General features: G+C 37.0%; 2 protein-coding genes across 6 annotated transcripts in view; one reads left to right on the top strand and one right to left on the bottom strand.

The window, feature by feature from the left end:
- Positions 1-8006: 8006 nt before the first annotated feature.
- FIG4 (FIG4 phosphoinositide 5-phosphatase) lies at positions 8007-150560 on the bottom strand. 5 transcript variants are annotated; one of them, XM_021008176.2, is made up of 23 exons: positions 150308-150549; positions 130694-130792; positions 130174-130297; positions 122496-122652; positions 119968-120018; positions 116723-116871; positions 111680-111808; positions 108325-108425; positions 106562-106724; positions 104045-104142; positions 99788-99921; positions 98481-98597; positions 95478-95523; positions 93210-93358; positions 91990-92156; positions 85330-85468; positions 83456-83514; positions 82765-82912; positions 76537-76620; positions 63889-64084; positions 60755-60837; positions 57950-58036; positions 8007-8365 (listed from the first exon to the last, which is right to left on the bottom strand). In XM_021008176.2, the coding sequence occupies exons 1-23, from the start codon at positions 150368-150370 to the stop codon at positions 8188-8190; spliced, it is 2721 nt and encodes a 906-aa protein (XP_020863835.1). In that variant the 5' UTR covers positions 150371-150549; the 3' UTR covers positions 8007-8187. The 5 variants fall into 5 exon arrangements, with proteins under 5 accessions (XP_020863835.1, XP_020863838.1, XP_020863840.1 ...); XM_021008179.2 differs by having other exon boundaries at positions 8299-8339; positions 150308-150551; XM_021008181.2 differs by lacking the exon at positions 60755-60837 and having other exon boundaries at positions 8299-8339; positions 150308-150554.
- Positions 150561-153764: 3204 nt separating this feature from the next.
- The window catches only part of AK9 (adenylate kinase 9), a 137467-nt gene continuing 2873 nt past the window's right edge, over positions 153765-288358 (top strand). Inside the window, exons 1-37 of the mRNA XM_078155579.1 lie at positions 153765-153830; positions 165099-165220; positions 166679-166742; positions 168480-168532; positions 168638-168734; positions 175208-175320; positions 178667-178861; positions 184807-184935; positions 189303-189377; positions 195049-195147; positions 199555-199694; positions 199785-199965; positions 202186-202330; positions 204448-204630; positions 211989-212134; positions 214064-214220; positions 217059-217173; positions 220615-220682; positions 223124-223306; positions 232422-232625; positions 233604-233731; positions 235270-235482; positions 238951-239208; positions 240083-240207; positions 241213-241432; positions 246495-246560; positions 248317-248523; positions 251361-251579; positions 257589-257802; positions 266062-266263; positions 267794-267940; positions 271581-271801; positions 277013-277209; positions 278303-278472; positions 280289-280387; positions 280550-280652; positions 284302-284416. Of these exons, the coding sequence (XP_078011705.1) occupies positions 165101-165220; positions 166679-166742; positions 168480-168532; positions 168638-168734; positions 175208-175320; positions 178667-178861; positions 184807-184935; positions 189303-189377; positions 195049-195147; positions 199555-199694; positions 199785-199965; positions 202186-202330; positions 204448-204630; positions 211989-212134; positions 214064-214220; positions 217059-217173; positions 220615-220682; positions 223124-223306; positions 232422-232625; positions 233604-233731; positions 235270-235482; positions 238951-239208; positions 240083-240207; positions 241213-241432; positions 246495-246560; positions 248317-248523; positions 251361-251579; positions 257589-257802; positions 266062-266263; positions 267794-267940; positions 271581-271801; positions 277013-277209; positions 278303-278472; positions 280289-280387; positions 280550-280652; positions 284302-284416 (5371 nt within the window). The 5' untranslated portion in view covers positions 153765-153830; positions 165099-165100. The remainder of the gene's footprint in view (positions 153831-165098; positions 165221-166678; positions 166743-168479; positions 168533-168637; positions 168735-175207; positions 175321-178666; positions 178862-184806; positions 184936-189302; positions 189378-195048; positions 195148-199554; positions 199695-199784; positions 199966-202185; positions 202331-204447; positions 204631-211988; positions 212135-214063; positions 214221-217058; positions 217174-220614; positions 220683-223123; positions 223307-232421; positions 232626-233603; positions 233732-235269; positions 235483-238950; positions 239209-240082; positions 240208-241212; positions 241433-246494; positions 246561-248316; positions 248524-251360; positions 251580-257588; positions 257803-266061; positions 266264-267793; positions 267941-271580; positions 271802-277012; positions 277210-278302; positions 278473-280288; positions 280388-280549; positions 280653-284301; positions 284417-288358) is intronic.

Below are 288358 nucleotides of genomic sequence, written 5' to 3' on the forward strand. Positions count from 1 at the left end.
TCTGCCACCTAGCTGCCCCTGATCCAACCATTCTGGAAAGCAATTTGGAACTATGTCCAAAAGGCAACCAAACTGTGCACACCCTTTGATCCAGCAACACTACTATTAGGTCTGTATCCCAAAAAGACCACAAAAAAGAGAAAAGGACCTACATACACAAAAATATTCACAGCAGCTCTTTTTTGTGGTGGCAAAAAATTGGAAATTGAGGGGGATGCCTATCAGTTGGCAAATGGGCTGAACAAGCTGTGGTATATGAATGTAATGGAATACTATTGTGCTATAAGAAATGGTGAGCAGGCGAACTTCAGAAAAACCTGGAAAGACTTGTATGAATTGATGCTGAGTGAAATGAGCAGAACCAGAAGAGTATTGTACACAGTAACAGCAACATTGTGCGATGATCAATTATGAAATGACTCAGCTCCTCAGCAACACAATGAGCCAAGCCAATTCCAAAAGACCCATGATAGAAAATACTATCCACATCCAGAGAAAGAACTGATGGCATCTGAATGCAGATTGAAGCACACTATTTTCACTTAAATTTTTTTGTGATTTTTTCCCTTTTGGTATGTTTCTTTTTCACAACTATGACTAATAAGGAAATATGTTTTATAAGATTGTACATATATAATCTATATACATTGCTTACCATTTTAGGAAAAGAGGAAGGGAGGGAGAAAAATTTGTAACTCAAAATTTTGTAAAAAATAAATGTTAAAAATTGCCTTTACATATAATTGGAAAAAATACTATTAAAAATGATTATTTGTATTCGTGAAGAAAATAGGATTACAAACATGTAACAAAAGTCATTTGCATTATTTTAAGATAAAGTATGGCCACTGTGTGCTCAACAAATGAAAGAAGATGCTAAGTCAGCACCATATAATGGAAAAATAAATGGACAGGGAGTCAAGAGACTTGGGTTCTAGTTCTGGTTCTGTTCCTAAATAGATATGTGACCTTGGACAAATCACTTCATCTTTCTGTCTCAGTTTCCTTACCTACAAAATGGAGATGCTTTAAATGATAAAATTATATTATTGTTCTTATTAGTGTCTTCTACCCAATCAGAAGATTATGAAGTTAATACTGTTGTTAAGGAGTTTCAGGAACACATGTCTTCTTTTGGACTTATTAGTGCTACTCAGGTGACAAGTACAGTCGGGTAACTGAGAGTAAACTAGATCATCTAGAACAGTATTCTCATAGTAAACGCTGAATAAGAATATTTTGAATAAAGTAATGAATTGAATGGGATAATAAAGCAAAACAGTCTCACGCTATGCATCCCGGGTAATCCTGGTATGGCCCTTCTTCTCCTCCTTACTTCTCAATCATTTGCAACCTGATATCTGAACTCACTGCTCAAGTGAAATTGTTCTCTTCAAAATCACCAATGATCTCTTAATTGCTGAATCAATTCTCATTCTTCTTGACCTCTCTGTGGCATCCGTTACTTTTCCTTCCTGCATACTCTCTCTTTTCTGATTTTATGACACTGCTGTCCTTTGGTCTTCCTCCTACCTGGATAATTATCCTCAGCACCCTCTGCTAGATCACCATTCACATTGTTGCTCCCATATTTGAGTATACCCCAAAGATCTAAGATCCTAGACCCTTTTCTCTCTACACGCTCTCACTTGCTGACATCATCACTTTCCATGGATTTAATTATAATCTCTCTGCAGATGACTGCCAATCTATGTATCTAACCCTAATCTCTCACCAGTCTCATATCACCAACTGCATATTGGACATTTCAAATTGTATATCCTGTAGGCATCTCAAATTCAGCATGTCCAAAAACAGAGCTTATTATCTTTCTCCTCAAACCCTCCCCTCTTCCAAACTTCCTATTTCTGTCAAGAATATCACCATCCTACCACATCACACCTATCAGATTGGCCAACATGATAAAACAGGAAAACGATAAATGTTGGTGATTTGGGAAAATGGGGACACTAATGCATTGTTGGTGGAGTTGTGAAATGATCCAGCCATTTTGGAGAGCAATTTGGAACTATGTGCAAAGGGCTATAAAAATGTGCATACCCTTTGACCCAGCAATAGCACCTCTAAGGTTGTATCCCAAAGAGATCATAAAAATAGGAAAATGACCCACACGTACAAAATTATTTATAGCAGCTCTTTCTGTGGTGGCAAAGAATTGGAAATTGAGGGGATGCCCATCAATTGGGGAATGGCTGAACAAGTTATGTTATATGAATGTAATGGAATACTATTGTGCTATAAGAAAAGCGGACTTCAGAAAAAAACCTGGAAAGACTTGTATGGACTGATATTGAGTGAAGTGAGCAGAACCAGGAGAACACAGAAACAGCCACATTGTGTGATGACTAACTCTGATAGACTTAGCTCTTCTTAGTAATTCAAGGATCTAAGACATCTCCTAAAGTCTCATGGTGGAAAATGTTATCACATCCAAAGAACTATGGAGTTTGAATGCAGATGGAAGCATATTATTTGCTCTTTTTTTTCTTCTGTTTTGTTTTGGTTCCTCTTTCTTGTGGTTCCTTCTATTGGTTTTAATTCTTCCTTACGACATGACTAATGTGAAAATATGTTTAATAGGAATGTATATGTATAGCCTATACCAGATTATGCGCCATCTTGGAGAGGGAGAAGGGGAGGGAGAAAAATTTAAAACTCAAAATCTTGTGGAAGTGATTGTTGATAAATCAAAATAAATTAATTTAAAAAAAAAAGGTGAACCTGGTATGAAACTTCACACGTACCCTCAGCTCCTCACTTGGCCTCACCTTATATATCCAACCAGTTGCCGAAGTTTATCCATTCTACTTCTACAACATCTTGGTTACATGACCCCTTCTTTCTTTTCACCACCCAAATGTGGGCCCTCCATTATATATTCAAATAATTTCCTAACTGGTCTCCTTGCCTCAAGTCTCTCCCTTCTCCAAGTCATCCTCCACACAGAGGCCAAGTCTATCTTCCCAGAGCACAGATCATGTCACCCCTCTAATTCAACAAACTCCTATTACTTCTAGGATCCCATACAATTGCCTTTGTTTGGCATTTAAAATTTGGCCCCCAACCTATGTTAATGGATTTAGTATATATTACTCCCATTCACACACTCTACAATCCAATCAAAATAACCCTCTCACACATGACATTCCATCACCCACCTCTATGTCTTTGCTTCAGCTCAACACCTGAAATGTTCTGCTTCATATTTGTTTTTATATACCTGTTTCTTCTGTGTGATGAAAAGAGTTTCTGGCACATAGTGGTATGCTTAATATGCAAAAGTATGATCTACAACAAGGTTGTCTGGGCTCACTCCCCTAACTCACACTTGCACTAGCAGGTTGGGTCCCCAGAGGTGTGATCACTAAAATTTTCAGCATTTTAGGGATAACTTTTGTGGGTGAATTCACTTCTAGTTAAGTGCCTGAGGTAGGATTTTAAATGAGTCAACATGGTGGCATGTTAGCTCAAAGCTCTAATGTTATCTTATGCTTCATTACTAGTGCTGACAAGATAATGAAGGAGGTCAAAGTCCTGCTGTACTTCTGTCTCGGTCAGCCATGTCTAAAATCTTGAGGAGATGAATTAGACATTCAGACTTTGGCTCAAAAAGCACAACTAGGAACAAAGAATAGAAGGTGAACAGGGAGCAGACTTTAAATCAACTTAAGGAAAAACTTCCTGACAGAGTTATGTCCAAAAATAAAAAAGGGGAAGAATTAGGAAGTTGTGGATTCTGCATAATTTTTTCTAAGGTTTTCAAGTGCGGACTGGTTGATTACTTGATCAGCATTTGTGTTTAGCAATGGGTTAAGTCAAATGATCTCTGGGGTTCCTTCAAACCCTGAGGTAGACAGTTCTGTGATGAAGATATAAATGTGGGCCTGGGTCAGTCAATAAACATTTATTAAGTGCCTACTATGTGCCAGGAACTGTGATAAATGTTGGTGATACAAAGAACGGCAAGTTCTCAAAGTCTTTTCTATTTCTGTAACTCTTTAGTTGAAGAAGTAATCTAGATGATGCATAAGAAGATCCCACACAATTCAGAATCTATGATCTCATGAGGATCCTTTAAGTCTCTAGCACAGTATTTTTCATGAAATAGACACTCTTGGGATGGCGATCCAATAACTAAATATCTTTTAGAGAGATACTGCTTTTTGTCAATAATGAGAGAAGTTTATAAAGCTACTGTTCCACCCACCACCCATGCTCCCCTTCAGACTGGCTTTCTAGGGCCCATTGCTAAATTTTCAAGGTGATCAGCAAACACTACAAATCAGGAAAATGCTTTTCTACTTAAGAAAGTGATGGAGAAAATATCAATAATGCAGATTGAACTTAAAAATGCATCCAGCATTTTCTTTAAGGAAGCCATAGTTAAGCAAGGGGGCAGCAAGGTGGTACAGTGGATAGAGCACCAGGCCTGGAGTCAGGAAGACCTGAGTTCAAATCTAGCCTCAACTACTAGCAGTATGACCCCGGGCAAATCACTGAACCCTGTTTGCCTCAGTTCCTCATTGGTAAAATGAGCTGGAAAAAATAAATCAATGAATGAACGAATAAATAAATAAATAAATAAAAATGAGCTGGAGAAGGAAATGGCAAATCACTCTAGTATCTTTGCCAAGAAAACCCCAAATGCGATCATGAAGAGGTGGATGTGGCTGAAAATGACTGAACAACAACAATAGTTAAGCATTTACCAGCGCAACGACCCTACCCCCAAATATACTTTAAGTAGACAAGTTGTCAGTCAAGGTAAATCTAAAACAGTTTTTATCTACACCTTTCCATAAGACCTTCATCTTCCCTAGCCCAGTAAATTCTTTACAATTCCAGTTCCTACCAAGTGAATAGTGAGGCAATAGGTTGTGGATTTTATACATATAGATATACACACACAAATACATACATGTATATATATACATACACATGTGTATACATATACACATAGAAACATACATACACATGTGTGTGTATATATACAGATACAATTGGAAAAATCCATAGGGCAAGTTTCCTGATCTACTTACTAAAGGGCTATTCATTTGTACCTATGTAAAATAAGGGGTTTGGGCAATGCGCATTTTGAGTCGTAACAATTCTCATATCTATTCTCTAAGTTAAAGTTTAATTCTAAATGTTTAACTGTAATATGCAAAACATTTTTGAAAATTGGTCAACACTTTAATATCTATATGAAATGATTTTACTTACTACGCCCCCTCTGAAAAACAAAAAAGTCGTACTGCAGGAAAACTTCAGGGACTCAAGGGAAGTTTCATTCTTTGACATATTTCTTTCACATTTAAAGCAAAAATAAAACTTTCAGAAAAACTATATAGCTATTTGGGCATTCAGAAAATTTGGCCAAAGTAAAATAAATCGACAATTATAACCAAGGGATATTTGTCATGTGGTAAGATGAGTTTTGCTAAAATTTATTTATATAGAAACAAGTTTCTCAGCTAAGAATAAAGTATTTTTCATGAGAAATGGGATCTATAGAACTATTGACTATGATGTACAATGAAAACTGATTTACTTGATTTGTGCCACTCAGTAGCTGCTGACTGATGTTAGATAAAAACAAATGATCTTAACTGCAACAGCTGATGCAGATAAACCAGGCTGGGTGAAAGTAAGTGACGAAAAAGGCATAGTAGTACACAACCAAGTGTAATGACTAAGTTTTTATCTGGTAACTGATAGATAAGGCTTGATATGAGATTTACTGCTAAAGGTTTTCTTAGGTGATGAAGTTATTCTTTAAATGATTAGAGCAATATTTTTTTTAACAGTTGCTATTCTATGGCTGAATAATTTGTGCTATATGATTGTAATGGAGTATCACTGTGCTATAAGAAATGACAAGCAGGTGGATTTAAAAAAAAAACTTGGGACTTACATGAACTGATGCAAAGTGATATCAGCAGAACCAGGAGAACACTGTACACAGTAACAGCAATACTGTATGATGATCAACTGTGAATAACTTAGCTATTCTCAGCAATACAATGACCCAAGACAATTCTAAAGAACTAATTATGAAAAATGCTATCCAAGTCCAGAGAAAGAAGTGATGGAGTCTGAATGCAGATAAAGGCATAGTATTTTTTACTTTCTGTATTGTTTTGTGTTTTTTTCCCTTTGAGTCTATGTCTTCTTTCACAACATGACCAATATGGTAATAATATGTTTTGTATGACTGAACATGTATAATTTATATCAAACTGCTTACTGTGTTAGGGATGGTGGAGGTGAGGATGGGAGAGAGAAAATTTTTTTTAAATTTTCAAAAAATTTTTAAATGAATATTTAAATATAACTTTAAATGTAACTGGAGAAAAATACAATACTATTTAAATTAGTTTAATTTAATTATTTGATTTAATAATATTATTTTAAAATAGTTGCTATTCTAGACCATGTTTTAAAATTTAGACAAAACTTCCTTACAATTAGAGCTATCCAAAAGCGAAACAGGCAAATGAGCTACCTCATGAGTAAATGGAATTCTTTGCACTTAAGAACTTCAAGAAAAGAAGGACTACAGAGGACTATTTTCAGATACATTGGAGAGTAAGTCCTTTCGTAATCAGAGGTTAGAATATTTGACATCTTAAAACCCTTCCCACCTCTGCAATTCTGTAATATAACAAGTCCAGTAATTTTTCTATAGAAAACAGTATATCCAAAACATATGTCAAAAGTAAACTCAAAATTTCAATTAAAATGTAAAGATAAAAAAGAGTCAACCACAGAAGAAATATATTAATGATCTACAAAAGCTCTCATTGGGGATCTGGGAGGACAGTCATACTAATGCACTGTTGGTGGAACTGTGGATTGATGTAGCCTTTCTGGAAAGCAATTTAGAACTATATTTAAAAAGTCACCAAGCTGTACTTACCCTTTAACCCAGTGATGTCACTTCTAGACCTATACCTTCAAAAAGATCAAGGAAAGAGAGAAAGGATACATATGCATGAAAATATTCATAGTGGCACCTTTTGTTGTAGCAAAGAACTAGAAATTAGTGGAGTTCCCATCAGCTGGGGAATGGCTGAACAAAATTGACATTTGAATATGATGGAATATTATTGTGCCATAAGAAATGTCAAAAGGAACAAATTCAGAAAATCATGGAAGACTGATACAGAGTGAAATAAGTAGAACCAGAAGAACAATTTATACAGTGATTATAACACTGTAAAGAAAAATAACTTTAAATGCCTTGAGAACTCTGGTCAATGTAATTACCAACCATGAGACCAGAAGAACAATGATGAACCATGCTTCCCATCTCTTAACCAAGAAGTAATAGACTAGAAGGGCAGAATAAGCCACACATTTTCAGACATGATCAACATGTGGATTTGTTTTGCTTAACTATATTTATTTGCTGTTATAAGCGTGGGGCAGCGAGGTAGTGCAGTGGATAGAGCACCGGTCCAGGACTCAGGAAGACCTGAGTTCAAATGCGGCCTCAGACACATAACACTTACAAGCTGTGTGACCTTGGGCAAGTCATTTAACCCCACTGCCTAGCCAAAAAAAAAAAAGAGAGAGAGAAATCAAATGTTGTTATAAGGGAATTTTTGGAGAACCTCATTACCTAAGAAAAAATTTCAGAGACACAGTGATAGTGATTCTTTCCCTAAAAAAGAAGCAAACAGACTCAGTGAAACATTTTAAAAAATACACAGAGATTCAAAGGGAGACACAGATAAACAGGATGGAGGCTTTGGAAGTAACATTGAATTTGTTATAAAATTTTTAATAAGGAAAAAACTAAGCTTTGTTCATGATTTCACATACAATCATTTTTTTCTGTTCTTTATATGTAAAAATGTTTGTGCTGGTTATGTTCATAATAAAAAAAAGAGAAAAAAACAAATTCAAATGATACCTTGATATTATGTTGATCTCATCTCTAAATTCAAATTCTCACAGAAATCAAAGGAGATAACAGAATACACATTCAGTTGCTTCTTTATTTTTTACAAAGGAAACAAAGAATGGTAACAAAGAAAAAAAGCATGCTTAAAAATACATTGCCAAGAACTGTTACCTTTGTGAGAGGAAACAAAGCAAACAAGGAGAATCAAAGACAGATAACTTTTTTTTGAGTCTAGTATGTTTTTCTTATCCTCTTTTTCACATGTATCGATTTCGGATATATTCTCTGTACATAGAGATATCTTCTTTCCCCAGGGCTTGCATGATGCCTTTGCTGGCCTGTATATGTGCCTGAAAGATCTCAGTAGATTTTCGGTCTACTCTTGGAGGCTGAACTTCATAAATGTTGTCTTGAGAGAAAGAAGAGATATGTGTCCTGTAAAAGTGAAAATACTAATGGTAGGGCAGTAAGTAAAACATTTAGATAACACTACATGGACATTTATCAGAGATCATGGCTGTGAAATAGTCTGAGAACCAAAGGTCTTCTCAGGTTTTTCTGAAACAATCCTGCTCATCCTTTCTTACAGCACAATAGTATTCCATTACAATCATGTACCACAGCTTGTTCAGCTATTCCCCAGTTGATGGACATCCCTTCAGTCCCCACTTCTTTTTAACAAAAGGTTTATTTACAAAGGAATGAGTATATGCATTCAGAAATAATACATGTTTAAGGTAAAAAGAAGTATTTATAAAGACTACTACCTACTCCTTAATGGATGGTGTCTAAGTTTACTAATTCAAACTGGCTAGCTGAGTTCAAACTGCTATTACTCCTTCGGTCCTAGAACATCATGTTCCCATATGACTCCAAAATAAGAATGCCCTTTTTCTATGCCATGATTTATTTCCAAAACCTGGCCCTACCCCCCTCCTTTGCCAGACCACTGTGAAAGGGCCTTGAATGCCAGGACAGAGATCTAGACTTTGAGACATGATCAAGACCCTTCAAAGCAAGCCAATGATGGAATCAGATCTACGAATTAAATGAAAATTCATCTGGAGGCAATGGGTGAGTGAGAAGAATAGATATAAGAAGACAATGTCAGTAAGTCAAGGTGAGAGACAGTGAGAGCCTAAGCTCCAACAATGGCCACTGCAATGGAAAGGAAGGGACAGATTCAAGATTATCATGGAAGTAGGACTGACGTACTTGGAAGTTCTGAGCCTGGGTAACTGGGAGAATGGTAGTGCCAGTAATTAAAATTTGGCAGGGGGTTAGGAGGAAAAATAGGGGTGGTTTTTTTTTTTGGGAAAAGATGTTGAGCTCAGTTTTTATAAGTTGAGTTTGAGGAACCACCACAATCACCAGGTAGAAAGGCTCAGTAAACTGCTAGATTTGGTGATCTAGGGTTCAGGAGAGGAGTCAGGGGATAGACATATAGTTGTGATTCATCTCTAGAATTAACCATTGAAGCCATAAGAGTAGGTGAGAATAATGAGGGGAAGAGAGCAGAGAACAAGACCACAGACATTCTCAGGGATTTTCTATGTTAAGGGAAGTAGGAGGTGAAAAAAGAGTCAGTCAGGGAAATAGAAGCTTGTTCTTAGGAGAAGAACAGAATCTGATTAGGGGCAATATCATAGAAACTAAGAGAAGAGAAAATACCTGGAAAGACTGAGGTGCCAAAGATACCAAGTGATGTAGAAAGGAGTATAAATACTGAGAAAAGGTCATTGGATTTTGTGATTAGGAGGTCATTGGTGACCTCAAGGAGAATAGTTTATATATAAAGGGAGGAATAGAGGTTGCTGCCATAAACAAAAGGCCTTTGACAAGTATTTACACTGATAATAACATATTGCTCTTAAAACATCCTTGGTCAGTAATATGGGAGAGGAGGGGAGAAAGGGAAAATAACAAGTATTTATTAAGCTAGTACTCTGTTCCAGGCATTGTGCTAAGCACTTTATAAATATTATCTCATTTAAGATCATTTGCTCCTCACAACAATTCTGGGACATAGGTGCTATTATTATCACCACCACTTTACAGTGGAGGAAACTGAGGCAGATAGACATTAAGTTATTTGCCCAGAATCACACAGCTAGTGTCTGAAGCTGTATTTGAACTTTGGTTTTCTTGACACCGGGCCCAGAACTCTACCCACTGGACCACCCAGATGCCTAAAGCAAAGATCTCAAGCTGGAAGAGATCTTAGAGATCACCTAGTCCAATCCAGTCCTTTTATAGTTGAGGAAATTAAAGCCCAGAGAAATCAAGTCATTTATCTAAGGATACACAGATAATAAGTAGCAGAGCCAGGATAAAAGCCAGGTCCTCTGATGCCAAATCCCACACTCTTTCTACCATACCATGTTGTCTCTCTCCCAGGAAATACTGAATCACTGTATCAAAGTATTTGCCCTTTCTCCAGTCAGTACCTTTGTTTCATTGATTCTGAGATCTCTTGGGACTCTAGGGCCTCTACATTTAATCTGATTAAGAAAAAATTCACATCTCTCACCTAAGAATCCAAAATTTGAACTCAAATAGTTATCACTTTGCAGCAATATGACACAAAGTTTGCAGTGACACAATTTTCCAAGCAAAGCATTTCATACAATCTTCAGCCATCACATCACTTTCATTTAAAAAAAATTTAAAACTGTTAGGTATTTCACACAAAGTTAAAGAATGCATGAAATATAAGAAATGCTAACAAAATTTCAAGGCATCAAATTATTGTTCTGTATTTTAACTCACTCCCCCACCTCTTTTCTTTAATATATTATAATTATTATTCTAAAGTCTCTTGCTAACACATTAAAATATTTAACATTTATAAATCTAATTAGCAACTTTAAATCTGCTTGTTATGCATTGATATGCATATGCCTACATTACAGTAATTTCCAAAATTCAAAGTGAAACCTGGTAGGTAGCATATAGGCTCTATTTCAAGCTTTATCCCTAAATTTGATCCTCCTCTGAATATTTTAGAAAATGGTCATTAAAAAATTCAGTAATCTAACTTTGGCAGACTTAGCTCTTTCAGCATGCAAGGATCTAAGACATCCCCATAAGATGGAAAATGCTACCCACATTCAGAGAAAGAACTATGGAGTCTGAGTGCAGATCAAAGCATACTATTTGCTTTTTTTTTCTTTTGCTTTGTTTTGTTTCCTTGTGGTTCCTCCCATTGGTTCTAATTCTTTACAACATGACTAATGTGAAAATATGTTTAATAGGAATGTACATGTAGAGCCTATATGAACACCATCTTGGGGGGAGAAGAGAGGAGGGAAGGGGAGAAAAATTTAAAACTCAAATGCTTATGGAAATGATTGTTGATAAATCAAAATGAATTAACAAACAAATAAAAAAGGAAAAGGAAAAAAAGCTTATGGAAGTGAATGTTGAAAACTAAAAATAAATAAATAATTTTTTAAAAAAAGAATCAGTAATCTAAGCACCACCCACTGTCCACTGATCTGAGCTCTCCGGTCATAGCATATTTTACAAGTGGCATTATCCAAATCATTTAAAATAATAATATCTTCTATTGGTATAGTACTTTACAGTTTTCAGAAAAGCGCTTCCTTGTACATTATCTTACCTGATCCTCACAATAGCCACGTGAGGGATTCATGGTAGGTATTATTATCCCCATTTCACAAATGAGAAAACTACTTTCTACAGATGAGGGAGCTCATCTATAAAGTGGGAAATCTTTATGGCCCTGGCTGTGTGGTATCTGGCAAAAATAGACTCGTTGGGTACCCTGTGGATTGAGAAATACATTTCCTGTGGTCCAAACTTTAACATCCAGTTGTTAAAGAGAATGGAGCAAACCATCAAGTAATCACTCCATTCCCCCCTTCTGGCTCTTTTTCCAGACATTCCAGGTGATTGAGCATCAGGGTAAGGCATGGAAGCAGCAGGATCTGCAGCCAAGTGACACATCAGTAACTTACTCAGGCCTGAGGTGGCTGATGGAACTTGGCTACAAGACCAGGCTCAGCATCTAAGGGTTTTCAGGACAGTCCTTAACCTACTTTTCAGCAACCTCTTTTAACTGCTGTGAAGAGTAATGGGCAAAAATGAACAGAAATCACTCTGCAAATATGAAATGCTAACCAAGTAATTTAAAATGGCATCATTCTGTAGCAGTGACTATGCTCCTTATTCAGACCCTGAACATATCCAGGATGGCTACAGAACCATGCTCATATGGGTACTAGAAAAAAATGTGACAATTATTCTCCTATTCCTTCCTTCCTGTTTTCTAGAAGTGTTATTTTTTATAATGAAGATGTAATGACATATACTATTATATACTAGTAAATAGTATGTATAGTAGTGTGTGTATATATATATATATATATATGTATATATATATATACACTATGTGCATAGTATATATACTAGTATATAATATATATGTGTGGAGTATATGTATTGTATATGTGCATATAACAGTATATATGTAGTGTGTGTATATATATATATATATATATATATACACACATATATATAGTGTATATATAGCACATACCAGTATAAATAATAGCATATACTAGCGTATAGTATTAGCATATACATATACACTATATAAATATATTTATACACATATAAACTATACATGTATACACTATATGTACTATACATATATAGTATGTATGTACTATATGTAGTGTATATTTTTGCCTTGCATATATTAGCTCCTAAATATTTTTGCTTTAAGCTTTTTTAAAAAAATCAACACAGGATGGATGGCTTTGAATGTTTAATATCTCTGTTTTGTTGTTGGTGATAAATGTACAAGAATTTTTTTGCCATACATCTGAATAACTCAATAATGAGTACATGAAAAACTCAAGATTTTACACTTTTCTTATGAATTAATATTCTAGTATGCTTCAAACCCAATCTGACAGTTTCAGAAACAAAAATTACTTTACTCATAGTATCTAAATAAATTTATTTTTCTTCCTTAAATAAATTATTAAATATGCTTTAAAATATACATTTTAAACTCTCTCTACTAAAGTCCTACTTCAACACCTCATCATGATGTGGAGTTCTTAAAGGATCCGCCTGAAGAATGCAAATTCTGGAAGGATACTGCCAAGTTTGAATTACAGGCCTAGTTAGAGGTTCTATCTGTCATCTGAGGAGCAGGGTGACTAAATTCAGAGAGGCTCATCACTAGAGGATTGGCCACCGTATGACTAATGTTTTAGGTCCCAGAAACTCATATTTCCATTTACTAACATACAAAAGATCAACTGAGTGAGTACTCATACAAATGAAATTGTTAATTCCTGAAACATCAAAGAAAGGCATTTTAAACCAACAATATAACTGGACAGGGAAACAGGCAGTCAAGGGTGTTATGCTTCAGTGGGCAATATGGAGACACTAGGTACCTAGAAAGTAGGGCATGAAGTATATGTAATCAGGGAACTGAAGTTATTCTAAAGACAAATTTTACCTACTTCATAATTTTGCCTAGGGCTGGCCTGGCCTTCTGATCTGGTTAAGGTAACAAGACAAGTGAGTGTTCAGTAAACATAAATATATTTAGCAGCAGGACACCCAACTGAAAAAATTCTCGCAGACAAAAAGGGAAATGAGATTTTAAGTGCCTCCAATAAGAAAAGAGGCTAGGTGATCATCTTGTACCAATTCTAAGTGAAAAAAGTTACAGGTTTACACATTTTTCTTCCACTGAAACTTTAGGATTTATCTGACCCAGTTCTAATAGCTTGATTTATCAAAAAGGATAAATTACATGAACCTACAGAGAGATAATATTAAAACCGCAAAGCATCATATGGAACAACATTATGGAAAGTTGAAAAGCACATAAAGGCCTCTTCACGATCTTAGGCTATTAACAGCATTTATAAAGCTGACACAAAATTTGGCTAGATTTGTTAAATTTCAGGCCAGTTTTCAATGGGTTTTTGTTGCTATTGTTCAGTCATTTCATTCTTTTGTACAAAAAATCTCCCCTAATGTCAAGATAATGAAAAAAAGAGAATGGCTTTTTGAGGCAATGAGAATAAAATAGGGAAACTTGTGATAGGTAACATAAATTTCAAAATGAAGGCAAAATATTTGTCCCATGTCATGTTATTTAAATCACAGAATTACAGAACCACGAAATCTGGGGAACTGGAAGGGCCCTTATATCTCATCTAGTCTAACCTTCAACCAGTGCAAGAATCCTTTTCACAACATGCCTGACAGATCCATCCATCCTGCACCAGAACATTTACAATGACAGGGAGATCACTACTTCACAAGATAGCCCATTATATTTTATGGAATAAAGTTCCACGGCAAAATAAAACTTAAAGTGTGATATATGAATGTTGGCTATTATTAGTATTAGAACATATCTAATTAGTATGAATCTGACTCCATGTAACTTCCAACTCCTGATGTAATACAAAATAAGTTGCCAGAAATTTTCACATTAGCCCTGCTATCTTGCCACTGCTTAGTCTTTCCTTTTCCAGATGAACATCCCCAACTAACTTAACCATTCTTTACAGAATATGACTTCCAGATTCTCCATCCTACTAATCATTATTCTCTGAGTCCTCATTTAATCAAAATTCCTCTTAAAGAGTTATCACCTAAAAAAATGGTCACTATTCCAGATGTTGTCTGACCAGAACATCTATTACTACCATTGATGTGGAGCCTATATTTCTACTAATAAAGCCTAAGACTAGAGCAGGTCTTATAGAAGTCACATTTCATTGATGATTCATATTGAACTTATAGTTAACTAAAACCCTTAGGCCTTGTTCCCATGAACAGCTGTCAAGCAAGATCTCTCATGTCCTATACTTATGCAATTGACTATAAAATGACGGGGGTGAACAAGGTGATCTCTAAGGTCCCTATGATCAGTCACAAAATCTACTCTGACTCAGAATAGAGGTCATAAGGAAACCAGCAAGGGTTACAATAGATTCCACAGTAATGGATAGGATGTCTTAATGCAATATCACTTAATACAACCCTTCTCACAGTACTGCTCACCTGGCTCAGCTCTGACTCCCTGAAATAGTTTTCCACCTCCACCTCTCACAGTAGACATAGCTCTATTTCTGAGGCCTTTACTTCTATCCAATGAGCTCCTCATAGGAGACTTCATTTATGGATGTACTCATGCTAGCCAGGCTCACCTCTTACACAGTTCAGTGTAAGACCCAAAACCTCTGGATTATTTTTCCCCTTTGCTCCTGTGCATAGGTATATTCTCTCTACACATACCCCTCAGTGAATTCCCTTTCACGAGTTGCCTTCCCCCATTAGAATATAAGCTTCTTAAGGGCAAGGGCTGTCTTTCTTTTTGCTTGTATTCATTCATATTCCTAGTACTTAGCATAGCACCTAGATAAATGTTTTATCTAATCTTTATATAACTTGCCAAAACTGTATATCCAATCTGGCCACCAGTAGTGGGCAGTGAATTAACTTGCCCGTCCACTTCTTCTTGAGAAGCCAACCTAACAGGGCATTGTGATGAACTCTCATGACCTCTTTTCAGCATCATGGAGGTACTTCCACCCATCTGGTAAGAGAGCATACATAGCCTTGGTTTACCCCAATATTTTGATACAGCTGTAGATACCCTTAGTGAAAAGATCATGTCTTTTCCCCCCTTCATAGATTCCTCTACACCTATAATCCAGTACAGTAAATCCTCCAGGGTATTCCCAATTCCTGGAAAAAAATTAATTATCCAGACTAAAAAATTGGGAGAGCAAAAGCGCTTACCATTTGTGGCACCTGAACAAAATTGGTGCTTGCCTAAAACAGGCCAAACCTGCATGGTCTGTAAGGCCCATCTCTGGATATCTCAAACTGTTTTTAGATAATGTTACTATGTCTTGTGGTCCTGTTAAGTGTGAATGACTCACTATAAGTTATAGTAAAATTTCTTCCCATCAGAATTACTTAGGGCAATTAGCAGGCAACACACCACTGGTTTTTTTTGTTTTGTTTTCTGGTCTTTTTCCTTCACAAGTTTTTGTGTAAGAGTTACTTCAAAGGCTACCTTTGACCCACGTTAAGCCCATCTCCAAGAAAAATGCACTCTAATTCTGAGATTCCATAATAATGGGCTCCAAAGGTCTGTTTTTTGTTCCAGTACACAGTGGAATTTAGACCCTTTACTTAAGTGTTAAATAAAGGGTTCAGTTGATCATGAATATCATAAATTATTGGTAAAAATTCATGGTTCCAAGAAGCACCACAAGATTTTTAATTAAGGGGATGCCTCCCAGTTCCATGTGCTCTCTACATATTCTAGAGCCATCAGGCCCTAAAAATGAATCCCAAAAGGTTATTTGAGGCTGATAGAAGGTACTTTTTTTTACATGCCATAGTGCCAAAACTATATATGAAAACAGTGAAATATTCTCAAAGGCATGGCAAAGTTTAATCCAGAGGGCCAGCAAGGATATAATTATTGAAACGCTGAAATATTTCCAGGGTATCAGTTACCCTAGCGGACATAGCCCAATTTCAGTACCGTTCAAATCTATTATAGAAGGCTATCTGCTATTTTTCTCTAGCTCTGATTCTTAGAAGATTATAAATACTCTGTAAATCCAGTTTAGTATAAATGTGAAGCCCTTATATCCTTCCCAAACTGTCAGAAATTAATAGTAGCACTGATGGCAGTTTTGGGTTACTTCACTGAGTGCCCTCCATAATCAATATGTGGCTACAGCTTCAAAAGGAGAAGTGTCCCTGCTGATAATCAAGGTGACAAAATAAGCTCCTTTTTCACTGTTCTCACTCTGGGTCCACAAAGTTTACTTCTCTTCATGGAGTCTCTGGTACTCATCTTTGAGGGGCAGCCTTGGGGTCTCAGATACCTTCTCCTCAACATTGTGCTTGTCACATACATTTGTTCTACTGTGTCTAGTAAAGATTAGCCTCCTCACTGGAGGAGATGGAAGCAAAGTAGAAGTTGATTAGACCTATATTTTGTTAAGTATACCAACCATTTAGCAGAAGATCAATCCTTCACTTGTACTTTTTGCTCCAAACATAGCTTTAAAAGCCTTTTGTTCAGTGTCCTTGACATGTTCATAAGCCACACTTCATTCTGGGCTTTTTGACACTATTTTTTTAGTCTACATCATTTATTTGTATTCATCCTCACATAAACAGACTTTTAAAGAGTTGGCTGGCTTCCTCAGACATAAACTGATATTGGCTGTTGCAAATCCAGATATGCCTTTTGTGAAACACACTGATGCCAGCCTAGAAGGGTTGGGCACAGTTCCTTAACAGGAGATCAGTGTCTACCAGAAGCCTACTGAATTTGCCAATAAAGGATTCACCTACTATAAGACTCATTAACATACTCATAAATTGGTCTTCTTCAAAGTGCACTATTACTGATAAGTTCTGAGACTGTGTACAGAGCTCAAATCTAAGTATGCAAATATAATAATCCACTGATTCATTTCGACAAGCACAAAGTTGGATGTTACCAGCCAGAGAAGCTTAGGAGCATTAACCTATAACTGACCTTAAGCATGTACTAGTGACCAGGGAAAACTAAAGCTCTACACATCCTATCCCACATGCCTCATCTATCAGAAATCTAGGTGCTCAACACAGAAGGATTAACAATGGTCTGTAACATAGAGGGAGTAAGAACAATAACGTAAAAAATGCAACTGAGAGTAGGGGACTATGAGAGAGATTGTGCCACTGGGCTATAAATACAATGCTAGGCTAAATCTCCTTGGTTTAATTGTCTGTGGTGGATTGACAGTGAACATAGATGAAGAATGAATACCTGAGAAAAGTAATACAGGTCAAGGAAAAGGGGAATGACCCCTGAGGATACAACTACCCAGAGGGAACTCCACCGTTGAGGGAGCAGCAGAAGTTGGAACACTGGAAAGAATTACTGTACCAGTACTGAGCGCCGTACTGTACTCAGTACTGAAAGAACTAGCTGACATAGTGGATACAGCACTTGGCTTAGAATCAGGAAGACATGAGTTCAAACCTGACTCAGACACTCACTAGCCGTGAGACCCTGGGCACGTGATTTAACCTCTGTTTGTCTCAGTTTTCTCAGCTGTAAAATGGAGATAATAACAGTGCCTACCTTGAAGAGTTGTTGTGAGGATTAAACAAGATAATACTTGTTTAAAAAAAAGGTGTTTGGTAGTGTCTGGGACATATTCCCTTCTTTTCCCTTCTTGTCCTGTACCAGATCATAAACATTATTATACAAGATATAAGAAGGCAGTTCATACTAACTAAAGCTACCTTATAAATTGCTATGAAAGCAATTTTATGTGATGATTTGGGGTTATTTGTGCCAAAAGAAATCTCTGGAACTCATGCAAAATAGGTATTACTGGACTAAGCAGTATATATGTAAGAAGTGTTAGAGCTATGTGTTCAAAGTATTATCTATTCAAGCTGCTTATCTGAACAGCATAAACACTAGCAAGCCTTTGGAGCTGATGCAAATAGAAGTCTTATCTTTGGAAGAGACAGGTAAAACCTAAATAACATTTTAGTAGTGATAGACCATTTCACCCAGTACACATGGGCCTGCCCAAGCAGAAACCAATCAAGAGGCTTTTTTGTAGTAAAGTGTTATGGGAAAAAATATTTCTCTACATATGGCATCCTTGCTAGAAGACATTCTGTAGCAAACTACTCAAGTAAGTACTAAATGTAGCAGGAATCAAGAAGTCTATAACTACATCTTATCATCCTTGCAATTCTCAACATGTTTAGTCACGTATAAGCAAAATGCTCTAGTTGTGGGTCTTCTGAATGTCCAAGACAGTTGTCAAGCAATGGTATGATGCTTGAGTTTGCAGTTAGAAACTCCAGCCAAGAAACAGAATCCTGCTATGAAATCATGATGGTCAAGAAAAACAGAAGATAGTAAAACAAAGCTATTCTCCTACCAAGCAGTTAGGATGTTGGATAATCTTCCAGCCTTTAAAATATTCCCTGAGAAAGAATGACTAAGGCCCTGTGAAGATAATACATCAAAATGACCTGCTGTCCTGGGGAAAATAGTTGGGTCCTCCATGTGACTCTGGACATGTTATTTCACTGTGGCCCTCAGATTCCCTATCTGATAGATTCAATTAGAGTCTGATTCCCTATCTGATAGGTTCAATTAGATTAAATCTATGTTTCCTTTCAACTCTAAATTTTATGATATCCTTCATTTGGCCAGACAGTTTATAATATTCTTTCAAAGTGATGGCACTTCTTTCTCTTTGTTCCTTTTATTCTTACTTAATGGTTTCACCCTTGGATTTACATAGAGCCATTTAGGTACATTATCCCCTCTCTTGTGCCTCCTTTTTCAATGGATTTATTTCCTGTATAACAATGTCTTTATGGATGTATTATAGTCATGAGTCCAATCCTGCCAAGAATTGCTGATACCTAGGAGATCACACATCCTTCCTTATGAAATTTCAATTCTATTTTATTCCATGTACTCTGTATTGTTAACTAGATAGCTGAGACCATAAGTATTGTACCTGCCTTTCTTATCTGTCATTTTCTTTTTTGAATCACTAGGTACCTCCATGTACTGTTATTCTTGTTTTTTTACTCCATACTTCTTGGCCTCCATAGTACCTGGTTTTACAGGCTTTTTTCTGGGCATTTTTCTCTCTTTTCCTTGAATTTCAGTTTAAAATCTTCTTGACAAGGTCAATACATTCCCTTTCCACAGACTCTTCCCTGTATTCATGAGATGCGCCAGATCACTTAACAGGAATCCATTGTTCTGGTATTACAAACTAAGGTTCCCAAATCCTAAATTCTTCCTGAGCACTAAGATGTTTGATGACTTGCCCAGGGTCACACAAGCAGTGTGATTTGAAATCAACTGTTCTAATGACTCTGCCAGGTTGTCCTACCTGGCCACTCACCATATTGTCCCAAAAGGTCTGCCTCACAGACCTTATACTTCTGCCTTATTTCTGATGGTTCAAAGTTAACTTTTTCTACTCTCATGTTCTTCCATTTTCCAAACTTTTGGCACTAGGTGAATTTCACCACCAACTTGCTTCAGAATCTTTTCTATTCTTTGCTTCCTTCCTGGCTTCGTTCTTCCATTCTGCCTATGAATCTTTCATTTTCTCCAGTAAGGCAGGTGCATTCGTTTCTTCTCCTCATCTGGCAGAGATTAGGGTATTTTTTACCTTTTTTTGTAGCTCATGTAATTTGGCATCACTTCAGATAGAAAGATAAAAATAACGCAGATCCTAAAAATCTGAAGATCACTGGATGCCAGGGTGTCAAGATGAACTGAAGTCCCTTTATGGTTCTTCTAGAAGATTCCCCTGTATACTAAGGACCACAGCAAGCTACCTACTTCTGTACCTATTCACCACCAGACTCTTAGGAAGGCTGTACATAAGAGGCCGCATGGTACAAGAACTAGACTTGGGAGTCAGAAAATCTGGGTTCTAGTTCTAGCTGTCATTTACCAACCAACTAATGACCCTGAGAAATTGACTTAACCTTTCTGGGCTTTTTTAAAGTTTCCTTTCCTGAGAATGGGGATAATAATACCCTTTGCAGAGCCTACTTCACATAGAATGAAATACTACACATAAAAAAAATTTTTGAATTTGAAAAGCAGGTGTGAACACAAATTTCTGCATCAATGTGAGATATATTCAGCCTTCTGGTCCTTTCTCCTTGCTTCTAACCTTTGATAATCTATAAGATAAATCTATAATTGTCATCCACCAGATATCAAACCTAGCATCCCACATACCCTTGACAACAATATGCCTAAATACTCTATTTATGTCTTTTATTATCTTTTTCCACCACCCTGTTTGCCACTCTTTGATTAAGGTAAAAATAAATATAATACTCTTAGATCATTTAAGTACCAAATCACATAAAATAAATAGGTATTGGGGACTCTCTAACATAACTTCTTTTGAACAAATGGCCAATGGGTGTTTTAACTCTCCAACCAGAGATGTGATGTGGTAAAGACACTAGATTTGGGAGATCTAGGTCCAAGTCCTAGTTCTAGCATTTACCAGCAAATTGTGTGACCTGAGCTCTCTCAGTCTCAGTTCCTCCATCTAAGGGGAGTGGACTTGCTGGTCTCTCAGGTGATCTTAAGACTAGTTGACCCTTCAGGCTCCTTCCAGCTCTGACACTCAATTTGTCTGTGATCCTAATGTTCCTTCAGAGTAATATTAACAACTGAACAGAAAAAATTCTTTTTTGGTACTTTTAGCTCCACTGGGACTGAAAGCAAATTACTCTGTACAGCACACATTACCCTGAGTGAATATAGCTGATTGTCATAAATATGACTGATCTCACAGATGTCATAATATATCCTTCTATATAATATATGAAAGCTCCTCATTTCAAGAACAGTCAAATGACATATAGAGCATATAAAAATTAACCCCAAACTTTGCTTTTAAGACAAATCAATGAACTAGAAGAATATGATACTCCTTCTACTTTAGGTTCAAGCAACTAATAAAAGATATCCAATGTGCCCAGTTATCACTGTTGAAAAGACCAAGACAGATGAGATTTCCTAGTATGTGTTACACACACACACACACACACACACACACACACACACACACACACACACACACATGCACATATAAAATCATATGCACTTACTTCAAAACTTTGAAAAGCTATTATTTCATCCATTGGGGACCTGGCCCCAACCCATGCAAATCCCGATCATTCCCTGCCTTAGCAGATGGTTTCATAATTGCTGTACACCACCACCACTGTCTCCTTCCGCCTACCAAAACAAAACAAACCCAAAAAAAGTGCCAAAACTTCTTCACCTGATGACCAAGCCACTATCGATAGTTTTGTCCAAATTTAGCCACTCTAATTCTTGGATGAAAATACATACAATCCCATTATTGTTCCCATACTCAAAGACTTTTCCTGATTTAGTAGATCCAATCAGAGTTTCCCTTCAGTTCATAGCTCATAATAGCTAACATTTATATAGCACTTACTATGTGCTAGGCACTAAGCTAAGCATTTCACAAATATTATCTCATTTGTTTCTTATAACAACCTTGGAAGGTAGGTAGTACTATTATCATCTCCATTTTTGCAGATGAAGAAACCAAGGCAGACATAAGTTAAATGACTTGCCTGGGGTCACACAGATAGTTAAGTGTCTGAGGCTGCATTTGATCTCAGGTCTCACTGATTCCAGGTCCTAGGGCTCTATTCACTACACCACCTAGCTGCCTCAGGTGGCATAGGCTTCCAGATCACAACCTCTCTAGGATTTAGTTCCTTCATTTGCAAAAAGACAAAGTTAGACTAAATCTAATCTAACTCTAAATCTTATGATCCTGTGAACCCAGAATTACTTCTATGTTACAATGAAGCATGACAGCAGGACTTTAGCATGGAGTACATCTTAACTAAACGATGGGCTAGTAATTAAACACAGAATTAATCCAATGGACTTGGTAAAGCCTTAAATATAACAGTAACAGTTTTACCCCTTGCTTAGACTCATTAAGAGTAACTACTGTTATTTTCACATATTGCATCCAGATATACACAATGAAAGCTATCACTTCTAAATGTGAAAATAAAGATGTAAATTTTCTCCAGCTCCTGTCTGTCCAACATGAGGCCAATGGACAAAATGTGGCTGGAGCATAGTGGCCCATCTGGAATTTTTAGGAAATACAATTTTTTATAATTAGTAAGCATACAATAACTCACCAGCCTATGGTGCTATCCCTGCTATCCTATCTCAAGTTTCTGGGCATGTGGCCAAACTGTGTATGATATGTGTGTCCACCTGGCTCTGAAAAAGTATAACCTACTATATATCCCCATCAGTTCTCAGGAATATTTAGTCTGTTAAATACAAGTACACTTGTTGAATTGACTAAAATTTGACCAGAACTCTGCCTACAACTATATGAATAAAGTTAATAAAAATTTTCATTACTGCAAAAAAAAAATCCATATTTTTGAATAGCTAATGAGTTATTTTTCCCACTGCTGTCCATAATAAATTCATATGGCCAACATAGTTGTGAATTTTCTGATCATGTGACTTACCACTGGGAAAAGATATGGAATAGATCACTGAGTCTTAAGTCAGGAATATCTAAGTTCAAATCCAGCCTCAGACACTTATTAACTATGTGGCCCTGGGCAAATCACTTAAGTGCTGTTTGCCTCAGTTTCCTCAACAGTAAAATGGGGATAATAAAGCACCTGCCTCCCCAGGTTGCTGTGAGGATCAAATAAGATAATGTCTGTAAAGTGCTTAGTATAGTGTCTGGCACACAGGAAATGTTTAATAAATATTTGTTTCCTTCCTTCCTTCCTCCATTAATCTCCCAACTCTGTATACCTCCATTAACCTTTTATCTAAGATACTTGTTTGCTTTTGTTGGTTGTTTGCTTATTTCAAAGACTATGACAACGTTCCACTTGATGTAAATTGTTTAGGGAGAAATTTCTCCACATCTCTTAGACTCTATGTTGAATGTTCACCTTTATAGGCCTAAGAAATAAGCTGGCGCTAAGATGCTATAGTAAAGAGCTTGGCTGAGCTGTCTCAACATTCTCCTCCAAACAACTTTAAAATAATACCTTAAATCAAATTCTGCAGTGGCAGGCCTAACAAAAGGTCAGAGTGAGACATTCTTCCAGCCCAACACAATATAGGAGGTCAAAATGAGGGATCTGTAAGATAGGTGAGGAAGCTGACCCAGAGCCTATATGGATGAAACACCAATGTGGGACCAGGTGGTGGAGACAGATGCAGCAGCTGCTTCAGGAGTTCTCAGATTTTACACAATCACACAACCTTAGAAGCACCAAAAACTTCCAACCCCCTCAGAACTCACTCTGAAAACAGTAATGCAAAAAGCCTGCAGCTTGAGACAGTGTTCCTCCCTATGACCCCAAGCTGGGAACAGAGCCCAACATTAACATAAAGTTCCAAATCAAGAAAGAGAGTGGAAAAATGAGCAAACAACAACAACCAAAAAAATAGAAACAAACAGCAAAAACCAAATCTGACCATAAGAAGCTACTATGGTTATAGGAAAAATGAAGATACAAACTCAGAAGAAGAGAATAAAGTCAAAACAGTGACAAGCAAAGCCTCAAAGGAAAAAAATGTGAACTGGACACAAACCCAACAAAAATTCTTGGAACACCTAAAAAGTGATTTTAAAAACAAAAAAGAGTGATAGAAAAAAATTAAGAAATGAAAACAAAGGAAGAAAATTATAAAAAGACCATTAAAAGCTTGATAAAAGAGGTACAAAAAACACTAAATAAAATAACATCTTAAAAAACAGAATTGGTCAAATGGAAAAATAAATACAAAAATTCATTCATGAAAGTAACTCCTTAAAAAGCAGAATTGGCCAAATGGAAAAACAGGGGGGGAAAGCTAACTGAAGAAAATAATTCCTCAAAAATGAGAGTTGGGCAAGTGGAAGCAAATAACTGCATAAGACATCAAGAAACAATAAAACAAAGTCAAAAATGAAAAACAAAAGAAAATGTGAAATAACAACTGACATGAAAAATAGATCAAGAATCTATTTTCAAAGAAAGAGCCTAGGCATTATATTTCAAGAAATTTTCAAGGAATACTACCCCAATATCTTACACAGAAGTTGAAAGAACTGATCACCACCTAAAAGAGGTTCCAAAATTAAAACTCTTCAGAATATTATAGCCAAATTCCAGAGCTCCCAGGTCAAGGAGAAAATGTTAAAGCAGCAAGAAAGAAGCAATTCAAATATCACAGAGCCACAGTTAGGATCACACGAGATTTAGTGGTTTTCATGTTAAAGGATTGGAGGGCTTGGAATATGATATTCTGGAAAGCAAAAGATCTAGAATTACAACCAAGAATAACCTAATCAGCAGAACTAAATATAATCCATCAAAGGGAAAAAAATGTATGTTTAATGAAATAGAAAACTTTCAAGAACTCTTAATGAAAATAAAGAAAGAGAGAAGGATAAACAGAAGAAATCAGGATGGAAGACAATGCACAGTTAGTAATCATAAATGTATATGTGAATGGGATGAACTCAGCCATAAAATGGAAGCATATAGCAGAATGGATTAGAAACCAGAATCCAACAATATGTTATTTACAAGAAACACACTTGAAACAGAGAGACACACACAGAGCTAAAATAAGAAGCTGGAGAAGAATTTATTATGCATCAGCTGAAGTAAAGAAGGCAGGGGATCTCAGACAAAGAAAAAATAGACCTAATTAGAAGACATAAGCAGGGAAACTATATCTTGGTAAAAGGAGCCATAGACAATAAAATAATGTCAATACTAAATATATATGTACCAATGACATAGCATCCAAATCGTTAAATGAATTACAGAAGGAAATAAACAGTAAAACTATACTAATGTGGCACCTCAACTTTTCCCTATCAGAGCTGGATAAATCTAACCATAAAATAAATGAGAAAGAAGTCAAGGAGATGAATAGAATCTTGGAAAAGTTAGATATGACAGAAAGGAGTATACGTTTTTCTCAGCTGTAGATGACACCTTCACAAAAACTGACCGTGTTTTAGGGCATTAAAAATCTGACAACCAAATGCCAAAAAACCCAGAAATTTTCAGACCATGATGCAATAAAAATACATTTAATAAAGGGCTGTGGAAGCATAGATTAAAAGTTAATTGGAAATTAAACAATCTAATCCTAAAGAATGAATCAGTCAAAGAATAAATCACATAAACAATCAATAATTTCATTAAAGAGAATAACAAAAATGAGATATATTCCAAAATTTGTGGGACATATTTAGTATTTAGAGGAAAGTAGTATTTAGAGGAAAATTTATGTCACCAAATGCATACATTAATAAAAGGAAGAAGAACAGATCAGAGAATTGGCCACACAACTACAAAAAAAAATTAGTAAAAGAACAAATTAAAAATCTCCAATTAAACACCAAATTGGATATCCTGAAAAATCAAAGGACAGGTTAATAAAACTGAAAGGAAGAAAACCATTAACCTAATTTAAAAAAAAACAAACTAGGAGCTAGTTTTATGAAAAAATAAAACAAAACAGATAAACCATTAGCTAATTTGATTAGAAACAAAGAAAACCAAATTCCTAGTATCAAAAATGAAAAGGGAGAATGTACCACCAAAGAAGACAGAATTAAAGTAATTATTAGGAATTATTTTGCCCAATTATATGACAGTAAAACTGACAATCTAAGTGAAATGGATGAATATTTATAAAAATATGAACTGCTCAGATTAACTGAAGAACATACAGAATACTTAAATAACCCTATCTTAAAAAAAGAACTTGAACAAGCCACTAATGAGCTGCCTAAAAAAAATCCCCAGGACTTGATGAATTTAAAAGTGAATTTTACCATTTAATGAACAACTGTGTGGAGCCCTTCCCTTTCAGCCGCAAAGACTCATACAGTGACAGAAAATGAGACAAAAAGTGCTAAGAAGCACACAATTTTCAAATCACTTGAAAATATTCATCTAACTTGGCACCATACATCTGAGATCTTTGATCAATTATCAATAAGCCAACAAACCATTGGAGGAACAGAAACATATTACTATTGACCATCCTTGCTATCAATGAAATGAGAAGATATAAGTAAGTTACAGTTAAATAGAAGAATGACTCAGATTCTCCCTGGAGAATCCTCCTTCAAGAGGCAAAGAAAAGAGCTGATTTTACAGTGCTATCAGAGACCACAGGAAACATCATTTCATGAGGTATTTGGTCATCTAACCTTGCAGTGATCATGATGAAAATAAAAATGGGACCACAATGAAACTAATCACAGGCTAAAAATCTAAATTTAAAATGTTTCAGAGAATAAGGAGAGACTGAAATTCTACAAAGATCTAAGTGAGATCCTCTAAACTAACTCAAAAGAAAGCTTAAGACTTGGTGATTTCAATGAATAGGTGATGCTAAAGGGATGGACAGCTGACGCATACATCAGTATGATACATTCATTAGTAACTAGTTGTTTCCTTTTTAAGATATAATTGGTTTCATTTTTGTGATGTTATTAAGTTCTCTCGATGTACAACACCTTGCAAATTTCTTCTTGAAGAGTAGCATTCACTATATGAAGGCATAACTTCTGCATTATCTAAAAGCTTTTGACCACTTTCATTTCTTAAACTAAGTTATATTTTCCAAAATATTTTTTGCTGTCCTCCCAAGTCTCTGAAAAATCAGAATTTGGGGTGATATAAAAGGCAATAGAGAAATGAAGGAATTTAAATGGGTAGAGGAACCTGGGTAGAAAATCTAAAGAACCTAAAGAAGCATGAGTCCGGATTTTCAATTTCTATCTATTGGCTGCTTCTCCCTTGCTTCCCACAAAAATGCCCAGATCTCCTTCATCCTAAAAAAGAAAACTTGAAGCTATCATCCCACATTTCTCCTATCACTACCAAACTCTTAGAAAGAGCTCTCTATACCCAGTGACTCCACTTCCTTCCTCTTATTCATTTATTAACAATCAGACTTTTGATCCCACAACCCAAATTGAACTACTTTCTCCAAGAACATCAACAGTGTCCCTACTTAAATCCTATACTTTTTTAGTCCCCATCTTTCTTGACCCCTCTGAAACTTTAGACACTGCTGACTAGCCCCTACCCCATTGACACTTTCTCCTTCTTAAATTTTCCTGACATTACACTTTCCTGGATCTCCTCTACTTGACCTACTCTTGGCCCACTTCTCAGTCTTCTTTGCTAGATCAACATTCATTCTTTGGCTGCTTTTCATGAGTATACTTCAAATTCTGTCCTGGCCTCTTTTCTCTCTATATACCCTATTTTTCAGTGATCTAATCAGCTCCCAAGAGTTCCAACTACCATCTTAATACAGATCACAAACTGCCTTGAATTATATCATCCCATTTCTGAATTCAAAGGCATTTGAGAAAGAAGCAGGAACTTTCTGCTTAGAAACATAGGTCCCAAATTCCTTTTATAAATGCAATGTGGTGAGGTAAGGAGGTTCTCAAAGTGTGGTCCATGAACCTCTGGAGGGGTCAACACCGCTTCAGGTGGTCCATGAGGTCAAAATTTTTATAATACTAAGATGCTATTTGCCTATTAAAATATTTCTCCCTTTTTCCAATTACATATCTGCATGAATCTGAATTTTCTTCATATACTTTAACCAAAACAATATATCACAACAGATTGAAAGCAGAAACAGATATGAGAATCCAGCCTTTTTCTATTAAGCCAGATGTAAAAGAGATTTGCAGAACTATGTAAAATAATGATCTTCTTTTTTACCAATTTTTTTGTTTTGGAAAATACAGTCTTTTTTAATAAAAATGTTATTTGTACTAACATATAATTGCTTTATTAAGTTAATTAATGAATAAATATTATTAAATTTTATGAATTTTTATTTCTAATATGGTAAATATTAAAAGATATAACCCATATAAACAAAAGATTTTTTGGGTCCTTAATAATTTTTTAAAGTGCAAAGGAGTCCTAAAAGTTTGAGAACTGCTAATATAGTAGAAATATCCCTGGATTAGAAGGGATCCAAATCCTGACTCTGCTACTTACTGCTTGTGCAACCTTGGTCAAGACATACTTAACTTATCCAGGCATTGTATTCCTCATCAGTAAAATAAGAGACTAAAATAATAGCTAAGACACTGTGCAATGACTAACTTTGACAGACTTAGCTCTTTTCAGCTAAGACATCTCCAAAAGTCTCATGATGGAAAACGCTATCCATATCCAGAGAAAGAACTATGGAGTTTGAATACAGATTGAAGCAAACTATTTGTTCTTTTTTTTCTTCTGTTTTGTTTTATTTCTTGGTTCTAATTCTTCTTTACAACATGATTAATGTGAAAAATATGTTTAATAGGAATGTATATGTAAAGCTTCTATCAGATTGCACGCCACCTTATGGAAGGAGGAAAGGAAGGAGGGCGTGAAAATTTAAAACGCAAAAGCTTATGGAAGTGATTGTTGAAAACTAAAAATAAATTAATTTTAAAAATGGCTAAGGTTCCATTAAGCTCTAAATCACATTATTCTATTATAAATCCTAAAGCTGGAGTTAAAATACTTTATCTTTTTTACTTATAAGCTGAGCCAAAAGGCAATCAAAAAGAGACATAAGGAACAATTATCTATAGCCCAACATTATAAGAGTGCCTAAGAAGAAGTGAAGGGATCACAGTGGATAGATGGCAGAATGGGGCTATATATCACTAACATACAACAAAAGCAGAAAAAAACATTTGTTTTAGTCATTTGCGTAATAGATCCTCCTGATGAAATACAAGATTTACCTTGGCTATTTAGCTTTAAACAGCAAAAATTAGAGAATTTTAAACTACTTTGTTGATTATTTTATTAAAAATATCATAATGCAAGCGTTATATTTAGATGTCATTTACTCTTTTTTTCTTTTTTTTTTTTTTTGGTGAGGCAATTGGGACTTGCCCAGGGTCACACAGTTAGTGTCAAGTGTCTGAGGTCACATTTGAACTCAGGTCCTCCTGGCTCCAAGGCTGGAGCTCTATCCACTGCACCACCTAGCTGTCCCAGTGTCATTTACTCTTACAAATGAACTTTTAATTGTCAAGTTTGTTCCCTTTTTAAAAATACTCTTTGTTTCAGCTTTACAGTAAACTACCATTTTTAAATTATGGAATATTTAAAGTGAAAAATTCATTAAAATAAAAAGAATCTCATTTTTGTCTAATTCAAAAACAACTGAAAAAACAAACCTTTATACATGACTAATATATTGCACATGATTAATGTTCACTGAGGTCTACCATTACTAAAAATGGGGGTGGGGAGAGGACTCTATCAATAAAATCATGCCAAAATCTCCCTAGCTTCCCACTTCCTTCCAAGAGAAAATGAGAGAGATCAGAGTGTATAGCTAATTACACATTCATTTAGATGCCAATATTATTTTAGGATCACATCCTTCAGTACAAAATTTTGGAGCATGTTATCAAAATTTAAAATATATAATATATTACTGATTTTAAAAACAGTAAAGAAAATTAAATCTTGCCAAAGACTCAATCAGATACTGGAATATTCTATATTTAGGAACTAGAAATGGGTTGAGATGGGGCATCTAATACGTACATCCTGACCCTTGGAGATAGAATCTTTAAGTACATTTTGCAGGTTATCAGCAGCCTTCTCCTGTCCTAAAAGAGATCTGTTTCTTACTTTGCATATTCTCTGAACCTATCAGAGCAACAGGCAAACTCTATCCTCTTTCCATCAGATAAGAGAAAAGCAACTGAACTAGTATATAAATAAGGTTATGCCTCATTCCCCCTCCACCATTTGTAAAACAGAAGATGGCCTGATCATTTTCTGACCTAGGTTGGGTGCAAAGGCAAGCAAATTGAAAGAGAGATTGGGTATGTATGTGGGTTTAAGTATAAGGGAAGATGAATAAAGAGAGCTTTTAAAATAAATTTAGTGACTGGGTAAGAGATTAGATAGGCAGGAGGAGGGGACAGGAAATGTCTTGGGAGGAACAGCTAAGGTTGCTATGATTTTTTTGTGTTAAATGGAGGAAGGAGTGATCAGAGGTTAAGGAATGGCGGACACCAAGAAATTCGGGAATAAACGCATTTCTTTTTTTGCTTTGTGTGCCCAATATGTAATATCTTGCTTCATCTTGGTTTTTTAAAAAAATAGGATCCAATCCTATCCTACCGACAAAACTTGTCTTCCACTGTTCCCCAACACAAACCCTGTGGGTCAGACTTACTGCCAACTCTCATCTCTCAACCTCACAAATGCTATATTCATTCTCCCAGTCCAACATGTCCTCTTCGAGAATGATAGACAAACAACAACAACTGACATGTATTTACTAAGCAACTAGCATGTGCCAGGCATAATGCAAGGTGCCAAAGATACAAAGATGAAAGTGAAACAGTCCCTGTCCTCAAGGAGCTCATGCTCTACTTAAAGAGGCAATATTAATATAATATGATATAATATAATATGATATGATATGATACAATATGATATAATATAACATAACATAACAATATAATGTAATGTAATACCATATCATATCACATCATATAATCTATTGGTATATGCAAAGTTGATACAAGCTAGCTAGCATTTTGGGAGACATGCACTAACAACCGGAGGCCCAGGAAAGGCCTCCACATAAACAACCTCTTTAATTGGATTCCTGGCTTTCACTCCTTCTTTCTACTCCATCCTCTGCAGAGTTACCAAAACTATCTTCCTATAGAACAAGACTTCCCATAGAATAAGACCACTTTAATCCCTTGCTCAAGAATTTTAAGTGGCTTCTTATTGACTCCTGGATATGAAAGAGATTTCTTGGCTTAGCATGAAAGCCTTTCTTTAAATTCCAGCCTATCTTTCTAGGCTTTTGTTATTGTTTTCCTCTCACATACTATGCTCCAGACAAAGTGGCCTATTTGCTATTTGCCACACATAACAGACCATATTCTGCCTTTATTCCTTTGCATAGGCTGTTTCCCATGCTGAGAATGCTCTCCATCCTCACTTCTGGCTCTTAGAATCCTTAGCTTCCTTTAAGCCTTGGCTCACAGGTTACCTTTTTAAGAAGCTTTTCCTGATACCTATGCCCATTAAAGTTCTCTCTCTCCCCAAATAATCACATATTTATGTATTCAAGTATTTATTTGTGTAGCTCCAGTGGAAGGTAAGCTCCTGAGGGAAAGGGAATGTTCTGGGGTTTGTTTTTTTCAATTTGGTCTAGTGCTTAATAGAGCACTTTGCACACACTAGGCACTTAATAAGTATCTGTTGGGTTGGATTAGCCAGCACTACTCTTCGGCCTAGGTTACTTCTTATGGAGTCCTGCCTTGCTACCATAGATGCTCTCTCTTCCCTTTCTGGGCACAGGACAAGGGCCCAGAAAGAAGATGAAACTGCATAAAAGAGAAAAGAAGCAATAGTCCTAGCTCTTAGTCCTTTGGTTAAATAACCTGCAAAGTTGGCTAATATTAAATGTTTTTGTGGCCATTCATAGACTTCTATGAAGTAGCTAGTCAATGAGTGAAGACTTCCTCAACTCTAGAACTCACTAATATGTCCTTGTGAAACAGGACTTTCATCTGAATCCTTCCCCCAAAACAGTTCTGGCAGATGGGTCCATTGTCTATGACAAAGCACAGACCTAGTTGCTCCCCACAGTGATGAAAAGAGAATTATCATAGACCCATAAATGAGTACACAAGGGTATGTTTTTTAAACTTGACTGCAGACACAATTAAAAAAAATTAGTCCAGATGTATTAGCATGACATCTATTTCACACCATTTTGAGAAAATATGAAATGAAAAATGTCATTCACAATGTTTCTAATATTCTTCTTTGTGTTTTTTAATATTACTTCTGGGTTTGGGGACTTGAAGAATGAAGATTTATAGGATGATATGTAAAAGATGAAAGGATGAATTGCATATATTGTCATGAATTGTTATGAATTCACAACAGTATTACAAAGTGAATACTATTTACATTGTTTAACAAGGAAATGCAGTTTGTTTATTTAGAGTTACGTTTACTATTACAAACATCTAGGCCAACACATTTGTTTTTCACTGTCCTGTTTGGGGGATGCACTTTAAACATTTCAAATTGCATGCTGAAGGAACACTCTGATCTGAACCACAAACTTAGACGACCTGTTATGCTACACAGCACAGCTATCTGTCCAGTGCAGGCTTTCCTATTAAAACAGAGCAAGTCATGTGTCAAGTACATCAAAGATGTTTTCATCAGCAAAGAGCACAACTGCTTCCCTCAAAGTGAAGACAACTTACTGGATTAATCTGTCTGTTTTGTACTTTTCCTGAGATGGAGAGGGGGTTGCAAGAGATTGCTACTATGGAAAACTCTGTGCTCTGGCATCATCGATATTTGTGTTTTCTCAGTGTCTTAGAATCATAGGATTTAGAGATAATCTAGATCAAACCCCTCCTTTTCCAGATGAGGAAACAGGCCCAAAGAATTGTAACTTGGTCTTACTCATACAACTAGTAAGACACAGAGTCAACATTCAAACCTAGGCCTTCTGATTCCCCATCCATGGCTCTTCCTTGTACTTCTGGAGGCTGGGTGCAATAGAGACACTCGTGATAGTGGGTGCAATGTGACCCTGAATGTGTTCTTCCGTTTAGTCAAACATTCGTTAAGTGTATACTAAGTGCAGATTCCTATACTAGGCAGCAGGCATAATGCATAAGACTATCTTTGCCTGCAAGGGGCCTTCAATTATCATCTCTGCTAGCATCTACCTATTCAGCCCTTGTCTCCCTCATGAGCTCAATTCCCATATCACCAACTGCCTATTGGACATTTTGAAATGGTTGTCCTCTAAGCATCTCAAACTTAACATGCTCCAAACAGAACTTAGTATCTTTCCTTCACCCAAACCACCTCTCTCCTGACCTTCCCAATTTCTGTCAAAGGTACCACCTTTCCAGTGACTGGGTCTTACAATCTCAGTCAATGAGCTAAATTCTTCCTTCCCTCTTATTCCAAATCTATTGCCAACAGTTATCAATTCTACTTCCACATGTCTCTTATTGTTCTCCTTCCTTCCATTTACACAGACACCACCAGGCCTTCATCACCTCTCACCCATTAAAGTATTTTGGACATCCAACTTCAGATGCAGCTTGATTAGGTCAGAATTACATGATGAAAAAAAAAACAGAATTACATGGTGCATATCTGCCTTTGTTAAGGGACTATCACTAATGCAGTTGAAGACCTATTTAATATCAGTGGTTGTCAATAATGTGTCCTCTTTTTTTTCTAGTTAATCATTTGAATCTGTTGAATTCTATCTAAACAACATCCAGTTTAGGAGTCATATGCAAATTTGTTCAGTGTGCTTTCTATGAATTTATTCAAGTGGCTGATTAGAACATAGACAAGATAGAGCCCTGGGACATATCACTTCCAATTTCCCTTCAGGTTGACTTGAATTTGAAAGAGGTACAATTTCACAAGTGTGGTCACTTCCTCCACAGATGGTACATCACTACTCTTCAATTCCATGTGGTTCTTGTTAGTGTTTTTTCATAAACCCCCCCAAAAGAATATCTACCTAATGGACTAAAGGGCTTCCTCTGGTCATGTGAGTGTCTCAAGACTACCATTGTACTACTCAAGCTAACCATCTGTTGTTTCTAATTCACAACAATCACAGTCAATCACCTCTACTCGGAGTCACAAATATTTGCAATGATGTCTTTTATTCCCATCTTTTACATTCAAGTTATCATAGGTAGCATGCTACAGAAATATATAACCACCATGCATGCGTGCATTCTTTGCCTTTAAGGTTGTTTATAATTTTAAATCCTCTGAGATCATCATGTTCCTTGATTTATAGCCATACACACAGCATCACTGGAAGAATGCTGGCATTCAGGAGATGTTTTTTTTTTTTCCCAGTGGCCTTTTTCACTCACCATCATTTACTATCATATCATATCACTCACTACATGGCTGGTATAAACTCACTCCTATGCTACACCTTCTTACTTCCTTCAAGATTTCGGTCAAATTTCACAATTAGGTGGCACAGTGGCCTGCAGTGAGGAAAACCTGAGTTCAAATCTGTCCTCAGATACTAATTAGTTACAGGACCCTTAACACTTCACTTAACCTCTGTCTGCCTCAATTTTCCCAACTGTAAAATGGGGATAATAATAGTACCTACATCACAGGGTTGCTGTAAGGGTAAAATGAGATAACATTTATAAAGCACGCTTAGCCTGGCATATGGTAGGGGTTTAATAGACGCTTGCTACCTACCTAACTTCTGCAGGAGGACTTTCCTGTCCCTCCAAGACCCTGCTAGTGCCTTGTCTCTGATATTCCCTTCCATTTATGAAATAAATATATGTGTGTATATTCACACACATATATACACATATGGTGTATATATATATGTGTGTGTGTGTACATACATACATGCATACATACACACACATATATACATCTATCATTTTTTGCATGTTGTCTTCCCTTGTGAACTCCTTAAAGGCAGGGATTTTGTTTTTGCCTTTTTGTATCCCCAGAACTTATCACAGTACCTGGCACATCATAAGCACTTGTGATTGACTGCTGACTGGCACTGAAAGCAATGTGAAATTTACCAAAAGCAATCCACCATGATCTTCTGTTCCAACCCAAGTACAAGCCCACCTTATTCACATACAGTTCTGTTTTATCATATGCTTTCTGAAAGACTACTTTGGTTGGCCTGTCATTTAGGTGCATAGCATAATAGATCAATGTGTGTGCTTTTATCCACTTTTTTTTCTTCCAAATGAGAATGGTTAGTTCAATTTCTTGCATTATTGTAGATTTCCTTGAGTTCAGTTTTTGTAGTGTTCTAAGGCTTGATGAACTTTGTACTGTAAAAAGGGGATATCTACATAATACTTGCCTCTCAGAGCTGCTGTGAGGATCAAATGAGATAATGAATGTAAAGTACTTTGTAAATCTTAAACATTTCATAACTAGTAGGAGTAGTATTGTGTCATCTGTAAATAGGAGTATTTAGAGAACCCTGCCATTATTTCTGCTTTTCAGCGATATATTATGCAGAATATCTCCCATGACAATGCTGAACACCCCTGACAAACAACATCTTGCTTGATGTCAATACTGAATTCATCATTGAACGAACTAATCTATGTAATGGCTTTTTTTTCCCAAGGATCCTTATCTAAGTTTGATGGATAGAGGGCAGATACTTTGTCTGAGGCAAACCTCAGCTATATTTTATCTAAGCGAATCAAGTGCTTTTTTAAAGCCGATAAACAAAGTAGGATTTTATGTTTCTTATATCCCTCATTCTTCCACAAAAGTCTGACTACGCTGTCTCATCATAAAAGTAGCCTAAGTTTTTGAAAGATGTGTTAACAGTCTACACATCCATGCCAGAAAGGCTTCATGTGTGGTCCTAAAGATATCTAGAGATCTGTCTTCTAAAAATCAGCCTAAATACGGAGAGCAACATCATAGTAAGCTGGCTAACAGATGATTATTTGTTTATTTTTTGCAACAATGGAACAAAGAAAACTTTTATAACGGCCCTCAGTTCTGTCCTAGCTTCATGACCCTATAGTGAAAGTGGAGTGGCAAAAAAAAAAAGTGGGCAGAGGACTCTAAGAATCACAGTTTGGATCTTCTATAAACATTTATTTAATTATGGTACTAAACATGTGAGACCCTTGTCCAATCGCCAGTGAGTCAATATACTACTGGAGGTACTAAATCACACCAATAATATCAATATCGAAGTTCCTGCTATAAGAAACAAGGAAGCTGAGGCTAAATGGAAGATTCTTCTTGAAGAGGCAAAGAAAGGAGCTAGAGGAGTTGGTTGTATTTTGTGTCCAATGGCAATAAGAAACATCATTTCAGAGTGTACTTTCTGCCTCTGAGTGCTCTCAAAGAGCGTAAAGAATAGAAAATCTCCACCATGAAAAGTATAGCCGACTATGTGCCAATATCTGTTGCAGACGATAAGGATGTAGAGAAAAATCTATAAAAAAACAATAAGACCCCCCAAATTAAGATTTACTTTAAGATTTGGTGACTTCAAAGCACAAGCGAGCATTGTAAAGAATGGTGAAAAATATGTTGGAATACATTGGAATAGGAGGTAGTGTTTGACCTAAGTTTTGAAGAAAGCTAAGGGTTCAAAGAGGTGGAGGGGAAAAAGGATTATATTACAGGCATAAGGGACAGCCTATGTAAAGTCATGGAGATAGAAGACAGAATGGCATGAAGAAGAAAAAAAAATGGTATTAAAGTCCCTCGTGCCTGGAATGTGCTCTAACCTAACCTCTACCCCCTGGAATTCATGGTTTCAATGCCTGGATCAAGTACCACCTTTCCTGGTCCCCTGGGCTGTGAAAGCCAAGGGTTATCCCGTGTTGATTCGTATGTGTCTTGTATATACCTACATAGGTACAAGTCATCTATTCTATTAAAATGTAAGCTCTTTTAGCAAGGACTGTTTCACTTTTCTATATATATATTCAGCATGTAGGACAATATTTGGCACAAAGGAAGCACCTAATAAATGTTTGTGAGTTTAATGATATGTGATGGAAAAAGGAGGTAGGCCACTCATCTAATAAAAATGAGGGAAAATGGACTGCTTTCATGCTACAATGGTACTCATGTAATATTATGAAATTATTGTAGAAAAAGACTTCTGGTACACTTGTAGGAAGCTCCTCACAATTTTATGGATGATTTATGGAAGGACAAAAAGAAGAATCACACAGTATAAGAAAGCGTGGATGAGTTGTGATTTGCACTGTTGGAAAAAGGACTCACACCAACAAAATCACAAATCCAGTGAATTATGTACAAGATTGAAAAGTTTAGTTCATTTAGAAAATTGCCTATAAAAAAATGTTTATTCCTTTCTAGATTTTTCCACTGAGGATATCTTCAATAGGTACATCCACTATTTCCATGGACATTTTTATAATGATAAGAAAATAGGTACATACAGTGTTGATAATCACCAATATCTCTTGGTAATTTCAAATATTTTTTGGTAAACATATCACTTATAATCTTTTCCATTATTATGAAATCTTCCTTCCTTTGAGATATCTTAAAAAGTGATCCCTGAAGGGCAGCTAGGTGGCACAGTGGATACAGCACCAGCCCTGGAATCAGGAGGACCTGAGTTCAAATCCCGCCTCAGACACTTACTAGCTAGTTGTGTGACCCTGGGCAAGTCACTTAACTCCCATTGCCTAAAACAAAAACAAAAACAAAAAAAATCAAACCAAGGGGCAACTAGGTGGTGCAGTGGATAGAGCACTGGGCATGGATTCAGGAGGACCTGAGTCCAAATCTGACCTCAGACACATAACACTTACTAGCTGTGTGATACTGGGCAAGTCACTTAACCCCATTGCCTATTAAAAAAAAAAAGAAAAGAAAAGAAAAAAGAAATGATCCCTGATCACTTTAAATTTTTAGTTCAATTCTTATGAATCTCTACTTCTGAAAGGGATAATCACTAGGTGGCTTATTGAGAGGATATATGGACAGAGATCATAGGATAATAGATTTAGAACTGAAAGATATCCATCTGGTTCAGATGACATAAACTGACTTGCTGGTTAGAAGTACTATTTAGACACAGAGTTCCAAAATTTTAAACTTTGATTAACACAATGACAAAATACAATTTTAGATAATAAAGGATATTACCCATTTCCTGACAGAGAAGTGATAGACTCAGGGTATAAAATGAAACATATTTTTTGGACAAGGCTAATATAGGAATTAGTTGTAAATGGCTATTCATATTTGTTCAAGGACTTTGTTGTTGTTTTTTTTTCAATGGGGAAGGAAAGGGGCAAGGGGAAGGAGAGAAAATATATTTTAATTAATTTTTTAAAATCAAATTTAATTTTAAAAAGATATGTATCTTAGTTTCTAGATTTTTAAAAAAGCCAAAGAACCAAAGAGAAGAATAACTGCCATCAGTATAAATGAGATCTAAAAATACCTGTCAAAATAACTCTTGCCAATTTTGATTTTATAACTTATAATTTATTAAAAATAAATATTTACATTTACATTTATTATTTTATAAATAAAATATCTAACCCAGTTTGTTACAATTGGAGATGAGGCCTACACTGAATAACAACTACTTTGTTACAACTAGTTTATTCATAATGAAGACGAGGAAAACCAACAGGTCATCGGAAAAATGAGTAGGAAAGTCAGTGCTGGGTGACGTAACTGTTATTATAGGGGAGTATCTGAGATACACCTATGTGTAACAGTTGTGGGAGAGCCACCTTTCTGACAGTAGTTTACTCTTTTTCCTTCTGTCAAGCATCTGATATGGTTTTAGAGATTATCATATTTCTTTTTCTAGCACTAATCTACCATGAAAAGTAAATTTATTTGAACATTTACTGTGAAAATATTCAGTGAATGGAACTCTTTAGCTTTCTAACTACAAAGGAAAACAGCTGCTGTCTCAATTCTGCATTTTAAATAAATGTTTATTGATATAATTTGTTTTTATTACCTTCAATTCTAAATACATCCTTTCCCTCTCTCCTACCAATAAACACCACCCTCGGAATAGAAAAACTGGAGGGGAAAACAGTTCAGCAAAATCAACTCATATATCAACCAAGACTGACCAAACAGGTGATCATCCACAGTGACAGACCCTATCTTTGCAAAGAATAAAGGAAAATAACTTTTTCCAACTTTTCTAGAAGATCCTCTTTGATCACTCTAATTACATAGCACTGAGTTTGGGCTTTTTCCCCATTCTTTCCATTTATGCTGTTTTAGTCATTGTGTATGTTATTTTCTTGTTCTACTTATTACACTCTGCATCAGATCAGATTATTTCCATTCTTCTCTGAATTCTTCATATGCATGAAGTGTTCCTCCACTGCAAATAATGCAAATTTTGTGTTTTAGATGTACAGATGTACACTTTTTACTATATTAAAAAGAGCTATTCAAAATAAGATAAGTAAAAGTATCTCATCTATGCTTGTATTTTGCAGAGTTTTTGGCATAAATGAATGGCATACTTTGTCAAAGGATCTAAGTCTAAGAATTATAATCATATGGTTTGGGGTATTTTTATTTTTCATATGATTAGCTCAATTATTTTCCTAATGTTAAATCATTTTTGCACACCTCCTAGGAGAGACAGTACATAGAGAAAAATGAATTGGGCCCAGAGCTGAATAAGAAGAAGTGAGTGGGCTGGGTTGCCTTGGGGAAACTGCAAAGCTACTTTAATGACTTTGAATATCCAAAAGAAACAAGTCCATCTTTTCACTAGCAACATTCTACCAGTGTTGCCATATGGTTGTTGTTTGTTCTTCATCCTCAAAGAGGACCATGACATCAGGAAGATGTCATGACTTGCAAGTGAACTGGATATAAGCAAGGCAGGGCTGTGCAAAGTCACCAGCCCCAATCTTTCCTCCGGAGTCATCTGCGTCCAGTGGCAAGATATAGAATATAGAATATGACAGTCTCCAAAAAAACACACAGATGGCAATTGAGAACTAGTAACTTTGAGTATGTTGCCACATATAACCAATGAGGAATTTCAAAGAAAAGAAGTAAAAGGTGTCATCAATAAAGTAAATGATAGGAAGCTAGGATGGTCACATGATAAGGATGAATGATGATAGGCGGATAATTACAGTGCTCTACAGTACCCTGCCAATGCCAGGAGAAATTAAGGAAGACCTAAACTATATTGGCTGAACTCATTGTGGTAAACTTAGGAGAAAATATTGATAAGACTTGTAGAGAATGGGCTAGCATAGATTGGTCATAAATCTGTATCACTAGAAGGAGTTTCCAAATCAATGAGAATACAGAACCACTTGAGCATTTGAATACTGATACACTTCTAGTTCAGATTTTATTTAAGCTTTAGTAGAGATATTCATTAGTAATGCTGATTTACAGTTTCCTCTTTTGCTTTATCATTCCTTAGTTTAGGCATTAGGAATATAGTTGATTCCTAAAAGGAGTTTAGTATAGAGCTCTCTTTAGATTAATTTTATCGCATAAGTATTCATTGTTTATATCTGACAGTTCTCTGGCAAATGTACTTGAATTTTGGTTTTCTCTATCCCCAAATCCTCATTCCAACCTCTGGCAGTTCTATTATGGCTACTTCAATTACATTTTCTGAGATTGAGATGTCTAAGATTTCTATTTCATGTTATGTTAATTTGGGTATTTTATATTTTTGTAAATAACTATTTCTTATAAATTCTCAGTTTTGTTAGCATATGATGCACACAGTAGGTTCTGATAACTATTTTTATTTCCTGTCTGCTTCTCATGTTTTACCTTGTTAATGTTTTTACTTTGGTAATTTGGTGCTCCTGCCTCTTCTTTTGATTAGGCTGAGTAAAAGTTTATAAACTTTGATAGTCTTTTTTAAATTTAGTTTTGTTTATCAATTAGATAATCTTTTTGTTTTCTACTTCATCTGTTTCTCCTCTGATTCATAAAAATGTCTTTTTTTGGGACTTATTTGATGTTTTTTACATTTTCATTTCCATATTCATTTTGTTAATCTTTTTTCCTATTTTGTTATTATATATCTTCAGACATATTTTTCTTCTAAGTAATCCTTTAGCTGTAACCCAGAAATGTGGTATGCTCTCTCATCATTATCATTGTCTTTCATATACTTATTAATTATTTCTATGATTTGTACTTTGACCCATCAATTATTCAGGATACCATTACTAAGTCTCCATTTAGTAAAAGCTCCAGCTTAGTACAGAGCTTATTCTCTTGAAATAGCTAGGTGGCATAGTAAATAGACGGTGGGATTTGTAATTAGGAAAGCCTGAATACAAATCTTGCCTCATATACTTACTAGCTCTCTGAGCTGGGCAAATCACTCACTTTCTATGCGCTTCTGTTTCCTCATATATAAAATGAGGATAACAGTGCCACTCAACCTTCAGAGTTCTTTTGATAATCAAATGAGAGAACACATGTAAAACATTTTGAAAACCTTAAAACACTATATAAATTCTAGCTATTATTTTTGTTATTATTGTTACTATTATTATTACTTTATTGTTATTGTACTCTACTTGTATAGTCTTTCCAGATATAGTCTTTCCAGAACCCAGAGTCACTTCCAATCAATATTAAAGCATCAGAGTAGGTCATTAGTGGAGGATTCATTTTATATTATCAAATTTTGAAAATAGGTATAAATAGATAGCAAGACTACACCTATAAAAAAGTGGGCACTTACAAAATTAAATTAGAAGATGATAATCTACGTGTGGCTTGACATTCTAAAATAATTCTTCTCATTTATCAATAATAACACAGAGGCATAAACCTTCTTTACAAGGGTTTATAAAAGGCTGCTTGATCTATATGGGAGAAGCAGGGAATTTACAATCAGGAAGCTACAGTTCCAACAGTGTAGACTCTCCTAACATACTGCAAAACTTCAAATAGCTAATAAGAAGAGCAATAGGTGATGTTACTCAATAAATGAGGAGTCTAAGTGATACCTGCAAAGTGCTTTGACTGCTATGGATAACATCGACACATGGGGATCATTCCCCATTAAATGGTCTGTAACCACTGACTTGTTAGTGAAAAGATTAAAATCAGCACAAACTTGGATTAAAAATCATAAGATACAGCATGCAATTAAAATAACTCCAACCTTTTCATTTAAAGAAGCTACTGTTTATTCTCCCCAAGTGGGAAATGGATAGCAGAATAAGCATTAACACAGACTGTCACCATTTCCTAAAGATATTTAATCCATGTAAATCAAGCTTCACAATGAACAAACAAAAGAAATCCAGAATGGCCTTGCCTAGCAAATGCCTGGTCTACTTGCGAGGCAGAGATATGACAGCTAAGAATATCAATTTAGCATATAAACTCATTTGTAAGATCTTACTAAGGAAAATGCTGGAAGATGATGGAAAATGATGAGTAGTATTGTCTCACAAAACAGCAAGAAGTAAGGGGAAAACAAAGTTACAGAAAACTTTGTCAGAAACCCAATCAAGACCAAAGGAATCATGATAAAAAATGCTTTCTACTTCTAGATAGAGAACTGATGGACTTGGAATGCAGATTGAGGCATATTTTTCCCATTTATTTTTCTTGCTTTTTTTTTTTCAGAACATGGCTAATGTGGAAATATGTTTTACAGGACTTCATAAGTATAATGGACATCACACTTCTTGACTTCTCAACGGGTAGGAGAAGAGGTGGAAGGTGTAAGAGAATTTGGAACTGACAATAAAAATAATTTTTTAATTAAAAGAAAAAAGAAATTAAGCCAAATCATCTTTAGAGCATTTAGAAATTGAACTGGAAGGACAACAGACAAAAAAATAGAACAATTCTGTCATGATTCCTATAGCAAACTCTATTCTCATCAGTGACTGTGGGGCCTGTGATCCTAGAATCCAAATGTGCTACTCTACATCGTATTTAACTATTTTGTGTGTGTTTATATTTATTCACTGTATTTTCATATTGTATGTATATTTACATATATACTGGTTGTCTCCCCTATTAAAATGTAAGGTCCTTGCAATTAGAGACTAATTCTTTGCATAGTTCCAGGAATATATGAGGAACTTACTAAAACTTTTCTGACTGATTGATACAAGACTCTTTAAAAAGAGAACTTGATTCAATGACCCTCTGATTATAAATAGCAAGCAAGGAATAAAACAGGGAGATACATGCCAAAGGTATTTGCCACTGTCAGACAATGTCTAGTGTGGAATTCAAATGGTAGAGGAATTTCTTGTAGATAGTAAGAGTTTCTAAATCCTCCTCTTTGCAAACGAAATTGTGCTAATTTGTATCAAGCCACAGAACACTGCAAAGCTTCCTAAATGAGTGTGGCCCTTTGACTGAATCCAAACTTCACAAATCCCCTTAATAAAAAGATTTGCTCTGTAAAACTGGGACTCGGTCAAAAGGCCACACAGAAGGACCTAGAAGGCCACATGTGACCTCAAGGCCACAGGTTTCCCCACCCCTAGTCTAGACTATGATATTCAGGTGTATGGGCATCCCAGAGAATGAGGCCCTTCAGGTGGATATGAAACCAGGCCCAGAATTGATAAGGAGGACAGGAGGTTGAACAGCATTTCAGAAACTTCATAATGTTTTTAATGACCCCAAGGCTTGTCCCTGAAACAAAGGTCCATAATTTTTTACATCAATATTCTTCTGATGGTGCTATATGGTTATGAAGTACACAATTCCAGTATACAAAGAATTAAAATTTCAGATCACAAAAAGAGACAATGACACCTATAAGCTGAGCTTAATTAAGTATAGCATTTTATAAATAAAGAACTACTTAGGTCAAATAATGTAAAACATATTACCAAAGAAATGAATGACTGAAGAATGGAGTGGGGCTAGTCATGTAAAAAGAGCCAGGACTAAGTGATGATTAGATCATGTGGTTCACTGGGATCCCCATAATATCAAAAGATATAAAGAAATTGGTGCACTTCCTGAGAAGGATTTACGGGGGGACATGGCCAAGACTCAGGTTAGAAGGATCTGGAAAAGTTGCTTTCTGCAACTGCTGAAGGGAGTATCTACACCAATGAAAGCATGTATTAATCCAGAAATCAAAGAAAAACACATAAGAAAATGAAAATTTCCAGGTCTTTATCATGAACACCCATTTACTTCATTTTAAGCTAACACAGAATCACGTAGCAATGTTCCTGAAAGAATCAGAGCCAAAGAGCTTAAAAATATCACAGCCTATTTTCATTTATTAGTAAACACACCTCCTTCCATCAACAACAAAAAGATCTGTTAAAATATCAGAAGGTATATAGAACATAATTAAAGTGTTATTCCTCAAATTTAATCACTGTGACTAAAGGAGAAAGAATAAAGATAATAATTATTACTGTTATCATTTTTTTAACCAAACAAGAGAAGTCATTAATTTGGGGGAATTCCCAATGAGGAAATTCCTTCTACCAATGAAAACTGGACATTTATAATTTGCTTTGCAATTTATCAACTGAAAGGATAAGAGACTGGCACAGGGCCATACAGCCAGTTTGTGTCAGAATTAGGACCTGAACAAGGTCTTCATGGTGCCAAGGCTGTCTCTTTATCTACTATGAAACACTTTCTCACTATTAAAATATAATACATGAAAAATTATTTAGTAAACACTTTTGAAACTAGCAATACCTACTGGTCTATAAACATTCATATGCAAAATTTTAAATTTCCTCCAGAGCTCATAAATATGATTAAAACAGTTTTTACTTTTTTCTTTGCCTGTGTTTGAAAAATGAAAAGAAACCATCACATTAGCATCAATTTTGTCTTCCTTCAGAAACCTTTTTTTCAAAATTGTAACTGTCATTTAAATACAAAAAGGTGTTATCTCATTGGAAAAACATCACTAGAGCAATTAAGAAGCAATTTACTGAATTTATAAACATTCAAAAATGTGGGGGAGTTTTTCTTATAATTCACTTAATTATCCTACCGCTAGCTGTTACAAGAGTATAAAGCTTTGCCATGTGCCTGTCCATTTGTAAGGCGGAAAAAACATACAGTTGGGTTTTAATAAGGCTGTATTTTAAAAAGTACTTGCAAAGGCCCCAGAGACATCTGAGTCACCCATAAATAGGTACAGCTATCTTTAAATCCAAAAACAATCCAGAGGTGTGTTTTTTTCAGTTGGGAAAATAAGCTTTGCTTAAAATACTTCTGGTATGTGCTAAAAACAACAACAACAAACAAAAAACAAAACAAAACAAAAAAGGCAGGACGATATGGATACTTTCAAATGGAGTATACTTGCAATGTGCCAGAGACTAAGCTGCACTGTAGAGCAGAAAAATCAATAAACAATTTATCTGCCAGAAAATGTAACTATATTCATGATTACTGATAATTTGGTAAACCAAGCATACAGTTATGATTACAATAACAGATGAAATTTATAGGATGCTTTAAGGTTCACAAAATAATTTGGTCTAGTCTCTGATGAAGAGGTAGCACTTCTTTACCACGGCCAGACCCTCTCTATATATACATGCTTAAACCCATCCCCTCCTATCTTCTCTAGCACATTGCCTCCTTGACCAGCCCTTCTCTCATCTTTAGTTTCTTCCTATCTACTAGCTTCTTCCCTGATAGCTTTGAAAGGGTAGGATTATACCACATTCCCAGGTAATCAATCAACCAAGTAAGTAAGCTGGGCATTAAAGAATTTTCCTATTCAATTTGAAAAAAAAAAGTTTTGCTTTTAGATAAAAGGCAGGTGAACTCATAGGAAATAACCCTGTGAATAGTTGAGATCAATTCCACTTTTTAGATGATGTATAAAAAAGAACTTTTAGTCCACTAACAGACTCTATGATTGGGACCAATGAAAGGACAACTACAGACACAATCATTTACAGAAAGATAGCCACCTACAGCTCCACAAGGCTTGCCTTGCCTGGGCCTCCCTCCTGAAGCAGCCATTCCAATACATTTCTGGGACTACTGGCACCCTCTCTGGCCATATCCAACTCCACAGGGCTAGCTTTGCCCCAGCCTGGGAACCCCTCAATACCACACTTCACCCTCAACCTTCCTCACACCACTCCAGCCACATGCAGCTGCTCAATCCCTTGGATAGCTCTACTGCAGACCACGTTGTCAATTTACCCAAACTCATTCCTTGATGATTAACATATTTCTTCCCCATCATATCCACCTCATACCAGTGATTCTGAATCCCTGGTTGCCACTGTTCAAACTCCATTGTCTATTGCCCACTGACAGCTCCCTTATTCCCGTTCTCCTCATCCCAACCCCCCCCAAAAGCCCTCCCACTATAAGCTAACCAACCTCCCACTGTGCTTTCTGTAATGCCTACTCCATAAGTAACAAACTAGTTTTTATCTTCAATCTTTTTCTTTCCCACTCTTATCGTAATAAATTTGACACCTCTGGCTTGGAGAAGAAGGTAGCTGGAGTTCCCAAGTGTCAGAACTCTTACTCAAATCCACCTTTTAGCTTGAGGGGCCACTGCTCTTTCTACACTATCACGTATTAAGCGTTTGCTTATGAGAAATAAATTTCTGCATTTAAGATATTTATAGATTTGCCTATTTATTCAAAGTATTAAAGGAATTTTTCAAATCCTCCTTGATCTTTGTGACCCTGAGCAAGTCATTCAACATTTCAATGCCCCAGGCAACTTGCTACTATGATAAACTGAAAATCAGTTGTTGATTTACATTGGTAGAGGGAGTTTCCTCATCAGGAAGAACCCAACAGATAAAATCACAAACCTAGACAAAAAAAGAAAAACAAAACAAAAAACCTACAAATTTAAAGTGCTACTTTAGGTATATGTTTGGTTCAAACCAGGTATACAGAACCTTTTTCTACTGATGAGATTCACAAAAGTAAAAAATGAGGGCCAGTGAGAAAAAACAATTTAATTTGGATAGTGTTTTTCTTGGATAAATGTAAAATGTTAATTCACTTTTTAAACCTAGAACACATAAAATTTAACAAAATATAATAGAAGAAAAGGGTAAAGAATGGAGAAAGAGAGAACAGGAAAGAAAAAAGAAAAATAATCAATGAAGATGGGAGAAATACCTCAAAAAGAAAAGAAATAAAAAGACAAGGGGAAGGAGGAAGAGAAATACAGAGAGAAGCTGGTAGTATAAATTTTCAGTTATTAGAAAGTCATATTCTGTTTTTTATTTGGGCTGTGGGGTTCAGAATATTATTACTTATTATCTGCTGCCTTTGACATGTAAAATTACTTTATTAACTATATCTCCATCTGTTTAACTGCTCTATTCCTTATAGTTTTAAGGAATTCTTTCTAAGCTTGATAACCAGGGAGGAAATGATCCTCTAGTTTGCCCAAGTGCTCAGAGCACCCAACGACTAGATGGAATCAAACCAAAGGAAAAATCTGGCCCCTGGGAACCTAAGCTAGCTAGTTAATGTTAGAGTTAATTAAGTTGTATTACTCATGCTAGTATTTAGGGATCCTAAATGAGCTAGAATTTCCCTATCCAATTTACAAAAAACAAAGAACAGGATTAGTACTTTCTGGAGTACAAACTAGTTACTATTTGGAGTGATAGTAATTTAGGTCAAAGATAACTATTTAGTGCACTGGAATAATAGCTCTCAAAAAATAAAACCCTCAAAACCACATGATCATCTCAATAGATGCAGAAAAAGCTTTTGACAAAATACAACACCCATTTCTATTAAAAACACTAGAAAGCATAGATATAAATGGAGTCTTTCTTAAAATAATGAATAGCATATATCTAAAACCTCCAGCAAGCATTATATGTAATGGGGACAAGCTAGAAGCATTTCCAATAAGATTGGGGGTGAAACAAGGATGTCCATTATCACCACTGTTATTCAATATTGTACTGGAAACCTTAGCTTTAGCAATAAGAGAAGAAAAAGAAATTGAAGGCATTAGAAGGCAAAGAAGAAACAAAGCTATCACTCTTTGCAGATGACATGATGATATACTTAGAGAATCCTAGAGAATCAAGTAAAAAACTACTTGAAATAATAAACAACTTTAGCAAAGTTGCAGGCTATAAAATAAACCCACATAAATCATCAGCATTTCTATATATTACCAACAAAGCCCAACAGCAAGAGATAGAAGGAGAAATCCCATTTAAACTTACTATAGACATTATGAAATATTTAGGAGTCTACCTCCAAACAAACCCAGGAACTCTATGAACACAATTACAAAACACTTTTCACACAAATAAAATCAGATCTCAATAATTGGAAAAACATCAGTTGCTCATGGGTAGGAGCTAATATAATAAAAATGACAATCCTACCTAAGCTAATTTACTTATTCAGTGCCATACCAATCAAACTACCAAAAAATTATTTTATAGAGTTAGAAAAAATAATAACAAGATTCATTTGGAAAAACAAAAGGTCCAGAATATCAAAGGAACTAATGAAAAGAAATGCAGGGGAAGGTGGCCTAGCAATTCCAGATCTTAAATTGTATTATAAAGCAGCAATCATCAAAACTGCTTGGTACTGGCTAAGAAATAGGGAGTGGATCAGTGGAATAGGTTAAATATGCAAGACACAGTAGTCAATGACTATAGTAATCTATTATTTGATAAACCCAAAGACCCCAGCTTCTGGGATAAGAACCCACTCTTTGAAAAAAACTGCTGGGAAAACTGGAAAAGAGTATGGCAGAAACTAGGCATAGACCCAAATCTCACACCATATACCAAAATAAAGTCAAAATGGGTTCAGGACTTAGATATAAAGGCTGATACCATAAGTAAACTGGAAGAACAAGGAATAGTTTACCTATCAGATCTATGGAGAACAGAAGAATTCATGACCAAACAGGAGATAGAGAACATTATGAAAAGCAAAATGGATCATTTGGATTACATTAAATTGAAAAGTTTTTGCACAAACAAAGCCAATGCAACTAAGATTAGAAGGAAGGTAGAAAATTGGGAAAGGATTTTTACAACCAGTCTCTCTGATAAAGGCCTCATTTCTAAAATATATAGAGAATTAAGACAAATTTATAAGAACACAAGCCATTCCCCAATTGATAAATGGTTAAAGAATATGAACAGATAGTTCTCAGATGAAGAAATTAAAGCCATCTATAGTCAGATGGAAAAATGCGCTAAATCATTATTGATTAGAGAAATGCAAATCAAAACAACTCTGAGGTACCACATCACACCTATCAGATTGGCCAACATGACAAAACAGGAAAATGATCAATGTTGGAGAAGATGTGGGAAAATTGGAACACTAATACATTGTTGGTGGAGTTGTGAAATGATCCAACCATTTTGGAGAACAATTTGGAACTATGCCCAAAGGGCTACAAAAATGTGCATACCCTTTCATCCAGCAATAGCACTTCTAGGGCTATATCCCAAAGAGAGCAAACAAATGGGAAAAGGACCCACATGTACAAAAATATTTATAGCAGCTCTTATTGTCATGGCAAAGAATTGGAAATTGAGAGGATGCCCATCAATTGGGGAATGGCTAAGCAAGTTGTGGTATATGAATGAATTGGAATACTGTTGTGCTATAAGAAATGATGAACAGGCTGACTTCAGAAAAACCTGGAAAGACTTATATGGTCTGATGCTGAGTGAAGTGAGCAGAACCAAGAGGACTTTGTACACAATAACAGCCACATTATGCAATGACTAAGATTGTTAAACTGAACCCTTCTCAGCATTACAAGGATCTAAGACATCTCCAGAGGCCTCGGGATGGAAAATGCTGTCCACAACCAAAGAAAGAACTATGGAAGTCGAATCGCTATCACTTATTTTTACCTTCTGTTGAGTTTTGTTTCATCTTTCTGGTGGTTCCTCCTATTGGTTTTAATTTTTAATTACAACTTCACTAATGTGAAAATATGTTTAATGGGTATGTAAATGTAAAGCCTATATCAGATTGTGCACCGTCTTGGAGAGGGTGGGGGGGAGGAAGGGGAGGAAAAATTTCGACTCAAAAGCATATGGAAGTGATTGTTGATAAATCTAAATAAATTAATTAAAAAAAGATTAAAAACAAAAACAAAACAAAACAAAAAACCCTAATGGTATGGAAGAATGAACGCATTTATTCATCTGATAGTAATTGGTCCAACTTCTTAGGCTAAATTCAAACAAGCCCTGGTATAAATACTTATCCTTAAACTATATATTACATATGAACAACCTTTCTGCAAGTAATTTTTAAGGTGAACCCAGACCTAGAAATTAAGTTGCTCAATAAAAACATTAATTGTATAATAGCATGGTTATTTATATTCCTTTTTCCTAGCCACTATTGAGGGTAGATGCTTAAAGACTCCCTAACAAGTCAGAAGTTTTAAGCTGAAAATGAGGAGTGAATTGGTGCTTCCATGAATAAAAGTGAGCATATCAGTCATTTCATGAGCTCATAGCAACACACACACACACGTACGCGTGCGCGCACACACATACCCTCCAATACAAATACCAAAAGCAAATTTACACTACCTTTTGTCCTTCCCAGAATACTGGATTTGGTCATGTACAGATAAGACAGCTCAGAAAGAATAATAAAAGATTGAGAAAAGGCAAGATGATGATAGAATCTTTTGCCTTATGACATTCACCTTTTTAGGAGCTGATAATATGAAAAGATAAATATGAAGTGGCAGAGGGTTCATGGGAAGAAAACTGAATTTAGAAGAAAGGGTCAAACAACAGAAAAGTAGGGAAATTATTAGCTGGAGATGTACAGTGTAAGGATCAATGGGTGAAATGGTCTTCTTTCAGAGATACTTTGTATGTGAGAAGATAGTGAGGTAAAGACTTAGTGGAGAGAGCTCTTGATTTTACAGTTCAAAGACCCAGGCTTAAACCCCTGGATAGCCTTGGGCAAGACACTTCATCCTTCTAGCCTCAGTTTCTTCACTGGTAAAATGAAAAATTCAGACTACATAATGTGAAGGGTACCACTGAATTCTAAAGTCTATAGATAAAAGCCTGTAAGAAAAAAAAAACCATATCAGATACCTAAAGCTCTAAGAATGATCAGAAAGACTGGGAAGGGAGTAACGAAATACCAAATATAGAGGGTTTTTTCAGCTTTTTAATTCCCTTTGAATTGTTTTCCAATTGTTTAAGCAAGTTTTCACTATAAATCTTCCCCTTTCCCCTAGTAGGACAAAATGAAACTCACAGGTAGATATATTTTTATTATGGATTCAAGTCCACTTCATATTTCACCTGCAGGTATCTGATTTATTCTGGTTTTTACTGAGTAATACTGACTATTAGAGAGTTACCAGATAACTTCTCTATTATATAACCTAATCAAATAATGCATTTTGGGGGTAGCTGCTAACTTAAGGGCACACCATTAACAGGTACTTGACTAAGAACAAATGTTATGTCCTACATTTTTCTCTTTACTTGTTAAAATTTATGTCGATAGCATTTTTTCTATAACCATCATTTCTGAATATATCATTCCCCTACATGAATTATGCCTTGGAACAAAGAATTGCCCCCCACCACCCAAAAAAAAAGAAAAACCAAGCAAAATATCCAAGGTAATATTGTAAATTGACATTTGTCCTGTGTCTAAAAAATTCAGTCTCAGTGAGTGAGCATTTTAGGATACAACAGTCCAGAATATTTATTGTTACAGTTCCCGGTATAGGGTGATTTTTCCTTATTCAACTACTGTCAGTGGACTTAGTGAAAGGTCAGCAGCAGTTCAGAAAATGTGAATGAGAGGCAAGGGCCTCATTTACCTGGACTGTAGCTATGCCTTTTGATGCTATATTGAACCAACAGTGTATATATCACTCTCTTTGGACTCCATATCCATTCTCAGTAAGATTTTGTGACCTGCCAAGTGTAATAGATACTTCTGGGAAGCTCTTGCAGCATCTATTGACCAGGTCTCTGTATCATCCTTCAGACTGCGTTTCAGGGCAACTCCTCCATTAACTTGCTGCCAATCATATTCCTGGTAGCTGCTATGCATCTATGTGACTGCCAATGACTTATCCAACACAACCATTCTCAAGCAAACATACTAAGATTTTAGAGCTACTTGTATTATTTTCCCATTTATGGAATTGGCTTGTTCTATGACCACAGGCAACTTAACCAAAGTACTCAAATTACTACTCTTTGCCTTATTTATCTCATGTACAAAAAAAAATGGAGGACAGTTTAACCATCCATCTTGAAAGACTACTACTGTATTGATGTGGTTATGAAATTCTAAGAAATATGAGCTGAAAGTTTAGGCCCTTCATTTTAAAAGTCACCAAAATTTGAATAAGAAGCAGGTGGAAATTTTAGCCATTGCACTTATATTATCTCCCCTGTTTCTTTAGAATGTATACAAGACTTAAATACATTTTCAAATGAATAGTCAATCATTTAAAGTCCCAGTTATGCAGCTTCATTTTAAAGCATCCAGAATGGGGGTTGTTGCCTTAGAGGTTTTTTGTTACCTATTTGAAGAAACTGTAATAAACACACATACTAGATTTTTCTTATTAATTAGATAAAAAAGGTTAAAAAAATTAATGGTTCCTCCTAGTTTTTATTTATACTGGAAAACCAAAAAGTGAATGTTACAAGTCTTTAAAAAATAATTCAACAGTAGCTGCTGTAATCCCAGCTACAAAATAAATTAGGGCCTGATTCAGAAAGACTAAAGTTCCACCATTTAATCACCATATCATTTGCTTTATTCCTTGAAAATTATAAAAAATCTTTTTGAAAATTGAGACAAACTACCTAATAATCTGCCTCAGTCTTTATAAATTTCAATGTACTCTTGGTTTAGTAACATTAATCTTAATTTATTTAATAATATAATCCATATGCCTCCCCACTCAAAACAAAAAATTCAATATGATCCCTATGCTCCTCCACTCAAAGAAAAAAAAAAGAAAAAGGAGCAGCCTCTGCATGTATGGAATTCACTTGCTAAAATGACAAAATCAGACGGCAACAAAATAGAAATGGTCTGAGGACAGGCTAGAAATAAGTGCATTAAACAAACATCTGAGCATCAAATATGTGCATAGCACTGTTTCGGGCTTAATACAAGGGTAATACAAAAAAGTATAAGACACAATTCTTGCCCTCTAGGAACTTACAACTAGTTGTGAAGATTTTTTTTTGAAAAAGGAAAAAAATTTTAAAATGACAAGATAATTATCACCACCATATTCTGGGAGGTCACTCTTTCAACTGTAGTTTGAAAATAGCTCTAAAACTGCGATGAAGTAGGTCATATCTTTAAATCTCTTCTAGGGGATTTCAAACTTTCATAAGGAAAAGACCAGAACTGAACAAAAAAAAATTTGATCTTCAATATCAAGACCCAAGAGAAGTCTAAAAAGAGAAAAAGGGAAAAGAAAACATAAGGGATTCAATGGAGCTGAACTGTTTACATCCCTACATGGGAAGATGATACCTGTTATTCTTAAAAATTATATCATTAATAGTATAGCTAGAAAGAATATACATAGATAGAGGGTATGCACATAAAGTAAATTGGAGGAATTACATAAAAAATAAGTAAGGGATGAGAAAAAGGAGTACAATGGGTACAGAAAGAAGGAAAAGGTAGAATGGGTAAATTATTTCATCAATTGGGTAATGGCTAAACAAGTTGTGGTATACTAATATAATGTAATACTATTGTGCTATAAGAAATGATGAACAGGTAGATTTCAGAAAAACTTGGAAAGACTTGTATAAACTGATGCAAAGTGAAATGAGCAGAACCAGGAAAACATTGTACACAGTATCAGCAACACTGTGTGAAAATCAACTATGAATGACTCAGCTCTTCTCAGCAACACAATGATCCAAGAAAATACTATCCATATCCAGTTAAAAAACTGATCGACTCTGAATGTAGATCAAAGCATACTTTTTTCACTTATTCTTTTTTGTGGGTTTTTCCCTTTTGATCTTTTATTCTTTCACAACTGTGATTAATATGGAAATATGTTCTGTTTGATAATACATGTACAACCTATATAAAATTGTCTACCATTTTAGGAAGAGGGGAGTGGAAGGAGAGGGGTAAGGAGGGAGAAAAACTTGGAACTCAAAATCTTGTAAAAATGAATGCTAAGAATTGTTTTGGGGGGGGTGGAGCCAAGATGGTGGAGTAAAAGCAATGACTTGCTTGAGCTCTCCCCCAAACCCCTCCAAATACCTATAAAAAATGCTCTAAATAAATTCTAAAGCAGCAGAACCCACAAAAAGACAAAGTGAAACAAATTTCCAGCCCAAGACAACCTGGATGGTTGATCAGAAAAGTATATCACGCCAGGCTGCGAAAGGAGCGCAGTTTGACGTGGGCATGCAGGCCACAGAGAACCTGGATCAGGCCTCAGAAGACTGAATCGTGGGCAGCTGTGGCAGTTTTCAGACTTCTCAACCCACAAATGCCATAGACAACTTAGAAGGTCAGATGGGAAAAGTCTGTTTCTGTGGTGCTGAGAGAGGAACGTGGGGTCTCAGTTCTAGTTCCTGAGAGCATGGCCTCCGGGGCAGTGGCTGCCTCCTGAGCTTCCGGCCCACAGACTGAAGGGGAATGGGGTGGCTGATCAGAGGGGGATTGCAGGGATCTCTCTGCTGGTGCAGGATTCTCTTGTTTTGCTCCTGCTTGGATCTGGGTCTCAGTTCTGGGTAGCGGTCCTGGGGCAAGGAGGAGTGCTGGCATGGTGGAGCTTGTAGTGGCTGTGAAGAGAAAACCCTCTTCACAGTTCCAAGACAGAAAAGAGTGCTTGTGGTCACTCATAGTCCAGAGCACAGGCCAGGAAAGGAATAAACACCTCTCCCCTTATCATACCATCTTGGAAGAACTGAAAATTTACAGGTCCCTACAAGTATCTCTGAAAACAGCTGCACAAAACCCCTGAAGCTTGGGACAGTACATTCTCCACACTGGAAACAGACTCCTACCTTAACAAAGAGTTTATAACTCAAGTAATTGGCTGGGATCATGAACAAGCAGCACAAAAAGAGTCAGACCACATTATTTTACTTTGGTGACAAAGAAGATCAAAATATACAATCAGAAGAAGACAACGAAGCCAAAGCTCCTACATCCAAAGCCTCCAAGAAAAATATGAATTTATCCCAGGCCGTGGAAGAGCTCAAAAAGGATTTTGAGAAGCAAGTAAGAGAAGTAGAGGAAAAACTGAGAGTGATGCTAAAGGAGACCCAAAAAAATACTGAAGAAAATAACACCTTAAAAATAGCCTAACCCAAATGGCAAAAGAGGTCCAAAAAGCCAATGAGAGAAGAATGCCCTAAAAAGAAAATGGCCAAATGGAAAAGGAAGTCCAAAAGCTTACTGAAGAAAATACTTCCTTAAAAATTAGAATGGAGAAATTGGAAGATAGTGACAATTTGAGAAATAAAGGCACTGCAACACTAATCCAAAAGAATGAAAAATTAGAAGACAATGTGAAATATCTCATTGGAAGAACAACTGACCTGGAAAATAGATCCAGGAGAAAGAACTTTAAAATTATTGGACTATCTGAAAGCCATGATCAAAAAAAGAGCCTAGACATCATCTTTCAAAGAATTATCAAGGAAAACTGCCCTGATATTTTAGAACCAGAGGACAAAATAGAAATTGAAAGAATCCACCTATCTCCTCCTGAAAGGGGTCCCAAAAGGAAAACTCCTGGGAGTATTGTAGCCAAATTCCAGAGTTCCCAGGTCAAGGAGAAAATATTACAAGCAGCCAGAAAGAAACAATTCAAGTACTGTAGAAACACAATCAGGATAACACAAGATTTAGCAGCTTCTAGATTAAGGGACCACAGGATATGGAATATAATATTCCAGAGGGCAAAGGAGATAGGATTACAACCAAGAATCACCTACCCAGCAAAACTGAGTATAATCCTTCAGGGTAAAAAATGGTCATTCAGTGAAATAGAGGACTTTCAAGCATTCCTGAGGAAAAGACCAGAGCTGAATATAAAATCTGACTTTCAAATACAAGACTCAAGTAAACATGGAAGAGGTAAACAGGAAAGAGAAATAATAAGAGACTTACTAAGGTTGAACTGTTTACATTCCTGCAGGGAAAGATGATATTTGTAACTCATGAGTACTTTGTCAGTATTAGGGTAGTGGGAGGGAAAAAAATTATATATATGTATACATAGATAGAGGGCACAGGGTGAGTTGAAGATGAAGGAGTGATATCTGGAAAATAAAATTAAGGGGTAAGAGAGGATTATACTGGGAGAAGGAGAAAGGGAGAAATAGAATGGGGTAAATTTATCTCACATGAAACAGACAAGAAAAGGCTTTTACAGTGGAAGGGAAATGGGGGATGGTGAGAGGGAATGAGTGAATCTTATTCTCAGGGGATTTGGCTTAAGGAGGGAAAAACATACTCAATGGGGTATGGGAATCTATCTTACCCTACAGGAAAATAAGGGGGGAAGGGGACAAGCGAGCAGGGGGGTGATAGAGAGAAGGGCAGACTAGGGAAGGGGATAATCAGAAGCAAACACTTCTGAGGAGGGACAGGGTCAAAAGAGAGAATAGAATAATTGGGGGGTAGGATAGGATGAAGGGAAATATACTTAGTTTTTCACAACAGGACTACTATGGAAGTGTTTTGCATGATTACACATCTATAACCTGTATCAAGATGCTTGCCTTTACAATGAGGGTGGGTGGGGAGGGAGGAAGGGAGAAAATTTGTAACCCAAAGTTTTTAAAACATACACTAAAAATAAAAAAAAATTAAAAAAAAGAAAAAAAGAATTGTCTTGACATGCAATTGGGAAAAAATACTATTAAAACAAAAAGAAAAAAAAAACCTCTTCTGGGTCTTTCACTCTATGATTTTAAAACACTGTTTCCCCTTTCTCCCAAAACAAAGTGTTGGGAGCTTGGAAAAAAATATCTAGTATGGACATATAAAAAAGATTTGCCTAGCTTCAGTCCTACAAAAATAACATGTTATTCCAATTAATATGGAAAGGAAAAATAAAAGACCTAACTTTAAAAAAAAAAAAAGCAGCCAAGTATATACAGCCAGATATACTCTCCTTTCCCCAGCATTTTCCTGGGCTCTTCAAAGGTTCTATACTTGAGCAACAGGAGCTTATGGGAATGTCAAAGGTAATGTATCCCTGCTGGATTCATTCAACACTTATTGAGCACCTACTTGGAATCATAATGCAAGATTACAGGTTTAAAGACAAAGGTAATCTTGTGAATCTTTTCTGCAACTCTCTCGTTTTACAAATAGGGAAACTGAGGCCCAGAAAAGTGAATTAAGTTGGCCAGGGCTGCACAGCTAATAAGTAGCAGAGTTGAAATCTGATCTGAATCTTTGATTCCAAATTCAGCACTTATCTCACTGCTATACTAGGTGCTGAGGGAAATACAAAATTAATAGAAAACACAGTCTCCAAGAACTCAAAGAGTCTGTCATCTAGTTGAGGAGTCTATTTTTAGGGCCAAACGAGTCACCTTAATTGCCTCCAATCAATGAGAAGCAATTTCCATCAACTTCTACAACCCCTGAAGTACTCACTTGAAACACAGCCCAAACTCTGCCTCTCCTTCTCCCTATCACCACATATCGATCCCACTTGTTTCTGTCAAGGTGCAATGAGGGAAGGGTACTGTATTTTAGCAGTCTCATGGCCAAACCTTTTTAAAAAAATTAGATGTGTATGAATGTTCAAAATCACACAGTACTTACAATTTTATAACTCCATCTAAGTGCTTAGAACAATGCTGCTGGTTACTCTTGTCTTGCCTGTGTTGATGCTGTCCCAGTTGAACAAATCTACAGATTGCAATGAATAGACACAAGTAAGAGAAATAATAACTTGCAATATTAGTAGGTCAAGAAAAATGAGGCTTTCTTTAGGATGATAGTAACATAGTTATTTCAGGAAAGCATGAAATACTCATAGGCTGTTCTCCTATTTTAGAGTGGGCTTATCCACAGATTACAGCCAAGGCAAAAAAAAAAAAGTGGAGTAAGGCTTCCTTCATTATGCAGCCTGACTTGTACTTTTTCACATCAAATATAGGCTTCATTATGCAATTTTATGATTATGGGTGTTAGAGATGAAGGGAACTGAGAAATAATTTATCTAACCCTTCATTTAAGTGACTTGTTCAAGGTCAAGATAATAAAGAATAGAGATATAATTCAAACTCAGGTCCTCAGAATTCAAATCCAATTGTCTTTTCACTATACTGTATTCAAATGCCTTAAAAAGCAGAAAAGGTGAAGCAAAAACTTGGTTGATTAGCTGTTTTGGACTTAGAGTCATTAAAAAGAATTTAAATTTCATTCTTTAGTTATTAAGTTTGTTTTTTTCATCAATTCTCTCAACTCCATACACATAGTAAGCCAGGCAATAATAATACATAATATTCATATAGAATTTTCAAAACATTATAATAATTATCACATTTTGACTTCAAAAAAACATAGTAAGGAATGTATGTCTATTTTAAAAGTCAAGAAAGGCACTGATTTGCCTTCATTCACAAAGTAAATAAATAAATGTGACAGAACTCAGCCTTTTGTTCTTTGCACTAAACCATCCTGTCTTTCTTATTTAGCTTTATAAAATTTGAACAAGAGGACTACCCAGGACTTTTAGCTCCCCTAACGAAGGCTGCCACTTTTCTGGATTGAGATGGTCCTCCATGAAGTTGGAGGTTAAAGGAGATAATTCTGTCACTATTCCTATGCTATATGAGTCTTAGCCGTGCATCCTCCTTTCAGCCTTTGCGGTACCTGAGACAGCCAAGTTGATGAGCCAGTACTGAGGATGCTGGATCTTGCCCCAATACCTCTATGCCCTAGTCCACTTTATTAAAAGAAAAGGATCTTTGTTTCCAGAGCCTTCATTAACAGAGGCATCATTATATTTACACTTTAGTATAAAGTCCAGAGTTGTATACCAGAAATGTAAGCACTTTTACACTTTTCTACTGTTGGGGTATTCATTTCTGTGCAAGAGATTGTTTTAACTCAGAGATCTAAGCAAATGTTTCTAGGTTGGTATTATGTTTCACAAAGCACAGGGGTTTTTATACGCTTTCTCCTGTGTCTTTACCTTGAACCCCAATATTTCCATCTAATACAGGGCTGATCATTAATATCCTAATCATTGTTGTTAGGCTGAAGTCTCTTCCAGCTCTAAACCCAACAGTATGTTCTTTATTAAGAAAATTATATCAGATTCAAAGTTATAGGTGAAATGAGTAAAACCAGAACACAAAGTGAATAGTACTGAGAGCAATTTATATAATACTAACAACTTGTAAAGACATACAACTTTGAAAGGCTTAAGAACTCTGATCAACACAATGACCAACCATGATTCCAGACAGAGGGGGGATAGACTTACATTGTAAATGAAAATATAATTTTTTGGACACGGCCAAGGTGGGAATTTGTTTCGCTTAACTATACATGTTTATTACAAGGGTTTTATTGTTCTCTCTTTTTCAATATGTTGAGGGAGGAAGGATAAGAAGAGAAAAAATATTTTTACTGAAAAAAAAATTTCAATTATCAAAAAAAAAAGCTATAGAAATATTGGTTTTTCAGTCTCTGCTTAAGTTGCCTTCTCTCCTATCTGTAGCAATCAAGCTAATCATTCCTGATTTCCGGAATGCACTTCCTCTACATTACTGCTTATTAATATATTTCATTTCTTTTAGGACTCAAAGGGACAGCTAGGTGGTGCAGTGGATAGAACACTGGCCCTGAAGTCAGGAGGACCCGAGTTCAAATCCGGCCTCAGACCACACACTTGACACTAGCTGTGTGACCAGGGCAAGTCACTTAACTTCAATTGCCTAAAAAGAAAAAAAAAATACATAAAATCTTTTAAGATTCAAGGGATACCTCCTCCATGGAAACTTCGATTTACTTTTGAACCCCCCGGCTCCACATTTCATAGCACTTCATGCCTATTCTTTCTGCCTCATTTGGGGGGAATGAACCTGTGATCCAGGAGAGGCAGCATAAAGTAGTGAATAGGGCACTAGACTTGAAGGCAAGAAGACATGAGTTCAAATGCCACCTGAGAAACTTACTAGCTGTGTGACCCTGAGTGAATCACATAACTCCCCTGGGCCTCATTTTCCTAATCTATAAAATAAGGGGATTGAATTCCATGGCCTCTCAGGAGTTCTTTTACCTTTAAATCAATGATCCTATGAAATACGATTTCATTAGCAAGGGAATGCCTTTAATGCAGATCAACATCTATTGGGTCTCCTAGATTGGTGTACTGGGTGGTTAAGTAACCTGCTCAGGGTCACACAGCCTATATGTGTCCAAAGTGGGACTGCAGCCCAGGTCTCCCTGCCCCACAGCCTCTCAAGTCTGCCTTACAGAATCATGGTTTGTGTTCATGGCTTCCCCATACACACTTCTGATTTTAAGTTTCTGGATGGCAGAGATTATCACTCTCATAACTCTAGCACCTAGCACAGCGTCTAACATAGTTGCTGAACTGGTGAATTACCTTACCTTGTATAAATAGAGAGATCTTCTTCTGAAGGGACATCTGAGAGGTTAATCCCATAAACATCTTTCATAGGTTGCACTAAATTCTGGGGTTGTGAAAGGGTTAAAAAAAAAAAAAGATAATATCAATGAGTCTTTTTAGAATTTCAGGACTCTAATAATTTCCAAAGACAAAGACTACATGAACCGATGGGAGAAAGTGAAAATTTTTACAAAAGCATGCATGTATTACTACTTTTATTTGTTCATATAACTTTTCAGCTGAAGACAACAGAATGAGATTTCCCTGCATTTTTACCAAGAGAAAACAAGGCACTCATTAAGATAAATTGTTTCAACTAGATGACATGGGAAAAGGCCTGTGGATCAACTCTTACTATTTCTTTTAGACTAATTCTGCACAGGGATTCTGCTCGTGTGCCTCACTGTGGTGCACAAATGACCTATATCCTTAAAGGCTACATAAACAGAGCACAAGCTCTGCCAGGTCCTGCTTCAAGTACAGGCTTCAAACACAGTCCTAACAACAGGCTGCTTGTGGGAGCACCAACCCAACTATGTGCAGAGAGGCTCATCACCAGAAAGCTGGATCCCCAGGGGACTGAATTGTGCTGACCACAAAGACTGTCTACTAAGGACTGAGAATGGTTGTGATCTGTTGGTGGAGAGAGTGTCTACCACAATGATGAAATCACATATATTGTGAAGTATTAAAGTAAGCTGACATAAGAAATTTAATGTTTAATTCTTTGATTACAAAAAATGGTTAAAAAGTCTCTTAAATCTGCCATCCAGAAAGCTTTTGAGTCCTAAAAGAAATATATTAATAAGCAGTAATGTAGAGGAAGTGCATTCTGGAAATCAGGAATGATTAGCTTGATTGCTACAGATAGGAGAGAAGGCAACTTAAGCAGAGACTGAAAAACCAATATTTCTATAGCTTTTTTTAACAATTGAAAATTTTTTTTCAATAAAAATATTTTTTCTCTTCTTATCCTTCCTCCCTCAACATACAAAAATGAAAAGCTGTCTTAATTTAGCAAGTAACATTTGTTCTATATCTTTTCGTTTGTGTAATAAAAATCTTGGTTTTATAATCATAGAACTTTAATGTTGTAATACTTATTTGCAAAAAAATAAAAATTCAAATACTCAACAGTTACTCACCAAGCCTTTTGCTTATTTTAAAATGAGAACCACATAATTTGCCTATAAACAGCACCATGCTATAGTAGAAAGAGAGCCTGTCTTTCACTCACAGGCCCTAGGTTTGAGTCCCAGTTTGGACCCTTAATAGCTATATGGCCATGGGCAAGTAACATCAATTTATTGAGCCTTAATTACCTGACGTGAAAATTGTTAATAATAATACTTGTACAGCCTCCTACCTTACAATGTTGTGATTAAAATGTTTGTAAGCCTTAAAGTGCTATGACAATGTAATCTATTATTAGTAATCATACAAACAAACTTTGATTTATGCTATTGTTTTGTCAAAAAGAACCCATTTTATTAAAATCTAGAATAAAAATCAATAAAATATTTATTCTAGACATTGTTGGAAGCTTAAGCAGAGAGAAGCATAAATTGGCACTTTAAAAAATTATATCTCTATGGGCCAAGCAGACTTTGAATATAACCCATTTCCAAAATGTACATATATCACACAGAAAACACTGGCCTTGAGAGCAATTTGTTGTGGTTCAGGAGAAGGAAGAGAGACTTTCTAAACTGCTGGCTTGTTGCTGACTTCTGACACAGCCAGGTAGACACTGTTTAGGTTGGCTTTTCATAAGAGCAAAGGGAGTAAATGTGACTGTCCACTTAACAGTGAAATGGAGGTTTATTCTAAAATAGAATTATATCAAGAAGGGGAAAAATACAATGGCCCTCATCACCACACCTTTCAAATACAAAATTTATATAGATTAGATTCATAATTGCAGTGAATTGGGTGGCAGGCCCTAATTTAGTAGAGACAGGGGTAGTGTAGTCAACAGAACATTAGGTTCAGAATCAGTAAGACCTGGCCTTTCTCTGATATTTCTGAGACGTGCTTTCTACTCTGGGCACAACACAACCTGACTACATCACAGGCAACTACACAAAACTCACCTAATAATTCATAAGCTGGTTAGAAATGCATTGGTGGAGGAAGATTTTATGCAGACACATAACACAAAAATACAAATTTAAAGAACTTAGCAAAGGAAAAAAAGTAGCTTTTCTTACTACCACACCTGAACCAACAGCTAAAACGAACAGTTAATACATTAATCTAGAGAGCTGTACTTTATTGCTGATACGTATATAAAGTTTAAAGTGATTTCAATCTATTCTGATGCAAAGAATACATAAGGTGCATAATATTCTTGTTCAATAAGAGTCTAAAGTAGAAGACTATATGCAGATGACTTACAGTGAACATTTTAAAAAGCAATTACCATAATTTCATGTTTAACACTATTTCCATTAATGATTCTGATTATTTCTATTGATTAACTTTCCCTTAGTTTTAAATAGCCCTTCATATGGGCTAACATACACAGTATGACCATAAAGAAATGTGCCTGATTTTTTTTTAACAGACAAGCCTAACCCCAAAGGAATAAAATTTGGTACCCTTTTAAAGTTATTTTTAAAAAGAGTTCCAATAGAATATAATCTTCTTGAGAACTAGGATTGTCTTGTTTTGTTTTGTTTTATTTCATTTTAAGTCCCAGTATCTAGTACAGTGCCTGACACATAGTAGGTGCTTAATATATCTTGGTTAAATAGGAGATTTTTTTAAATGCTGGGAAAGAGTAGGAACACTGGAATAAGTATAGCTTTTCAAGGTGACTACTTCAAAGGTAACCACATTCACCTGGAAGTGTAAGTTTAGATATTTTTTAAAAACCAGTTATATCATCTTATGAAAAAAAGGAACAATCTATTTCAAAATGCCACCTACTTTCAATCATCTCTATATTAACATTCAAACTACAAAATGTCTCATAAATTGCCAATTAAAGGGATTTGAGTCACTCAGTTTAAAGTTTTCTTGCTCTTAGTGGTAGGCCTAAAGAGAGAATTTTTATTGCCATCCTTCCCCAAATTGTCAGCCATGGATTAAATATGCTGCTCTCCTTCCTTACCTCTGTCACTTTGGTACTGTCGCCTGAATCTGTCATCTTGACTGGTGTGGAGCGCTGAGAAACAGAGCCCTCATCTTCTCGGTCGGTTCCAGAATCATCCTCAGAACTACTTGAAACAGCTTCTTCATTTGGAGGTGGAGGGGCACTAGCTGCTGTTTTCCTTTGTAGTACAGTTTCTTCCCTATTGCTTTTATTTCTTTTTTTTTTAAACAGGGAAATAGAAGAGAGAGAAAATAGATCAGTTCTGATGAATATGAATGTACACAGCACCTTCCAACTGAATCATCTACACAATCTAAGGCCTGATTCTGTCTAACTCTCAGACATATGGAGAGAGAAGAATGATGCCATGAGAAACAAGCCAGCAGCTTAGAGGGGCATTAAAATGAAAAATGCTGTATTTTACTCTTCGCACTTGCCGTTCTTATGTCAACTTTAATCCTTTTGGTTAAGTTTTAAGATGTTCAGAGGGTAATGAAAATATTTTCCCACAACTTAGCTATTTTCATGTCTTATAGCAACTTAGAATTATAAGGAGGAGCCTGCCTGGAGAGACTGAGGCTGGTGGATCATTAGAGCTCAGAAGTTCTGAGATACAGCAGGCTAAACCAAGTCCAGCACCTATACAATGATGCCCCAGGAGCAGGAGGTCACAAAGCTGCCTAAGGAGGGTTGAACTGGCCCAGGTTGGGAACAGAGCAAATCAAAAACCTCCCATGCCAATCAATATTGGAACTAGATGAGATAGGAAGACCCAGTACAAAAATAACAAAATAAAAACTTTTGAGAGGAAAGGCTTATGTTTGGAATCAGTAAAATTCATTTATAACTTTTCATCTTCTTTTTATCACATAAGCCTTTAAAAGCTATCCAGATTTAAAATGGGGATACTAATAGCACCCTCCTCACAGGCTGTCATGAGGATCAAATGAGATAATATATGTAGTGCACCTTACAAACCTTAAAGTGCTACATAAATGCTGGCTATTATTGTAGTTATCATTATTATTATGAAAAAAGATTTTCCTTTCTAAGTGTCGCCTATACCCCAAGGAAATCACAATTCTCCACCATATAGAGATGGACATACAAACACATCCAAGTAATTTGATTATTTGTAACAAAATGATGAAAATGCTGTAACAAAATGAGTGAAAAATCAAAAAGCAGATCCGGTCTTGAATATAAAACACTGGCAACACCTTCAATTATAACTGATGGGCCACTTCTAAAAGCACAAATATCATTCAATAATCCATGGGTAGATAGATCCAGACAATCCCATCTCCCAAGGAGGGGGCTAGTCCTACAGACAGGGTGGAGTTGTTGGGGTATTAGGGTTATGTACACAGCAAATGCATCAGAATGAATTATGTCTTCCAAAATCAAATATACTTGACTTTTGAATAATTCTTAAAATATATGTATAGAGATATATCTGTATACACACATATGTATACACATCTATATATGTTTGTATTTGTGTATATGTGTGTACACACACATATATACTAAAGATCATTCAGAGTCATGCATATTTTATTTTGGAATACGGAGCAGTCCATTCTGACACATGTATTCTATGTAAAACCATAACCCTAATGCATGCATGTACACACACACACACACACACACACACACACACACACACACACACACACACACATATATATGCATACATATACAGATGTGTATATATCCAGTATGTATATGTATATGTGTTCATGTATACACATACCCAAGATGTGCCAAAAGATGTTATAGTGCTTTTTAATAAGTTTTAATAGCTATTATCTAAACCAGAGGTGGGGAATCTGCAGTCTTGAGGCCATATGCGACCTTTTACGTCCTCGGATGCGGCCTTTTGGCAGAGTCCAAGTTTTACAGCACAAATCCTTTTATTAACTGGATTTGTTCTGTGAAGTTTGGATTCAATCAAAGGGCCGCACTTGAGGAGCTAGAGGGGCACATATGGCCTCGAGGCCACAGGTTCCCCACCCCTGAAACTATTACTGATAAAAACTACCATAAGATTTTCAGAACACCCTATACTTGTTTGCACACATATAATTACAGCCATTAGCCATGCTTCTTTATTCTTATCATTTGCTGGGATGGCTAACTTTCCCCTAAAAGGTTTTTTTTTCTTTTTTAAGTATGCTAGGATAAAAAACAAAAGAAATGAAAAATGGCAACGAGAAAGGGAAGGTAAAATCCTAACCACTGCTAAGTTATAGGAGATTGAAGTACTTCCAATATTTTTACAACTAAATACAAAAAAAACCTGACTTTTCCTAGCTGTGCAGCCACAGGCAAGTTATTTAAAACTTCTCTCAGTCACTTTTTCTTTATCTGCAAAATGAGGATAATATTTGTGCTACCCCACTCATTTGACTTTTTGTCGAAAATACTTGGTAAACCTTAAAGTACTATGTAGACAAAAATTATTATTATTAAGTTTAATTTTAAAATTTATTTTTTTTCAAGTTTAATTTTAAATAAAAAAACAAATAGCAATTGTCCAGCTGGTTACTTACTCTATGGGTTAGAAGACAAACGAACATCTTCTTTAACCAATAACAAGATGAAATTGTTATTCCCCCTCTAAAGCGTCTATTTGCAACTCCCCTCAGCACCCTGAAGGACACTGTGGACCAACATAAATGTTTCCCTTTTCTATAACCTTATGTTTTAGAAATTAGATTAATTCTCTAAGAAAGTGAAGATAAAGCTGGGCACAGCACAGCAGACACAGATCAGATGAACCATTTTGCATTCATAATGTTAATGCTACGTGAGCTATGAATGAAGTGTAGAAGGAAAAGAAAAGAGGATGAGAAAGGAAAAAATTATTCTTTTTATGTTTAGCCCTCGAGAATAACTGAGAATTTTTTCTTTTAAGATATATCTCAATTCTCCATTGAGAAATGACACATGTATGTCTGTACAAAGACACACTGCCCCAAGCAGGACTTATAGGAAGGGCATGCATTTCTAATAGCAAGAAATTTAGCCAAAGGTTGTTTCTACTCATTTATTATTTTCTTAGTTAAATGTTTCATTATAGAACTAATTAAATTTGCTTAGTAATAATATTTAAATTATTTAATTTCAATACATAAAATAACTTAATTTTTCAAACAGCCCAAATGACTATAAAAATTTATTTTGTCCATAATTTTTTCCTTCACATTATTTCACAAAGTTCTTTCCAGATTTCTTTATGTTCCTCCTACTTATAAGTCTTAATTGCAGTATAGTACTCCTTTACAATAATGTACAACCATTTATTTAACCAGTACTGTAGTGTTGGAGATTTCAGGGTGTACTCTCAATAATGGGATGATTGAGTCAAAAAATATGATAATTTTAGTCACATTTACTGTACACTACCAGATTAACCTCCCAAAAGGTTCTATAAGTTTTTTATTTCACCATAAATCAATCAGTACCACTATTTCTACAGATCCCACTATCACTGAATTTCCTTTCTTCTAAATATTTTTGCTAATGTGATGGGTATAATATGATAACAATGCTGCTTTAATTTGCAATTCTTATTTTTAGTGAAATGGAAGTTTTTGGTTTTTTCCAAGAGAGTATCAATTTGCTGACATCCTTCAGTTCATATTTTTAATCACTTATCACTTGAAACCTGGGAATTACCTTTGTAAATTTTAAAGTCTTTTACATATTTTATTTTCCCAATGTGTTATTTTTATTTTGGTTATGATGATGTTCATTATTCATAAATGTTTAATTTGAATACAGTTAAATATCTCTCTTGTTCCTAATAATTTTCTATTTGTTGTTTTTTCATTGATCTCCTTGATATTCTTGACCTTTTGTTCTTCTAGATGAATTTTGTTATTATTTTTTCTAGCTCTAGAAAATAAAATTTTAGTTTGATAGTTGTTTGATTGGTATGGCACTGAATAAACAGATTAATTTAGGTAGGATTCTCATTTTATTATATTGGCTCAGCCCACCCATAAGCAATTAATATTTTTCCAATTGTTTAGATCTGACTTTATTTGTGGGAAGTTTTATAGTAGTATTCATATAGTTCCTGGATTTGTGCTGGCAGATAGACTCCCAAGTATTTTATATTGTCTACAATTATTTTAAATGGAATGTCTTCTTCTATCTCTTGCTGCTGGACTTTGTTGGTAATAAATAGAAATGCTGATGATTTGTGTGGGTTTATTTTGTGTCCTGCAACTTTAAGTAGTTTTTCAGTTGATTCTCTAGGATTTTCTAAGTAAAACATATCATCTGCAAAGGGTGATAGTTTTATTTTCTCATTGCCTATTCTAATTCCTTTAATTTATTTTTCATCTCTTATTGCTGTAGCTAGCATTTCTAGTGCAATATTAAATAATAGAGATGATAATGGGCATCTTTGCTTTACACCTGATTGTATTGGGAAGGCTTCTAGTTTATCCCCATTATAGATAATGCTTGCTGATGGTTTTAGAAAAATATTACTTATCATTTTAAGGTATGACCCATCTATTCCTATGCTCTCTAGTGTTTTTAACCGGAATGGGTGCTGTATTTTGTCAAAGGCTTTTACTGTGTCTATTGAGATAAAACATATAATTTCTGTTTATTTTGTTATTGATATGGTCAATTATGCTAATAGTTTTCCTAACATTGAACCAGCCTGCATTCCTGGTATAAATCCTACCTGGTCATAGTGTATGATCCTTATGATATGTTGCTGTAATCTCTTTGCTAGCAATTTATTTTAAATTTTGGGTATCAATATTCATTAGGGAAATTGGTCTATAATTTTCTTTCTCTGTTTTGGCTCTCCCTGGTTTAGGTATCAGCACCATATTTGTGTCATAAAAAAAACTTGGTAGGACTCCTTCACTCATTTTTTCCAAACAGTTAATACAGGATTGAGATTGTTATTTAAATGTTTAGTAGAATTTACTTGTGAATCCATCTGGTGAATCCATCCAATCTCCAAGACCATCTGCTCCTGGAGATTTTTTTTCTCTGGAAGTTCATTGATGGCTTGTTCAATTTCTTTTTCTAAGATTGGCTTATTTAGGTATTGCATTTCTTCTGTTAATCTGAGTAACTTATATTTTTGTAGGCATTTATCCATTTCATTTAGATTATAAAATCTATTGGCGTATAATTGGGCAAAATAGCTCCTTACAATCTTAATCTCCTCTTCACTGGTGGTGAATTCATTTTTGATACTAGTAATTTGATTTTCTTCTTTCCTTTTTTAAAATCAAATTAACCAATGATTTATCTATTTTATTGGGTTTTTTTTCATAAAACCAGCTTCTAATTTTATTTATTAGTTCAATGGTTTTTGTACTTTCAATTTTATTAATCTCTCCTTTGATTTTCAAGATTTCCAATTTGGTGTTTAATTAAGGATTTTTAATTTGTTCTTTTTCCAGTTTTTTTAGTTGCATGCCCAATTCATTTATCTTCTGTTTCTCTATTTTACTGATGGAAACAATCAGAGATATAAAATTTCCCCTAAGTACTGCTTTGCCTGCATCCCACAAATTTTGGTATGTTGTCTTATCACTTGCATTAATGAAATTATTGATTGTTTCTGTAATTTGTTTTTTGACCCACCTACCTTTTAGGATTAATTATTTAGTTTCCAATTAAATTTTAATCTTTCTTTCCACTGTCCATTATTGAATGTAATTTTTATTACTTTGTGATCTGAAAAGGAGGCATTTACTATTTCTGCTTTTCTACATTTGGTTGTGTGGTTTTATGTCTATACATGGTCAATTTTTGAGTAGGTGTTTTGTACTGCAGAGAAAAATGTATATTCCTTTCCATTCCCATTCAATTTTCTCTAGAAAGCTATCATTTCTAACTTTTCCAGAATTTTATTCACCTCCTTAACTTCTTTCTTGTTTATTTTTTGGTTAGATTTATCTAGTTCTGAGAGGAGACAGTTGATGTCTCCCAATAGTAATTTTATTATCTATTTCCTCCTATAACTTCTTCAACTTCCTCAAAAACTTAGATGCTCTACCATGTGGTGCATATATATTTAGTATTGAGATGACTTCATTGTCTATTGTACCTTTCAGCAAGACATACTTTCCTTCCTTATCTCTTTTATTTAGAACTATTTTTGCTTTTGCTTTGTCTGAGACCAGGATTGCTACCTCTGCTTTCTTTGCATCAGCTGAAGCATAATAAATTCTGCTCTAGCCCCTTACCTTTATCTTGTATGTATCTCTCTGCTTCAAATGTGTTTCTTGTAAATAACACATAATAGGATTCTGTTTTTTAGTCCACTCTGCTACCTACTTCTGTTTTATGGGTGAGTCCATCCCATTCACATTTATACATATTATAACTGTGTTTTTATTCATTCTACTTTTCCTGTTTGTCCCCTCTCTCACGTCTCCTTTTCCCTCCTCATAAGTGTTTTACTTTTGATCACCACCTTCCCCAATTTACCCTACCTTTTATCAATCCCTCCTCCACCTTCCATGATCCTTGTCCTTTTTTACTTCCTTATAAAGTAAGATAGATTTCTGTATCCAACTGTATGTGTATGTTATTGCCTCTTTGAACCAATTTTGATGAGAGTACGGTTTAAGCGTTGCCCGCCACCCCCTACCATTTTCCCCTCCATTATAACACTCTTTCATGCCTCTTTTATGTGGGACAATTTACCCCCATTCAATCTTTCCTCTCCTTCTTCCAGTGAAAATTTCTTTCTCACCCCTTTCTTTTGTTTTTTGGAGTATCATCCCAACAAAGTCACCTTATATCCATACCCGCTGTCTATATATACTCCTTCTAACTGCTCTTACAGAAATAAAGTTCTTAAGTGTTATAAATATTATCTTGCCATATAGAAACATAAACAGTTTAACCTTATTGAATTTCTTATATTTTCTCTCTCTTTTTTTTTTAACCTTTTTATGTTTCCCTTGAGTCTTGTATTGGAGGTCAAATTTTTTATTCAACTCTGGTCTTTTAATTAGGAATGCTCAAAAGTCCTTTATATTGTTAAATTTCCATTTTCCCCCCTGAAAGATTATATTCAATTTTGCTGAGTGAGCGATTCTTAGTTGTAATTTTAACTCCTCTGGCTTCTGGTATATCATATTCCAAGCTCTCCAGCTCTTTAATGTGGAAACTGCCACATCCTGTGTAATCCTGACTGTAGCTCTACAATATTTGAATTGTTTCTTTTTGGCAGCTTTCAGTACTTTCTCCTTGATCTGTGAGCTCTGGAATTTGGCTATGTTGTTGCTGGGAGTTTTCATTTTGGGATCTCCTTCAGGTGATGATAGGTGGATTCTTTCAATTTCTATTTTGCCCTCTGGTTCTAATATATAACAGCAGTTTACTTTGATAATTTTTTGAAAGATGTTGTCCAGGCTTTTTTTTTTTTTTCATCATGGCTTCTAGGTAGCCCAATAATTCTTATACTATCTCTCCTGGATCTGTTTTCTAAGTCAGTTATTTTTCCAATGAGAAATTTCACATTTTCTTCTCTTTTGACTTTTTTGATTTTGTTTTATTGTATCTTGATGTCTCATAGAGTCTTAGCTTCCACTTGCTCACTTCTAATTTTTAAGGAATTACTTTCTTCAGTGAGCTTTTTGTACTTCCTTTCCTATTTGGCCAATTCTATATTTTAGGGAGTTATTTTCCTCTGTAAATTTTTGTATATCTTTTCCCATGTTATTGACTCATTTTTCATGATTCTCTTGCATTACACTATCATTTCTTTTCCCAATTTTTCTTCTACTTCTCTAATTTGCTTTTTGAAATCCTTTCTTTTTGGGCTGGAGACCAATTATATCTTTCTTTGAGATTTCACATGTAGCCATTTTGATACTATTGTCCTCTTCTAAGTTAATGCCTTGACCCTCCCTATCAACATAATAACTTTCTATAGTCAAGCTCTTTTTTTTATTGTTTTTTAGGTTTGTTTTTTTTACTCTTTTTTCTGCCTTTTTTTGTGACTTGATATTTTTATGTGAGAATTGGGCTCTGGTCCTGCACTGTCCCAAGCTTTCTGTGCTGGAGCCCAGGGTCTTACTGCTGGCTTTCAATGGGCTTCAGGGCTTAGCTGCTTGCTTTCACTAGAGGGCTGTTCCCTTTCTGGCCTGCCCCAGGGGTGGGACTTTTCTGCTAGGTTGCTACTGCAGCAGAATCTTTCTGGTGGCTGGACCTGGAAAAGTAATTTTGTTGCTGGTCTTTCCCAGGGATGGGGCCCTGCTGCTGGGTGGCTGTGGAGACAGTGTTCCTTCGCTGGCAGGCCCCAGGGTGGGGTTCTGCTGTTGGTCAGCGTCAGGATGGGACTTTACTACTCCTCAGCAATGGGGTCAAGGCCTTGATGATAGTTTGTGCTGAAGGTGGAGTTGCTAGGGTGGGGCCTTGCTACACAGACTGCTCACCGGCCTAGGGGGCTGCTGGTATGCAAGAGGGCAGGGCTTCACTGGTGGGCTGCCCCAGGCTTGGAGCAGCTTTGCTGCAGGTCCCCTGCTGTGAGGGTGGCCGCTGCTAGGGCTGCTCTTGGACCTCACTCCCCTCCCACCCCAGTGAGACAGATCTTTCCTGCCATACTGGTAAGTTGCTTCACTCTTCCTAGATCAGTTCTGAGGTGGTTTTCTAGTTATTTGGAGGGGAATTTGGAAGGGTTTCAGAGGGTTCCTTCCTCACTCCGCCATCTTGGCACCATAAATCCTAGCAGTTTTTTGTTTTGTTTTTTGTTTTTTGCTAGGCAATGGGGTTAAGTGACTTGCCCAGGGTCACACAGGTAGTAACTGTCAAGTGTCTGAGGCCAGATTTGAACTCAGGTCCTCCTGACTCCAAGGCCAGAGCTGTAGCAATTAATTTTTGATGAAAATTGCTTTATAATAGATTTTAAATTCTGAAAGCATAAGAATGTCTCCATTATTCTTGAAAAAAGTGGTTTTGCCAGTTTGCTTTTTCAAATACATTCCATAATGATTTTTCCAATTCTATAAATAACCCACCTTGGCATGTTAATTGTTGCTGGATTAAATATACACATTTATTTAGGGAATTTTCATTTTTACTATGCTAATTTGACTCATCCGTGAACACTGATTATTGCTCAAATTATTTATGTCTTTACTTTATACATAATAGTTTGATAATGATCCTCATGTAAGAGGGTTAATTCTGAAATACTTGATGGTCTTCACTGTTACTGTAAATGGGGTTTCTTATGATTTAAAAAACATTCACAAACAGTAAGTAAGAACTTACTAATTTGATAAAAGAAAGTAGGAACTGTTTTGCAGTCCTAATACTAGGACTTTGCTGAACTTAATTTTTTTAAAGATCAGTAAAGATAGATTATTTATACATACTATCCTATCCTATACTAAAAATGTTATTTTGGTCTCTTTGTTTCCATTAGTCCTTCCAAAATGTTATTCCTATGTTATTATAATCACCAAAATTTCTAACATAATGCCATATAAAAGGAGTGGATATAGGCATCCTTGTTTTGTTCCTGCTCTTAATGGGAACACTTCCAATAGTTCTCCATTTTATCTATAGGTTCCTGGTTTAAAGCAGATACTTTTTAATATATGGAGGGAAAAAAATCCCTCTATGTTTCTTTTTTGTTGTTGTTGTTGTTAGTATGTCTGTCAATAAGTATTTATTAAGTGCCTTCCACGTGCCAGATGCTGTATTAAGGGGTAGGAATACAGAGAAAGGCAAGAACACAGTCCCTACTCTCACGGGGCTCACAATCTAATGGGGAAGACAATAAGCAAACAAATAAGTATAAACAAGCTACATTTATGCAGGATAAATAGGAAATAATACATAAGAAGGGTGGAAAATGCTTCCTGTAGAAGATGGGATTTTAGTTGGACTTAAAAGAAATCAGGGAAGCCAGAAGTGGAGATGAGGAGGGAGAGCATTCCAGGTATGAAGAACAGCCAGAGAAATGCCCAAAGCCAAGATGGAGCATCTTATTCATGGAAAAGCAAAGAAAAATCAAAACAACAACTCTGAGGCACCACATCACACCTATCATATTGGCTAACATGACAAAACAGGAGAAGATGTGGGAAAATTAGAACATTAACGCATTGTTGGTGGAGTTGTGAACTGATCCAACCATTCTCAAGAGCAATTTGGAACTATGCTCAAAGGGCTACAAAAATGTGCATACCCTTTGACCCAGTAATACCACTTTTAGGTCTATATCTCAAAGAGATCATACAAATGGGAAAAGGACTCACATGTACAAAAATATTTATAACGCTCCTTTTGTGGTGACCAAGAATTGGAAGTTGAGGGGGTGCCCATCAACTGAGAATGGCTGAAGAAGTTGTGGTACATGAATGTAATGGAATACTATTGTTCCATAAGAAATGATGAGCAGGAAGACTTCAGAAAAACCTGGAAAAACCTGCATGAACTGATGCTGAGTGAAGTGAACAGAACCAGGAGAACACTGTACACAGTAATAGCAATATTGTGCAATGACTAACTTTGAAAGACTTAATTCTTCTCAGCAATGCAAGGGTTTAAGACATCTCCAAAAGTCTCATGATGGAAAATGCTACCCACATCCAGAGAAAGAACTATGGAGTCTGAATGCAGATCCAAGCTTACTATTTGCTCTCTTTTTGTTGTTGTTTCTTCTTTTCCCATGGCTTCTCCCATTGTTTCTAATTCTTCTTTATAGCATGACTAATGTGAAAATATGTTTAATATGAAAAAATATGTGTATAAAAAGGGATATTTTCTATTATGACAAAAGTCACATATCTGAAAATAAAAACTAGCAATATTTGCAACAACAACAAAAAAAAGCGAAGAGGTCAGTATCACAGGATCAAATTATCATGAATGTAGTTGGATTTTATCAAAGGCTTTTTCTATATCTATTGCTATACTTACACTTAGAGGGGGTTTTTTATTTCATGTTTTATTAAATTAATAGTTTTTTTCAGTGTTAAACCAGTACCTGACAGTTCTTGTGCCTGTAATTTATATCTGGTATAAACCCTAGTCTTTCTTTATATTTTGCTGTATTCTATTTATTATTTTATAGTTGACTCAATACAGAATTTGTAGGTGACAGTGTAACATACCTGCTAAATAACTAAAGGAAAGTACAAATGGTATTCTGCACTGGTCAAACTACGGGAATACCCATGTTCAATTTTAGGGGCCACAGAGAAAGCAAAGTATGCATAGAGGGTAGTAGCCAGGGTTAAAACATCTAGAAATGATGTTTTATATGATAAAGCTAAAGGAACTGAGTATGTTTACCCTGGTGAAGAGGGGACTAAAGCCAGACACAAATATAGCAGCATTTAAAGACTATATGAGAACAAATATTTGATATTGCTGCATAGGGCAAAACTAGGACCAATGCAAGGAAGTCACATGGAGAATATTTGTGGCCTAATACAAAGGAAGAGTTTTCAAGTAATTAGAGTTGTCCAACATTGATACAGTCTCCTTAGAAAAGGAACAAGCCCCCTACTACTACTAAAAGTGTTCTCACAGAGGATGTTGTGAAGATAATTACTACATTAGTTTGGAGGTTGAACTAGGTAAGTTCAAACAAGCTTTGCTAACTATGAACTGTTACCTTTTTTACTTCTCTCAAAACAATTATTTAGCATAGTAACACACACCTAATTAGTATTGGGAAGCTTTTCAAGTTTTTATTAGCAAACAGTAAAATCAATTTCAGTTTTCATTCTTATCAGATAAGGTTGCATCACTTAGTAACAAGTACAATTATGCAAAATAATGCCAAAAAAAAAATTCAGCAAGGTCCAAGGCATGAGGACATAAAATAGAGAAATGTGACCATGACAAAAAGAACTTGCATTTTAAATAATCTAAAGAAAAAAAATCTATTAAATTATTTAAATATATTTGCCTTTGGGCTTCATCAGGATATGAATAAAACTTGCTAGATTACAAGATTGAATTCTTTAAAACTAAACCTATTTCTCGGGAAATAAAGATAGATTTACTTTTATAGAATGTCAAAATGTCAAGCACCTATGATTTCATGGGTAGATGATTTTATAAGATATTCCACATAAACAGCCTCCTTCTATTTCTTCTGCTGCCAATTTAATTTCTTTTCCATTTAAAATATTGAAATGACCTGTTATAGAAATCCTCACAAAGCACACTTTTCTGTTATTCACTTCAGCGACCCAACTGCTAGCAACTATTCAGACAGACACAGGTAAATGTGCTATGGTCATAACACATAATTAAATAATCTGAATTTTCTATTTTCTGGATTAAAATTACACTAAAGGCCACCTGCTCCATTCCTTTTTTTTTTTCCAAAGAACTTCAATACTAAATCATTCATTGTTTTCCATTGTCTACTCAGGTGTGGAGAGGCAGCATGGCATAGCAGATAGAGAGCTGGCTTCCAAAATAGAAAGAGCTGGGTTCAGGTTCTACCTCTGATACATCCTGGCTCTGAGGGCTCAGACAAGTCACTTAATATCTTGGTGAAATCAGCAACTGTAAGGATACAATTTGGGGAGAAGTTACATAACTGCATGGTAGAAAGAGTGTGCTCATTAGGTTTTCCCTACATCAATGAAATCATAGGTTCTTTCCAGAAACAAACAAACACACAAACACAGTTCTTACCCCAGCACTGATTTTCCAGTCTCATCAGGTTTACGCACAGTAAATGGACTTGGATCAATGCCAACATTCTTTGGCATAAAGTCTCTGAAGGAAGGGAACAAGCAAAAATAGGCTATTTATCAATGTCTCCCAGGAGAATATTCTATTGCACTTGAATACATGCCTGCATGACATCCTCTCCCTCCCCGGGAGTTGCACAATTATTGAACCAAAGACTCAAAGTAGGTGTTAGAGGCCAGGAAGTTGCCCAGAGAAATGGCACCAAGCACTTCTAGTTGCAAGTTATTAAAACCATTTATGTGTACAGGGCTGAATAGGATGTTGTATTACAGTTTTGAATTCAAAATGGAGTCTGCTAGCATGAAGTGTTTCCAGAGATTTACTGCCAGTTTGATGTAGTTTTAAGAAAAAAAAAAAAAGCTCATAAGACCAGAAGTCACAAAATCACACTGTTAAATGGAACTTCAGAGTTTACCTAGACTAACCTGTACCTGAACTGGATTCTCTCTCTTTTTTATTTATTTTATTTTTAATTTATGGAATAAAACAAGCATTTCTATAACACAGTATAATAAAAAAAGATGATTACAACATGAAACTGCAAATTTACTATGTATAACTCGGTATTCCTTTTAAATATACAAAGTTATCATGAAAATTTTCTGTTTGAAGACCTTTAAGGACACAATCCTACTACATGCCCAAGACAGCCAATTCAGTCAAGTCAGCTGGTCAATTAGTCAGTTGATTGGTCTGTCAGTCAAGCAGTCACTTGACCAACTAGTAATTTGGAAAGCTCTAGTTATTAGTAAAGTTTTCCTTCTTTTGACAATTTTTACCCACCGTTATCTAATTCTTCCCTATGACATCAGGTAGTACAGGGCAGATCCTCTTTCTGTATGACAACCAAGTAGTAGATTAATTATCGTGTCCCAAGTCACAGAATTATAGAATCTCAGAAGTGAAAGGGACTTTTAAGACCATTCTGTCTAATTAATATCTAAGCTTTCCCTCTACAACATACATGATAAATAGTCATCTAATTTTTGCATACAAATTTCCAATGAGGGAGAACTCAGCACCTTCCAAGGGAGTCCATTCCATTTTTGAATGGTTCAAATCGTTAAGTTAGTATGCCCTAATCTCAAACCTAAATTTCCACCCATTACTCCTGTTTCTCTCTGGTGCCAAGCGGAACAATTCTACTCCAAATGAGAGTCCTTTAAATACTTGAAGATAGTTATGATGTCCTCTTATGTCTTTTCTTCTCCAGACTAAGCATTCCTACTTCCTTCAACTTCTATATCAAGAAGTCAAGGTCCTTCATTGTACTGGTTGCCCTCTTCTGGACACTCTACACCTTATCAAGTCTTTCCTAAAAATATGACTCTCTAGAAAACAGAATTCAAGACTCTAGATGTGGCTGACCAAGGCAGGATACAACAGGACAATCACTTCTTGAAGTCTAGACTCTCTATCTCTCTGAAGCTTGAAAATAACAACGATTTTTGAGCTCATTTTGGGACAGAGAGGATGTGTTAGTGGAAAGAGAACTGAACTTGGACTTCTAAGGCCTAGGTTTAAAACCCATTTCTGTCATTTGCTACCTGTATAATCTAAATGAGCAAGTCATTTAGTCATTGTTGGCTCCGTATCTATAAAAAAAAAGTTAGATCAGATGATCTCTGTGATCCCTTCCAATTCTGGAACTATGATCTCATGATCTTTAAGAAGGGTTTCAGGGAGGAGTTTTTAAGACCATTTAGTAGAACCTCTCTCTTCTAGTAACTTGACAGACCTGGTGGAAATCTTCATCTAGTTAGACAATATATGCACTGGAGGGAGGGGTGAGCATGGACTCCAAAGGATTCAGTGAGTGAAGGATGCAGCTGGAGGCCAGGAAACAATAGTAGGTCTCCTACAGGTAGCAGGAGCAAGTACACCAGAGCCTGGACTCCTGAGGTAAAGCCCTCCTCGTTTGGCAGTGTTCGGATTGTGATGGAGAAAAGGGGCCTGTGAGTAGGCAGGAAGATCGGAGAGCCAGTTACGCAGAGATTTTAATTACCCAGAACGTGGCATGCTTCCAAGGTAGAACGCCAGGTCCTGGCCTGATGATGTAGGCATTTATTAAGCGCTTACTACATGCCAGGCAGTGGACTATGTGCTAGAGATATAAAGAAAACTACCCTGACTTCAAGGAGTTCCGAGTTTAATGGGAAATTAAAAATGTAAATAACTATGTATGTATAAACAATATTCAGAGTAGACTGAAGGTAATTTCATAGGGAAGGCACTAGGGAAAAAGGGACTGAGAAAGACCTCTTGCCTTTGGGTGAGATTAGAATTGAGTCTTAGAGGAACCAGAAGCTAAAAGGCTAAGGGGAGTTGGTAGAGCATTCCAGGCCTGGGGGACCACCAGTGTAAAGGAACGGAGGTGGAAGAGTCTTGTGAATGAGGAACAGAAAGTTCGCTAGGGTAGCTGCATCACAGAGTTCATGGAACAGAGGAATAAAGTATAAGAAAAATGGAAGGTAGGAAGGGGTCAGGTTGTAAAGGCCTCTAAATAGCAAGCAAGAGATGTTATATTTGATCTTGGATGTAATAGGTAGCCACAAGGGTTCATTAAGTAGGAGGGCAGACCCACATTTTAAGAAATTTGCTTTGGCAGCTGAATCAAGGAAGGATTGAGTGGAGAGATATTTGAGGCAGGGAGACCAATTAGAAGGCTCTTGCAATGAGGGATGATGAGGGCCTGTATTAAGATGGTGGCTGTTTGAGTGCCACAAAGGGGATGTACATAAAACATGGTGTGAAGGTAGAAACAGTAAGATTTGACAATAGATTGGATATGGGGGTGAGAGTGAGTGAGGAATCAAAAGGATGACACCAACTTGAGTGACTTAGAGAATGATAGTAATAGAAAGGATAGATCATTTGGAGAGTAAATATTATGGTTGTTTTGGACACTCTGAGTTTGAGATACCTACAGGACAACCCAGTATGATGTTCAAAAGGCAACTGATAATATAGGAACTAGAACTCAGAAGAAAGATTAGACTGGGGATGCACAAGTATGGGAATAATTTGCATAGAGATAATAATTGAACCTATGCAAGCTTATAAGATTGACAAGTATCACAGTATAGAAGAAGAAAAGAGGATGCAAGGGGGAAGACTCACAGTTAGTGGGCATCATGTGGAAGAAGATCTAGTAAAGGACAACGAGGACAAGTCGGATATGTAGGAGGAGAACCAAGAGAGAATGAAAACCTAGAAAAGAAAAAATATTCAGGAGATGGTGACTGACATTTTCAAAGGCTATTAGAGAGAGGTCAAGAAGAATGAGGATTAAGAAGAGACTGTTAGGTCTGGCAATTAAGGGATCACTGATAATTTTAGGGAGAGAAATTTTAGTTGAATGATGTGGTCAGAAGGTAAGAGAGTTTAAACGTGAGTGAGAGGAGAGGAAGTGGGGACACCAGATAGGCAGCTTTCTCAAGGAGTTTCAAGGAGAATAGAAGGAGAGATACTGGATAACAAGGATGGTAAGATCAAGTAACTCAGCCTCTCTAACCCTAATGTTATTGCCTGTAAAACAGGGATAATAGTCCTGTACTATCTACTGTACAGGATGATTGTGAAGAAAAGACCTCATTATCCTAATAGTGTTACATAACTGTAAATACATATGTCAAGAGTAGTTGCCAGTTTAAAACACACACACTCACACATACACATCACAAAACCCAGTGACACAATCCTATGATGTTCAGTTTTAGAATGCACATTTTCTAAAGTCTTTGCCTGAGTCACTCAGAGAAGTTAACATAATTACAAAAGGCACAGTTCACAGTGTGAACTGAAAAGCCACTATTTAATCTCATTACACAGAGGTTAGTTCATTGAGATACTGTAGGAACTCATACTGTTAAAAGAGGAAAATGCTATCATTTATGATTTACTTTGATAAACTAAAGGCAACACTTTCCACTCTTACCAAGGGTTAATTTTTTTCCCCACTGAAATGAAACCTAAAGTTTCTAGATCAGGTGCAAGAAAGTACTTCCAAAAAATAGGTCAGGTATTTAAAAACATGTAAATCAAGATTTTTGCAGGAAGATAATATTACATGAGTACAAATGAATATTATGGTTTTGGTTTGTAAAAGATAGGAATTCTGGAATCAGTTTTTGCTCAAATTTTAACTATCTTAATATTTATTATTTTTATAATGATTCATTAGTACCCCCCCCCCCAAATTGTGTCACTTCCAGTACAACCAGCTAGGGTTTATTCTTGGCCTACTTCAGCTGCCCTTCCTAAATTTGTTTTCCTTAGTGCCATTTCTGTTACGTCATGAACGAGGAACTGTGATGTTAGAGTCCAAATGGGATTGCTCCATCATCACTAACGAAGAAAACAGTTTTTTACAGAAATCTTGACAGGTGTTTTCCACTTTGTCTTTGTGGAGTCCTCCTTAAGGCTTTACCTTAAATGCCCTCAGGCTGATTTAGATTAACTTTCTATTAATTTGTTTTCCCTCCACTGCTTCTCTATGGTTTCTTGAGGCCATACTGCTCATAATCTTCCATCATCTTCTTTCGTCAAATTTTTCAGACAATTTATACTTGAAATTGGTGTTGCTCTTGGCTGCTGTATCTCTCTGTTTGGCCATAACATCTCTGCTGAAATAAACCTTTTTGTGTGTCACAATCAGATGGCAGAAGTAATTCTGTACAATGACTCTGATTAGCATTAAGGGAAGCAAAAAGCAACTGTAACAACAATAGGGAGGACTTTGTTCACCAAAGGAGTTTGCCACTGAAGAATGTCCAATACAGAATTCAAGTGGAAAAAGGATTCCTTGTATTGAGATGCTCTCTTTTGGAGATGACATCATACTGATTTCACCAAATCCTAGAATAGTGCAAAGCATCCTAAAGGATATGCATAATGAAGAGTTCAATCTAACATTTCAGATAAAAAGTACCAAGTAGATAAAAAAAAATGTCTATTGTCTAGCTAGGATATGCTGGTGGGTTGATAGCTCATAGAGCTCATTCATTATGTATAACTTGGACATAAATACTGGAATGGTAACAAACACAGTGAAGAACCGAACAAAAGAAGGAGAGTGGGTTAGATTGGTTCTGTGGAATTGTGTAATGCTTTTAATGAACCTGAGCTTCACCCTAAAACAAAATCACCACATATTTCCAATAACATTGCAAGGATATGAGTCATGGAATACCATAGTTTTCAATGATTCAAAATTTCAGGTCACCTAAAAAGCAACATTTGTAGGCTAAAAACATACTACTAACAATTATTTCTAGGGAGGAGAGGCACAAATTCGCTTCAAAACAAGAAATATGCATATATTAAGAACCCACTGTACCATAGACTGCTAGATATACAAAGCCAAAATAAATCAGTCCTTGTACTCAAAGAGCTGCACAAGTAAATACAAAAGATATATAAAGTAATTTTGGGCTGGCAAGGAGGAAGGCTAAAGGCTTAATATGAATAACAGAGCATATTCTACACTGTCACATCTACAGCAGTTTGGTGAATTTATGATTTTACTGTTGTGGGCACTCCCTCCATCAGAACAGGTCACAACCACTCTATTCCTTTTTATACTTTATGTTTCGTGTTCATACATAGTGCTATGTCCAACTGTAGATGCCACTTTCAATGGAGGCATCATTAAAGGGGATAAATCTAGACTGAGAATGCAATTCAACATTTATTAAGTACATATTATATAGAAGACACAGCAACATGAAAAACTGTTGAAGGAATTGGGTGGGGAAGGTCATTCTGTAGAAAAGACAGAGTAGAGATATGATAATTGCCTTCAAATATTGGAAGAGGTTATAATGTTTTGTGCTATGGCTTAGGTAGAATTATGAATAGTCATCATGAGGTTCTGATTTCACTCATCATAAAGCAAAACATCCTAATGATCTAAGCTCCCTAATAATGGAAGAAATTGCCCTGTGAAGTAGTGAGATTTCTTGATCATTGAAATCATTCAAACAGAGGCTGGAAATCAACCTGTGAGGGATACTGTAGAAGGAATTTCTGTAATGATATATGGTTGAAATAGATGACCTCTCAGGCCCCTCACAACTTTAAGATTCTATAATTTTGTGACTTATGCACAGCTTAGCAAGAACCTGCAGTGTATAAAGTGAAGCCATAAAACTCAACGATTTCACCTACCTTGCTGAACTTGTCATGGCCAAGCAAAAGGTGTCATCAAAACTACTTAATTCATAAGGTCGAAAGAACTCACTATGGATATCAATTTCTTCTTCATACTTGTGAAATTTCTTCACTATCAACTTCTTTCTGTTTTCCACACAGGTTACTACAAGGGATATTTTCTGTTATTCTTTTATAAGTAATAAGCCTTTAGAAATAAAATTACATCATTTCCTTGCATTCCTTATATCTAAGAGACAATCTGGTAGGGGGAAAAAACTTGTATTTGAGGTCAAAGGATGTTAGCTTTAATCTCTACTCTGCTCCTTCTGATTCTGGAAAAAAATGGTTCTTCAAATGTCTCAGAAGAGAGGCAACATGCTATAGTGGATAGAGGAGGCCCAGCTTTGCAGTTAGGAAGACCTGGATTTAAGTTTTGTCTGTGACACATACTGGCTGTGTGACTATGACCAAGTCATTTAACTCCTCATTGCCCCCAGGAAACTCTCCAAAGACTGTTAGTTCCAGATGAGTTGCTTCTCTGCATCAGTGGAATGAGTTTCCACACTTAAGAGTTTCCTAAACCAACTAAATCACAGGTGTGATAAAAAAAAAAACAACCCCCACACACATTAAAAACACAGAAGGCTTCAAATGTACTACCATATTTCTAATACTGTCTAAAGGAAAAGAAAAATAAAGCACCTACCTTCATCATAAGGCAGTGGCAAATGATTTATTACCCCTGGGGTTAGCCAGTCCGTATAGCTATAAAAGTGAAAAAAGGAAATTTATGGCCCAATTGTAAACACTAGCTTTGCACAATTAGCGGGTAGAAAGGATTTCCTGTAATGGCCAAGTCCATTTACAATGCTGGCTAATTTTCAGGTCCCTTACAAGTTGCTATTTTGTGCTTAAACCAAAAAGGTACAAACACAATTGTCTTCAACCTGTCCTTGTAGGGTGTCTCATACAACTGTGAATTAGAAAGCTGTGATATTTATGGTTCCTTTGTAGGTTTGGGTTTGGGAACTAGGATACTTGTTCTTAGTTCTAATTCTACCATGAATTCATTGTGTGATTTATGACAATCCATGTTCTCTCACTGTTCCACAGTTTCCTCATCACAGTACTACTGTAATTAATAAGAGATGAAAGCACTTTCCAAAATGCCACACAAATGAAAGGTATTTTTTTCCCCAAACAGTTTAAGGTCGTGTTAATTTAATTATATGCTCTCCTTATTTCTTTTATTCTTTTAATTTTTGAGTACATTTTTGTGCATGGGAAAATCAACTACAGGTATATACAAATGAAATGGTAACTTTAAAGGAGAAAGGTAAAGTTGTTAGTCAACTAGCTAAATCACTAGTTAAGTTCAAAGACAGATTGTTTTAACTACATCTCATTTTTAAGCATTATTAAGTGTTTAAAGTAGATTATAAAGGCCTATTCTGATACAATTAACTAATTTTTGCTTATTTTATTCTAACAAAAAAAGTGCTCACTCTACACTTTAAAAGAACCACACAATTTAATTAAAGCTCATGTTGGGCTCTATTATGTTCAGAGGGGAACAGGGAGAATTTTGAAAGCAATAAAGAATGAAAATACTGTACAACTTGCTACCACTTGAGCTAGAACTTAATGGTGATTTCACTATTTTTTAACTGCCCACAACATCACAAGCCCTCATATTAAAATACAACCTCCAAACATGTTCCAAAACTAAACAGAGGTGATTATTTACTTATTTGCCATTATTGTTTCCCTGCTATTGAAAATGGGTTGTCTATCACAGAAACAATCATTAAATTTCTAAATTTACACATAAAGCCCTCAACCTCCCAATAATAAGAAAGTCATTTTGTAAAACATTTGTACTCAACAATTCCAACAAGGGCTTCATTATTGTGTCTGTGTGCTTCATTGAAAAATTTAAGGACTACATTAAACTATAAACTAGTGGCTATATAACAAGTCTTTTCAAACTGACTCCTTTCCTAGGTTGGTCCTTGAGGTTTTAGGTACTCCATAACAGAGAATCCAATATGGAGAGCTTCCTTTAGAAAAACTAAAATTTACACTCAGTTGGACTTTTCAAAATCATGTTTGGGTTTCAAGTAGAATGAAATCACCCAATTAAAAGGTGGTGTCGTACAGAGGAAGGAATGGCAATCAAAGGACTTAGGCTCATTCCTGGTTCTGCCATTTACTACGTAGCTTCAGTTCTGGGCTCTTCCATGTATAATCATGTGACTTTCTGCAAATCAGTTCACTTCTCTAGCCATCACTTTTTTCATCTGTAAAATGAAGGGGTTGTTGGAATAGATGACCTTCCTGGACTAAATCTAAGATCCCATGAATTTTGCATAGCCTCTATTCGTGCCAGGCCCAAACCACCTTAAGTTTCAATTTCATATCTATCAATGTTAATTATAGCTGTTTGTTTCACAAGTAACTGTGGTAGGATTAAGTAACTTCATGTATTTTTTTTTCAAAGAGAAAGGCATCAAAGTCACTTATTCAAAATATAATACACATTTTGAGTTTTTGCAATTGACTAAGAAGGGAAAAAAATACCTTCTTCTTGTCTGTGAAAGTCTCATGGTGTTCTTATGATGTAAGTAAAAATCTATTGGGAGCTCCCAGAGATGAGGTTTGCCTTCAGTGGGATGGAATACTCCCAGAAACAAATTAATGGAATCTTGTCTATCAGCATCTGAAAAGCAAAAATATGTATTTTAAGAAATCAGTCACTATGCATACAACATAGAGATGTTTTTACAGATAAAGTGAATATAGAAAGTGTATGTGGATATAACTGTGTGTCCGTGCAGCTTGCAGCTCAAAAGAACAATTAAACTTCAAAAGTTGATAAACAAAAAAAAAAAAAACCTTCACAAAAACAGCCGGCAAGTGTTTGATCAAAACAGAAATCATACTCAAAAATACTGTTTCCCTCCTACCTCTCTCCACCCATCTCTCAGATGATCATAAAGAAAAAATGTAGTTTCATTTCCAAACTAGCTTAATGAGGGAACCTATTTTAGACTGCTGAATCAGGTCAGAGTTTTAGAATTTATACACATTAGGAGAAAACATGAAAAAATTATCAATTGTGTTTTTCAGGGAAGAACAATTCCCCAAAAATCTCTAACTCTAGAGACTAAGTACCTTGGGGGCAAGTGAGGAAAGTGTTTTGAAAATCTTAGAACACTGTGTCAATGCTCATTGGCAGCACAGCATAGTGAACAGAAAGCCAGCCTTGGAGTCAGAAATACCTGGATTCCAGTCCTCACTGACACATACTGGCTGTGTGAACCAACCCAAATCACTTAACTCCTCAGTGCCCTCATCTGTAAGTTGCAGAGAAGGTAGGTGGTGACCCAAATTGGAAGAGCGTTCTTCATTGAAAGTCTCCTAAATAAATAAAAGCATAGATCTGATTTTTTTTTTATGAGAGGCAGTGTAATGGAAGTAGTAATGGATGGAGAACTTGGCCCAAAGCCGGGAAGGCCAGTAATCAAGTCCTACCCAAACCTAAATGGAAGACTTAACCTCTCAGTGCTCCAGGTGGCTCTTTAAAGATAAGTTAGAGAGAAGGTGTTAACCTGCACTGGAATAGGGAATTTTCTCACCTGGGAGTTACCTATATTAATAAAACCACAGGTCCAAGTCTTGTCATCCTCATCAAAATTATTATTGTTATTATCAGCCAAAATAAAAATTGTCATAACAAATGAATTTTCACCTTGCCTAAAATAAGTCAAGGAACAGTTCACTGGACTGAAAAAAAAAAAAGAAAAAGTTAAATGATCTCTCTCCTAAATCTGTCAGTTACTTTGCCCTGTAAACTTAAGCTTGTCAGATTTTTTTTCTGCTTCTGTCTCACAATTCTTGAAATGATAACAATAACTTGTTTCACCAAGGTGGTATTTATACCATATTCTGTTCTTCCTAAGGGGTGGGAGACAGTTATTTCTCGATTTTCTGTCATGTTAGAGAAAGGGCAGGTGCACAGATGTGCGCATTTTATTAGGGTGTGCATCTAGGGAATTTAAATACTCAATCTTATGTAAAGAATATTGTTTTTATTCTACAAACAAAAAAAATTAACTACACTTAATTTAAAAAATACATAGCTAGCCACTATTTTGTTTAAAATACAAATTTTGCAAAGGGGCTCCTTTTAATCAAACAAATTCATCTACCTTAAAATTACAGAACCATTTCAGTCTTATCTTCTTAGCTAAAAAAAAAAAAAGGATATCTTTCCAAGTCCAAAGTTTCAGTAATCTTTAATTGCCTAATCTAATGGCCTGTTCTCAATACCTATCCTTCTTGACCTCTCTGTAGCCTCTGACACTGTCAATCACCCCCACTTTCTGGATGTTTTCTCTTCTCTAGGTTTTTGTGACAATGCCCTCTCCTGGTTCTCTTCCTACTGTTTCACTCCTCCTCCCCAATCTCCTTTGCTGGATCTTCATCTAGGACAACTGTTAGGGTCCCTTCAGGCTCCATATCCTGTTCCTTCTTCTCTTCTCCCTATATATACAATCTTGCTTCATTTGAGATCTCATTTCAGTTATCATCTCAGTGCAAATGATTCTGAATCTATGCACCCAGCCCAAACCTCCTGAGCTCTAATCTCAAATCACCCACTGCCTTTTGGATTCCAAAGTTCCCTATAATTATTGAGGGCACCACATCCTCCTAGTCAAACTTACTCTCAACATTAGCATCATCCTCAACTCCACTCTTATACCCACTCCATATATCCAATTTGTGGTCAAATCTTGTTGTTCTACCTTCACACCATCTCTCACAGACATCCCCTTCTCTCTAGTCAAATAGTCATCACCCCAGTGAAGGTCCTCATCACTTCTTGTCTAGACAGCGCAATAGCTTTTAACTCATCTCCCTGACTCAAGCTTCTCTTCATCTGACTCCATCTTCTATTCAGCAGCCAAACGATTTTTCTAAAGTGTAGGTCTAACCCCTGTCACTTCCCCCGCTCATTGGGCTCTGGCAACTTCCTATTCCTTCCCGGATAAAATAAAAAGTTTAGCATTTAACGCTCTTTTTAACTTGATCCTTTGCTACCTTTGCAGTATTCCTACACTACTACCTTCCTACTTAAGCTATAATCCAGCTATATCACACACAACATTCTGTCTCCTTTCTCCTTATCTTTGTACCTGGAATGCTCTGACTCCCCACCTCCATCTTTTGGTGTCCCTCTGTTCCTTCAAGACCACTCAAATCTCACCTTTTGCTGGAGATCTTTCTAGCTCCAACTCTCATCAACACTAGTGTAATCCCTCTGAAATTATCTTCCATCTACTCTGCATGTAGTTTGTTTATACATACTAGTTATTTAATGTTGTTTTTCTAATTAGACTGTAAGCTCCTTGAAAGAAGGGGCTATTTTTGCCTTTTCTTGTATCCCTAGCACATAGAGCACTGTGGTAATGTATTAAGTGCTTAATAAATGCATGTTAATTGATCAACTGAATAGTACTGCCTTCAACATTAGGCCAGTACCTATCCTCCACATCAGAAACATGCCCTGATGTACCCCTAGCATTAAGGCCACAGCATGAAGTCCCTTATTATCTAAACAATGAATGAAACTGCCCCAAAGGATGATAATCCCTGAACAATGGGCTTCCATTCTCCATCAACACATTTTTCCACTCAAGGGCAGTTCCTTCCAAATTGCCATCAGGTTGGTTGAAAGTGTTAAGGGGCTGAACTGACCAGGGTCCAAAGTCCAGATTTCCCTTAAAAAATGGGCAGGGATATGGCCACTCTATCTACAGGGGGAAAGGGAAAGAACATCCTAGCAACCAAGTCAAGCCACAAATTCTAACCAAGACAAACACTCTTGCATCAACCACAGGGAGGAAAGAGATCCAAGACAATCTCCAAACCCCTCCCTCATTGCTCCCACACTTAGACACATAGCTCACCACAACCACTAACTGTACGATCATGCTGTAGCACTCACTCCCTGCACCCAGACTGGCTCCACAACCCCCAAATTTTGCCACATACAGCAGTAATCTGCCTGGTTCCTAATGTCCCTAATTACTCTCCAGGGATATGTTGGAGCCAGCCTTAATCAACTGTTAAATGTTCAGTGTGAGCATTTACCCTCTACAAATCAGGGCTTCATTTATTGTTTCATTCATTGTTTGGACTTAAGAAAGTGATGGAGACAATGTTAATAATGCAAAGAAAAATTAAAAGTGTGTCTTCTTTTCCCCCAAGAGCTAGTTGTTAAGAGCTAGTTGTTAAACATTTATGAGCACACCTCTGACAGAATCTCTCCACTCCACCACTACCCCCAATTGTCCCCAACCACTGCCTAGGAGCAGCTAGAGCTGGGTAGGGAATCTTCCTATGGGAAGAGCAGCATCTCTACTTCTCTTCCCCTCTAAGTTCTCCCACCCTCCCTCTTCATTTTACAAAGGAGAAAGCTGAGGCCCAGGGAGAAGAGTGACTTGTCCAAGGTCACAGGACTAACGATAGACCCAGGATTTGTAGTCAATGTTCCTTTCTTCTCTTTTATTCTTTTCCTTTCACTACTTTTCTCAATTCTTTTAGTTGAGGAGTGAGGGACAGAGGAAGAAGAGAGAGTAAGCATGAAAAGACAGCTTAAGAAAACAAGGACAAAAAATGATGACAGTCGAGAGGAACAAAAAAAAAAGGCAAAGAAAAATAAAATCCTGACATCTCCATTAGCTCCCATGAAGAAAAGGAAGATAATTAGCCTAAAAGATAAGTGAGAAAGAGAGAGGGAAGAAGAGAGGGAGAAAGAGAGAGAGAGAGAGAATCCTGCTTATAAATCCTTCTTCACCATTAACTTGGGACCTTGAAACCTTCCACAGCAGGTAGAAAGATATCAAATAGATTTTTTCAAAGATATCACATGTACGTGTGCAGCAACACATTGTTTAAGCACTGGTTTGAACACATCAGGAAATTAGGCAGTATTTTTATTGAATTAAGGTTTAGCCTAGTGTGCTCAGGCTCAGCTTCCAAGTGGGCTCCTGTAAAAAATGAGTAAATCATGACATGTGGTCCAGGGGAAATGGTAAGACCCCAGGATCTCAGAAAGCTCCATAATTAGTTTACTTTCATTCTTCATTAAAAGAGAGTTGAATATATACAGGCCTGTTTGGCAATAAACAGATTGACACTTCAGACTCCAGATGATTAAATACACACACATTTACTTACACACACACACACACACACACACACACACACACACATTATAACATAAAGACCAAATCTGTAGTTTAGCATTAGGACTTAAGTGAAAAAAAAAAATCAAGACTCTTGGAACACTTGCCCTTTTTTTCTAACAATTAAAGAAGTGCTGTAAAAAAAAGCCTTATTGCCAATTGGGGAGAGTATATGTTTCCCTTTTCAAGTAAGATATCCCTAACTGCATAACTACAAGAGTAAGCAGATTGCCTATTAGAACTATGTCAACTAACCACAGTATTTTCTTATCTTCAGGGTTGGATCAAGCATATATTCTAGGTTAAATATTTTTCTGTTTCAATTTATGAATGTTTCCTTGTAAAACACTGGTTTTTAATAAGACTATTTAAGAACACAAAAGGCTATTTAAGGTGGCCACCTAGCTTTTATTAACACATCACGTTGCTCAAATAGTCACCTTCCCAGTTTCTTAGGAGTTGGTAAAATGAATAGAATCAATGCTGGAACATTCAATGTTGTACTCAGTGCTGACAATGTACGGAAAGGACCAAAACCGTACTAGGACAAAGAGAATGGTCTTGCAGGTATTTTCCATTTCTGGTTGTTACAGATACAAGATTGAGAGGAAAGGCAAGTCATCCATCAACATGAGAATGTGATCTAATAGAGAATGACTTAAACCACTGATCTTCAAATTATAAGGTGATACAGGGAAGGCGAATAAAATAATTTTTGTTACATCTCCTTGAAAGATATCAGAGCGATTCCTTCCCATAGCTATTATGACTAAGAAAATACAATTATATTCATACTCTAGACTTTTTATTTGCTTTTATAACCCTTAATAACTTGGCCCCTTCCCACCTTTCCAGTCTTCTTATACCTTAATGTACCCCCACATAATCTACCATCCAGTGCTACTCCTCTCACACAACACTCCATCTCCTGATTTCAAGGATTTTCATTGGCTGTGTTCTATGCCTGGAATTCTCTCCTCCTCATCTTCATCTCCATCTCCTGGCTTCCCTAGCTACCTTTAAGTCTCAAGTAAAATCTCTTTTTTCCCAATCCCTTTTAATGCTAGTGCCTCCCCTCTATGATTATCTGCAATTTATCCCATATCTATCTTGTTTGTACACGGTTGTTTCCATGTACTCTTCCCCATTAGACTGAGAGCAGGCACTGCTTGGGTGATTTTTTTTTAACCTTTCTTTGTATCCTCAGCACTTAGCACAGTCCCTGGCACATAGCAGGCACTTAATAAATGTTTGTTGACCTGACCCGACCTGACTTCAGACGACTCTGGATAAAGTTTCTAGTCATATGAAGAAGGAAGGATGCAAAGGATTTTAAATAAAAATAATCATTTTTCTTGAATCATCGTGACTATTACTGCAAACTGCTTATCTAATTCACAAGAAAATATTGATTGTACAACTTCAGGGAACTGTCAGAACTGTCAATACTTTTTAAATTGTTCTTTCTGGGGAAAAAAAAACCACCTGTGCATTATAATCAGAATGACAGGTGGACAGCAGCGGTAAGAATGCATAGCAATTTTGTTTAATGTACAGAAAATGTAAGCAGCCACATACAATCACAAAATAGCCAGCTTTAGGAACACAGATTAAAAACTGAAGCAGCCTTAAAGATCATATATCAAATCCTCTCGTCTTACAGATGGGCAATGTAAGAGGGCAAGTGACTTATCTAAGGTGGGTGATACATATATATATATGTATATATATGTATATATATGTATATATTATATATATAGATATAATCGTCTTTCATTAGAAACAACTATGTTTAACCCCGAAGCAGTTAAAAAAGCTAGCTCTGAAAGAAAAAACAAAAAAACTTAGCCCTGATTTTGTCCATCTAAATCAGATGACTTAAAAAAAAAAAACATCTATCTGAAGTGCTACACAAGAAACAATAAAAACCCCAGACAGGCCGTTGTATCTCTCTGAGTCCTGCAATTAGCTATAACTTCCTATTTACCTGAAAAAGCATTACTGTAATATCTAGACAGAGTTTGCATAATGTCTTTGGAATGCTGGGTCCATGGAGCTATCTTCCTGTAAGTTTTGACTCGATGAACAAGCTGAGAACCACCGTACTGAAGAGATAACGTGTCACCGTGATCTTCATATAGTTCCTCGAATAACCTATGCAAAAGACAACGCACACTCTATTAGACTCTTGCAAAAATCATTTATTTGAGCCAAAATAGACTTTTATTTCTTTCTTATGGCTTTTTTTCTCTTCTTTCTTTCAAATCAAAGTTCACTCTTACTCATCTTGAAGACAGAATTCCTCTCCTTATTATGCTTTCAGTTTATATTAGATTTTCAGCGGCCAAAAAATGTAGATTCATTTAAAGTAACCTGAGCAGAAACACAATGGCTAAGATAAATCGTCTATGTCTACTGACTTTTTGCATTTAGCATTTGACACCTATTTTATTTCTGACATGCCTTCTAAAAAAGGATAAGTCCTTGCCATACAGTTATAGCAAAATCATTCTCTAAAAAGAATGCATAATTGTAATTTGTGCATATTCTAAGTATCTGTTAAGATTTCTAGTTATAATGATATCTGTGGAGGTGACTGCTTAGACCTTGCTTAAACATTTTAATCAGACCACGGACAGGCAACAACAGATACTACTGCATTTGTAAAGAGGCTTCTTATTTGAGATCTGCTTTGTGATTAAACTCTTACTAAGAAATAAAACTGCTAGCTTTTTTTAAAAAAATGTTTCATGGCTTATTAAGTTATCTGCAGGATTCAATTTGCATATGAATGAATAAAGCATTTGTTAAGTATTTACTACATTATGTGCAAAGCACTGTGCTACTATGCTGGGGATGCAAACAGAAAAACAGCACAGTCCCTGCTCTCAAGGTGTTAGCATTTTAATGAAATGTGAAAACAGCTCAGCCCCTCAAGTAAATCCAATTTACTTAGATATCAACCAAATATATAAAAAGAAAACGTGGCATGATATATCCATATTAAATACTAGTGTTCAAAGAATTAATTTGATTAATATTACATAGAAAACATAACTTGAAGAACTGAATAGTATGACCACCAGATTAAATAGTACACTTTTAACTATTTCAAAGAACAACAAAAGGTAATGAACACTTAAAAATATCATGAACAATTGCTTTGTGCCATTATGTTGAAGTAATAGTATATAAAATAAATCTTACCTAACTGCATCTGTATCAAACTGTAGATTAGGTTTGTCGATCAACCCCAAGGAATATAGCTGATAAGCTAAAGCACACTTTCCTACCATAAATTGGGCCGTATTAGTGCGATCTAAGCAATCCACACAATTGGTTCGAAGGACTCCAGTCTAAGATAAGAATAACATAAGATTCTTCTGTCATTATATGGTAATCACAATTGTTTGAATGTACTTTTCATAATAGTATAGTTTTCTTTTTCTTTAAGAGTAACAGGAGATATTCATATACAGAGTTTCAGAGCTAGAAGAGACTTTAATGATTATATATTCCAATTTGTACCCCTCAAAGAAGCTCAGAACCTGACAAGTGGTTGTCTAGCCTTTGTTTTGAAGAACTCCAAAAAAGAAAAACCAAACACTTCCCAAGGTTTCCCAGTTCTCTTTGGAACAGCACTATTTGCTGAGAAGTTTTCCTAACACCAAGTCTACATTTATTTGCCTCTTTGCACCTTCTACCCACTTCTCCTAGTTATTCCTGTGTGATGCCAAAGTGAAAAAATTTTTTTTCTTCAAAATGACAGCTTTTCATGTATTTGAAGAGCTATCATGCACCCTCCCCGCCACAGTTTTTATGCTAAACATCCTTTATTCCTTCAACTGAACCACATTTAGAATGAACTCAAGGCCCTTCACCATTCTGCTTGCTCTTCTCTGGACATTTTCCAACTAATCCAGATCCTTCCTAAAATGTAGTGCCCAGAACTGATCACAATACTCCAAAAATATGTCCTGTTGCAGAGTATAATGAGACTATCACCTCCTTATTTCCTAATGTTATACCTCTCTTAATGCAACCTAAAATTACATTAGCTTATTTGATCACTATATCACATTGTTCTCAGATACATGTCAAATATTTATTGCTAAACATGTAATTTTAAGTAAAATGAAAGATTAAAATATCAAAATCCATTTCTTGAATTATAAGGGGCCAGATTTTTAGCTCACTTAGGATTGCTACAACTGATTCTTTAATTGTTTGGACTACAAATGATTTTTCTTGTTCATTTTAGTGGAATTAAATCGTTGCCCATGTCTTAGGATCAGTTATGTGCTTCCTTACTCACATCACAGTTTTCATATATTATTTTCATCAAAATTCAACCTTCTGTTGAGCAAACATTTATTAAGTAATTTATTAAATTCGATGCTGTCCTGTCATAATGTGAAGCATGATTCCCAGTTCTTAGCTTCCTATTTGGGGTGCTGATAATTATAGTGCTTCCTGGCATTTGAGTTATGATAACAGGAGAAATATGTTTCTGTCATCCTATAAAAGTCAAGTGAATATTTAGTTTATATAGTAACATGTGAGCTCTCCCTGTACCCAGCACTGAATTGCTCATAGCTGGGCCACACTGAGCCACCATTATGAACAAGAAGGGCCACATGAAGTAGAGAATTTAAGGAAGAATATGGTTATAGACTATTTTTATAGAGTATAGAGCTTTGTAATTCCTTCAATTGCCTTTGAAAGAAAATTCAGATGCAGGTGAGCCTCCATGGTTCAAGAATTTCATGGTTGAGTTGCAGAAATCCTGACAAGGATGTATCATTGTATCTTCCCCCAGGATGCTAACTCTTAGCAAGGAAGCCAACAGAGTGGTATATGTATACCTGTGCAAGCATATGTGTTTCCCCTCCCACATGGTACTTTGTACACTGTAGCTATGTTTAGTAACTTCCCAGTGCCTAGGTATCAGTATTTTGATATTAATCAAGGCTGTGATAAGGCTTTCCTGAGACAGCCTAAGGTTCTGTCTCTGCTTGCACTCCATTAATCTCAGAGGGTGATTTGAAAGCCTCACATGTAAAAGGACCTCTGAGGCACTTATCATATACTACAGCCTAATGTAGCAATTTATGGAGGTATCATATCCCCCTAATAGACTATAAGTTCCACGAAAGTGGAGATTGTGGAAAGTGGAGATCTTAGTTTGGTATCTCATCCAATCTCCAGCACGAGCTGATTCTTAATAAATATCTGTTGAATTAAATCCCAATTCTTTTTAGTTGTGATGGCTGCTATTTCTACAACAAAGATCCCATAAAATTCATTAAATATTCAACATTTGGTATTGAAGAAAATTTCAGGAAGGCAGGACTTTAAAAAATCAGCTGTATCTTAAATTATGCTCTAAGCAGAATTATACCTCTCCACATTTGTTTTCACATTGCTACATTAAATTCTGTAGATTCACCTATTAATGATTACTATTTTCTGTACCTGCAAGCGACCAGTGGGAACAACACATCCTCCTAGCTCATTCCACCTGTTTTAAAAGAGAGATTTTTTTTTAATTTCAGAAAGTAAATTACATAATGACTTTTGTTCCAGTTTAAAATTACCATAACATCAAAGTAAAAGAGCCATGTTGCTGCTCAGTCATTCAGTCATGTTCAACTCTTTGTGACCCCATGTACCATAACACATCAACACTTGCCCATGGGGTTTTCTTGGCAAAGATACTGGAGTGGTTTGCCATTTCCTTCGGCAGTACCTTAAGACAAACAGATGTTGCCCACAGCTATTAGGTGCCCGAGGCCACATTGAACTCAGGTCTTCCTGACTCCAGGCCCAGCACTCTATCCACTAAGCCACCTACCTGCCTCCAACAGAGCCATAAAGAACATTAAGAATTAAACTGGTACACAGTCCTCCTTACAGGCAGATGAATGTACAAACCACCCAAAATAGATGGTTGCCATTGCTGTGCTAACCATGTCCAAGAAAGGAACTTCTATAACCTACCTTAGGTAATCAATTCTAGCACCTTCCCTCCTACTAAAGAAATTCTTGTCAAATTCAACCAAAATCCCTCTTGCCCATTTTCCTCTTTCATCTCACAAACATAAAGAATAACTATTAAAAATCTTTCATAGACTAAAAGACATAATTAAGTCACTTGTTAACCTTCTCTTCTCAAAGTTAAACCACAATAACTCCTTCAGCCTTTCTTCCTTGGATCAATTTTCCATCACTTTAATTGTTTTAGTTCGCTTATCTCTACAGCCTCTCCAACTCTTCCACATCTTTTTAAAATGCAATGTTCAAAGAAGATACAATGCTAATTCTAGTAGGATTACTTACTTCCCCATTCTTTTTCTATTCTACTTCAAATATATTCAAGTAAAATGTTGACTTTTCATTATTTTATTTTTCACTTATATCATAGGCCAAACATTATAGGTCTCCTAGACCACCATCCTCCTAAGCTGAAAACTGAGGCCCAGAAAGTTTACGTGATTTGTTCAAGTGGTAGAGCCAGGTCTTGTGACTCAAAACCCAATGCTCTTCTCTACCGTACCTCAGTGCCTCCCCAAACTTGGTTAAATGTAAGAGAAAATAAACGTGTGTAGTATCTTATGTTAGTTACATTAAGGGAAAAGGAATGAGTATGAGCCTTTTTATACCTATTATAGCTATAGAACTATATAAAGAACTGCACTGCTTAAATTAAGTGTTTTATCTTTGCCATCAAGTCTCCTTTCCAAAGATCCAGATAGGAACCAGACCTGGGATTTCACTGGCACAGGGAACATCATATTTTTTTCCTTTCTACTTCAAATATGTCAGGGGCAGCTAGGTGGCGCAGTGGATAGAGCATCGGCCCTGAAGTTAGGAGGGCCTAAATTCTAATGTGGCCTCAGACACTTGACACTTACTAGCTGTGTGACTGGGCAAGTCACTCAACCCCATTGCCTAGCCAAAAACAAACAAACAAACAACAAATACATCGAAGTAAAATTCTGACTTTTTATTATTGTTGACTAAGATTACAAACCAACAATTTAGGAACAGAAGGGACATTAAAGGTCTCTGAGACCAGCCTCCTCGCCCCCCCCCATGAAGATGGCACCTTCTCTGCAATTCATAGTCTTAGAGTTAAGTAGAATAGTGACAACTTAAGTGACCCAGGCTTACACAGCCAATGTGTTTTGGGGAGTTGGAGAGGGAAAGTGGGGGTGGGACTTGAACATGTCTTCCTGGCTTCAAGGCTGGCTCTCCATCCATGATAACATACTACATCTCCATAGATCATGACACAATTTGCTGTCCTCTGAAAATACTAATGATGCCAGTACACTGATGTATAAATCAGTAACAGAGCATGCATGACCATAATTTGGTCAGTACCCTCTGTATGACTGACTCATATATGATGTTTCTATTCATGGCAGAGGAGTGGTAATTGTAGTATCGGAGGGGGAGGGGGTTGGGGAAAAGAAATACACATAATAAATGGAACGGGTGGAAAATATTCTCATATTTGACTTTTGCTACTGTTCCTACTTCTCCCTACCCCCAACCACACAATCTGAATCATCAACCATGTGAAACTGAAAAAACTTGCAATAATGATAGCACCAACCCTATTATCAGTAGCCAGTCATTCAAAGTCACCTAATAAAGGTCTTTCTTTTTTCTAATACCAAGCAAGAAGATGCCTTTGCCACCTTGAAGCCCACTTTGCCTGAGAAGTGGAGGAAAAAGGACAGGGATAGCCTCTGAGATGATGATGCAGGAGGCTGTAAGAAGGAAATAATTAAAGATACCTTTGCTGCTGTTCTGCTGCTTTGTTTCTGCCACCCTGTTCTGGTTCTACCCACATCTCTCCAGCTCTGCCTCACTCAAATCTAATTCACTTGCAAATCAAGACATCACCCTTCTGATGTCACTGGTCCTCTTTGAGAACAGAAACAACAAGCACTTCTCCTATGATAACATAAAATCTACAAGTCTAGAAGGTGAGAGGACTATAGCAACCTATGTTTTCTTTTCTTTCTTTTTCTGGAGGCAATGAGAGTTAAGTGACTGCCCAGGGTCACACAGCTAGTAAGTGTCTGAGCACAGATTTGAACTCAGGTCCTCCTGAATACGTGGCTGGTGCTCTACCCACTATACCACCTCACTGCCCTACCATCCATGTTTTCAAAAGGAGTTATCAGTAATCAGTAACTGGTTTCTTTTTTGCCCAAAGTGAAGAGACCCATTGTAGAGGTATACTAGCGTAAGGAAATAGTCAGCACTATAGTATTCATTCATAACACAAAGAATATTCCAGAACTTGCTGCTAGTCTTAGGCCACTCAATCATATCAGTTAGTACAACCAAAACGCACAGAAGTTATTCCTTTTCCAGGTAACAGGTATTACTTGTATTAAATGTAATACTTCCACCCTCATGGCCATAAAAAAAAACTTGCTACATTTTAAAAAATGTACTTACTTTTCATCTGGTCGCAAAATGCTACAGTAGGAATCTGGACGGTTTACAAAGAAGCCTGTCTTCTTCACCAAACTTTCTGCGAGCACATTCAGTCGATCAAGAACATTACATAGCTTGCTGAAAGGAGAAAATTCAAATTTAAGGTAAGTTTTTACCCTTGAAGGGTAGAACAAATACATTCAGGTGACATACATTCACGGTTTTTATAGAAATTTAGGCTAATACTTAGTAATAAAATTATAGTGGATCATTTCTAGACTGTAGATGCTGGCCACCAACATTTAATACAAAAACATATACAAAAGGACTATTTCATGCAAAAACATATGCAAAAAGAACTACAATGAATCAAGGATCCTTAATTTCATTATTGGGGCAGGTAGGTGGTACAGTAGATAGAGTGCTGGGCTTCAAAAGCAATATCATATTCATCAAGGAGCTTTATGTAGAATGTTCCCTGTACAAGGCATTATGAGGGCAGGGAGGTGGAGGAGATATACAAAAGAATTAAGAGATATGGTCCCTACCCTAAGGAAGTTCATAATCTATTTGAGAACAAAAATGCATACAGATATAAACAGAAATAATCTGGTAGCACTGAGTAGAAAATATTTTAAAGGACAAACTAAATCCATGAAGGAAAGGACTGAGTTACCCAGAAAAGGCGCCACTGGAATAAGTGAGCTTTGAGTCAAGTTTTAAAAGAAATAACTGACATATATGGACAAAGAGAAGACACTCTAGTCATGCTAGAATATCACAAGCAAAAGCATAGGGATAGGTCATATCAAGTTGAATATGGAGCAAAAGGGCTTCGTATCAAGATTAACAAGACTTGGCATTTTAGATTTATTAGTCGGGCCAAGCGATGAAAGGTTTTAGAGGAATTCAGATTCAACGTAAGTACTAGGGAGCCACTGTTGATTCTTGAACAAACGAATGACAGTTCAAAAGTGATGTCTGAGAAAGAGGATTTGTTCAGCTGAGCGTAGAATGGATTGCAAAAAGGAAAGACTGACACCTTCATGAAGTAGCAATATCCTCCTAATTTAAGTAGAGATATAGTAGTGGTGATCTCAAATAAAGTCTGGGTTTTGTATATGTTGGGACAACTTGTCCAACAACTTGCTTAGGTTTACACTTAACTCCTAAACCAGCAGTGTTCCTAACCCCCTTGTTAGATATGTGAAAGAAACCAAAACAAAAGCATTTATTTGCCAGAGCAATGGGCTTACTGTAGAAACTGTTAGTTTCTATTACAAGAGCAAGAACATAGTACGATAACACATAAATGCCTGTCCATTCACCTTTTGGTGTATTTGGCCATGTCCCAAGGGATATAAACAATAGAATGTTCAGGAGGCAAAAACTGATTGAGGTAAGTAACAGCAGCAACAAGTTCTTCACTCAGAATTCTTTCATGCTTTCTTTTTTCACGTTCCTTTATTAAATTTAAAAAAAAATAACATTCTTAACATTGTAATTATCTTATGTCAGAAGCAGAGATTTTAAAATATCTTTCACCTTACATAATTTAAAGTCATAAGGCTAAGCCTATCTACTAAAATCTGAGGACTAAGTGGAAAAAAGTCACAGGTGAATTAAATGGATTACATTATTTGGAAAACTCCAAAGAAATTAATACAATAAACTGAAATGACCTAGATTTAACTTGAAGTCATGAACAAATATACTATTAAGGATACCACCTTTTGCTCTGGGACAGTAACAGAGCAGAGAGAAGAGCAGGAGCTTCACTGCTATTGAAAATAATGCAGCAATCATCTACTCTTATGATCCTACTTATAATCCCTATGCCTCTTCAGCCCAAACCTTCCTTCCTAGGCCACCACCACTCCTCAAGATGTGTGTGCCCCTCTATTAGAATATAAGCTCCTCGAGGGCAGGAATTATCTCAACTTTGTATTTGTATCCCCAGTAACTAGCACAGTGTCTGATATATAGTGGGTACTTAATAAATGTTTTTTTCATTTATTCACTTATTTCATTTATTCATTAGTTTATGTTTCTTTTTTCTTCCTTTCCTTCCTCTTTTTCTTTTTTTTCCTTCTCTCCTTCCTTCCTTTGCTCCTATGACTCCCTGGCCCATTTCTAACAAATCTGTCCTAAACAATTTAAAAGATGATTCAAATCAAAATTCCTCAAATCAAAAGACTGCTTCCAAGAACAGGGAAAAGTAAGCATTTAGCCCCACCAGGCTGAGGGCAAGTTCAGGGTTCATAACTGCTTTCATTTTCAAGGCTAACAAATTAAATTACATAGTTACAATATAAAGGAAAAATTTTATGGACTTCTTTATCCAAGTTGAACAAGTTGTCATCTAAAGGGGTTTGACAACAGTTGTGTGAAAAGAATAGCACTAATAGTTAAATTACCAGGCAAGATGACTCTAAACTAAAAATTAACTTGGTTTATTTATGTACCTAAGGCATAGTATACAAAAGAAGCAGTGAGAAATAGCAAATAGAGAGCCAGCCCTGAAGCCAGGAAGACCTGGGTTCATGTCCTGCTACTTACTAACTATATGACCCAAGGCAAGTCAGTACTTTCAGACTATAATATGTGTGTATGTCCAAATCCTACCCCATATATTTAAGGCACAACAAAATTTTATATACATATATGCATATATATACACATATATTATACAAATAGCCTGATTTTTTTTCTATGAAGCCCTTTAAATCAATAAAAAAAAAGTTTTAAGGAATCAAAAGATTCGGCTTCATTCAATCCTGTCACTTACTAGCTCTGTGATCTTAGAAAAGTATCTTCAGGTCTGTTGAGACTCAGCTTCCTCATCTATAAAATTAGGTTGGACCAGATGACCTCTAAAGCATCCCTTCTCAAATGTTTTGTTCTCAGGAACCTTTACACTCTTAAAAATTATTGAGGACCCCAAAGAGCTTTTATGTGTGACTTATATCTATTGATATTTACCACACTAGAAATTAAAACTGATAAATTCTAAACTATTTGTTAATTCATTGGAAAATAATAATAAACCCATAACACTTTAATACATGTTTTCATAAAAATAACTTTTCCAAAAGAAAAAAAAATTAGTGGGAAGAGTCGCATATTTCTACAAATTTTTGCAAATCTCTTCAATGTCTGGGTTAATAGATGACAGCTGGATTATCCTATCTGCTTCTGTATCCAATCTGTTGCAATATTTTATTTAGTTGAAATATATGAAGAAAATTTAGCCCCACACAAATAGGTACTTGGGAAAGGAAGGAATATTACGATAGGCAAATAATATGTTAGTGTTATTATGAAAATAGTTTTAATAATACAAACTCACTGAATTGGTCTTAGGGACTTACAGGGGCCACTTTGAGAACTGCTGTTCTAAGGTGCCTTCTAGCCCTAAAACTACGATCCTGATAATCCTGTTTTTAACATAATTTTGAGGGAGTCTTCATACCTTTCTTATTAAACAGCACCTAAAATCCACATTTCAAAAAAGAAACCAAGAACATTATTCATAAATTCCTAATTTTAAGTGGTGGTAGACTTTCTGTTACCATTATCATGCATATGCACACAGACATTTTGACTCTTTAATCATAGGATTAAAAGGTCTTTCTGAAGTGAACCAAATTTGGAATATTCTCTTACCCTCTGATTTACAGGAACCAATGCCACTTAAAGAAAAAAAAAACAAATAAAACACTGTCTATATTACCACTAAAGAGCAATTTAATCTCCAAGTGCATAATCACCATGTTCCTAACTACTTCTGGTTTTTGAATAGCAAAGAAACAATGAACAAGTACCATTTTTAAAATCTACTGACCTTTTAAAATATTCAAATAAATGTACATATGAGAATTTTGGAGAAACCATGCCAATAATTACACATCAGGCTAATTTTTTAATGTATTCCAGTGACAGAGAGTTAAATCTAACATCCTAAATGTGAGTTTCTATATTGCCATAGATTTTTCAGTGACATTTATAAGAACTCTGTAAAATATAAACAATGATTCACTTATCAAGTTCTGGTAAATTTAGATGTGTGTCCTAATGATATCTTTTGAAATCTGACTCTATAAGATGAGGTTTGGTTTTTTGGTGTTTTTTACCAAACGTAGTTAAAATTCTTAAACATTTTACTGCAATTCTCTATTATCAAACTAATGTTGGCTATTAGACTAATCTTCAATTTCATGTTGAAAAAGCCTGGTAGAGTAAAGGAATTCTCCAAATACTCTAACCAAAAATGCTAGAAAAACACCAACTTGATGTTCAAACCATTTATTTGACAGCTTCACTTTCAGACACAACAGAATAACAAAACCAAAGGGGCAAAAATAAACGTTCTACCTTTGTTCATCAGTGTGCCAGGTTATCAGAAATTCATGAATAGCTGGAAGTTAACTAAAGCTCATGTCAGACTTTCACAATGTTAACATCTACTCTTCACCTAGATCATTTCCTTTAGTCACCTTGCCAGGCCAAAGGCTGATAAAGATAATACTATTCTATCTATGTCCTGTTTCCTTGACATGTGGCCTAAAACAAATCCTTATAGATGATGTGTTTGGATTTGACACCACCAGATCACCATGAGACCTTGTGAATGGTCAGTGCAACTTTAATAAAAAGGCAAAAAGACTAGAGAGGTTGATGAGATCAACATATTTAATTCTGCTAGCTGTCCCTGACCTGCGCCTCTCTTTTCACTTCCTAAAATCTGCCTTGTGATTCTACTCTGAGAGAAGTCTTAGATTCCTAAGATTTAGCTCTGTTCTGAGCTAGCAACTAAACATATTTTGCCTTATATTTCCCCATAATATCTTGTAGGCCAGAAGTGTCAAACACAAGGCCTATGTCAGTCTGGGCCAGATTAAAATGTAATTGGAAAATATTAACAAAGTAACTAAAAATAGGATAAATCATAGATAATGTTAATTTGTGATTTTCTAAGTCAATACATGACCTGCAGGGATCTTTATGTATGATTTAAAAGCCCCATTTCCATTGGAAGTTGACACCAACATTGTAAGCTGTCAGTGACGTGTTCATATTTCAAGGTGTATCTGTGACAGCTTCGTTTCCCTGTCTCCTTAACACAGTTGCCCTGGGCTCATGATCAGATGGACAAAGGTAGAATACATTATAGGCTATAGAATACCTTCATATAGTCTTTTGTTTTTCCAGGGAACAGGGTATGAAGATCAAAATTTAACCTGGATGTGCACCAGATAAGATTAATGGAAGGAACTTTGGTCAAGAAATAAGAAAAACCTGACCATTAGCTTTTCCATAAACAGCCTCTTCTTATCTTCTTTAGTTACAAAGGGAAAGGGGCCATGAGGGAGTCTAGGTAGGATGCCAACAAGTCGGGAATTAAAGGTAAAGGAGAAAGGGAGATCATGCTGTCCCAGGCTGGCAGGCCTTGACAAACCCTGACAAGCTGAAACATTCCATTCTGGAGAATGGTAGAAAAATGTGCAGTGGGTCCTCAGGACTGAAGGAAAGGTCACCAAATTTATTTGGATAACATAATAAAACAACATATTACTGTGCCATACCTTCACTAGATTTAAGATGATAATAGGGGAGCCAAACCTTTGTAGCATCTGGTCAAAGTGAAGAGCAGCTATATGGGCAAATGGATCTGCCTGATCCACTGAAAAAATAAAATAATGCAAATAAAATAATTTGTAAAAATCAAGTAGGAGTCATATTTTTTTCATTATTTATTTCTAGAAATGGTTTTTAAAGAAATAGCATTCATTTTGAAATTTTTTGAATGTGGCTCCTAAATATCTATAAGAAAACATTGATGTCAAATAGAATTCCAAACCTAAACAACTTCCAAATTCCTAAAGTAGAAATATAATTCACTTCTCAAAAATGCTTTAAGGAGGGGCAGCTAGGTGGCACAGTGGATAGAGCGCCAGCCCTGGATTCAGGAGGACCTAAGTTCAAATCCGGCCTCAGACACATAACACTTACTAGCTGTGTGACCCTGGGAAAGTCACTTAACCCCACTGCCTTAAAAAGAAAATGCTTTAAGGAGCAGCTAGGTGGCGTACTAGATAGAGTACTGGCCCTGGAGTCAGGAGGATGTGAGTTCAAATCCGGCCTCAGACACTTGACAGGTACTATCTGTGTGACCCTGGTCAAGTCACTTAACCCCATTGCCTGGCTCCCCCCCAAAAAATTTTTTTAAAGCTTTAAAAAGGAAATACAAAAATTCATATATGTGTATATTAATAAACACAAATAGGTATATAAATATAAAAATACATACATAAACATATGGCAGAGTTCTCTGTTCTAATCAATGTATATTTCTCTTAAGACAAATGGGGAAGCTTTTAACATAGTGAAAAGTGTTGGAGAAAGAGTCAGACGACCAGGGTTCTAGACTGAGCTCCGTTATTAATTGTGTGATCCCAAACAAGTTAATTCACTATCCTAGGACTTGGTTTCCTCCTCTGCAAAATGACAGGGGTGGACTAGATCACTGATTCTTAATTTTTTTTATGTCATGGAACTCTTTGGCAGTCTGATGAAGCCCACAGATCCCTTCTCAGGATAATGTTTTTAATTACAGAATATAAAATATTACAAAGGAAATCAATTACATTGAAATAGAGTTATCGACATATTTCTAAAAACAAATTCATGGATGCCATGTTAAGAACCTCTGGCTAGATGATACTTAAAATCCTCACTTACAGCATCTCTTCTTACAAAATGAGTCCTAGTAAATTTACTTGATCTTCTAGCTATTAGAGCAACATAACTAGTTAATCACAAATTAACAGCTCTAAGAAATCAAGTTCAAATGGCCAACACTTAACGATTATCGGACTATATTCTATAAGCTATGAATATACCCACTTTACTTCAAATAAATATATTTATATACAAGAGGTAAGATAGTAGAAAGTAAATATTTGGGATCAGAAGATCCAAATCCAAGTTTCAGCTTCTGCACTTACTATCCTAGCCTACCATGGATAGTAAATCTTTATAATGCCCCAGAAATCTCTTTACCCTAGAATGCACAAAATGGAAGTAGCCCTTGCCCTTGTAGTCTCTCCATCTGATTCCTCCCAAACCTCCATTTAAGGAGGTTCAGGACAACCATGTCTTCAACTCTCCCCAGGCTGCACTCCTGACTCTCCTAACTTTCTCTACAATGCCCCAGGAGATACCTTCTCTCTCTTCCCATTCTCACTCTTTTCAGCTCCCTTTTTCGTGTTGTCTTCATCTATTAGAATGTAAGCTCCTTGAAGGAAGGAATGTCTTTCTTTCTACTTGTATTTGTATTCTCAGAGCTTAGCAGTGTCTGGAACATAGTAAGTGCTTAATAAATGCTTGTTTAGACTTGACTTGTTGACATAGCCTGGCTATAACCTGAATATGACCTCATTTAGACTCTCTTTTAGCTTCTTCATCCATAAAATGATGATAATAAAATTTGCACTACCTAATAGAGTTGCTGTGAAGAAAGTACTTTGTAAAGAGTACAGCACTGTATAAATGTGTATACATAAATTATCCTATATTCTATATCATATAGATCTATTTTAAGTATTCCATTATAATAGTTTTAAATCTCTAGATTTATACAAATAAAGAGATTCTATTATAATAAAAAATATTTACTAATTTGGTATTTTAAACTAACATAATTTTATCATTACAGTAGGGTTCATGCCTACATCATTTTAGAACTATAATAGTTTATTTTTGAAGCTTTATTGTTCAGTCACTTTTCAGTTGTGTCCAACTCTCTGTAACCCCATTTGGGGTTTTCTTGGCAAAGTACGGAGTGGTTTGCCATGTCCTTCTCCAGCTTATTTTACAAATGAGGAACTGAGGCAAACAGGGTTAAGTGAATTGCCCAAGGTCACACACCTAGTAAGTGCCTGAGGCCATTTCTGAACTCAGGTCTTCCTGACTACAGGCCTGGCACTCCATCCACTGTACCACCTAGCTGCTTTTTTTTTAAAAACTTGGCCTTCACTAATATGCCACATTAGGTAAGGAGCAATCATTAAAATTATTGTTTCAAAATATTTTCCACATACATGTAATTGGAGGCTTAGGCATCATAGTTGAAATATCTTGAGACCAATATAAGGGGACAGATCCTCTAACTTGCACATAAGAGGAATAGCTTCCTGCTGTAAACGACATTACAGAAGCATCACAGAGTATTTGTTCAGTCTCTACTTCATTAGCAACATCACCCTGGAAAGAAACACACACATACACACACACACGTTGAAAATACAAAAACACAAGTACGTAGCTAAGTTATAACGCTGCCTACAGAAATGTCTTGAAAGTAACAAAGGACGGCCAATACAAAATATGAATATAAGTCAAACGACAAGCTTTGAAAGGAAGTTTTCACAGAAAGGTAATTTAAAAAAAAAAGAAGAGAGGTTAAAGAAAGAAAACAAAATCAAATTAAAACTAATCAATAAAACAAGTACTAGATGAAAAGCATCTAGAGAAATATAAACTTGTAATTCAACTGATTGAAATTTTTTTAGAAGTATAATAAACCAAACCAAAAGGCAGAATATCAAAAGTTAAAATCTAAACCAAGAGGAAAATGGTCAAGAGAGATCAAAATACCATTAATAGCTTCCTTCTGGCAGAGGAATGTGAAAGAATTGAATCAGATGTAGCACTTCTCATTCTCAGAGGCATTAATATTTCTATCTGCTTACGTTATAAAAACAGATGATGGGAAACTTGTTCCACCCATTTCAGAAGATGGCTTTAAAAAAAACTCTGGCATTTCAAAAACTAAATTCTCAAAAATGTTTATTATTGATTTAAACTAGATTCAAAAAAATCTTCTGTCTATATATACTTGCCTAGTAGCCACTCACCTTCCCCTTACTCAACCAACTTAACACAAGTGGTAGTGCAGAGCCTGAAGGTGATAAAGCAGGTAAGGTGAGTTACAGAGATGGCATTCCTCCCTCTTGTGGCTGACTCCTGAAAAAGGGTAATCAAGTGTTTCTACCTGCCTCCAGCTACTTAATACCAAGTATGTTATTCCCAGAATGAGTATTTTCCCCTGCCTACCCCATTTTTGTAAGCAGCTATTTCCATTTCTGTACTATCCATGTTCTTTTTTTCCCATTATGACACTTCAGCTGATAGTATCTTTTATCATGCAGGAAATGTACGATCATAAAAGGAAGAAGGCCAGTCATATAGCAAGAAAAACAACAGATGGGTGTTAAAAGGCCTACATGGAAGACATTCTGGTAGGTCTTCCAAGGACGATTTAGGAGAAGACGAAGGATCACAGGGTCAACAGATTTAGAACTTGAGGGACTGGGAGGCCATATAGTCCAGCCCACTCACTTTATAGGTCAGGAAGGAGGACCTAGAAAGGTTATCCAAGTAACGTAAGTAGTAAGGAGCAGCTTTAAACCCAGATTCTTTGATTCAAATCCAATAATCCCCCTTCTACTGTACTACTGTACCATCCTGACATGGACAGGAAGTGCCTCAAATGAGAAGACATAGAGAGGATGCAATCTACAAAACAAGACTGAGTAACCATATCAATAAGGTTAGGAAGCCATTCAAGTATTGCTATGTAGCTACTTCTCTTAAACATTAGTCAAGGCCTGACTCTCCTCAAGTAATAATGTGGATAATTTTTCAAAATGTTTAAAAGTTAATAATTATCCCTGCCAACTTTTAGATAATCTGGAAGATTTTATATCATCTAATCAAGAAAGACCCTTCATACTGAATATTCAAAACCTCCATAAAGCTTTTACATATAGCAACAAAACAGACATAAATGAATTTTTCTTACCTCACAATTTGCACCTCTCTTTAAAAAACGGGTCCCAGCAAATTTACTTGATCTTCTAGCTATCAGAGTAACATAGACTGGTCGACCATAAATTAACAGCTCTGAGAAATCAAGTTGAAGTTCTTTAACATATGTGATTGCCAGGCAGTATCATGTGAAACAAATTTTTTTGTGACAAACACATTAAAATTTACTCTGTTGGATTTGCTACAGGATACCAAGATAGCCTTCCCTGAAGCAAAACCTGTTCTGCTTTCAGAGATTACAGCTTATTTTCTTTCTCGTTCCTTTACCCTTCCCCACTTTCTGCCCTTCAATCTCTCTTCCCCCCACCTTTTTCTTTTTGAAATTAGGTCTCTCTGTCTCACCCAGGCTGGAAAGAAAGCAGCTACACATGGGCCCAATCTCACTATCGGTCAGTACCAGAGTTCTGACCTGCTCCATTTCTGATGTGGGCTATTGTCCTTCCTCAAGCAGCCTGGTGGTTGCTACCAGAGACTCACTATATTGGATGATGAACTTCATTCAGACACACCAGATTGGCTTAGTGCAATCTTTAAGTCCCACGCCAAGAAATCTACCAGTCTCTACCTTACCAGTAGGAGAGAGTATAGGCACTTATCACCACACCCAGTGGCAAATTCTCTTAATTCTTATCTGAAAAAAAATGGATTTGAACTTTCCAAAAAGTCAAAAGTTACTGAAAAGAGAACTTCAATGCACAAGATAAATAATGAGTAATAGTTTTTGGTCAAAAGTGAGGTGTAACAGTAATAAGACTGTTCTTGTATATCTCATAAACTGGTTTGTAAACCAAGTTCAAAATTGGAGTTTTTAAAACATTTTGAGCAATGGCACATCACTGGAACAAACCAAGAGTCTTCCAAAGTGGCACCTTTAAAAGACAGCATTTATATAGGATGTGTAAACACTGGTGTGTTTAAAAAATACTTCAGGAGGCAGCTAGGTGGTGCAGTGGATAGGGCACTGGCCCTGGAGTCAGGAGGACCTGAGTTCAAATGTGGCCTCAGACACATAACACTCACTGGCTGTGTGATTCTGGGCAAGTCACTTAACCCCAACTGCCTTACCAAAAAACCAAAATAAAATAAAAAATACTTCAAACAACCCATTATAGTTTCCCTTTATATAAAGCCCACTTGCAAGCATTTAGCTATTGAAAGATTGATTCCTGAATTCTCTGGCAACACAAACAACAAATTGAAGACGAGAAGCATGTAAGAAAACATAACAATAGTTACCCACACCTACCCACATTGGAAAGAAAGCAGATGGCACAGTGGAATCGATGGCGTTGTACAGTGCACAACAGCATCCCGGAAGTGTGGAGTGCTTGGTTCTAACCCTGGTTTTGTCACTAAATAGCTGCTTTACCTTGTAAATCCTGTAATTTCTCTAGGCCTCACTTTCCTCCTCTATAAAATGAGGAGGTTGGAATACACGCATTGTAAGTACCACTGCAGTTTTAACATTCTAGAATTCTATCATGTCAAAATGACCCTTTTCTTAAATTTGTCTCTAGAGTACTAAATATATGGTAAAATGCAGTAAGTAAAATGAAAATTACAACCATGTTAAAAAAGGAAGGCCTCACAAGGCCTCATAAAATTCTATTACAGCTTCTACAAATTATATACTTTGAGGTCCTTTCAAAGTTTCTACCTAAACTTGTTCCTTTAAAACTTTAGAATACAATACCACTTTCTCAAACTGTTTTCAGCATAACTCTTAAAATCAATGGAAGAAGGGTAAATCTGAACACTTAAGAGAAAAAAATGGTCCATAAAATTTAACACTCTAACCAGGCCTCAATCTACCTCACAAAAGAGACTTTAAGTTCTTTATAGAAACATTTTTTTCCTCTACTGTGTAACCTGGGCCCAATCCCACAAGCAGTGCTTTACAGTTTCTCATATCAATCCCTTCCTTTCTACTCCCAATGGACTTCACCCTACCCTAGGCCCTCATCACTTCACATCTGAACTACTACAAATGGATTCTAGTATCTATGTTTTCTTTCTCTTCCTGCTCCAATCTATCCTACACACTTTTGCAAATTATTCTTCTTGAAATACTACTTTGCATATGTCACCCTCTACTTAAAAACTCTTAATAAAACTTTACTGATTACAGTTTTCTTAACCTGACATTCAAATCCTTCCACAATCTGGTCCCCTATATTTTCATTTCTCCAATATGATTTCCTATCATTCCCCCACATAAGATCCTCAAGGGCATGGTCTGTGGATCTCTGGGGGTCCCTGAGATACTTTCAGGGGCTCCATGAGTCAGAGTTCTATTTTCATGATAATACTAAGGTGTTATTTGTCTATTAAAATACTCTTCCCTTTTCTATGTATTTGCATAAGGCCAGATTTTCTTCACATACTTCTACCAAAACAACATAAATAAGAGAATCCAGCTTGGTTCTATTAAGCCAGATATTAAAGAGATCTGCAAAAAATATGTCAGACAATGTCATTCCTTCTCAAAATTTTTTTCTGTTTTGGAAAATATAGCAATTATTCATTTAAAAATGTTATTTGTGTTTACCATGTAGTAAGTTTACTATTGTTGTTTTTAAATGAATATTTTAAAATTTTACCAATTTCTAATACAGTAAATATCAACAGACATAAAAACCAAAAGTAAAAGTTCTCTGGGGTGCTCAGTAATTTTTAACAGTGTAAAGGGGCTCTAAGACTAAAAAGTCTGTGAACTGTCTGCCCTCTAAGTGAATGAGGTCTCCTCTAGTGAAAAGGGTCTCCTCCTTGTTCCTCAAGCACAAACATGCAGGCTCCCACTTCTATGTCTTCATCATACAGCATGACTGGAATATACTTCTCATTGGTCTCTGCTTATCCAAGTCAATCTCATCCATAAAGTTTCTCTTTTCTCTCAGAGATGGGGTTAGTCATGGCTCTGTCCTTTTAATTCCTGTGATATTTGTTATTTATGCCATTCTTTTGGTATTTAGTATATACTAGCTTATAGTGTTATTTATCTTCTTATATTTATATTCTGTCTCAACCAAACTATAAATTTCTTGAGGGCCTAGGCCATAGCCAGTAAAATGTAAGCCTGAGGGCAGAAATGGTTTCCTTTGGCTCTGTATCCCCAGTAACTGCACATAGTAGGCACTTAATAAAGGTTGAATTGAATTACAAAAATCTCTTTGTATTCCCAGTGCCAAGAATAGTGCCCTTGTATTTAACACATACTTCAGTAAGTTTGCTGGTAACTAAAGCCTACCTAATACATAATTATGTCTTTGGTTTACATATAGCCACCTTCTGCCTCCAAAACAGCTTGGAATATGACTCATAAAGGATACTTGACTGCCCACAGAAGCCGTGAATAATATATAGTAGCCAGTCACGATGGACAGTGTTTTTTATTATATCCAAAAGTTCACCATTCCACACATACTTCATATAGGGTTCGCTGCAAATCCCAAATACACCTGGAAAAATGAAAACAGTTATCAGAAAGGTAAAAGAAGTAAGTGAAACTAAGCCCTTCAGCTTTTCATTTTAACTTTAGAATAAACTCAGTGATTGAATAATGTTGCCAGTATCAGTATGTCTGTTAGCACCACTGTGAACAAGAGATGCCCAGGCAGGCTCCCTCGAGCTGAGGAGAATTCAGGGGAAGTTGGACAGTGGGTCTAACTGTGCATGATTGGTTTTGTTTTTGTTTTTTTGTTTTTGTTTTTGCTAGGCAATGGGGTTAAGTGACTTTCCCAGGGTCCCACAGCTAGTAAGTGTTATGTGTCTGAGGCTGGATTTGAACTCAGGTCCTCCTGAATCCAGAGCCAGTGCTCTATCCACTCCGCCACCTAGCTGCCCCTCTAACTGTGCATGATTGGACATAAAAAATGACAAGTACCTTCAGCTATTTAGGAAGGAAACTAAAAGAGGTCTTTGCCAAGCTCCAGACCTTGTTTATTACTTCAATACCAAGTAGTGCGGCAGCTAGGTGGCGCAGTGGATACAGCACTGGTACTGGAGTCAGGAGGACCTGAGTTCAAATCTGGTCTCAGACCAGATACTTGACACTTACTAGCTGTGTGACCCTGGGCAAGTCATTTAACCCCAATTGCCTCACTAAAAAAAAAAAATACCCAGTAATGAAGCCTCAGGCCTGGACCTCACTCTCTTCCGGCCTCCTGGGATCTCCACGTCATTCCTGGGTTTGTTCTTGTTTAAATGTTGCTTACCCCCTTTAGTCTCCAGCTCTACAACTCTGTTTACTGGTTTTGGATAATTTGACAGCCAAGTCTCTGTAGCCCCCCATCCAAAATTTTGTAGCTTCAACCTCACCCTCCCAAACTCCTAAGTCCCCATCACGTACCCACATGTCACTGCCATGGACCTCACTCAGTTACAGCCAGCCCATGATAGATTCTGGCCCCAGCTGGCTGGCTAAAAGCTGGGAGGAACAACATAATATCTTTTATATATTTGATTGTCATTTAAAGCCCATTAAAATGCCACTGCTAGGTATAGTACAAAGGGAATAAAGAGACACAAGTCTGCTTTGCAGGCAATTTCAACTTAAAGTAGCCAACAACGACACAGATACATTAAGAATGTGTTTTAAAATATATTGAATATACTGAAATCTCTTTATAAGAACAGGGATAAAATACAATTCTAATAACTGCTTTATATAAGACTTTTCCTAAGTAAAGGATACAGTTTCTGAGGATCCGATTTAGAGTACATCTCAGCCCAAGTCACAGCTGAAATGTTCAGGTTCCATGAGCTCATAAATGTATAGATTAGCAACCTATAATTTAGCAAACAGTCTTTGAGAAGCCCTGTTGAGGCAAACTGGTTATGAGCCTCTCAATCACTAGGCCTGAACTCAAAGACTTCCCAGTGTGGCAGAATCAGCAAGAGTTTACCTTCCTCAGACAGGGTCTTTGAGAACCCAGGCTCACCTCTACACCATGATTGGTTGTTAGAATTTTGCCATGGGATTGAAAAAAAAAGAGTTTTATTTTGTATTTTGTTAAATCAAGTAGCAAGTATTTATGAAGCACCAGTTTCGTTAGATGGCTGGTGAGGAGACTCATTAGAGTACTGATTAGGAGAGAATCAGTACGCTTTCCAATTAATTAGGTCCTTGGAATACCAAAGGTTTTCTATATCTGGTATTACAAAATAGTATTTCATTCAAATTACACCATTCCTCTATGGCAAACTATGTCATCTCCTAAAGCTATCCCTTAAATTCACCTTTCTTTGGTATGGGAGCTTAACAAAAGCACTACTGCTGTTTGAATCTCTTTATTCCTATGAGTTTCAAGGTTGTTGTCTTCATAATACCAAATTAATCTTCAAGGAGGAAATCATGATATAAGCTGGAAGAGTAAGCACATAAAGGAGAATCTCACCATAAAGGGCATGGTGACATGGATGTACAAGACACAAGTCCAGAAGAAGAGAATGACTCCAAAACATCTACATGCAAAAACCTCAAAGGAAAACACAGCATGGACAAAAAATTCAACTAAAACTCCAGAACAGATAAAGATTTTCTTCCAAGAGTTTTAAAATGTTTTTTATCAATGAAATGAGAACTTTAAAGTAAAAAAAAAAAAAACAGAAAAGAAATGAGAGCTATGGAACAAAGAATTGGAAAAGTAATTAACAACTTGGCACAAGAAGGACAAAACTTTACCAAAGCAAGGAACTCCCTAAAAATTGGAATGGCCCAAATAAAAGCCAATGATGTTATTAGGCAACAAGAAATATTAAAACACAGTCAAAAATGAAAAAAAAATAAAATATAAGGTATTTCATGTCAAAACAAATGACCTAGAAAATAGATCGGGGGGGGCAGGGGAGTTGGGAATTAAGAACCATTATACTACCAGGATGATATGATCACTCCACCACTACCACCACCATGCAAAAAATAAAATAAAATAAAAGCCAAGACATATTTCAAGAACTCTTAAAGAAAACTATCCAGATCCATTAGAATCAGAGGGCATAGAAGACATTAAAATAATCTACCAGTTACTTCCAGAAAGAAACCCAAAAATGAAAACTCTCAGGAACATTATAACCAAAATCCAGGGCTTCCATATCAAAGAAAAAATACTGCAACCAGCCAACAAGAAAGAATTCAAGCCACAGTCAGAATCACACAAGATTTAGTAGCCACTACTATACAAGTAACTGTATTATCATATTCCAGAAGGTAAAAAAACCCCAGCAAGTCAGTACAGTGCTACGGGGTGGGGGGGGAGAGGCTTTTAAGGAAATAGAGGACTTCTGAGCATTCCTGATTAGAAGAAAAAAAATACTAGAGCTTCATAGAAACTTTGAGGTTCAAACACAGGAGTTGAGACACAGAAAAAAGTAAACACATACAAACAATGAGAAAGAACTAAACAAGGATAAACTGCTTACATTCTAATGTGGGGACATGATAAATGTGTACCCTCTGAACCCAATCATCATCAGAGTTCAGAGAGGAAATCTAATTAGACAGAAAGCCTGGGAGTGGTTCTGTTATGTCTTGATGATTTTAAAAGAAGAAAGAAAAGGGAGAAAAGTATACACCGGGAAGGGGAGTAGAAAAGGAAGGTCAGGTGAAATTATCTCATACATTCAGGGTCACAAGTAAAACAAGGAAGAAGGGGAAGGGTGGCTGACAATTGAACCTCACTCTCACCTGAACTGGTCAAAGGAGAGAAGAACACACACACACCTGGATACAGAATGACATTTCAATCAAACAGAGAAACAGGAGGAAGGAGGGAGAAGGGAGAAGGGAGAATTAGGGGTATAGAGATTAAGGGAGAGATTAGTCCTAAGCAAAACAAATTCTAAATAAATAATGTAGAAAAATATTTACAGTCATTTTTGAGGTGGCAAAGAATGGGATTCTGAGGGAATCCCCATGAAGTGGGAGATGGCTACACAAAATAAGATATATAAATTCAACAGAATACTATTGTGCTGTAAGAAATAATGAAGGAGATGGTTTCAGAGGAAACCTGAGAAGATTTGTATGAACTGATGCAGAGTAGAGTGAATAGGGCCAGGAGAACAATTTATATGATGGTAACTATATTGTAAAGACAGACAACTTTGAAAGACAGGATCTCTGATCATAATGACCAACCAGGATTTCAGAGGACATGAAATATACTACTTATCTCCTGAGAGGTGAAAAACTAGGAGCACAGAATAAGACATATAAATATATACATATATATATATATATATATATATATATATATACATACATATATATATATATACGTATGTATGTATGTATGTGTATAATTTTCTTTTAGACACAACCACTGCAAAAATTTGTTTTTCTTGACTATACACATCTATAATAGGGGTTTTGTTTTTCTTTTGCTCTCATTTGGGCAGGAGAGAAAAAGGGTGGAATTTAGCTGATCAAAAAAATAAAATTTAATTTAAAAAATAAAAATATACTTTGATTTGTTTTATAAATGGGAAAGCTATAATTAGTCCATAATTGTGGCCTATAGTAATAGGCCTTTCACATGCTGTGACTCTCTTACATACATCATATTTACTAGGTGAACTAAGCCAAGATATAGTGGTATGGTCTTAATTCAAATATCGAATTGATATTCAAGTCTAGAATAGTACCAACACTTTGCACACGCTCAGTGAAGCTTCCAGCTTTACCAAAGATTAAAAAAATTTATACAAAACACTTTGCTTGACCTCTGTCCACCTCTAGCGCTGCGGCTCGCACCTAAGGTATCTGAATGAGGGTAATCTTGAATGTAGGAACTGTCTATCAATCAAGGAACATTTATCAAACATTATGTGCCACGCTGTCCATTCTAAATAACCACTTGAAGAACAAACCTTGCTCGCCTAAGTCATCCCTTGTCAACCATGAGGATACTATAGGCTGTACTCAATCTAACTCATAAGGTCTACACAAAACAAGACTCAACTCTAACATGCTATATTTGACTTCTTGTGACATTTTCTAAAACTAAACCAAATTGATCTGGCCTCTAGGAAGAGACAGTTTGTTCTGAGGTGGGCACAAAGGTGAATTATCCACCTGGAACTTGACCACAGTTCTAGACATGAATATCATAAAGTTCAATTTTAATTAAAAGCAGATTATTAAATTCCGAGAAATGTCAGCATACGATTTTCTGGCTGTCATATACATTAAATTACAAAATGATTAATGAAGTCTGAAAATCATATTGGTCAAAATCACAAATCTATAGTAATAGTATGGGACAACAAGGATATAGAATAGTCCTTCTTTATGGAAATTACAGAAAATTTAATGAAGATTTTGTAGCAAACATATATATAACATATCCCCAAGTATACAGAAAGTCACTTACCACTGCCACCCTGTGTTATGAGTCCTTCATCTTCAAAGATGTCAAAACTCTCCTGTCGAGTCTGAGCTGTTTCAGTTTTTAACATTTCTAGTGGCATTCTCAAAACGGTCAAGTTATATTGAAGGGAATGGGACAAATCATAGCTGTAACTAAAATTAGAATTTAAAAGTATTAAGAACCATAGAGAAAACTACAGAAACTTTCTCACAGCTATGACTTCCCATATGAATTATAACTGCATAAACTAAATTATTCTACATTTGTTATTTAACTTAAGAAGAATTTCTGTCCAAAAATCACAACATAAACTTAATATAATCATTGCTAGGCAATAATTTCATAGTTCATTGCATGAATTATAATCCATACAACAAATCAATCAACAATCATTTATTAAGTGCTATATGCTACATACTATGCTAAATGCTAAGGACACAAAGAAAAAGCAAAAACAGTCCCTGACCTGAAGAAACTTATATTTCTAATGGAGATGACATATTTATACCAAAATATACAAGATAAATACAAAGTAAATGGAAGATAATGTTAGAGCTGCACTAGCAGCTGAGAGAAACATGAAAGACTTCTTAGAAGAGATGGCACTTGAGTTGAATCTTAAAAGAAACCAGGGATTCTAAGAATCAGGCTGGGAGGGGAGCATTCCAGGCATGGGGAATGTCCAGTACAAAGAGATATGAGACAGTGTCATGTTCAAAAAGTAACAAATATGCCAGTATGTTTGGATCCTAGATTGTATGAAAGGGAGAAAGATATAAGAAAATTGGAAAGACAGAAGGAGACTAGGTTGTTAAATGCCAAACAAAGGACTTTATATTTGATCCTGGAGAAAATGGCGAGCCACTGAGAGTTCACTGAGCAGGGGAATGACATGGTCCAACCTACAGTTTAGGAAAATCACTTTGGCAGTTAAGTGGAGGATGGACCAGAGGCAGAAGAGATTGGGAGCAGGGAGACCAATTAGAAAGCTACTGCAGTAATCCAAGTGAGAAGTCCTGAAAACCTGATCTAGGATAGTGGCTGTTGGAGTAGATAGAGGGACTATACGAGTAAGATGTTGTGAAAGAAATTACACGAAATGCATCTGGCTGGATATGTGGGATGAGCAAAAGAAGGTTGCGTACGAAACCAAGGACAAGAACCTGGATGACCTGGAGTTTGTCCTTGACAGTAATAGAGAAGTTCAAAAGAAGGAGGGTTGAGGGAGAACAAAATGATTTCTGTTTTGGGTTGAATTAGGACACAAAATACACAGTACAAGCTGGAAAACTTAAATTCATGGATTTGTATGATTCAGTTAAGGGGCATTTCTTAGAACAGTCTACATCTGAACATGAGCTCTTGAGGACATGCTTTTAAAAGAATTAAAACTAGGGGCAGCTAGGTGGCGCAGTGGATAGAGCACCAGCCCTAGAGTTAGGAGGACTTGAGTTCAAATTTGACCTCAGACACTTGACACTTACTAGCTGTGTGACCCTGGGCAAGTCACTTAGCCCTACTGCTAGCCAAATAAATGAACAAAAAAAAAAATTAAACTGAAGTTCACTTTAGTGTGCTGCCTTATATTTGGTTATCATTCAAATATTATGAGGGGAAGGGAAAGAGAAAGGAATATATAGCACTTACTATGTGCCAGTCACTGTTAAGTGCTTAAAAAATATTATTTCATTTGATCCTCACAATAACTTTTTGAGGTAGGTGCTGCTATTATCCCCATTTTACAGCTGAGGAAACTGAGGCAGCAGAAGTTAAGTGACTTGATAGTCACATAGCTAGTAACTGTCTGAGGCCATATTTGAATTCAGGTCTGCCTGACTCCAGGCCAGTAGTCTGATGGTTGGTATGGGCCCAGACACAGCCCATGTGTCTGATATCCAAGGATCAATCTAAATAAGTGTGCCAGGGGATTGACGGGGTGGGAGGGGAGGGCAGGGATATCAGGTCATCACCACAAGTCTAGATACCAGGTGATAAACTGTTTTAGCTGTGCCAACCTTGAATCAGACCAAAAGGAATACAAGATGACACTGGGCAAACAATTTTGTTGTTTTAGCTTACCCATTTTTATATTTTTAAAAGTTGTTTATTTACTTTTAAACTTTTTAAAAACCTAATTTACTTTTTTTCACTACTTAATGAATGAGTGTAATGAATAATGTCAATACAGCAAAGAGATATAGTAATGGTGTTAACTAAGGTATGCTTACAGAGACCATCTGGCACTCTAATAATGGTTTTTCTGATGGATGGGCTTTGAATTCAGACCTTATTCTAAAACCTGTACAAGTAAAGTTTGGGTTTTGGGGGCCAAAAGATGCTTTTCACAACAGATTTCACCATAGCAACTTTCTTTTTTTTGGTAGCTCCATTCTGTTTTACTGTTAGCAGAGAATTTCAAAGTGCAGCCAGAATATTTTCACTGTATATGTGAACTTGTTTTCAGAATACTTTTAATTACTATTCATTACATCTTACATTATTATGGTAAGTATAATAAGATACAATTATCCAAGTTTCTAACATTTTTGCAGAACGAGCTGTACACACTATTGTTTGGCATAATTATAATTTTTTACTTTAATTCACGTGTAAGGCTTGATTGAGAGTGATTTTTCTGCTTTATCTTTGAAACATAATAGTATTACATTTATTGACTATTCCAATCATTTCAATAGTCACATTTGAAAAAAAACAAATAATTTTGTTTCACAGTAACAAAAGTTAAGTTCTTGATGTAACAATAGCAGTCTTATTTAAATTAGCATCTTATTTAAAATAATTTAAAATAATTTTCATTGGTGGGAATGATTTTCCATAGCTAGTCCTGCCTACACAAATTAAATCACAGATTTAGACTAAAGGAAAAAAACACCACCCTAAAAACATTTTACCTCACTTAACAAATAGACACAGCTTTTATGAAATATAAAAATCAAAGTTTTATAAATCATGTTTAAAGTGGGCCTAAATAAGGAATCTTAAGATGAGCCCTTTTGTATAACAGAAAAGTTTTTGTAATATAAATAATCATCACCTAATTAGTCTGCCTGGATTTTCTATTACAGGTTTTCTTTAAGTTCCTAATGCATTTAGATTTTGTGGTTTTTTTGAGAAACAGAGTGAGAGTTAGTGAGTCCCTGATTGTTTTTTCCCTATTCTATTCTCCTTCTGCAAAAGAAAATAAATTTTAATTAATCAATTAACCCCCAAGTTAAATCCAAACTTACCTAAAATAAAAATTGCTGGATAGGTCTACATTTTGAAATATTCGCAGATATCTAAAAAAAAAGAAAGAAAGTGAAAAATAGCAAGAAATAAGTCTGTATTCAATCAATATCAGTTCTTTCTCTGGAGATGGACAGTATGCTGCATCATGAGTCCTTTGGGATTGTCTTCGATCATGCATTGCTGAGAATAGCTAAGTCATTCACAGTTTTTCACTGAACAATACTGAACAGCCTAATTAATCTTAAGAAAATAAGCAAAGATCTCCAAGAGAGACCTGACAACTAGAGGAGCAATTTGGAACTATGCCCAAAGGGCTATAAAAATGTGCATACCCTTTGACCCAGCAATAGTACTTCTAGGGCTATATCCCAAAGAGATCATACAAATGGGAAAAGGACCCACATGTACAAAAATATTCATAGCAGCTCTTTTTGTGGTGGCAAAGAATTGGAAATTGAGAGGATGTCCATCAACTGGGGAATGGTTGAACAAGTTGTGGTATATGAATGTAATGCAATACTATTGTGCTATAAGAAATGATGAACAGGCAGACTTTAGTAAAACCTGGAAAGACTTGTATGGTCTGATGCTGAGTGAAGTGAGCAGAACCAGGAGAACATTGTACATACACAGGAGAACGTTGTACATACACAGTGACAGCCACGTTGTGTGATGACTAATATTGATAGACTTACCCTTCTCAGCAATACAGGGATCTAAGACATCTTTAAAGGCTTCATGATGGAAAATGCTATCCACATCCAAAGAAAAAACTATGAAGTTTTAATGAAGATCGAAGCATACTATTTGCTACTTTTTTTCTTTTGTTGTGTTTTGTTTCCTCTTTCTGGTGGTTCATCCTATTAGTTCTAATTCTTACTTAAAACATCACTAACGTGAAAAGATGCTTAATAGGAATATATATATGTAAAGCCTACATCAGATTGCATGCCGTCTTGAGGAGGGAGGTGGGGAGCAAGGGGGAGAAAAATTTAAAACTCAAAAAGCTTATGGAAGTGATTGTTGATAAATCAAAATAAATTAATTTTTTAAAAAATTAGCCAAGAAGGGGGCAGCTAGGTGGCACAGTGGATAGAACACCGGCCCTGGATTCAGGAGGACCTGAGTTCAAATCCAGCCCCAGACACATAGCACTTACTAGCTGTGTGACCCTGGGCAAGTCACTTAACCCCCACTGCTCAACCAAAAATAAATAAATAAATAAAATTAGCTAAGAGATAAACAGACATCAATTTTGTAAGAACCTCCCCCATATAAATCCCATTGAAAACCTAAGTGATACAAGCATATGTTGCTTTATTGTGCTTCACAGATGAGTTTTTTACAAATTAAAGGTTTGTGGGAACCCTGTGTTGATCAAGTCATTGATCATTTTTCTAACACCATGTGTTCCCATTGTATCTCTGTGTCACATTTTGGCCATCCTCACAATATTTCAAACTTTTTCATTATTATTATAGCTGTAATGGTGATCTGTGATGGGTGATCTTTGATATTACTACTGTAATTGTTTTGGGGTGCCACAAGTTGCATCCATATAAAACAATGAACTTAATAGATAACTGTTATATGCAGCAAATTTCATTATTGTCTTATTTTAAGAAATTGCCACAGCCACCTTAACCTTGAGCAACCACCACCCTGATCAGCCAGCAGCTATCAACATCAAGGCAAGATCCTCCACCAGCAAAAAGATTATGACTTGTTGAAGGATCAAATAATGATTAGCATTTTTTAGCAACATAGTATTTTTTAATTAAGGTATGTACATGCATTTTTTTAGACATAATACTATTGCAGCACTTAACAGACCACAGTATAGTGTAAAGATAACTTTTATATGTACTGAGGAACTAAAAAATTCATGTGGCTATTGTGGTAGTCTGGAACTGAGCCACAGAATCTCCAAGGTATGCCTGTATAATCAAAGCTAAACTTGGAAAAATGGACTGTTCAAAAGATTAAAGAACATGTGTCAAAATCTTATAACTTCAAACAAGGGACCGTAGCAAAAAGAGTAAATTTAGCATATTAAAGGGGGTTTAATGTAAGAAGTTATAAGATACAGTGTATGTCAACAATAACTAATTCTGGCCCAGTTAATTTGCATATCACTTTAGGTTACCAACTGTTTTGGACACAAAGACAACTACTAAAGTTTCCCCATTTCCCTGGTCACTTCAAATACTGGAACTAAAATTATTTTATATACTTAGATTAAAATGGCAAAGTGAATATTATTCTAATAATAATTTTCAATAAGACCAAGTTTTACCTGCCTATTCTTATACTCAGAAATGTATTCCTTGATTAATTTCAATCTTTACAGTGTGATCTTTGCTGTAAGGCACACCTGTTGTTTGCTATATAAGTCTCAAAATGGCACTTAGCCAAATATAACAAAATAAAACACTACTTTTAAAATAATACACACAACCTCCAAAATAGACTTTATTTCCTTAATCTGTAATATCACAAGTAAAAACAGTTAACCACTAATAGTTACCTAGCTTCATCGGGATGAGTAACTCGCACAGAATCATTTGGTATATAGATCATATTTGTATCTTCTATCTTGTATATTGCATGTCCTCCAATATCTGCCATTTTCCTCCTTTTTGTTATTAATATGATGTAATAACCTTCTAAAAATCTGACAAAACCTATTTCAAAACAGAAGAAAATGCAATGTTTACTTTTTTATGCCTTAAGACTTGGGGGTTAGGGGAGCCAAGATGGCGGAGTGAAAGCAGTGACTTGCTTGAGCTCTCCTCCAAACCCCTCCAAATACTCATAAAAAATGGCTCTAAACAAATTCTGAAGCAGCAGAACCCACAAAAAGACAGAGTGAAACAAGTTTCCAGCCCAAGACAACCTGGATGATTGATAAGAAAGGTGTATTGCACCGGGCTGGGCGCGCAGGCCGCAGCGAACCCGGAGCAGGCCTCAGAGGACTGAATCTTGGGCAGCTGTGGAGGTTTCCAGACTCCTCAATCCACAATGCCAAAGACAACTTAGAAGGTCAGTGGGAAAAGTCTGTTTCTGTGGTGCTGAGACAGGAAGGTGGGTTTCAGCTCCATTCCCAAGAGCGTGGCCCTGGGGGGGCAGCTGCTTCCCAAGCTTCCCCCCACAGACTGAGGGGGAATCCAGTGGCTGATCAGAGAGGGACTGCAGGGATCTCTTTGCCAGTGCTGAGGCAGGAATCTCTTGCTTTGCCCATGTTTGGATCTGGGTCACGGTTCCAGGCGGTGGTGCTGGGGTGAGGAGGAACGCTGGCATGGTGGAGCTTGGAGTGGCTGTGGAAAGGAACCCTTCCCCACAGTTACAGGACAGAAAGGAATACTTGTGGTCACAGGCCAGGAAAGGAGTAAACACCTGCCCCTTATCATACCACCTTGGAAGAACTGAAAATTTACAGGTCCCTACAAGTATCTCTGAAAACAGCTATACAAACCCCTGAAGCTTGGGACAGTACATCTCCACATTGGAAGCAGACTCTTACCTTAACAAAGAGTTTAAAACTCAAGTAATTGGCTGGGATCATGAGCAAGAGCACAAAAAGAGTCAGACATAGAATCTTACTTTGGTTAAAAAGAAGATCAAAATATACAACCAGAAAAAGACAACAAAGTCAAAGCTCCCACATCCAAAGCCTCCAAGAAAAATATGAATCAGTCCCAGGCCTTGGAAGAGCTCAAAAGGGATTTTGAGAAGCAAGTAAGGGAAGTAGAGGAAAAACTGAGAGTGATGCAAGAAAATCACAAAAAACAAGTCAACAGCTTGCTAAAGGAGACCCAAAAAATACTGAAGAAAATAACACCTTAAAAAATAGCCTAACCCAAATGGCAAAAGAGGTCCAAAAAGCCAATGAGAGAATGCCCTAAAAAGAAAAATTGGCCAAATGGAAAAGGAAGTCCAAAAGCTTACTGAAGAAAATACTTCCTTAAAAATTAGAATAGAGCAATTGGAAGATAGTGACTTTATGAGAAATCAAGACACAGTAGAACAAATCCAAAAGAATGAAAAATTAGAAAACAATGTGAAATATCTCATTGGAAAAACAACTGACCTGGAAAATAGATCCAGGAGAGAGAATTTAAAAATTATTGGACTATCTGAAAGCCATGATCAAAAAAAGAGCCTAGACATCATCTTTCAAGAAATTATCAAGGAAAACTGCCCTGATATATTAGAACCAGAGGGCAAAATAGAAATTGAAAGAATCCACAGATCTCCTCCTGAAAGAGATCCCCAAAGGAAAACTCCTAGGAATATTATAGCCAAATTCCAGAGTTCCCAGGTCAAGGAGAAAATATTACAAGCTGCCAGAAGGAAACAGTTCAAGTACTGTGGAAACACAATCAGGATAACACAAGATTTAGCAGCTTCTACATTAAAGGACCACAGGGCATGGAATATAATATTCCAGAGGGCAAAGGAGATAGGATTACAACCAAGAATCACCTACCCAGCAAAACTGAGTATAATCCTTCAGGGGAAAAAATGGTCATTCAGTGAAATAGAGGACTTTCAAGCATTCTTGATGAAAAGACCAGAGCTGAATAGAAAATTTGACTTTCAAATACAGGACTCAAGTGGAACATGAAGAGGTAAACAGGAAAGAGAAATCATAAGAGACTTATTAAGATTGAACTGTTTACATTCCTGCATGGAAAGATGATATTTATAACTCATGAACCTTTGTCAGTATTAGGGTAGTTGGAGGAAAAAAATATGTATGTATGTATATGTAGATAGAGGGCACAGGGTGAGTTGAAGATTAAGGGGTCATATCTGGAGAATAAAATTAAGGGATGAGAGAGGATTATACTAGGAGAAGAAGGAAGGGAGAGGTAGAATGGGGTAAATTATCTCACAAAAAAAAACAGAAAAGAAAAGTCTCTTACAGTGGAGGGGAAATGGGGGAAGGTGAGAGGGAATGAGTGAATCTTATTCTCATAGGATTTGGCTTAAGGAGGGAATAACATACACATTCAATTGGGTATGGAAATCTGTCTTACCCTACAGGAAAATAGGGGAGAAGGGACAAGAGAGCAGGGGGATGATAGAGAGGAGGGCAGATTGGGAAAGGGTAATCAGAAGAAATACTTCTGAGGAGGGACAGGGTCAAAAAAAAATAGAATAAATGGGAGGGCAGGATAGGATTAAGGGAAATAGAGTTAGTTTTTCACAGCATGTCTACTATGGACATGTTTTGCGTAACTGCACATGTACAACCTATATTGAGTTACTTGCCTTTTCAATGAGGGTGGGTGGAAAGGGAGGAAGAGAGAAAATCTGAAACTTAAAGTTTTAAAAACATATGTTTAAAAAAAATGTTTTCACATGCTACTGGGAAATAAGAAATACAGGAAATGGGGTACAGAAGTCTATCCTGCCCTACAGGAAAATAGAAGGGGAAGGGGATAAGAGAAGGGGAGACAGAAGAGAGGACAGACTAGGGGAAGGGATATTCAGAATGCATGCCATCTTGGGCTGGGGGGAGGCGGGAGAGGGGATGAAAATTTGGAATTCAAAAACTTGTGGGAGTGAATGTTGAGAACTAAAATAAATAAATTTATATTAAGGAAAAAAAAAGACTTTGGGGTCAAGGAGAGAATACAACTCAGGAGAGCTATTTACTATGGCAAGGAGGAGCTGTAATCTGGGTCAGTGGAAGAAGTATCCACCCCCAATGAAATTGCAGATTTTTAAAGTATCAAAATTGACAATGAAAGAGTACTTTTTTTATTTTCATCAAATAAACATGTGTAGAGAATCACAGACTCATGATATGATTCTGACTTAGCAGTACCATTTCTTCATGATTCAAACACTACTAAAATGAGAAATTTCTTTAAGTACCATACTACAGAGTGATATTTGCTATCACTCTCAGGGATGGAAGTCAGGAGCTACAGAGATTTTGCTTTATGTTCTATTTGTAATTGATGATATAACTTTGAGCAAGTCACTTGAGCAACCAATCTTATTCTCCTCCATTTACAGATGATGAAGCTACCATATGGACCAATTTATACTACCCATACAAAACTGATAATATAAAGATTCTTTTAGAATTCTATGATCCATATGGACAAAATATACGTAAGTATACATTTTGTTTTTTAAACCTGCAAAAACATTCATCTGTATGTGTATATTTCTGAAATCATTCATAATTTTATATTTCATATTGGCTCTCACCTCCCCATGTTCAAACACATCTGACAAATAAAATGACAAGCAACAGGAAGATATAAAAAATAGAAATAAAAAGATTGTTATAAACTCACTAATAGTAAAAAGTAAAAGTTATATTTTAGTTGAACAAAAGACAAATAAAACATCTAGTAGAAATATTCAATTGGATTTACATAATAAAAATTTCACAAGGAGAGTCTCCCTTCTCTATGTTTCCTTTTAAATTTATTTATTTTTAATTAGACAAGAAATTTTCAACCAAACACATCCTATCTACTTGAATCTTAGATGAAATGATCTTTTTAGTTCCAATCTAAAGTGTATCATTTGGATTCTCCCTTTATATTCCTGGAACAATGAAAGGGGAGTTAGGTGGCATAGTGGACAGAGTGCTGGGGCTTGGAATTGGGAAGACCTGAGTTCAAATCTGGCTTCAGAAACTTACTAGATACGTGACCCCAGAAAAGTCACTTAATCCTGTTGGTCTCAGTCTCCTCATCTGTAAAATGTGCTAGAGAAGGAAATGGCAAAATTACTCCAGTTTATCTTTGTCAAGAAAATCCCAAATGGGACTGATGAAATAAATGAAATGATGAAAAATAAATATGTTTAGAAAAATAGGCTCCTTTAGATCACTGTAAGAATCTACATTGTAAGAAGATCTATAATTATTTTTCTTCACTTTTGGTCCCAATCAGCTGAAATGTCATTCAGTCCAATGTTAATTTACAGATGAGGAAATTGAGGCCCCAAAAAAGTGAGCTGACTTGCCCAAGGTTATACAGAGAGTAAGTAAAAAGCTAAGATTTAAAAACAGAACCTCTGACTCTAAATCCAGCTCTTTCCACTATACCATAATGCCAGATATAACAACCAATAAAGGGTTTTAAGAAAGCAAGACATCCAATTAGCTTTTTTTAATAATATTTTATATTTTCCCCAATTACATATCAAAACAATTTTTAATATTTGTGGAATTTGTTTTAGGTTTTGAGTTCCAACACTGGATTACCCCCAGCATCTGCTTCCTTTGCTCTTCCTTGGGTACCGCGAAAGTCACAGAGTCATTCTCGGTGTACTACAGATTTATGTTATCTAATCTTAAATGTGCCGTCATTGCAGCAAATAAATCATTTTTCTCTTTCCTAACTGCATGTCTAATTTCCCCACAGAGGCAGTTCCAAACTTTCTCTGCTCTGCTTAAGACTCCCATACTAACCACTCCCTCCCATACTCTCAATAGAAGATCTTGCCTCATATTTTACTGAGAAAATGGAGCCATTCACTATTAGTTCCCTCTATTTTCCTTCTCAATATCTAAAGACTTCTTAGAATTACCCCCCCATTCTTTCCTGCCTCATTCTGATGAAGAGGTAGCCCTTCTCCCTACTAAGTTACACCCTTCTACTTATACCCCTGATCCCATCCCCTCCTATCTCCACCAGCAGACTACCCCCATCATCGATCACACCCTGTCTCTTTCTTATGTTCAATACAAAAGAATTATAATATGCAAACAGCAGTCTGGAAGTATTTAGTACAAGGCCAAACAGGCTTACAAAACTCAATAGTCCTTGGAGACGTTACTATTATGACAGAGTACAATAACCAATGTTCTTCAATACATGGTATTCCAAAAGCACTAGTTCAGCAGCAGCAATAAGCGTATGCTTGCTCCTTCCCACTTCCAGTTTGTGCCTTTGCCGTCCTTACTCATTAGCCTCTCCTGTTTTGAGGTTCATTCCAAACATCTTTACTCTAAGATCCAGATCCTTATGAAAGTCATCTACAGGCCTCCAAATCATTCTCCCTCCATTCTTGAGAAGGTGAAGACCTACCCTGAAGTCTTTCTCTCCATTCTGAGAAGATCAAATTTATTCTGAATCATTTTTCATTAATCCTATTTACAATTAATTGATTTTGTCCTATAACTGCCTAAGTCATGGTTCTTTGTCTCTGACCTTAGTTCAGAAATTCAAATGGCTTAAAAAAAAAAAAGAAATTTAAAAAAAAAAGAAATTCAAATGGCTTGAAGTGAGTTAAGTTTAGAAATCTAGTTCATTGTTCTATTCTTGCCTCAAGGAAATCTATCATCCTTTGGAAATGCAGGTCAATACCACGGAGTCGAGTCTCACATCTTTACATCACCAAGCTATCCTTCAAGGATGTCTCTAGTTTGTTATCCAAAGAAGTCTGGTCCACTATCTCTAACCTTGCAGGTGAACTTTTCTTGGTCACAGGAGGGAAGGAGGAGGTTGTTGTTAGCCCCTCATTCCCAATTTCCAACTAACCACATTGTCCTTGCTCCTAAAATGCTGCCAACTCTGTAACCAGTTGGATGATTTCCTCACCTAGCCTGTTCTGTTCTTTATTCTATGCTTATAAAAAGGAGTTGTGTCTTGGTCTAGGAAATCTTTGGCTTCAATGAGGCATCCATTGACCTACTTTATTAACAGATCACACACTGCTAATAAACTATTAGTATATTACAATGCTCAGAGAAAACATGCCTTAGTCTACTTTTGATGGAATTTCTCTCGTGACCATTCCTAACCCTGCCTGTATAGTTCAGGACTTCAATATATACACAAAATATATTGAGATGCCCTCCCACACTGTGGCCTCCCAGTTCATCAGCTTCCTAAACTACCATGACCTCCACATCTTCACTCTACCTCAACCCAATCCAGAGAGAGCCATATGTTTAATCTGAAAACTAATTATAACTCCATGATCCAGAATGCTGAAACTCCACTCTGAAAACAGACTTCTAGCTTTTAACCTTGGAGGCCATCTGGTCCAAGCCCCTTATTTTATAGATTAAAAAACAGAGACCTAAAGAGGTTAAATGACTTGGCAGGGCTAGAATTTTAACTTAAATTAAAGAAACAGAGAAAAGACAGAAAAAAAAGAGAGGCAGAGAAAGAAAGAATTACAGTAATCAAAGATTATTAATTTAGAGCAGGAAGGTGCCCTTTAGGCCATCTGGTACAACTATCTCATTTAACAGATGAAGAAATGGAAGCCCAGAGAGATTAAGTGAAAAGGCTAAGATTTGAACTCAAAATTCATTACTCCTTGCATGGTACAGGGCTGCCTCAAAAAGAAAAGAAGAAAGAGGCAGAAAAAGGGGATGGGTGACAAAAGAGGAAAGTAAAGAAAAAAAGGACAGCAGATAAAAGAGAAAAGGAGAGAAAGAATCCTACTAGATTATAGATTCAGAGCTAGTAGGGACCTTACAGGTCATGGTCAAATGAACCTTGCCTCATCTGCCTCTAGGAAGGGAAAGAGATCAACAAAGAGATAGGCTGCCCCTTTCATTTATCTTCTCAGTTCCAACTCAACAGCCAATTAGGGAACTTTTAATCATGACACAGCATAAACCCTTCAGTCATACATGCAACCAAGCAGAAATAACTATGCATGTTCCAAGGAATGGGCCCTAGAGGACAGTCCATATGTTACATCTTATTATTAAAGATGACAATAAATATAAATGCTAACATTTATATAGCACTTTCATTCTCAAAGTACTTTTTGATCCTCACCACAGTCCCATGAGGTAGGTGTCTACATATATTAAATCCACTTTCTAGATGAAGAAACTGAGGGTCAGAGAGGTTAAATGAGTGGTCCACAGGCAGCATTCAAATCCAGGTCCTTCTGACTCCTAGGTCCAATACACTTTCCACTACACTTCCCCCAACTATCATGCCTTGTGTGTTAGTTATGTCTTCCCAATTAGATTGTAAGCTTAAGGGAAGAGAACATATATTTTACTACTTTGCATCCCTCAAAGCACTTAACACAATGCTTAGTATAAAAATGGCTTAAAAATACTTGTTAATTGACTGATTAGCAGATAACAATGTTTGATTGACTATTCAAACCACAGGTGATGATTTACTGTACTAAACCTGCAGGCTCACTAGACAGATATGACTACAGAAGGCATTTTAAGGAAGAGGCATATTCCTTACCAACAACACCAAAAGCTGACACAGCTCGAAATAAGCCAGAGGAGCCTTTCTGTCCCATCTTTGTCCTGTTTCCTAGATCCAAGCGGCCAAGAAGCTCCCTCACTTCTTGTTGAGTATATACATGCTAAAAATAAGCAACATTTAGGTTAGCGACTTCTTCATTTGGTTGTTTGATCACATGCACACAAAAAGTAAAAATTATTCAAGCAACAAAGTTTCTTTATAAAATAGCTAAAACACAAAGCTTCACTACACTCAGCTGCAATTTTTTAAGTATCAAATTCTTATGTAAATATTTATACAGTTTGCTATTGAATTAATACATAATTCCAAGGTAAAAAAGTGTCAAAATCTGGCCTCTGTTTTCCTATTCTCTATAGTTCTGTCCCAAGACAAGAGCACTTGAATATAAGCAACATACTTCATTTCTCATTTACATGGCAAAATCATAATTGAGTTTAGAATAATTATCATAAATTCTAAAATTAACCTCACATTTTCACATTTGTAAGGGACATACCTTATCATCAATGATAACCAAATCTTTCGGTTCAGTTCGATCGATTTTCAAGACTCGGTACTTGGTTTCTGCATGATTACTCCCAACGAGGAAATATCTCTGTTAAAAATGTCAACATTTCAAAAAAAGCCACTTGTTAGGCAGGTTTTTATCACATAATCCTTTACACACATTCTTAAATTTACAAATATGTATTAGATTTTAAAAAGAAATACATCAACATGGTTTGCTGAAGGCTGATCCTATTTAAAAATTGGAAGGCATACAAAGTGGGCCAAAATGGTTAGTTCCAAAACTGTGATATTCTTTGTAAGTTCCTAACAAGCAATTTTTCTAAAATTCTAAATTTTTATAGTGCTATAATCGTTTTAAGTCACGTCTTCAGTTGTGTAGTCAATAAACTGACCCAACATACTGGATGTTTTCCTCCTCCAATGAAGAAAAGATTTTTTTTCTTCACTAGTGAAATACCTCTAAAAATTACAGTAGCTTTCTTACATAAACATTATGCATGAGAATGAATTAAACAATAAAAACCAATAGGAATAAGGGGAAACTCTTTTGCTGCTATGAAAATGTTTCATGGAGATTTGAGCAAATAAGATTATATTCCAAAACTATTTTTTGAACTCTAAGAAATGAAGAACATAATTAGCAAGAAAGTAAGGTATGAGTCAGTAGTCAGTAGCTGAGATGGAACTAGAAATTAATCTCTCTTCACTACTAAGTCTACTACTTTTTCTACTACACCATACACAGACAGATTCAGGCCAACAGGAGTTCATAAGGAAGCTCTAATCTCCTAGGAAGACAAAAGGCAAGATGTACCTCCATTTTCTTGTGCTTCTCTATCTGAGATAGCAGAAAACCTGTTTGGAATAACCACTAGAAATTGCAGTTTCTCAAGGTATTTAATCCTGAATAAAATTCTTCATTTTATATGTATTTAAAGTTGCCATCCTTCAATAATTCCCCAACAAGTCTGGGATTTAACAACCAACCCAACAGCACTGGAATAAAACCTAATGTGCTACTTTATTTAGCATCTGCCCTACTATTTCCAGTCCCAGATGCCAGCTAATCTATAGACTTTCACAGAGCTAGGTAGGAAGAAGTTTCAAAAACATCTGCACCTCAAAGACCTCAGGGCTTCTTTGTAAAGGAGTAGCAAAGGAATGTTTCCTTTAAAGGCCCTATAGACAAAAGGAAGTTTAAAGAGATAAGAATATAAGAGACACAATAAATTAAACAAGTATTTCTTAAATATCTACTACATGTCAGGCACTGTGCTAGGCCCTGAGGAAGCAGACAAAAATGGAACAGTCTTTGTCCTCAAGGAGCTTATAGTCTATTGGGGAAGGGATAAGGGGCCATAAACATTAAGTATATAGAAAATATAGGGATGGGGAGGGAGAAGGGAGCAAGCATTTATTAAGTACCCACCACATACAGACATTATGCTAAGTGTTTTTCAAATATTATTTGATCTTAATAACAACCCTGTGAGATAGGTGGTATTTTGATCCCTATTTTACAGTTGAAGAAACTGAGGCAGAGAGAAGTTAAATGACTTACCCAGGGTCACACAAGCCAGAGTGTCTGAGGCCAGATTTGAACTCTGGAAGCTGAGTCTTCCTGACTTCAGGCCCAGCACTCTATCCAATGTGCCACCTAGCTGCCCAAGGGAGGCAGTAGTCAGAAGCATAACAGACTTTGAGGAGGGTACAGTATAAAAAAGAGAAGAATATATAAAAGAGAATAGGATGGTGAGAAATACACAGTTAGCAATTACAATTGTGAATGTAAATAGGATTAATTCACTTGTAAAATGGAAGCGGATAACAGAATGGATTAAAAACCAGAACCAACATGTTGTATACAAGAGACACACTTGAAAAAAGAAAGACACACAGAGTTAAAATAAGGAAGTGGAGCAGAATCTATTATGCTGCAGCTGAACTGGAAAAAGGCAGGGGGTAGTAATCTCAGACAAAGCAAAAGCAAAAATAGACCTAATTAAGAGAGACAATCAAGGAAATACATTTTGTTAAAATATACCATAGACAATGAAGCAATATCAATATTAAACATAGATGTACCAAATGGCAGAACATCTAAATTCTTAAAGGAAAAGTTAAATTACCAGGGGAAAGAAACAGGAAAATTATACTTGGGGTAGACCTCTATTTACCCCCTCTCATACCTAGATGAAATCTAGATAAAACCATAAAAGAAATAAGAAAGAGATGAACAGAATTTTAGAAAAGTTAGATAAGACAGAACTCTGGAGATAATGAATAGGAATAGAAAAGAGTAAATTTTTTTTTGGCTGTACATGGCACTTTAACAAAAACTGACCACATATTTGGGCATAAAAACCTCACAAATACAGAAAAGTAGAAATATTAAATGCAATAAAAATTACATTCAGTAAAGGGTCTTTGAAGCATAGTTTAAAAATTAATTGGAAACTAAATAATATAACCCTAAAGAACAAGTGGGTCAAGGAATAAACCACCAAAATAATCAATTTCATCAAAGAAAATGATAACAACAACAAAACATACCAAAATTTGTGAGATGTGGTCAAAACAGTACTTAGGGGAAATTTTCAATCTCTAATTGCCTATATCAATAAAAGAAAGCAAGAGTAAGTCAATGAATTGGGTATGCAACTTAAAAGAAAAACTAGAAAAGGAGACAATTGCAATAACCTAGGTAAGAAGTGATGAGGGTCAGAACAAGAATGGTGGCTGGCTGAATAGAGAGATAGGGACATATGGAAGAGATGTGACAGAGGTAAAATCAGTAAGATTCAGCAACTGATTAGATGTGTGATATGAGGGTTAGTAAGGAATAGAAGATGACTCCACAATTATGAAATTGGATGGCTAGAAGGATGATAATACTCTCAACAGAAAATGAAGAAGTTCAAAAGTGGGAGAAGTGAGAGAGGATTGGAGAGAACAATTTGTTTTGTTTTGAACATATTCAGTTTGAGGTATTCATGGGAAATGACTAACAGGCGGTTGGTGATGAGGTAAAAGAGCCTTAGGACAGATAGATAAACTGGAGGTCATCTACATAGAGATGATCATTTAACCCAAGGAAGTTAAAGAGATCACTGAAAAAGATTATAAATAAAGAAATGAGGAAAGTCCACGACAGGGTCACGAATTATACCCACAGAGAGTAGTACATGGACAATGATCCAGAAAAGAAGACTGACAGGGAATGGTCTGAAGTGCAGGAAGGGAAATAACCAAGAAAGAAAAGTATCAGGAAAATCTGAAGAGTTCAGTGTACTCAGGAAAAGAGGTGGGGTCAACAATGTCAAATCCTGCAAGAAGGATGAGAATTGAAAAAAGGCCATTGGATTTGGCAATTAAGAGATTATTGGTGACTTTGGAGAGAGCAATTTCAGTTATATGATGAGATTTATGGAAGTTGAGAACTGAAAAAAGTAGAAGTAATACATACAGACAATTTTTTCTAGGATCTTAGATATGAAAAGAGAGTTATGGGACGGTAAGTGCCTTAAGGAGGCTGTAGGGCCAAGTAAGGATATTTTAAGGATCAAAGAGACCTAAGCAAATTTGAAGGTATCAGGGAAGGAACTATAAGAAAGATAGAGATTAAATATTATAGATGGGGATTTACTGAGAGCCTGCCAGAGGCAACAGGAAGGAAATGAATCAAAGGTCAAGGACAGCGGTTGGCCTTTATGAAGGAAAAGGACATCTCTTCATAAGTGACTATAATGAAGGAGAAGAGTTTAGGAGATGATGGCAAGAGGATTTGAGATGTACAATAAAGGAAAAGAGAAAGTTCATGGCAAACTGCCTCTATTTTCTCCATAAAGTATGAGGTAAGATCTTCTCCTAAGAGAGTGGGGAAAAGAGAGGAATAAAAAATTTAAGAAAAAAAGGAGAAGATATGGAATCATTTCTATGGGAAGCGATATAGGGAATTAATGAGGTAGAAACAAAAGGACTGCTTTGCTGCATGAGTACACAGGTGAAGTTAAGTAGCACAAATTCACAGTGCACCAAATCAGCATAGTTGTGTGACTTCCTCCAGAATCACTCGGCAGTAAGTGGGGGGTGGGGAGGGAAATGTTGCTAATGACACAATGTCACTAGGACATTGATAGGACAAGAAGCAAAGAGGAGAGAAGAGAGCTGTTGAACTGAAAATTTTTCACTGGTCACTGTTGGGAACAGAGGAAAGAAAAGTCAAAACAATGGTGGTGGCCTAGGAAAATATTAAGGGATGAGGGATTGTAGATCATGTTAAAGACAAAGGATAGGTTTCAGAGGAATTAGGTGTCAGGATAAATAGAACGAAAGGCAGTTATGATCAGATAAAGACATTTCAGAATTCTTGATTGCTGAAGGAGACACTTATGGGTGATGATAAATCAAAGGTGTGAAAAATGAGAAACTGGGACAGACTTTCAACACGTATCTTGAAGCACTTTCCAATATAAAGTCTAAGAAGGAAGAGGAAGACTATGAGCCAGGCACTGAACTCCTGGAGAGTTCCCAGCTGTTCTATGGACAATGACCAAGAGACTGGATATGGATTGGGTAATATCCCATGTGCTTAGAAAGTCTTTCCTTTTATATCACAAACAGTACAATTTAATTTTTGAATAATGGACTTGGAGTCTGGAGACAATGGAGCTCAAATCCCATCCCTACCATTGATACCTATGCAATCATGGGCAAACCTTTAACCTCTGAGCCTCACTTTATCCATAGAATGAACAAAGGAATAAGTTAGCTAGTTAATTGGTGAAAAGTCATTTATTAAGTACCTAATATGCTTCAAGCAAAATGGGATAGCAATATCTTTAGTATCTGACCCTTAGTGTTGTTTTGAGGTTCCAAATGGATAAAGCGTGTAAAACAATATATAAATGCCATCTATTAATAGTAGTCATCAGCATGTTAGCAAAAATGAAAGAAGTAAAACATCTCAGGTTAAATAATAGACTAAAACGTCTCATTTTACTTCTGTTATGCTAAGCTTTAAGATACCCAAGTCTTAGTTCATATATTTATTCAATGGGAATCTCAATTCCTGACTTCAAAGGATTGTTATAATTACTTGTAAAGAAAAATTATGAATCCCTAAATAAAAATCCTAATAAAACACAACCCAAATTAGATAGAAATAGTAATTAGATAGTAATAGGAATAAGAGAGAATGGCCACAGATATAGTATCTTCTGGATGGAGTCCGGTTTCCATGGTTACAACACAAAAAAATCTGAGAGGAAGAAGTCTAGGTTAAAGGGGAGGTTGTTAACAATGGAAGGGGAGGACAGAGCAGAATGGAGACTGGAGAAAGACAGGGCTGCAGAGATGAATAGCAAATAGAGAGTGGGGAATGGAAGTAGAGGGAATGAGGTTTTTGTCTAAGCAGACGGCAACTCTGGATCACAGGGAATGGGGGAAGGAAAGGAAGAGGAAATGGGAGTTGCTAGATATAGTCAGAGGTAATCACAAGTTGACTGGGACCACCCCCTTAATGATCTTGTTATGGTTGTGAGTGATATGGATCTATTCTCCCACAAACAACACGGTAGAAGGGGTTAAATCAGTTGAAAAACTGCTTCAGTAAATTCCTGATAAGCAGATCTCCTAGAGGCCTTACTCAACTCAGACTCACTGCCACTTTCTGTGTCTCATCTTAAATGGCTTAGAAAACAGCCTACACAAAGCACATGTATTTAATTTCTGGTTGGGCCTAATATCTAAGATCTTGGTCCTGACCTCATATCTTAGGACATTCTATTAAATTATTGGAAGGATAATCTATAACTCACAAAGACCTTCCCCCCAACAAATCCTGAAAGGTCATGTATATTTATTTAAACGCCCCTTAATTTTAGGCTTCAATGAAAATAAAGAAATAAAAAGAGGGTCAAATCAGTTAACTCATCTCATTCTGTGACAAAAGGACAAGTAACAGTAACAAGTAACAGTAATTAAATTTCTTTCAACACTGAAGGCAATTAACATTAAACTCAAAATATGGGGCAGCCTTGACAGAAGTCATTCTCATTTTGTTAATTCTTTTCATTAGTATTGTCTATGCACAACAGAAGAGTAACCCATTAATGATATTCAAGCTAACAGAAAAATATGAGAAAATCATGGCTGTACTCTGCCTCCTCCAAAAATGAATAGCTAAGTGGGCTGAAGAGAAAAGTGGAACAGAACCATTTAACAATGAAAATGTGATTCAAATTCATATGGTCATTATTTTTCTATGAAATGACTAATATAATTGCAGACTTTACAAAAATCGCAGACCTTGATTATCAAGCATTTTTTAATCATCAGCTCAGGACAAGGACAGACATATTCTATATAGTGATCTGGTACCATGATTAAAGGTATATTTCTAAGCCATTCCCAACCTTTCTTTCTTGTTATTTACACTGCAAAATGCAGGAGCAGAGGGGGAATGAAATCATTTCAGCATCTCACTCAAAATTACATAAAAATCAGTGACAAAGTCAACTGGAATTTAGATCTAATCCCTTTCTTTAGCAAGACCTTAAGTTCGTAAAAATGTAATTATATATATAAATTATATTACACATGTAATATAATAGATATTACTAGAAATTATTATGGAAACTGTGTGTATGTGAGAGAGGGGATATTTGTGAAGAGGAAAAAGAAAATGGGAAGCAACAAAAACTGAGTTACACTGTGATTAAAGGATGCTCTTCAATATTTCCTTGCCCTCCAAGTTTCTGTGTGGAGGTTAATAACAATGTGTGTGTGTGTGTGTGTGTGTGTGTGTGTGTAAAACACTTTAAAATTTAAAATTCACATCAGCCTTATGAAGTAAATGGTAGAAGTATTATTCTCTCCATTTATATATGAAGAAACTGAGGCACAGAGCAATTAAAGGTTTTCCAAGGTCACAAAGCTAATGCCAGAGCAAGATTCAAATGCAGACCTTGTCATTCCAAGAACAATATATAATCTCTCCACTGCACCATGAGACCTCTCCTGGTAGACAGTGAAAAGGACATGGCAGTTTTGGCATTCCTAGCCCATTAATCCATCATTACCCCATGCAGCTGAGGTAAATTAGTTCTTCATGGGACCAAAGAAATGATCATGTCTTATCCCTGACTCTGACAGTTCACTCACAGTTATAATATACTGTCAGCCAATATTCCTTCTATTCTTTCATAAACTGAGAACAAAAAACCCATCTCTTTAGGACCACAGAACCTCAATAAAAAATACCCTGAGGTGCTATCTACTCTGCCTCTTACCTGAACAAGATTCCCCTCTACAGAATACCCCCAAAGTGATCATCCAGCCTTTGGTAGGAAGCTTCCAATGAGGAAGACCCCTCCCAAATACACCAATCAGATCAAACTACCCATGGACAACTGTAAATATTAACAACTGTTTCCTTCCATCCAGATTCTATTTGCTTCTTTGAAACTTCCACTCACTGCTCAGTTATGTGTCCTAGGGTCAAGAAGGTTAAGTATAATCCCTTTTCCACATGATAACCTTTCAAGCACTTAAACAAAGATATATTTCCCCTAAAAATTCTCTTTTCTACACTAAATGTTCCCAATTCTTTCAACCAATCCTTCTATGGTACAAACTTATTGATATGAATAATAACAATAGCTAACATTTACATAGTATTTTGAGGTTTTTACAAAGCACTTTACATACATCCCATTTGAACCCGTGTGGCAACTATGAGAATTGAGTAAACCACACTGACTCCATCTTGTGGCTCAATTCTGGATTAAGCTCAGATTCCTTTCTATTCAATTATGGGTCTATTGCAATTTCTGTCTTGTGAGAAAATTTCATTCAGTTATGGGAATTGTGAGAAAACTCTTTTGTATTGTTTGAATACAGTACTGCATGGCTGGGAAGCTGGACCACCTCTACCTGTAGCTGAGACCCTTAATTAAGAACCGAGGTTATAGTGACCAGAAACTCAGTCAGATCCAAAGATTTATACAAGGGGTTTTCACACAATTACATATTTCAAGCACCCCATATATCTTATCTGAAAATTGGCCCCATACTGGTCAGTTACTGTTTCCTTGTTCCTTTGATTGAATACAGATACTTAGGGGGAATAGGATATCTCTTTTTCTGATTTCAGGGAATTGTACCTGTTCACTCTCTACCTCCCAACTCGGAGAACCCCAAAATCTTTGTTCCAATTAGAAATCAGATTACTTAATCTTGTATCCTGGTTTATATCTGTTAATTGTTATAGTGCAATAAAGTCAATTCAGTGACAACTAATCTTGTTTGAATCATAAGTAATGTCAAATTGCTTTATATACTTCCCATGCTCTCAAAAGTAAAAAATAAAACAAAAAAAATGAGATTTCCATTCCCAAACAAATTTGCAGCAGATCTATATTCTAAACTAAAACCTCAGTACCAGCATTTTTCAGACCTCAATACAAATACAAAAGAAATTTCCATATATCAAAGCTCATTTAACTGTACAATTAAGAAGCTTCCAGCTAAACTTCAATTAGATATAATTAATATGCAATGTGATGAGATGCTAAAAAGCAAATATCAAGAAGAGAAGAATCTAATTCAAATTATATAAATGTCTTCCAAGTGATGAATACATTCACTTAAAATCACATGCTCATGGACCGATATCATTATTTGGCAGTATCTATCTGCATGAAAAGGCATTTTCTAAGATAAAACATAAAAGCTCATTACAGATCAGCATTAACATATGAATATTTTACAAACAATTTTGAACTAACTTTGAACCCAAATTAAGTGAAATGCTATTTTTAAAGAATCATTTTCTTCTCATTAGTAGACCTGTATTTTAAAAATTCTATTATTATTATTAATATATTTTTATTTTGTTAATAAAAATTGTGGAAATTTGTTTTCTCTCTTGTTATGTAAGTACCTATACAATATCCTCAATTTTGCCTCTTGATCCACAAAGCCTAAAACATTGACTATCTGGCTCTTTACAGAAAAAAAAAAATCTGCCAACCCCTGGTCATGATAAATGACACCTAGAGCTTACCTCTGATCTACCAGGCTAGTAATCCTGTTAATAAAGAAAATGAGGTTACCCTGGCATAACTTGCTCTTGAGATATGGGATTTTTGTGATTGCTGGTTCTTTTTCTAGATGTTTACTGACGATCTCTTCAATAGTAGCACATTGTAGAGTTTTGCCAAGAATCAGTCAATCTGATTGATTGGACTAGGTTTTGTAAGTTCCATTCTCTCCCCTTTTTAGAGAGTTGAGATATTTGCTTCTTTCCAATCCTTCTCCTGCTCTCCACGATCTTCCAAAGGTCACCGACAGGGGCCCAGAAACACACCTGCCAGACCTTTTAGTCTTCAGGATGTAGTTCATCTGGGGCAGGTGACTTGAACTCATCCAGGACTCATCCAGCACAGCTGGAAGCTGCCATCTCCTTATTTAACCTGGAAATGGTAGGGACCCCTACAAATTCATATTCTAGGCTGGCTTGTTCACCTAGACCTACACCAATACTAGCAGAGAAGGACCACTACCACCACACAAATATACTCATTCTCTTGGTGATGTGGGGGGTAACCTGTCGTGGAGGAATTCACTTCCCCTACTCACCAGTACAGCTCAGGGCCATCTAGACCACACAAAGGCACTTCTCTGTTAACTGCTCCCTTTCTAGTCCTCACCACTTTACTGCTCTACTTGTTGAAGCAAGGTTAAGCTCATTTAACTCACAATCACCCTTTAAAAACTGCTCAGAAAGAGCCACGATATTGACTAATAGTTCCTTTCATCCAGAAAATTGCAGAGCTCATCAAGACTTCACCCCCTAGGATGCTACATCATCCAATCAGCAGTCAGCCAGCAAACTGCTTGCAGAGCCTGTATTTCATCTTTCTGTTTTTCCTTTTCAGACCAGAGAAAGAAGCAAAAAGCAAAAGGCACTTCTGAAAGGCTCATTTCTCTCCACCTGTAAATGGGTTTTTTGTTGTTCAGTCATGCCCAACTCTTTGTGACCCCATTTGGGGTTTTCTAGGCAAAGATACTGGAGTGGTGCCATTTCCTTCTCCAGCTCATTTTACAGATGAGGAAACTGAGGCTAACAGGGTTAAGTGCCTCGCATAAGATCCCTCAGCTAGTGGCTGAGGCTGAATTTAAACTCAGGTCTTCCTGACTTTAGGTACTCTATCCACTGCACCACTGAGCTGCCCACCTGTAGATGGTGCTAAAGAGCAAGTCAGTTGTCTTCCTAACTTCCAATGAGCATTATTCTTTATCCAATCAATAGGGAATTAGATGCAGAAATCATTAGCTCACTCAATTTTGGCTGGCTTTTTCAAAGAGCTTTGCCAGAGTTAGATCTTCCCCGTCTTCTAAGCTCTTCTCTCTCACGACTCAAAGCATGCCCTCCTGGTACAAGTGAATCAAGTTTCCCTTATGAGGTTAAAACTCACAAACTTCCCTTCTTGTTACATATAAAATCAATGGTACTCAGTCAACCACCCCATGGTCTCCAATTATTTATCACTTTGTGGGTTTTAACCTCTAAGCCTTAAAAACAGTTGCATGCAAATGTGCTGAAGGACCACAATGCCCTACACCCTCAGCTATTTCTCAGTCCTCTGGTCCTCTGCATTGTGTATCTGTGGAAACTGTTTCTTCACACGGACATTTTATAAGTTTTTAGTATATACAAGTTCTTTTCCTGCCTCTTTCAGCCACTAAACTGTTCGCGTGTAAAAGGGGAATGACCTTACTTCCTTTACTATGTGATTTAATCCATTTTATTTTCATTTTCTGTCTCTTTTGACAACCAAGTTGCTTACTTCTTATCAGAAAACTTCCTTTACACATGTATTTTATCAGGTTTTATTCAACAAAAATTATTTTTCTGACCCTCTCAGCCACCAAACTGTTTACCTATACAACAGTAGCATCCAATTTATCATAACATGATAATATGGATAGAGTAGTGAACTTTATGTCAGGAAGACCTGAGTTAAAATCCTGCCTTAGACACTTATTATGTGGCCCCCAGGCAAGTCACTTAAAATGAGAAGCCTGGACTAGATGACCTCTGAGGTCCCATTCAGCCCTAAGTCTATGATCCTACACCTGATTGATTTTAATGGAAAATATATTATCACATTATGATAACTTGGATGCTCCTGAGTACCTGGGAACTGATGTTTTGTGAAGTAAATGCAACACCTGATTTCCATGTGTATGATAATATCACTAGTTTGAATCCCCATCAGCATTTTCATACTTGAGTGAACAACCAAATATTTACATAAGGTGCCGCCCCTTTAATACTGGAGCACTTTGGTTGCTGGAACTGCCATAAAGAAGACAAATAAATCAGCTTGTAAGAATGTAAGGTAATGTTTCATAGGTAAACAGTTTGGTGGCTGAGAGGGTCAGAAAAATAACTCCAAATTTCTGCTCTTGCTAAACAAGAAATTCTCTGTTGATTAGACCTATTTTCCAATAGTGAAGTTACTAAAAAGCCTTATTCCCTAAGGCTCTTATAGAGAAAGGCAAGAAGAACAAAAGCAAGCCGTGGCTGTAACAATGGCTGAATTGTGGAAGAACATATTTTCTACATGGCAGAGAATAGTGGAGTTTTATCCAAGAAGGGGCACAACCAATTATGTCCAGTATTAACCTACTTTCTTCCATTTGGAGAGAAAAAAGACTGGCAAGAATAGCAGGGTTTAGGACAGATGAGGGAAGTAAAATTTGGTGTTATAACTACTTTAAAAATAAGATCAGCACAATTTAGCATTAGGCATCCTCTCTTCTCCAACCTCAAATGGCAGTGGGTTAACTGAAATCTGTTACTGGCTTTTAGAAGACAGTATGGGGAACCATATCTGCTCCTCCCATACTTAGACACAACGAATTCTGGGGGTGAGAGATCCCACCTACCTCAGAAGCAAATCTGAGGAAGAAAGCTTTGAGAAATGGATATGAATTTGCATATCTGTAAATTTTATTCCACAAAGCCTTTTTCTTTCATGTTCTTTCAATACTAAACATTTAGCATGGATGACAGCGACCTCATGCGGACTTAGTCAATTCATACTGCCGGGGAAGAAAGTGTGTCTGAACGCAGAGAAAATATCTCTACTGCCCTCTGGTGTTCACAAAGCTTCATAGTAGGCACTTATTTCATAAAAGCACAATTTCCTCTTAATTGTTTCATCTATTCTTTTGCAAGAATTCTGTGACTAATTTTTCACATCTAGTCACTTTAGATTTAATATTATATACCAAAATGGATCTCAGAATCTCTGGGTTTAAAATTGTCCTGAATTGGCTTTTCTAGAATGTTCTCCCTCTCCCACCTAGCCCAAAGTTTCTGATGATTTCTCTGTAGGAGTTGTCAGTGGTATCTAGTAAGTAATGTATATCTTACATTTTTAGATATTTCACATTAGAAAATGAAGAGTCAAACTAAATCATTTAGGGCTGAGAAAATATAATCAACTCAATTAATATACCAACACAACAAATACTTAGGGAGTAGCAAGGGGGGAAAGTAAGGTTACTGGAGGGCTTTTCATTCTTGACCAATAATTGGTATTGAGTCAATGAGACATTCTCATTCAAGGTACAAACCCTGTGTACAAAACCTCATCTTTATTTACACCTTCACTTTACCATTTTCAGCTTCAGTGACTTAAATAACTTTTCCTCTTTTTCATGTGTCCTACTTTTGAAATTCTCTTTTCTTTTATCTGTTCAATTCTTTAACACATATAGAAAGTTACCACAGGTATGATACTTTTATATGCATAATTGTTACAATAGGTGACTAATTTAACAAACATACTACAACTTGCATATGCAGATACATGATGCCACCTTGGGAGACTACACACTTATTCCAAGGATGTTGCCTTTGCTCAAAATATTTTTTAGAATTCCTCTATGAGAATTGCCTTCAAAGCTTGAGGCACTTTGCTTTGAATGCGGTAGCTTTGAGAAGTAGCAAATCTTTATCATCTGAAAATGGATTAAATCAAATCAAATTTACACAACTCAATATAAAGGATCAAAAATCTAATGAAGAAAAAAGGCTAAGTCTAGTGAATAAAGTAAATATTCAACTGAGGTGACTTTTTAATTAGAAAAAATTTCATGTTTACAATAAAGTAGCAGGGCTATCTTTTTTTCCCACGGTTCTTAATTGGCTCAGAAAGCAATTCCAAAAGAGTTCAAAAAATGTTTTGAGCAATGTTAGAATTATTTATATACATAATTATGTAGTTTTCCAGAGTGAAGACCTTTAAGGGTAACTTTTTTTGGACTTATCTAAATGTATAAGTTCTGGTATGGGTGGTCTTTTGTTTTGTTTTTTTAATCAGTCTCCTTACTTGATAATTGAATCTTATACAATTTACAACCAGAATGCATCTTTCCATAAGTTCTAAGTTCTTTATAAGTCAAGGTTCCTTCTAAAGTCAACTCCCCCATGAAGCCTGAGCCCACTTGCCCACCTCTGAGCTGGAAGTAATCTATCACCTGAACTCCCTCAGCACTTTGTTCTCCTCTGTATACATACAACATACATATACACACACATATATCAGAACCCATACTAGATTGTAAATATCTTGATAGCAAAGTCTTACTTGTCATCCTCCTAGTGCCAAGCACAGCACTTCACACAAAGTCCGCGCTCAATAAATGTCTAAATTGTTGGATGAAGGATACAATCAGAGTCCTATGACATTCACTAACAGATGGCAGTGTAGTATATACAACAGAAAGAGCATTGGATTTAGAGTTAGAAAATGTGGGTCTGAGTCTTGATTTGGCTCCTTAACTATCTGGCTACTTAACTATTTGTGGCTTAACTAGCTATGTGAGCTCAGTGTTACTAAACTTTTTGGGCTTCACTGTCTTCATCTATAAAACGAGGGGGCTGGACTAGATGATAGCTAAGGTCTCTTTCAGTTCAAAATCATATGATTATGTGATCAATTAGAACTAATGTTATAAACATGGTGATTGGGTTCCCATACAGTTTGTTGGAAAACTGACCCATAATATGACTGAACTGTAGGACCAAAACATCATAATAACATAAAACAATGTTTCTCAAAAAAAAAAAAAAATGAATGGGGCAGCTAGGTGGCGCAGTGGATAGAGCACCAACCCTGGAGTCAGAAAGACCTGAGTTCAAATCCAGCCTCAGACACATGACACTTACTAGCTATGTGACCCTGGGCAAGTCACTTAACCCCAACTACCTCACCAAAAAGAAAAAAAAAATCAGTTCAGAATTGTAACTTGAGGTTTCAGGAATTCCTCTCTCCTTCCTTCCTCCCCCTACCAAAAGCATACGCAACAAAAACATGACTTCTCTCCTCCTTCCACTCTAACCAGTCCCCACTCTCATTTATCCAAAAATGTAAATGTAGATTTCTCCTATCGAAAGTCACTGGTACCGGTCCTGTGTCCTAGAGAACAAGTATGTACTCCAGCCTCTGGATATCTGGAAGGAGGTCAGAGGGAACCAAAAGAAACTATAAATGATCTAGGAAGTAGAAGGGGACAGAAGCTCTGGGGTGAGAAGCAGAACAGGTACTGGAAGGGGGAAGTCATGAAGAGTGACAAGAGTTATACTTTGCATACCATTAGCAAGAAAGAGAGGAAGGTTCCCATGAAGGCTTCCCTTCTTCAACAGTCAACAACCAACTAATCCTGGAGTACAACCTGCAATATCTGGTCCATAAATTTAAACAAATTTCCAAAATTTACATCAAAGAATCGTGCAAAGTTTCAGGAAGGAAGGAAGGCATAGGACCAGGAATGCTTCTGGAACTGAATTCAAACAATAAGATTTTGTTTGTTGACTTGTGAAGGGCTGTACAATCTTTGAAGTGCTTTACATATCTATGAATCACACTTGTTCAACATTATAACACATGACTTCCAAGTAACATGGCAGTGTGGGTACTTTCTCCAAACTCCTTTAACTCTCTAACCTTGCAGAAAGAGAATTCATGCATCAGACATAAGCAATTATAGCTAAATCTACACAACAAAGAAGAGAAAACAACAGAGTAAAATCCTTATGAGCCAACATTAGGTAATTCTAATCCTTAAGGCCCTCACTCAGCATCACTCCCTCATGCTCTCACACACTCTCAGAACAACACAAGCTGACCTGCAGGTTTGTGCACAAGGTCCATATCGGGATCCCTCCCCTCACCATATTGCAGAGACTTCCCAACCCCAGACTATCACATATGTAGCTGGGAAATAAGCAGAGAGGGGCGAAAAAATCCTGCTGCCTTCTAACTGGGGCTCAAACCTAGGTTAGGGAACTACCAAGGTTACAAAGACTCTGACCACAATGCCTTTTCTACTCCCTTCTAAAATCTGTAGATGCTGATTTAGTCTAGCTGGAGAAGAAGAAGAGGAACCACAAAGAAATAATTGGAGTAGGAGCTGGGGGGTAATGTGTATATCTGGAGTGGGCCTAAAGGAAAGGGGAATGAAACTTAACTAGGACTGGTCCTGTCCCTCCAAGAGTACTCAGGACAGGGACACAAGCCACTGAACACTATATCTCCTAAGGCATGGGGACTGAGGCAGCCTGGCAGTGAAGCTTTTTATATGTACCCACCTCAAATAAGGAGAAGCTAGAATAAAAGTCATGGGGAATACAATTAAAAAAACTGATGGGGTGCTTGTGCTTGGACCCCAGCCCTAAGATCATGTCTCTGTAAGCCTCCCAATCTCTCAGTAGGCCCCTGCCCCATGAAAAAAAATTTCCCCTGCTGTAGAATACATGCAGGCTTGACTCTGTAATTCCTTTTACCAGAATAGACACAGGGATGCCTGGCCCAAGGATTTTTGTCCCTGACTAGCCCAAGGATCCTCCCCTCATGCCAGATCCCCAAGGTCCATGCGTCTGGCAGCGAAACAAAAACTGTCTTTTCTCCCTCAATACCTGGTATCAACAAAGTTATCTCTGCAGACTGCCTGCATTTTCCATAGATTATAGGCGCCTGCTGCCAAAGACACCTGGACCCCCAATATATACCTGGAAGTCCCTGGATTACCTAATTAGCATCCTTGGCATTCCTTTCCCTTGCCCCTTTTCTATATTATCTCCAGCACCAATCTCACTAGCTTGCAGGTTCCCTTGGAACTTCACCCGCTTTTGCTAAAGTGTTACAAAGTGTTTTGCTACTTGACTAAGAAAAAGGTTTTGAGTGTGTGAATTCGTGCCAGTCAACACCACCTGGCATTCTCGAGGTCTCAGTACCCCTAACCTCTTCAAAAGCAAAACATCAAAGATTTTAAGGAAAAAAATAAGCCCAGTGAACAAGCAGCTAAATCAATAGCAAAGAGACTTAAAACCTGAAGGGAGCACAAGCACAAATTGAACACAAAGCTCTCTTGACAAATATTACAAGACTAAGGAACGTGAACCAATGTCTAAGGAAATACAGAATCCTATAAGCTTCCAAGGGAAGGTGAAATAACAACAACAAAAACTGGTCAAAGGAGAGATTAAATCTATAAAATAAATTAGAAATTAATATAGGTGAGAACTTAGGCTTTTCAATGCAGAATTTTAAAATTCAAATAACAAGTTAGAAAAAAATTAAATCCACAATGGAGAGAATCTCTAAGGAAGTCAAAAATTAAATTAATAGATTTGGAACACAAAAATAGGGAAGCGTATGTGGCAGTATGAGAAGCAAAAGGCAACAACACTAAAAGAACACATTAATGCTGTACAAGGCCAAGCAAATGCAAAAAAGTACTTAGAAAAATGGTACATTGTTTAAATATTCTTAACGAATATGGACTTACAATAAAATTGCTTTCTCAAAAAACATCTTTTAACACATCAGAAATTGGCAGAGATGACAAAAGACAAAAAATATAGTATATGTTGGGGGAATGTGGGAAGAAAAGTATACTAATACACTGATGGAGTAGCTGTGAATTGATCCAACTGCTCTGAAAAACAATTTCCAGCTACACTGGAAAAGTTACTCAACCCTCTGACCCATTAACACCACTATGAGGCATAAACCCCAGGGAGGTCAAAGACAGATAGAAAAGTCTCATGTATACAATAATGTTTATAGCAACATTTTTGGTGTTATCAAAAAACTAGAAACAAAGTGGGTATTCTTTAACTGGGGAATAATAGGACAATTTGTGGTACAACAATGTAATAGAATATTGTTGTGTTTTAAGATATGATAAACATTAATTTAGAGAAGCTTGGAAAGACCAATGTGAACTGAGGCAAAGTGAAACAATTTTTTCAATGACCACAATACCATAACATAGAAAAACACTAAAAGGCATTAGTGCTCCAATCAAGATAATAATTAAACCTGACATCAGAAGAGTGGAGGTGCCTATCACCTACAATCAGTACCTTTCACCTGCAGTGTCCTCTATAGTTATGAAATTGAAGACGACACAAAGAGTAGCATTTGGCACTATAGCAGTGTTCCTAAATCAGGAAGCAACTGCCAGTGAATTTTACAGAAAGGACAATAAGGTTGGTCTGGTGTCAAAATGATACTCTCGCTCTTTTGGATTCTATAAACATCAATATCTCTTTTACTATGAGGTACTATCTGAAGTTTTTTTAATTAATAAAGTATATTTTACCATTTCGTCTTCTGCCCAGGATCTAGTCAACTTTTCAGTGAAATCTATTTAAGGCTATCCAAGCTTTTAAATATACTGGGAAACGCACTGTAATGCTGTCCTAGGGGTTTACGTCACAAAATTCTCTTGTAAGTGTATGATAAGCTTCTTCTGCTGTGCCCTAAAATAGACTCCCCTGGAAAAGGTAAAACCTTTACTATATACCCAGTTATATGGTATACGAAACTGTTATAGCAAGATTTCAATATACAATTGAGTTTTGTTATAGCAGTGAGCAATCTGCAATCTACTTTAACACTTTACATTGAACAGTAATCATTACAACCAACATGCTTCAATTCATAAAGAGAAATAATGAGTTGACTTCATTTTCAAAAGATTTAAACAAAATTTAAACATTTCCAAGTCAACACAAATCCACAAGGTTTTGCCCAGGTTCCATAAGCCTCTGCAAAAAAAAAAAAAAAATATATATATATATATATGTATATATATGTATATATATATATATATATGTATATATATATATGTGTATATATATATATATATATATATTTGGGGTTAAGCGACTTGCCCAGGGTCACACAGCTAGTAAGTGTCAAGTGTTTGGTCTGAGGCCGGATTTGAACTCAGGTCCTCCTGACTTCAGGGCCGGTGCTCTATCCACTGTGCCACCTAGCTGCCCCAAAACATATTCTACTAGTGAAATTTTTCACATTCATTTAAAGGACACATTTTATCCCAAAAAGATGCAAGGAAACTATTTAAATATTACAAGTAAAATGGAACTATTTTATTCACATGAAAAAATGCTTACTGGGAAATCACATAAAGACAAAACAAAGCAGATACAAACAATGAAAGGGAATAGAAAAAAGTTAGCTACTGCTCCTAGCAGAATCCAACTAAACACCAATCATATTTTCAAACAATCAAAACAGGAAAGAAAAAAATCAACTACTGCTGGTAACACAGTCCAATTAAATACCAGTGATAATAATATTTTAACATGAAGCCCAAATATATAAAGTTTCAAGTTCAGAAATCCTAATGGGAACATTTTCACTTTGAACATGGATTTCAAAACAGATTTCACACCTGTATTCTGTGTATTCCTACAGATATTACATGAATTATAAATAAACGATTGCACTTAAAAGATCACATGAGCAATCTCTGCGGGTGCCCTAAGCAGCTTTTGTTAGAGTATGTCACTTGTTGCCAGTATACTCCTGATTTAACAAATATTTGAAAAAACAATCAGGATTTAACAAATGCAATATTCCTCTTACTGTATAGGGCCTGAGACCCTCAATCATAATGATATTTTAAAGCCCAAATATATAAAGTTTCAAGTTCAGAAGAAAGTCCTAAGTCAAAGTTTTCACTTTGAATATGTATTTCACACGACACAGAACAGAAGAAGGCTGACTTCCCCAGAACTGTGACTGAGATCAAGGAAGTAGAGGAAGGGAAAACTTAGGGGTCATGGAGATTTTGATCTAGAAGGGTCTCTAAAATCATAGAGCATAACCCTCTTATTTGACAGGCGGAAGAAAGACAGCGGCCTTTGGAGTCGGAGGGCCCGAGTTCAAATCCTAATTCTGCCACTTACTACCTGTGGAAGCCTTGAGCAAGTCATTAGCATCTCTGGGTCTCAGTTTCCTCATCTGTAAAATAAGAGGATTGGTCAAGAAGGACTCTGGGATCCCTCCCAGCTCTAAAGCTATGTCCCTATGAATGGGAAGGAGTCACTTGCTCAAAGTCACAGAAGTAAGTGAGTAAGCAGCAAAGAGACGGAGATTCGAACCCGGGTCCTTTGGCCTGGATCCATCCCACCCGCCTGACGTGGATACTCCCGCCCCGCCCCCACCCCACGCCCCGGGTGGGCCAACCCGTGGTCACTACTCACAGCTCTGGTCTCATAGAGCACCAGCTTTTGGACCGAGCTGATGATGGGGGCCGCGGTGGGCATGTTGGCGGGGCCGGCGGGGGGACGGGGCAGAAGGACAAAAGCAGGCACGTCGACCCTTCAATCCAGCGCACCACACCGAGAAGGGGCCGTAGTGGGCATCCCGCCCGGGGTCCGTGGGTGCTTGTAGTGACAGTCGCTACTTCCGGATCACCCTGGACAGTCAGGCCCCGCCCCAGTCCGGGCAAAGGCTGGGAGACCGACCGCACGCTGAGGGGGTAGGCGCCATCTTTCTTAAGGGGAACGGGAGGGTGGGAGGGACATAGTGATCGCTGATTGGCTGCTGTTCTGTCGTGCTTGTTGATTGGTTGGATTTCTTTGAACGGCCCGTCTAGGAGAGAAATTTCATTTACTAGGGAGGAGAACGGAGTTTGGGGTTCTCTTCAGAGCCGTGGTTACTATTGATCGTTCTCATCCTCATCCCATGGGTTTTCATTGAAGAATGAACTCTTAAGACTTGGCTTGAACTTGGCTGATAAGGAAATCTGTTTTGAATGATTTCATAAGCGTTATTGCTGTTCAGTTGCTTCAGCTGTGTCAGACCCTTCCTTACCCCATTTGGGGTTTTCTTGGCAAAGATACTGGAGTGGGGTAATATTTTTCAACATTAGTCCTTTGGAATTGTGGTGGGTCATTGTGTTCATCAGAGTTACTAAGTCTCTCATGGTAGATTATCTTTAAAATATTGCTATTACTGGGTAAATTGTCATCCTGCTCACTTCACTTTGCATCAGCTCATAAAAGTTTTCCCAAGTTTTTCTGAAATCATCCCCTTCATTATTTCTTTTTTTAGCTAGACCATGGGGTTAAGTGACTTGCCCAGGGTCACACAGCTAGTAAGTGTTATGTGTCTGAGGCCAGATTTGAACTCAAGTCCCCCTGAATCCAGGGCCGGTGTTCTAGCCACTGGGCCACCTAGCTTCCCCCCCCTCATTATTTCTTACAGCACAATAGTGTTCCATCACATTCATATACAATAATTGTTCAGCCATTCACCAATTGATAGGCATCCCCTCAGTTTCCTATTCTTTCCCCCACCATCAAAAAAAGAGGGAAAAAAGCTGCTATAAATATTTTGGTATATAGGGGTCCTTTTCCTCTTTCTTTGGTCTCTTTGGGATATGGACCCAGAAGCAGTACTGCTGGGTTAAAGGGTATGTACAGTTTAACGGCTTTTTGGGTATAGTTCCAAATTGCTTTCCAGAATGGTTAGACTAGTTCACAGCTCCACCAACAGCGCGTTACTGAATTTATTTTCCCACATCCTCTCTAACATTTGTCATTTTCCTTTTCTGTCATCTTAGCCAATCTGATAGCTTCCAGGTGGTGCCTCAGAGTTGACTTAATTTGCATTTCTTTAATAAGAGCATTTATAGCATTTTTTCATATGATTTGATAGCTTTGATTTCTTCTTCTGAAAACTGCCTGTTTATATCCTTTGACCATTTATCAATTGGAGAATAGCTCAATATTAAGTTGCCTCAGTTGCTTATACATTTTAGAAATGTTATCTTTCTCAGAGAAACTTACTGCAAAGATTTTTTCTACCAGTTTCCTTCTTTTCTTCTAATTTTCACTGCACTGGTTTTGTTTGTGCAGAAGTTTTTAAATTTTATGTAATTACAATTGTCCATTTTACCTCCTGTGACCCTCTCCATCTCTTATTTGGTCATGAACTCTTCCCCTAGCCACAGAACTGATTGGTAATTGCTTCCACGTACCAGTAATTTGCTTATTGTATGATCCTTTATGTCTAACACATGCACACTTTAAGGTTATGTTGGTATATAGTTGTCAGGATCAAGACCACCCCTCTCTTTTTACTATTAGGAGACACCCTGTTTTCCAGAGGTAAGACCTCGCAAGCAAGCTGGGCACTGAGCTTGGCATAACAACAATCCTTTGCATTCACCCTCTGGATGAACCCTGCTGCAGCAAAATCCCAGAATTATTTCACAACAGCACCTGGTGGTCTCTGAGCTTGAACAAGCACCTGTAGGACCCATGTTCCAGGCATGAAGCCCTGCTGTGAATCAAACTTTGTCTCATTGTAGCTGTTACCCCTCATTGTCAGGGCAATAGCTCGTGGCATAACCGTTGGTATACGTATTGAGATTTACCCTCACTAAAGCAAGTCTCCTACTAAAGGAGGCCCTGGCAAGCATCTCATTTCCCTCCTCCAAAGGAATTAAGAAAGCTTTTTGTCTAGCTCTTTGGTTTTATTTTATTTTATTCCTTAGAGTTAACTGTGGCTGTGATAACCTATGTGAGAGGTTAACAGCAGTTGCATAACCTCTGTGACTTTTTGGTCATTTTCAGAGTTGACAGTGTGAAATGTTGGTATATGCCTAGTTTCTGCCAGACTGCTTTCCACTTCTCTATTAGTAATTTAGAGGGTTTTTTTAAAAATATGGTTGCTGAATTGTTCACATGCTGTTAACTACTAACAGCTATTGTGGTTGTTTCAGTCATGTCTGACACTGTGTGACCCCATTTGGGGTTTTTTTGGCAAAGATATTGGAATGGTTTACCATTTCCTTTTCCAGCTCATTTTACAGATGAGAAAACTAAGGCAAACAGGGTTAAATGACTTGACAAAGTCAGCAGTGGGAAATAGTGTAAGATAGGCTAGAAAGGTGAGGTGATGTCAGATCCTGGAAGCTTTTGAATACCAGGACACTTCGGATTATGTTCATTCGGTAATTGAAGGAGTTTTAGCAAAGCAGTGAGGATCCGTGGTCATTCGGCCACTGATGAGTAGGCTCCCAAAGGAGTCTTGAGTTTTAAAATGACAATTAGTGCTTTAAATAAACATTGTAGCCTAATTATTCATTGGGAAGTGGAAGTAAAAGAAGAGAAACATTTCTCTTGCTAAAGTAAATGATAATGCATTGTATGGGTACCAAAAGAAAATGAGTAAAATTTTAACTTTACCTCCTCCCTGGATCTCAGCACCCAACATTTACTTCTATAGAAATAATAACAAGCATTTATGAAGCGCTTTAAGGTTTGCAAAGCGCTTTACAAAAATCTCATTTTATGAAATGCAAGACCTATCCAAGTCAAGAGATGTGTGTGTGTGTGTGTGTGTGTGTGTGTTGTGTGTGTGTGTGTGTGTGTCTGTGTGTGTGTCTGTGTTCTGCGACCCGCTTCCTTGTGCACTCTGCATTCATCAAAGCTGCGATCCCTTTCCAGGCTAAATCAATCCTCAGACCCCCAGGAGTCAGATCTAACCCCTAGCCCAGTTCCTTCTCTTGCCCCAGTAGAGACAAAGCTGCTTGGAGTCTGGGCCCCGCCCAGTCCCAGGCTCCAGTCTGCGCAGCCTCTTTCCCCCAGGGCGTGCAGGGCCTGCCGGCTAGTTTCCAAGGCAACGACTAAAAACATATCTTGCAGGTGGCTGTGGCGGGAGGTGCAACCGGCCTTGACAACGGAAGCTGTGGAAGCTGCTTGCTGCAGTGAAGTAGTAAGTACTATTCTTCCCGGAGGAACGGAGACCTTTCACACACACCCTCCATCCCCCCACCTTCCCCCAATCCCTGCTTATACCCTCTATGGCCTTTCCCTTTTCCAATTTTCTTCCACACTCACCTCTTTTGTGAACCTGGATAGGTCTCCTGTGTGGTAAATAGAGCTCTGGTTTTGCAATCGGGAGCAGGGTTCGAATGTGGACATTGATGTTTACTTACTGCGTGTGATTTTGTACAGCTCATCTCTGGGCCTCAGTTTCCTTATCTGTATAAGGAAGGGGGGGGGTGGCCTAGATGACTTTTAAGAGCCCTTTTAGTTCTAAATAAGAAGCATCTTTACCTTCCTTCCCCCCTTGCAAGAGGGTCCCTGGTTTAGGGCGCCCCTCAGGACTTTCTGAGTTTCCCCTTTTTGTAGATGAAGTCACATGTCTCTACATTATAGGAATTTTAAAATCCAATTCAGTTCAACAGACTTTTGGAACAAACCATCTGGTCAGTTCTACATTTTGTAAAACAATCAAGTGTCCAGAGTCATGCAGAAAGTCAGGCATTGAATTCTAGCTTCTGTCTGCCAATAAAGTATTCTTTCTGCTACTCCAATATTGCATCTTTCTCAGTGCACCAGGCTGCATTTCAAGGCTTCATTTGATGCAGGTTTTAAAAATCTATTATCCTGCAAACCATGATATTGAAAATCTAGCTGTGATATTCTGCCTTTCTCTGTTTTAAAAAAAATTGTTCTGAGATTTTCTGAAAATTCAGTAAAGTTAAGTACTTTCCTTATCATTTCTAAATGACTAAAAGTTTTCTGTAGATGGTCTTGGGTTTTAATTGGAAAACTACCCTGGCACCAAGTGATCTGCTATTGTTTTCAAGTTTCTCATGGATATTTATAGCCATGATTTAAACAATTGTTGCTGTGCTTGAAGAGTCATAAGGTTTTGAAAAGGATGCACATGGAATGGCATTCTGGAAGTAGCAGGTTTGACCAGATAGGGACTTTGTCTAAAATTTTGCTTCTGCAGCCCAGAATTTGAATTCACATAATGACTCACATTATTTTTCATGCATGGCAATGAATGATTTGTCTTCATAGAACTCTGTAGATAGAATCTGATCCAATAGCATCAGGCATTAGTCACTTTTAGAATGATCTCAGATCTAGAGCTGAAAGGACTTCAGAGACATCTTAGTCCACCCCTGTCATTTTAGAGATGAAAAGACTGAGGCCCAGGTGTGTGAAATGACTTGTGGATGTCATACAGGTAGAAGATTAGCAAAAGTGGGATTTGAACCAGGGTCCTTGGACTGCTCCAGAGCTAGTGCTTTTCCTTCTATAACATATCATGAAATAAAGATTAATAAAGGTGTATGCTGGGGCAGCTAGGTGGTGCAGTGAATAGAGCACTGGCCCTGAAGTCAGGAGGACCTGAGTTCAAATCTGGCCTCAGATACATAGCACTTACTAGCTGTGACCCTAGGCAAGTCACATAACCCCAATTGCCCAAAAAAATAAAAATAAAGGTATGTGCTACTTTAAATTTATCAGGCGAAGAAATAATAATGTTATTAATGCATTATAAACAAGCTTCATTCCCAAGTCAAGTTTTCTTAGCTAACACCATCTGAGCCAGGCTTCCTCCTATTCACCTTCATGTTAAATATCACAGAAATATGTGAAGTAGATTATAAGCTCCTTGAAGGCAGAAATTGTTTCATTTTTATCTTTTTACATTCAGCATTTAGCTTGTGACTTATAATATAAAAAAAAAAAAAGCTAAAACAAATTTGGTTTTTGAGTGAGGCAATTTGGGTTAAGTGACTTCCCCAGAGTCACACAGCTAGGAAGTATTATGTGTCTGAGGCCGTATTTGAACTCAGATCCTCCTGACTCTAGGGCCAGTACTCTGTCCACTGTGCCACCTAGCTGCCCCTTCAAATAATTTTTTTTAATTGAATTGAAATTATACAGGCAGTTCATTTATGTAAGGTCCTCAGTAGCTATCTTATTCATAACAAATAACAAGTTATTTTCTCTATGTAGCTGTTACTGAAATATAAAAAAGAACACAAGAGGGGGAAACTTTCCAAAGAGCTTTATTGGGCTTCTATATGTTCAAAGTTATTGTACTTTTGATTACCCTTTCACTTTCTTGAAGCCTGGGGCAGAGGAATTGGGCTCCTGAACTCTCAGGCTCCACCTCTAATCAGTTATGTCTCCCTTTCTACACTAGGATTCAGTAGTTTTCCACGGTTAAATTCATCTAGGGAGATGTATTGTGCCTTCCCTACTAGGAATGAAATAATTTTTTAAAAATATTTTTGAGAGGGGACAGGTGTGTGACGCAGTGAATAGTGCACTGGCTCTGAAGTGAGGAGGACCTGAGTTCAAATTTGACTTCAGACACATAACACTTACTAGCTGTGTGACCCTAAGCAAGTCACTTAGCCCCAATTGTCTCACAAAATAAATAAATAAAAAAGATTTTTGAGAAACTGCAACCAAACTCATCTGCAAAAGTATTATCATTAGCTAAATGTTTAAATGGAGGTTAGTGGCTTCCTACAAGGGAAGATTTAACCCTTCTTCCCATCCCCCCAAATATCTTCAGATTCTTACTATTTTGAAGCCACTCACAAACACAGTCCTACACACACACACACACACACAGCCATTCCCCCATTCTGTTGCCATTCCTTCTCATGATTTTGTATGTCAGGTCAACTCAACAACTTTTGTATATCAGGTCTGCTAGTTCATCCAGGTTATTTACATCCCCATACCCACCCCAACTCCATCCTATTATGTATGGTCTCAGGTCTCTGTAAAGACCGTTTTTAAGGATTTTTATAGACCAAATGTTAGTTAAGAAATGTATCTTCATTTATAGCATAGTTGCAAAGTAATTGTTTGCTCTACAACAGTGCTTCAGCTAAAGTTGGGGTGTTTTTGTGGAGCTAGTCATGAATGGTGTTAGGTGGGGCATGATCACACTGCATTATGAAGCGCCTTACTTTCCTATGTAAATATAAATTGTAAACCTTGTGTCATTGTCATGATAAGACTAATGTCTGCTTGGGCGAGATACCCTAGCACATACAATAGAAAATAAACAAATATTAAAGTTTTCCAGAAGTGTAACATCATGAAGTACAGTAGGATCTCTCAGTACAATTTTGCTTTGTTGTCTATCAAAAATGGAGGTTACTAGAATTATAGCAGTAATCTTCTGTGACCAGCTCTGTGACGCAGCACAACATCGTCTACAGCATGCACAACTGTAAAGCTAAATTACATAAACTTAAGGCTTATTTAAGAAAGCATTTGTCGAGATTATAGCTTCTTATAATTATGGGATTCTTCAGTAAAGATGTGCTCTAAGGGTACTTGTTATGAGTTTAGTGGTTGGAAAAACACTAAATGAAGAAGAAATGGCATGAAGCAAGTGTAGTGGCAGTAGTAGAGTTAAAGGTTTCCTCTTCTGTTGCCCTTGTATTTTAAGAGCACCAAGAGAGATCCCTTGCAAGTAAGGGGTAAATTAAATCACCTCTGAGATCCTCTCTGAAATTCTGTGATCTGTTGATCACATTTAGTTCACATGAGCTGAATAATCCATAAACTTCCAATGTTTGATTCAGCTAGATCAGTTTGCCTACTTGTCAAGTTTCATGGAACTGCCCTCTTGTTACCAGTCTTGGGCAGTCAAGAAAGTCTCATTATTGTAAATGATGACATAAATCTGGGACCAACCAACAAGACTCATTGTTCTCTGCCATTTCATAGGAGAATTTGTTTCCTGTTAATCTAGGTGTGTCTGAATAGCCATTTCCCCATCATGTAAAGGAAAATTACAGCAGTGATTAAAAAGGCAATAGACTTGGGCCATTTGGGGAAGTGAAAGACTTAGAGAAGTTTTCCACTGTAAAAGACACAGTTCACCTAGGAATCATAAGATGGTTCCAAGACAGTAGTTTTTAAAACCTACTTTCTATGTCCTTAAGAATTTTCTCCTTTCTAATGCATTGTTGGTGGAGTTGTGAACTGATCCAGCCATTCTGGAGAGCAATTTGAAACTATGGCCAAAGGGCTATGAAACTGTGCATACCCTTTGACCCGGCAATACCACTTCTAGGTCTATATCCCCATAAAAATGGGGAAAGGACCCGCATGTACAAAAATATTTATAGCAACTCTTTTTGTGGTGGCCAAGGATTGGAAATTGAGGAAGTACCCATCAATTGGGACGTGGCTGAACAAGTTGTGGTATATGAATGTAATGGAATACTATTGTGCCATAAGAAATGATAAGCAGGCAGACTTTAGAAAACCTGGAAAGACTTACATGAACTGATGCTGAGTAAAGGGAGCAGAAGCAGGAGAACATCGTACACAGTAACAGCAACATTGAGCAGTGACTAACTCTGATAGACTTAGCTCTTCACAGCAACGCGAGGATCTAAGACAACTTCAAAAGACTCATGATGGAAAATGCTATCCACATCCAGAAAAAGAACTATGGAGCCTGAATGCAGATTGAAGCATACTATTTGTGCTCTCTCTCGCTCTCTCTCTCTCTCTCTCTCTCTCTCTCTCTCTCTCTCTCTTTCTCTCTCTTTTGATTCTTCTTTTCCATGGTTCCTTCCATTGGTTCTAATTCTTCTTTACAACGTGACTAATGTGAAAATATATTTAATATGAATGTATATATAGAGCCTATATTAGATTGCATGATGTCTTGGGGTGGGGGAGGAGAAAATTTGAAACTCAAAATCTTATGGAAGTGAATGTTGAAAACTAAAAATTAATTAATATTAAAAAAAGAAAGAAATGATGAACAGGTGAACTTCAGAAAACCTGGAAAGACTTACATGAACTGACGCTGAATTAAGTGAGCAGAAGCAGGAGAACACTGTATAAGTAACAGCAACATTGTGTGATGACCGACTTTGATAGACTTAACTCTTCTCAGCAATGCAAGGATCTGAGACAATTCCAAAAGACTCATTATGGAAAATGCTATCCACATCCAGAGAAAAAACTATAGATTCTGAATGCAGATCAAACCATACTATTTTCTCTTTTTTGTTTGTTTGCTTCTTCTTTCTCATGGTTTTTCCCTTTGGTTCTAATTCTTCTTTACAATATGACTAATGTGGAAATATTGTACATGTATAGCCTGTATCAGATTTCACACTGTCTTCAGGAGGGAGGAGCTGAGGGAAGGGGAGAAAATTTAGAACTCAAAATTTTGTAGAAGTGAATGTTGAAAACTAAAAACAAATAAATAATTTTTTTTTAAAATAATTTTCTCCTTTTGACTCTTTTGGTCCTTCCTCCTCCCTCAAAGGTTGGACCAATCCTTTCTTCCTCTGTTTCCTTCCAGAGGTAACATTCCTTTCTGACCAAATTCCTTTCCCTTCATTCAAAAAGATTGGAATATACTCAGGTTTTCTGTCAAACTGGGGAGTTGGTTGGAGGTCTGGAAGTAATAACACAATGCCTTGGATGGTGTGGCAAAAATGGAAGAGAGATGGGGTTGGGCACTAAGTAATGGCCTGGATGTTCCTGTCCTGCATTAGGCAGGGTATTTAAGGGAAGGAAGAAGCATTAATGATACTAAAATATTTTGAGGACTTGGCGGGCACAGTTATGCAGTTATAAAGAGATTAATTACGTATGAGACTAGGAAGAATAGCTACTTGGTAGGTCTGAGTTCATGCTTAAAACAATGTTGTTTTGGTGTTATGGGTTCTTTGGGGTATTATTTCTTTCTGTCTGCTGCATATTTACACTTGAAGGAGCTCTCTGTGATGATTCTGTCTCCAGCTCTTTAAATGGTTGTGATTCTGATCCTACTAAGATGATCATTCCTTAATGACCTTACTGAAGGAGCTAAGGCACATGACAGGAGGACCAGTGGAAGTCAGGGAAGATCGTGGGCTTAAAAAAAAAATCTGCTAGCTAAGCAGGGAAATTTAATTATGGTTGGGATAGAAAGGATAAATAAAAGGAGGACTATGCCCCTTTCTTTGCATATTTTTCTTTGAAATGGTACCATGAGAATCTGAGAAGCTAAAGTCATAGTAGACAGTTAATCAAAAGCATTTATAAAGCATCAACTTATATTTTTATGTAGATGAACTTTTTGTAATAACAGCCTTCACCCAGCCACCTGCTCCTTGTTCAGGAGAGTCTGAGCCTGTCCAGTTCTTCTACATGAAGGCTCCTTTGACTAGCATCCTTTCCACATGCAGTAAGAAGTCTGACATCTTCCCTCCCTCTACTCAGCAAGTATTGAGAAGTTGTACATAGGCTTGTTATATATTGCCAAAATTGTCTTTGTAAGCATTCTCACGCTACAATCTCCCAACACAGTAGCTTCTGGCCAGAAATAAGATCAAATGTAGGTCCACTGGGGCTTTCCATATAAATTTCCTATCACTGCTGTAGGATTTCAGTTGATGCATCAGATCCAGAATTCAGCTGATTTCCTAAAGGAATATAGATAGACCTCCCAGCTTCTCAATTTGACATGGTGAGTTCCTTGAATTTGCAATAGAGTTTCACAAACTGTTAACCATCACCAGCTAGCAAATGTGCTAATTTCCTTCTTAAGAAGGATCTTGCCTTTCTTTGATACAATCTTCCCTCCACAAGAGAGTCTTGAACCTTCTTGCTACCACCCCATCCTCAAGAAGTCTCAAAACCGGTGTCCAAGTGCACTCTCCAACTTTTAATATCTTCAGATGATGCTGGAATTCACACTGATTTCAGATAATTTATACAGCATAAATAGTATCTTATCTGTTTCTCCCACTCCCACTCCCATGCTTCAGAAAGAATCTCACATCTACCCAAATTGTCCACAATCATCCAGGGAGTTTTGCTCTGGGTATTAGACACACCCAACATCAGAAATCTGTTAGGGGGAATCTAAGCTTATCATCTTGCTCCAATATTCCAAAACCTGGATAGACCCAGGGCTCATATTAACTTGGCTTGTAATCAATCACAGTTTATGGAGTGGTACAACAGATATCAGTACTTAAGTACACAACCATGCAAGAATGGTAAGTAATATGTGCAGTACTCACATAAAGTTAGAGGATTAGCATAGAATTAGAAGTACTGTGACACAGTAATTCCAGAGCTCTACCCACTGCACTATCTAGAGCATTGATCATGCATCTTCCTATTTTTCTCCTGCTTGATTACACCTAAGAACTCTGACAGCTCCTGTCCTTCAGTTTTACCTGCTCCCTCAGACTGTGATCTCATATATGCCTTCCAAATTCAGAGTGACTCTGCAGAATTTGGCTTTCTGAGCTTTCTCCCTAGCTGTGATCTCTGGCCTATATATCACTTACTATCCTGGCCTGATTACCATTTTTGGCTTTCCCTGACTTCCTTGTCCCATGGCCACCCATGCCCCAGTGACAATAGATGTCAAAGAATTTTAATGTTGTCTTCATCTGTAACTTGGATTTGCACATTTTCTAAGGGTCTCCAGGATTTGGGGATTTTCTATATGCTGTGATTTAAAGTCATACTGCAACTGTTCATTTTGATTTTCCTTTTATATCCTCAGTCTTCTTTAGGATGATCAGAGGAAAAAAAAGTCTTTGATGTTTCTGTTTATCACTCAAAATATATGGGAGAATAGGATGAGTATTTTTATTCAAACTAATTGTTTTGCCACCACTCATACTGGTCAGTTCTAACAATCAGCAGCAATTTTTGAAAAAAATAATGCTTTGTGCCAGGCATTATGTTAGGAACTGAAAATACAGACAAAAATCCCTAAAAGAGCTTAAATCCTGTTGCGTTATATATTTGAAGTCAAATCACTGACTTCCTTCCTATCCGTCCTGTGAGTTATCAGTGGTATAGCTTGTACTCTAGGATGTAGGTGCTATTAATGATCGGCTTTTGACAGTTGAGGAAACTGAGGATAACCACGTCATATACCATCATAGACATCTATGTAAGATCCTGAATTTGGTATCGGGAATCAGCTAGGAAGCTCTTCTTTGAGGATATAAAGGAATGCAGCTATAAGTCATTCAGGTCAACGTTAATTGCCATTGCCCATGATTTATTAATCTTCTTGAATTCAAATCTGCCCTTACCACCATCTGTGTAACCCTGGGCAAGTCACTTAAACCCTGTTTGCCTCGGTTTCCTCATCTGTAAAATGAGCTGGAGAAGGAAGTGGCAAACCAGTCCAGTATCTTTGCCAAGGAAACCCCAAAAGGGGTCGCAAAGAATCAGACTTAACTGAAAAACAAAAATTATTAATAGTAGTAGTAATAATAATAGTGTTCATTTACTTTATTTACTTATTATGTACCAGGCACTGTGCTAAGTGGTTTACATTGTCTCTTTTGATCCTCACAAACACCCTGGGAAGTAAGTGCTGTTAATGATCTCTGTTTTACAGCTGAGAAAACTGAGGCAGACAGAGATGAAGTAACAGACCTAGGGTCATACAACTAGCACATGTCTGAATACACATTTGAACTCAGGTCGTCCTGACTTCAGGCCCAGTACTCTATCCACTGCGCCACCTAGTGGTCTCCATGTATCCTACACCCCTTCTCTCTACGTGCTTTCTGACCTGTGGCTTGGGATTTGAGACGCTACCTTGTCTTGTCAGCTCAGAATTTTGCATTCCTTTGCTGCTAGACTTCCCACAGTATCTTTCAACTGTCTCTTGAGTGTCCTGCTGAGTCACTGACTATCTGAGCCCTTTGATTTCCAACACAGACCCATCAAAAGGAATATGGCATAGCTCAGGTGTTTTCAGAAATGTAACTGTCCTTTACCTTGCCATGCATTCATCAGCACCAATTCCTTTGTCACTCCTTAGTTCAGAGTTTCAATGATTCCTTCTCAACCTCTAGGATAAAAGATAAACACCTTTGTTTGAGATTTAAAGCCCTTTACAGTCTGGCCCCAGCCTATCTTTCTAGACAGATTTCACATTATTACCTCCTTCCTACACTCTGCATTCTAGTGAGACTGGCCTGGCTGCAGTTCCACAGACATGGCATGTATCTCCTTACATACCATCCTCTGTGTTCCTCATGCCCTCTACCTCTTGGGAGTCCCTAGTTCACTTCAAGGCTCATATCAAGTGCTACCTTCTCTAAAAAGCTATTCCTGATCACCCCCCACACACACACCCATTAGTTCTTTCCCTACCCCAAGAATGTTTTATGTGTATGCATTGTGTATTTCCTTATGTTGCCTCCACCCAACTCCTTATTCGCAGGAAATATTTCTTTTTTGTAACCTTAGCACCTTGCAGAGTGCCTGGTTTGCAGTAGGTGCTCAACAAATGTGTGTTGAGTTATAGATAAAAATGCTAAATAAACTAAATTTGAGTACGCAGGCAATAAATAAAATTACTTTTTATTTCAAAAAGCATTGCTGAAATCAAGCATAATTTCATCATGAAACACTGAGTGCTCACTTTCCCCAGGGATCCTTGCTATTAAATTAGCAATTCACCCTCTTTTCACTCCCCCCTGCCTTTCCCCTTTTCCTGGGCGATGTGATGTGCAAATTCAGGCAGTAGGAACACCTCATCTTCCCTTTGTCCTGAAGTGCCTTTTGTTCTCTGTCTATTGTTATTTTATCATGTCTTATCCACTGCAGACCTAGAAGAATGTCACTGGTGTACCCTGCCCCTTTTTAGCACTCCTTGGGGAGGCAGCTAGGTGGTTCAGTGGATAGAGCGCTAGGACTAGAGTCAGGAAGAGCTGAGTCCAAATGCAACCTCAGACACTAAATGTGTGACCTTGGGCAAGTCACTCAACCTCTGTTTACCTTAATCCACTGGAGAAAGAAATGGAAAACAGCTCCAGTATCTTTGCGAAAACTTCGTGGACTGAAGAATCAAACATGACTGAACAACAACAAATATACACCTGGGGTTTCACTACCCACAATTCTTTCATGCTGTCCAAGAGATTTTTGTTCAGTCATTCAGTCATGTCTGACTCCTTGAGACCCGACTTGGGATTTTCTTGGCAAAGATACTGGAGTGGTTTGCTATTTCCTTCTCCAGCTCATTTCTATAGGTGAGGGAACTAAGACAAACAGGATTAAGTGATTTGCCCAAGGTCACACATCTAGCAAGTGTCAGAGGCCATGTTTGAACTCAGGAAGATAAGTCTTCCAGACTCCAGACCTGGCACTCTATCTACTGCACTACCTAGTTGCCCCACCTGGTACATAGTAGGTGCTTAATAAATGTTTATTGATTGATTGGTAGTGCCTTCTCTCTTTTAATTATTTCTTATTTTTCTCATATGTAACTTGTTTGTGTTTATTTGCTTGCTTTTTGTTTCTCTCAATAGTTTGTAAGCTCCTTGAAGACTTTTTTTTTTTGCCTCTTTTCTGTATCCCCAACATTTAGCTCAGTGCCTGGAACATAGCAAGTGCTTAATAAATGTCTGTGGATAACTAACTGTCTGACTTTAGACCAAATGAAACAGAAGGCCTGTTGCCCAGCCTCTTAGTTATATATTCCTTTGAATTACTGAATGTTACTCAATTCTCTGCTGGAGTATTAGGATCCTGATTCAGAGAGCCTCTGATTAGTTTTTTTCTCTTGGTGTATTTTCATTATCTCCTCTGTTAACCTGAAAGTTTGGTTAAAGAAGGCAAACAAGTTAGGTGATACATGATTATATAGTTTATTCCCTTTCAGTTAGCGAATCATGTTAACATGGAAGCCAGAATGTGATTCTGACTCGGAGATTAAGCAAAATGAGAGGGGTTTTATACAGTTTAGAATGATCCGACTCAGGATGTCTGTGTTACAGAAAAAAAAAAAGGTATAGCCTCCATATGTTTCCTAACATACAACATAAAAAAAGGAAGTTACCTAACTGCATAGATTGTAAATACAATAGAAGAATGTCAAAGTATCAATCAAAATTGTAGATCCGGGATATGTGTTTCCTCTACAAAACATATGTCTATAGGATACAAAACAAGGAAAAGTCTCATTAATCAAGACAGTGTTTGGTCCCAGACATCCTGGGCTCAGTGATGACGAACAGGAAGAATGTTGGTGAGCTCCACCTGGTCCTGAAATTTGCTAACACAGGAAGGGGTGTTTTTAGTTCACTCAGAGAGAAAAAGATTAATTCAGGTTTTTTGGCCCTTATTGGGGCTCAATTGATCTCAAATGATTATCACCTCTAATCCCTCCATCCCCCCATTAATTGCCCTTTGTTATTTCTTACCCTAGAAATGGCTTCTTTAAAACCAGAGGAGGAAAAATTTCCTTTTGTGGATATATTCGATGAGGATGAAACTGAGAGAAACTTTATGTTGTCCAAACCTCTCTGCATCATTATATTTGGGAAACCAGTAAGCTATCATTTCTAAATTTCCATCTGATACACATTTTGTTTATTTTGCCCTATCATAATCTGTGTAAGTTGTCTGATAAGCATGAAAACAACATACAAGTTTAGCTGGGTTGATTTTTCTTTAGATTGCTTATGTGAAGTCAGTTTGAAATTACTGTAGCCATTAAAGTGTGCCCCTTTTTTATATTTGTTTCAATATTTGGAAAGTTTTATTTTGCCCACAAACTAAAGGATGATTCATTTTACGAAAAACAAATTTGTATATCTGGATTTCAGCAAGACATTTGACAGACTGTCTCATGATATCCAAGTGGATAGTATGGCATAATGTGGAACGAATTAATAGTATACTTAGGTGGATTTAAAGCTGATTGTTCAATCGTACCTAAAGAGAGTTAACTAGTAGGTTGACAGCTACTTGTAGAGAGGTCTCTACCAGCATACCCTAAAGGCTCTCTCTCTCTCTCTCTGTCTCGGACAAAGATATGGCTGCAATTTTTATTAAATATATGGTCTATGTGAAAGGGAAAAGGATAACTAATTCATTGATGGAATCAGGATCCAAAAAAAAAAAGATCTCAATATTTTGGAATGATGAACTACATTTAATAAAATTACAATTACTTAAAACCATCTATGATTGTGTTAGTGTGGGTACTCCCTCTGCTGATGCAGGTTGCAACCTCTCTTTGGCTTAGTAGAGAATCTTCAAGAGTCACTGGGGATGAAAATTTCATCCTTTTGAGCCAACCTGGTGAAAGCTTCTCTGAATTTAACTAGACTGATCTTTAGATAATAGAGAAATACCTGAAGTCCCATATTCAAGTTCATTAGGAACCGCCAGAGCTTGTCCATGGCATTTGAGAACCCAGAGTCATCTACGTACCACCTGAAGAAACAGAGAACCCTGAAGTGGAGCTAAATGATAGAAATTGTACTTCCCTTTCCTACCCTACTTTTTTACCCAAGGTGGAAAAGGCTTCTTTTTAAGTGAAAACAGGGTAAAAGAAAATATGCTAATGAACACAGAAGCAAAGAATATGGATGAACCCAATAATATACCATAAATCAGGAGTTCTTAGTGTTTTCTGTGCCATGATCCCTTTGACAGTATGGATCCATACTCAGAAGAATGCTTTCTAATTAAATGCATAAAAGAAAATCCGTAGGGTTGCAAAGAAAACCAATTATTCTGAAATACAATTATATAATTTTTTTAAATTTTTCATAGACCTGAGGCAAAGAAACCTGCCTTTAGCTTTCTGTAGTAGAAGCAACCCAAAATATACTGATATATTGCATATATTATATAAAAAAAAGGTTGGAAATAATTTTAAAAACTGACAATATTTTTCAAAACAAGCTTTAAAGGTTAGAATATTCACAGGCTTGCATTTTATTTATATTTGTTACATGACTGTTATACTGATTTTAAACTAACATATGTTTTTTAAAGGGGGTTGGAAAGACAACATTAGCCCAAAAAATATCACAGACATGGAAATGTACTCTTGTTGAAGGTAAATATTATCTACACTGCTATCATAACACAATCATATTGATATATTTTACACTCTTGCTTTGCTTAATTTCTTGTTTGTAGAACTTTAGCGTTGGAAAAGATCTTAAGAGATCATTTCATTCATTTCTATGTCTCTTGGAAGGACTGTATCTTAATATACTAGGAAGAAGTTGATATTTTCATGCAATGACTCACCAAAAGAATTAATGAAATCTTCTCTGAAGGTTTTTATAAAAACTAGGGCCAAAACTATATAGTGGGTGCTTAATAAGTGATGCATAGATTGATTGTCATCTATAATTACTGCTTTGAGATCGATGTGGTCTTGCCTGCAAGTAAGGAGATGAAAGGTGTATTGTTTCCAGGTCCCTCCAGCTCTATAAATCTATAATTCAAAACTATCTCAGATAGAAGTGAAATACACACACATTCATAAGTCTTCTTTTTAAAGAAGATTATTCTACAGCTTTCCTTGCAATATATTTTAGAATGTAGTCATCCTCACTACCAAGCAGAATTCTTTATACCAAAATCATAATCCTACCATGTAAGTAAATCCTGCATCTTAATCCCACTTCTTCTTCTTCTATTCTCAGGCAATAAGGGAATAGCTCATCAGTGTCCTCCAAATAATAGTCTTTCATTGATCTGAAGAATAAGATTACTGTTCAGTCTTCTCTTCTCCTGGCTGAAATACCAATATCTCTAACTTCTTAGGATTTCTATTTCTTAGTTTTTTAAACTGCCTTTTTATAACAGTGCTTGCATATATGCTATTTATTCATTAAATTGATATCATTACACTGAATGTAATCACCACACCTTTTGGAAAAAGATAAGAGAGTCACATCCCCTCTTTTATTTTTTTCAAGATGGGGTGGGGACTTCTTTAAGTGAAAACATAAGTCGTTGATTTTCCAGTCTTGGCTCTAAATTTGTGTAGAAGTTTTATCACCTATCTCAACCTATCTCTAAAACAGGTATATTAAAGTCATTTTCATCAGTGCATGAACCTCTACTGTGGTAAGGGCTGAAAAAGAGGACGAGGAACAAGAGGAAGAAAAACTACATGAGGATCTAAATGTATTAATTGATTTAACTAAATATTTTACAATGGCTGGATTCTGTCTCCTATAAAAGTCTAATCTACCCTGAGTTCACCAAGATTTTAGAGCTATCCTATGGCAGCTTATCAGCTCATATCTGTCCTCTTAATCACTTTATGCCTTACATGGAAATTCTCCCTGCTGGACTTTTGCCAACTTTGTATGTATCTCCTCTAAACTACTGGGTTAGTTTATTGATAGTGAATGACTATGTGAATTACTTATAAGTACATGTGGAATATATTGATATACCTTAAGTATTGTGGTTATTCAGTCATTTCAGTTATGTCTGACTCTTCATGATCCCATATGGAGTTTTCTTGGCAAAGACACTGGACTGGTTTGTCGTTTCATTCTCCAGCATGTTTTATAAAGGAGGAGCTGAGGCAAAGAGGGTTAAATGATTTGCCCAGGGTCACACAGCTATTTTGTGTCTGAAGCCACATTTGAACTCAGGAAGATGAATCTTCTTGACTTCAGGCCCAGCACTCTGTCCGCAGCACCACCTAGCTGCCCCACATATTTAAGTATACTGAATCCATTCACAAAATAATACAAAGGCTATTTTACCCACATGTGTATAGTGGCTATTCTATTGTTTGTTAATTGTCTCACGTGAATTTTTTTAGCACTACCACTTTTAGAAGAGCATATTGCTACTGGAACTCAACTTGGAATTATGGTAAATAAACATAAATTACTAACTTTATTTGCAAATGAAGAAGCAATACATATATACATGCAAATATGTTAGAAAGTAATGTGTCATATCTCTAATTGTCTTTAGTTGAATGATTTACTCATTAAAGGACAGAGTATTCCAGATGAACTGGTTTTGAGGATATTGTTAGAGAAGCTCCACTCTCTGGAAGTTATTCACTTTGGTATGTTTATTTTTATACGTGTCTAGTTATATCAGTACTGCCTTATCTTTAGTCTAATCACTTAGATATCATGTTGCAGTAGTCCTATGTGATAATTTTGAATAACTCTTTCAAGGTTGCGCATTCAAAGTCCTCAGCCCCTTTGAAAATTTTGCCTATGGGATGACGGCAGTCATTTTCTTTTAATAATACTTTATTATTTTTCTCCAGTTACATGTAAAAACCATTTTTAACATTCATTTTTTTCAATTCTGAGTTCCAAATTCTCTCCCTCTGCCTATCCTTGTCTCTGAGATGGTAAGCAATTTGATATAGGTTATACATGTGCAGTCATGCAAAACATATTACATGTTAGTCCTGTTGTAAAAGAAAACATAGATTAAAAAAAAAGATGGTGGTAATTTTAAAAATATACTCTGACAGCTGTCTACCACTACCACCATCATCATCAATAACAACAAAAAGCATTTATTGAGCATCTACTATGTACCAGGCATTGTGGTAATAATGATAGCTAGCATTTGTATAACATTTTAAGGTTTACATAAGGTTTACAAATAATTATCTCATTTTATCCTCACAACAATCCTAGAAGGTAACTGCTATTGTTATCCCCGTTTTACAGATGAGGAGGTTGAGACTGTCAGAATAACTTGCCCAAAGTTATACAGCTAGTAAGTGTCTAAGGCCAGATTTTAACTCAGGAATTCCTAATTCCATATCCAGTGCTTTATCCACTGTCCCATTTAGTTGCCTACAAGCTGTTCTAAGTGCTAAGGATACAAAGAAAGCCAATAACATGGTCCTTGCTCTCCAAAAGGTGACATTTTACTGGGGGAGACAACATATAATTAACCATGTGCAAACAAGCTACCAAGTAAACAGGTGATCATCTCAGAGGGAAGGCACTAGAAGTTGAGGGGATCAGGAAAGGCTTCTTAAAGTAAGTAGGATTTGAGCTGAGTCATGAAGGAAGCCAGGGAATCTAGATGTGGTATATAGCTGGTAAAAAGGCAAGGGGTTCAAAGATGGAATGTCATGTGGGAGGCACTTTCATCTCCTGGTCATTGTTGAGCATTCTGAATATGGGAACTTTTTACTTGAATTATTTGTTTTGGAAGGTATAGCTACCTGTAGAAAGCCTTTCTCCCTACCACCTTACAAGGACATATCCCAGCCCTCCAGTTTTACTGTTTTAAAAAAATATTTATTTTTTCCCAATTATATATAAAGATAATTTTTAATATTCATCTTTCAAAATTTTAAGTTCAAAGTTCTGTCCCTTCTTCTCTTCTCCCCCCTCCCTGAGATGATAAGCAATTTTATATAAGTTATACATGTGAAATCATGCAAAACATATTTCCATATCAGTTATATCGTGAAAGAAGAAAGACCCCCCCAACCCCCACTCCAAAAAAAGAACAACCATGGAAACAAGTGAAAAATACTGGGCTTCAATCTGCATTCACACTCCATCAGTTCTTTCTTTTGAGGTGGATAGCATTTTTCATCATGAGTCCTTTGGAATTATCTTGGATCATTGTCTTGCTGAGAAAAGCTAAGTCATTCACAGTTGATCATGGTACAGTAATGTTGTTACTTTGTATAATGTTCTCCTGCTTGTGCTCACTTCACTTTGCATCAGTTCACGTAAGTCTTTCCATGTTTCTCTGAAATCCACCAGCTTTCTTAGAGTATTCCATTACAATCATATATCACAACTTGTTCAACTATTCCCCAACTGATGGGCATCCCTTCAATTTCAAATTCTTTACTATCACATAAAGAGCTGCTATAAATATTTTTGTTCAAGTAGGTCCTTTTCCCTTTTTATAAATAATCTCTTTGGGATACAGATCTAGTAATGGTATTACTGGATCAAAGGGAATGCACAGTTTTATAGCCCTTTAGGCATAATTTCAGATTGCTCTCCAGAATGGTTAGATCAGTTCACAACTCTACCAACAGTGCATTCAGTGCATTAGGGTCCCAGTTTTCCCACATCCTCTCCAACATTTATCATTTTCCTTATTGTCATCTTAGCCAATATGATAGGTGTGAGGTAGTACCTCAGAGTTGTTTTAATTTGCATTTCTCTAATTAATAGTGATTTAGAGCATTTTTTCATAGCGTTGATTTCATCTGAAAACTGCCTGTTCATATCCTTTGTCCATTTATCAATTAGGGAATGACTTACATTCTTATAAATTAGACTCAGTTCTCTATATATTTGAGAAATGAGGCTTTTATCAGAGATGCTATAAAAACCATTTCCCTGCTTTCTGCTTTCATTCTAGTTTTGGTTGTATTAGTTTTGTTTATACAAAAACTTTTAAATTTAATATAATCAAAATTATCCATTTTACATCTAGTAATTTTTTCTGTCTTATGTAGTCATAAATTCTTCCCTTCTCCATGAACCTGATGAGTAAACTATTGCTTTGTCTGCTGATTTGCTTATGGTGTCACCCTTTATGTCTAAACCATGTAGCCATTTTGACCTTATCTTGGTATGTGGTATAAGATGTCTGTCTATCGCTGATTTCTGCCATACTGTTTTCCAGTTTTCCCAGCAGTTTTTGTCAAGTAGTGAGTTCCTGTTCCAAAACCTGGGGTCTTTGAGTTTATCAAACACTAGATTACTATGGTCATTTACTACTGTATCTTCTGTACTTAATCTGTTCCACTGACCCACCACTTTATTTCTTGGCCAGTACCATATAGTTTTGATGATTTCTGCTTTATGATACAGTGGGAGATCTGGTATGGCTAAGCCACCTTCCTTCACATTTTTTTATTAATTCCCTTGATATCCTTGACCTTTTGTTCTTCAAGGAGATTACAGCAATATATCACAAGGGTCATATACTATGACCAGGTGGGACTTAACCTGTTTACTTCCATTTCTTTTCCTTCTCTTATTGTTATAAATAACATTTCTAGTACAATATTGAATAATAGTAGTGAGAATAGGCATCCTTGCTTCATCCCTGATCTTATTGGGAAGGCTTCTAGCTTATCCCCCTTACTGATAATACTTGCTGATAGTTTTACATGGACACTAGTTATCATTTTAAGGAAAAGTCCATTTATTCCTATGTGCTATCATGTTTGTAATAGGAACGAATGTTGTATTTTGTCAAAAGCTTCTTCTGCATCTATTGAGATAATCCTGTGATTTCTGCTGGCTTTGTCATTTATGCTGATAGTTTTCCTAATGTTGAACCAGCCTTGAATTCCTGGTTGTCACACCTGGTCATAGTTCATAATTCTTGTGATATATTGCTGCAATCTCCTTGCTAGCATTTTATTTAAAATTTTTACATCCATGTTCATTAGGGAAATCGGTCTATAGTTTTCTTTCTCAGATTTCACTCTTCCTGGTTTAGGTAACAGCACCATATTTGTGTTGCAAAAGGAATTTGGTAGGACCCTTTTTTGTCTGTTTTTCCACATAGTTTATATAGTATTGGAATTGTTTTTTTAAAGTTTTGTAGAATTCCCTTGTGAATCAGTCTGTCCCTGGGGATTTTATTCTTAGGGAGTTCATTGATGGTTTGTTTGATTTATTTTTCTAAGATGGGGTTATTTAAGTATTCTATTTCCTCTTCTGTTAATCTGGGAAGTTTATATTTTTGTAAATATTCACCCATTTCCCTTAGATTGTCAAATTTATTGGCATATAATTGGGCAAAATAACTCCTAATGATTACTTTGCTTTCTCTTCATTGGTGGTGAATTCACCCTTTTCGTATTTGATATTGCTAATTTGGTTTTCTTTTTTTATAAAATCAAATTAACCAATGGTTTATCTGTTTGAATGGTTTTTTCATAAAACCAGTTCCTAGTTTTATTTATTAGTTAAATGGTTTTCTTGCTTTCAGTTTTATTAATCTCTTCTTTGATTTTTCAGGATTTCCAATTTGGTGTTTAATTGAGGATTTTTCATTTTTTTCTAGCTTTTTCAGTTGCCTGCTCAATTCATTGATCTGCCCATTTTCTATTTAATTGAGGTAAACATTTAGAGACATATATTTTCCCCCAAATAGTGCTTTGACTGCATCCCATAAATTTTGGTACGTTGTCTCGTTGTCATTCTCTTTAATGAAGTTATTGACTGTTTCTATGATACGTAAGATTAGGTTATTTAGTTTCTAATTAATTTTTAATCTGTCTTTCTGTGGGCCTTTATTGAATGTAATTTTAATTGCATTATGATCTGAAAAGGATGCACTTAATATTTCTGCCTTTCTAGATTTGGTTATGAGGGTTTTGTGTCCTAATACATGGTCAATTTTTGTGTAAGGGTCACACACTGCTGAGAAAAGGGTATATTGCTTTCTATCCCCATTCAGTTTTCTCTAGACCTGAACTAGGACTTGCTAACTTTATGGGGCATAGCCTACTATTGGGTTACCTGGGCACCACATGCACTGAAATATGCTCCATTTTAACCGTAGTGACGTAGACCTTTCCTGACAACCTTCTACTGAAAAATTGTTTCACCCATCTTTTTATTGGTTCTGCTACTCCAGAATTCATTTTGAGGCATTATTTTATAGTTGTTGGGAGGTGAGTTTGGAAGAGTTCAGGCGAGTTCCTGCCTTATTCTGACATCTTGGCTCTGCCCCTTCCTCTGGTTTTACTTTAAGGAAAAAAGAGTGAAAGCTATGACTTTTAAGTGACACCCAAGTAAAAATGTCATTTGTATCCAGTTAGTTTTGACCTACCTCTGGAAGCATCATTTGCATGCTAAGTTAGAAAAATGCTGTGATATATCTCCCCCCACCCCTAGAGCATTCAGATGGACCCACTAAAGGTCTATACTAACAACTTAGCTATGCTACTTAGCAACTCCCTCTCGCTAATGACCAAGTACTTCTAAGGATTCATTAAATTTGTAGCTTACTATCTGTGCTTTATTCATTCCCCCATATTCCATAATGACTGGTAATCTGACCAATTTGGGGGGAGGGGGAGAGGAAGACTTTCCAATAGTTGTCAAAAGTGCAAGAGGTCTTATAGCTACTCAGACGTGAAACACATATAGTAACCCTCATTCTACTCACGCGGACTTTGTAGTTGAAACTGTGGCTCTGAACATGACTGTTAGAGCCATATCACAACCACAGAGAAAGTCAAGCACTTAAGGCCTTTGGCAATAAATTTAAATGAAAAGCAGTGCACAGACTTAAGAACATCATTCATTAAGATGGTCAGTTACCAAAATTTACTCTTTATATTGAACAAACAAAACAGTGCTTGAAATCTAAAGATGTTATCTGGCAGTGGCAAAGCATAGGGTCTTATCACCAGTTATGATACCCTGAACTTTGCAGCTACTCAATCAATGCCAATAGTGTATATGTTACTATTTCTCACCTAGTTTAAGCATACATGTATACCTCTGGTTCCCAGAACAAGTAAGCCCATGTCCTCTCAAGGAAATCTGAATACAGGCTAGTAATGAAGAAATAAATACTCCCTATCCTCTTTACTTGTGTTTTGAAAAATCTGCCCCAGCTAGATCTGATCTTGATGATCAGAGAATAACAATCAGAAGAGCTATTCTTCAGGAACAGATAAGGTTGGAAAGGTAAATTAAAAATAGATTGTGCAGGACTAGGTTAAATAGTTGGGACTTTATTCTATACGTAACAGAGATTCATTGTAGATTTGTTTTCCTTTTTTTTTTCCTTTGTGCAAGATTGAGCCCAGATGAAAATGAGGGTTAGGAAGATTGTTGGGATAGCAATATATAGGATGGATCAAGGAGAGAGAAATTTCCCAAATTTCCAAGATGAGAAGGGTAGACTCAAGCAAATCCATGTGTTAGAGTCTTAAAAAATAACTTGGGCCCTTAGTAAGTCTTCTCATACACAAAATTTACTAAAAGAGAATGTAGAATGGGAATTCTTAACCTTTTTTTCTGTCCTAGATCCCTTTGCTATCTAGTGAAGCCTAGAGAACTACTCTCAGAATAATGTTTTTAAACCCATAAAATTAAATAAATAGAATTACAAAGAAAACTAAATGTTAATCAGAATAAAGATGTAATTGTCTTTCCAATGAAAGTTTACTAGTCTCCTAAAATCCTTTCATGGACCCCGAGTTAAGAACCTCTCATTTAGAATCTCCTTTTTAAAATGACTTTAAGAAAGGACACATTCTCATATGTCTGAGGTAGTTTAATTCAAAGCTTTTTAAGATTCTTCTTAGCCTAATAATCCTAATTACTATCATAAATATACTTTCAGTTTAAGTTCAGAAGATATATGACAATAATATAATCTGCTTTTCTTTACTAAATTTGAAATAAGGTTCATGTGTTCATATAAAATAATAATGGGAAAGTTTTATGACTTTAATTTGGTTTACGTTATTATCTAGACAATATTACGAACTACTACTAATACATGTTTTGGAAAATTCATAATACTACAAAAGTTTTAAAGAGATAATTTGCATTACAGGTTATGTTCTCAGTGGGCTGCCATTTCTCTCAGAGGACACAGTGACTGTTGTAGAACAGATAGAATTAATTAAAAACCTAAGCTTAAAACCAGATATCATCATTAATATTAAGGTAAGAATCTTTATAATCACTTGCTCTTTCAACATTCTCAAATAGTCAAAGAAACTAGTCAAATTTTTAGTGACTTAAGTATAATGCTTTCATTAAGGCAGGGAGAAATGGTGTTGTCTCAAAAGAATACAATTCCAAAACAAAGCTATCATTGGAGGTATATTTTTCACATCTTCCACTCCAACATTGACCATTTCTCTTTTATATTTGCCACACAGCATGAGACTAGAGACATAGAGCCTTTATAATTCTAAATCATCTCATTCTAAAGCTCTCCTCTCTAGATTTTCATAACATTCCTTTTTCCTCGTTCTCCTCCTACCTGTCTGATCACCCTTTCTCAGTCTCCTTTTCAGGATCTTCATCCAGGTCATGCCCACTCACTGTGGTTGTCCCCCAAATCTCTGTCCTAGACCATCTTCTCTTCCTCTATACCATTTTTCTTGGTGATCTCCTCAGTTTCAATGGTCTCAATTATCCTCTTTGTGCCTAGATCTATTTATCCAGCCTTTACCTCCTTTCTAACCTCCAGTCTTACATCTCCAACAACTTACATCTTGAACTAAATGTCCTATAGATATCTTGAACTCAACATGTCCAAAATGAAACTCATGATTTTCCACCCACCCAAGTTCTCCCTTCTTTCTAATTTTCCTATTACTTTTTTTTTTTGGTTGGGCAGTGGGGGTTAAGTGACTTGCCCATCACACAGCTAGTAAGTGTTATGTGTCTAAGTCTGGATTTGAACTCAGGTCCTCTTGAATCCAGGGCCAGTACCCTATCCACTGCACCATCTAGCTGTCCCCTAATTTTCCTGTTACTTTCAAAGGCACCACATCATCCTAGTCACCCAGGCTCACAGCCTCAGTGTCATCCTTGACTTGTCACTACCACTCATCACACATGTACAATCTATTGCCAAATCCTATTGATTCTACATTAGCAACATCTCTCATATGTGCCCCCTTCTCTCCTTTGACACTTCCTCCACCCTGATTGAGGCCCTCATCACCATGGAAGGTGATAAACTTTGCAATGGACTTCTGGTTGGTCTGCTTATCCTAGTATCTCCCCACTCCAGTCCATCTTCCACCAAACTGTAAAACTGATTTCCTAATTGACAGATCTTACCACTAAACCCCAGTGTCCCCCTATCACCTCCAGAATCAAATATAAAATCATCTGTTTAGCATTTAAAGCCCTTCATAACTTGGCCCTCTCCTACTTTTCTCTTCTTGCATCTTAATGCCCCCACATACTCTGTGATATAGTGACACTGGTTTCATTTGTGTTCATGTCACAAGACATTCCATCTTCCAACTCCATTCATTTTCACTGGTGTTCTCTCATGGATGGAATTCTTTCTTTTCTCACCTCCATATCCTGGTTTCCCTGGCTTCCTTTAATTCCCAACTAGAATACTACCTTCTAAAAGAAGCTTTTCCATCATCTGTTTCTAGTACATTTATTCTGTTGCTTATCTCCAATTTATATTATTTATAGATTGTGTAATATTACTTGTATGTTGTTTCCCACATTAGACTATGAGCTTCTTGAGAGCAGGAACTGTCTTTTGCCCTTTTTTTATTTCCAGAGCTTAGCACAGTGCCTGACACATAGTAAGTGCTTAATAAATGTTTGCTGTCTGACTGATTGACTAAATCCAAAGACTGAGTCTTTCTTCTTAGAGGAGAAAATAAGAAAAGATTAAAAACACAAGATACTTTTGGTAAGGTTTACATTGGTCATCCATTAGGCTAAAATGTGAGGAACCAGTGGCTTCCAAAATAATTTTATTTTGTCCATATAAATAAGTCAAGCTGAATATTTTTAAAATTTAAAAATGAGATAGTCAACTTGAAATCTGAATGCCAAACTAATACTTTAATGCTTAAAGTACAATAGGCTAGCTAGCTAAATAAAAGTAATGTTAATAACATACTTTTTAATGCCTATGATCAGTGCTTTCTTACAAGTCTCACTTTGGGGAGATAAAATTTGCATTGAAACCACAGAATTTTGGATCTGCGACCTTATTTTACATCATCCTGAATTATATATTTCTCAGAAGGTTAATGAAAAGATACATATATACACACATGATATAAACAGAGGTTCTTAATCTTTTTTGTGACCCGGACCCCTTTGACACTCTGGTGAAATCTGTGGACTCTTCAGAATAATATTTTTAAATGCGTAAAACAAAATGCATAGGATTACAAATAGAATCAATTACATTGAAATACAATTTTCAAAATATTTTTTATCTCACATAAAACAGACAAGAAAAGGCTTTTACAGTGCAGGGGAAATGGGGAAAGGTAAGAGGGAATGAGTGAATCTTATTCTCATCAGATTTGGCTTAAGGAGGGAATACCATATACACTCAATTGGGTTTGGAAATCTATCTTACCCTTCAAGAAAATGGCAGGGAAGGAGATAAGAGAGCAGAGGGATGATAGAGGGGAAGGCAGATTCAGGAAGGGGTAATCAGAAGCAAACACTTCTAAGGAGGTACAGGGTCAAAAGAGAGAATAGAATAAATGGGGGAGTGTGTGTAGGATAGGATGAAGGGAAATATAGTTAGTTTTTCACAACATGACTACTATGGAAGTGTTTTGCATGACTACACATGTATAACCTGTATCAAGTTGCTTACCTTCTCAATGAAGGTGGGTGGGGAGGGAAGGAGGGAGAAAGAAAATTTGGAACCCAAAGTCTTAAAAACAAATGTTAAAAATTGTTTTCACATGCAACTGGGAAATAAGATATACAGGCAGTGGGGTACAGAAATCTATCCTGCCCTACAGGAAAATAGAAAGGGAAGGGGATAAGAGAAGGAGGGGGGATAGAAGGGAGAGCAGATTAGGAGAAGGGGTATTCAGAATGCACACTGTGTTGGGATTAGGGGAGGGACGAGATGGGGAGAAAATTGGGAACTCAAAATCTTGTGAAAGTGAATGTTGAAAACTAAAAATAAATTAATTAAAATCAAAAAGAATGAGGAATCAAGAGAGCAAGAAAAAGTCACAGCTCCTTCAAGCTCAGCAACGCTAAATTCTCCCAAATTATTATAATTCAAGTTCCTAAAAGGAATGTGAAAATCAAGATGAAACCAGATTGAACAGTAATCACATCTTTGTAAGGCAGAGATTTAAAACTCCTGACCTTGGACTGACCAGACTAAAATGTAATTGGGAAATGTTTAACAAAACAAATGAAAATACAATACGACTCAGAAAAAAAAATTTAATGAATTTATAGACCCCAGTTTAAGAACCCCGGATCGAAAACTATGCAAATATATTTTGAGACAGTGAAATTGGTGTGTTTGTTTCTTAACCAGTGCCCTGATTATGACTTATGCCAAAGACTTTCTGGACAAAGACAACATAGTCTTACAGGATTCACATATATGCGAGAACAGTGGGATCCTGAAGTTATTGAGAATCGTAGAAAAAAGAAGAAAGAAGGAAAAAAAGAAGGAAAAGAAGGAAAAGGAGAAGAGGAAGAAGAGGAAGTAGAAGAGGAAGAAGAAGAGGTAATAGCCCAATTGACCAGCACCATGTATTTTCTAATTTATGTTATACTAAAGAACAATAATTTGGGTAGTGGAAAAGAGCAGGTAACATGCAGACATACACACACATTTATTTATCTATTTATAGAAAATCATTCTTTTCTCTAGAGTTTGCTGATGTCTAATGGAAATAAAAATTTAATTAGCCAAGAAAAATATAGAATCACAGAATCTAGGACATCATAGGCAGCTAAGTGGCTTGGTGAAGAGAGTGTTAGGTCTGGAATTACAAATATGAGTTTCACATCTGGCCTCAGACAAGTACTAGCTGTGGGCAAATCACTTACTCTTTGTCTGCCTCAATTTCCTCATCTGTAAAATGGGGTTATAATGGCACCTGTCTCCCAAGGTTGTTGTGAGGATCAAATGGAATAATTTTGTAAACTGCATTGCAAACCTTAAAGCACTATATAGATGCTAGCTATTATTAACAATCTAGTTCAACTTTCCACCAAATGCTAGGCTTTCCTTTACAATATTTTTGACTAGGAGTTACCTAGCCACAGCCTGAGCACTTCAAACAAGAGGGATCAATCACATTACTTCACGATGTACTACATTCTGTTTTATAAAATAAATCTAATTATTATGAAGTTCTTTTTTTTATTGAGCAGAGAGGTCTTTCCCGTAATTCTTACCATTGGCTCAGTTCTGCCCTCTAGAAAGACACAAAATAAGCCCAATACCTCTTCTTTATGATAAGCCTTGAAGTGTTTGAAGAGAACTACCGTATTTCCTCTTACGCCAGGTTAAGTGTCCCCAGTTCTTTTCATTGTTCCTCATGACATGGCCTTCATTTGGGGGCAGCTAGGTGGCACAGTGGATAGAGCATTGGCCCTGGATTCAGGAGGACCCTAGTTCAAATCCGGCCTCAGACACATGACACTTACTAGCTGTGTGACCCTGGGCAAGTCACTTAACCCCCTTGCCTAACCAAAAAAAAAAGAAAAAAGACATGGCCTTCATTCCTGTTTCCTTCTCTTGACCACCTTATTCCTAATGTTTCCATTTATTAGCATTCCTCTTTAAAATGTGATATACCAGTACTCCAGAGGATCTGCAATCTCATCTATATGGGTGTCTTCCCAAGTGAGACAGATCACAGCTCATTACTTCCTTCCCATACTGTATAACTCTTGTCCATATCTTCTCATAAATTACCGTAAGTTACTGTCTGTCTGATGAGATAGGGGCCTTCTTTAGGTTACCTTGACATGGTAATGACCAGTTGATCATATCCATTATCCCTTGCTTTCAATACATGACTATCTCATCTTCCTTTTAAATCTTATGTTTCTTTAATGACAGCCTTTATACTACCTCTGTGTAATTCCTTTTTTATAATTTGTTGCAGCCTGTTCAGGCCCACCATGCACCTCTCCATTAACCTTTAGGTAATCTCTATTACCCTTTAATCACTTGAGTGCTTTTGTAACTGTAGCGTCCCATGACTCAGAGCCATAAAATATCATCAGAAAAAATAATATTAAAAAATTTAATATTAAAAAGATGAATCTGAACAGGTTTGACTCCAGAGGAGAGATCACAGAATTACAGAATTTGAGTTAGAAGGGCCTTCTGTGGCCATCTGGTCCAATTCATACATGAAAAGGAATCCCCACTGTGATGTACCCAACAAGTAGCTGTCTGTTCTCTGTATGAAGACCTATATGGAGAGGAACACACCACCTTTCATGGCATCTCTCCTCTTTCTTTGCAGAAGTGGAAGGAAATCTTTGAAAAAACATGGGAAAATGGGTTTTCTAGGGCAAGTAAAGGTAATGTTGCCCTGATTTAAAAAAAAAAAAAAGAAGAGAATGGAGTCTGTAAGCAGTAGGCCAGTGAGGTTGACTTTAATTCCTGGCAAAATTCTACTGAGAGTTAATAAAGATGGCTAGTGAACAGGTAGAAAAAGAACCCATGAGTACAAAGAGCTTCTCCAAACTAGTAATAGCAGACTAACCTTGTTTCCTTTTTTGATAGAGTTAATAGACTAGTAGATCAGAAGATGTTATAGATATTGCTTACTTAGATTTTAACAAGGCATTTGCTAAAAACCAAAACAAAACCTGAAACCTGAAAATGTTAAGTGACTTATCCAAGACAGCCCAGAGGTAAAATTTGAACTAAGATCCTGACTCCAAACCCAGCACTGTTTCAACTACATAACCCTACTTCCCAGCCCATAGTTGACTGCTTATCACTCTACAGTTGTAGAGGATCAAGAGACAGGAGCCTCAAGGTTTCTCATTCCTCATTCCTGTTCTTATGCTAACTTTAAACATTCATTTTCTCCCTTACTGCTTTTCAGCATGAGTTGATACGTTTATAATCTTCCTGGCCTTTAGAGTCAGGAAGACCTGGGTTCTATTCCAACTTCTGTATGGGGTGTTCAGGGGAGACTAGCACCTCTGTTGTGAGGGCTTGCCAAGCCCTTTTTAGGGTGTCCACCTTCACCCAACTCTCACCTCTGCCTCCAAGAAACTGTAGCATGGACAGCAGCCACAGCCCTGTAAAACCATCTCAGCAGACAGGCTAAACTAGGCTGAGGGTAACAAAAAGGCTCCAAACCCATTGGTGAGTGAGGGGATATCTACATCAAGTAGGTGAAGACTTCCCCCAACAAAATGGACAGATGAAAACAACTTGTTTCAACAGCCATGAAGGCGGCTGAAGCAGGCACTGTGAAGCGCTTAGAGTCTGGTTAGACATGAAAGATGCTGGGATCATCCACTGCATCCTGGGCCATCACCAGTCATCTTGACTTTTTTCTTGCCACTGGACTTTGATGATTCTGGAAGAGAAAGTGAAGCTGACAACTTTGTGCAACTCTGCCTGACTGAAATCCAGTTCACACACCAGTCAAGATATCATGATTTCATGACACCCCATGATGTCATTAGTCCTCTTCCAAAAGGAAGGATGAACAACAACAGTGTGACGCTGGGCAAGTCACTTAACCTCTCAATTCTCCAGGTACTCTCTAATCCTGTAAATGACAGAGAAAACGACAGTCTGCTTTTGATTCCTTGTCAAGGAGTTCCCTCTAATCACGGGTCTGTTCCAAAAAACAAACGAAAAAGGAAGCCAACATAGAAGGCTATATAAACAAGCCAGTGGTCAATGGTGGTAAAAGCTACAAAAAGGTAAAAGGGATGAAGACTAGTAAAAGTCCATTGGATTTTACAATTAAGAGGTCACTAAAGTGAAGAGAACAATTTGACTGAAATGGTTAGAATAAAGTTAGATTGCAGGGTGTTAAGGAATGAGTAGATAGCGAGGAAATGGAGCAAACAAATGAGACTTTTCTTAATAAAACTTAAGCAGTGAAGGGAAGGAAAGAGGTTCAAGGAGATATGGGTTAATGGAAGGATTCTGAACCCTGCCTCCCCCCTTCATTGCAGAAGAGACACATACAAAAATCATTATAACAGAAAATAAACTAACAAGGATTGAAGTTTTGAAATATGGACTAAGTACAGTCACTTTCATCTGTTTCTGGAAGGTGATGAAGTTCTCCCCCACCTATCTCCCTAATCCTTCCACCATTTCCATAGGGCTAAGAGAGAGAGATTTTGACCTTGAAGTCATTGGAGAGTGGTAGCAGTTCAGAATTGGCTGGGAAAGTGTGGAAAGGTGGGTGAAGGATCCCTAACCTGAATCCTAATGCTGAGCTTTTCCAGTGCCAGATCAAGCACTGGGCTGATTGGCTGTTCTCCTAGGAGAGAGCTCTTGGGGACTTCTGAGAACTTGCTCTTTGCCTTTTTAATTTGAGCCTTCTTCCAAAGTACAAGGTGGGAGGAGGAGAAGGGAAGCTGATGGGCTCTTTGGGCCCTATTTGCCTCTACATTTGTTCATGTGCTCCTAGGAGTCCTGAACATTATACATGTATATTTTGGGGGGTGAAATAAAGCTTGTTCCATACCCAATAACAGTGGTGTATGTTGCTTGTACAGCTTTGGGGCATCCTGTCTTCTACATTTGGGATACCCTAGATATGATCTATACTAAGTTTTGTCTAGTACTGGGCTTCTTAAACTTTTTCCACTAGTGAGCCCTTTTCATGTTTTGGCAGTGTTTGTTGGCATTGTGTGACGTAATAGCATGTGTGGCGCAAAGTGCGCATGCTGTGTGTTCAGAACCAAGGCTTCAGTGAAGTTGTAAGATGCAGCACAGGCAAGCACTGCCAGGAACACCTTGGATTCATTATGCATTTGATTTTTAATTAATTTCTGGTTGCTTCATGTTCAGAAACCTTTTACTGTTGCCAAATTTTTCTCAACCCCATTATGGGTCTCGACCCAGACTCTAGTAGACTTTTCTAAAGCAATTCAGATGGGGTCAGTAAGCCAACAAAATATCGATTTGTGGTCAATCACTCAGGATTGGAACTAGTCTATGTGAGACTTAAATCTTGAGGGACCCTACTACATATATATGTACATACATATATATACACACATATATACATACACACACATAGATATATACACATACATACATACATATTATATGTACACACACATACGTTATTTCATATTTGTGTTTGTGCCAGGTCCTCCTGATGAATTATAATAGCTTGCATTTCTAGAGTGCTATATGGTGTATACAAAGCCTTTTCCTCATATCTCTGTGAGTATATTTTTTAAAGATAAAGGAAATGATATGTGAAATAATTTGCATGAAATCACACAGTAGTTGTTTTTGTTTTTTAAATAATATTTTATTTTTCCCCATTTACATGTAAAAACAGTTTTAAGTCTTTTTTTTTTTTAGTTTTGAGTTCCAAACTCTATCCTTCATTCCCTGAGACAGTAAGCAATCTGATAGGTTATACATGTGCAATCATGTGAAACATTTCCATATTAGTCATTTTGTGACATAATTTGCATATCACGCAATAATTATTAAGTGTAATATAGGGCCTCTAACAAAGAAATATATTTACTTCAAAAATACAATTGAAAATATACAAATTTTTTTCCCTCCACAAGAAGGAGGCATAATCCTCTTCTCCTACTGTACCACCTCAGTCTCTGGGGATGGGAAGATAATTAGGTTCATAGCTTAGCTCAGTTCCTGTAGAATATAGTCTCAATTCCAAGTCCAAAGCCAAGCTCAGGCTCAAATCGCAGCCCTGCTGGCTTCTCAGAAGACTTGGCTCACTTGGACAAGTTTTGGCTGGCTGCATCATCCAAACTGCAGTCCTTGGCTTCAAGGTCACCGTGGCCCAGACTCCCAGGTCCTGTGGGGAAAACCTGTTGCACCTGAAACTGAGGAAGAACAACACAGAACAGAAACAAATACTACCAGAACCATTTCTTGGAGATGGGGTAAACAGGCAGTAAGAAGGGAAGTCAAGTCCTTCCTCTCTCAGCAGTTTGGTTCACAGGGTCCATGTTGGGCCCAGCAGAAAGGCAATGTAATATAGCTGAAAGAGGACTAGCCCTAGTCAGAGATGAACTCAAGTTCAAATCCTTCATCAAGGATTTACATCCTCCTGACCTTGGTTCAGTCACTTCACAGATCACATGCTCTCTAAGGGCCTCATGAGCAAACTCTGAATCCTATGAATCAATAAGTAATTGAGGGGAAGAATCTTTATAAGAAGGTCTTTAGGATCACTACCTCTAGAGTTGCTACATTTTTGCAAAAAAAAAAAATTCTGTTGCAAAAAAGGTATTGTAGATTTCTGGAGCACCATTTTTAAATAATGTGTTTAAACATAAGGAATTTTCTTACTAACTGTGAGACCCTGGGCAAGTCACTTAACCCCATTGCCTAGCTCCCCCCAAAAAAAAGTAAACATAAGGAATTTCAAGGAAATGTCATATTGTAGTTTTACAAATCACTTTTTTCTAAATTGTTTGACTTAAAGAAACTACTGAAACATTTTTCCCTTTAAGGTGTTCATTGCAGAGATGCAAATAGTGGCAGAAATTTTTCGTCATTTAGTGCAGAGGCCTGAAGATTTTACAGAAAATATTGAAGCAAGTATTCACCATTATAGGGATGAAATACTACGTCTTCTAGAGGTAAGACAAAACATTTTGTGATGCCATCCCAATTAAATTACTAAAAAATTATCTTACTCAGAAAAAAATAATTACAAAGTTAATTTTGGAGAGCAAATGTGACTTCAAACTTCAAAGAAACCATCAGGGAAAAAAAAAGGGAGCAGATTCAGTAGAAATCAAACCTTAAACTATCTTATAAGGTAAGAACATTACTGAAGTATAAAATGGATAATTATGATTATTTTAAATTAAAATGTTCTTGTATAAATAAAACCTGTGCAGCCAAGAATGGAAGGAATGCAGAAAATTGGGGAAAAACTTTCATAGACAATCTCTCAGATAGGATGTGATTGGGTTGGAATATTGCTATGGTATGGGAAATGATGAGCTGGTTGTTTTAGAAAAACATGGAAAGATTTGAACTTTTGAAGGAGGATGTTATCTACCAACAAAGAAACAGATGATAACTGGAAATAAGCATAGTACAATCTTACATATATGTGTATGAGTATATGTGTGTACATATGTGTATGTAGATATCTATGTATATATATATGTATGTGTATAGATATCTATGTATAAATATCAGTGTCTATGTATATAAAGCTTAACTATAGCCTTCTTTGGGGGGAGGAAATAAAGTAAAAAGTGCACAGCAGAGAACAAAAGAAAACCTAGAAGAAAGCAAAGAAAAGCTGGGCAACTTTGAAAATAATGTGTAGTGTTTATTATATAGGTTTTCCTGAAATAGAAATTTATTGTTTTATATTGAATCCTCTCTTATGGTCTGTTGTGTACATGGCAGTTTTTTTATTTCTTTTCTTATTTTGTATTTAAGTTTAAAATAAATTTTAAAATTTACAAAAAAAAATTTGTGGAAAGTTGAGGATAGCACTGAAAACTAGGAATATTGTCATCTGTGTGATTAATAACTGTGCAGAATAACTTCCATTAGAGAACTGAACTTTTTAGTGCCTGTTTTATTTTGCCTGTTTATTACTATGCTGATTAAAAATAAACTGCCCTATACTTTCCCACAACTCCAAATCTGGCTTTCACTATATCTTTATATTCAGTTAGCCCTCATTATTTTACTATTAATTATCCAAATCTCCTGAGTTAGAAAGTTACATTTTGGGCCAGACCTGTGATTTCTTTTTTTAATTTAATTTAATTTATTTGTCACATTTTAAGTTCCGAACTGTCTTCCTCCCTCCCTTCCTATCCCACACTAGAGAAGACTCACTAGTTGACACAGATTTACAAATATATGTAAAACCATACTATGTATACTTTATTTATACATCATATTATACATATTTATCAGTTCTTTCTCTAGAGGTGGATATCATCTTCCTTCATAGGTCCTTTGTAGTTGATTTGAGTATTTGTAATACTCAGAGTAACTTGGTTGTTCAGTTATTCTTTGAACAATATTGCTGTGATTTCTTTATTTTAGGGATTTCTTCTGCCAAAACAATTGTGGTTCTTTGAAATGCCCTTTCAGTTTCTTGGGAAACTTGACAGGTTAAATAAATGAGGGTCATAAAACTAATATGCGTCAGATGAAAGGCTTGAATCCAGATTATCCTGACTCTGAGACTGAATGACTGTTTACTACTTCATTATTTTTCTGTATATATTTTCATAGCGAAACAAATGTCATTATCACCCCAAAGTATTCACTAATTAACTAATAATTTATGAAGTTACTCCTCAGTCAAACCTCACCCCCTGCTTAACACTAATACTCTATCTCTAGTCATCTTTTCTTTTGGGGTCAATTTCTTTGTCCTTCAGTCTCTAATTGTTCATGGGCCACTTCAAAAGAAAATTATCTTTATTTCAAATGGTTAACAATGGACCTTGGGGAAATTGATGAAGCCCTTGAATATTTTTGCAACAATGACTCCTTTTATGAATATGCTGTAAAAGTTAAGGGTGTGGTAAATGCAAATTTTTGTCAGAAATATTAAGTAAAAAGCCTCCATCAACATGCCAGTCTTGATTTCTTCTAAGAATTTGTTTATAGTTGTAATTAAAACATAAATTTATTTAATTCAAGAGAAACTTTTTTTCATAATTTTATTTCAGGGTAGAAGTCTAATCATACCTTTTTCCTTTGACTGTTTACCACAGAATCTTGGTTCACATTTTAGATGTATTTACTTTAAGTATCTTTTTCCATTGCCAATTAAATTGTGTAAAATTGTCAAAGCTACCTCATTTGTCTTACGATTACTCTATAATAGACCAACACAGTACTTATTAATTCTGATTCTCCTTTAGAAATGTTACAGAATAAGTTAGAATTAGGATATATCCTGATAGTTTTCTGAGAGAAGAAAAAGCATCTTAGCTCTGCACAAGTTACCCAAGACTGCTTTGCAGGACTCAAGCATTCTTGATTTTATGGTCCTGAAAAATCATATAAAAATTGAGTTTTTATAAAGCAAATCATATGTTTAGTGCAGTAGGGGAAGGACACTCTGTGGTGACCATCCCATTTATGGTATTAACAAAACAGATAAACTAATATAAGGTTTTTTTAAACCTAAATAACTTCTTCAAATACTTAGGCAAATATTTCAATTTCTTCAAACCAATGTACTTTGTGGGTGACAATTCTAATTAGTATTAACACCCTCCTGATCTGACTAAAACCAGTTGTCCAGTTTCTTCCTGCTCCTTAAGATATAAACCAACAGGGTCTTGATCTAGGCTCCCCACCTCCCTAGGAAACACAGTGGTGAGACACTGATGATAATTGAATCTATATGAGCTGATGAAATCACCAAGTGAAATAATATAGAGGGAGAAGAGAAGAGGACCCAGGACAGAGCCTTGGGGGACCCCTAATCATGACCGGGCTGAAGATCCAGCAAAGAAGACAAAAAAGGAGTGTCAGACAGGTAGGAAGAGAACCAAGAGAGAGCAGACAGTGTCATGAAAACCTAGAGAGAAGAGATTATTAAGGAAAAGAAGGTGATCAACAGTGTCAAAGGTCAAGAAGGATAAGGATTAAGAAAAGGCTATTACATTTGAAAAGTTAAGAGATCATTGATAACTTTACAAAAGCAGTTTCAGTTTAATGATGAGAGTGGAAGCCAGATTGTGAAGGATTTAGAAGTGAGAGGAAAGAAAGTATAGATGACCTTGTAAAGGAGTTATCAAAGAAGAATGGAGAGATATAGAATGGTAGCTAGAGGAGATGGTTGGATCAAGTCAGGATTTTTTGATTTGGTTGTTTTGGGTTTTTTTTTAAGAGGGAGAAAAGCGTGTCAATAAGGAGAGGCTGAAGATTAGAAAGAGTAAGTGTTGATAGAGAAGGCAATCTGCTGGAGAAGACAGGAGATGTGATCAAAGATGACTATTGAGGGGGTTGCCTGGGCAAGGAGAAAGTCCACCTCTTCACGTGGGAGTGGGAGAAAGGAAGAGAAGATGGAGGAAGATATCTGAATGGTATTGTTGAGGTTTAGGGGTTAGAGGTGCTGAGACCCCAAAATCACCACACATGGGTCCTGTCCGAATAAATTCAACCCAAGCCTTCTTTCAGCCAATGACAAGGTTTATTAGAACATCCATCATATTGGGCAGACTCTTAAGGAATCTGAACATTTGTGAGCTTTTGGATGGGTTCTTAAGAAATCTGAACAGTGGTTAGATCTTAAGAATCTGAGCACTTTAATGGAGACGCAATGGACCTTATATACAGAAAGACTGTGGGAGGGATCTAGGAGTGGCCAAATAGTTTGGGGTGACTGGAAGGGTCTCAGGAAGATCTGGATGGGAGTGGCCAGTAAACTGGGGTGAACAGACCACCTGGGACCTGGACCTTGGCCAAGGGAGAATGGAGCCTGGCTAGGATTAAGGGTGGGAAATGGCCTGGGGCCATCTGGAGGTAATAGACAATGGAGGGCTAGGTAACAGAATTGGGAGATTGGGTTTAGGCAATAATGAAAGGCCAGTTGATAGGATTATAGCCTCAGGCAATTTTGGCCACGTGGGAAAGTCCAGGGTTTTTCCTTTTTGGAGTCCAGATCCCATCCTCATCAGTAATAGATGTAGAGAGAAGAAATAACTATACATGAATGGTCTGTTTTGTGTGAAGTACAAGGCCAGCTGGAGTATGGGATATGGGGAGGAATACTGTGAGGGGCTGAAGGAGAAATGAAAATGTTTGGAACAGCCATCCTGGTAAAATTGATTAAAGAGGTATGAAAAGATTGGTCCTTTGCAACAAATCTTTATCCTTATGAATATGACTTAGATACATTTAATAATTATGCATATGTCATTATATTATAATATTTGATCTTCCTTGAGAACACTTGGGTTCAAGTTTCACTTTGTGAATCCTTGATCTTTTTTTTTTTCACATGTAGGAAATGATGGCTGACCATGATTCTCAATTTCTTATTGAACTAAATGGAAATAAGACCGCAGAAGAGCTCCATAAGGTAACTAGAGTGTTCATAAAAAATAAATATTTTGCACTTGAAAAAATAAATGAAAAATTCTTGAGTGGATTATAATTATTTTTCCTAAGTGCTAGAAAAAATAATTGAAGTTAAGCTAATAGCTTTAGGAAGAAAGAATTTGTTTTGATTTTTAAGATTAATTAAATACTGCTTTTTCCCATAATTTTAAAAAGCCTGAAATACTTGAAAATAAGTGAGTTTTAGAGAGTCAAAAAGATCAACCATATCTCATGTTTATATTGTCAGCATGATTTCACATGATAACTTTCCAATCCATTGGTAAGGAAAATTGTTTCCAAAGTACTATGTGGAATTCTCTATACTTAATTGTGGGAATTGATATTACTAACAAGATGGTCCCTGGAGAAAAAAAAATAATAGAACATTAAGTACTTATATTGAAGTGTTAGTAAGAGGGGATGCTGAACCTCCTCTGAATCAATGTTCTTTTGCTAGATTTTCTTGCTATCCTAGTACCTCTTCTTCCCTCCTCCCAATTCATATTCACAGTAGCAGGTTGGTTTTGAGAGGGATAACTGCTCTCCTATCAATGTATTTCCATTCACTACTCATTTATTTGTTTGTTTATATGTTTATGTACAGCATTCTCTTTTTAAATTTTGAGTTCTGAATTCTCTCTCTCCCTCCTATCCCTCCCCCACTCGCTGTGAAGGCAAGAAATGTGATATCAATTATAAATGTGAAATCATGCAAAACTTATTTCCATATTAGCCATATTACAAAAAAAAAGCAAGAAAAATAAAGAAAATGTATCTCAGAAGTCAGCAACGGTGTGCTTTCCATTAACAATTATCCAGCAGTTATTCAGCCTCTCAGTTACCTCTTCAAAAAAGATACCTACTCAAATAGCACACCAAGAACAGGAGTTATAGATTATTTCCCAAAAACTTGTGGTGCGTTCTCTCATGCACACACACAATTGTAAGAGGAATGGGTATAAATTTATAGTACAGTTGTAGTGTTGATGAGGTCTAGAGGTTTAAGGGTACTGGGACCCCGAGATCACGACACATGGGTCCTGCCGGAAAGAATTCAACCCAAGCCTTCTTTCAGCCAGAGACAAGGTTTATTAAAGATCAGCCATATTGGCTAGACTCTTAAGGAATCTGAACATCTGTGAGCTTTTGACTAGGTTCTCAAGGAATCTGAGCAGTGGCTAGATTATAAGAATCTGAGCACCTTATTGGAGACAAGAAGAACCTTATATACAGAAAGACTTCGGGAGGGATCTAGGAGTGGCCAAGTAGTCTGCAGGGACTGTGAGGTAATAGATCACCAGAGACCTGAACCACTTGGCCAAGGGAGAGTGGAGCCTAGCCAGGATTAAGGGTGGGAAGTGGCTGGGGGCCCCATGGAGAGGTAAGACAATGGAGGGCTAGGCTAGGTTAAAGGTATTGGGTGTAGCCACAATGAAAGGCCAGTTGATGGGATTAAATTGGCCTCAGGGGAAAGCCAGAGACCTCCTTGATCAAGTGGGGAGAATTTAAGGAGAATCCTTGTCTAAGGACAAATGAGACCCAAATTCTTTTTGGGGTAAGGGGCAAAGGTCTTGGCTTGAGCCCATACCCTATCAGTGGGGCACATGTGTAAGAAACACTGTAGCCAAGGCATGATTCCATAACTTCAAGGGCTCCATGTCCTTTCTTTCTTTGAAGGCTCACAATGTTCATTACAGGGTATAGCACTAAGGATGAACAACTTGTTCCAGTGTCCAGATAGACTGGCTCCTGAAAGTGTAGAGTGTCCCAGGGCACAGAATCTCTTTTGCTGAACAAGTCAATCCAGTGTGGAACTGGGCCAAAACACAGTTCTTGCTAGGCTTGGCTGGGCAAGTCTGTTGGCTCTTTACACAACTTGGCATCTCTGATGTATATGTTGATCCATTGGACTTCCTGATAAGTCATTTTTTTCAGTTGTGTAACCCTGTTTAGCCTTTTCTTAGCAGAGATACTAGAGTGGCTTGCCATTTCCTTATCCAGCTCATTTACAGATGAGGAACTGAGGCAAAGTTAGGTTAACTCAAGAAGATGAATCTTCCTGATTCCAAATCCAGTGCTCCATAAGCCTCACCACCTAGCTACGCTAACAACATGTTCTTCTGCTGTGGTGATACAGCATTCTTTTCATTTAGGAGGCTATTTTACTCTTCCAAATAGGACAGAGACTCTCACCTGGGTATTGGCAAAAGCCTCTGAAGTTTGTAACCTCCCAGACTTGAGATGGGAAGGGTATACTCCCCAGATTCAACACTTCTCCCTGGCCCAGAGGTGGGATTATCTCAGAGAAAGACTCCACCCTTACTTATGATGATCATGCAATTACATTTCCCAGATTCTTTTGAGGGCCTATGGGAAATGAAAAGCAGGTGACCTAGGCAAGTATGCTAGGACAAGTTGTCTTTTCTTACCTTTTCATTTGCTGTAGAGTTAATCAAAGCCTCAGAACCCCAAGGCTTGAAATGCTTCATTTACACATGAAAGCATCTAACCTCTATTTATCATTTTCTTTGTCCTGGCCCCACTTCAATCTCCAACTTCTCTGAATTTTAAAGGAGGCACATCCTTACACTATAATATGCAAGTAAATAATTACTAGATGGTAAAAAAGAAGTAAGGCAAAATTTAGACATAAAAAATGAAATACGGCATCCATAAACTTAGTCATGGTTTAGTATCAAAACAGCTTGTAGGAACACTAACACATTACTCTAAACCAGAGGGGTCAAACTCACCACAGCCCCAAGTACAGTAAAAGAATATTAAACTGCAATTGGAGATATTTAACAAAATAAACAAAAATACAATTCAACATAGGAGGTGTTACTTTGTTATTTTTTAGGTGAAGCAGTGGATAGAGTGCTGTGCCTGGAGTCAGGAAGATTTGTCTTCCTCTCAAATCTAGCCCCTGCTTTATACCTGGGACCCCAAAATCACAATACTTGGGTCCTGCCTAAAAGAATTTGATCCAAACCTTCTTTCAGGCAAAGATAAGGTTTACTAAGAACATTGTCATATTGGGCAGACTCTTAAGGAGTCTGAACATTAGTAAGTTATTGGCTAGATTATAAGAATCCCAGCAGTGACTAGGTTATAAGAATCCAAGCAGAGTGGCTAGATTATAAGAATCCAAGCAGTGGCTAGGTTATAAGAATCCAAGCATCTTAATGGAGACAAGATGGACCTTATATACAGAAAGACTATGGGAGGGATCTAGGAGTGGCCAAATGGTCTATGAGGTAATAGAATTCCAGGGACCTGGACCACATGGCCAAGGGAAAATGAAAAAGTGGCCTGGGGCCATAGGGAGGTTCACAATGAAAGGCCAGTTGATGGGATTATAGCCTCAGGGGAACACCAGAGATTAGGCCATGTGGGAGAGTCCAGGGTTTTTCCTTTTTGGGGTCTAGATCCCATCCTCATCAGTTTCAGACACTTGCTAGATGTCTGACCCTGGGTCACTTAACCCTGTTTGCCTCAGTTTTTTCATCCGTAAAATGAGGTGGAGAAGGAAATGGTAAACCACTGCAGTATCTTTGTTGAGGTTTAGGGGTGCAGAGGTCCCAAAATCACAATACACAGGTCCTGCCCAAAACAATTCGACCCAAGCCTTCTTTCAGCCAAACACAAGGTTTATTAGAACAGCCATCATATTGGGCAGACTCTTAAGAAGTCTGAACATTTGTGAGCTATTAACTAGATTCTTAAGGAATCTGAGCAGTGGCTAGATTGTAAGAATCTGAGCACCTTAATGGAGACAATATGGACCTTATATACAGAAAGACTGTGGGAGAGATCTAGGAGTAGCCAATAGTCTGTAGGGACTGTGAGGTAATAGATCACCAGAGATCTGAACCACTGGGTCAAGGGAGAATGGAGCCTAGCTAGGATTAAGGGTGGAAAGTGGCTGGGGGCCATAAGGAGGTAAGACAATGGAGGGCTAGGCTAGGTTAAGGGTAACAGAATTGGGAGATTGGGTGTAGCCAAAATGAAAGGCCAGTTGATGGGATTATAGGCAGAGATTTGGCCATGTGGGAAAGTCCAGGGTTTTTCCTTTTTGGGGTCCAGATCTCAACCCCATCATCTTTGCTAAGAAAACCCCAAATGAGGTCACAAAGAGTCTGGCAACTAAAACATGAGAACAACCACGAAGTTAGTATGCAGCCCACAGCTCATTTCAATTTGAGTTTCAATAAATCAATAAACATTTATTAAGCACCTGCTTTGTACCAGACTCAATGCAGAGCTCTAAGGATACCAAAAGAGACAAAAGACAGTCCTTACCCTCTAGAGTAGTCTCAGGGAAACATAAACATTGTCTTTTTACTTGCTTCCCCAGTGCCATAAAGGAAAGTTTAATTAAGAATCAGCATGCCACTGATCGATCCCACGTGTGCAGGTGCAAAATCACAATTTCCCCTAAATATCAAATTGTGTAAATTGAACAAAAAAAAGTGTACAAAATTTATCACTGGTTGACACCGTTTAGGGTGCTGACATGATTTAAGGGTGCTAGGACCCCCAAAATGTCAGGGTACAGGGAGGAGTCACCTGGAATAAATTCACATATTCAAACTGTCTCACAGTCAAGTGGCAAAGGTTATTGTGATGCCCACAGGTGATACTAAAGCTTAAATGTAATAGGGACAGTGAAAAGAATGCCAAGTAAACTAATGAGGAGATACAGGGCAGGATTAGGGAGTGGTCAGTATATGCTTGTAGTCTGGCTGCTGGGCTTCTGGGATGGATAGGAAAACTCTGGGAGTCAACAGAGATAGCTTTGTTGAAAGGACAAGATAGAAGGGTTGCCAGAGCATGGTACTTGGGAATTTGGTGCCTGGGAAAGAGTCCTTGGGCCAGCACCCTGCACTGATAGCTTTAATCTGAGGAATTACAGGATCGACTCTGTGCCTGTAACAAGGAGAAAATTTTCTCACAGGGGCTTGCTGAGATTAGGGGTGCTGCCAGAGGCATGGTCTTTACATTTTGGGGTCCAGGTCCCCCCACCCCATCATGCTTACTTATTATCTTAGTACTCAAAATGGATTTAGAACCTAGGGTTAACTGAAAGTCTCCTTCCTCTCCCCATCTGGTGAGATCTTAAACCAATTTGATGGGTACTTGTTTAGGATACTCAAGTCCACTGCCAAAAGCTATTGAAAGAACACAACAGCATTTTAGCTGAAAAGAAAGGACATTATTATAACACCCAGGCAAGCCTGAGGCTGGAGGTGGTGGAAATGCAGGTGGCCCATCATAGAGTGAGCCCAGCAGACCGACTCATGCAGCAGAGATGCCCAGCAAAGGGAAGACCCAGTCCAGCAACCTAATAACCTGCCAACCTGTTCCCAGTGAAGAACAAGCACAATTGAGCAAGGCTGCCAACTCCCTGCTCCAAAGAAAGCTCTCTGGAAAAAAGAGTATCATTTAATATTTTTCTTTCAGTTATTTTTTCTGATCTTCCATGAATTTTTCTTTTCTATAAACTATTTCATGAGGGAAAAAAACTCATGGATGCTACCATTCACAGCTGTTCTATGATATTCCATAAATCTTAAATTTACAAAACTAAAATTAGTCTTCATTTATGAGATATTTCAAATAACATTTAGTTCTTTGTTCTTTAACCTTAGTCAGTAATAGACAGATTTGATTGCCTGGGACTGAGAAGGGCAGCAGTTATAACTAGACTTCAGAGTTCTGAGGAAGAGCTGTCAGATGGCATGGATAACGTAAGTTGTATTCAACTAATTTAACATATACACATTTTTTCATTTATATTACATTTGTGTTTTTTATTTATATAATTTTCCATTTTAAAGAGATGTTTCAGGTTATCTTTTAAAAAATAGACTCACAAAAATGTGTTATTTTATAAAACTTCTTTCTCTAAAATATGGCATTTTACTATGCTCTTTATAAATAAATAACATACGATATAATTTTTATCAAGTCAACAGGAATTTATTAAGCACTTGTTCAGTCATTTTAGTCACGTCAAACTCTTCCATGACTCCATGTGGGGTTTTCTTGGCAGAGATACTGGAGTGGTTTGCTATTTCCTTCTCCAACTCATTTTACAGATGAGGAACTGAAGCAAACAGGATTAAGTGACTTGCCCAGAGTCACACAGCTAGTAAGTTCTTGAAGCCAGATTTGAAATCAAGGTGATGTATCTTCCTGACTTCAGGTCTGGTGCTCTACCCACTGTTCCACCTAGCTAGATACTGTGCTGATTGCTGGGACCACAAAGGCAAAAACAGTGCCTGCTCTCAAGGAGCTCACATTCTAATAGGCAGGAAAAAACATGCAAACAATCATGAACATGCAAGAAAGACACACGATAAACTGGAGCTAGCTTCAGAGGGAAGACATTAGCATTGGGTAAGTCTTCTTGAAGAAGGTAGCATTTTAGCTGAGACTTGAAGCAGGCCAAGAGAGTCAGGAGGTAAAGATAAAGAGGGAGAGAATTCCAGGAGTGGGAGGCAGTCAGTGAAAATGTACTGAACTGAGAGCTGCAGCGTCTGGTGTAATGGACATCGAGAAGACCAGAATCACTGGGTCTTTTGTGGAGGGGAATAACGTGTAAGGCTAGGGAAGTAGGAAGGGGCCAAGCTATGAAAGGCTTTAAAAGCCGAACAGAGGATTTAATATTTGATCTTGGAGATACAAGGGAGCCCTAAAGTGTATTGAACAGGGGAGGTAACATGTTCAAACCTGAACTTTAAGAAGGTCACTTTGGCAGCTAAGTGGAGGTTGGACTGGATTGAGGAAAGATTTGAATCAGGGAGACCTACCAGAAGGCTGCTGCAATACTCCAAGCGTGAGATGAGGAGGGCCTGTACCAGGGAGGCAGCAATGTCAGAGGAACAAAGGGGGTGAATTTGAGAGATGTTGTGAAGATAGAATTGACAGACCTTGGCAACAGATTTGATGTTAGTGGAGGGGTTGGGAGGTGGGACAGTGAAGTGCTGAGGATGATACCTGGGTCATCTGATGATGGGTGACTGGGTCACTGATGATGGCAGCCTCAAAGAGTAACAGGAAAGTTAGGAAAAGGAGAGTGTTTGGGGGGAAAGGATGATGAGTTCCATTTTGGTTATGTTGATTTTGAGGTATCTATTAGACATCCAGTTCATTATGTCCAGTGGGCAGTCAGAGATGTGAAACTGGAAGTTAGGAGAGCTGGAAGGCTGAATAAATAGATCTGAGAATTATCTACTTCTTTATGGTAAATGAATCCATTGGGGCCTGTGGCATCAAAAAGCAAAACAGGATTGAGAGAGAAGAAAATGGAGGGAGAAGAGACAGAGGCCTGGGGGATACCCACAGTTAACAAGCAGGACTTGGTTTAAAGATATTCAAAAGGTACTTTGATGTCACTGAATAAAAAAGTTGGAGTGAAATTAAAATTTCATGAATATGTAATAAAGTATAAAAATTTATTCGTTGTTAATGTATTAATTAATAGGCTACCAGATGACATAGTAGATAAACTGCTGGACTTGGAGTCAGGAAGACCTGAGTTCAAATCTTGTCTCAAACATTTTTTCAGCTCTGTGATTCTAGGCAGGCCAATTAACCCCACCAGCCTCATTTCAAAAGAGAGAACAGCCTGTTCTTGGCCATGGGTGACAAATTCTGTGCAGTCTAAAGGCATCACTAAAAAAGTCTGTAAAATTGTGGTGAGGAACAAATGAGATGATGATTGATGATGATAGACAACTTTTATATGGTGCTTTAAGATTTACAAAATGCTAAAAATCAATCCATAAATAAATAAATAATTTTTAAAGTTTAAGTTAAATTAAATTTTAAAAAGTGTTTTAAGACATAGTGCTGAGTATTACTAGCACTTAATAAAAATATCAACAGGTTTTTTTAACATAGCTGTCCCTGATTCCATTTTCTGTATATGTCTTTTTATTTATTTATTTGAATAATATTTTATTTTTCCCAATTACATGTAAAAAAAACAATTTTTATATATTTTAAAAAAAATTTTGGGTGCCAGATTTTCTCCTTTTTCTCCACTCCTCCCTCACTGAGAAGGCAAGCAATTTGATATAGTTTATACATTGTACATCTCTTTAAAATCTAAGTTGATCAATAAGTCACCTGCATAGTCACATCATACTCTTTAAATACTCCCCCATCCTTTTCCACTCACCGTAGTTTCTTCACAGTATCATTTCTGAGATCTTCCCATTGCTGCCAACTTGACTTGTAGAATTTTGGAGCTTGGGATCCTAAGCTTATTCTCACTGAACTTCCATACAAAGCTATTGTGCTCCTATTTATGCACCCTGTCCTTTTTAAATAAGAGATACTTTTCCAGAACCATATTATAATCATGGGTTCCATCCCATCCTAAGTCTCACTGGGATCAACTGTGCCACCTTAGACAAGTTAAGATCTTTAATTCACTTTGCTTATTATTCATACTTTGTGAATTTATATGTAGATATCTGAGGTCATGGGTTCTATTACTCTCCATTCTCAGATTGTATTTCTTATGAAATACTATCGCTGTTCTTCCTGACTATAGCTACTTTCTACAGTATCTACTTTGTTAAATATGCATAGTCAGTTTTGTCTTATATCCCCTCCTTTTTCACTTCAAAGCGGTTTTTTTTAAATTAGATTAAAACTCCAGGCAATTATTTTTTTTTTCAGCCAAGACAAGGTTTATTAGAACATCGATTGGGGGTGGGTGAGATTTAAATCCACCATGTTGGCCAGACTCTTCAGGAATCTAAGCATTTGTATCACTAATGCAAGTGGGCCAGATATTAAAAATCTGAGCCCAGGCAATTATATTTTTACCAATCTTTGTCAAGTGTTCTTCTTCTCTGGGCCCATTGCTGTATTTTAAGCTATGATTAAAAAATTCTAACTCTATTCTCTGACACCATCTGGTCACTTCCCAAGTTTGCCTTTGTTTCCAAAGCTGCTGCTTTTAATCAGCAAAAAGGCTGAAAACACCATCTTTACCTATATTGGGTCTTCAATTTCTTACCCACAATTTCATAATCTTTAGCAATGCTTCCTTATTTCCTTCCAGCAACATTTTATGTCCCACAGTAGTCGCCAGAAGTAGGTAGTGGCTGTTCTGTACCAGATGTCTTGTTGTACTTTGGTACACTTCATCAGAAGAGTCACCAAACATTACATTTACCAGGTGATTTCTTTGCTGATAGCACTTATGGTTCTAACATTATTATCTCTTGATGGGCAAACAGTTGATTTCTATCATAGAGTCCAGCTTTTTTTCTTCCCTTCCTCATCTTTGTCATGTTCTTCTACCTCCTGAAATAGGTCATTTCCTTCTGCCTGCCTCTTAAATCTTTTTTCTTCCTTTTTTTTTTAATCCTGAAACTCTTTTCCCATCTCTTTTCAAACAACATTGCATTTTCCTTGAAAACCTATATAGTACAGAGGCAACTGATGTACAGGGAATAGAACACTGGGCCTAGAGTCAGGAAAACCTGAGTTCAGACACTTACTAGTGGTGTACTACTAATAGTCTGACTGTTTACTTACCTGGCTCCCTTTAAGTCCCAGCTAAAATCCCACCTTTTACAGGAAGCATTTCCCAACCCCTCTTAACTCTACTGCCTTCCCTCTGTGAATTATTTCTTATTTATCCTGTATATAACTTGCTTTGCAGGTTGTCTCCCTCATTAGACTATAAGCTCCTTGAGAGCAGAAACAGTATTTTGCTGCTTTTTATATCTCCAGTTCTTAGTGCAATGCCTGGCACATAGTAGGTATTTATTAAATGTTAATTGATTGATTGAATTCCATTCCATTCAGATGGCCTAAATCTGAGATCTTTCAACATCCTAGTTACCTTCCAACCAGAATATTATTGTTATTGTGAAAATCAGATACATATAGTTAAAGAAAAATTTGTGCTATGTTGATACTCTGGATATTATCAGCTATATCTTAGAAAAATGTTTAATTTAGAAAAATATAAGTTACATGTAAACTATTTTTAAAACTGACAAATAAAAACAGTGATAATAGTTTTTAAAAACCCATCAAATGAGAAGATGAGGTAGAGAAGAATATTACTATTTAAAGTTTAGTAAAGATGTATGAACACAACTTAAATTTCACTTTATGACCAATAGGATGAATTATTCCGGACTCTTTCATCTTATAAATTAATCGCACCTAGATATAGATGGCACAGAAGCAGATGGGGGAGAGCTTGCCCAGTTGCTTTAAAAGAAGGTCACATTGCAATGGGATTGCCAGATTTGAGTGTCAGGTAAGCAACATTAGCAACATTTTGTGAATGACATTTTCAACTTTGTCTTTATGTTTTTACTTTGTTGAAATATCTTTTTTTTTTTTTAAGTTTTCTTGGTAAAATGTACTGTCTTTCATCTGAAGAGGCACTCAAGGCATTTATGAAGAACCCACGTCCCTACCTTCTTCCGCCTATGCCAATCCCACCATGTAAAGTTTTTGTATATGGACCAAAATCCTCAGGGAAAACAACTCTGTGTAATTTAATTGCAGCTAAATATGGAGGACAGGTATGCATACATGCATATATACATATGTATATATATACATAAGTGGTCACAATTTTTTAATATTTTATATTTAGACACAGTTTATTTTATACTTAGACTGTTAGATTCTATGGATACCAGGGTTTTACCCCCCAAAAAAAAGTGGTGCATAGGAGGCATTTGATAACTACTTGCTGACTGATTTAACACCCCTCCCAAACTCCTCTTCTGAATTTCTTTATTTCTGTTGAGAGTACCACCATCTTTCCAGTTCCCCAGGTTTACAACCTTAGGCTAATTAACTGGGTACTTAATTTTCCTTGATTCTTCACTCTCCCATATATCCAATTAGGTACCAAGTCTCATCATGCCTACCTCCACAACCTCTCTCCAGTCTGTAACCTTCTCCTCATGTAGCCACCACCCTAGTTCAGGCCCTCATGACCTCTCAACGAGATTATTGAAGTAGCCTAGTAATTGGTCTCCCTGCCTCTCAACGGTCCATCCTATACCCAGCTGTGGAAGTGATTTTTCTAAAGTGCACATCTGACCATGTTTTTACCTTACCCGGATATAAGTTTCTCATTTTGGCTTTTAAAGCCCTCCACAATTTATCCTTAAACTCCCTTTCCAACCTTACAATAACATTATTTTTCTCCTCTCACTCTGTGATGTAGCCAAACTGGCTCTCTTGCTCTTCCTCACACACAACACTCCATCTCTTATCTCTCTAATTTTGTACTGCCTGGCCTCAGCACCTGGAACGTGTTCCCTCCTTAGCCCTCTCAAGAGCCACCTTCTACATGAAGCCTTTCCTGAGCCTTCACAGCTATTAGAGCCCTCCTTCCAACAGACTTGCCTTCTTATTTACATATTAGAAGTAGCTAGGTGATCTACTGGATAGAGCGCAGGGCCTGGAGTCAGGAAGGCCTAAATTCAAGTCCAGCCTCAGACACTTACTGTGTGATCCTGGACAAGTCACTTAACCTCAGTTTCTTCAATCTCAGTGATCTCTGCCTCAGTTTCCTCAACTGAAAAATAGGAATCATAATAGCACTCACCTCACAGGCTTATTATCAGATATCAAATGAGATATTTGTAAAGCATTTAGCACAGTGACTGGCACATATTTGTTCCCTTCCCATTATGTTTTTTGAACTTTTTATTGAAGCAAGACTCAAACTTGTACAAATACACCCTATTGGAGTTCTTTTCTTTTCTTTTTTTTTTTTTAGTGAGGCAGTTGGGGTTAAGTGACTTGCCCAGAGTCACAGCTAGGAAGTAGTATGTGTCTGAGGCTTGATTTGAACTCCAGTCCTCCTGACTCCAAGGCCAGTGCTCTATCCACTGCACCACCTAGTTGCCCCACCAAGTATTTATTAAGCACCTACTATATACCAGAAACTGTACTAGGATTATGAAGACAAAAATGAGAAATACTCCCAGTCCTCAAGGAACTTGCCATGTACTGGGGAATACACCACATAAACAGCTAAGTAAATACAAGATAATTTTAGGCAGGAGAGAAAACTAACAATAAGAGAAATCAGCTAGTATTACCCAGAGATGGTACCTGAATTGAACTTTAAAGGAAGCTAAGGATTGAAAAAGGCAAAGAGAAGGGAATGTAATCCATGCCTTTGCAAATGTATGGAGTCTAGAAATACTGTGCCATACCTACTTAGGGTAACAGCTGGTAGAACAATTTGAAACTTAGGTCTTCTCTGGCTGTAGAAATGTTTTCATGATCATAGACCATCCTATGCCAATTCCCTAGCCTCTCTCCCTCTTGCAACCCTTTTAAACTCCTCGTGTCAGTTGGTGATTTTTCTGTCAGGAAGGAAGGAAGGATGAAAGGAAGGAAGGAAGGATGAAAGGAAGGAAGGAAGGAAGGAAGGAAGGAAGGAAGGAAGGAAGGAAGGAAGGAAGGAAGGAAGGAAGGAAGGAAGGAAGGAAGGAAAGAAGGAACGAGGATTTACAAAGTCTTAAGCACTTTACAGATATTATCTCATTTAGCCATAACTTGGTTCATGACAGTTACAGATTAATTACCTCCTTAACTTTCATCAGGGAAAATGCTGTCCTGCAAGAGGACTTGTGTAAGGAGACAAGATTTCTACTCCAAAGAGATATTAATCAGCATTAATACATTTTTGGAATTGAACTGACATATATCACATGATGACATAGGTAATGCTAAATTTGTCTGATTGTGCTTCTTTTCTCAAATATTCCCTCCAGGTTCTTGACTTTGAGCACCTTATGGAACCACATGTTGAAGAAGCCAAAAAATTATTCCTAGAGAAATCTAAAACAGAGGCAACAGAAGCAGCTATTAAATCTGTGACAGAAAGGCTACAAGTAGAAAAATTGATTAAAAAACATGGTAAATACATATTTTTAATTCTAGAAGAATTTGGTCCTCTTCTGCTTTAAGCTAGACAAAGAAAACAACTATGACCTCTGAACAGGGGTAAGGTCTAAACTTAGTCCTCTCAACAAAACAGAAAATGCAGAAAAGGTCCCTTTACTTTTTGTTAACTGCAGTTTCATCAGATCTTTACATTGGGATTCCTCTCCTTTCATGAGCCTTTATGCTTTGGAGAGACTAGTGGAGAAATAGTTATATTTATAGCTATGTTGTAAGTTTATCACATAACAAAAACAGAGGAAGAAGGCTCATGGTTACTTCCAATGGTAAATGAACAAATAAATATTTTCTATTTTTTATATTGTACTTGCTCAACTTATCTATGAGCCCTGGCTAGGTGAGTTCCTTGGTATTAGAATCATTCATTTCAGATTCATTCTTATTAAATGCTAAGATTGATACCAATTCATTTCAGCAAACATTACCAGGCAGTGTGCTAGGGGAGAATATAAAGACAATGCTTGACCAACTACCTAGAATCTAGAAGAACGATGATGAAACATGTTACTCATCTCTTCTGACAAAGAGGGGATGGACAGTGTGCAAAATGAGATATGCATTTTTTTGGATATGGCCAATACAGGAATTTGTTTTGCTTGACTATGCATATTTGTTACAAGGGTTTTGTTTCTCTTTTGTTTTCCCATTGGGAAGAGAGAAAATAGATTTTTTTTAATTGAAAAAATTAATTTAATTTAAGAAACAAACACAACAGAAGAGCTGACAGTTGTCATAAGCAAAAAGCATCCTTTATTCCATTGGAGGAGGGAAGCTAGAGAGAGTGAACACAAAGGATTGTTGTTATGCCAAGCTCAGGGCACAGCTTGCTTACTGGGCCTTCGCTCCAGAAAATAGGGTATCTCCTAATAGTGAAAAGAGAGGGGTGGTCTTGGCATGGAGCTCCTGATAGGGTATATTGCATGATTATTTTTACAACAGACTTAATTTGTGCAAATATTTTTCTTAGGCCAATGAAATTTGTTATTTGTTTGTTTGTTGTTGTTGTTGTTGTAATGAGGAGATATCCTAGGACACAGAGTGTTTGGGAAAAACTGGCCTGGAATTTTAGTAAAATGCTGTGGATCAACCCTGTAGTGACTAATGCCCATACAGATAATAAAGTGAAGGCTGTAATAACTTATTCTAGCTTACTTCTTTTTTTTAAACTAAGATTAGACGTGAACGCTTTACACAGACATTCGTAAGAAATGAGGGACAGAAAGAGCTGGGGCAGGAAGCAGAGTTGGGGATTAGAAAGAGCAAAAACTACAGCATTTTGTATTTGAAGTTCTGTTCCCACCTTTCACAAAACAGCTTTGATCTGTTTGCTTAATTGGCTGGTTGTCTTGTTTTCTGAATGGGATAGTCCGGGTTTATTCTCTCCCATGGAATGAAGCTAGATCAATCTTCCCTCATTTCTGTGTAGAGAAGAAGCAGGTTCAGATCTATGTGGCCTGAGGTGGAGTGGGCCTACAGTTTTATTTAACTTTACTGTCCCCCTATATTCAGCAGTTGGATCATTCTATTTTAGAATGTCTAAAGAATTTAGCTATTGGTTTTTGGTTTTTCTCATGCTTTTTTTTATCTGTATTTTCCCTATCTAGTCCAGGCTGAAAGTCCAGGGCTATGAATGCCCATCTCATGGGCTCAGTCCCACCACTGATTGGCACAGGAGCTTTGGCCTACTGTTTCCAACATGGGCCAGTTCACTCCTCCATAGGTAACCTCTTTCCTCCACTCATGGAAGCTAACCATATTGACTCTGGATTTAGTACAGACACCTAGTTGGTTTTGTGGACTGAACCTCAGAGTCCTGAGCTCAATCACCAGCTTCAGCTTCCTTGACAGTTGGAATTATAAACGTGCATCACCATGGCTGGCTTTTTAATTTTTTTGGTAGAAGGGGGGCAGCTACCAGTATAACAAGTTCTGGGTTTTTTGTTTGTCATTGTTACTCTGTGTGTGTGTGTGTGTGTGTGTGTGTGTGTGTGTGTGTTGAGAGGTCCTTCTGTTTGTTTTCATTTTTAAAATGAAAGTATCCTTTACTGCCAAAACCTATTACTGACTTTTAGATTTAAAAGAAAATGAAAATAAATCTGATGAATTAAAACTAGAAGAAAAAGACTCTTTGAAAAAAATTGGGGACGAAGAATTCACTGATGAAAAAAGCTCAGAAAATAAAGCCCCGGAAGAAAAAAGTGGAGAAGAGCTAAGCTCAGAACAAAACACAGAAGATCATAGCAGTGAAAAAAAAGGTAAAGAAATATACTCTTAATTTTATGAAGGCCGTCATCTGTTCATTAGGCTATGTGTGTATGGAGGCAGTGCCTTTATTTTTTTCTTTTACATTTTAATTGATTATTTATTTTTAACATTCTTTTCTTTTAAAATTTTGAGTTCCAAGTTCTCTCCCTCCCCCATCCATTGAGAAGACAAGCAATATGATATCAATTACACATGTGAAATCATATAAAACATATTTCCATATTATCCATATTTTTTTTAAAAAGAAAAATAAAGAAAGTGGGAAAATTGTGCTTCAGTTTGTGCTCAGAGTTCATCGGTTCTCTCTCTAGAGAATAAATACTAAAAATAGCATTTTTTTTCTTCATGAGCCCTTTGGATTGTCTTGGACATTGTATTGATTAGAGTAGCCAAGTCTTTCACAGTTGATTGTCATAACAGCATGGCTGATATGGTGTACAATGCTATATGGATCTTCTCAATTCTCTTTGCATCAGTTCATATAGGTCTTGCCATGTTTTTCTGAAACCACCTTACTTGTCATTTCTTATAGCACAATAATACTCCATCACAATCATATGCCGTTAACGTGTTCAATCATTCAACGATTGATTAGCCTCCCCTCAATTTCCAGTTCCTTGCCATCACAAAAAGAGTTGCTCTAAATATTTTTTACATATAGGTCCTTTTCCTTTTTATTTGATCTCTTTAGGATACAGAACTAATAGTGTATTGCTGGGTCAAAGGGTATGCACAGCTTTATAATTCTTTGGGCTTAGTTCCAAATTGTTCTCCAGAATGGTTAGACAAGTTCACTACTTCATCAGCAATTCATTAATGTACCTATTTTCCCCTCATCTTCTCCAATATTTGTCATTTCTGAGGTATGAGGTGGTACCTCAAAGTTGTTTTAATTTACCTTTCTCTAATCAATAGTGATTTAGAGCATTTTTATATGACTATAGATAGCTTTGATTTCTTCTGAAAACTGCCTGTTAATATCCTTTGACCATTTATTAATTGGGAAATGGCTGTTATTTTTATAAATTTGACCTGGCTCTATACTCAGTATAAATTTTAGAAATAAGGCCTTTATCAGAGAAACTTGCTATAAAAAAATTTGATACAACTTCATTTTCTATGGTACCTTATAGCATAGTGTGGTTTCCTTGGATTACCTCTTGCCTTTTTTACTTCAGCTGAAGCAAAGATTCTGCTCCAGCCTTTTATTTTAATTTTATGTGTGTCTTTCTGTTTCAAGTGTGTCTCTTGTAAACAACACATTGTTAGATTTTGGCTCCTAATCCATTGCGCTGTCTGTTTCAGTTTTATGGGTCAGATCATCCCATTTACATTCACAGCTATGATTACTGTGTATATATGTATATATACATATAGGGATGTGTGTGTGTGTGTGTGTGTGTGTGTGTGTGTGTATTGTTCCCTCTTTGAACCAATTCTGGTGAAAGTGAGATTCAAGTACTGCCTGTCACATCCCCCCATTTTCCCCTCCATTGTAAAAACTCTTCCTTGCATGACTCTTTTATGTAAGAAAATTTTCCCTATTCTGCCTCTTCCTTCCTCTTTTTCCTAGTGAATCCCTCTTTCTCACCCCTTCATTTTTAAATTTTTGGAAATCATCCCAACACAATCAACTCACACCAGTCCTGGCTTTTTCCTGACTTCCCCTGTCCTATAACACCCATATTCCAGTGCCAATAGATGTCAAAGGATTTTAATGTTATTTTCATTTGTAATTTTGATTTGCACATTTTCTAAAGTCTCCAGGATGTTGGAATTTTCTATATGCTGTGATTTAAAGTCATACTGGAACTATTAATTTTAATTTTCCATGAAAATATGTTATGTTTTCAGTCTTCCTAGGATGATCAGAGAAAATGTCAAGTCTTTAATGTTTCTGTTCATCACTCAATATATGTGACAGAATAGGATAAGTGTTTAAACTTGTAAATTTTGAGTTTATTTTGATATATAGTGTGAGATGTTGCTCCATATCTAATTTCAGCACGGTTACTTTCTAGTTTTCCCAACAGTTCTTGTCAAATAGTGAGTTCTTGCACCAATAGCTGAAATCTTAGGGTTTATCAAACACCAGGTTGCTGTTAATTGTGTCTATATATTGTTCCACTGATCTATTTCTTACCTGGTATCAATTTTGTTTATGATTATAGCATTGTAGTATAGTTTGAGATCTGGTATTGCTAGTTCCCCTTCCTCCTCATTTTTTTCCATTTTTTTTTTATATTCTTGACCTTTTGTTCCTCCAAATGAATTTTGTTATTATTTTTTCTAGCTCTATTAAGTAATTCTTTGGTAGTTTGATTGCTATGGCACTGAATAAATACATTAATTTAAGTAGGCATTGTCACTTCTGTTACATTGGCTCAGTATATGCATGAGCAATTACTATTTCTCCAATTATTTAGATCTATATTTGTCTGAAGAGTACTTTGTAATTTTGTTCGTCTGGTGTCGTATGCATCTCCGCAGGTAGACTTCCAATTATTTCATATTGTGCATAATTATTTTAAATGGAGTTTCTCTTTGTAGCTCTTCCTGCTGGATTTTGTTTGTAGTGTACAAAAATGCTGATGTTTTGTGTGGGTAATATACAGAAATGCTGATGATGTGTCATTTAGGGTTTTTTTAGTTGATTCTCTAAGGTTCCCTAAATAATCCATCACATTATCTGCAAAAGTGATAGTTTTGTTTCCCCATTGCCTATGCTCATTCCTTCAATTTTCTTTTTCTTTTCTTATTGAAATAGCTAGTGTTTCTTTTTTTCTCTTTTTTAAAAATTAAATTATTTTGATTTATCAACAATCATTTCCATAAGCTTTTGAGTTTTAAATTTTTCTCCCCGTCCCTCCCCATCTCCTTCCCCAAAACAGCGTGCAGTCTGATATAGGCTATACATATACATTCCTGTTAAACATATTTTCACATTAGTGATGTTGTAAGAATTAGAACCAATAAGAGGAACCACCAGAAAGAGGAAACAAAACACAACAGAAGAAAAAATAGCAAATAGTATGCTTCAATCTGCATTCAAACTTGGTAGTTCTTTCCTTGGATGTGGATAGCATTTTCCATCATGAGGCCTTTGGAGATATCTTAGATGCTTGTATTGCTGAGAAGGGTTAAGTCTGTCAATATTAGTACCTAACTTATTATGTTATTCCCTTCTTGAGCCAAATCTGATGAGAGTAAGGTTCAAACAATGCTCATCTCCCTCCCTTCTTTCCCTCTGCTGTAATAGATTTTTGTGTCTTTTCCTGTAATATAATTTACCCAGTCTGCCTCCTCCTTTTCTTTTCTTTCAGTACATTTTCTTAGCTAGATCAGATTAATCCACTTACTTAGATCCATTTAACCCACTTGGTTAGAATTTTTTTAATCATTACATCAAAGTCAACTTGTACCCACCCCCTTTATGTATACTCCTTTAACATAGTATAATAACAGTGCAGTTCTCAAGGGTTACAAGTGTCATCTTCCCTTGTAGGGATATAAACAGTTTGCTCTTATTAATAACATATTGGTTCTTTCTGTCCTGTTTACCTTTTTATGTCTCTCTTGAGTCTTGTATTTGAAGATCAAATTTTTTGTTGAACTCTGGTCTTTTTATCAAGAAGGTTTGGAAGTCCCCTATTTCGTTGAATATCCATTTCCTCCCCCAAAAGATCATGAATAGCTAGCATTTCTAATACAAAACTGAATAGTAATGGTGATAATGGACATTGTTACTTCACCCCTGATCTTAATGGAAAGGATTCTAGCATACCCCACTACAGATAATGCTTGCTCTAGGTTTTAGATAGATACTACTTATCATTTTAAGGAAAGTTCCATTTATTCCTGAAACTTCTAGAGTTTTTCACATATGTTGTATTTTGTCAAAAGCTTTTTCTGTATCTACTGAAATAATCACATGGTTTTTATTATTTTTGTTGTTATTATGGTCAGTTGTGCTTATCACACCTCTTCTTCTTAGAGAATGTTAAATAGAAATGATGGTTTTGCATAGTGTCCTGAAAATCAGTTAAGCTGCCATCAGACCACACTGGAAAGAGTTCTCAGGCACTTTCACCTTTGAATTGAAGAAAGCAAGAAACCAAGCAGTGTTTTTCAACTACTAAGCCAAAATCTGAAAGTAAAAAATAATAGTCTGTCAGTCAATAAACATTTATAAAGTGTCTTCTACGTAGGCTGCGCTATGGTAAACACTGGGGATTCAAAGCGAAGTAAAAGACAATGGGGAAGACAACATGCAAACAACTAGGTATGAAGGAGCTATAGACAGGATAAATCATCAACAGAGAAAGGAACAAGAATCAAGGAGGATTAGGGAAGGCTATTGTTTTCCTCCCTGAAAGGCCAAGGGGTCACTTGGGAGGAAGAGTGCTGAGTCAAAGATCTACCTGCTCAAGAGTCACATTAGGACAGCCACCATAGATGACTCAGTACACTGCTTCTCTGAGACTGGAACAGTTTCACTACTGTCTCCCTGGACCCAGACTGCTGCCAGAAAATCAGACCATGGCTTCTAAGGTCTTCAGAATTTTGCACAGGGTGCATGAATTCCTTGTCTTGACCACTCTATCTCTCAAGTGCTTTAGTCTCCCCTTGCTCCCTTTACCCCAACCTTGACCATCACATTCCTAAAAACTTCTAGGAACACATGAATCTAGATATCAAGAGTAGGGGAAATCATATAAGAAAGGGATTGTCCTCACCTACAACTGTGGGTTAAAATTTTAATAAATAAATAAATGTGGTTATTGGTTTTGGTTTTTTGTTTTTTTCCTGTGGAAGCATAGTATAGCCACTAGAAAGATAATGTGATGGGGAAAGCAGCTGGATCTAATATCGGAAGAATTCAACTGTGAATCTTGATTTTATATTTACTATATATATATGACTTTGGGCTTCAGATTCCTCATATGTAAAATGAAAGGGTTGGACAAGATCTCCAAAGGTCCTTCTGACTGCAAATTCTTTTAGTCTCCCCAATTTATTATTTATTTATTTTTAACATTAATTTTTTTTTTAAGTTTTGAGTTTTGAATTCTCTCCCTCCTTCTCTCCCTCCCACTCCTCCCTACCTATCGAGAAGGCAAGAAATGTTATATCAATTATACATGTGAAATCATACAAAATATATTTCCTTATTTTGGCTGCAAATTCTTATGATCCTATACATGTTTCAAGCTCATTCAGAAGCCCAGGATTTTTACTAGATTATTGAACAAATTACAGCATTTTAAGCAGATATGCCCTGAGTCCCTTTCATGAAAAGATAAAGTGAATTAGATGTTTCTATACCTTTTAAAAGATAAATATTTTTATTACATTATGTTCATTAGAAAAGGAATCTACTTCATCTGCCAGTGCCAAACCAGTCAGTAAATCTGTGATTGACATTGACTCCAAAACAGACCAGGAAACAACTCATGAAGTCAAAGATGTTAAATTGACTTTTTTGGTATTTTTGTTTCTTTATATTTAAACAAACAAAACAGTTCTTTCTAGAATTGGAGACAGAGGAGGGGAAAGTGAAAAGTGTTTTTAAAAAGTATTTCTATATATAATTTATGACTTTAGAACTTGAATTAAAAATTAGACATGGAAAATAGAGAAAATGGTGTGTGATATGTTTTTTTCCCAAAAAAAATGCTAATATTTTAAGTAGTTTTAGTGGAAAAGATAATTACTTGTCAATTAAGTTATCTCTGTCCTACTGTTCCTGCTAGGGATTGTTTCATTCTTTGTGTTTGTATCCCCAGTGCTGGGGACACAATAGGCATTTAATAAATGCCTACATAAGTTATATAACTAAAAATGTTAATGCTTCCCCCATTTGTAAAATGGGCATAATACCATGTTTGTATGATTTCTTTTAGTAGCTAGTTTGCTAATAAAAAAGGCAGCTTCTTTTGTGGTGAAACAGGGACCTTAAATCCAATAGCCAGAAATATAATTTCCTTTCTAGAGGAGCATCTTCAGTTGCTTTGACTAACACTTTTTTGTACTATTGACATTCAAGACAATCTGCCACTGATGAATTTAGAAGAAAAAAACCTCGTGAATGGAATGAGGAAAAAACATGCAAGAAAATTTGGTTATGCAGTCCTCCCTACCTTCTTTATAAGATGTGAGAGAGCAAATAGGAAAGACAAATTTTTCTGAGAGCCTTAAAAGATGCCATTCACCTTCAAGTGTTGTTACTGTTAACAGTTTTATTTCTCTTCTGGAAAATGGGATAATCTGGGGATTTCAGTCAAACAATTGCTTGGTGTTATACAGTGCCAATTATGTTAAATGTCCTACAGTGATACTGACTACAGCTAGAACAAAAATAATAATGACAATGAAACACCATATCCTGATCAAAGTGCTTTTAAAGTGATCTTGAACTAAACTGTGTTATTAAGTTGTGTTGTAGTCAACACTTTTTAAATTTCTGTTATGTGTAGAGCATTGTGCTAGCCAGAAGGAAGGAAGGGAGGGAAGGAAGGAGGTAATACATATTTATTAAGCATCTACTATGTGCCAAGCACTATGCTAAGTGCTTTACAAATAATTATCTCATTTGAACTTCACAACAACTCTGTGAGGTAGGTGCTGTTATTATCCCCATCTTACAGTTGAGGAAACTGAGGCAAACAGAGGTTAAGTGGCTTGTTTACAGATAGATAGTGAAGGGAAGGAAATGGAACCACAGCACTGACAATGGACCGGGAGGACAGAGAGGGCCACAGTAGACACAAGGAACTGATTTAGGGGTGAGGCAGAAAGTGAAAAAGGATAGGAGCTTGTGATCAGAAAGAAGAATTTCAGGGTTAGAGATCACGGAGGAATAATAGTTATGGATGATGATAAGATGAAGGACGTGACCCTTGTCACATCCCCACGTGGGACTGGTGAAGTGAAAATGGAGGTTATGGGAATTTAGGAGGTCAATAAACTTGCTAGGCCAATGTTTGAAAGGACATCGACCTGCATAATGAAGTATGAAGGCAGGGCTGAGTTGGAAAAAAAGACTGTGAAACCACATATTCAACTTCTTGGGAAAGGAAATAGAACGACCTGGAAGTTGTTAAATGATAGTCATCGTTCATCAGCAACTTGGTCTTTACCAATACTTCCTTCCCACTTTTTCCCTTACCTCCTCTGGCTCCATGCAATAGGGATGTAAAGGCAGTCCAACAGTAATGACTCTTTTGGAGGTTGGATATTTGATGACCAATTTTTCTTGCCAGATTGTCCATCTGCCTCATTGAAATGCTCATTCAATGATAGTATCTAATGAACTTTTTTTTTAAAATCCCAACTTCATATTTAAAAGAATCAGAAACTTCAGACATAGTGGTAACTGCTGATCATCCAGATGTCCAGGAATTGGTTGAAGAAGCGATGAAAGTTGCAAAGGAGGTTCCAATTGAACTTCAGTTTGAGCAACAAGTTGATGTTTTGGACCAAATCTATAAAGATGTAAGCACTGTAGACTATAAGCTTTAACAGTATATGTTTTGAAGTAACAGTGTGATATTTGTTATAATAACAACATAGTAATAATAATAATGATGATGAGAGCTAACATTTGTAGAATGCTTACCATTTGCCAGGTACTGTGCTTTACAAATAATCTCATTTGCTTCTTACAACAACCAGGGGAGATAGGTGCTATTATGATCACCATTTTATAGATGAAACTGAGGCAGGAAGAGGTTAAGTGACTTGCCTAGAGTCTCATATAAGTGTCTGAGACTGGATTTGAACTCGTCTTCCTGACTCCAGGCCTTACACTTTATTCACTGAGCCACTTAGCTGCTTCTGGGGTATATTTAAAATATTTTTTATAAAATATGACTCTATCTTCAGTTTGACTCAGTTAAATGTTGATTGCCTTCTAATCTAGAAAGCCAAATCAACAGGAGTTAATCATTGCGATATTTTACAGAAAACAACTATAGATCAGTGTGTCTAGAAATTTAATAACTTTTAAATTATTTATCTTCTTAACCTATAATGTGATGGAGTCTAGCTGGTACCATGAGGTCAAAGCTAAAGTTAACAGATTTGGGGCGAAGAAGAAAAAGAAGGAGAAGGAGGAGGAGGAGGAGGAGAAGAAGAAGCAGAAGAAGAAGACGACGACGACGACAATGACAACGACAACCTCCTACCTCCCAAAGTTTTTGAGAGGATCGAATTAAATTATAATTGTAAAGTGCTTAGCACAGAGACTGGCACAGCACTATAAAAGTGTTAGCTATTACTTTTTATGGGTCAGTTAGCTTTGCTCTGCCCCACCTTCCCACATTCCACCCCCACCTCCAGGAACACAGCTGAACTGTGCAATTATGATATGTCTGTATCTCCCTTCTCCTCATATCTCCTTCACTCCCAAGGCTTCCATTGTGCCTGAGCTGTGCTTAGTATACTACCTGAATTAGAGTCAGTTTTCCAAAAGGGCAAATTTCTAATGATAAACAAATCAAGAGACAGCCCGTGGGAGATAATGGGGTACACTGGAACAAGTGCTAGATTGGCAATCAGAAGATGAAGGTTTGAATCTTTGTTCTTTCGTTTACTACTTGTGTGACCTTGGGCAAGTTCCTTAACTTTCCTGGGCCTCAATTTCCTCAGCTGGACTGGGTACCCTCTGAGTTCTCTTCCAACTCTAAATCCATGATCCAAGGATATATTGAATGTTCTGAGACTTTGCCCCATTAACCTGGTTCACGGGAGAGGGCAGGGTTGTCCTTCGTTCTTGAAGAGGACCAAAATGACATCACTATGTTAGAGTCAGGTAACAATGTGTTCAACAGTGGCAGATCAGACCAATACAATGCTGTACCACAGGTCAGGCACAAATAGTCTATGTGAACATTTGGGGTGGATCTCACTTTCTTTTGAGCTGCTTCAATTCTGCTTTGTTTATAGAGCACAGTACCTTCTCTAATGAGGACATGCCATTCTGGGTGGTGCTGTGCTAGCATCCTCTATGTCACCCAATATCCCCCATGTCATACAATCAGTTCCAAGTTCTTAAGAAAGACCTTGAGTGTCCTTGTATCACTTTCTCTGACCACCCCATGAGTACTTGCCTTGTGTGAGTTCTCTGTAAAAGTCTTTTAGGCAAGTGTATGTTCTTTAAATAAGTATAAAGTCTAAGCTTTATATCTCCCACAGTGTTTATGAATGAATGAATGAAAAAATTGACTTCCTTTGTAACCGCTTGTTTTATTTTATTCATTTAAAAACATTATTTTGAGATGGACCTCACCAGAGTGCCATGACACACAGAAAAAGTGAAAAAGCCCTGAGTTAGAGCCTCAAAGATAGTAGCATGGTGACATTCCATGTTATTCCTCCCATCTCAAGTCATGGTTGTAATACAGATTTACAATTTTGCTGCAGCTTACTGAGAAAAACAAGGATAGATTTCCTGGTGCACCGAAGCATGGAGGATGGGTGATGGATAATGTTCCTATGCTTCAAGATTTCTGGGTAGCCATAAACGCTAAAGGAATTCTTCCTGATTTCGTCGTCCTATTAGAAAATTCAGAAGATCAAGGTTGGTAAATATTCAGCATTTCAATGTGAAATGAAATTCCCTATTGTACATCACTGCTATGTGATAATGGTTTTTGACATTCATTTTAAAAATTTAATTTAATTTATTTTTTGGTACATTTTAAGTTCTAAACTGTCTTCCTCCCTCCTTCACCACCCCATACTAGAAAAGGCCACCATTTGACATAGATATATAGGTATGTATGTGTGTGTGTGTATGTGTGTGTGTGTGTGTGTATAATACATGTATATTTATTATATATACTATACTATGCATACTTCTATTCTGTTTATCAGTTCTTTCTCTGTAAGTGGATAGCACTTTTTTTTTTTTATCATGGGTCCTTTGGAATTCTCAGATCATTGTCTAGATCGGATTAGCTAAGTCTTTCACAGTTGATCATTATTATAATATTGTTCTTACTGTGTACAATGTTTTCCTGGTTCTACTCACTTTTGACCCCATTTGGGGTTTTCTTGGCAAAGAAACTGGAGTGGTTTGCCATTTCCCTCTCCATCTCGTTTTTACAGCTGGGTTGCTGAGGCCAACAGGGTTAAGTGATATGCCCAGGGTCATAAAACTAGCAAATGTCTGAGGCCAGCTTTGAACTCAGGTCTTCCTGACTCCAGGCCTGGCACTTTATCTACTGTACCACCTAGCTGCACAACAGTATATTAGTGTCCCAGTTTTTCCATATCCTTTCTAACACTTCTCATTTTCCCTTTTATCATTTTAATCAGCCTGATAGGTATGAAATGATATCTCAAAATTGTTTTAATTTGCATTTCTCTAATCAATAATGATTTAGAACATTTTTTCATATACCTTTGATTTCTTCTTCTGAAAACAGCCCGTTCATATCCTTTGACCATTTAGTGATTGGGGAACGACTCATATTCTTACAAATTTGACAAAGTTTTCTATACGCTAGAGGCTTTTATCTGAAAAACTATCCATAAATTTTTTTCCCCAATTTTCTGCTTTCTTTCTAATATTGGCTACATTGGTTTTATCTGTGCAAAACCTTTTTAATTTAATGTAATCAAAATTATCCATTTTACATCTAAAATGCTCTTTCTTGTTTAGTCATAAATTTTTCTCCTATCCATAAGTCTGATAAGAAATATGTTCCATATTCTTCTAATTTACTTATGATATCTCCCTTTATATCTAGGTTATTTTGGTAAATGGTGCAAGATTTTGGTATATACCTAGTTTCTGCTGGACTGCTTTCCAGTTTTCCCAGTAGTTTTTGCCAAAGAGTGAATTCTTATCCCCAAAGCTTAAATCTTTATATTTGTCAAACACGAGGTTACTATAACCATTTACTACTGTGTACATATGTCTACTCTGTTCCACTGATCCATCTTTCTATTTTTTAGCTAGTTCCAGATAGGTTTGATAATTACCACATTATAATACAGTTTAAGATCTGGTACTGTTAAACCTCTTTTCTTTAAATTTTCTTCATTAATTCCTTTGATATTCTTGATCTTTTGTTCTTCCATATGAATTTTGTTATTATTTTTTCTAGTTCAATAAAATATTTTTGCTAATTTAATTGGGATGGAATAGAATAAGTAGATTAATTTAGGTAGAATTGTCATTTTTATTTTATTGGCTTGACATTCATTTTTTCAAAAGTTGGTCCCTCTCAGCCCTCCCTTACCCATTTAGAAGGCAAGCAATATGATATCAATTATACATGTGAAGTCTCGCAAAACATATTTCCATATTAACCATGTAAGGGAGAAAAAAGCAAGAAAAATAAAGAAAGTGAAAAAAGTATGCTTCAATCTGTTCTCAGAATTTAACAATTCTCTCTCTGGAGGTGGATAGCATTTTTCATCATGGGTCTTTTGGAATTCTTAGATTATTGTCTTGATCAGAGTAGCTAAATCTTTCACATTTGATCATCTTACAATATTGCTGTTACTGTATACAGTATTATCCTGATTCTGCTCACTTTGCTTTGTATCAGTTCATATAAGTCTTCCCAGGTTTTTCTGAAACCATCCTGCTCATCATTTCTTATAGCACATTAGTATTCCATCACAATTACATACCACAAATTGTTTAGCCATTCCCCAATTGATGGGCGTCCCTCAATTTCCAATTCTTTGCTACCAACAAAGAGATGATATAACTGTTTTTGTACAAATGGCTCCTTTTCCCTCTTCTTTGATCTCTTTGGGATACAAATCTAGTAGTGGTATTGCTAGGTCGAAGGATATGCACAGTTTTATCACCCTTTGGACATAATGTTTTTTGGTTTAAAAAAAAATACTGGAGGTGGGTTTAGTTATCTAAGTAGTCTCTATAATTATGTCTGCACCATCCATTAAATAATCCCGTTCTGAACCAGGAAGCATATAAAGAGTATTTCTAGGTGGGTGAGAGGTGACCTAATACTAGTGCCTGCTATAATGTCTCAATGAGCAATGTAATGCCCAAGACAGAAGCTTTATGATGTTGTCCCTTTTTCAGTCCAGGAAGAAAGACCCTTTAAAATACAAGCAAAGCTAAATGTGTTCTCTTTGTAATGTAACAATCTGTTTTGAATACATATTTAAAGAAAATTTTCCAGAAGGAAAAAAAAGAGCCTTTAAAAATGCCTTCCATCTCTAAATCTAGAATCCTATATTCTTGATCAAAATATAGTACTTCAATTGAAGTAATAAAATATAGATCCATCTCATAATAAGATTTGTAACTATTATAATGAAGAGATTATAGCTTCCCAGGTATAGAACTTTTACTTTCAATTTTTAAACTATAAAACCACTATTTTAATAGTTACAAAAACAATGTAAAATTATTTTTTTAATTGTGTTACAGGAAAATTTTTACTTCATAGGCTGTTTTTAGAGAACAAATCTGATATTGTTGCTGAAGTAATGGCAAGAAAAGAGGAAGAAGCAGAAGAGAAGAGGGCACTTGAACAATCTCAAAGGTAGAACTGTTTGATATTATACATTAATAAGCCTATTTTTAATATTAAGAAAGACATTGAATAAACATTTAATAATGTATTGTAGCTATTCAATTGATGTTGCTACTTCCTATTGGTGAGTTTTTTATAATACAAAATAGCTATGTAGTTAGCACAAATCCTAATTTAAAAAAAACCTAACTTTTCTAAGTACTTTTCACATCTTTAAGGCAGAAGTTGTGGCTATACTGTCATTTAGTATCACAGTTATATCTTTCACTCAAGAACAGCCCTCAAGAGGCTCTTGGTAGGAGGAACAGTTAAGTTGGATTTTTTTTTTTTACTAATTTAGCTATCCCTAAAATAACATTGCAAATTACAATCTGCAGTCTAGAAAGACAGAAAGTAGAGAGGAAGTATCCATACCTAAGTTTATGTGCATATACACATATGTCTTCTGATGGTTCATTTTAGCATGGATGTGACCATAGGTTCTCAAAAGCTATGCCAGCAGATTGAAAGCTATGAAATGTCCTATCAAACTTAACTTTGGCCTCTAATATTACTATGAGTTACCCAGACAGTGAAGGGATGCTGACTACTTATGGGCTATTTGTCTAATAGCCCAAATATGTTTTACCTTTGGGCTAGAGTCCAAATCCCAGCCACTGAGGTTGTACCATGAGGTTGGATGCCTGAAAGGGTCTCTGAGGTGAAAAAGGAAGTGATCACCCATATATGGGGAGGAGGAAGGGCTTCCTTCCTTTACAACCCCAATTTTATTTTTTCATTTGGGGAAAGATGTTACACAGACCATAAGATGGTGTTGTATGAGCCTAGAGAACTGTAGAAGGAAGGTGAGACTCTTTGGAGAGGAAAGGGGAAATTAACAATCACAAAAATAAAAACAATTACATTGTGGGATTATATATATATATATATATATATATATATATATATATCTCTGTATCTATATAGATATATATCTATATATCTATATCTATATATATATATATATATATATAGATATAGATATATATCTATATATCTATATCTATATATATATATATATATATATATATCTGTATCTATATAGATATATATCTATACATATCTATAGATAAATAGATATAGATATATAGTCCATTGGCTCAACAGATAGTATTTCTATTTCTAGGATACATCAGAAAATTCATATTTTAACCCATGATATAATCAGTCAGTTTCTGGCAGGGTTTAGTTATATCTTGCTGAAGAGGAGCAAAATTCTGTTTGAAGTCTAATAATATGAGTGGATGTCAAGAACAAAGACTTCCTTCTATGAACCACCATGAGGAATATTCAATGTGTTGGCAAGCTAGAATGGGTCATTCTGGATACTCTTTACCTCTCATTCCTCTGCATTCACCTTCCACCCTTATCATGTTAGAAGGAAAGATGCTTAGGTTAAAAGGTCCAAAGATGTTCAGGAGTATGCTGGTAAATGTTTAACAACCAGCTCTTCTAAAAAAAAAAAGTGTGCCTAACAGTTTTAAGTTTAATTTGTATTATTAATATTTTCTCCATCACTTTCTTAGAACTAAACAATCAACAAAATAATAAATGAAGCCTTAATTTGTAACATGCCAATTTCCAAGGTGTAACACTCACACTGAAAACTTAACAATCATCTCTCAAGAGTCAGTTTGAATAGGCTCTACCCCACCACCCCTGATTGTGATGCACAAATGGACCTCTCCCAGGTCTCTATGGTACATTTACAACACTGTTTAATCCAGAGGGGAAGAAAACATTTCAGGTAAAGCCATAGCAAAACTCAATCATCAAAATCATTAATTACCATACCAGATTCATAACTCACATACATCCCAGGCTGTTGTCTCAGTGTTGGCCTTCATAAGAAGATGGTTAAATTAACACTGATAATGGGGGTAAAGGCACATCCACATCTACAACTTTGGAAGATGGCTTGATATTTCATATTTTTGTAGTTGCAACATGCAATAGAATGCTGTTGCCAACACAGTAATAAAGTGTTCACTTCACCAAAGCCTGTTGGCCCAAGCCATGAGGTGAGAAGGAGAAGATGGAGCTAGTATGCAGCTGCTTTCCATTGGGAGATTTATCTTGGGCCATTACTTAGGCCTTAGTGTACCCACCAACATGTGTCTTCCAACAAGATGTTAGTTTTTTTCCATTAGCACTGTTTGTGCTGTCTCTTTCATCAGTTCTTATAGCATTATAATATTCTGTCTCATTCACATAGCATAATTTATTCAGCCATTCCCCAACTGATTGACACCACCTTAATTTCTCCTTCTTTGCCACTCTAAAGAAGAGCTGCTATAAATATTTTTGTTCACATGGGTCCTTTTCTTCTTTCTTTAATTTCTCTACATTGTAGAAGTAATGCTGAGTCAATGAAAATCTACATTTTAGTTACTTTGAGGATACAGTTCTGAATTATTTTCCAGAGTGAGTGGACCATGAAGATAAATATTCCAGCCAAAAGTCAAGGAAGGGAAAAGAATTCCCTTTCTTGAACTTGGCTTGTCTTTTCACTCCCAGAAGCAAGTTTTGACAGAATTATTCCTCATCTTGGTACCAATTGAATATACCAAGTCAGGTTGTTGAAACTAGGTCTTCTGATGCGTAGCCAAGGCTGACACAGGGGCACTGGTCCTTCCACAGCACCAGCCTCATACACAGAAAGAGTGAGTAGAGTCTACCCTAGCTCCAAACTAGATAACACTGTAGGGAGAAGTAGAAGCAGGGGCCTAGTCTCCATGGTATAGGCCTCAGATGGTTCGTATGCCTACTGACCCTCTTAATTTCTGTGGGCTCCTCTTCATATCTGTGGGCAGCCCAGGATCATGGCTTTCACCACTTAGAAAACCAACTTAGAAAGCAAGGTTAGGAGAAAAGAAGACAGGGGTGGGGAAACTAGCAATTATATCTCCCAAACCCTAAGCCAGGCTTGGAGTTCAGGGCCCATGTTAGACCTCTTCTCTCTCTTTGCTCCCCAAAGAATCCAGCTGTCTCTCCTTCATTCTGCAAGCAGAATCTGCCCAGCCTCAGATATAACACCTATTCCACAAATAGGGAATATTCCTATATTCCACAAATGCTTTCATATTCTCTACATTTGATCACATTATGGAATCATAGGTTTGGGGCAAATTCTCCCACCTTGTGCACATTGTTCAAACTCCAATTCAGAAACTTCTTTGGAGCTTAAGGTGATGATACTCCTTCCAACAGAACATAAAATTTGCTGGTACCATTATAGAACATAATTAAATATTGAAGTTTAAATAATCTTGGGTATAGGCTACATAAAGGAGGCAAAAGTAACAAAAGAGAGAGCAAGCATCATAAAAGAAAAAAGTCTCTAATTCTGCCTACGTAAGTTTAAAGTTACAAAATTGCAAAGATATTCATTTTGGAAAATTCTCATTTCAGAAAGTTAGATGAGCTAACAGTTAAATTTGAAGATGATAGTAAGACAAAGGAGACTGAGAAAACTGAAGGCAAGTATAATTGCGCAATATAATATGATTTTGTGTTGTGTCATTTCATTTAATTCAAAAGAATTAAAGGAACCTGTGGTTAGGGTCAACCTTTGTGATTCACATTGCATCCACCTGTTACCTAAAGACACTTCATAGATTGTATCCAGGTAGGTTTGAATCCTGGCTCTTCCACTTAGTAGGTGTGTGACCCTGGAAAATCCCTTCACCTCTCTGACCTTGGAATTCTTTATTAATAAAATGGGGGTGATAATATTTACACTACCTACCTCAGGAAGCTGCTTTTAGGTAAGGAGATAATGTATATAAGGCATTTTGGAGACCATAAAGGTCAAATGTTCAAAATAAAAGTTCAAAAGTTCAAAAAAGTTACAAATGTAAGCTATGATTCTTTTCTCAATATAGGTAGAACTTTTGGGATAAGATAGAGTAAGCAAGTTTGATTAGATCACAAACTAAAGCGAGAGTGAGAACAAGCTATAGCCAGAAATATTCAAAGATTCAAAAGGCCTCCTTTGCTATCACTGGTTATGGTAAAGGCCTCCTTTGCTATCACTGGTTATGGTAAAGGCCTCCTTTGCTATCACTGGTTATGTTACCCATAGGCCATGTGCCAGGAACTGTACTAAGTACTTTATAGTTGATCCTCACAAACCGTGGGAGGAAGTTGCTATTATGATCCCCATTTTACAGTTGAAGAAACTGAGGCAGACAGAAAGGAGTTGTACTATATGACTCCTAAGGTTCTTTGTAGCTCTAAATCTATGATCTTATGGGTGTTTTGTTTTGTCTTTTTTTCTCTTTTTGAGACCAGATCTTCCTATCTTGCCCAGGCTGGAAGTGAAATAGTCACTCACAGTAGTCACTCACAGGTCTAGCCTCGCTGCTAATGGGCTTTAGTCTGAAATTAAATATTGCTCATCAGTTTCCCTTCCTCAGTCTGAAGGCTCTTCCATCTCCTAGCTTCTGTGACTCTGTGATTTAAAGGGAAGACCTGACCTAATTTCTATATACCTTACTGCAATTTCTCATTGCAAAAAGAGCATATCCAAAATAAGTTTTATTTAATTATTTTTGACCTATTTTTCATCCAGCAGTACCTGCTATTTTCTAGACACTATCATCATTGCCAAGGATACAAAGACAAAGCTGAAATATTTCTTGCCCTCTAGTTCACATCACGTTCTAAAAGAAGGGTTGGGGTGGGGGTGGGGAGAAAAGAACAGGTACATATATATATGTGTATAGGTATATATATGTGTATGTGTGTGTGTATACATACGTATGTGTATATATATGTGTGTATATATGTATATTGTGTTTTTATATAGGTATATATACATACTCTGTGTGTGTGTGTGTGTATAATGTATAAATACATACATACATACACACAGGAGATACAAGTTAACATTAGAAGAAAAGGCATACCAGCATCTAGGGTGACCAGGAAAGGCCTCCTGTTGAAAATGGTTTTTGATCTAGGTCTTAAATGAAAACAGGCATATTCCAATAAGTGGAGGTCAAGAGGGAAAGAATTCCAGGTTTGGGGTTCGACCAGTAGAAAAGCACAGAGATGTAGATGAAGCAGCATCTGTGAGACAAGCAAGTGAGCCCGTATGGCTAGACTGTAGAGAACAGGAAGAGTAACATTTAAGAGAACTGGACAGGTAAGAAGGGGTCAAACTGTGAAGAACTTTAAATGTCAAACAGAGGAGTTTCTGTTTGGTCCTTGAGGGAGCCACTAAGTTTATAAGGTCAGATCTATGCTTTAGGAGAATCACTCAGGTGGCTATATAGAGGATGCCTTGGAGTGAGGAAAGACCCAAGTCAGCAGTCTGTTGCAATAATGGATTCAAGCAAAAGGTGATGAGAACTTGAACTAGGGTGGTGGATATTGAATGGAAGAAGGAGATGGTTTGGGGAGTGTTGTGGAGAACACTGTGGGTATGTGTGTGTGTCTGTGTGTGTGCGTGCTTGTGTGTACATATATATATTTGGCCTGGACCTATGGTTTCTCCAGTATAGAGAACTCCTGGTATGGGAACTTAAGATTCTGTGATTTGGCCCAAGGTCATCATTTAAATCACAAAATCCCAGAGTTGGTCCACCCTAATGTACACCAGCACCTGCTCCAGGGTTTATAGTGTCAGAGAAGAGTACATGGCACTAAGTGAGATGACTTGTCTGGAGTCTCGAGCTACTACTATATTAAAGGCAGAACTTGAATAAGGTCATACTTACTCTAAGGGTGCCTCCCTATAACTTCTGCCATGCTTTCTTGAAATCTGCATATAAATAAAATGAAAATGAAAATGCTAAGAAAAATGAACCCTTTCCCCACAAATTCTGAAGTGGATTAGTTTGAACAAGGCACAGAAGATACTCGAGTATAACCTTCTCTCCTCTTTTTTTTTTCCTTCTAAATAATCTTGAAGCAGGTGAACCAGAACCTGAAGCTGCTACAGAAGAGCATGAGGCAGAAACGGCCGAAGTGGAAGCCGAGGTTACCGAGGAGCCCGAGATGACCACCGTGGAATCTGAGCTGCCAGGAGAGGAGTCTGAAGTGATAGCAGAACCTGAGGCCGAGCCCGAGGCTGAGGCTGAGGCAGAGGTCGAGTTAGGTTAGATTGTATTTAATGTGGTTTCATTACCTTTACCCACCTGTTTAGCCCTTTTCCAATATGATTCTCTTAAACTAGATTTACTGTTGGATCTGAGGAGCATTGGGCCCATAATACCCAGTGATAGCAAACTGTCTTTCCTCAGATTCCTTGTGAAGAGGACTTGTCCAGGGTTGACCTGGGTACCCAAAAGGTGACAAGGTCCTGCCACTTGAAATAGATCTCTTCCCCCAAGAAGGGACCAAGCTAGAAGGGGGAGAGGAATGGGGGAACACAGCCAAAAGAGAATCAATTTTTAAGAAATCAGTAAGATAAAATCCTATTCTGTTTACTTCATTTGATTGGTTCCCTTTTGGTGACCACTACAAGTTTAGAGGAAAGGGATCCTAGAGGTTAGTGGTCAGTGTGTCTGCACGTATCTCTAGCAGAGGTCTAGCGATTTCAATGGCTGAGCAGGTTAGAATAGGGGCCTGCCTGGCAGTTGTAATTCAGGCATCACTAAGACATACCTGGCATTACATTTCTGGATGTTGAAAGTATGTAGCCCCTACTGGCATGACCTCCATGACTAAGGGCTAGGGAGGTTTCATGGACATCATCATCATCATCATCATCATGAAAGCTAGGATTGATATAGTGCTTTAAGGTTTGCAAAGTCATTTCATTTGATCCTCACAACAACCCTAGGAAACAGTTCTATTATTATCCCTATTTTACCTGAAATCAGGAAATTGTCATTGTTGTTTAATCCTTTCAGTCCTGTCCCACTCTTCCTGACCTCATTTGGGGTTTTCTTGGCAAAGATACTGGAGTGGTTTGCCATTTCCTTCTCCACCTCATTTTACGATAGAGAAACTGAAGCAAACAGGGTTAAATGACTTGCCTAGGGTCACACAGCTTGTAAGTGCCTGAAGCCAGATTTAAACTCAGGGAGATGAATTTGCCTGATTCCAGGCACAGTGCTCTATCCACCTCACTAACTAGCCAGCTCATTGGAGCATAGTTGCATGTAACCTCATAAATTTTTGTGCTAAAAGTTTAACAGGTTTCTTTTTTTCTTGTAACTTCTGAAAAAGTCTCTGCTGTTCCACTCTAGCATAGCAGTAGCTTCTGTCAGCTCATTCTCAGGAAATTTATTAGAATCTAAGCTGTGCAGACTACCCATCCTGAGATAACTATCACCTAATATCATTGACCATCTATCATCTTTAGGCTCACAATAAGATCTAGCCCATGACTGGTTTCTCCCAGACAGCAAGTAGCTATATCAAAGGAAGGTCACTGAAGGTCTTGAAAATGTGCCAAGGTCAAGTTGCCTCAAAAACCAATCATGAGGGGGCAGCTAGGTGCAGTGGATCCTGGAATCAGGAGGACCTGAGTTCAAATATGGCCTCAGACACTTGCTAGCTGTGTGACCCCAGGCAAAGCACTTACCCCTGCTTGCCTAAAAAAAAAAAAAAGGTTTAAAAAAGAAAACCAGCCACGAGTGCCAGAAGGACTATTCATGATTTCATGCCTGTGTCCTGGACAGTTAACACTCTTAAATTTTCAAGAACATCTCAGGAGCAGTATTGAGATCAAATGTGAGATCAGAGCTTTTGCCGGAAGTCAGCAAGAACAATCCAGCCTCAAATTGTATCACTGCTAAAGACCCATCCTGTGGTCCTCCCAGGGATAGTGATACTTTTATTGGCATGAAGAAGGCTGGTTTAGAAACATTCACATCATGCACAAGCGACTTCCAAGGCAACACTTCCTGTATTTATTACTTGTCTACGATCAGGCTGGCTGTAACTCATCCCCTGCAATTACTCACATCCTTCCATAAATACCCTCAAAATATATGTGAGTTGTGCATTGGGTTTGGCTTTCACCTTTTACTGGGATGGAGCTAATGCTTGCCATATTTATTCACTTGGAAAGCATTTGCTACTAAGTAACCAAAATAAGCAACAGATCCCAATCACCTCTCCAACCCTTGGAATTACCCTCACAGAGCTAGAACAAACCATGACATTGGCCAGTGTGCACTATGATCTTAACAGATTCAGTGAGGTCTTGGCTGCAATCCTGGCCAATCCTCTCCATCTTTGGGTGTTAATAACAGTGTTTTGCACAGTGCCTGGAACATAGTAGTTGCTAAATAAATGCTTATTAACTGATTGATTGAATTGCCATATCACAGTGCCAATTCATATTGACCTTGAATTGAAAGGTCAAAAAATAGCTCCCGCTATTTTGCCACATCTCCCTCATCCTGTATTTGTGAAGTTGATTTTTGAACCTCACATTTGGAATTTTATGTATAAATTTATTATATTTCATCTCATTAGATTCAGCCCATCATTCTCAGTCAAATATATTTTTTTGGTCCCAGACTTTGTCATGTTGAATATCCCTGAGTTTGCCTCAGTTTCCTCATCTGTCAAATGATCTGGAGAAGGAAATGACAAACCACTCCAGTACCTTTGCCAAGAAAACCCTAAATAGGGTCATGAAGAGTCACACATGACTGAAAACCAATTGAATGAAATAGATTTGACCAGCATACCTTTCCATGGTTTCGTTCAAGCCTCTGATAAAAATCTCCTGAACAACACAGACCAAGGAGAGATCATGAGGACTCTTCATTACAGATCGCGGTCCAAGTTGACATTACCTAGTGATGATTACTCTTTGGGACTAGTTTTTACAATCCATGTAACCATACAATCACATAGCCATACGATCACCCAACCGACATCATTCCTCGTCTCCTTGTCAGTAAGAATGGTGTTGACTAACATTTAATTGAAATCTAAGTCTATGACATAGACAGCATCCCCCAGTTTACTAATCTGGTTACCCTGTTGAAAAAGAAAATAAGGTTAACCTTCTGTGACTTGCACTTAAGGAAGCCATGTTGCCTGTTAGTGATTCCTGATTTCTTTGTCTAAATCTTCACAAACAATTGCTATAATGATCTGTTTTGGTATTCTACCAAAAATCAAGGGCAAGATCACTGGCCTATATTTTGATGGCTCTGTTGTCACCCCTAAGAGCACTTAGCAGTGATCACTGCCAGTTCTTATGATGCCCTTGGATGGAGTTTGTCCACATCTAGGGATTTGAACTCATCAAGGGCATGATTTGCCTTTTCTTGTACATCCCCCGCACTTGGCTCAGTGCCAGCCACATAGTAAGCAATTAGTAAATGCCTGTTTTTATTGCTGTCTGGAGTCTTTTGTACTCAGCCTAGGATAACATTACTGATTGAGCCAAGGAGCTGTGAAGTTTCTCTACTCCCAGAAAACTTAATCAGAGAGTCTTAGGTACTAGGAAGATATCAGACCAGGGACAGTGTAGCTTAGGTGACCTCCCTGCCCTGGAATTAGAGGGGATGAATCACCTAAACCAAGAATACAGGTCAAACCCAGAAGACAAGTTTTGCCATAGACAATTGTCTAATCTTCCCCTTCAGAGTGGTATGTTCTCCACGCACAACCATGTTTTGTGCCTGCAAGATGTGAGGACCACAGTTATTAATTCCATTTGGCAATGGAGGTTGGAAGGCCAGGAGGAAGGAAGGGTAAAAAATGGAGAAGGTAGGGTGGAAGATATTGGTTTGTACTTGACATGACCCAGGACATAGCTCCAGGACACAGAGTTTATTGGTTCAACTCTTGAACAGAGGTCAGCAGAGGCCTCAATCTGGGCCACAGACAAGCCCACAGCTGATAGCTAGGTACAAGAGATACCAGCAAGCTCTGGAGACCCCATAGTCTACAAGCAAGCTGCAAACTGATGGATTCTACCAAATAGGACAAGGAAGGGAATAAAATAACAGGTCATCATATTGGCCAAGAGAGCATAGCCAGGACACAAGCCAGAATTTAAGGGTGGAGTAACTAAGTACGGAGCCCACAATGCTGAATAGGAATGATAAGACTAACAGGGCAGAAGGCCAAGCAGAGGTCAGAGAAAAGCAGCATCCTACAAAGATGGAGAACTTGCACCTACCTAGTAGTCACACATTTTCCCTAAGCACTTGCAGCCGGCCAGAACTTTAGGGACCCTGAACTTACTCTTTCGTGTACATTTTATTTCGGTCTGGTTTTTCTTCAGTTAGTTATGCATAAAGTATCGGTGCAAACTGATCATAGGAATTTTAAGAGAGTGGATTTTAGCTGATGTCATCAATTTTTCAGCTCAGCTTGAATAAATAAATGAAGGGAAAAAAGAGGCCATTACCATAAGACTAACTGTTGAACTAAATTTAATAAAAATTGGTTCTTTCTTGGTTCCTACACCAGGAAATTTATTACTAGGAATACCAGAGGGGTGCAATAATAGAATTCTCACTTCACAGGCTTCTTGGAAGGATCAAATGAGAAAATACAAGGTACTTTGCAAACCATAAAGCAACATGTTACTATTGGCTATTGTTATTATTATTATTGTTATTGTTACACCATGCCCCCACAACATTTGTACAAAAGTCACTATCATAACAATCATAATAACATCTTTTTCCCTAAACTAAAATTAACTCAGATGCCCAGAATCTGAATGAACTTAGATGGGGGTCTAAATGTGCTCTGAGAAACTACGTATACATCTATTGTTTAAATATTGTTTCTTCTTGTCCTCACAAATGCATCAACACTTTTCCCATCCAGCTTTCATTTATCATTCCAGTCAAAAGTGCTCTCTCTCACCTTGAACTCATACAGCAGTTTTTTTCAATTCAATAGACTTGGTAAGCACCTATTATGTGTGAAACACAGTAGTAGATGGGAGGGAGGGGTTAATAAAACAATTTATAACATAGCCCTTGCCCTCAAAGAGATTACATTCTAGTCAACAAAGATTTATTAAGCACCTACTATGTGCTATATGGACAGCTAGGTGGTACAGGATATAGAGTGCCAGAACTGGAGTCAGGAAGACATGAGTTCAAATCTGGCGTCAGACACTTATTTCAGCGTGACCCCGGGCAAGTCCCCCTGTTGGCCTCAGTTTCCTCATGTAAAATGAGCTGGAGAAGGAAATGGCAAACCACTCCAGTATCTTTGCCAAGAAAACCCCAAATGGGGTCATGAAGAGTTGGACACACTGAAAATGACTCCCATAGCAACAACCACAAAAAGCAGCACTATGGTAGGCCCTGTTCTCTTGTTGTGTTTGGGTAAGTGGGCTTCATTTGCTGCTCTGTAAAATTCCTGTGTCCTCTTTGAAACAAGCCAAGAAATTGTCTTGAAGTTGGCACTACTCACTGAAGCAATTTGAATGTGGGCTCTATATAAGAGTTTTAAAATGAAAAAACACTCAATCGGTTCCTTCCCCCTATGACACTTCCTATACTTGGCAGCAAAAAAAGCCTCTCCCAATGAGTGATTATGTGGTAAACCAGCATCTGCTGGAGAGAGAGGAAGAGGTGAAAACCCAGACACAAGACTATACTCAGTAAGATTTATTATAAAAGCCATCCTGCAATTGATAAGTGGTCCAAGGACATGACCAGGCAGTTTTTGGAGGAAGAAATCCAAACTGCACCAGGAGGCAATTGCCTGGAACTGCAACAGGCACACTAACACAATCATCCTTCCTGATCTGGGGTGAGGGGAGGGGAGCAGCCAGGTAGTCATGCAGCACCTTTCAGTAATAAATTGTTATCAAACAATTCATTAAGATTACTATTATTATTGAAATATAAATATAACATAATACAAAGCATTAATAAATGGTTTTCTTTTTTTTTTTTAACAACTACTTCTCTTTTAAAAGAACCATCACTCTTGACAGGAGAGGAAGAGGTTTCAGGAGAGACTGATCCATTAAAAGGTTAGCTCAAAGGTCACACTGTAGTTGTTTTCTCCTTTTTTTTTTTTTTTGCTTTTTGGTGAGGCAGTTGAGGTTAAGTGACTTGCCCAGGGTCACACAGCTAGTTAAGTGTCAAGTGTCTGAGGCCAGATTTGAGCTCAGGTCCTCCTGACTCTAAGGCTGGAGCTCTATGCACTGTGCCACCTAGCTGCCCCTTTTTCCTTTTTTCTTATAAAGAAGCATAGTGCATCCTAGATTGCTACCTGTCTTTTAGTTTATTTCTCTAATACCACATGATATATCATTTTTATAAATACCTCCTCTACACACACACACACACACGTGTTTTGAAATGAATTTTATATTTCAGTTCCATCAAAATGTTTGATTTTGTCCCTACTCCCCCCACCCCAATTTTGTTAACTGGGAAAATAATAATGATATTTCAATTTTTAAAAACTATATTCATATAGAGAAGAGTACATTATTAATATGGGCATGAGTCTTTCCAGGGAGTTGTGCCTGGGTGAGACACCAAACCTGTTGTGCAATGGATTCCATGACTCTTCATTTTTTCTACTAGCAAACCCTAAGACTTGGCTTTACTGGTACCTCTGTTACAGGTTTCTTGTTACATCCCTTCTCTTTGAAGCCAGAATTTCTGCCACACAACTTTGAATACAGGAGAGGACACAGGCTTTTCCAACCCTTATCTTTTGTGCTGCTCCCTGGAAACCACCCACACAACCTGATGTCAGCAGCAGCAGCACCATCTTTGTCTTTTGTGGTTGTGGTGGTGGTTTAGAGGAGGGGGTGAGGTTGAAAACAATAGATAAAAGAGAATCTCCTAACTACTTAATCCTGATTCTATATGAAAACATTCCAGAAACTGGGCATTGCTCATTCTTATTTTCCTTGCTCTTGTCTCAGTCAACTCTTCTTTCCTGAAACCAGCCAATCAACTTATTCCATCCTGTCTGATAGGATCAGATGCAATATCAAATTCTAAGTTTCTAGCTGGTGTAGATTTGCTTTGGAAAGGCTGCTAGGTATCTCCACCCTTCAAGAATAGCAATTATTTCTATTCTGGCCAGAAACTCTGAGGTCTCAGCCCTCCCAGATTGATTCTTTTTTTTTTTTTTTGCTAGTCGATGGGGTTAAGTAATTTGCCCAGGGTCACACAGCTAGTAAGTGTTAATGTGTCTGAGGCCATATTTGAACTCAGGCCCTCCTGACTCCAGGGCCAGTGCTGTATCCACTGTGCCATCTATCTGTCCCAGCTGATTCTTTTGAGAAGGCAAACTAGGCCATCTTTTGCCTCACCTCTTACCTATCCTTTAGTCTCTGAATGGGTCAGCACCCAACAGACAAACAGAGACCCAGGAAAGACCTTAGCTTAAACAGGCCAAGGTCTCCCACTGCATTAGAGGCCATCGCCGGTCTTCCTGACCTGTGTCTTGCCACAGAGACTCCGAATGACTCTGGAGGAGAGAGTGAGGCCGATGGCTTTTCACAGCCCTGCCTCACTTTGGTCCAATTCACTTGCAAGTCAAGACATCCCCGTCCTGATGTCATTGGTCCTCTTCAAGAATGAAGGACAAACAGCAGCACTCCCTTTACTAACTCCAGATCAGGAACCTTGGCCAGATCTGTCCCAAACAAAGCCTTTCCTACTTTTCCAATCTTCTCCACACACTTTATGATCTAGCTACATTGGCCTATTCACTGTTCCTAACTGACAACACTCCATCTCTTGTCTCTCTGGTTTTGTACAGAAAAATCCAACAGTCCCACGACTGGAATGTTCTCCACCCTTGCATCTGCCTCTTAACTTTCCTAGTTTCTTTTAAGACTCAGCTTGACCAGGGCGGCTAGGTGGCACAGTGGATAGAGCACCGGCCCTGACGTCGGGAGGGCCCGAGTTCAAAGTCACCGTCAGACTAAACACTTGATACTTATTGGCTGTGTGACCCTGGGCAAGTCACTTAACCCCAGTTGCCTTAAAAAAAAAAACAACTCAGCTTAACCTACACCTCCTGGAAGATTTCCCCTGCTGTTAATACCTTCACTCTGAAATTACCTTCCATCAACTCTGTTTATATCTTATCTATAAATAGTTATTTACATGTTGTCTCCCATTTTAGAATATGTTCTCCATGAACAGGTACAGTTGTGGGGGTTTTTGTAGGGTTTTTGTTTCTCTTTGCATACTCATTATTAGCACAATACATTGTAAGCTATTAATAAATGCTTATTGGCTGGCCAACTTTCTCTAGCTTTTCAAATGCATCCTTCCCTTGGACAACATCAGGCTTGCAACAGACCTGCTATTGCCTCCCTCACCATAGGCCTACTGGCAATGGGTCTGTAGAAATCTTTTCCTTGCCCCCAATAAAGATCCTTCATCATCTGGCTTCTGAAGATTTGTTTTCAGAATTTTATGCTGGAAGAATTTGTAGTCATCTCCACCTTCCTGAAGTTCTAAATGCTATCACCTTGAGAATTCCAGATCTTATATAAAAGGAAACTCTTCCAAGTCTCTACTTGGAAAGTAGAGGGGGTAGGGTCATGATGGAGACTGCCAGTTTTTCTCCTATCTCCCCAGAGTCTTTTTCTCCAGCAACCGGAAGTGAGGTTGCCCTCTTCCATCTTCTTTCTTAAAGCTGGAAGCCAGAAGTACCCAAAGTGACTTGAAACTTGAAGAAAGTGTCAAAGAAGACTGAAGAAGGCTGGGGCTCTCTTGCCACCCCCCATCCCACCCTTCATGCAGGGCAAAGAATCCATCTTTACCAGTGAGGAAAGAGCCCTCATTTCAATGGGCTTTGGGCCTGGGGTTACAACTATTACACTGCCCAATTAATCAGCAAGCATTTATTTATCTCTTACTCTGTGCCAGGCATGGTGCTAGGCCCTGTGGATATAAAAAAAAAGGCAACAATAGTGCCTACCCTAAAGGTGCTCACTTTCTAATTGGGGGAGATAGCATGTAAATAAGTAGGTCCATGAAAAGATATATACAGCTTAAATGAAAGAGGATCTAGTGGGGGAAGGCACTAGTAGCAGAGGGGATAGGGAAAGGAGATGGGGTTTGGGCTGCGTCTTGAAGAAAGCCTGGGGAATTTAGTGGTGGACTGAGGAGACCAGAGCATTCAAGTGCCTGGGGGCCAGGCAGGAGGTGGAGAAATTGAAAGCAGACCAACATTGCTGGATCATCACAGATGTGTAGACTTGAATTGTCATTGTTTAAGGAAATGAAAAGAATTCTATTAAACTGGCAAAAAAAATTTTACTTTGAATTTTTTTTTCCACTCAGAAATATTGCCTGAATATTCAGAAGATAGTTACCCTGAAATCCCAGAAATGGAGCTCATGAAAGACCTTCTTAGAAATTTCACTAATAGTTGGAAAGTCTTAGAGGCGGTGATTGCTGACTTACCTTTGGTTCAGATATTAAAGTTGGAGGTTGCTGAGAAAACTCCAGAGTATCTACTTCAGCAAGTAGTGGAGGCTATGGACAGTAAGTATTGTAATGTTGTTTAAAGACTTGTACTCATATTGCAGAAGAAACAATTTTAAGAATTTTTTTAAAAGTGTCACATTTTCCACAAACATTTTTCATTAGCCCTTTTATCTACAGGGCACTCTGTTAGGTATTGGGAGTAGGCAAACTTTCAAGCAAATAAGTCTTCTTCTCTCATGGACCCTACAATCTATTAAAGGGACAGTTCAGTTCAATTCAGTAAACATTTACTAAGGGCTTACTATATACCAGGCCCTGTGCTAAAGTGCTCTGGATGCACAAAGAGGTAAAAGACAGTCGCCGGCCTCAATGAGTTTATAATCTAATGGTGGCGGGGTGAGAGGAGATAGCATGCACACAAATACATACAAAACAAGCTACATACAGGATAAATAGGAAGTCATTAACAGAAGGAGGCTATAGGAATTAAGAGGGGTTGGGGAAGGCTTCCTGTAGGAGGTGGGATTTTAGTTGGGACTTAAAGGAAGTCAGGGAGATCTATAATTGGAATAGAAGAGGGAGAGCATTCCCAGTATGGGGGACAGTGAGAGAGACTGCCTAGAGTCAAGAGATGGAGTGCCTTGTTCATGAAACAGCCAGGAGACCAGTGTCACTGGATTGAAGAGTACACGTTGGGGAGTAAGGTGGGAGAAGACTGCAAAGGTAGGAGACGGCTAGATTATGGAGGGCTTTGAGAAAGAAATAGAGACACCTAGGTGACACAATGGATAAAGAAGTTGCCTAGCATCAGGAAGATGTGAGCCTCAGATACTATCTGGCTGTGTGCCCCTGAACAAGTCATTTAACCTGTGCCTACTCAGTTTCCTCATCTGTAAAATGAGGATAATAATAGCACCTACCTGCTTGAGTTGTTGTGAGGATAAAATGATATACACACACATAAATGTATGTTGTATTAAAGGGAAAGCTCTTATTTTTGAGAAGATTAAATGGTGACTTTCTTCATATTTCTAGGACCTTTCAGGTATGTTGGATGGGAAATGGGTTTGGAAGATTTTGATGAAGAAACAGATGACTTTCAAGCTGAGGCAGAAGCTGAGGAAGAGGCAGAAGAAGATGAAGAAGAAGAAGATGAAGAAGATGTAGGAACAACTTTTTAAATTACTAATTTTCCTTTGATATTCATTCTGGATTCACATGGCTAATGGTGGATTTTGAAATCTGAGAACTGCCCAGTGTCACTTATATGGAAGATCTCATTCCTTGAGAAAAAAAATGTCAAAATGGCCAGTTCATTATAGATGTGGGTGCAGATCGCTTTGGCAACCATAAAGGAGGACTAGAGTAGGGAGAGACTTGAGGATTAAAGTTCACTAGGCAAGAGGAGGTGAAGGTCTGAACTAAGTCTTCTGTGTGAGTCAAGAGAAGGAGTGGGAAGTGAGAAATGTTGTAATGGCAGAAATGCCAAGACTTGGCAACTATTGAGAGATATGAGGTGAGAGCAAAGGAGTCATTGGGTATAATGCTGAGGCAACAAATTAGCCTGGGAGACCAGAAGGATAGAGGTAACTTCAGAAAAAGAAAAGTTTGAAAAAGGAATGGGCTTGGGGAGAAAGATAATGAGTTTTGTTTTGCTTGGCTCTAAAGGATACAATCTGCAGACTATGCAGACAGACAGATTTAGATTGATTGTAAGGGAAAACTTCCTAATGATCATAGCTACCCCCTGAGGAGAGAATCAACGTTTTCTCTTTACTGGAGGTTTTCAAGTGGATGATCATTTGCTGGCAGGGGGCCTGGTACAGAATAAGCATTACTGTTGTTGTTGTTGTTGTTGTTGTTTGTTGTTTAATCAGTCGTAGCTGACTTAGTAGCCCTCTTTGGAGTTTTCTTAGCAAAGATCCTGGAGTGGTTTTTCTACTTCCTTCTCCAGCTCATTTTACAGATGAGGAAACTGAGGCAAACAGGGTTAAGGGTCACACAGCTAGTAAGTGTCTGAGGTCAGATTTGAACTCAGGTCCTCCTGCTTCTAGGACCAGCATCCTATCCACCACACCACCTAGCTGCCTGGAGAGTTGGCATTTAATGCTTGTTAATTGATTACTTTATACTACCTGGATTGCATTCCTTCCCCCCCCCCCCCATTCCCCCCCATAGAATTCCTCTCTTCCTTCAAGACTCAGCTCAAACACCACCTTTATGAATCCTTTCCTAATCCATTCCATCACTGGTGCTTTTGTACTTATTTTCTTGATATTTATTCTGTATTTAGGTCCTGTTTTCTCCGCCATTAGAATTGAAGCCCCTTGACAATAGGGATTATTTTATTCTTCAAATTTATATCCCCAGCTCTTAGCACACTACCTAATATGTTGAATGATTGATTGAAGCAGAACAAGGTCTAATCCCTCTTGGACCTGATGGTCCTTCATATACTTAAAGGTGGCCATCGTGTTCCCAACCTCAATGAGTCTTTTCTCCTCCATGCTAAACAACCCCAGTTCCTTCTATCAATCCCTGAATGGTATGTTCTCCAGTCACCTCACAATTCTAGTTGAACCTTTTATTGGCCCCTTTGTCTGGGGTGGGTGTCAGGAGGTAGGGGTGCAAAAGGGGCTCCGAGGATGTTCTTTGGCTACTTCCAGTGACACTTGGGCTCTCCCCTTTTTTTCCTTTCTAGGATGAAGAAAGACTTAAAGAGAAAAGGAGACATTTGGGAGACACGAAGAACTTTTGTCCAGTGGCTCTCAAAGAAAACTTTATGTTATTTCCAGGTCCCCCAGAGGACAGAGCTAAGTATCGAGAAAAGGTTTACTATTTTTCAAGTATTGAAGCAAGAGAGAAGTTTTTGGAGAGCTCTGAGGACTATGTGGCTCATGAAGAACCATTAAAGGTAAAAAAAAAATTATAATAGTAATAGATAGCATTTATCTAATACTTGAAGGTTTGAAAAGTGATTTACTTATGTTAACTCATTTGATCCTCAAAACAATCCTGTGAGGTAGTTGCTATTATTATTCCCTTTTTTACCAAGAGAAAACTTGGACTGAGAGAGGTTAAGTGACTTGTCCAGGGTCACACAAAGAATAAGTACTTGAGATAGGGTTCAAACTCAGGTCTTCCTGACTCCAAGTCCCACATTCTATCTGTTGCATCTCCTTAAAGTTTGCAAAGCTCTTTACAAATATTGTCTCCTTTTGTTCTCACAACAACCCTGACAAGTAGATGCTATTTTTATCCCGCTTTTATAGATGAGGAAACCAAGGCAGGAAGAGGTTAAGTTAATTGTTCAGGGTCTACAGGTAGTGTCAGCAGCAGGAGTTGAACCTGTCTTCTGACTCCAATCCCATCATTCTATCCACTATCCCCTGCTGCCTCTGTCTCTCGGTCTCTCTCTCTCCCTCTGTCTCTGTCTCTCTTTGTCACTCTCTGTGTCTCTGTGTCTCTCTCTTCTGTCTCTCTATCTCTGTCTCTCTGTGTGTCTCTTTCTCCTAAGACAGCATCAACAGGCTTGTGTTTTTACTGATATAAGGGGACTCCTAAGTAAGTAAACTGCCTGTGTCAATGCCGGTTGTCACCTTTTCTACAACTTCTAGTCTGAGAGTTGCCCCTAGAACACATGAAAAATTAAGGGACTAGACCTGGCTCGTATAACCTGTATGTGTCAGACACTGGTATTCTATCCAGTATATGCAGCTACCTACATGTCTATACTACCCAGTCTCATCTAAGTCAGTGGCTTAAATAAACTGCGTTAATTCCAAAAAGAACTCTTGAAACAGGAGTTCTTAATGGATTAGAGTGGAAGTAACGATCCTTTCAAACAAAACTTCAGTGGCCCCCTTGCAGTAGAGTATTTTAAAATGATTTAATGCCTCTGACAAATTGTGTCAAATAATATAAAACTGATTTTTAAAATCATTTTATTTTAGGGTCGTTTCATAGTAAAACTAATAATATTGTAAAAAACTCTACTTAGTAAGGACCATATGAACCGTTTGCTATTAATGTGTTTTATAACTGGGAACAATATTGTCTGGGACAGCTCTCCTTGTAAGATGCTTCACGACAATTTTCATCTCCCCTTTCGTATGTATAATCCAAAGAGGAATTGTTTCAGTTCATCTCATCTGGGCTTAAAAAATTCAAGAATTTTATTTTGTGTGTGGTTTACAAATCTCCACATAATGCTTCCAAAATCATGGAACTGATTTTTTTAAAGTGTGTTTATTAGGTCTTCTGCCATTACAACATTTTTTCTTTGGAGGACTTCTTGGACTGCTTCCTGAGGGCTCAGGTTTCTACAGAACAGTTTGGTAAATGTTGTCATAGATTGTTACATCTATAATGAACTGACCATTTTAATATCCTGTCTCAAGGAATGAGATCTTCCACTTATGTGATGTTGGCAGATAATTGAAACTTACCATCCGGTTTTGTTTTGTTTTTTTAACATTTTAATGAAAAATCTTTCTAAAATGTCTAACATCCCTGCTTTCTTAAACAGTATACTAAACACAATTTAATCTTTTTTAAATTACTTTAGAGGATCATTATGAGCATTAATCATTGCATTGTGTCATTCTCTGATGATGCTTTTTACCTTACACTTAACTGGACCCTTAGTCCTCCTCTTTTATAGTTTTTCAGTCCACAGCTTCTGTTGGGAGCTGCCCAGTCTTCATATCTGAATGTTTCTAAACTACTGTCTTATTTTACTGGCTTCATATGGGTGAGGACCTCAGGGCTTGATAGTGATTCCAAACCTCTCTCTGGAAGAGGTACATGAATTTCTGTCAGCTAGTTTTCTCACTTGTTCAAGAGTCATTGGGTTTTTCACTCCCTCTTCTGGGTTCAAGGCTATATTTCAAGTGCTTTAAATTTCTGGAAATGATGGGGTGCTCAGGACCCAGCCCTAAGATCATGTCTCTGGAAGCCTTCTGATTTCTTCGTAGGCCTCTGTCCTATGAGAAAATTTTCTGTTGTTGCAGAACACATTCTCTTATTGGAACAGACAGAGGGGTACCTGGCCCAAGGATTTTTGTCCCTGGCTGGCCCAAGGACTCTTCCTCCCTCCAGATCCCCAAGGTCCATGCCTCTGACAACTCCCTCAATGTCCGGTATATTCCCTACACTTTCCCATCCATAGCTTCCAAATACACCTGGACCCTGATTACCTAATTAGCATCCCTGCCATTCCTTTCCCATGCTCCTTTTCCATATAAACCCCAGCACTATCTTCAATCTCTTGCAGGTTCCCGTATGCACCCTTGCTCAATTTTGCTAAAGCATTACAGTAAACTCTTTACCACTTGATTAAGAGAAGGCTTGAATGTGTGAATTCATTCCTAGCAGCTCTACCTTGCATTCTTGGGGTCCCAGCACCCCAAAACCTCATCAGAAATATATTTTCCTGGCAAGTATGCCTTATTTCTGAAACATTTAAAATGTGATCCTTTAGTTAACCTAAACAATGTTTGGTGATGAAAAGCCCATCCCTACAAAAATTCTTGGCATGTCTAGTTTTTAAGAAATTCTAGGTTTTTCCTTATAGCTAACAACTGATCACACAATAGTTTCATCCTATTTCATGTTGTCATTTTTTTACTTTAGTGGAACAAACAGCTGGTCACCATTTTCTGTGTAATAACTCTTCATGCACTTGAAAATCATTACTGAATTGCTGCTCATTTTTCCCAGCGTTCCCTCCCTCTATTCCTTCCTTCCTTCATCCCTTCCACAAAAATTTATTGAGTGCCTTTTATGGGCAAAGCCTTTGGCTAGACACTATGGGGCTTACCAAGGTGAATGAAATGTATCCTACCTTTAAGAATACTATAGTCCAATAGCAGAGGTGAGGCAGTACACAGCTAATTATAAGACCAGACACAATGTGTCATGTGACATTAGAGAAATGCAAATGTTATGAAAATTCAGAGGGGAAAGAAGTCCCAGAGCTGGCATTTGATATTTGACCCTGAAAGATGGATAAGGATTGAACAGGTGGAGCCCAAGTAAAAAGGCATTCTTTGAAAAGGGGAAGTATGAGAAAAGATGTAAAAGCAGGAAAGCATATATTATCTGGGGAATGGCAAAAGGTTCACTTAGTCAAACTGAGCTCAGTCCCAGTCATCTTTTCTCATCTTTTTTAATTTTTAACATTTTAATTATCTTTACAGTGTTTCTATATACCCATCCTATATTCTTAACTTATGTCCCTCTTAAAACACAGAAGCCCAGAGCATTCATTCATAAAACAAGAGAACAATTTGTGAAGAAACATTAATAGAACCATATTATATTTCAAAATTATTTTAATGTTCTTTTTTTCCCCTACCCTTTTCTCTTCATCCCTTGTCAGGCTCCTCCATTAAGAGTGTGCCTGTTAGGTCCCCAAGGATCTGGCAAGACGGTCTGTGCTCGATGGTTAGCTGAAAAATTTGGCATATTTCACATTCAGTTTGAAGAATTTCTGCAGGAAAAAATCATGAGCAAGACTGAGAGGAGAGTTGGACCTGAATATGATGAAGAAATTGAGGAAGAAGCAGCTGAAAAACAAGAATTAGAAGAAATTGCAGCTCAGGCTAATATTAAACTTGAGAATGAAAAAAGCAAACTGGTATTGTAATACCTAAAGTTTAGAGATAACCTACAAATCTATGATTTACAAATAACTCTTTGGTTTACACAGAGTGAAAAAGCACATTGAGTGTTTTGTAATAACTTTTCATTTGACCAAAAATTATCATGCCACAGAAAAATGTTCACCAGTCCATTGTCCCCACACTCTGAGGTAGACACACTATCCCAACCAGAGTGAGTGTTAAATACTAATGTGAACATAACTACAGTAAAAGTTAACATAACTTATCCTAACCAGTTTGGGATCATTTCCTTGCTTTTGTCAGAGAGTAGGAGGGAGGCAGTATTATTTCAGCCTTTTTGTTCATAGACTGTAAGATCTCTGAGTAGTGACATTCTGTTTTCTGTAGTTTACAAAGCCCCAACATAAGCTATTTCTGCATGTGGTCAATTGCAATTACAAATCATTCTTTCAAAACTGTAAGCAATATTATTTTAAATTGCCTGTTCTTCATTGGTCCCTGGCATATAACTATCTGTAAGATTTACAGTTTCAGCTGGGAAGAAATTTAGGTAGACCTAAAACTGACTAACTTAGAAGGTAGTTAAATCTCACAGATATGATTTCAGTGGGCACATAGATTTATAAGGTGATTGACTCCTGAGATGAATTATACTAGCCATTTGTGAATAGAATATAGTCACAGCTTTGTAACTGTTAGTTGTAGTATATTGTAGATTTTGCCATGTTGAATATTGGCACAAAGTAAGCCAAAATTTTCAACATTTTCATAAGCCCCAGTGTGACAGTAGTTTGAGAGAAATAGGAACCTTCTAAATCATTTGTGTACTCTTCGTTAATGTATGTTTATTGATATTTTTTTTTCCTGTTTGTCTGAGTTGGGTTTCAGCATAAAGAAATAGTGTTCACTGATGAGGAAAAAGCTATTAAAGCAAACCTCATGGAAAATGAAGCATTACCACCAGAAATTATGGATCTCTATCTTTCCGAATGGTGGCTTAAAGAACCAATACGGTAATTTTGACTTTTAGTAGTATCTTTTTGCATGTTTTCATTTTATTAATGGGGCAGCTAGGTGCTGCAGTGGATAGAGTACTGGGCCTAGAGTCAGGAAGACTCATCTTCATGAATTCAAATCCAGCCTCAGACACTCACTAGCTGTGTGACCCTGGGCAAGTCACTTAAATTAACCCTGTTGGCCTCAGTTTCCTCATCTGTAAAATGAGCTTGAGAAAGAAATGTCAAACCACTCTAGTATCTTTGCCAAGAAAACTGCAAATGGGGTCATTAAGAGTCAGACACATCTGAAAAATTAAACAACAATGCTAATTTAAAAAATGGGAAGCACACAATCTTGCCTCACTCCATTGGGAACTGGGAAAGCTTGAGAGCATCTTTCATCATCCAGGACCCAGGCAAGTATGCCGTCATGAACTTGACATACGATACTGATGAACTTCTCTGGGCAACCAAATTCTGTCATGATCTCCCACAAGTCCTCACAATTGATAGTGTCAAAGGCTTTGATCACATTTGAACTGGAGGAGATGAGTCTTTCTGACTTCAGGATCAACAATCAATCCACTGTGCCACCGCATTAACATTGTTAATTCTTGCTTAATTTATTTTGATGGGTTGTTTATCCACCTGTAGACATCTCTCCAGATTTCTTACATGGTTTCTTTATCCTTCTCCAAAGCAGTCAGCATTTTAGCTGATTCAATTGCCTTATAATTTTTTCTTGTACTAATGTTCTACTTTGCATTACTTTATTTTTAAATTTTAATTGATTCTTATCTTCTTGTGTGGCTTCTTTTAGCCATTTTTCTCCTCTTTAGTGTTTTTATCGGTTGTTTTTATGAGGTTACTAGCTCTCTTCAATATCCTATGTTTATATTCTATGTTTATATAAAATTGTCATCTCAGTTGTCTATATTTTTACTCATAAATGTAATTTCATCTAAAAAGCTGAAAATATTTTAAAAATAAATAAAGCAAATTATGAATTTTCTCATTTAGCTCCACAGGTTTTATCCTAGATGGATTCCCACGAAATGTAGAGGAGGTACAATTTCTAGGTGAGCGCGGATTTTGCCCAGATATTGTTATTGGTCTCATAGTTGAAGAACAAGAAATTATAGATCGCCTACTTGCTGAAGCTGTTGCAAAGTGGAAAAGTAAACAAGAAAAAAAGGCCACAAGAACTAAAATGATTAAAGAAATGAGAATGAAAATTAGGGTATGTATATCTTTACAGAAAAATTCAGTAAGTTTTTCAAGGGAATAAATTGATTGAGAAAGTAAACTACTTGAGGACAGAAAATGTTTTTTTTCCTACGTTGTTTGTATCCTGATCACTTAGCACAGTGCCTGACCCACAATTAAGTACTTCATGAATGCTTTTTTAATTGAATGATTTGTTTTCATCATACTTTTTTTTAATGTAACCTCTTAGCATATTGCACAGTAAGGAGATGGCTTCTTTTACTTGAGGAACAGCAAGGAGATCAGTATCACTGGATTGAAGAATATTTAGAGTGGGTTGTTGTTTTTTCATCTTTTCAAGTCATTTCAGTCATGTCTAACTCTCTGTGACCCCATTAGGGGTTTTCTCAGCAAAGATACTGGAGGAGTTTGCCATTTCCTTCTCCAGCTCATTTTACAGATGATGTAACTAAGGCAGAGTAAAGTGACTTGTCCAGGGTCACACAGCTAGTAAGTGTCTGAGGCTGGATTTGAACTCACAGAGGAGTCTTTCTGACTCCAGGCCCAGCACTCCATCCACTGTACCACCTATAAGAGGAGTAAGGTATAAAAAGACTGGAAAGAAAGGAAGAGACCAGGTTTTGAAGGCCAAATAAAGGATTTTATATTTGCCCCTGGAGTTTAAAGGGAGTCACTTGAGTTTATTGAATAGGTGAGGGGATATGGTCAGACCTTTGCCTTAGGAAAATCACGTTGATATCTGAGTGGAGGATGAACTCAAGAGACTTGAGACAGGGAGATGAATGAGAAGACTTTTGAACCAGTCCAGGAGAGAGATGAGGGCTTATACCCGAGTGGTGGCAGTGTCAAAGGAGGCAGGCATGAGTGGGAAATGTTGTAAAGGTAGAGTCAATGTGACTTGACAATGGATTGTGTAAGGGACAGTGAGAGAGTAAGGTGTCAAGGATGACACCTAGGTTATCAGCCTAAGTGAGTGGGGAGATGGTGATGCCCTAGAGAGTAATAGGGAAATAAGTAAGAAGGGAGGTATGAGTTGTAGGGGCAGGGGGAGGGAAAGGAAATAATGAGTTTCGTTTTGGGCATATTGAGTTTAATTAAGATGTCTGTAGGACATCCAGTTCAAGGTGAATACTGAAGGGGTAGCTAGGTGGAATAGTGGATAAAGCACTGGCCCTGGAGTCAGGAGGACCTGAGTTCAAATCTGCGCAAGTCACTTAATCCCAATTGCCTTGCCCCAAAAAACCCCCCAGAAACCCCAAGATGAATACCAGTTCCAGATCCATTCTTTTTCTTCACACTTCTAGAGACTGTAAGGAATCTGGAATTGGGGGGAGGGCAGGAAAGCGACATTTTCCAGAAGCTGGTTCATAATGCTCCTCAAATTCTCTCTTTTCCATTTTCATTGCCAGCCCACTAATTTGGGTCCTCATTGCCTTATTCTCAAATTACTGTAATAGGTTACCAATCAATCTCCTATTTTCCAATCCCTCCCTCCTCTAGTCCATGTTGTTCTTTCTAAACCAGCACTTTTGATGATTTTACTGTCCTACTCAGAAATCTTCAGTGGTGTCTTACTGACTGTAAGGCAGGTGTCTCAGTTTGGCATTCTCCCTTAAATGAACTCTCTACTCCAAACTGTTCACTTCTCCTGCATGAGGACTTTCTCTCCACTATGCATTTATTCAAACCATTCCTCACCACCTTTCCACACTGTGGAATATCTTTCCTATTCCTTTCTTCCTATACAAATCCTGCTTAACTTTCAAAACCAACTCACATTTCACCTCCATAAATACCCTAGCCAGGGGTAGGGAACCTACAGCCTCAAGACCACATGTGGCCCTCTAGATCCTTAAGTACAGCCCTTTGACTGAATCCAAACTTCACAGAACAAATCCCCTTAGTAAAAGGGACTCAGTCAAAAGGCCGCACCAGAGGACCTAGAAGGCCACATGTGGCCTCAAGGCCACAGGTTTCTCACCCCTGCACCCAAATTGATCCCTTCACACTCCTGAACTTCCTGCCTATACTATTCATTTGATTATTAACCATGTGCTAAGGAGCTGTCTCTTCTATTACTGTCTTGTTAGTTAAGTCTTCTAATGTTAATGTTTCATGTATATATGTTTTTTCTGTAATTATACTGTAAAAACCTTAAAAACAGAACAGATTGTATAACTCTTATTCCACAGTGCCTTGAACTTAATAAATATAAGGTCTGATTATGAGCTAATGAGAATGATTTTTTAATTGTTTATTAATTTATTTTGATTTAGCAATAATCACTTCCATATGCTTTTGAGTTTAAAATTTTTCTCCCCCTTCCTCCCTACCACCCTCCCCAAGACGGCGCACAATCTAATATTGGCTATATACATTTACATTCCTATTAAACATATTTTCACGTTAGTGATTTTATAAGTAAAAATTAAAACCAATAGGAGGAACCATTAGAAAGAGGAAACAAGACTCAACAGAAGAGGAAAAAAATACAGCAATTCAACTTCCATAGTTCTTTCTTTGGATGTGGATAGCATTTTCCATCACGAGGCCTCTGGTGGTGTCTTAGATCCTTGTATTACTGGGAAGGGTTAAGTTTATCAATATTAGTCATTGCACAACGTGGCTGTTACCGTGTACAACGTTCTCTTGGTCCTGAGAATGATTTTTTAATTATCATATCAAAACTTAACAGAGAACTTGAAAGAAAATGGGGTCCCATTGATGGCAGAATGACTAAACAAACTGTGGTATATGAACGTAATTAAACATTATTGCATGGTAAGTATTTGTGAATACGAAAAATTCATGGAACTATGGGAAGATAGGTGGGTTTTGATGCAGAGTGAAGTAGAACTAGGAAAACAGTGTGTGCATATATGTGTACAGGTATGTACATTATATATATAATATATAATACCGTAAATGAGAAGAATACGAAAGGGAAGCAAAATTCCAAGTTACTGTTATGGTCAGTCCTGGTCGTGGAGCACAGATGAAATAAACTTCCCTCCTCTCAGCAGAAGGGTAGGGATATATGGAACAGAATGATACATGTGCTGTCAGACATGGTCACAGTACTGATTGTTTTTGCTTAGCATTTTTTTTTAATAAGGCAAGGTTCAATTCTCTGAGCAAGCTATCTGGAAATTACTATGATCTAAAAATAAAAGGCATCAATAAAAATTTTTTAAAAAACAAATTATGTACAATGGCAAACCGTCATTTGAGGGTGGATTTTTAGAAACAACAAATAGTCATTCAAAGATAAGTCTAATGAATAAGATAATGTTCAAGGTGAATAATTTTGTTTGTGATTTAGGTAGCCACAAACTAGGTTTAACTATAAAGGAATGTGACTAATTTTCTTTTATGACTTATAAACTGACTCCAAGGGCAGTTCTCAAAGAGGAATCCAAAAATGTTCTAAGCAACAAACATTCCAGTGATGCTCTAAGCGTTATTGGAACAAGTCCACAACTTCCCAAGCTGCTTAATTTTGAAGGACCACAACCATTTGAATGTGGGAGTTCTCGTATGTTTATTTTTTTAATGTCTCATTGAGAGTCTTATTGTGTATTTCACAAAATCGTAGTGTTTCAGGGACAGCTAGGTGGCACAGTGGATAGAGCACCGGCCCTGAAGTCAGGAGGACCTAAGTTCAAATCCGGCCTCAGACCAAACACTTGACACTTACTAGCTGTGTGACTCTAGGCAAGTCACTTAACCCCAACTGCCTAAAAAAAAAATCATAGTGTTTCAGAGTTAGAAGACACTTCAACGACCAACCCTTATTTCAACAAAAAGCTCCTCTACATCTCCAACAAGTGGTCACCCAGCTATTTCTTGAAGACCACCGATGTGGAGGGAACCCACCACCTATCAAGAAAGTCCATTCAACTTCGATAAAACTCTGATTGTTAGAACGTTTTTCCTTGTATCAAGCCTAAATCTCCTTTTTTTAATTTCTAATTCACTGACTGACTGATAGATTTTCTCAAATGAAGAGAGGAAAATAGGAGAATAGACTCAGCTGAATAAAATAAATGTACAGTTTTATGCATAAATAATTTGTAACTATATTTAGTATGTACATGTTTGTGTATGCAGTGGCAGTTATTCAGTTATGAAAATATAAGAGGATCCTCAATAAATAAACCTATGTTAAACACAAGTTTTAAAAGATGCATGTACATTTAGAAACTCCACAAAGGGTCCCAGTGTTTCTCAAATTCACTGGACGTACTTGGTTAATTTGAGTAGATAAGAACCCCAGGGAGGTTCAGAAACTATCTGCTTCCTTGGACTCAACCTAGACTTGAGTAGATCTGTGTCCACCCTCTTATACTGATCTGATATCCTAGGTGAGAAAAACTACTCCAATGTCCAAGGAGATGAGACAGTGGGGTCCACAACCCCAGAGGTGCGGACTGGTATTTGTCAGGTTTCAGGCTTTAACAAATGATCCATTGCCTTTCATTTCATCCATGTTATCATAATAAATGAAGGATTATCTAAGCATCCAGTGAGACACACCATTTTATCACACTATGTCTGGCCATGGAATACCTATACAAAACATACCTACTTTTTTGCATACAACTGTTAAATTTTTAGACTTTCAGAGTATTTGCCTTAGCTAGCACTACAACACCATTCCTCAAAATTTTTCATCCAGTAACTTTAAGTACTCCTCCTTTCCTCCCTCTTCTATATCACTGTTCTCTCTCAAAAAAAAAAAAACGGTCCAAAGTGGCTTGTCTGTGAAGGAAAAGAATAGGAACAGATGAGCCATGTTTCTGGGCAGAAAAAGCAGAGCCAAAGGTTCAGTCACCAGGAAAGAAAGAGGACAGACATAGAGCTACCCCACTGCTTTGAGATTTCCCCAGTATATTTGTAAGTCTCCCAAGATTTCAAGTGGGTTGCAATTCCCAGTTTTAAAAATATTGAACTGTATTCATAGATAAAAACTAATTTTAATGTCTTTTTTCATTCCAAAATTAAAGCTATTCCTTCTTTTACAGGATTCCTTTGTCCCTTAGAAAGTTAAAGCTGTTCTTTTTTTTTTTTTACAGGAGGATCAGATTGCTAAAAGAAGGGCTGAGCTTATAGCAGAGAGAGATAAAAGAAAAAGACCAGAGGTAAGAAAATAACTGGAAACTACAAATGGAGTGTAACCTGCAAGGCTACTAGAAACCAATTTTTAACTATTTCTCTGTTGGATTTTATTTTTGCTTTCGGCTGACGTTACCAGTCAAAGTCACAGAGAGATCTGTAAAAAGTTGATTTTTCTCTACTTATCCAAATGCTTGTCACATCAAGCATGTCACATTAGCTAAATGCATGTCACAACAAAAATTAAGTGCTTGTAAAATTTCCCTCCAAAAAATATTAAAGACTTAAAATGGTAAATGTTATTACTGTCTTATAAATTGTGATAAAATAACATACTAAACCATTGAAACCCAATGGCCCCTGAAAACTTGCCTCTCTTGATAAGATTCTGTTTTTTAGTCTCATCCTCAGTGCTTAGCACAATGCCTGGTACTAGTAAGTGCTTCATAATGTTTGTTGACTGACTGTATCCCATAGAATGCCTAGCATGTAAGCCTGGTGTTTTAATGCTCAAATTTGCCCATTTTCAAGCAGGGTAAGAATGAGTCCCCAGAGTGATATGTACTTCACTCAAATGTTCAAACCTCAAAATATACATGATCAACATATTTTGTTGTTGAGTCATTTCAGTCCTATCTGACTTTTCGTGACCCCTTTTGGAGGTTTTCTTGGCAAAGATACTGAAGTGGTTTGCTATTTCCTTCTCCAACTCATTTTACAGATGAGGAAATTGAGGCAAACAGGATTAAGTTAGTTGCCCAGGGTCACACAGCTAGTAAGTGTCTGAGGCCAGATTTGAACTCAGGAAGATGAGTCTTCCTACTTCCAGGCACAGCCACTATGCCACCTAGCTGCCCAGCAACTTTAAGCCTTTAAGACCCATCAAAAAACATCTCCTCCATGAAGTCTTTTCTGACTAGTCTAATCCGCAATGAACAGTCTTTTCTGAAGCCTTCCTATAGCATTTAATATCTGTATCACTCAATTTAAACACAGTTCTATTCATTCACTCATTCAATCAGCAAACATTTAGTTCTTTTCTTGTTCTGTTCTCTAGTTGTTTTTTGTGCTTTAAAATTATCACTCTAAATAAACTATAGGGGCAGCTAGGTGGCACAGTGGATAGAGCATCTGGCCTGGAGTCAGGAAGACCCGAGTTCAAATTCTGCCCCAGACATTGACTAGCTTTATGACCCTGGGCAAGTCACTTAACCCTCAGTTAAGGGGTTTACCTCAGTTTCCTCATCTGTAAAATGAGCTGGAGAAGGAAATGGCAAATCACTGTAGTATCTTTACCAAGTCTTTATATTTGCCAACGGTCAGGAAGAGGCAGTCAGGACTGAAAGGACTGAACAATAACAAATAAACTGTATACTCCTTCAAGGAATAGCCTCGTCTTATATATTTTTTTAATTTCCCTCTTCCCCTCCCCCAATAGTGCCTGGTGCAGTGCTTAGTATAAAGTAGGTGCTTAACACCACTTGTTGAATTGAATTAAATACTGTCACTAAAAAGATCATTAAAGCCACTTTGTATTTTTTCAGCTATAGGAATAAATAGGATTTCACTTGTTTAGCTATTGTGGATTTTTTATAATCAGTTGTTGAATTTCTGTGAGTCAGATTAAGCAAAGTCTGACTGTATCACAAATCATTTTGTGACATGCATGTCCCAACATAAATTGAGTGCTTATAAAATTTCCCTCCAAATAACAAAAATGACTTAAAATGGCAAGTGCTGAGAAAACAATATACTAAACCGAATTTAAATTGCATTCTTCAGTCAATCAGGGATGAAGATGACATAAGTGAAGAAGAGACTGAAGAAGAGGAAGAAGATAATATTGAGGCTCTTCTGGAAGAAGAGTTCCCAAAAGATGAGGAAGAGACGAGTGAGGAAGAAGAACAGGAAGAAGAGGCTATTGACAGAATAAAAACTGAAATGGGAGAAAAGTTTGAAACAGATTTAAGTAACCTGCAAATGATACAGGTTATTACTTTTCCTTCATGGTTTTCCTTAATTTTTTTTACAATACAGTAGTGTTTAAGAATAAATCAAAATGGTAAATAATTTTAGGTCAGCTGCATTTTCATCCTTCTAAGATTTATGTTTTAAGCTGTGATTACTGTTTACTGATTGTATTACTTCAGATGTTCCAAGGGATTCATGATTTCATCATTGTGGACACACTCTCCCTGATGCAACTTGCAGCCCATGTATGGTTTAGGATATCTGTAAGTTGTTGTGGGTGAAAAAAAAATAATCATCTGTTGGGCCAAACCTCTGGTGAGGAGCCTCTCCAAACTTACTAAGGCTGGTCTTCAGGCAACAGATATACAAAGGAAGTAATGTAAAGTAAGTCTGGAAAGGTAGGCTGGAGCCAGATTGTAAAGGTCTTGCTATTTAAATAGCAAGCAGAGAAATTTGTATTTTGTGCTAAAAGCAACAGGAATCTGTTGAGAAAAGAGTGACACGATTTTGGCAACTGTGGGGAAAATGGATTGAAGAGGGGAAAGGCTGAAAGAGACACCAATTAATTAGGAGGCTATTGCAATAGTCTGAGTGATACAAAGGACCTGAACTAGAGTGATTCATGCCTTGGGAGTGGACCAAAGGAAAAGCCCTCCATAACCTTGCTCCCACATATCCTCCTAGACTTATTTTACTTTGTAACCCATTATGCGTTCTCTGTTCCAGCCAAACTGGTTGTTACTAGTTGTTTTCCAAACTTGATGTTACTACACCTACCTAGTGACATCCCTCACTCCCTTCAAAGCTTAGCCGGGGTGCCATATCCTTTCTTTGCTTCCCAGCCCCTTGCACATAGTAGGCATTTTACAAATAATCGTTGAAGTGATTTGAAGGAAGATGTATGCTTACCAAGGACGTTTGCCAGTGTCATAGATAATATCATGCATAGATTCCAAATAGAAGACAAATTCTCTAGAGTTGGTAAGATGTTCCCTTTCATATTGATTGCATCAATCTTAGAATACCACAAGACTTCTTTAATGAAATCCATATTCACTCAAAAGATATTAACCTCACAATCAAACAGAAAAAATGAAGTGAACAAAGTGTGCATGTTACCCAGTTTATGAAATACATGGGTATGTGTATGTAAATATGTATAAATGGATGTGCACATATGTATATATGGTTATGTACATGGGTATGTATATGGATATGTGTATACATGGGTATATTGTATATATGTGTATATATGTGTATACATGTATGTATGTGTGGATATATACATGGGTATATATGGGTATACATGGGTGTATATGTGTGTATGTTTGTATGTATTTATGGGAATATACATGGGTGTGTATACATGTATATGGATATATGAGTATATATACATATATCTATGTATGGGTAGCCCATTTGTTTATTCCATACATATTTCTTGGACAGGTACCAGAAATAGACAGTGGGCTGGGCCCAGAATTTAATTGGATGAAGAAAGCAGGCTAAATGACAGAATCATAAAATCTCCAATTTGGGACGTTCCTCATAGACACCCAGTCCAATTCTAACATGAACAAGTCTCTTCAACGATATATCTGACAAATGTTAACCCAAGCTTTCGTTTAATACCTCCAGTGAAGGGAAAGTTACAAGACTGAAAAAACAATCCACTCAACTTTTGAATAGCTCTGATTCTTCTTTTTTTCCCTTCATCAATTATCTTTTTTACTATGAACCTAGTAATTATTGACAAATACTAATTATAAACATGAAAAGAGCATCAATAAAACATTTGAAAATATAGTGCTAGCTCTGGCATATCATAGGCACTTAACAAATGTTTATTGACTGTATTTCATTTTATGTGTTTAAAAACATTTTTCTGAGAAGATATCCATAGGTTTCACAAGTCTGCTAAAGAGGTCTATGACCAAAAAAAAAAAATTAAGAACTCCTGACTTTAAGGGATATGGTTCAATTATCTAGAAAATTCATATGCATGCTTTCCCCCTCCAAATCCTATATAAATGGGACACCATTCTACTTCCATTTAGTGGAAAGAAAATGGTCTCTATGCTATTTTCAGATCCAACCTTTGATTCTGGCAATCGGCAAAACACTTAACATGTCTCAGACTCAGTTTTCTCATCTATAAGAGGAGGTTATTGGACTTTCTGATTTCTGAAGCCCTTTCAGCAGATCACTTTGAAAACTTTAAAAGTACTATGTAAATGTCAGTATCATCTCTAAAGATAAATATTTATTAGAATCAGCTGAGAATGTTGACTTGTCTCACTAAAAAGCACCAAAATTATTAAGCACATATGTAAAGAAGGAGATTCAGAAAGGGAATTTTCTCATCACACAGAGAACAGGTTTTCTGTGATATATGGAAAAATATGTGTGAAAAATAGTAAGTGTGAGAAAATAATTTAGAGGTATGGAATGATAATGAAGCTGACATTGAAATAGTATTTTCAGGATTGTAAATTGCTCTTCTCATTATACTATACTGTCTCAGATAAAGAGAAGGAAGGGAATAGTGTCAAAGATTGATTCCACTGTCCTCCAAAATCCTGTGCCTCATTAAAAAAATGGTCATTCTAATGATGGAAGAAATTTGTGTTGAGAAAGGGAAATTATATTTGACCTTCTTAAGTAGGTAACGCTTTTTTATAGCTCTGCACAACATATCTTCAAAGTGAATGATGGTGCACAATTGCATAATGTTTCATTTTTTAAATAACACTATTACTGAAAAAATGTACAAAAGAGCTCTTCAGAAGATAATAACAAGTTGATCTCTCACTTCAGAACACTGAAGTCTATTTTTTTTCATGCTTTCATTTTAGGAGGAATTTGAAAAACTATTGATTCCATTTATTAACATTCTGGGAGGACGGAAACTTCATATTGTACGTTATCTGTTGCATAAGAAACTGAAGCCTCTGGTGGAAAATCGTGAAAGTATCTTTGAGAAATGTTATGCAATATCATTACCACTTGCTCAGAAAATGCTTAGTCTCACCTACAAATATCCAAGCTCATTTGGTCAGTGGGATCCTGTAAAGGTAATTTCACCAAATACATTTGAGAGCCCTACATGTTGTCTTGCTGAGCATATCAAAAGTAAATATGATCATAAGTAATGGAGAGGTAGCATTGCCTAGTGGCAATGAGTTGTAATTATATTTAAAGCTGATTTTTGTGTGTGTTCGGCTTATAAATTGGTTTAAGACAGCTCCCAAAGAAGAGTACAAACACATTTTGAACAATTGCAACATCTTTAGAATAAATATCTCCCTTTCCAAGGTGACCATTTTGAAGAACGACATGCATGTGGAGATCAAAATCTATATCTACAGAGAACTGGTCTTGGAGTCAGGAAGATGGGTTCGGGTTCTGCTTCTCACACATACCACCTGTGGGACTGGGGACCAGTCACTTTTAAAGAAAAAAGGTTGCAGGGAAGGAACCAACTGCATTTTTAAAGGGAATGCCCTCATTGGGAGCTTCCCACACCAATGAAATCCTAAGTTTGTTTGTTTTTTCCCTCCCCCCTTTTTTATTTTAGACAAATGCTAAAACTTAAATACATAATAAGAAAAGAAAAAGCAACATTGTAAACTTAAATATAAAATAAGAAAAAACAAAAAATTGTCATGTGCACAGCAGAACATAGGAGAGGATTCAAATTATATAGCAATAACTTTTCATCTCAAGAAAGCCTATATATTAAATACTGTTCATTATGTTGAAAGCTGTCCGTTTTTGCTTCCTTGTAGGTTTTCTTTTGTTCTCTGCCGTACACTTTACTTGTTCTTTTTTCCCTCTCCCTCCCCCCTACCCAGCACCCCAAGGCTAAAATTGGAGTTTGGTTTGTTTTTAAAAGTCAATATTGTGTCCTGGGGAGACAATAAATGAGTAATTCCAATGATCATAAAATTCTTCACCATTTCTAGTAAGGTTATTGTTTCACTTTTTTTTAAGGCATGTTCTCAAGTCCTCCCAAAAGTATTCAGGGAAGTAAAACAGACACATAACTTGGCATAGTAACGCAAAATTGTGGCTACACTGAACCAAGTTTAATTACCATCTAAAGGACAAAGTTCTAGGTGTGGGCAGAATTGAAAGCTGTCATGTGCCAGAGAAGATCACAAGACTTGGAAGAAGACTGATCAGGGCTCGAAGCAGTGCGTTTTGAAAAGAGAACCCAAATTGAAAACAAGACCTGGGAGAGTGGAAGGTCCCTGGAGGTCCAGACACTCACATCTACAGGCTTTGCTCTCAGCCTTGACCAAGATAGCCTCTTTACTCCTGTCTAGAATGCTCACCCTTTTGATTGACCCAACATGGCTTTGGCAAAGACTCCTATGTCTCAGTGATGTGGAGACTTAGACAGATTTAAACCAAATAAGGTGATGCCTCCCCCAGTTAGACCAGACGTAATACAAAAAGCAAGTGTTTCAAGGCCAATTTGGTAAGCCTCACAAGCAACAAAAGTTTTGACTAGCCTTTTGCATTTTTATCAATGTCCACAATGATCATATGCTGATCATAAGATGAGATCTGACTAGATAATAATAAGCTTTATTTAAAAGAAAAAATTAGAAATCCACGTGAATGTCATTCTTCAAAATGATCGCTTTGGGAAGAGAGATATTTATTCCAAAGATGTTTCCTTTGTTTGTCTTCTTTTTCAAATTAATTAATTAATTAATTGATTTTTAGTTTTCAGAATTCACTTCCACAAGATTCTGAGTTTCACATTTTCTCCCTATTTCAGTCCCTCCCCCCACCCCAAGACAGATTGCATTCTGAATACCCCTTCCCCTAATCTACCCTCCCTTCTATCACCCTCCCCTTCTCATATCCCGTTCCCCTTCTATTTTCCTGTTGGGCAGGATAGATTTCTATACCCCATTGCCTGTATATCTTATTTCCAAGTTGCATGTAAAAACAATTTTTAATATTCGTTTTTAAAACTTTGGGTTCCAAATTCTCTCCCTTCCTCCCTCCCCACCCACTCTCATTGAGAAGGCAAGCAACTCAGTACAGGTTATACATGTGTAGTCATGCAAAACACTTCCATAGTAGTCATGTTGTGAAAAACTAACTATATTTCCCTTCATCCTATCCCACGCACATACCCCTGTTTATTCTATTCTCTTTTTTGACCCTGTCCTTCCTCAGAAGTGTTTGCTTCTGATTACCCCTTCCCCCAATCTGCCCTCCCTTCTATCATCCCCCTCCCTCTCTTATCCCCTTCCCCTCTATTTTCCTGTAGGGTAAGATAGATTTCCATACCTAATTGAGTGGGTATGGTATTCCCTCCTTAAGCCAAATCCAATGAGAATAAGATTCACTCATTCCCTCTCAGCTTCCCCCACTTCCTCTCCACTGTAAAAGCTTTTTCTTGTCTGTTTTATGTGAGATAATTTACCCCATTCTACCTCTCCCTTTCTCCTTCTCCCATTATAATCCTCTCTCACCCCTTAATTTTATTTTTTAGATATCACCCCTTCAACTTCAAATCATCCTGTGCCATCTATCTATTTATCTATCTATACACATATTTTTCCCTCCAACTACCCTAAAACTGACAAAGTTCTCATGAGCGACAAATATCATCTTTCAGTGTAGGAATATAAACAGTTCAACTTAATAAGTCCTTATGATTTCTTTTCCTGTTTACCTTTCATGCTTCTCTTGAGTCTGTATTATTTGAAAGTCAAATTTTCTATTCAGCTCTGGTCTTTTCATCAAGAATGCTTGAAAGTGAAAGTCTTCTATTTCACTGAATGTCTATTTTTTCTCCTGAAAGATTATACTCAGTTTTGCTGGGTAGGTGATTCTTGGTTGTAATCCTTCCTTCTTTGACCTCCAGAATATTATATTCTAAGCTCTCCAATGCCTTAATGTAGAAGCTGCTAAATCTCGTGTTGTCCTGATTGTGTTTCCACAATACTTGAATTGTTTCTTTCTGGCTGCTTGCAATATTTTCTCCTTGACCTGGGAACTCTAGAATTTGGCTATAATATTCCTAGGAGTTTTCCTTTGGGGATCTCTTTCAGGAATCAGTGGATTCTTTTGATTTCTATTTTATTCTCTGGTTCTAGAATATCAGGGCAGTTTTCCTTGATAATTTCTTGAAAGATGATGTCTAAGCTCTTTTTTTTGATCATGGCTTTCAGGTAGTCCAATAATTTTTAAATTATCTCTCCTGGATCTATTTTTCAGGTGAGTTGTTTTTCCAATGAGATATTTCATGTTGTCTTCTATTTTTTCATTCTTTGGTTTTGTTTTGGCAATTTCTTGATTTCTCATAAAGTCATTAGCTTCCATTTGCTCCATTCTGAGTTTTAAGTTATTTTCTTTTAAGTATTTTCTTTAGTGAGCATTTGGACTTCCTTTTCCATTTGGCCAGTTTTGCTTTTGAAGGCATTCTTCTCCTCATTGGCTTTTTGGACCTCTTTTGCCATTTGGGTTAGTCTATTTTTTAAGTTGTTATTTTCTTCGGTATTTTTGGGGGGTTTCCTTTAGCAAGCTGTTGACTTGTTTTTCATGATTTTCTTGCATCACTCTCATTTCTCTTCCCAGTCCTCTACTTTTCTTACTTGCTTCTTAAAATCCTTTTTGAGCTCTTCCATGGCCTAGGATTTCATATTTTTCTTGGAGGCTTTGGATGTACTAGCTTTGACTTTGTTATCGTCTTCTGGTTGTGTGTTTTGATCTTCTTTGTCATCAAAGTAAGATTCTATAGTCTGAGTATTTTTGTGCTGTTTGCTCATGTTCCCAGCCAGTTACTTGATTTTTAAACTCTTTGTTAAGGTAGGGCTCTGCTTCTAGTGTGGAGAATGTACTGCGCCGAGCTTTAGGGGTTTTGTGCAGCTGTTTTCAGAGATACATCTAAGGACCTGTAAATTTTCAGTTTTTCCAAGGTGGTAAGATCAAGGGTGAGGTGTTTACTCCTTTCCTGGCCTGTGCTCTGGTCTATTAGTGACCACAAGCACTCTTTTCTGTCTGGGAACTGTGAGGAGGATTCTCTCTCTCCCCACCACCACAAGCTCCACCATGCCAGCACTCCTCCTCACCCCAGGATCACCACCCAGAACTGTGACCCAGATCCACCCACAAGCAAAGCAAGAGAATCCTGCCTTAGTGCCAGCAAAGAGATCCCTGCAAAACCCCTCTGATCAGCTGCTCAATCCCTCCACAGTCAGAGGGCCAAGAGCTCCAGAAGCAGCCTGCGCCCCATTGGTGCACCAGGACTTGGGCCGGACCAAGCTCCTTTCTCACCACAGTCCGACAGACCTTTCCTACTGACCTTTTAAGTTATCTTTGGCATTTATGGGTTGAGAAGTCTGGAAATCACCACAGCTGCAGTGATTCAGTCCCCTGAGGCCTAGTCTTTGCCTGGGTGGCCCACGCTGAACTGCACTCCTCTGTCAGCCCAGCACAACAAACCTTTCCAGCCGACCTTCCAGGTTGTCTTGGGCTGGAAATTTGTTTTACCTTGTCTTTTTGTGAGTTCTGCTGCTCTAGAATTTGTTTAGAGCCATTTTTTTTTACATATACTTGGAAGGGTTTGAGGGAGAGCTCAAGGAAGTCACTGCTTTTACTCTGCCATCTTTGCTCCACCTATTTGTATTCTTCTTAGGGAACTGTCTCAAGCTAATTCGTATGGCAAACACATACAAAAATCAGCTTCAGGTAGAATTACAACTTGTTCTTTTTACTGAAAAATCTATTCTGCAGATTGATAATAATAACAATAATTATAGCTAGCATTTAGCTCAAGCTTTAAGATTTGCTAAATGCTATGCTTATCTCATTTGAGACTCACAACAAGCCTGTGAAGTAGGGGATATTATTATCCTTATTTTGCAGATGAGGAAACTGCGGCTGAGAGAGGCTAAGTGACTTGTGGCTGTTGGGACCACAGAGTCACACAACTTATAAGTATCTAAGATAGCATTTGAACTCAGATCTTCCCAATTCGAAGTCCACTACCACCTATAGGTGTATTCACCCATAAAACTCACCAGACTTCTCTCTGAATGATTGGGTAGTTTCTGATCATCAAAGTCATCTTCAAAGAATGAAAATCTGCCACCATCAAAAATATTCAAAAGAATACACTTCCTCTTTACCCCACCTCAGAAAAACCCTCTCTTCCTTTTAAGATGTGGCTCAATTATTACCTTTTTCCCCAAAACCTTTTCCTGGTTCCCTATAACTACTAATACTCTCCCTTCCTAATTATCATGTATTTAACTACCCTGTATTTATTTTGTATTCTGTATATATTAGAAGTCCATAACCTGTCCACCCCCACCCCCTTGGCAGAGAGCTTACTCTATAGGCTCATGATTTTTTCCTTCAAAGTCCAGGGCATTTGGTCTCATCAGTTCACCTTCTGTCTTTCTTTGCATATTTCTCTTTCTTCCCTGTTCCTGCATAGTAAGCACTCACAAAAATAATAAATAATAACATAATAGTAAAAATCAGTTTATCTTTAATAAAAATAATAAAAGTCAGCTTGTCTTTATCTAGAGATAAAACCTATTATTAAAATATAGACTTCAAACAAACAAGGTTTAAAGAGAAAAGGAAACTCTATGGGTAAGCAACACCATTTACCAGACAGCAGTGAGGAGGGAGACAAAGGAGAAAAAAATGGAGAACAGATATATTCAATAGGTGCCAGTAGCCACAAAGCCAGCACATTCGGGCAAACCTCCAATTGCACCCAGGGAAGTGACTCTTTAAGTGGATCAGAAAGCCAGACAGATTCTAACTGCTCGTAGTTATATTCAGGGTACTGAATTATTTGAAGAGGTAATTATAGAACTGTCATCAGTGATCTTTGAGAAGTCGTGGAAACAGGAAAGATACTGGTTGACTGAGTTGGATAGTGGACCATTACTCCTGCTAAGTCAGAGTGAACAAGTATGAAGTGAGCTAGGTAATCACTGTTTTTTGGAGACAGTGCAGCCTCTATGGTCCAGCATCCAAATTAATGAGAACAAATGTATATGTTAGAAATAACTGAAGAAATAATTTTGTTTATATTACAGCTATATGAAGGAGATGCTATCAAACCTTTAGTGAATGCAAATAATCCAACTTATCCTATGATTCATCGACAATATATTTATTTTTTATCCAACAAAGTAAATAGGGATAAATTTATGAAGAACCCAATCAAATATATCCGTCAGCCTAAACCAAAACCTGCTGTACCGATTAGGATTGCAATTGTTGGGCCTCCAAAATCTGGGAAAACTACAGGTGAGTCTGCCTATTTCTTCATTTTCTTAAGCAAAGGAAATCTGCCTGAAAACTGTGATTACATATTTATTTTACAAATTTAATGGGAATAATCATGAACTAACAGCTTTTGATTAACCCAAGAACATAAACTCCTTGGAGAAGAACTACATACTTTGCTGTTGGGAAACCTAGAAACTCATTTGGTAGAAACAGGCTTCTTCCCCATCATTATGTACTCTAACTAGAACATGCCACATGGAACATGATTATATTGATAGATGCAGAATAGCCTGTGACAAAATATAGCACTCATCAGTGCTAAAAACCATACAAAACATTGTCATAGAAGGGCTATATTTTATTTTAATAAAAATCACATATCTCAAATCAAAAGCTAGCATTCATTATTTGCAATGAGGAAATACTAGAATTTCTTTCAATAGATGCAGAAATAAATCAAGAATGTTGATATTTCTCTCTGTGTATGTATGTATGCATGCATATATACACATATGTGTGTATAGATGTGTGTATATGTAAAAATTAAGGATATAACCATTTACAAAGAGACAAAACTATCCCTATTTGAGAATTACATGATGGTTTATTTATAAAACCCTAGACAATCAGCAAAGAAACTAATTGAAACAATAGCTTCAGGAAAAGCATGAAATACAAAATAAATTCACAAAAATCATCACCATTTCTATCTAGCAGAACAAAATATAGGAAAAAATAAAGGGAAATCTCATTCAAAATAGCTTTAAAATGACTAAAATACCCAAGAGTCAATCTGCTAAGAAAGAAACACTCAAGACTCAAGACACACTCAAATACAATTTTAAAAAATATTCCTTCAAGAAAAAAGAATACGGGGGCAGCTAGGTGGCGCAGTGGATAGAGCACCGGTCCTGAAGTCAGGAGGACCTGAGTTCAAATCCGGCCTCAGACCAAACACTTGACACTTACTAGCTGTGTGACCCTGGGCAAGGCACTTAACCCCAATTGCCTAAAAGCAAAAAAAAAGAAAGAAAAAAGCATACCTTAAATGCTTGGAGTGATGTTCATTGCTCATAGTTGGAGATGATACCATAATAAATAGTATCAGATGTAGTTCTATAATAACCAATCTACAAAGGAAATAATTTTTTGATCATTTTAAGGAGAGGGAAAGAGAGGGGGAGATGGGGAGAGAAAGAGAGAGAATGGATATGAACATGAGGCAATATGGTACAATGGAAGAGGATTGGTCTTGGGATCAAGAAGACTTGTATTCAAATCTTGTCTCACACATATTAGCTCTTTGACCATGGATAAGTCACTTGACTTTTCAGTACCCCAGGCAATTGTCTAAGACTACAAGGGATAAACCAGTTACTATACTTCATTGATAGAAAGAGGAAGCCTTCCCAACCCCTCTTAATTCCAATGCATTCCCTCTGTTAATTATTTCCAATTTTCTTGGATATAGTTTACTTTGTATATATTTGTTTGCATGTTGTCTCCTCATTAGACTGTAAGTTCTTTGAGGACAGGGACTGTCTTTTGCCTCTTTTCGTATCCCTAGCACTTAGCCTGACACATGGTAGGCACATAATAAATGTCTATTGAATGAGTTTACATACTGAAATTCCCCTTTAAGGATAAAGTCATATATGTAACCCGCCCCCCTCCAAAAAAAATCCAAAAGTTGAATAACTAAAATATCACAAGATTTCACAGTCTAGAAAGGACTTTAGTTATCGAGTTCAATCACCTCATTACTTCATCACATAGATGGGAAACTGAGTTCTCAAGAAGGCATGTGATTTGCCCAGGTCACATAGTTAGCAAGTGGCAGAATTAGAATTTGAAGCCAAATCCTCCAGTGTTCTTTGCACTGTAATATGCACTTCTAAGGTATGTTTGTGTAATTAGTAATGATAATAATGGTAGCTAATGTTAATATAGCACCTACTATGTGCCAGGCGCTATGCTAATGTTTTACAATTATCTCATTTGATCCTAACCATTGCCCTGGAAGTTAGGTGCCATTATTATCCCCATTTACAAATGAGAAAACTGAGACAGATTAAGTAACTTGCCCAGGGTCACACAGCTAGTAAGTGTCTGAGACTGGATTTGAACTGAAGTCTTCCTGACTTCCAGACTTGGAGCTCTATCCGCTGAGTGACCGACCTAGTTGCTTATACATATACGTATTCATATACATATACATATATATATGTATATGAGCAGTATTTAAAGGAATAAGATCCTAAACATGGGCATCTGCTCCATCATTGCTTACAGGTGCAATTACTTTTGGTGGAGAGTCTACTATCTACCTCCTAGCCACCTTTTTAATTCCATCTCCAGACTGGCTAAATTAATTGCTCAACTAGCCTCATAATTTCCCTTAAAGATAATGTGATTTTTCAGCTTGAGTCACTTTTAGAGGTCTTAATTAAAGGGCCAGAACATTTTCATTTGGCAAATATTTTAAAACATTTTGAATACAATTAAAAAATAATAATCATAGCAACTAATTTTTGATAGAACAATATTTTCTCTGCGATTGTTAATGGTGGAATTTCAGGTATATGTGTATGTATACTTACATGTGTGTATACTTATGTGCATGCATATACATATGTATATAGACATATACCCTCAAATACACACACACACACACACACACACACACACACACACACACGTGTTTATACGCCAGGGTAGAGAGGAATTTTTCTTAATATATATCAAATTAGATCAGATTGATATCTATCCTCTCCATATATATGTAATGCCAACCCTTATGCTAAATCAAGATAGACGAAGTGAAAGCATTGAAATGATAAGGAAAATGTTCAGGCTCACCATGATATGCTTTAATTTAGTGACCAACCTAAGAGAGTACCTTAAGGATCAAAGAAATCCAAATTCTAACAAGGAGTAAAGGGTGAGGTTTCCAACAATATACAAAAAGGAGCTTCTTCGTATATAGCCCTGTACTAGGTGCTGGGGGAAATAAAAATTTTAGATGAAACATAGTCCTTACCCTCAAGGAGTTTACACTATAATTCTGCCCAATGAGAAAAGAAAACAACCTTTAAAATGTTTTCTTATTGAAAATAAAAGGAAATTCGAAAAGATAGGTTTTTCATTCTTCTGAGATTAAATTCAAAGTTACCTATTTAGCAAATATGCCAATTTGTAGATTGCTTTGAATGATTATGAAGCTGCCGGCATAATGGAGAAAGAGCTGGCCTTTGAGCCAAGAAGACCTGGGTTCAAGTCTTGCTTTCTGGCACTGGCAAGCCAATTAACTTTTTAGTGTTCTAGGCCAGTGGTGTCAAAATCAAAGAGAAACATATTGACTTAGAATTGTCTGTATTGTATTGTATTTTTATTTATTTTGTTAAATACTTCCCAATTATGTTTTAATCTGGTTTGGGCCATCCTCCAGAGTAAGTGGCCTGGTGACCTCCATTTTGACGGCTCTGTGCTAAGCAACTCTCAGACTCTTAAGTTACAGAGAAGCAGCAACCTGCATTGGTAGGAGGAGTTTCCCACGCCAATAAAATCACAAGACTAATCCCTAGCCTTTTAATGATTGTAGGAAAAAAATTAATTCTATATAGCTACAATTAACATTTATAAAACTTTCAACTCTGGGGATTTTGTCAGGAAGGCAGGTGATTGGAAAGCAAGATCGTGGGGCTGAGACTCAAGAATCTGGGTCTACCACTTCCTTACTGAAAAAAGAGGGCAAATAATTTAAACTTTTCAAGTCTCATTTTAATGCATTTTTGTTTGTTTGTTTTTTACTGAGGCAATTGGGGTTAAGTGACTTGCCCAGAATCACGCAGCTGGGAAGTATTATGTGTCTGAGGCTGGATTTGAACTCAGGCCCTCCTGACCCCAGGGCCAGTGTTCTATCCACCATGCCACCTAGCTGCCCCGTATTTTTTAAATAATGGTATTAGATTAGATGATTTCTAAGTTTCCTTTGGAACTGTACCAGCAGTGGTCATTAGTCCACTTTCCTTTGGCACTGCTAGGCCTTCTTTTTAAAAAAATTTTAGTATTTTATTTTTCAACACCTACATGTAAAAATAACTTTTAACATTTTAAAAAAAATTTTGAGTTCCAAATTCTCTCCTTCCTTCCCTCCCATCCCTTCTCCTTGAGAAGGCAAGCAATTTGGTATAGATTATACATGTGTAATCATGCAAAACATATTTCCACATTAATCATGTTGTAAAAGAAAACATAGACCAAAAAAAAAAAAAGGAAAACAAGTATGCCTTAATCTTATTCAGACTCCATCAGTTCTTTCTCTGGGGATGGATAGCATTTTTCATCATAAGTCCTTCAGAATCGTTTTGGATCATTGTATTGCTGAGAATAGCTAAGTCATTCACTGTTGGTCATCTTACAATATTGCTGTTACTATATACAAGGTTCTCCTGGTTCTACTCATTTCACTTTGCATCAGTTTATAAAAGTCTTCCCAGGTTTTTCTGAAACCATCCTACTCATCATTTCATATAGCACAATAGTATTCCATCACAATTATATACTACAACTTGTTCAGCCATTCCCCAATTGATGGGCGTCCCCTCGATTTCCAATTCTTAGCCACCAGAAAAGAACTGCTATAAATATTTTTGTACATTAAGGTACATCCTTTAGGATAGGTCCTTTTCCTTTTTGTTTTTTATCTCTTTTGGGATACATACCTACTACTGAGCCTTTTTCATGTATTGTTTTCATCCTGCCCCGTCACAGACTCAGAGAGAACCACAGCTCTGGCCTGAAGAGACCTCAGAGATAATTGGATTTAAACCCCTCATTTTACAGATGAGGAAACAGAGGCTCAAAAGATTAAGTGACTTGCACAACGCTCATGCAACTTGTGTCAAAGGTGGATTTGGACTGGAGTACTTTAACTCCAAATCCATCATTCTTTCTACTCTGTCACATTGACAGTCCTAAAGCAGGAGTTGTATATTGTGACTAAAGTCACAATTGAATTGAATGTTTAATTATCATTAGCTACTTTAGGGGCTTTGCCAGAAGTAAAGGGAAACAGTTTTCTCAGGATCCAGATGTCATTTGGGTGAATCCTGTGATAAAGCAAAAAACTACTTTCATTATGAAAGAGCTTTGTTCACAGTGTATCCATTAACAGAAGTATTGTTGAGGATTATTGTTGGTCAGTCATTTCTCAGTCACTTCAAACTCTTCATGACCCCATTTGGGGTTTTCTGGGCAAAGGTACTGGAGTGGTTTGCCATTTCCTTCTCCAGCTCATTTTACAGATATAGAAACATAGACAAGAAAGGTTAAGTGACTTGCCCAAGGTCCCCCATTAACCAAAATATGCTACCTAAGATATGTTACTCCAGTGACACTGTTGAGTATAGAAGAATTGACCAAAAGATTATGTAAGTCTTCAACCAGGTAATGTGAAAATTATAAAACTAATTCAGATATTGAGATAATTAGGAATATTTACCTTCAAAATACTTTATGTGTATATTATAATTGCCTTACATGTATAAAAATAATATTGTAAGGTTCTCATGTACACCATTGCTATGTGGAAAATACTTGAAAGGAAAATGTGACGTGGGTTTTTGCCATTTCTATTCATTGTATAGAGTAATAAAAAGACTGTTTCAGTTATGTCCAACTCTTTGTGACCCCATTTGGAGTTTTCTTGGCAGAGATACTGGAATGGTTTGCCATGTCCTTTTCCAGCTCATTTTACAGATGAGAAACAAGGATCACACAGCTAATCAAAGTCTGAGGCCAGACTTAAACTCAGTTCTTTCTGACTCAAGGCTTAGTGCTTTATGCACTGTACCACCTAACTGCTCCTTAGAGTCTGAGGACCTACATTGAAATCTAGGCTTTGCTACTTAGAATTTGTGACTTTGGACAAATCACTTAACCCTTAAACTAGGCCTCAGTTTCCTCAGCTATAAAATTAGATGACTAAACTAGACAATCTTTAATGTCCCTTCCAATCTTAAATTAGTAGCATGCAGTCCTATGAACCAAAGGGCACTGAGGTTGCTCAGTATAGAATGCTGAGCCTGGAGTCAGGAAGACCTGAGTTCAAATCTGACCTCAGAGACTTACTAGCTGTGTGACCCTGGGCAAGTCACTTAACTCTGTTTGCCTCAGTTTCCTCATCTGTAAAATGAGCTAGAGAAGGAAATGGCAAACCACTCCAGTATCTTTGCCAAGAAAACCCCAGAAGGGGTCATGAGAAATTGACATGACTGAAACAACTAAAGAACAACTGTGAACCAAAGTTATTAATCAAATACATTTGTCATAATTATTTGTGGTCTTTAATGATGCTAATTTAGTGATAAATGTTATGAATTAGTTTTTTCATGTGTCTTTGACTAATGTTAAGTTTCACTGGCTACCAATATTAACAAGAGTTTGAAACTGAAGAGTATGTGATGAATTTTTAAAAGGCATTTCAGAAACAAACTGCTAAGAAAATATTCAATGCATTAAAAAGTTTTTCCACAAACAAAACCAATGCATCCAGGATTAAAAGGAAATCAGAAAGCTGGGCAAGACTTTTTACAGCAAGTATCTCTGATAAAGCCCTCATTACCCAAATATATGGAGAATGGAGTCAAATTTATAAGAATATAAGTCATTCCACAATTGATAAATGCTCAAAGGATATGAACAGGAAGTTTTTAGAGGAAGACATCAAAGCTATATATAGTCATATGAAAAAAATGTTCTAAATCACTATTGATTAGAGAAATGCAAATTAAAACAGCTCTGAGGTACCACCTCACCCTTATCAGGTTGGCTAATATAATAGAAAAGGAAAATGATAAATGCTGCAGGAGATGTGTAAAAATTGGGGCACAAATGTACTGTTGGTGAAGTTGCAAACTGATCCAACCATTTCTGAAGAGCAATTTGGAACTATGCCCAAAGGGTTATAAAACTGTGCATTCCCACAGAAGATTTAGCAGCTTCTACATTAAGGGACTGGAGGGCTTGGAATATAATATTCCAAAGGGCAAAGGAGATAGGATTACAGCCAAGAATCACCTACCCAGCAAAACTGAGCATAATCCTTTAGGGGAAAAAATGGATATTCAGTGAAATAGAGGACTTTCAAGTGTTCTTGGTGAAAAGTCCAGAGCTAAATAGAAAATTTGACTTTCAAATACAAGACTCAAGAGAAGCATGAAGAGGTAAGCAGGAAAGAGAAATTATAAGGGACTTTTTTTCGGGGGGGGGGCTAGGCAATGGGGTTAAGTAACTAGCCCAAGGTCACATAGCTAGTAAATGTTATGTGTCTAAGGCTGGATTTGAACTCAGGTCCTCCTGAATCCAGGGCTGGTGCGCCACCTAGCTGCCCCTATAAGGGACTTATTAAGGTTGAACTTTTTACATTCCTGCATGGAAAAATGATGTTTGTAACTCATGAGACCTTTGTCCTTATTAGGGTAGTTGGAGGGGAAAAAAAACTAAAAATAAATAAATTAATAAAACTGGGGGGAAAAAACTCCAAGAAAAATAAAGCAAGTATGTGGTTTCTCCTGAAAAAAAAAAAAACAAAAGAAATGATGAGCAGGTAGATTTCAGAAAAACCTGGAAAGACTTACATGAACTAATAAAGAATGAAGTGAGAGGGGCAGTTAGGTGGCCCGGTGGATTGAGCACTGGTGCTGGATTCAGGAAGACCTGAGTTCAAATCTGACCTCAGACGCATAATACTTACTAGCCGTGTGACCCTGGGCAAGTCATTTAACCCCATTGCCTAACCAAAAGAAAAAAAAAAAAGAATGAAGTGAGTAAAATCAAGATAACATTGTACCCAGTAATAGCAATATTGTGTGATGATCAACTCTGAATGATTTAGCTATTCTCAGCAATACAGTGATCCAATACAATTCCAAAGGACTCATAATGAAAAATGCTATCCACTTCCAAAGAAAGAACTGATGGAGTCTGAATGCAAATGAAAGCATACTATTTTTAACTCATTTTTTCTTGTTTTTTTGTTTTCTTTCATAGCATGTCTAATATGTAAAAATATTTTGCACAATTACACTTGTATAACCTATATCAAATTGCTTTACCATCTCAGGGAGGGAAGGCGGAGAGAGAGGAGAGAATTTGGAACTCAAAATTTTTAAATAACAAATGTTAATTGTTTTTGCATGCAATTGGGGACAAATAAATATTATTTTAAAAATAAATAAAGGGAAAAAAATGTTTAATGCTATTTATGCTTTGCAGTTGCCAGAAAATTTGCACAGGAATATGGCTTACTGCGTTTGTCAATAGGAGATGCCATGCGTATGATACTGACCAACCATCCAGAAACAGAGTTGGCACTTATGTTAAACTGGCATCTTCATAAAGGATTAACAGCACCTGATGAGCTGGCTATCCAGGCTTTAGAAATTGCTCTGATGGATATTGTGTGCAATACTGCAGGGTAGGCTTCCTGATATTAACATATACAATGTTGAAAAATGTTGAAAATATATCATGAGAATTTTTACAAGATGGATTGTGTTATATTGTATTATATTTTGATGAATCTCCATTGAAAGACAGTTTTTCAAAAGTTTTTAAACATCAAATAATTTAACTAATTTAAATCAATTATATTCTGAAAGGCTGTAAAACCAAGAATATACATTAAATTTAGTGCAAGAAGACTTTAATCTGCATTCTTATAACAATTGTGACAGAGTTTGTACTTTCGTCAGGCATGGAAAGTTGTTGTTTGAAATACTATTTGAAAATGCAGTGGGGGGGGGAGGTAAGTTCATTTACCCAAATTAGTGAGACTCAATTAAATCACTACAAGAATATGTACAAATTCAGCCCATTCTGTGAAGGCTGTTTCTCAGGAAAAAAGAAAAGAGGAAGGAGAAAGAGCTGAGGCCAGTATAAAGCCCAGTTCATTCATCTCAGCCAGACTGAAATGTCTGAGTACCACTGGTAGACTCAGGAGCAGATTTTTCAGCCCTATTCTTTAGAATACCATAGAATACCATATAGAATAATATAGTGACATAGCTAAGGTTCAGTATTTCTTGGATATTGTATTATCTCACAAATTCCTACAAAAGCCTGACCATCCAAATATAAATTAAATCCATATATGCACTTAATCTCTCATCACCCATCTTTTAACGGCCTCCATAAATTAATAACAAATATACAGTTCCATAGCATAGGTTTTGTTGAACTTGTAAGCAATATGGACTCTTGCAAAGTTCTCTTTTTTTCTATTTGAAGTTTCTCTTTTTATAGAGAAGAATTTGAATTAAGGAAAATTTTGCCATCAAGCAAGAACAAAAGACTAAGAAAGGCTCAAAACAGATCAATGTTTAGATTGTAGAACTTGGATTCATACTTAAATGGCTAAGTCAGGGGCTTTTACTCTGAGGTCTGTGAACTTGCTTTTTAAAAATATTTTAATAACTATTTCATTAAAGCTACTTTCCTTTGTAATCCTATAAATTTTATTCTGTGCGTTTTAAACCATTGTTATGATGGTGCTTAGGCTTCACCAGATGGCCAAAGGGGTTCATAACACATTTAAAAAAAAAAAAGGAGGTTAAGAAGCCCTAGACTGAATTTACATAAGGAAAATGCAGTAAAGCCTACTGTTATTTGCCCCAAGACATATTCCTTTTCTAACAGATATCTATGGGGCAATGAGATACATAAAGGAAATCCATGAACAGTAGTACCTCAGCAGTGTACCTTAGGTGGACCAATACAATGTAATGAAAAGGGGGAAAAAAACTACATAATTGGGAGAGGGAATATACTACTTATATTTAATATATTTTAGGACATGTCCACAATTAAACCACTTATTTATTTTATTTGCTTAAATGAAGTTGTAGGAGAACTTGGTATCTCTTTTCCTCACATGAAAGAAAATATATTGATAATAGATAAGAATCAATTATGAGAAGATTTACATAGCTAAGTTCCTCTTTAATAGGGTTGTAATTGATGGATACCCTGTCACAAGACATCAAGTGAACCTCTTGGAATCGAGAAGTATCATTCCTGTGATAATTTTTGAGTTACAAGTCCCTACAAAGGAGATTTTTAAGCGATCATTAATAGATAATAAAAATAATGAAAGGTAAGGTGGTCAATAATTATTTTTTTAAAGACTGGGTCTCCCTATCTTGCCCTATGTGCACTTGTAATTGAAGGGGCTACTCATGTGCCTGATACACTTTGAAAGGCATTACTTCTGGGGGCTCACCATATTAATATGAATGCCCAACAATGCAGATGCCTGATAGGTCTAATGCACTGAAGTTCAGAACTCCAAAGCTCAAGAGATCCACCAGCCTGAGAGCAGGAATTGAAACATGTACTACCTTGTGTGGCTCAGTGAAATTTAATGAAGAACTGAAAACAGTACTCCTAAAGTTCTGTTTTTAGCTCTACAAATAGATCAATCAATGATTTTGTGCAAGTTCATATAATAATAATAGCATGATATCATGCTTTAAAGTTTGCAAAGTACTTTACAAATAGCTCATTTGATCCTCTCAATAACTTGGAGAGATAGGTGCTATTATTATCCCCATTTTATAGATGAGGAAACTGAGGCAGACAGAGGTTAAGTGACTTGCCCAGAGTTACACAGCTAGTAAGTATCTGAGGCTGTATTTGAACTCAGGTTTTCCTGACTCCAAGTCCAGCACTCTTATTCTTTATGTCCCCTAGCTGCCTCCTAGCAATATAATTGTAATAAATATTAAATTTGTCACCTCTCTCCATGAAAGGGTAAATCAATGACAGTAGAGCTTTGAATGTGATAATGGAATAATATAAATACTCATAACTAGTGTTTATATTGCACTTTAAGGTTTGTAAAACACTTAACACATATTATCTTATTTAATCTTCATGAGAACTCTGGGAGGCTGGTGCTGTTATTATCTTAAACTGAGGCTGAAAAATGGCTTTAAACTGAGAAGTAATGGTGTGGTCCCAAGTACTTGTATTCACCCAAATTAAAATGCAATAGAATTAAAGATTGAATCAGAAGAAAAATGGTTGTCTCTAACAGTTGAGTTAGGGGATTAAGAACATATTCTTTGCACTTGCCCAGCATTATTTATTAAATAATACTGCATGATCCCATGAAAATATTTCATCCAAAATTAAAGTTTCCTTTTCTAACAGATATCTATGGGGCAATGAGATACATAAAGGAAATTAGTTTCCTTTGTAATCCTATAAATTTTATTCTGTGTGTATTAAACCATTGTTATGATGGTCCTTAGGCTTCACCAGACTGCCAAAGGGGTTCATAACTCATGTAATAAAAAAAAAAAGAGGTTAAGAAGCCCTAGACTGAATTTACATGTGATTTTAGCTATTTAAAATATTCATCTTCTGCACACATCAAATAAAGACAAACAAATATGTGCTTTGGATGATGATAATACTTAATAGAAATATTCTATGCTAGAAATGACTAGAATTGGCCAGTGAGATTCTCGTCTTTATGAGCCTTCACAGTGTGCTTTGCCTGACCCAGTCTTAACAAGGACTTGAATATGTGCAGGTATCTGGTTGGCTTTCCCTCTCTGGGTATAAAGATCTCCTGAGTTTGATAAGTTTACCTGTGTGGGGTTGTCCAGAATCCTCTTTCCAACTCACATTCATAACTGATGAATCAGGTACCCTAGAGCAAACATATCAATATGTGAGTTACAAGTTACATCTCCTCTGGGTTCTAAGGGCACCCTGAGGGGTTTGGGAACTCTTTCTCTAATGTGGGCTCAAGCCCCTGTTCCAGGGTGTTCTCAATTTCAATCACCAGTTACAGTCAGTATCACCTTTAAATCATCAATACTTTTAAGTGCCTAGCACTCCAATGTCATTTAATCAGTTAACTTAATTAGCCATTTACTGAGGTTTGGCAAGAACATAAGTTACAAAGCATTCCCTAGCCACCTCAATACCTGGAGACACATTCTTTATTACATCTGAGTCCTGGGTTTAAATCTGGCCTCAGACACTTATCAGCTGAGTGATCCTGGGCAAGTCACTTAACCCTGTTTGCCTCAGTTTCCTCATCTGTAAAATGAGCTGGAAAAAGAAATGGCAAATCACACCAGTATCCTTGCCAAGAAAACCCTAAATAGGCTCATGAAGAGTCAGATGTGACTGAAACAACTGAACAACAATAGAAATTAAGAAAGCCATGTTTTGTGGAAGATGGCAGAGTATCCTTGGTTGGTTGTTATCCTTCATTCTTGAAGAGGACTAAAATGACATCACTATGTTTGAATCAAGTTACAGTGTGGTCCACTGTAGCTGTTCAAACCAATACGAGCCTAGAATGCTCAACCACAGCTGAGGCACAAACAGTCCACATGAACATTTGGGGTGGATTCACTAAATTTGTGCGTCTCGAGTTTCTTCTGAGCTACCTCAGTTTGGCTTTGCTCATAGAGCACAGCACTTCTATTGATGAGGGCACACCTTGTTGGGAAGTCCTATGCCATATCTCCCATGTCATGCAATTCCAAAGTTCTTAAAAGAAACCTTATTAAGAGTGTCATTGTATTGCTTTTTCTGACTGCCTTATGAGCACTTCCCCTGTGTGAGTTCTCCATAAAATAGTCTTTTAAGGCAAGCATATGTTTGGCTTTTGAACAACCTGGCCAGTCTATGGGAGTTGTGCTCTCTGCAGTAGAGTTTGAATGCTTGGCAGTTTAGTTCGAGAAAGGACCTCAGTGTCTTATCTATCTTATCCTGCCAGGTGATCTTCAGAATCTTCCTAAGACAGTTCAAATGGCAGAGCATCCTAGAGACACGGAATATTGAAACTACAAGGCTCAATAAGCATTAAATTTACTTAGCTGTTAAATTAAATTTACATGGCTCTGAAATAGAATAAAATCATTGATTATGCTTTCTTATCTTCAAAACAATTGGTCTATGAAATTAAATGAAAGATGGAGTAGAATGACTAAATCTAAAATACAGGTTGCTTTTATTTGATTACTTACTGTTAAAATGTATGCTTTTTTGGAATTTATTTTTTGTGACAAAAATTTATTTTTATGGTGAAAATAGAAAAGTCTAATAGGTGACAAACACTCCTGATAATAGAAATAATATTTATCTAAATTATTTGAGAATATTCTGCAAAATGAGGAATTTAAAGTATAGAATAGTATATTAACTCAAGAAAGGACTGAGAGTGCAACTCCAATGGGCAGACCAGTTGTTCGAATACAAAATATACACTTGCCAAAAAGACTATTTTATGGAGAACTCACACAGGTCAAACGTTCACATGGTGGTCAGAAGAAGTGATGCAAGGACACTCTCTTAACAACTTTGGAATTGATTGTATGAAATGGAAGGCACTGGCACAGGACCACTCAGCTTGGCAGGCCCTCATCAGAAAAGGTGCTGTGCTCTAGAAGCAAAGCAGAATTGAGGTAGCTCAATAGAAATGAAAGATATGCAAATTTAGAGAAGACACCCCAAAGGTCCACAAGGACTCTTTGTGCCCAACCTGTAGTAGAGCATTCCAAGCTCAAACTGGTCTGATCAGCCACAGTCATAAACACTAAAACTTGACTCTGGTATAGTGATGTCATTTTGATCCCCTTGGAAAACGAAGGACAACAGCAGTCTATTGACATTGAAATCAAGCTCATTTACACAATTGTCATCTTCAGACTTGGTTTCAGGAAAATATATTGAACAACATTTTTTTCTCTTTCTTTCTTAACTTTCTTTAGTTTACCTTATCCACTACATAACAGCTCACAGATTTTGTCTATCAAGAACTCATGTCTAAACAAGCACAGAATTGTTATTAAGGAATTCTATGAGGTAGAACATCAGAACTGGTGTGTAATTGATGGATTTCACAGCAAATGGTGGGTGTGGGATAAAATGCTTGAGAGTGTTCAGATGATGAATACACGGATCCAGCTCTATTTGGAAAGGATAAGAGCAGGTAAGAAAACAGTGTTGCTCTTAGAATAAATTTCTGCTTCTTACATATATATTTTACACATTTATTTCAAGAATGTTAACAAATCTTTTAAATACATTGTGTTCATAGGATATATCTATAATCAATCGTTCATACAAGAAGGACTTACTAAGTCTTAACTGTGTGCTTAGAGCTTTATAAAATCTAAAGTACTATGTTGTATAGTGACAGGATGATTAGCATTATTGAAGGTTGAGAACTGAATAAAGATAAATGAGAAGGAAAAAAAAGAATTTAAACATTTGTGTTATCTAACCAGCGGTGGGGAACATGTGGCCCTTTAGGTCCTCAACTTCAGAGAACAGATTCCCTAAATAAAAGGATTTCTTCTGTAAAACTTGGACTCGGTCAAAATGCGGCACCCAAGGACCTAGAAGGCCACAGGCTCCCCACCCCTGATCTACTCTTTCCTGGGCTATCACTGCAGCAAAGGAAAAATTTTACTCCTCTCTGACTAGTTGTCCATCTCATTCCCCATGCAGAGGTTGTTTCAAGCCTTCTCTTCTCTCCTCCAACCTCCCATACCAGCTCTTCCCCAAACCGTCTTAGCTGAGGATCTTGTATCATACTCTACTGAGAAAATAGAGGCCATTTGTCATGAGCTCCGTCCTCCCTCTTCTTTTTTATTTCAGAACCCCTTGGCATTGTTCTCTTTTCCATTTTGTTGTTCAATATTTCATATCCAACTCTTTGTGACCCCATTTTGGGGTTTTCTTGGCAAAGATTCTGGAGTGGTGTGCCATTTTCTTCTCCAGTCATTTTACAGATGAGGAAACTGAGGCAAACAGGATTAAGTGACTTGCCCAGGGTCACACAGCTAGTAAATGTCTGAGTCCAGATTTGAGCTCGTGAAGATCAGTCTTTCTGATTCCAAGCCCAGTACTCTATTCACTGCGCCACCTAGCTGCCCTTCTTTTCTGTTAGTCTAGTCTTTGATGGAGAAATGAGCCTTCTCTTACCCAAGTGCGGCTCCTCATTTTGTACTCTTCACCCTTTCCCTTCCTGTGTGGTGGCTTTTTTTTTCCCCCCAGAAGATTTCACTCTCATCATCTTCTTCTCTCTTTCCATATCTCTCTTCTCTGGCTCTGGCTCTATCTGTCACATGCAAGGACAGACAGACACACAGACACAAACACACACACACACACACACACACACACACACACACACACACACCCCTCAAATTTCCCCTTATCTACTGGCTCCTCTGCTGCCTACACTTTCCCAATTCTTAAAAATGTTCACTAGACCCTACCAGACCCCAAATGTCATTCTATATCTCCTTATGTTCCTCCTCCATTTTTTAGCCAAATTCCTAGAAAAAGCTTCTACATCTATTGTTTTCACCTCCTCTTTCCTCACTCATTTCTCAACCCTGTGCCATCTGGCTTCTGACCTCATTACCCAACTGAAAGTACTTTCTCTAAAGTTACCATTGTTCTCATAATTGCCAAATCTGATGGCCTTTTCTTTATCTTCATCCTTCTTGATCTCTCTGCAGCCTTTCACTGTTGAGACCTTTCTCCACCAGGATGTTCCTTCTTATTTGATTGACACTAGTCTCTTCTGAGTCTCCTACCTATTTGACCACTTCTTTTAGTCTCCTTTGCTAGGTCATCATCCATAGCTCATCCCCCAACTGTGGGTGTTCCCCAAGGCTTTATCTTTTCAATCCTCTTTTCCCTTTCTACACTCTCTTACTTGCTTTATCTCTCCAGCTACCCTGGATTTAATAACAATAGCTAGGCTGATAATTCATAGATCTATACATTCAACTCCATTCTGAGTTCCAATCCTACATCACCAACTGTCAATTGGGCATTTCCAACTATCTTAAATTCAACATATCCAAAATAGAACTCATTGTGTTTCTTCCCAAACCCAAGTCTCTTCTGAATTTCACAGTTTCTCTCAAGGCATCACCATCCTTCTAATCTCCCAGGTTAACTTCTTAGTGTTATTATTGATTCCTCACTCTGCCTCAACCCACATACCCAGATCATCTGCCAAATCTTGTCCTTTCAACCTCCACGATATTTTACATCCATCCACTTCTCTCCATTCATGTAAGTCACCAGCCTAGTTCAGGCTCTCATCACATCTTGTCCAAACCATTGTACTAGCCTTTTCATTGGTCTCCCTCCCTCCAGTCCTCACCCTCTCAATTCTATCCTTCACACGGCTGCTGAAGCAATTTTCCTTATTGTCTAACTATATCTCTTCCCCACTAAATAAATCTCCAGCTTCTCTTTACTACTTCTAAAATTAAAAATTTTAAATTAGATATAAAAGCTTTTAAAAGAGGGTAGTTTTGAATAAGGAAAAATTCAAGGCAGGGAGACCAAATAGAAGGCCATTTGCAATAGTTCAGGTGAGAGAGAGGTGATGGTGGCTTGAACAAGGGCGTGACTGTGTGAATAGTGAGGAGAAGGGACAGATGCAAGAGACGTTATGGAGACAGAGACAACAAAATTTGGAAACTGAGCAGATACATGAAGCAAGGAAGAGTGAGGAATCAAAGATGAAACTAAGGTTGTGAACCTTGATGATTGGAAGGATGGTGGCATCCATAGGGAAGTTCAACAGGTTGAGTTTGAGATGTCTATTTCAACATGCAGTTGGGAATGTCCAGCAGGCAGTTGGTGATGAAGGAAAGACTAGGATTGGATATATAACTCTGGAAATCATATGCATAGAGATGATAATTGAACTCATGGGAACTACTGTGATCAACAATCACAGTAGTACAGAGGGAGAAAAGAAGAGGGCCTAGGACAGACCCTTGGGAGATACCTATGGTTAGTGGGAGTGAACTGATTGATGACCAACAAAGGTGACTGAGGAATAACCAGACAGGTAAGAGAGAAACCAGGATAGAGTAGTGTCACAAAAACCTAGAGAGAAGTGAGTATCCAGAAGAAGAGTGATCAATAGTGTGAAAAGCTGAAGAAAAGTCAAGAAGGATGAGGACTGAAAAAGGATTTGGCAATTGACAGATCATTGGTAACTGTGGAAAGAGCAATCTAAGTTAAGTGGTGAAGTCAGAAGCCAGAGCTCAAAGGGTTGAGAAGTGAGAGGGAGAGAAAGTAGTGGTAGTAAGTGTAAACAGCTTAGGACTTTGACTAAGAAATGTAGGGGAACCTAGCCTAGCCCTCCATTGTCTTACCTCCCTATAGCCCCCTCCTTCGCCCCCCTCCCCTCCCACTTCCCACCCTTAATCCTATCTAGGCTCCATTCTCCCTTGGTCCCTGGCATTCTGTTCACCCCAGCCTTCTGGCTCCTCCCATCCAGATTCTCCTTAGAACCTTCCTCCAGTCACCTCAGACTACTTGGCCACTCCTAGACCCCTCCCATGGTCTTTCTGTATATAAGGTCCATCTGGCTTCCATTAAGGTGCTCAGATTCTTAAGATCTGGCCTGCTTACATTAGTCATACAAATGCTTAGATTCCTTAAGAGTCTGGCCAACATTTCAGATTCTTTAATAAACCTTGTCTTTGGCTGGAAAAAAAAAAGGAACATAGGAGAGATGTAGGAAGATATTTTGAAGCTTTGGCTGAGTCCAGTTTGGTCTTCTTAAGAGTAGGGGAGGCTTGAGCAGGTTTAGGCATCAAGGAAGTAACAAGGAGCTAGGGAGAGATTAGGGAGAGGAGGAAGTAGGAAAAATACGTCAATTCTTCAGTCAGAGGATCTGGGTTAAAATCCTGCCTCTCATGCCTACTTCCTGTGTGATCTTAGGCAAGTCACTTCCCATCCTTGAGCCTTAGTTTTCTCAACTTTAAAGTGAAGGAATTGGACTAGATGATCTCTGAAAATCCTCCCATTTCTGCTTCTGAATGAATGCTGGTATCCTGGGGCAAGCCGAAGTTCTCTGGAAATCTGTAAATTTCTCTGAAAATTGGCCAAGCCAATGATTGAGGACCCAGGTGGGAAGTCCTTTAGCCTAGGATAGAAGTCAGAACTTCAGGCCAAGAGGGATTTATGTTTTATAGCTAGATTACAGGAAAGAAAAAGCTGGAAGGGTTGGGAAACAATTTGCAATCAGGGCAGAGGTCCAACTCAATGTAGAAGCCATTAAAACATACTGAAAGCACATAGTAAACATGCCCATGTCTGTACATAACACACACACACACACACACACATATATATATATATATATATATATATATATATGCACGCGCGTGCATATATATATATATATATATATATGCACGCGCGTGCATATACTCCTTTTGGGAAGAGGAGATGCCTCATTAAAGACAGAAATATAGCTATACCTCAGGTAAAACCCAAGCTCACAACTTCACTCATTAGGGATGATAGTAACTAGAAGGTTCAATGTAGATTCCATTCAGATAGAAGAAATCTTGCACTTAGAGAACCTATATGTATAAAATAAATTCTCCCGATGTATTACAAGCCTAGTTTTAATTTCCAAAACAATAAGCACAAAATCTTACTAATGAATAAGCTTGAATATTGCTTTGAAGGCCTTTGCTCAAGCAATGTGAACTATTCATTGTTGTATATTTGTTACAGATTGTTGTTGTATTTAGTTGTGAAAATAATGCTCAGCTTTTTCAAAACAAATGGGCACTTCAGAGGTGCCCTCTCATTTTGTGTCAAATGCACAAAACATTATATTCTTCCTCCAGAGTATTACTTAAATCTATCATTGTCATAAAACTACATAGAAAATATCAAAAACAAAAGCTTCTACAAAACTTACAGATAACTAAAATTTCTCTAGGGAAAATCCAGAAGTATTACTAATAGGATGAACCTAAGTATTCCTATCCATGAAATAGCAGTATCAAAAATGAATAAGATAGTTTAGGGATAGGGTTTTGATAAATTTTTGCCGATTTATAGTTTTCACAATGAATAATTATACAATAGAGTAACAGTTAATTAGTAGGAATGCTTCTGCATATTTTCATCATTAGCAAGATCATCAACATGAAAAATAGACATGTATTTAAATATAACTATTTCAACATAGCTCCCACAAACACAAACATAACAGAGCCTATTGAGTAGATGTTAGCCCTATGCCCCAAAACGAATGTTATAAAGTGCTTCTGCTCTAATTCTAAAAATGCTAGTATTTTTACATGTGAAAAAAAAAATCGTACAATGTAGAAAAAACATTGTAATTCATTAACAACAGGGAAAGCTGCAAGCATTAACAAGCTATGCATCACTCCTCAAGAGCTGATTTCTCGACTGGGAGAATTTGGACAGTATTGCCCTGTCAGTTTGGCAGAAAAGAGTGAACTGGTTGACTGCTCTCTAACCAGCTCCCTAGAATTTTCAGCTGAATTCAGAGGACACTATTATAAAATGGCTTCTAAAGTGGAACTGGATGTAAGTATACACCAAACTCAAGATCTTGATTCGTGTTTTCCTGTCGTGTACATGCCTGGTTTGTTTTGGGTTTGAGGTTTGTTTTTGATTTTGGTCTTGCGGTATTAGGGGATTTTTTTAAATGCCTGCCTCATTTCTGGTTTAATGGAACTCATTGTGAGTATTTGTTCCCTGATGGGGCTCAGTTCATCATCCCCAGGAAAAAAAAAACCTAGACATTCAAAGTGGGCTCAAGCCCTGGCTCTGCCCCATAATTACTAGCTACATGACCTTGGGCAAGTAATTTAACTCCTCTGAATATCAGTTTCTTCATTTGTAAAATAAGAATAATAATGCTTGCATTACTTACCTAAAAGGTATTTGTAAACAAAATATTTTGCAAACTATAAAACACTACATAAATATGAAATACCACTTTTTATTATTATTTTTTAAATTGAGAAACCAAAAGACATACATTGGTAGTCTGAAAGATAATCCAATATGTCTGAGCTCATTTTTTAATATATAAAGTGAATATATAGATATGTTGATATTCTCCTTAAGTAGACTTTATCTTGTCAGTCAGTCATCAGTCATTTAAGTGTTTATTAAGTGCTTATTACAGTCAATAAGCATTTTTTTTAGCATTTACTGTGTGCTAGGCACTGTGCTAAATAATGGATCTTGCCTATTTTAAGTGGCAGTCACAGAATAGGAAAGCTGGAAGAGTACCCCCCTCCTAGTTCCCCCTCATTTTAAAGATGAGGGCACAATAGCCCAGAGATATTAAATTACTGGCAAAATAAGTTAATCACAGGAGAGCCATAATCCAGAACCAGGTTCTAGGCTCTAAGTCCAGTATTGTTTCTGCTATTCCATGCCGCTACCCCATTTAATAGGGGAAATAGGGGAAGAAAGCTTAAGCTGGAATTAACTGAAATAGATGCTTCTTGAAGGAAGACTATTTGAGGTATAATGAATTGCTTGTGGTTTTGGGAAAATTAATTTCCATTGGAAACTAAGAGCAGTAACAAAAGAACCTCAAAGAGATGTTTAATTTACTTGGTATTTGTTATAAATATTTTCATATCACTAAATTTTTTTACTATAGAAATTCCTGGAAAACCCAGAAATATATGTGGCTCCATTAGCACCTAATCCTCTCCCGCCTCCAGAGCTATTACCCAAAAGGCTAACAGTGGCAGAAGTAAAGAACCAATTCCCTAAAAATGCAGAACTTCAGGGATATTGTCCAGTCACTTACCTGGATGGGAAACAGAGGTAAAACTATGAATTGCCCTGGCTACTAAATAATATGTTCACTCAGCACAAAAGGATTCTGCATAATAATAAACAACCTTAAACTATTGATCAAAAATTATTTTTTGGTTAAATTTTTATTTTTCTTCTATCATCACAAGTCAGGTTTTTCTTCTTACTATGTCCTCCCCTTATGCTTATTAAGAAAAAATGTAAAACAAACCCCTGTTACAAACATGTATAGTCATGTCCACAAATATATAAATATATGTGTGTGTGTGTGTGTGTGCGTGCGCGCATATATGTGTATGTGTATCTCAATCTTCATTTTGAGTCTATCACATTTCTGTCGGGGGGTGGGAAGCATTTTTCATCATGAGTCCTCTCGAATTGTGGCATTGGTCAAAGATATAAAGTATTTCAAAATTGATTGTCTTTTCAATAATGTTGTTATTGAATAAATTGTTCTCCTGGTTCTGCTTACTTCACTCTGCATCAGTTCATATATATCTCCCCAGGTTTCTCTGAAACCATCCCTTTCGTCATATCTTATAGCACAATAGTATTCCATCATATTCATATAACCATGACTTATTCATCTATTCCCCAGCTAAAAATTTCTAATTCATCATTTGGGAAAAAAATGTTTTGTTTCCAGCCTGTAAAGTTAGATGGATAGTAAAATAAGGTTGGCTATACCCTAAAGAAATCAAAGAAAGGAAGAAGTCCCACATAGATAAAGATATGTAGAACAGTTGTTTTTGTCATGGCAAAGTACTGGAAACTCAAATTGGCATCATTTGGGGAACAATTATGTAATATGAATATAATTAAACTTCACTGCTTCATAAGAAATAATGAAAAGGATGGTTTCAGAGTAACTTGGAAAGACTTGTATGAACTGATGGAGAGTGAAGTAAGGAGAAATAGAACAATTTATAAAATAAAAACATTGTAAAGACTACATAATGAATAAATTGATAAACTTTGATTAATTCAATGACCAACTGTGATTCCAAAGGATTGATAATAAATAATGCTACATACTACCTGACAGAGAGGTGATGGATTCAAAATGCAGAACATAATGTTTTTATATGACCAATGTAGAAATTTGTCTTGGTTGACTATGTATATTTCTTATAAGGATTTTTTTTTCATCAAGGTGGGGAAAGATGTGGAGAGAAAATAAAGGCTTGTTCATTGAAAGATAACTATGTATATGTTATATGTATATTCATTCAAATGAATGAATGTATATCTATTCTATATACTCACTCAGATTATTTGATAGATCATTGAACACCTAGAAATACGTGTGTGTGTGTGTGTGTGTGTGTGTGTGTGTGTGTATGACACACACATATCTTAAAGTAAAATAAATCCTGGCAAAGCTCCCGTGCCCAGCCTTAAGGGGATTGAGCCCATGGATAGTCTCTGCACTTCCAGCCTAGGAGAGATAGGGAGACCTGGTCTTTAAAAAATATTATTTTCTAATTAAAATTTTGAAACAAAATAATACACCCATTTAAATTTTGAATTACATATCAGTACAGTCAGTGAATTGGGTAATGAAGTGGCACAATGGATAGAACACCGGCCCTACAGTCAGAAGGAACTGAGTTTAAATCTGGCCTCAAACACTTAATGTGTGACCCTGGGCAAGTCATTTAACTCTGTTTGCCTCAGTTCCTTATCTGTAAAATGCGCTGGAAAAGGACTTGGCAAACCACTGCAGTATCTTTGCCAAGAAAATCCCAAATGGGGTCATGAAGAGTCAGACACAACAGAAACATCTCAACATTATACTCAGAGTCATTCTTTTTCTGCCTCTCAGATATGAAGCCCTAATTCCTGGAAACATTGAATATGCTTTAGAGTATCGTGAGCATATATACTTTTGTGAGAGTGAAGACAAACTGCAGAAATTTTTGAGGTAAGTTGGTGAATTCTTCACTTTTGTATTTTGCTTTTTTATCTGTGTGTTTATATATGTGGATAGACATACATACAGATATATGTAAGTAGAATATGAATATGTAGACAAGAGAGGGGGAAGTGAGCTATGCAATTGGCCTTGGGCATTTTATATTTGCAGGTTACCAGAGAAATACTGGAATCAGAAACTTCCAAACAAACTTCCTCCAATTAAGGGGCCAATATCACTTACCAGCCTTCCTTTGCCTGGATACCTGGAACAGGTATATTGTCATTTCCTGCTTTGTGTTTTGTATGTAGATAAAAATTAAGGCAATAGAAACCTGCAGGGTTCCATTTACTTTTCTTTAAATATAGTTTTCATTTCAGTGGGTCATTCAGATTATTTAATGGATCAATGAACTCATCAGTTTGGGTCCTCCCACTATTATTGGGTGATGTTAATGGAAAGAGCATTGGATTTGGAATTGGATAGCTTAGGTTTGAATCCCAAATTTTTAACTCCTTGTGTGACTTTAGAAAAGTCCCTTCACCTCTCTGGGCCTCAGTTTACTCTTATATAAAAAATGAGGGGTTGGAGTGGATTAGCCGTTTACCTTTTTTTTGCATAATGCATCCCTTTGGCTATTTAGTGAAACCTCTGGACCCTCTCTCAGAGTAATAATTTTAAATGCCTTAAATAAAATACATAGTATTATAAAGGAAACCAATTATATTAAAGTACAGTTGTAAAAATATTTTAAAATAACCAATTCACAGACCCCCAAGTTAAGAATCTGTAGACTAGACAATGTCTAAGGTCCTTCCAGTTCCTTGATCCTTGAGCTTACATTCCCTCCATATCACAAATAAATTAAGATTTAAACCTAAAATCTTAATTAATATCTTTAATTTTGTCACTGAAATTTCAGTCCTTGGAAAGCATTAAGTCCAATGGCAAATGAAATTAAAGACTCACTCCTCAGTATAAAGGTTGAAGTTTATCTTTTTTTTTTTTGCAGGGATGGGGGAGGGGGCGCCAAGGCAGTTGAGGTTAAGTGACTTGCCCAGGGTCACACAGGTAGCAAATGTCAAGTGTCTGAGGACAGATTTGAACATAGGTCCTCCTGACTCTAGGGCTGATGCTTTATCCATATCCTTTGTTTCATCAAAGTATTATAATTGTGGCAAACTTATGAGACTTTGGTAAGAGTAAGATTGAAAAGACCTCCTTAAAGATACCCAGAGGAGGTGAAGTCTAGATAATGGGATAAAAAGAATCTGTATAGCTTAGCTCCCCACTGACCCTTCTCCACAACAATCTAGAAAATGCACCAGACTGAATTCTGACTTGGGAAGCCAAAAAAAAAAAAAGTCACAGTGAGTCATTTTTCTAGCCATGGGCAGCTTAAGGAGACAGAGAGACCTGTAAATACAAGAGACAGGGTCAGGCCAGGAGCAGCCCAGAGCATTCCAGCAATCAAGGAGTGAAAGAGGACCAAGACAGGGCACCAGAGCAAGGTGCACCAGGGCAGAAAGAGATGCCAGGGTGTCCCTGAACTAGCACTGGGTACAGGACAGGCTGCAGCCTGACGGCTCTGTCTTCCACTTTCTGGGCCACGATTCCAGGTCACATACCTAAGGCAGAGAGGAGCAGTTTCAAGCATAGGCTGTAGTTGTGTATTGAGGAAGGAACAAAGTCCAGAGACAGAGGCTGTGTGGCTCTTATCCCAGGACCAGATCAGAGATTAAGTCTAGCCTTGAGCCCCACATGTAAGCTTGCAGGAGTCCCAGACCGAAGAAGAGCTGGGAGTTCAATCATTCTGAACCTGCAGAGCCTCCTAGGGACTAAAAGTGACCCAAGTCCAGCAACAATGTACTAAAACTCCCAACCAAGCTGACAGATACAAAACGAGGTCAGGAACTTGAAGAGCGACCAGGAAGACAATGAAAAAACCCCATCCTGGATCACACCACTTTTAGGAGCACTGAAAGCTTGCAGGCCTCCCAGCCTGAGCTGGGAAAGCAGCAGAAATCCATAAAAAAACAGAAGCTCAGGTCAGACATCTCCCCAAAAGAGCAGAGAGCCCAGCACTAATATAAAGTCAAAAGGCAAAAGTAGGTTGGAAGAATCATCAAACAAGCAAACAAAAAAATCCCACCATAAAATTTGATTTTATTCTATTTTCATTTCCCAATTCTCTCCTCCCATCATACATCTGTTGAGAGGACAAGAAAAACAAAAATCTGTTATAAATATGCATAGTCATGCAAAACAAATTTTCCCCCTTACCAATGATCAAAAAAAGGAAAGGTGGAAGGAAGGAAGAAAGAAGGAAGGAAGGAAGGAAGGAAGGAAAGAAGGAAGGAAGGAAGGAAGGAAGGAAGGAAGGAAGGAAGGAAGGAAGGAAGGAAGGAAGGAAGGAAGGAAGAGGAGGGGAGCAGAGAAGGAAGGGGAAGGAAAGAAAAGAAAGAGAGAGAGAGAGAAAGAGAGAGAGAGAGAGAGAGAAAGAGAGAGAGAGAGAGAAAGAAAGAAGAAAGAAAGAAAGAAAGAAAGAAAGAAAGAAAGAAAGAAAGAAAGAAAGAAAGAAAGAAAGAAAGAAAGAAGAGAGAGAGAGAGGAAAAGTGTTTCAACTTGCATTTGAATCCATCAACTCTATCTGGATGTAGATAACATGTTTCATTATGAATTCTTAGTAATTGTGGTTAGTCATTATGTTGATCTGAGTTAGTCTTTCGAAGTTGATTATCTTTACAATATTGCTGTTTATAAATTGTTTTCCTGGTACTGCTCACTTCACTTTGCAGTTCTTCCCAGTTTCTCCAGAAACCATCCCCTTCATCATTTCTTATACCACAATAGTATTCCATCAAATTCGTATACCATAACTTGTTCAGACATTCCCCAATTAATGGGCATCCCCTCAGTTTCCAATTCTTTGCTACCACAGAAAAAGCTGCTATAAATATTTTTGTGCGTATGAGTGCTTTTCCTCTTTCTCTGATCTCTTTGGGGGCATAGGCCTAGTAGTAGCATTATCTCTGGGTTAAAGGGAATATACAATTTAATAGCTTTTTGGGCATGGTTCCAAATTGCTTTCTAGAATAGTTGGACCAATTCACAGTTGCACCAACAGTTCATTAAAGTACCTATTCTTCCTCCAGCACTTGTTATTTTTTTTCCTTCTTAGCCAAAGACTTAGTAACTGATCAATATACTGACCAAACACAGTTCCTAAGGACTCTTTCTTTCTTCCTCTCTTTCTTTTTTGGAACATGGATAATAGGGAAATTTGTTTGGCATGACTATGTATCTTCATAATGGGTCTTATTTTTCTTGACTTTCAGGAAGAAGGAAGAGAGTTCAAAATTGAAAATAAAATAAAATTGAGTGTTAAAAAATAAATAAAAATAAAAGTTGCAAAAAAGCTACCTTTCATCAGTGTTAGAAGTTCCTCAAGGGCAGCTACCCCCATCAGTGAAAATGCAGATTAAAAATAAAAATGCTTAAGTAAGGATAATGACTGGACCTGTGATGGCACTGATACAGGGAACTCCCAGATGAGGAAACCTCCTCTACCAATATAAGCAGACACCTTCTCTGCAATTTACAGTGTTAGAGAGTTGCTTAGAGCACTCAGTGGCTAAGTGACTTGCCCCAAGTCATGCAACCGGTATAGGTTAAAGGAGAGACTTGAATTCACATTTTCCTGCTCTACATACAGCCAGTTGTCTATCCCCATACCAGGACAACACTTAATTAAACATATTTTATGTCTCTATCATGATAGCTTATTGATCTTCTTAATAATGACTCCTATACTCTGCAGATGAGTAGAGAATAGGTGTTTTTCTCTCCTTTAACCATAAGAATAATAAAGAAACTATCTTCAATTACTCAACCATGTAGCCATCTCTGCTTCCCCTCTACAGGGTGCAGCAACTTCTCTAATTAAAGCCATGAATGAAGTAGGCTGCTTAAAGCCCAAATTTCCCTTCCAAAGTATAAAGAGATCTGCCTTACTCTACATAGCATTTCATCTAAAAGGTAAGTGTTTGTGTTGGAACCCTCAAAATAAAATAAATTACCTAACATCATTGTGTAGTGGGGTATATAAGATGCCTAGAAACATAAAATTTCAGACATGGCCTCAGAGACCATCTAGTCCTGCTTCTCCTGGAAAAAGCATTCCCCTCCTCCACTCCCATCCCATAACATCTCCCATAAGCAGTAATCCAGGCTCAGCTTGCAAATCCCCCAAGAAGAGGAACTCCCTGCCTCCTGCAGCAGCCTATGCCACTTGGGGATTGTTAGGAAGTTTCTCACACCTAAATTTGCCTTTTTTCCATTTCTACCCATTGCTCCTAATTCTGGTCCCTCTGGGGGACCTTTGGCCTCTGGGGCCAAACAGATTAAAACTTATATCTTTTCGACTTAATTGACTTTCATATTTATTAAGGCTGTTGTCATGGTTGTAAAACTAGTAAGGTGGAAATCTGGAACAGGAACCTGGATCTGCTGGTTTGAGATCCATGGGTTTTTCCAACTACACCAATTATGTTTTGCTGTATCTGAGGTAGCCTGGAGTCAGGAAGACCTGAGTTCAAATGTGACCTTAGATATATACTAGCTCTATGACCCTGGCAACTCACTTAACCTCTGGTTGCCTTAGTTTCCTCGGCTGTAAAATAGGGATAATAATATCACCTCCCTCATGGGGTTGTTGTAAGGATCAAATGAGATAATACTTTTAAAAAGTGCTTAGCACAGAACCAGGCACATAGTAGGCATATAGAAATGCTTATTCCCTCCCCTTTCCCTTTTCTCTCCTTCAACTTTTATATTAAACTTGTAACCACATCTTATTAATTCCACTAAAATCACTGGATCTTTTTTAAACAAACTGCTATCTAACCATGCTTCCTCCATCTTGTACTTATAAAGTTGGTTTCTCAAATCCAAGTATAAGACATTATGTTTATCCCCATTAAATATCATCTTAGGAGGTTCAGTTCAGATGACATGATGATATACTTAGAGAATCCTAGAGAATCAAGTAAAAAACTACTTGAAATAATAAACAACTTTAGCAAAGTTGCAGGCTATAAAATAAACCCACATAAATCATCAGCATTTCTATATATTACCAACAAAGCCCAACAGCAAGAGATAGAAAGAGAAATCCCATTTAAACTTACTGTAGACATTATAAAATATTTAGGAGTCTACCTCCCAAAACAAACCCAGGAACTCTATGAACACAGTTACAAAACACTTTTCACACAAATAAAATCAGATCTCAATAATTGGAAAAATATCAGTGGCTCATGGGTAGGCCGAGCTAATATAATAAAAATGACAATCCTACCTAAGCTAATTTACTTATTCAGTGCCATACCAATCAAACTACCAAAAAATTATTTTATAGAGTTAGAAAAAATAATAACAAGATTCATTTGGAAAAACAAAAGGTCCAGAATATCAAAGGAACTAATGAAAAGAAATGCAGGGGAAGGTGGCCTAGCAATTCCAGATCTTAAATTGTATTATAAAGCAGCAATTATCAAAACAGCTTGGTACTGGCTAAGAAATAGGGAGGTGGATCAATGGAATAGATTAAATATGCAAGACACAGTAGTCAATGACTACAGTAATCTATTATTTGATAAACCCAAAGACCCCAGCTTCTGGGATAAGAACCCACTCTTTGAAAAAAACTGCTGGGAAAACTGGAAAAGAGTATGGCAGAAACTAGGCATAGACCCAAATCTCACACCATATACCAAAATAAAGGAGGTTCAGACCAGTGTTCCATCTAGCCTGTCAATAGCATTTTGGATTCTGAGCCTATCATTAAATTAGAGCCACTTACCTTAGCAATTGGAATAAGGGCTGAGTTCAAGATAATATTGATCATTTTCTCCCATCCATTTTAATTCCTTTATTTACCCTGTATCCACGTAGGGAGGGGGAAAGGAAACCTACACACAAGATTTACATGTCCAAAGGAGATTTATTAAAGGATATTCTTTATAACCAGCTGGAGATGGAAGTGGAATGTTATAAACCTCCAAATCTACATCCAAATTGAGGCAATGGTATGACAGTTCCCTGGATTGGGGTGGTTTGGCAGCTTCAAAAATGGCTTCCCAACTCCTCCCTCCCCACTTTTTTTTTAAATAAGAAAAATCCCATCTCCGATGTGTGTTGCCGATGGGCCCTCCTTTTCAGGGGTTCCAGCATGATGATTGGTAGGGAACAAATTGTTTTCTTCTATCTCCAGCTCTGTGATTTGTGGTCTTTGAACATAGTCCCTGGTGGAGGAGGATGAAAATATAAGATTGAAATGTTTCCTGATTTACCTAAAGTCAGCTAACAGTGGGAATTTAGAGGATCTTATCCATGATATAAGCCATCAGGGCTCAAAGGGAGCCTTTGTGAAATTATAATTGGGAGGAGAAGAGATCTTTGCTGTTTTTAGGGGTAAAAGCAGCAAACAAGAAGAAATCAGCACAGGATCCAAGCCAATTAATAGGGGCATCAATATTCCCACTGCTTTCAGCCTGTGGCTGTACTTGAATTATTCTTATAGACTGGAATTTTTCTTAGTGAATCTGAACTCATATTCCATAGGAATATGGGAATAAACTGTCAATACCCAAAGATACTATTAAGGAAGAAAGGCCTCATTTATTAAGATAGTTATATCTAAACATATCATGTATTTATATAACTCTCTAGCAAGCAATATTGATTCATTCACATTCCTGAGAATGAGAAGAATGGCACTTAGACCTACAAAATTCTGAAAAGCAAACCCATACGCAATAAGAAGGGAGTATGGCACAAAAGAGACGGAACATTGTGGAAAGCATTGCAGCAGCTGAAGTTTTGTTCATTATACCGTAGTCATTCACTGTTTTACCTTTCCCTCCTACCTGAGTGCCATCAGCAGAGATGACAAATGTGTCATCTCTGCCTGTTCTTGTAGGTGACTTTCTGTGAAGAATTTTAGTTCAAAAAATTCTGCCTGTACTTCCTCTGTACCTTTTTAAGTCTGCTCTCCTAAAACCTAGATTGCATGTTAGACTGTGTCTAGTTTTCTTCTCCTTCTGCATCACAAATTCTAAGAAGGGAAAGAGTCACTTCCCCTCAAGGTTTGTATCATTTCCGTCCTAGCAACCACTTCTTCCCTATTTGGTGAGAATCAGATCAAGAATAGAATTTCCCTTTGTCGGTTCCTCCAACTTTTGAAGGATGAAATTATCATGAAGGCAAGTTAAAAAATGGCTAGCTGTTCCTTTTGGGGGACTTTCTGGAGTCTCAACGTCAGTTCTTCCTAAATTGTAATATCTCCCTGTGTGGTATCTAACTTGGTGTATCTACTAAGATATACACTTAGGCAGTTTTCTCCTTCCCCTGTCCTTTTTAATCTAAAGCAATTTTGATTTGATTTGCAAAACACCAAATAAATATATTATTTTTTATTAATTTATTTTGATTTATCAACAATCACTTTCATAAGCTTTTGAGTTTTAAATTTTTAAAATTTTCTCCCCATATTTTCACATTAGTGATGTTGTAAGGAAGAATTAGAACCAATAGGAGGAAGCATCAGAAAGAGGAAACAAAACAAAACAGAAGAAAAAAGAATAGCAAATAGTAGGCTTCCATCTGCATTCAAACTCCATAGTTCTTTCTTTGGATGTGGATAGCATTTTCTATCATGAGACCTTTGGAGATGTCTTAGATCCTTGCATTGCTGAGAAGGGCTAAGTCTTTCAATGTTAGTCATCACACAACGTGGCTGTTACTGTGTACAACTTTCTCCTGGTTCAGCTCACTTCGCTCAGCATCAGTCCATACAAGTCTTTCCAGGTTTTTCTGAAGTCCACCTGCTAATCATTTTTTATAGCACAATAGTATTCTATTATATTCATATACCACAACTGGGTCAGCCATTCCCCAATTAATGGGCATTTCCTCAAT

The sequence above is a fragment of the Phascolarctos cinereus genome, unplaced genomic scaffold, assembly GCF_003287225.1.
Source record: "Phascolarctos cinereus isolate Bilbo 61053 unplaced genomic scaffold, phaCin_HiC Scaffold_5;HRSCAF=322, whole genome shotgun sequence".
In the NCBI taxonomy this organism is placed as follows: Eukaryota; Metazoa; Chordata; class Mammalia; order Diprotodontia; family Phascolarctidae; genus Phascolarctos; species Phascolarctos cinereus.

Bases quoted from the DNA above. Each gene is read 5' to 3' on its own strand.
- FIG4 (XM_021008176.2), bottom strand. From the start codon at position 150,370: ATGCCCACCGCGGCCCCCATCATCAGCTCGGTCCAAAAGCTGGTGCTC. The intron at 130,298-130,693 runs GTATGTCCCTTA...GCTTATTTTTAG, and splicing joins TGGTTATCATTGATGATAAG to CATGTATATACTCAACAAGA. The intron at 98,598-99,787 runs GTGAATGGACAG...TTCTCCTTTCAG, and splicing joins ATGGCCAAATACACCAAAAG to CAAGCTATGTAATGTTCTTG.